Below are 260,154 nucleotides of genomic sequence, written 5' to 3' on the forward strand. Positions count from 1 at the left end.
CGGAGAAGTACCGGCCCCTCCGCCAACCCGGGGCAGCCTCCCGTCAGCCCGGAGACACCAGAGACTCCTCCCCACACGGGCTGCAGCCCTCAAAGCCAGACGCAGCTGGGTGCTTCTGCCCTCAGGCAGGTTCCTCTGACAGCCAAGGGCAGGATCTTCCAATCGCGCCTGATCCCAAGGATCACCTGGGGCACTTGTCAAAATACAGCTTCAGAGCGGCTGCCCTAGCATCCAGCGAGTCCAGGTGGGGCCCAGGAGTCTGCATTTCACCAGCACCCCGAACGATGTGACGGACACTGAAGTTGGACAGTCACATAGCCACCGAGATTAAGAGGGTGGGCTATGGATCCCTTCCGATCTGGGTTAGATGCTGTGTGACCTTGGGCAAATGACTTAACCTCTCTGGTTCCCTCTGAGTCAAAATAAGGACAACAGATTACCTACCTCAGACGTTCAATGTGAAGCCCGAGTCCCTGCGGCGAAAGTTCTTAGAAGCAGCCCAGTAAGCACCAGCAGATGGCAGTGACTGTGGTGGTGGTTATTATTATTAATATCATCGCTACCCCCTGCCTCCCCAGGATGTCAAGTCCCTTAAGTGAAGGGCTTGGGGGCCCACAGGGCACCTGCTGTGGCTCTGCTCCTGCGTTTTGTCCCCTCCCGGGGCCCCGGATGGGAGCTCGGCCCTGTGCGCCCTGAGGGTCTGTGAATGCCATTAGCTCTGCGGCGCACCCCCTCCTGCCCGCTCCACACCTCCCCTCCCCAGAGCCCACCAGGCAGCGTCTGCTTCTGCCATCAGGCGGCCCCACACGCTGCCCCTTTGGGGTGGGTGGTCGTCCCCCTGAAGGTGGTGAGCAGAGCGCAGCAGGCCCGGCTGGGGGGGCGGGGAGAGGGGTGCGCAGGGCGCGCGGGGCTCACGCTGGAGTTCAGGGTCTGCGCCCGGCGCTGGGCCAGACGCGGGGTCCAAACCCTCGCCCGGGCCGGGCGAGGCTGGGACGAGGATGTCCGAGTGCAGGAGAGCAGGGCGGGGTGCAAAGGGTCCGCGCACCCCTCTCCCGTCCTCTCTCGGCCTGAGGGTGCGGGGTCCCGACATCCCGGCTCCACAGCGCGTGCGGCGCCGCCAAGGAGCCGCCGGGGTCCGCGCACCCCTGAGCGGGTTTCTGCGGGAGAAGGAGCGCGAGCGGGGCGGCTCCGAGCTGGTCCGGCGATGCCGCGGGGGCGCTGCCACCGCATCCCCGACACGGGTCCCGCCAGGACCCAGCGCGGTCCCCCCTCACGTCCGCGCCGCACAAACCACGTTAGTGGAGACGAAATGGAGTCACTCCCCCCCACCCCATGTCCTCATCCTCCCTGACCCTTCCGTCCTGTCCCCACTGGACACAATCCTGGCGGAGCTGCCACTCGGTCTAGAGCCGCAGTCTGGATGTTTTTTCCCTACTTAACCTCATAAAAATCATAAAATGTTTTCTATTTATCGTAGTATTTCATTCAATTCAATAAAAACCTACTGGACATCCCTCGGGCGCCAGGCCCTGAGTTTTCATCCCGAGGAAATGTCGCTCGCTAAACTCGACACCTGCACAGGAGGTCAGTGGCCCGGTTTCCCCCATTTTGAGAGGAGAGGTTGAGGGGCTCCGGCGGTGGACAGCGGAGGGGGATCTGGAACCCGAGACCCAGCCTGGCTGATGCCCGAGCCCGGCTCCCAGCCCCCGGCTGCCGTCATAGGTGGGATGTGGTCCCTCCCCGGCCAGGAGCGCTCATGCTGCCAAGACTGCCAGACGTGGGTGTTTTCCGTTGTTGTTTTTCATTGATGTATTTATTGGTGAGGAAGATTAGTCCTGCGCTAACTGCCGCCAATCCTCCTCTTTTTGCTGAGGAAGACTGGCCCTGAGCTCACATCCGTACCCATCTTCCTCTACTTTATATGTGGGACGCCTACCACAGCATGGCTTGACAAGCGGTGCCATGTCCACACCCGGGATCCGAACCAGCGAACCCTGGGCAGCCGAAGCGGAGCGCGTGAACTCAACCGCTGTGCCACCGGGCTGGCCCTGGACTTGGGTTTTTTTTTTTTTTTTTTTTTTTTTTATTAATGTTATGATAGATTACAACCTTGTGAGATTTCAGTTGTACCTTTTTGTTAGTCATGTTGTGGGTACACCACTTCCCCCTCTGTGCCCTCCCCCCACCCCCCCTTTTCCCTGGTAACCACCGATCAGATCTCCTTATCAATATACTAACTTCCACCTATGAGTGGAGTCATATAGAGTTCGTCTTTCTCTGACTGGCTTATTTCGCTTAACATAATACCCTCGATCTGGACTTGGGTTTTTAAAAGCCACACACAAAGCCTCTGAGGTCAGAGTTAAGCTGGCCGTCGCTCTGAGGTGGGTCTGTGGGGCACGGCCCGTGGATTATTAGTATTGTCATTATTATTTTGCTTCCACGAGGATTTTAACGACTCTGATCTGCCCCCGTGGTCTGGACATTCTCCCCATTCTGGGGACAGGGACTCGGGTTCAGAATTTCCAAGGTAAAAGGTGAAAGATCAGAGTGGGGTGTGCTCCTTGTTCCCACCCCTGCCCAGCCCTGTAGAAGCCACAGCCCTCCTCCAGGACAGCAGGAAAGAGGGGAGCCGGAACTCTCAGGAGTCCACAAACTATTGTTCCCGCCATGTTTCCAGGATGCAGACGAGGCAGAGGGGAGCGATGCTTGCCCATCTCAGCCCTCCGCCTTCCAAGCCTCTTACAGGACAGGGGCCAAGGGCCCAGGCAGAGCCAGACTGCCTGGATTCAAATCCCAGCTTTGCCACTTCCCGGCTGTGTGACCTTAGGCAAGTCACTTGACCTTGCTGTGCCTTAGTCTCTTCAACACAGCGGTACTTCTCGCATAAAATGATTGCGAGGGTAACTGAGTTAATGCCCAGCAAGGAGTGAGCACTTTATAACCATCACGCACCGTCCGCCCCTGGTCCAGGGACAACACGGCCACTTAAGGCTGACAGCCCTCGAGCCATCTCGGCCTTGTGCAGAGGCACCGCAGCTCCACCGAGAAAAGCCGGCACGCGTGGCCACAGGCTCTCACAAGTCCCCTGGCCACATGGAGGCTGCTCTGGCTTCGGTGACATCGCCACACCAAGTACTGATTCCTGTTCTGAATCAGACTGTGACCCGAGCCCTCGGGGCTGTGCCGCCCACGTTCCCTCCCCGAGGCTCAATCTCATGTCCTGTTTCCCGCTGTCACCATCTGTGACAGAAAGAGCCCAGGACTTGGACTCAAGCTGTGACCTCAAAGCGGCCTTCCAGACACCAGGCGGGCTCTCTTTCCTCCGCCACGCCGAGTCTAAACGTCCTCGGCAGAAACCCCTGCAGCTTCTGCACGGTCACCTCCAGGACCGGCTCCTCCCACTGAACTCTCCAGAAACACCAAACTTGTGTGTCTTGCTGCTTCTCGCCTCTGTGCCTCTCCCCCTGCCTGTGACTCCCTGTGCGTTTGCCCAGTGCCACCTCGTCCTTCCAGACCTGCTTGGCTCAGACCTCACCTCCTCCTGCAAACTTTTCCTCACCTGCACTGAGAAGAGACAGTCCCAAGATGTGCTCAGGAATCTGTGGGTTGCAAGTGACAGAAATGCAAATCAAATTGGTCAAAGCAATAAAGAGAATGTCTTTGCTCCTGTAATGGAAATGTCAAAAGTAGGGCTTCAGGCATGGTTGGATCTAGGGGCCAGGATTATGCTCTCTGCACTCAGTGCTGGCCATCTCTCCGTTCTGCTTCCCTCCAGGTTGGGGTTTCTCACCCAGAGGCCAGAGAGTCCCTGGCAGGTCCAGGCTGACCCCCTATACTCTTGGCAATCTCGGTGGAAACACAGCTTCCTTTCTCTGAGTTAAGTTCCAAAGTTGTCTTTTCTCTCATGATGGACCATGAGCCACAGAGTCGGATTAATCATAATCCTTCCTGCACGACCCCCTCTTGTCACAGGTTCAGGAATGGTTATCCTTTGTTTATTCATATAATTAAACACTCAGGACCTGATCGCTCAACAGAAGAGTCAGAACCTTTACCAAACCCCGCCTCTGTCTGTGCCTGCAGGCCTCTGCCTGGTGGAGGAAGTCCCTGTCCTGAAGCCTTGCTCAGGTCGTACCATCACCCCTAAACCAGTCCCTGTGGCCTGGGGGACAGGACACGCTGACTGGCTGGGTCTGGATCACGTGACCACCCTGGCTTAGGGCCTGGGGGGAGAATTAGCCCCACCCGACGCACGCAGACTGAGCCAGGCGATGGGTGGTTTCCCAAGGGCCACCTGAGGGGACGGGGGCCACACAGGAAAAAGGAGAGCTGTCAACCAGCTTGGGCCCATACTCGGGGTCACATGACTCGGTCCTTCTGCCGGGTACAGGGCTGCCTGCCCGCCCCAGGGGGACCCCAATCCTGGAGGCAGTGAGAGCTGGTGAGAAAGGACGGCCTCGCTGTCCCCCACAGCCTGCGGCCCTCGCCCCCATGTTGGCCGACGGAGCCAGGAGAGGGGGCACCCGTGGGGGCCCTGTGGAGGGGAGGGCCGTGGGCCGCAGGAGGGGCCTGGGTTCGAGTCCTGACCCCCTCCTCGTCATGTGCTCGGGGTGTTGCCCACTTCCTCTCGGTTAATCCTCTTAGCGACTTGGTGCCCGGGGGTCGATATTGTCCTCTCACAGCCGAGGCTCAGGGAACGGAGGGGACCTGCCCAAGGTCATACGGCTAAGTTGGGGGAGGGGGTGCCAGAGCGGGGTGGGGCACTGGGAGTCGGCCCAACTGGCACGTTGACCTTATTATGTTGGGGAACTCGGAGCCTGAAGAGGTCGGGTTCTGGCCCCAGATCACAGCCCGGGGCTCACTCCGCAATGCCACGGACCGCCAGCCCTGAGCGCTCAGGCAGACCTGCCCTCCTCTTCAAACTTCTTCCTTCCTTTCTTTCTTTTTGTTGAGGAAGATTGGCCCAGAGCTAACATGGGTGCCAGTCTTCCTCTACTTTGTATGTGGGTCGCCTCCACAGTGTGCCCACCAACAAGTGGTGTAGGTGTACCCTGGGGTCCAAACCTGGGCTGCCAAAGCCCATCAGTCTGAACTTAGCCCCCAGGCCCCGGGGCCAGCCCCCTCTTAGCCTCTGTCCCTCCATGCCCTCTTCCCGATGGGGACAGCAACAGGGCCCACTGAGGAGCTGGCCGTGAGGCTGACTCGGGTCTCACCCACAAGGTGCCGAGCACAGCGGCTGGCACGCGGGACCTTTGGTAAGTGCTCAGCAGGCGAGGACTTTTTTGAGGATTGTGGTGTAGGCTGCGTTTCTCCGTCTGCAGCGTGGGCAGACGGGGGCCCGAATGAGCTGAGGGCTGTGTCCCTGCTTTGGGTGACGTAAGGTCGAAACAGGCACAGAGAGGGTTTGTTGGAAACCAGCGCGGCGGTTAAGATCTCGGAGCCCCGGCCAGCCCGGGTTTCAGCCCCATTCCGCCACGTGGCATTCTGGGCACACTCCTTGACCTTTCTGTGCCTCAGTTTCCTCTCCTGTAAACTGGGAGAATGAAGGCTGCTGCCTCCTAGGGTTGCCATGGGGATTAAGCAGGTCACCCTCTGCGTCAGGGGCTCTGAGCAACACCAGGACGCGGCGACGGCTGCGTGAGTGTCGGCTGTTGCTAAAGCCACTGGCCCCTGGCCGTCACCTTTCCCACTCTGTCAGTCACAGTCGGAGGACAGACGTAAGTGCCAATCTGAAAATAAAATCGCACAGCCAGCTCACACCAGGGGCGGGTGCCTCACCAAGTCCCTACTTTCGTGCAGGGTCATCAGTGTTACTGCCTGAAAGGGACACACGACACAACAGGAGTGTTCTTTCCTTTTTTTTTTTAAAGATTGGTACCTGACCTAACATCTGTTGCCAATCTTTTTTTTTTTCTTTTCCTTCTTTTCCCCAAAGCCCCCCTCAGTACATAGCCGTATATTCTCATGGTAGGTCCTTCTGGTTGTGCTAGGAGTGTATTTCTTAAAGTTTCATTCCGAAAAATGAGAAGCAAACTTGGAGGGTTTGGGAAAATAGAGACATTTGCTTTTTATTATTTTTTAACCATATGCATGTATTCTTTCCATGGGAAAAAACAGTTTAACAGAAAAACTTAAAGACAAATAGATGGAGGGGTATCTCCAGAATGACCAGCAGCTGGTGTGTATGCGCAGCCCGGGAAAATTGTCCCAAACACGTTATTTAGCATAAAAACAAATTACAGAGTAATAGAGTGATGTGGGGTTAGCAAAGGAAAGAAGAAGACGCTCAGTGAGTGGACTGGGTGTCCAGCACCGATGTGGAGGGGCCGTGCTGGACTGTCGACCATGCTACCCGCCCTGGGCAGGAAGGAACAGAGGGGCAGAAGCGTCCATGCTCCCGCCCAGTTTGGAGATCTTTCGACAAGTATTTCTCCCTATAAAGAGAAAGTGTGTGAGGAAGGAAATAAGTCTGAAGCAAATGTGATGATTTTTATTCCCAGCAGGAAGGAGCCAGGCACCCAGAAACACACTCCACCCGCCCCCCCGCCCGGCCCCCACCTCCGACTGGCCGGGAGTCCCGCTCGCATCCCGGAAGCTGCAGGGTCCCTGATGGCAGGACCGCGGGCCTGGTCCAGCTCGGGCTGGGCCTTCAGATCTGCTCAGGGACCCCGTGGGGAGGGACAAAGTTCTCCTGAGCAGCTTCTGACCCAGCCAGGAGCTGGCTACCAGGACCAAGGCGGTCTCGTGCTTAGCTGGTTCTGGAACTTAGAAGGTTCTGGAACTGGGGGCAGAATACCTCACGCGGGCCCAGACAAGAGGTCACCTGTGGGTGGTACATGAAGGCATCAAAGAGCCCCTTCAACAATATGTCCCCAGGCATTCATTCGTTCACCTGTCAAATGTGTCCTGAGCCCCTGACATCGACGTCCGAATTTTTACAACTTCGTTGGAGCTCGAAACCCCAGGTCCCAGCACTCTCACCCCGACCCCTTCCTTTTATGTTAAAAATACGTCATATCCTTCTTAATACTCTGAAAGGTAGCCCATGGATGCTGTAACCTATATACTCACATAACTTTTTAAAATCCCCGTATGTCACACCCCAGCTGTAATATAAAGAAGCATGAAGAACCTCGTGTGAAATGAAACCTTGTTGGACACATCAGTGCTCCAGCCTAGCCGCTCTGGGAGACGCGATGAGATGGTCAGGAGCTCGCAGCCCCACAGAACCATCGTGAAGGTGACAGCCGCAGGTGGACAGGAATGCGGGGCTCTGAGCCAGGACGCCACACCCCAACAGCGACACTGTCCAGAACGGTGAGGACTCTTGGCTCTTCTGGATAGAACAATATAGAAACTTCTCTTGGTTTTGTCTTTCGTTGTGTCCCTGGGAAATTCGGTGTGTGTTCAAATTGTGCAAAAACACTTCCTATTTATATGTACAGCAGCGTTAGTTAAAGTCGAGACTCGTAGCATTGTCAATCATCGTTGGCATTGTTTCTTCCCTACCTGGGTGGCCAGCGGGACTCGTGAAAGTCACGTGTTCTCTCTGGGCGGGTCTGTCCTGGTCTTTGCTCGTCACCTGCCTTCCCCAGTCCACTGTCCACTAATAAATACAGTGGGCTGCCCACCTGCCCCCAGCTTTGTGACAAGCCAAAATGCCCCCGTCCCTTTCCAAAACATCCCCTGGGGGCAGTGCCACCCAATTAGATGAGCCCTTTAATTGTCTCAACAAGCTGGTTTAAGAGGAACTAATATCGTCTCCACCTTACAGATGAGGACGCTGCGCACCTGGTGGGAGGGGCTGAGCCCGGACGCTCACCCGAGGCTGTCTAACATCCACCGAGTCTGCGCACGGCCTTCTCTCCTGTCGATGAGAACTGGGCTGGCACCGGGGACCCAAATACGAGAAGGGCACCTCTCAGGGGGACACCGACACCGGGATGCTCCCTCCACAGCCTGGTGAGGAAATGACAGAGGACGTGTGAAGTGCAGGGGACGTGCAGCCAAGGAGCGACCATAGAGCGAGAGTTCCAGTGGTAGAGAAGGGGGACAAGCAAGCGGGAACAGCATTCAGGCAGGGGGAACTGCATGGATAAAGGCATAGAGGACTGGGGAGCTGGACACGCTCCTTGGGCGAGGCAGGGGGTGGCGGAGGGGCATGGGCCTGGACCAGGAGACTGTGATGTCATTGCAAAGCATCCAGGAGGCCCAGCGAAGCAGTGTGGTTTGGGCCGGGGAGGCAATGGGGAGCCATGAGAGGCTTTAGAGCCGGGCAGCTGCATGAGGGCGTGGGTTGTAGAACAATCCTGGGAGCCGGGAGGAGGAGGAGGCCCAGGGGGTGGAGAGACGAGCTGGGGACCAGGGAGGGGGTGTCTCAACAGCCCAGGGTTAACACGGCAGCTCCTTAAAGTCACAGAGGGGAATGTCAGCACTTCTCTCTGAGCCACCCTGCTAGGAAGAGGGGTCTCTGTGGACCGCACCCCCACTTGCTACGAGAGGACAGTGGGAGGGCACTCCCTCCACCCCTGCTCTGTGTGTGTGTGTGTGTGTGTGTGTGTGTGTGTGTGTGTTGGGGTGGGAGGGGAGAAGGACGGGAGCCTGGGTCCTTTCCGGAAGCTGGAGGGGGGGGGCCAGCGGCAGGTTCCTGAGCAATTCCCAGGACCAGGGGAGGGGGCCCCAGACCTGAGCTCAGCAGCTCCAAGATGCGCCGGCCCCGCAGTCCCCAGCCCGCCCCACCCTTCCCGAGGTCCTGCAAGCCCCCCCACCCCGCGCCCCCGTCCCACCCCGCAGAGTCCTCCAGGGGCTCTCTGCCTCGGCAACAGAAGTGAGACGTCCCCAGTGGTGCGGTGACTTCCACTGTCTCCCTCAGTGCCCACAGTGGCCCTGGGAGAGGGGCACCCGCGCCACCCCTATTTCACAGACGGGGAAACGGAAGCTGGGGGAGGCTGCCACTCACCCGAGGACGCAGAGCCAGGCAGAAATCGCGTGCTGCGACATGGACCGGCCCCACCACCCCAGCCCCGCGTGCAGGCAGGGCCCGCACATCTGGACACCCCAGCCTCAGTGCCCCATGCCAGCAGAGAGAGTGGCCGTGGGGCCTCCCCAGCAGGCGCCCGGCCCTGGAGCCTCCAGGAACCTCGCCCCCTATCACAGTCATGCACAGGGCCTGCCTCCAGCTCTCTGTCCCCTGGGGCAGGAAACAGCCCGGAGAGAGATAAGGAGAAGAGAAGGAGGGGGGGCTCAGGGGAGAGGGCCCTCCCCACACACAGCAGAAGAATAGAAGGAAACGGCCGGCCGGAGAGAGGCCAGCGTCTGCCCGGGGCAGGGGGTTATCTTGGTCTATAAATAACCCCAGCTCCAGGCTCCCAGGACGGGGAGGGAAGGGACTGAGGCCGAGGGCCTGGACTCTGCGGTGGGCTTGGGGTGGGGGCGGCGGTCATTCCTGTTGGCCAGGGATTCAGACCAAAGGGCCAAAGGGGATAATGGCCTGACCTGGGACCCTACCCCTCACCTCCCGCTAGGGGGCTCTGACCCTGTACTTGACCAGGGGGTCCTGCAGCCCCCCGTCCATCCCCCGTCCCCATCCACTCACCTGTCCACCTACCCTTCCCGCCTCCCTCCCTGCCTCTGAGCTTCCCATTTGCTGTTCCTTCTGTCTGCAACACTCTTCCTGCCCTCTTCACCTTGCTGACTCGCCCTCCAGGCCCCAGCCTAGGCGCACACTCTCCAGGAAGCCTTCTCGGACCCCCAGTCGGGGGTCAGGGCGGTAGCCGGTGGCGGCCGCAGCCCGGTCTTCCCTTCCCACAGCACTTACCACAGTTACATTTTCACACTCACGCCCCTCCCACCCCCGAGGGAGCTGATGTTTCCACAGCGCCTAGGGCGACGCCTGGCACACAGTAGGGGCTCAATAAATTCGTTTGGTGTCTCCATGTTCCATCTGTCTTCCCTCTCTCCCCCCTCCTCCCCTCCTCCCTTCCTGAGTGCCGACCTCAGCCAGGCTGCTGTCGGTCCCTGCCCCTGAGGATGGCTGAGCCTGGTGAGGGAGGAGAGAGGGGAGCGGAGGGGAGCAGGGCCAGGCCACAAATCACACGACACAGGTGGAGAGAGAGACCCACCGACTCCTCGGACTTCAGACGACTGAGGTCTCTGTTCAGGGGGAGGGGGTGAGGAGGTAATGAGGGTGGGCTTCAAGGAGGAGGTGGCTCTGTCTGGAGGTAGCCCTCTGTGGAGATGGCAGCAGGCTCAGCTGGCTCAGGAGACACAGAGGCAGGAAAGCACAGGGTGGCGTTAGGGAGTGGGAGGTGGACGGGGGGGCCTGCAGCCAAGGGGGTCAGAGGGAAAGGGATAGAGCGGTATCGAGATGCCGGGCGGGGAGAGAGAGACACGAAGGGGAGACAGAGACAGAGAGCGAGACGTCCCGAGACCCCGTGACATCCCAGGGTGTGTGCTGGGGGAGGCCAGAGGGTGGCCCAGGGCCTGGATACGTGTGTCCTGCCCCTGAGAGAACGGACAGACAGCAGCTCCTAACCTCCCCGAGAGAAGTGGTCATCGTCCTGAGGTCTCAGTGGAGCCAATGACTCTCCCTGTGTGTGTGCACGTGTGTGTGTGCATGTGCGTGTGTGTGCCCATGTGCACGTGCGGGTTCATGGCCATGCAGACAGCCACCCAGGAGCTGTGGCTCCCAGGAGGGAATGTGGAGCGAGGCCAGTGCTGGGGCCCACTCATTGCCTGGACGCCTCTGACACCAAGGGGCCAGGCTGAGCCCACCCTGGAGCCTCTGGCTGCGTGCCGCCCCTGCCACCCCTCCAACCCCTTCCTCCCTGGGCTGGGGATGGAAGGCCCTTCTCTAAGAAAGGTTGGCTTCTGGAGGTGGGGCAGCGGGGGCACAAATCCTGAGGTCGCCCTGAGGGTGAAGCTGGGGTACAAACCAGTCCAGGGTGCAGGGTGGGACCTGCCAAGTCACGGACATCAGGACAACCATGAGGTCCTGCAGGGGCAAAGTGACTGGGGCAAAGACACTCCTGTCCTCGGGGTGGGAGGTCCGAGCCTGGCCCTTCTAGACTCAGATCTGTGCAAACCCCAGGCACGGTTCAGGCCAGGAGTCGGGGTGGCACAGGCTTCTCATTCACCCTCAGGAAGGACTTAATCATGAAAGTGAAAACAGCGACTGTTCCTTGAGATGTCACTCTGTACCAGGCAGGAGGCCACAGGCCTTATAGGAAGCATTGTGTTTGATCCCCAGATAGCTATCAGTGGCAGCCACAAGTATCACCCCCTGTGTCAGTAAGCTATTGCTGTGGAACAAATTACCCAAAATTGCGGCAGCTCACGATAAGACACAGTTACGGTCTCACAGTTTCTGTGGGTCAGGAGTGTGGCATGGCTCAGCTGGACCCCGTGCTTCATTCAGGGTCTGTCCCGGGCTGCAGTCAAGCTGGCTGCCGGGGTCACGGTCCCATCTGCAGGCTTGACTGTGAAAGGGTCCCCTTCCCAGCTCCCTTGCAGCTGCGGGCAGAGCTCCGTGCTTTGTGGGCTGTGGCCAGAGGCCGCTCTCGGTTCCTTACGGCATGGGCCGCCCCCCCGCGGCTGCCAGCTTTCTTGAAGTCTGCAAGCCCAGGACGCAGCGACTCTCCTAGCAAGATGAGCTCACAGCCTTTCCTGACCTAATCGGGGACGTGGCCTCCCTCAAGGTCCCCATGTTGTGTTAGGTCGCTCCCTGGAGAGAATTACACAGGTCGGGGACACCAGGAGGAGGGACCCCCGGTGCCATCTCCGAGGCCACCTGCCACCCCTCATGTTATAGAGTTTCATCATCCGAAGTCACAGCTGAGAAGGGACAGGGCCGGGACCTGGCTGTGGGTCTGCCGGACCCCGGTCCACGGTGCTGCTGAGCCCGGCTTCCGCTAACAGAGCGGCTCCACCGTGGCTAGCGGCTGACCTTGGGCAAGTTAGTTGCCCCTCGAAGCCTCAGTTTCTCCTTCTGTAAAAGGAGACTGACAATAATAGGGGGTAGCAGAGCTCGTACAGCCATTCCCCTCGGGCTCTGCAGGCGCCGACCCCCTGGCTCCTGCCTGCACGGCGCAGCACGAGCCCTCGCATCCCGCCACCACAAATCACGCCACCTCACTCCCGACTCGAGCTTGACAGTGGTTTCCTTCCTGCTCGAAGGGCACGCTGAAGCCCTCTGCGCGGCCGCGGGACCCGCCCTCGCTCGCCCTCCTCCAGCCACACTGGCCTCTGGCTCTTTCTCCAACGCGCCAAGCCCGCTCTTCTGGGGGCTCCCGCGAGCAGCACCCCTGCGGCCTGGAGTCCCGTTCCCGTGGCTGTGGGTCCTCCCTTCACTTCCTGCGGGTCTCTGTCCAAGCGCCGTCTCCCAGAGAGGCCCCCCCCGGGCCCCAGTTTTATGTGCCCCCCTCATTCTCCTTCCCCACCCTGCTTCTCTTCTCACACAGCCCTGGCATTGCACTCCTCACCTACTGGTGTGTTCGCTCACTGTCTGTCTCCCTCACTAGATTGCAAACGCCATGAGGCCAAGGACTTTGCTCACTCACCACCACGTCAGCGGAAGCAGGATAGTGCCTGACCTGCCACAAGGCACCCAGCAGATATTTGTTGAGGGAATGAAGGAATGAGTGAATGAATGAATGCATGCATGAGTGAATGAATGAATGCATGACTGAATGAATAAATGAACGAATGAAAGAATAAGTGAACGAATGAACAAATGAGTGAATGACAGAATGGGCGAATGAATGAATGAGCGAATGAATGAATGAGCAAATGAATGAATGAGCAAATGAATGAATGAGTGAGTGAAAGAATGAGCAAATCAAATAAGTGAACAAATGAGTGAAGGAAAGGATGAGTGAGGGAATGAATGAATGTGTGAATGAATGAGTGAGTGAGTGGGTGAATGAATAAATGAGTGAATGAAAGAATAAGTGAATGAATGAACAAATGAGTGAGTGAGTGGGTGAATGAATGAATGACGGAATGAGGAATGAAAACCTTTGGGCGGGAAAGGCATCTCTGACCCTTCCGCTCATCCTGGCTGCATCTCCCTCTGAGAGACCGGCCAGGGTGGGAAGGAATCCTCTGGAAAGTGCTGGAAGGAGGCTCCCCTGTGGCTGCTCAGAGCAGGGATGGAGCCGCCCGGAAAGGAGCAACTCGGGTGCCTTCCACGCACCAGCTCTGGCTGCCAGCAGCTCGTGTCCCCCCGCCAGCCTCCCCCACTGCCAGGAATGGATCGTTTCCTTGCTGCCAAGGGGCCCATTCAGCTGTCACCACTCCAGGCTGAGATGCCACCTGCCAGGCAAGACCAGGAGGCCAGGGCCAGTAGGGCACCACCACCAGCTGGGCACCCAGGCTTTACCCAGCGAAGCAGGCAGGAGCCAGGGGCCTCGAGTGCTTTCCCCGCCCTCCAGGAGGTACCATCCCTAGATGCCCCCAGCAGCGACTCCTCCCCAGGGTAGGGGTTTGTCGGCAGAGTAATGTCTCCTAGAGGATTTTTAATTTTGTTTTAACAGGTCAGTCATATAGAGCGGAGACTTCAATTTCCATCTCCTGGTGGAACCGTATTTAGAGAGAGGGTCTTAAAGAGGCCATTAAGGTGAAAAGGGGTCCTTAGGGTGGGCCTGTTCCAATATGACCGGTGTCCTTGTAGGGAGACATGATTAGGACACAGACACACAGAGGGACGACCGTGTGAAGACGCAGAGGGAAGACAGCTGTCTACAAGCCAAGGGGAGAGGCCTCAGGATGAAACACCACCAGCACCTTGATCTTGGCCTTCCAGCCTCCAGAACTGTGAGAAAAGAAAATTCTGTTGTTTAAGTCACCCAGTTTTGGGTGGCCGGAGCAAACTAAGACTCCAGGCACGGAGCTAGGGCATATGTGCCATTCCAGCTGATGAGATGCAAGGGAGGTCTGATGGGGTGCTTCCAGAAGGTTTTTCTCTCTCTTAAAAAGGAGCAGCAGGATGAAGGAGCCCACTCGCCTCAGGCCTGTAGACATTGTTGTTTGAGCACATTGTGCCGGGAGCTACTGCAGCCATTTTGCCACCATGAGGTGAGCAAGGATGGATGAACAGAAAGATGGAGAAACCCTGGGTCTTTGATGCCATCACTGAGCATAAATTATTCACCCTAGTGCTGACTTCTATTTATAAGAGAAATAAAGCTTCCTTCCTGTTTAGGCCACTTTGAGTTGGGCTTTTTGTTATTTGCCTCCACATGGCTGTAACACTCCAGTGACGGAGGTAGGCCTGGTCGCATCTGAGGCTCAGAGAAGCAGAGTGATGCATCTCAGATCATACAAGTGAGTAAGGTTGCTGAGACTCAGGCCCCCTCTTTCTACTCCAAAGTTCCAGCCCTCCGGGCTGGGTCGGGCTGCCCTGGCCCTGACATTTTGGTTGGGAAGAAATCCCCGTCATCTAAAGCCACGTGGCCTCCCAGCTGCTCCAGGAGGCAAGGAGGACGCAGAGGACAGAGCAGGGCCGAGAGGTGGACGCTGGATGGAAGCGATTGTGGGCGCAGAGAGAGCCGGGACGTGATCAGAGTCGGTGGCAGCTGAGGCGGCCTCGGGAGGCTGTGGGCCTCAGTTTCCTCAGTCGTCCAGGAGGAGGGAGAATGGTGCCCACGTCTTTGCCTTGTGAGACTAAGGGAAGAAACTGCAAAAGGCTCCAGGCAGGATTAGGCACATAGTGAGGAGCCGAGGGTCTCAGCTGCTACTGTTACTGTTGACATGAGCCTGTCCCGTCCTCGTCCTCCAGGCCCCAGCTTGGGCCCAGCCTCCTCCCGCCTGGACCAGTGGCATCAGTTGACAACTGGCTTTGAGAAGGTCCCTCCGTTCTTCAATTTGGGGATTTGTTCCCGGTCACAAAACAGCTCTGGGATGTTGCGATCTGAAACCCAAGAGCCCCACAGGCATGATGGGAATTCAGGGGCAGCATCCCTCTGCGGCCCCCGCACGGCCTGCCAGGACCACCTGCCCTCTCCCTCTCGCCGTGTCCGCCTGGCTTGACCGTGGTCAGAGGAGGTGCCGCTCCAGGTGACGGTCACCCTCATAGCTGCTGTTTGTCCCGGACCTCATTTCATTCACCAACACAACCCATCGAGTGGTAGGTACCCTCTCCCAGAAGAGGAGACCGAAGTTCAGAGTGGTGAGGCCACTTTCCCACCCAAAGTGGCAGAACCATAACCCGCACGCTCCCTCTCTAGATCCAAGGCCTGTGCTTTTCCCCTCTCCCGTGCACGCTGGAAAATGGCCAATTTACCCCAGCCAAACTGAACCAAGTCGAGGGTCCAAATCACCAACTGGTCACCCACCACATGCTGGGTTCAGTTAAGAGTCCACTCTGTGAAGCACTGTGCCAGACGCCGTGTTCGAGGTCCCTCTTGGGGATTCGCCATGTGCTGTAGCCCAGTAAAGGCCCTGAGAAGTCCTGCTGGGAAGAGCTCCATTCAGCTCTCATTCCTCACCAGTTGCATTTGGGGGCTCCTTTCTAAGACTCCTGCTCGCACCCCTCACACAGAAAGTACTTTTGGGAAAGGTTGGTCTAGAGAAGGGGGTGCTGAAGAGTCTCACAGGGCCTTCAGAGCAAATTCACGCAGACGAGGCAACTTCCTCCCCAGAGACGCACGGAGCTCGCAGAGAGCAAGCAAGGGTGGACTCCAGACTGTGAGCTCTACAAGGGCAGGACGTGCTCAAGTACCTGGATGATGAGTCCAGGGGACGAGAGACACAGAAAGATGGTCTCCACCCACCTTCCCACCAGAAGGAAATATCCAGACGGCGGGAGGGCGGCCCGCCTCTTTCCCTCCCCCACACCTCACGCGGGTGCATTAACTGTAAAACCTCGCTCACGGCCTAGCTGCAAGGGAGTCTGGGAATATCAGTTTTTAGCTTTCCAACCTCCCCCCAAAGAAGGAGGTTGAGAGAGCCATTCAAGAACCTGCCACATCAGCCAACAGTGGCTCAACTGGAAGGAGATGATGCTTTTCACTAATCAAAAGGACTGGAGCAAGGGGTGGCGGGCGTCGGGTTGGTGTCCTAAGGGCATCAGAGCTGCCAGCCTCTCTGAGCCTGGTGGCTTTTCCCTTATGGTGGCAAGGTGGCTGTCACACCTCCCACGTTACGTTGTCCAGGGTGGCAAGGAAGATGGGGGTGGGGTGTGATTTGGGGGAGCTGACCAACAGTCACCACAAGCTACTGACTAGCCAGAAAGAGCTTAGAAAAATCTGGAACGCCCTCTCTCTTTACCTCCTCCCCCCTTTCCTTAAACCATCGAAGAGCCACCAAGTCCTGTGTGTAGTGAGGCCACCGTATCCTCTCAGCTTGTCCCCTGTTTGTCGCCCCTTCTGGGCACCATAGAGCCTCCTAAACTGTCTCCGCTTCCTGTCACCCTCTTCATGCAGCAAAGTCCCTGAGTCCCTCAGGTGGGGCAGGCGCTGATCTCGACGCCCGGACAGTTCAGGGAGCAAAGTAAACAGGCCCCCCACCCCCGGCTTGTTCCCACAGCACGAGGGGAGCGGTAAGCAACGACCAGAGCAAATAACCGAGTTGTCTCATTGTGGGACGGTGATGGCGTTATGTAACGAGAAACGTGGCTCAGGATTAGAGCGATCGGAGGCGGAGATGCAATGTTAACTTTCGTGGGGGTTAAGGGTTGAATTGTGTCCCCACCCCCTCAAATTTAACTTGTTAACGTCCCCATGTCCCCCAGTACCTTGGAATGTGAGCTCGTAGTAATTTGTTTAGTTAAAATGAGGTCATCCGGGGCAGGGTGGACCCCCTCCCAGGTCCTTACGAAAAGGGGGAATTTGGGTGCAGATGCGCACGTGGGAGAACGCTGTGGGAAGGGGGCGGCAGAGACCTGCCAGCCAGGGCACGTCGGAGAGCGCAGAACAGATTTTCCCCCACTGCCCTCAGGAGGAACCCACGCTGCCGACACCCTGATCTCAGACTCACGGCCTCCAGAACCGTGAGGCAGTAAATTCCTGTTACTTCAGCCGCCTAGTCTGTGTCACTTTATTACGGCAGCCCCAGGAGATGACTAGAGCGATCAGGCAGCCTCACTGAGAAGACGCCTCTGAATGACGATGTGAAAGCAGTGGGTGTGAAGGCAGTGAGCCTACCTGGAGGAAGAGCATGCCGGGCACGGGAACAGCCAGTGCAAAGGCCCTGAGGCAAGCACTTGCCTGAAGAGTTTGAAGACAAGCACGGAGGCCTGAGCACAGCAGGTGAGATGAGGGCTGCAGTGCTGGGGGTGGGGGGCTGGAGGGTAGACCACGTTGGGCCCTCAGGCCACCACACAGACTGTGGCTTCTACTCAGCAAGAGATGGAGCCATCGCAGGGTTTTGAGCTGAATGGTGACATGACCTGACTGACATTGTAACAGGATCACTCTGGCCGCTGTGCAAGAAGAGGCTGGGGGTGGGGAGTGGCAGAGGTGAGCAGAGGGGCAGAACAGGGTTAGGGGCTGTGGCAAGAGATGACCGCGTCCTGGACGAGGCTGGGCACGTGGACGTGGGGAGAAGATTCTAGGCGCATTTTGAAAGTGCAGCCGATGGGTTTCCTGACAGAGCAGCGGTTGGCGAGCGGAGGAGCTGAGCCGAGGATGTCGCCAGGGTTCCGACCTGAGCAGCCACCGACTGGAGAGGGAAGGCCGGGGGTCCTGCTGCTCCCTGAAAGTCCGGGGAGTCAGTGAAGGCGGAGAGTCCAGCCTGGACCCGCTAAGGTGACAAGTTCAAATTCCTCTTCGTCCGCAGAACAGCTGCCTGATTGATATTTCTGTAAAAAGCAGATAAATGAATGAGGAAACAGGCAAAAATGCTCGTTGGCCAAGGCGTGAAGTCCCAGCTCCTAGCATGGGGGGAAAGGTCGTTAATAAAACCCACCCAAACACGTCACTCCAGCTCTTCTCCGCCGACTCTCTTCATGCCACTGTGCCTCAAGACGCCACTGAGCCTCTTGCAACTTATTCATTCACTCAGCATTTGTTTAACATCTGAATTGGGCATTGAGGTACAGCCCTCATGGAGCTCACTGTTACCTGATTATCACTTTCTCCCACACCCCAGGGCCTTTGCACAAGCTGTGTCATTTGCCTCAAATCCCAGTCACACTCTCTCTCCTACCCCTATTCACTTTCTAAGCCCCAGCCACTACTCTCTCCTCTGAGGGACCTTTCTGATGCTCTAGACTCAGGGAGGTTGGTATTTCCAGAGTCCTCTGTCCGTGTCACCTGTGGGGGCTTCTCAAAGGCAGTAACCTGTGTTCAGTCAGCCCTCTATCTCCAAATGTTTGAATGAATGAATGAGTATCAGTAAGGATTCAGCAGCTTTGATCCTGGTCTGACCCACACTTGGCTAATGGTCGTGAATCCAGCCTAGAGGAGCCCGCCACGGGTCTGACTTCTTTTCAAGCAAGCTGCCAGCACTGTCCTTTTGAGAACTGTATGGCCGCCCAGAGAATTAGGGTGGGCTCCCTGGGCTGGAATCCCTTGGAAAGGAGGAGAGAGGCCCGTTAAGGGGGGACACGGGACCCAGGGAGGTGTTTCTGGTCCCAGTTAGTCCAAGCCAGCAGCGCCAGCATCCCCCGTGGCCTCGGAAGAGAGCCGAGGTAACCATGGCAACCGGGCATCCGAGCCAGGAGCGGGATGGAGCCAGGCCGCTGAGGCCTGCAGGCCAGGCTGGGCTCCAGGGCCACTCTGTGCATGTCGGGTGGGGGCACGGGGAGATGAGGGGGGTCCCAGAGACCAGGGGGTGAACTGGCTGTGGGAAACGGGGGTCTGTAAGGCACAGATTTGGGGTCCCGAGTTGATGAATTGTCCTTGAGCTTCACACGGCTCAGGCTTCTCTGGTCCTCAGGGCCCTTCTGTGAGCGTCAGGAAAGAAAGCGGGAGTGAGAGGCGTGGAGATAGAGACCGAGGCGGAAAAGGAGGGCAGGGACATGGAGCCACGCCCGAGAGAGGGAGAGCAGGGGCAGTCGGGTATCTATCCAGAGGGAGCACCGACAGGAAGGAAAACAACACGGAGACCCAGAGACACACAGAGGGATGGAGAGACAGAGGGAAAGGCTAAGCAGAGGTGGAGGAGATAAGGCGAGAGGGAGAACGAGGTACAGAGAGCAGGCAGGCGGGAGAAGCACGGGGCAGAGAATCAGAATCCACAAGAGGGGGACACAGAGAGCGAAAGAGACCAGCAGAGAAAAGAAGGAGGAAAATGAGACAATGAGGGCCAAAAACATGAGAATGGCCAAAAATGAGAGAAAGAAGAAGGAGAAAGAGTCAGAAATAGAGAGATCAGCAGGAAAGAGGGAGGGGTGCGGGAGCTGAAAGACGATCAGGTGGGCAGGGGCGCCCTCTGAGCCACAGTGGCGACCGAGGCGGGCTCCCAGCTCGGCCCCAGGCAGGGCTCGAATTCCCTGCAGGCAAAGGACCCAGAGAGGACCCCAGTCCATTCCAGGACAGGTCACCAGGGTGTCGCATTAGAGTGTCCTCAGGCCCGGATTGGGTGGGCCCAGGCTGTTCCGTGGGGTCCACAGGGCACAGTGGTGGCGGGGGCAGCCTTTCCTGGTGGCGGCCGCACTCCCTGGCCCTCCAAATGTCCCCTGCGTGTGTTTAGCAACCTACCTCCAAACCAGGAGCTGCGTTTACACCCAGGGCAGGTGACAGTCTAAAGGCAACTGGCAGTGTTCTGCATTCCAAGGTGGTGTTGCCATCTTCCCAGGCTGGGATTCCCAGGCAACCTGCAGCTCCCGCTTCGTGGAAAAATAAGAACCATTGTCTTTCTGCCGAGAGAGAAATTCCTCCCAGATGATGGGGCCAGCAGGGAGATTCTTCTCTTTTGAAGAACTTAATATGCTTTTTCCCGTGAAGATAAACGAGAACCACAGAACTCAGTATCTCCTTTTTGCCTTGGCTGCCGGGAAGCTCAGACCTAAATTGCAATGATAAACGTGTTTATAACCAGCTTCTAAACCAGGGGTTCTTCACTTGAAGTCTGTGGATCCTGAAGCCTTTCTAAAGCCCCTGAAATTGTATGCAAAATTATTTCATCTGCTCAGGCTGCCATAGCAAAGCACCATAGGCTGGGCGGCTCAAACATCACAGTACATTTATTTCTCACAGTTCTGGACGTTGGCAAGTCCAAGGTCAAGGTGTGGGAGGATTTGGTGTCTGGTGAGGGCCCCCTTTCCTGCTGTGTATTCATGTGGTGGACAGAGGAAGGTCTGGTGTGTCTTCTCGTAAGGGCACTAACCCCCTCATGGGGGGCCACCTCCACGGCCTCATCTAAACCTAATTACCTCCCGCCTCCGGCACGGTCACACTGGGGTGTGGGGCTTCGCATGTGAGTTTCGGGGGACTCGTTCGGTCCATAACGATGACGTGTATGCACGTTTCTGGGAAGGGAGGACTCCAGCTTTCTCAAGGTTCTCAAAGACGTTCATTACCTTTAAAAGTTTCAAAAACGGGGGCAGTGCGGCTCAGTGTGACACTGTCCCCTGGACACCCAGTGTTCCCGTCAACGCCACAGCGTCCTCCCCTCTGCAGCGGGGGGTCACAGCGGCCGTGGCTGGTGGGAGCTGTCAGGGGGATGATGAGCACGGCCTGGCCAGCGACAGGTCTTCACAAGTGTCGGCTGTCCCTGTTGTCCCACCAGGCTGCCTCGGGCGTGACTTCTAGCACGCAGCCTTGCACACAGTAGGTGCTTAATAAACCGTGGCTGCCTGACTCACTACCTAGAGCTCTCTGGGTCCCTGGTGTCCCTGACGGGCCTCGGCAAACACGGGCTGAGCCGGGGGAATTGAAACCAGAGGCCGGGTGTGAGGAGACTTCTGGAAAGTAACTCCCGTTTCCGTCTGAGCCGCTCTCACAGGCAGACCCCGCCACCAACACGGGCCCAGGGAGCTGGCCCGGCCCGTGTCTTCTGTCCTTACTGTCCCCGGGACTGGAGCCCAGGGGGGCAGGGGACCCAGATCCGCCGCCATCTGCCGGGAGCACCCGGGCCAGCGTGGACCCAGGGGGGCAGAGGCGTCTGCACCAGCGATGGCGGCCCTGCGCCCTCTGTCGTGATCTCATCTATCAGCCTGGGGGCCGTGCGCCGAGGGGCCCGACACATCCTGCTTCGTTAGTGATGATCTTTTGAAGGTGTCTCGGGTCCTAAAGGCTCTCCCTCTCTGTCATCCTTTGAGACGGCGGCCAGAGCACCGGGTGCCCAGAGGAAGGGGGCGCGGAGCTTCCAGGCAGGGTTTTGAAGTTTCGTTCCTAGGGAGCTGGGTAAAGGAGTGAAACTCATCCATCCATCCATCCATTCATTCAATTCATTCATTCAATTCTCAGATGACCGTAGGACCTCTGCTGGGAGTCAGGACTCGAGCCAGACACCTTTCCTCTCTACAGGGGTGGTCTTCAAACACGGGTCCAAGGATGTGCCTGCTCCATAGCAAGCATTGAAAAAACGTTTGTTTGTTGAATGAACAAAAGAATTCGCTGCACTGCCTCCAGAACTCCTCATAAAGCCCAAACTCTTCAGCTCAGCACTTCATGAGCGGCCCCTCCCGACTTCTCTGACTTTGCCTCCCTCTCTCCCTGCGCATCCCATGATTCAATCAACAAACCCTCACAAGTCCCAGAGGGCCTCATGCTGTCTCACACGCTCGTCCCTTTGACCTGGAACACCCTCTTTGTTTCTTCAGCTGGTGAACTCCTATACATACTTCAGGACCCCAGGGAAGCATCACTTATCATAGGTGGCCTCTCTGACCATATTTGATATCAATGTCCCCTTTGCTTCCTCGCGTGCTTGGGCTGCCCTTTAAGGACTGCATGAGTCATTGGCGTGGAGTGCCCTCTACCAGCCTGTGGGCTCCTAGGCAGTACGGGCTCTTGGGCCAGGCCCCTGAATCCAAGCCCATCTCTGCCACTTATCAGACTTTGGGAACTGGCTCGGTTTCCTCCTCTGACAGTGGGGCTGAGGGCGGCACAGGGTCAAAGGCATTCACGCATCCACAGGCCCTGGAACGCCACTGGCCGAGGAGCGCTGAGTAACGGGAGCTCCTGTGGTGGTCGTGGTCGTCATTGTGGTCCAGCGGGCCTGCCCTCTGGGCGAGATTCCGTCTGGTTCTTGAGCTCTGTGTCGGGTGGGGTGCTTGTGAGGAAGGCCTGTAAGCAGTGAAAGGCCCCTGGATGACAGAGAGAAAGGGGCTGCGTCACCGTCTCTGGAAGCCACAGGACGGCCAGCTGAGGAGGCGAGGGGCTGGCTGAGCCCCAAGCCCAGGTGCTGCCCGCATCCCCGGACCCCAGCACTGACATCTTTGCCCTTTGACTTCCGAGCCCAACAGTGGAAGCGGGGGGCCCCTCCCGGACCTGGGGTAGGCTGAGGCTCTGGTGCACGACTGGGCCTGTGGCCACCTAGGAAACTCGCTGTTGAGAGTGAGAACACGCTCCTAAGAATTGCACCGGCCAATCCAGGCATCAGGGGGATCCTCAGTGGGGGGACGACAGGCAGAGGGTCAGAGAAGACGGAGGAAAACAAGGTGCTTATAGAGACGTAGAAGGTCTAGCTGGAGGGACCCATGGTTCATCTGGTCCCACTCGGACATCTCCTTTCAGGGCGGGGCCTCGTCCAGGCCACCAGCGTGTCAAGGGGGTCTCTCGTGCCCTGGGACACGAGGAGCGACTGGGGCGGCTTCTGCATTCACAGGGCAGCCTCGTGTCTAGTAAATCCCAACACAGACAGCCTCCCCCTGACCTGAGCGCCGGAAAGGCAGGGACCACAGCTGTCGCGTTCACCGCGAGACGCCCCACGTTCCCTAGCACAGCGGCTGGCACACACGCGTCCTCTGAAATGGTGGCCAGGTGAACGGAAGCTCTGACGTGAGCGATCACGTCCCTGAACGCAGCCCTGCGTCTCTGACAACGGGGCGCCCAGGGACACAGGCAATCAGAAGAACAAGGTCTTTTTGGCCCGAGAGGATGCACTATTTCATTTTTTCCCTTAGGAGGATTTGATCTCCTAACTCTGTTTTGCTGAAGCTAATATTTCTTGATTCTTTGATTCATTCCTTCATTCACCAGACATTTCTCGAACCCTGACCAGGTGCCAGGTGCTGGAAATTAAACTCCGAGCTGGTTCACGCATGCTCAGTCGTGAGCCACCGCGCCTGCTGCGTGCCCATCCTCTGAGCCGACCCCAGGTCTCCCAGCAAAGGTCAGCCTCTCAAAGAACCGAGCCAGGAAGTGGATATTCTGGGGGCGCTTGATGGCGCTAAGCTGTTTATGCTGGGGAAGCGTTTCTAAAAACTGCACAGGGGGCCTGTTATCTGCCTTACAATCGGCTCCAGCCCCTCAGGAACCAGGGAGAAACGTGCCTCTAAGTTTATTAGAGGTTTACATATTTGGAGTAAAAAGCAAGGAATCGGGCCAGCAGCAGCAGAGGAGAGAAACCTGGGAAGAAGAAAAACTCGAAGGAGAGAAGCTGACAGCTGGCCTCGGGGGGCCTGGGCTCCGCTTCCGCAGCGAATCAGCGGGTGAGCTGGGCCGAGCCGCTTCCCCGCCCGGAGCTGGGAGGGTCCCCATCTGCGGGGGAAGTCGGGCGGCAAAGCCACTCCAGATAAACGGTGGGATCCTCGCCTCTTCCTGTCTTCCGGGAGTCTAGGTCCCCTTCCTCCACGAGCTCTCACGCTTCTCCTCTGCCAGATGCCCGAGGGGCGCCAGTGGGCATCGCTGCGAAAACCCAGCACAAGCCAGAGGAAGCTGACTGTCGCCCAACGCTTGTTAACTCCAGAGCAAGTCACGCTCCAGATCCTCCTGAGGGGAGCGTCTTAGGTCAGTTCACACGGCACAGGCACTAGCTGTTCCCGTCACATGCGGCGGGCAAAATGTGACCATTAATCTGAGTAAGTGAATCAGCCTCACTCTGGAACAAAGATGCCATTAAGCAGTGTGGACGTGTACCAGCACACACACAGAGACACACACAGACACAAGCACAGATGCTCACACGCACATATACACAAGCACAGGCATGTACATATGCAAGTATAGACACACATACGTATGCATAAGCACCAACATGCATCATCACACACACACAACACTATGTACCCCTATTCACACACTCACAGACATGGATATGTACACAGACAACGCAGAAACGCTCACACACACTCTAGCAGAGGGCTGGCCACTCATCACAGGTCCTTCCATCTCCACGGCCTAATGAGCTCCACGATGGGAACCGCCATTTAGCTGTGCAACGTTTGTCAAATTACTGAGCCACTCTGTGCCTCAACTTTCCCGTCGGTGAAATGGGATAATGACAGTAGTGACTATTCAGAGAGGGCTTAGAAGAGCATCTGGCGTGTAGCAAATAGGAACCCATCTCCGAGGAGCAGGAGAAGGCCCCGGAGTCCTGCCTTTCGTGTTCCAGGCACCAAGTCGCACAGCCCAGTTGTTGGGGAGAACTCGGCCCAGGGCCCTTTCTTCTGGGCCTGGTCGCCCTGAAGCGCGTGTTTGGGATACGGAGGCGAAGTGGGGTCGTGAAGACAGAGCGAGCACCCCTTCCCTAGGGCGGATATCACCGCGTCCCACAGGCCACGTGCCTTAAAGGACAGAGCACCATTGCGTCACTTCTGGAGGCTGGAAGTCTGACTCCGGGCGTCGGCAGGGCCTCGCTCCTTCTGAGTCTTGGGGTAGAGTCCCACCTCGCCTCATGGGGGCTCCTGCAGGTGGCCAGCAGGCCTCGGCTCGCAGCAGCCTCCCTCCCGTCTCTGCCTCCGTCGTCTCATGCGTTCTCTGTGCGTCTTCACGTGGTCTTCCCTCTGGTCCGGCTCTCTGCCCGAACTTCCCCTTTTTATAAGGACCTGTCCTATTGGATTAGGGCCTGCCCTAATGACCTCATCTTAACTCTGTCACCTACGGACACTGTTTCCAAATCAAGTGCCATTCGCAGGTACTGGGGGCAGTGGCTTCCATATCTTTGGGGGCCACAATTCAGCCCCTCACCGAGGGAGAGGGGAGGCAGGAGCACGAGGGAGGAAGAGAAGGTTGCGGTGAGCGAGGGAGCAGGAAGCAGCCCGGGCTACCTAGGTAACAAGAGCAGGGCCTGTGTGACACACAGCCTGTCACAGTGACAGTGGGACGCAGGTCTGTCCTTGAGCCCAGAGATAGCCTGGTGGGGACGGGTTTCTCAGCCCTCTCTCCGTCACTGACCGACACACCAGAACACAGCACGGACACCAAAATCTGAGACCAGGCGCTGGACAGGCCTTCTTGGTCCACACGCCCCAGGGGCCCGAGAGCCCTACGCGACACCTACGGGGTCCCTCAGCTCCGAAGCAGGCAGCCCTTCCTGGCTCGAGGGACCCCGTAGGCCAGTCACCTCTCTTGTCTCTCACAAGCCACGGCCATTGCTGCCAGAACAGCTGGGGCTCTTTCTCTCTCTGCCCTCGCTCTGCTCAGCGAGTCCCTGCACCTCTCTGAACCTCACTGTGCTCATCTGTAAAATCGGGACGACACTAACAACCACAGGATTATTGGGACGAACAGAGAGAGCGGGCATGGAGCGGTGGGAGCCGGGAGGAGCTGGCCTCTGGAACACCACTGCCTGGATTCAAATCCCGCTCTGCTGCTCACCGGCTGCGACGGACGGGAGACTTCATCTCTCTGAGCCTCAGCTCCCCCTCTGTGAAATGGGGACAATAACAGGCGCTTCCTCCTGGGATCTTTGGGCAGAACGAATACGGGTACCGTATTCAGCAAAGTGCCCAGGATTTAGTAAGAACGCAGTGAGGTTCCTGGCCTGTGGCCCCCGTGGCTTGGCCTCCCTCTGAGCACGCGGCAGGCTCGCACAGCTTCGCGTAGCAATGGGACTCGGTCTGCGAGGAAAATGGGTCCAATGGGCTGTAAGGCTGGCCCTGCGCCCTCTGTAAGCGCTTTCCACGTGTCGGTTCAGTGAACTTTCTCGAACCCCAGCGGTGTTCCTGTCTCCATTCGCAGAGGAGGAAGCGAGCTTCAGGGAGCGTGAGAGGCCTGCCCAGGGTCACGTGGCTGCAATTGCAGCCCAGGTCCCGTGTGCCCCCAAGTCCAAGGGCTGCGACATTTCCATGCTGCGTGGAAGTTGATCTCCATGGCAGTTACTTCCACGGCTGGAAGGTTAGCGGCCTAAATGGGGGGTCCACTGCTCACGGGCAAAGATGGGGAGCAGAGGTGTGGGGGCTGACGGTTCAGAGGAGAGATGGGATCTGCAGGCAACGGAGGCTCAGAGAGCAGAAACGAGGCAGGAGGTTTGGTCAAAAGAACATTGGGTTGGGAAGCAGGACCCAAACTCCCCGAAACTCTGAAGTCAGTTTGCTGGCCGACCTTGGGTAAGTGGCCCGTGCCCCCCGCAGCGTGACCTCAGTGTGTCCATCTGTAAAATGGGCGCGCCATCGCACGAGCTGAGTCTTCCATTAAAAGACTCGCCAGTCGTGTTGCTTGTTTCCTTTCAAGCATCGGAACGAGGGCAGGGACCACGGACCACGTGCATTCTGGCCTCCACTCCGGTTGGGGGGTCCAGAGCCAGAGCCAGTTCCCGGCCCACAACTCACCTTCACAAACATTTGCTGCGTGACTGAACGGTACCCGGGGACCCTGAGGTCCCAACTCGTAATCTCAGCAGCTCCACGTAGACCATAAAGAGGACCTTAAAAAAGACTTACATTTCTTACATGGTTTTCAAAGCCCCTTTGCCAACGTCGTCTCCTTCAATGTTTACAACAACTGCCCCCTGGGCTAGGTGCTATCCTCTCCCTTCACAGAAGACAAGGGAGGCACAGAGAAGTCAGGCCACTTGGCCAAGACCACACAGCCCGAAAGTTCAGCGTCAGGATGGCCGCGGTCTCCTGACATCCTCCCGTCCATCCCTTTCTCCCTCTCTCGTGAGCGTGTGGTCCTGATGGACATGAGAGAAAGATGTGGACCTCAGTTCTTTGTGTGCTGGGTGCCTTTGGGCAGGTCTCTCGGAGTTTCTCTCTCTGTAAAACAGGCTCTGGCCATCCCTCCCAGATGAGCTCCTTGGAGGCTTATGTGAGCTGGCACTCTAAGGGCTCATCCCAGTGCCTGGCACGCAGTCTGCCTTCCTCATGTTAATGATTAGGAGTCTAAAGCACAGAGAGGCCAAGTAACTTGCCCAAAGCCACACAGCTGATGAACAAAGGAGCTTTGAATGTGGGCTTCTCTAACCTCACATCTGAGCTTCTGCCCGACAAGCACTCCAGGAAAGGTAGTTAGTAGTACTGTGTTATTTACTACCAGTTAGTAAGAAAACAGAGGTGGACGATGAAGGGTCAGGGGTCTCTTTTCTGGCGGGATTTATTCCCAGGGCGCTGCTTTCTGGAAAGCCAGGCTGCGGGCACCCAGAGGAAGCTGCCCTGGGCCCTCCCGGCGCAGCACAGCCATCCAGAATCCACCTCTTTGCCTGCCAAGGGTGGGGGCAGCGAGCACCACCCCGGCTTCCAGCTCCCGGCCTGCGGCATTCCTGCCGGGGGAGGGGGCCTCGGGCCTGGTGCTGAAAACACTCAGAGGCTGGCTGTGGCCTCTGGGTATCTCTTTGGAGGGAGAAAAAGAGAGAAAGAGGGGGAACCGTGCAACTGGTCCAGGCCCGGCAGGGTCAAGACCAGATTCTTCAAACCTCCCACGGACGTTCCTAGGATTTGCAAATTTATTTCCGTGAAAATCATTGTGAAGATAAACAGATTTGATCACACTCCGTTGTACATTTAATGAACTGTCATTTTTTGGGAAATGATTGCAAATTACAGATGAAAAGAGACAATTCAGAAAAAATCAGAGAGGCAATGATTAAATATTTAAAATGCAGACTGCCTTGGAAAAGCTGGGTTGTGAGGTCGAGACGCCTTCTGGGGAGAGATCTGGCCGGCCCAGCATCCTCCTGCCGTCCGTGCACACACAGGCTCGCCTTTACGGAGCATCTGTTCAGCACAGGGGCTGCGCTGAGGCCTTCCCAAGACTCTGACAGCCCCCCAGTGCCAGAGGTGTGGTTCTGAGTCCCGTTTGAGGAATGCATCAGCTGGGGCTCAGAGAGTTTAAGCGGCTGGCTCGAGGGGGCCCAGTTAGGCAGAGGCCTCCAACATGCCCGAGTGCTGACTCTGCAGATCCCAGGGACCCAGAAATGGACAATGCAGGGCCCCAGGCCTTGAGAGCTCACAGTCTGATCAGCCACAAATTTATGAATGTTAGGAGCAAGAGGTCATCACTTCCAGTGATTTCAAGTTCTTTTTAAGTGAAGGACAGTCTCTCCTTGAAATCTTATGTGAGACACCATCACACAAAGCAGAGGAAAAGGGCCCCTGCTTCTGGTCAAAGCTGGGAGGGAGGTTTCCCTCCGTCTCCCATGGTCCTTAGGGACCTAGGAGCAGGAACCGCCAGCCCAGGTTGACACCCGCTGACTTGCTCAGACGTCTCCTTTTACAGATAGGAACATGGAGGCCCGGAGAGCCAAGGGTAGCGTCCAGATCGCCAGGACCGGAACTCGGGCCTGTGGGCTCCTGGTCTGGGGCTCTCTGCTCTGCATTAGTGCCCCCAGGATGCCTGTGTGTGGATGCTCGCCCCAGGGGTCCTGTGTCCAGGGACTGGGGCACAGCGCCTGGGCTGCCCAGCATTGGCCACGACTGGAAAATTCAACGTTTCTTCCAAACGCCAGAGAAAACGAAGTCTTAGAGCCCCTGAGGGAGAAGAGAGAATTTTCAAAGGAACCATTTCTACTAGACCCCCAAACGCCTGGGGAGTTGAAAGGGCCCCCACCCAGGAGACAGGAGGTCTCATTCGAGGCCCAGCTTTCCCACCTTGACTAGCATCTAGTCCATCGTTCTACCTCAGTATCCCCATCTGTAAAATGAGGTGGTTGATGACAATGAATTTGCCATAAGGTTCCCTCCAGAATGGGCATGTGGGGGATCTGGAACCTTCTGGGCCGGGCCACCTCTGGGTTTATGACAACCTAGAGCCCAATGGGTCAGCAGTGGCCTTAACAGCACCTTTGCTTCCTGACCCTCATTCCTGCCCACCCCCCTCCCAGCATCTCTCCTTCTCAGTTTCCTGACAAGCCACCATCTTGGTTCCTTTCTTGCTTTTATCAAGAACGGCAAAAGGGATCCTGGAGGCCACTCGCCCAGCCCCTCATTGTGCAGGTGGAGACGCGAGGCCAGGGAGGGGACTAAGGCCCCAGCTAACCCTGCGAGAGGGAGGCTGGCACTCTGCAACCCGGGTCGCCCTCCCTTGGCCAGGACTAAACTCTTGGGGTTCCTAACTTTTGCCAAAAACTACTTTTTGCCTCCTTCCCTCCGAGTGGCGTTTCCCAATTGCGGGGGACACAGCTTCACGAGATTTAAGGTCATTCATCCGCGGGCCTCCCCTAGACAGAGACGGGGTGGGACGACCTTTCCGGTTCCCTTCCAAGCCTTCCGTCACAGCTCAGTCTCACTTTGGTGTTAATGCGTCTTTAACACGTTTCCAGCCCTTGTCACCTCCCTTTTCAAGAGAGAAGGGGGCCTCGCTGGGCCCTAACTCAGGCGGCAGGACCTCGTTAGAATGTTTTTATTGTGGTTAAATATACATTGCTAGAATTTAATAACACTGTTTTATTTTCATTGTATTTATTGCCTTCTATTTATAGTCGCATGGTGCTGGTTTTCCATTTATGGTAATGATATAACATTTCTTTGCAAAAATAAGCACATTTAAGTTAAAAAAAAAATAACAAGCGTTGATTTAAAGAAAGCTATTAACCAAATGGCCCTTTCTGGGGCACCGAGAGATCCTCCATGGAGGCGGGCGCATGGCTGAGGTCTGGGAAACTCTGCCCGGACGCTGGATGCGAAGCTCTCGTCCTGGCTGGGTGGCTGAGCCGTCCAGCTGTCCTGCTCTGCCCTCAGCTCCCTGCACGCTCCCCCTACCCCCTCCTGCCTGTTTCTACCAATCCTCCCCACCCTCGGAAACCCCCTCCATCCTCTGCGCTGGCTCCGGCCTCCACCCCCCAGGCCCCAGCACCCTCGCCATGGGCGCACGCTTTTTTCCTCTTTAAATTTAAGTGGCGCCTTGCCTCCGAGGAGGCCCACACAGACGGCCTCTCCCAGCAGCATTCCATAAACGCAGAGCCTGTGGGGTTTCTCAGTGCCAAGGGTCAGCCTTCCCCCCAGACCCTGTTTTGGCAGCTGGGGAGGGGGCATGTGGAGGCTGAAGCCCTCTAGAGTTTTCTTTGTCCATGTTTTACAGAAATTGCACTGTTAGAGGTTTTCTCCCCTTGGGTTAAGCACTGCTCACTCTGGCTCCACTCAAACACTGCGGCCCGGTTTTTTTTCTCACAGCCACACACACTTCTGCTCTGTTAGCCTCTCCTCGATTTACTTGGTGACTCAGGGAAATGGCCGAAGGGCCAGACATCCTCGAAGTCCTTGGAGGGACACTATTGTTTTCCTGGAATGTGGGCAAGGAAAACCAGCGGCTTCCTGGCCCTGGAAACCCTGCCCTGTGGCCTGACATGACCAACATTCACATCCAAGCCTGGAGCAGGTTCAGCTCCTATCAGTCACTCACTCCTTAGTGCAAATCAGTGGACCCAGGGGCCTCCTGCAGAGCTTGTGTGTGTTCCAAAGTCCAGGGCCGGCAGGCACCGGGTGCGGGAGCTTCAGAACTGGAACTCAGTTGCCCAGGGAAGAGGAGTGGGCAGCCCAGCCCCGCGCATCTTGGGGCTAGCCGGTGCCTTCCCTTGGGCTGTCGGCTTTGATCTGGTCCTTCCTCATGTCCTCTGGGACAGGGGGCTGGGCAGCGGCCTCACAGAGGAGGCTCAGAGGTTAAAGTCTCAGGGCCGTCGCGAGCCGGGCTGGAGAGGGGTGTGCGGCTGCGACAGTAGGGCAAAGAGGAAAAGGTGAGTCCTGGGGTTGGCCACACAGCCCTGGCCCCTTGCGATCAAGTCATTTGCATGGGGTCTGGGGTCTGCCTCCCCCCTCTGCCTCTAATATCTGCAACACGTGAAGCAGCCCAGGGCGGGGGAAGGGCCCTGGCTTGCAACAGGTACTGCCAGGGCCGAGCAGCGAGGTCCGGATGGAGGACCACCGCCCCTCCAGCCCCGCAGCTGGCCACGGGGATGCGGCGGGGTGTGTGTGTGTGTGGCGGGGGGTTTGGGTAGCGTGAAAGTTTCCCCGGAATAAATCCTCTGGGTCCAGCCCTCTCCCCACTTCCCAATGGAGCTTCTGAATTCAGAGGATGCACGGCCCGCGAGCAGAGCGGGGAGGCGGGCAGGGGGCGAAGGGAGGGGAGAAGGGCAGAGGTGACCCCAGGGACCCCTAGCGCGGCCTGGATGCTGGACTGAAGGCGGAGGCCGAGCCGGGAGGAGGCGAGGGCAGCTGACCGGAGGACCGTGCCTTCCCGGCGGCCGCCACGGCAGCGGCGGCGGCGGCAGGAGCCCGAGGGGGCGGCGGCGCGGGGAGGGGCGGGGGCGCGGGGGAAGGGCCGGCGCGGCGGCGGGAGGTGGGGCCGGCGGGCGGGCGGTGCAGCTGCCGCCGGCGTCTCGGGGGCTCCAGGCTGCGGGGCGGACGCAGCGCCGAGCGATCCACAGCCGAGTCCCGGCCCCGGCCCCGAGCGAGCCCCGCTGCCGCCGCCGCCCCGGGCCCGCCGCACCCCGGACACGCCGCGGCCGCCACCGCCGGGAAGGCAGCGGGCGCCGGGCAAGTTGCGAGCGAGCACGCCCCTCGCCCGGGGAAAGTTTCCCCCGCGGCCGCCGGCGGGAGTTGGCACGGGGTCCGGCCGCTGCCGCTGGAAGGTAGGGGGCTCCGCACCTCCGTGCGCCCCGCCGCTGCGCCCCCGGGACTTGGGGACCCCGCGCGCGCGCTCGCTCCGGGCGACTGCTGAGCACGGTGGGGAGGAGAGGTGGAATGGGGGCATCTCAGGACCGGCCCGGGGAAGCCCCGGAGCTAAGTTCTACTTAAACTAGCGTGGGGAGGGGCCGAGGGGACGTGCTCGCCCCCGATCCCGGCCCGGAATCAGCAGAGGGCTGGGGGCTTCCTAGCGCACAGGTGCAGCGCAGGTCTGCGCCCTGGGTGGTGAGTGGGGGCCGCCGGCACACTGGCGGGAGGGGGGCTGGCAGGTGTGGCGGCCAGGTTCGGGGGCTCGGCGAGGGCTGCGAGCGGAGGGAGGGGTGCGCGCCACTCCGCTCTCTAGGAGGGCAGGTAGGGACTCGGGGTTCCGAGCGGGGATCCGGGCCCAGAGGATGGCGGGGCCCAGCGGGGGCACCGAGCGCCGGCAGCCTTCGGGGTCCCAGGCAGCGGGCGGGGCGGGGGCGCCGCGCTTTGCTCCGGGCCCCCCCCCCCCTTATTCCGTGCGCGGTGTGCGCGGTTGGGGGAAACGGAGACTCCGTGGGGTGCTCGGTGGGTCCGACCCTCGGGCACGTCCAGATTTAGGGGGTGCAGTGGGAGTCCGCGGGGAGGGCCGGCCGGCCGCGGTGGGCTCGCGCGGATTTGGGGTCCCGGCTGGATCGAGGTAGTCGGCTGCCGCCAGGGGGCGCCCCTCCCCGGCCCTCTCACCGACAGGAAGGCGAGTCCTGGTTCCTGCGAGACAAACGCCGCGAAACCCGGGACCCGCGGCCCCGGAGCCCCACCCCTCCCCACGCAGGGGCGCCCGCCTGAGGGGCCCCGCCAGCCCCGGGCTCGGGGACAGCGTCCGGCTGTGAGGTGGGGTCCCCCCGGGGTCCCCGCGCAGCGCGCTGGAGAGCTCGGCTCGCGGGAGGCGGTTCGTCTGGGGGGCTGGCAGGGGGCTTGGGTGCGTGAGAATTTCACCCCCAGACAGACAAAAACGAGAGTCTTTACATTAAGGGCGAATTGGTGTGGAGTGGGTGCATGGGAGAATTAACTTTCTGAGGTTCCTTTGGAGTCTGGAACCCAAACCGCGGGGTGCACCCTTTTTGTAAAAGTTGCACCTTTGTTCCGTGGATCTGGCCAGGTCGATACCTGGGGTGGGCGGGACGGGGATCTTGGGGCGTATCCCTTCTTATCCATCTTCTCTCTGGGTGCAAGTGAACTGGGAGGCACCGGGTGGGGCGATGGGGCCCCCTTGAAGACTTTAGCGTCGCAGGCTCAAATGGTAAATATCTCAGCAGTCAACAAGACCCCCTTGCCCCGGGTCTGGGGTCCACAGGCCACAGCCATCTGGTCATTTCACAGTTACTGGTGGAAACCTGCTGTGCGCCCTGTTGCCTGACCTCGGGGCGTCTGTGTGTCTGTGCCGACGGCTGCTGGCGTCTATGAGGAGCATCATTGTCACAGTGGGGCTGCGCGACATTGAAGGGACACTGAGGGGACCGTTGCCTCCTCTTTCTCTAATTCCCTCCCTCCTCCCCACACCCTTTGCAAACGAGCAAATCACAGGATGTGAGCGGCCTCATAGCGCAGGGAAGTTTTCCTCTTTCTTTTGGCCACGGGTGCTCCTTGGGCAGCCCCCTCCTGCATCCCCAGTCCCCTGCAAAGGTGATGGAGACGAGGTGGTCCCTGAAAGAGAGCTGAGCTGCTTGCTTTCAACGCAGCCCACCAAATGTTTTTGTTGGATGCTATCAGAATGCTCCTGGACAAAAGTTGCCGTAAAGAAAGGCCGGCAGGATTTTTATTTTGAATAGAAGAGGAGGAGGGGAGAGGAAAGGGTGGAGGAACTCGTGTCTCTGGATATGTCTTCAACACATTCCACGGGGCCAGAAAACAAAAGGAGTTTTTTGTTTTGTTTTGTTTTGAGTGACTCTTGTTTTTGTGCGGAGGGAAGCCTGCCCGGAACAGCCCGGCCCTTGGAACCTGGGTATGGGCACGGGGCCCCCAGAGGGCTGGCAGCTCCTGTGTGGGACCCCTCTGCTCTGCCCCCCACCCACACCAACCTGCCCAGAAGAGAAGAGGAGATCCAGGCCCTGAGGGCTGCTGATGGCCCTGTTTGGACTTGGCGTTTCGTGTGTGTGTGTGGCCTCAGACTGCTCCCAGGCGAGCTCCAGGATCTCTGATTCAGCAACATTTCACATGGTGAACACTCCGTCTGCTTGTTTCCCCACTGTCCCCAAATCCATTCACACAACCGATCGTCGGGGCGTCTTTTCCCAGCTCCAGGCCGAAAGGGCAGTCTCTCGATGAGACTTCCAGGCCGCTTTCTAGAAGCAGAAGTCCATCAGGAGTTGGGGTTAGGACACTGTGGGTTGATCCAGGAAATTCCCCCTCCTCCTGTAAAAAACCCACAACAGCCTGGAATTAGCTCCCTGAGTTCCTGAATGAGGTTTTCATGGTCTGGGGGGTGGGGGATGGGACGGGGGGTAGGGTGCTCAGGGACAGGCTGGGGAGGAGGTGTCGGGGCAAAGGATTACCAGGGTTTTGTGGGAGGAGGTTGGGGCAGGAGGAAACAGCAGATTGGAGATCCAGTCCGTCAGTGTGGCCTTGGCGAGTCACTTCCCTTCTTGAATCCGCTTTCCTGGTCTGTCAAACCGGGGTGTTGGCCCGGAAGATTCTGAGGGGCCTTGGAACTTAAAGTCAAGAGGGTCTAACCTTTTAGGGTGCTAGGCCGCCCTGCTCTGCCTCCGGGGGGCCCCTCTCTGGGCTGTCCGGCCCTGCCCCGTCCCCCACAGCAAACCATCAGATGGCGGTTCTGGGGTACAGAAGGTGATGTGGGGGACCGGTTCCTGCTGGGAGCCCCAGATCTGTCTGCCAGCTGGCACATGGCAGGCTTTCTCCGTCTGCCTGTCCAGCCCTCAGTCTCTCTCCGTCCCCGGGAAGGGCAAATGGTGGCTGGGCTGTCCCTTTGAGGGACCCCTCTTGCAGAAGGCTGCTCTCCCGGGCTGTTTCATCAGCCGCTGGGAAAGAAAATCAGGAACATTTGTTCGTGCTCGGCTGGGATACAGCAAAGGGAGGCGGCCTTGGAAACCCCGCTCGGGTCTCCCGAGCAGATGATCGGCTGGTTGTTATTTCGCAGCTCCCTGCCCTGGAGCAAAGCCACCAGCCTGGGCTCCTCCTGCCTCGCGGGCTGGCACCCTGGCCCCGTGTCAGCGCTCCGGTCTGTGTCGGGAGAGGCAGGCAGAGAATGAAGCGCTTTTTAAAGAGAGCGTGAGATGCTGAGCCCCCAGTGTTTGCAGCTGGCAGAGCAGGTCTTTCATTTCAGCCCTTGTTTTCTTAAGATCCAAGCCTTGCACCTTGTCTGAGCCCAACACGGCTGGTTAATTAGTGAATGAAACGACCCGGAGATGAGCAAAAACATGTTCCCTGGTCGTGTGCGTTGTGTCTGTACTGAGAGGCAACGGGCTGGAGTGGGCGCTGGCCCAGGGGTTGGGGGACATGGGTTCTAGCCCTGATTCTGTTCCCAGTGGAGCTGTGTGACCTCAGTGAATCCCCACCCCTCTCTGAGCCTCAGTTTCCTTATTTCTCTCCAGGCAGCATCGTGTGGTGCTTAGGCTGCATGGGTTCGAGTGTTGGCTTTCTCCTACTTACTAGCTGCGTGATCTTAGGCCACTCGGCCTCTGGCGCCTCAGTTTCCTGATCTGTAAAATGGGACTAATAATGCCCCATCAGTTGGTTGTGAATAGTCAGCGAGGTAAACGCCAGGCCCGGCAGGTGGTAAATGCTCCGCAAATATTCACTACCATCAATGTCGTTATTATTATTACTGTCACTGTGAAATGGGAGGGATCAACTTCCATCCTTTCCAGCTCCGATATTCTGGGGCACCGTGCGTGTGTGTGTGTGTGTGTGTGTGTGTGTGTGTCCTGGCATTTGGGATGAAAGGCAAGGGTAAATAAAATGAACTGCCCTTTTGGTTTTTTTGTCTTCCTTTCCCTGCCCCGGTGAGGGGCTCCTGAGTTACGGTCTTGTACGTGTTCTCTTGATCACCCGTCCCCGTGGCAGGAAGCCCAGTTTGACGTCACTGAAAATATCCTGCTTTCTGGCACGTAAGGGACGAGATTTCATCAGCTGGTGCTCGCGCATCCTCTCCCTTCCACCCTTAGCCGTAGCACGGAGGCCGTATGTGCAGATAATAAGTTTAAGCTGATAAACAACGCCCAGATTCACCCAAATGAAAGGCCGTCCCCCTAGAAGACACTTTGCACTTTCAAATAAATGACCTGGCTCCTCTGCGACGTCGCCTTGCGTCCGGCCGCCCTGCTTCCCTCTGTGCCCTGCCCCTGGGTCTGTGTCAGGGGCGTGGGCCGGGCCAGCTCTGCAGTCTTGGCTTTGTCAGCGTCCTGGCTGGGCGGCCTCCTCTGGCGGCTCCTCTGCCTCGGCTCCCTCCGGCGAGGCTGGTCCTTGCAGCCACCCAGGCACCGTCTTCACGGTGACACACGTTTTGGGAGAGCATACCATCCTCCGCCAGCAGCCAGCAATGCTTCATCTTGCCGCCACCCTCAAGGCAGGTTCAGATGTTGTCCCCCTTTTACAGAATAGAGAGGAAGGCTGGGAGAAATCGAGAGAGAAAACGGTGGGACGAGGGTTTGACCCTGGGCTGACCTGATGCCCGTCCTGTGCTCTGGTCCACTATGTCACAGCTCCTCTTGTATCGAGACCTCCTGTGAGCCCGAGGGCCCAGGAAGGACATCCCTGAGCTGCGCTCCAGCCTCTCCTCCCGGCTTTGGGTCCTTGTCCAGGCTCAGCGTGCCGTGTGGGCTTCTCTCTTCTCATCCTGCATCAGTCACTCGCTTATCCTGGGGACAGTGAGGGCCAGGAGTTTTTTGGGACAAGGCCGCTAAGAGGAGAGGAATGATCTTATTAAGCAACAAAAGGCTGTCACTGAAAGAGGATGCGTGTCGGAGTCGCAGTCTGAACTTGCATCTTGTTTCTGCCACTTAGGGCTCTGTGGCCTTGGTTTCCTTCTCTGTGAAAATCAGAATAGGAGCGACAATGATACTGCTGAGCTGTGAGCCCGCTGCCACAGCGGACGGCCCCAGGCCCTCAGAGGCTTAACCCGGCCGGTTTGGTGCTCGCTCCTGTCACTTGTGTAACGTGGTCTCTGCTCCACGCGGTTACTCAGGGCCCCAGGCTGATGGTGACGCCGCTGCCTCTATAGCTGCATCTTCTGACCATGTGGCTTCTGCAGTGACTGCAGAAGGGGAAGGAGGTGGAGAAGACAGGCTCACCATCCGCAGCCTCGGCCGGGAGGCGACACGCATCACTTCAGCTCCAGCAGCATCGTCAAAACCACCACGCGGGCCGCACTGCCCTCTGGGGAGGCTGGGAGGGTGAGGCAGCCCGTGGGTATTTGCTGAGTGCTGACTCCTGCGTTTGCGTTTCCTGCGTAGGGTTCTCTGAGGATTAATCGAGGTGATGCATTTAAAGCGTCTAGCGTAGACCTGGCACCATGGAAGGCTGCTTTCCCCCATAGTCCCTGACGCGCATGGCTCTTCACAGATTACAGGCTGTGTGCGCGGAAATGATGTCCCGGTGGATCATGTAGTGCCCGTCATACACTGGAGGAAGGCGGGGTTCAGAGAGGCCAAGGGACTGGCTGGTGGATACACAGCAAGGGCGCTAAGCCGGGCCCCTACCTTCCGCCCAGTGCTCCCATGGCCTCCTTTGCTTGCTGAAATTTACTGCTCCCAGAACTTCTTCCAGGAGCTTCCAGAACCTCCTTCTGCTCCTGTCTCCTCCTCCTGACCCCTCATGGTATGGAGCGCCTGTGTTCGTCTTGTGGGTGCATGGGGTGGGGGCCGAAGGGCTGCAGACGAGAGGCTGCAGGAACCATCTGGAAGCTGAGGAAGGAGCGAAGGGGCGTGAGGTGAGGGAGCCACGGTTTTAGGTTTTCATAGTGGAAGCCACAGGAATTTGGGCCCCACGTGCCGCTTTGGGGACTGCTGTGCGTTCAAGCTCTGGGGTGTCCCCAGATGATGACAAGGTTCCCTGTGGGTCCTGTCCCACCCATGCAGCCCCGCGCTGGCCCTTTGGCCTCTTGTGGGCTTGGGAGGGGGGAGGAGGGCCCGATGAGGCCACCCTGCCCGCTGCTCGGAGGACAGTGGGATGGTCAGACCGAGCTTCCGATCCTGCCTCCTCTGCCAGCCCTCATGCCTCTCTCTGAGCCTCAGTTTTCTCCCCTGCAAAATGGGAAGGGTGTGGGGAAGCTGTAAGGCAGTCAAGTTCCTGGTACGTCGTGGGTGTCAACGTGTTTGCACATGTCTCCTCTCCCACTTGAGTCGGAGGAGGAGGTGCCTGGCGAGGGACCAGCACCTGAGGAGAGGCCAGAAGCTGCCCAGCACGGCCGCCCGTGCCTCGCCTCTTGGATGGAGGGTCGCCGGGCCCCCTCCCCGCGGCCCCAGGCCGAGCTCTGGTGGTGAGCTGATGTGGCTTCCGTTTGAAAGGGGAGAAGAGCTTGGAGCCCTGGCCCTTGGATTCGCGCCCGTCTTTTCATGTCTAATTACTACGGTGGGCACGGGGCCTGGGGTACCGTGGCACGGGGCTCCCTCCCGCGTGGCTGCCTCTCCGGCTAGGCCAGATGGCTGTGCGCTCGCTGGCCAAGTGCGCCCCAGCCCCCCCAGGAGCCGCCCTGCCACCACCTGGAGCCTGACATTCCCGGCTGCAGGGAGCCGGGCAGGCCGGGCCACTGCTCGGTGTGGGGTTTCAGCCCCCGGGGCAGGGAGGTGCTTCTGCCGCCAAAACCTAAATGCCCGGAGTAATGGAGGTTAACTGTCCCCTTCAAAGGACCCCCAGGAAGGGCTAGTGGGCTGGACACCGGAGGGGAGGGGCCTCTGGGAGAGGATGGCTCCCCAAGACGGGTTCTGAGGTGGCCCATCGTCCCCCTACGCATAGAGGACACTTGTTCTTGGGGGCACTGAAGAGAGCGACTTCCACTGTGGCCACCAGGATGCCTGGGAGGCACGCTGGCTGCCGGCTGGCATGCAGGCCGGTGGGGCCGGGAGTCGGACGCCGTGGGGCCTCAAACACGCCCCATTCCGCCTGTCCCCTGACCTCGGCTTTGCAGCCCCTCCCACCTGAAACGCCTGGGCCGGGCCTGGGACCAGCTCTGGAGCCCCCTGAGGCGGGGTCCTGGTCCCCTCGGGCTGCCGTAACAAAGCGCCACTAAGTGGGGGCCCAAAACAGCAGACGTTTGTCCTCTCGCAGTTCTGGAGGCTAAAGTCCTGGTGTTGGCAGGTCCCAGGGAGGGTGCTCCATGCTCCTTCCTAGCAGCTGCTGGTGGCTGCTGGCAGGCTCGGTGTCCTTGGCTTGTGGACACATGACTCCCGTGTCTTCCTTGGTCGTCACGTGCGGGTCTTCCTGTGCCATCCGTCCTCTCACTGGATTGGGGCTTAACAACCTCGTCTGAACTTGATCACGTCTGCAAAGACCTGATTTGCACATAAGGTCACATTCACAGGTACCGGGGGCTGGAACTTCCGCATATCTTTTTGGGGGACGCAATTCAACCCATACCAGGTGGGCACTATTATTTCCCCATTTTACAACCAAAAAACCCAACCCAGGGGGGTGAAGTCGTTTGCCCAAGTTCGTCCCACTGTCTAGGAAGGGGTTGAATTGATCTCCGTGCGCTTCAGTTTTCTTATCAGTGAAGCGGGCACTTAGACCCGCCTCGTGGCCTGGTTGTGAGCGTCCGAGGAGTGACCGTCTGCGACAGACACGCTGCCCACAGCTCGGCGCTGTCAGATGCTGTGAGCCGTGTCCGCCCCCTCCCTCCAGGCCTGGAAGGCTGCTGGGTGTTCAGTCTGGGCCCCAGGAGCATCGACGTCCATGGACCATAACCAGATGCAGATGGGGTGTTTTCCAGAAACGTGATTGGAAATGACTGCGCAAAAGGCGCCACGTGCGTTGCCTCCACTTGGCTCCTGGAGCTGCCCGTGTCCCCGTCCTCTCAGGTGGACAAGATGGGGTTGAGGTGAATGTTCGTGCTGCTTGTCCTGGATTCACCTTTAGCGCCGGAGATCACTGTGACTTTTGCGCCTTGGGCACCTCTCCCCGGGGACAGCGTCTGGACGTCTCTGCCCGAGGAGGGGCCTGGAAGGATCCACAGGTGCTTCTGGGCTCCAGAACCCACCCCGTGGGGCCCAGCAGGGTTTGGGGCTCCGCTGTGGACGCCCGGGGTTCAGATCCACAGCCTCGTCCCCATGCCGTGGAGCAGAGGAGGCGTCGCCCCATCGAGGGGCTGTGGCCTCTGAGCGTGTGGCCCTGGGTTCACGTCCCAGTTCAGCCGCGTTCTGTGGCCTTTGACAAATTACTTCACGTCTGTGTGTCGCCGTTTCACCTCCTAGGGTTTTATGAAGATGAAATAAGATGAAAATGCAGAAATGTGCCTCTTAGGGCTGAATGTGGCTCTATTCAATGAGTGTTAGAATTATTCTAATTCTAGATTCTAATTCTAATTCTCTGCTCTGCTGATTACTTTATTTATTATTTGTTTCCCTCCGTGTGATGAGGGCAGAGACCTGTCTGTTTTGTTCTTCTTGGACCCCGCAGGGTGTTCTCAGTGCTGGGGGCTGAAGGATGCTCGATAGGCACATGGTGAATGAATGAATGAATGAATGAATTCCTAGTCACAGCTTCTCTGGGATCACATCCTTCCTTGTGTGCACTGAGGCCTCTGCCAAGAAGCCTCTCTTACATGGGGGTACTGGGGATATTATGGGAACAAAGCCGGTGGGGAGCCCCGGGGCGCCATGGAAAACTCCGGAAAAGCCCTTCCATCTGGGGGCATGGCCACGCAGGCCCCCCACGGAGTGAAGTACAAGTTGAAGCTGGGAGGACGACAAGAAGCTGGGGAGTGGGGCCTGGAGGGCGGTGGCCGCCACGGGAAACAGGCCGTGGGGTGGCCCGGTGGGGAGAGCCACGTCCGCAGTGTCGGGCGTCCCCACGGCTCGTGGGACAGAGGGGCACGGCCGGCAGGGACACTCGCCCCACTTCTGGCGCACGGAAGGGAGGCCAGTGCTTCTCCAGGGTTGCTCCCGAGCAGGTGCGTCTCGCCCGGGACATCCCTGATCTCAGAAAATGCCAGCTGGACTGCGGGCTCCTCATTCAATGTGCAGACAGATTAACTCTCAGGTTCCCTGTGCCCCCTCCTGCCTTGAAAATCGAATTCGATTCACCCCAGTTCCACTCACGCACTTGGTTGGGGAAACGTCTGTCGTGTAATGTGATCCTGTTAGCCGCCCGGCTCGAAGCCCTTCAGCGGATTCTCAGTTGTGTTCAGAGTTTTCCCCGCAGCCTTGGCCCCCGTCCCCAAGCCTGCCTCCCTCTGCCCCGGCCCACCTGCCGTCTTCTGCCTTCTCTTGCCCCCCCCATAGAGGGTTGATCTGCATCCTCTCCCCCCTCCCCTGCGATGCTTTTCCCTCCCTCTCTAGCTCCCGACTCCTCCTCATCCTTTGGACCCCAGCCCCTGTGCCACCTCCTCCGGGAAGCCCTCCTTGACTTCCGAGTGGGCCACGTTGCCCACCCATTGGCTCCAGCTGCTCCACAATCCCCTCTTTCATGGGATCTTGTCACAGCTGGGAGATTGTTGCCTTGTCTGTGTCGTTCTTTAACGTCCTTCTCCCCTCATCTAGTGTAAGCGCCAGAGGACAGGGGCCCCGTCTGTCTTCACTCACCCCTGCCTCCCGGGCGCCTGGCACAGCCATGCCAGATGCCCGCCTCCCTTTTCTCCTCTGCAGGCCGGTCTCCTTCGGGCTGTCTCGGCAGCGAGCACCGCGAGCGTGTACCGATTACTCGCTGTGTGCCGGGCGCCCGCCCGTCTGACCTCACCGGATGGAAGGTTTACAGTCCCGGCCCTACCCACTGCCCAGCTCTGCAGCCTTGGGCAAGTCACTCAGCCTCTCTGAGCCTCATTTTCTCATCCATGAAATGGGACTAAAAATAATACCTAATTTATTGGGTTGTTGGGAGGATTAAATAGGTTAGTTCATTTCAAATTTATTTTCTCCGTTTCGGAGGCTAGAAGTTCACGACCAAGGTGTGGGCGGGGTTGGCTTCTGAGGTCCCTCTCCTTGGTCTGGAGATGGCCGCCTTCTCCTGTCCTCACGTGGTCTTCCCTCTGTGCACGTGTGGCCCTGGTGTCCCCGGGGTGTCCAGTCTCCTCTTATAAGGACATCAGTGAGACTGGATTAGGGCCCATCCTAACGGCCTCATTTAATTTGGTCACCTCTTGAAAGACCCCGTGTCCAAATACCGTCCCAGTCTGAGGTCCTGGGGGCTAGGGCTTCAACACATGAATTCTGGGGACAGAGTTCAGCTCATCACACCTTCTAACGAAGTAGTATGATTATTCTCATTTTATGGCTAAGGAAGCTGGGGCACAGAGAGGTTAAGTCACTTCCCGAAAGTCACACAGCTGGTAAACAGATGTAGAAATGCCAACTCGGGGTCTGAACCCCGAGCCCACTCTCAGGCATTCAGTGGTCTGTTTCCTGGCTAGGCTCCTTGGCAGGACACCAGGGTCGTCCCTGTTGGAGCCAGTCTGTGTCTTAACAGCCAGGATGGGGAGGGAATCAGGATCCAGGGCTCTCAGAGGCCTCTCCCCTGGCCCTTTGCTCCCTCCAGCCCTTCCCCCCTTGCTCAGTGGCAGCTGCCAAACCTTTGAGAGAATTGGGGCCTGTGTCCTGCACCCGGGCCGAGGCCACAATGGGGCGAGAATGCAGTGAGAGGGTCCCAGGAAGTGAGAGGGGTTATCCATTCCAGAGTTTTCTCCCCCTCCATAGTTGATCTATTTGATTTCCCAGGAGTTCTCAGAAACTATTTGAAAATAGTGAAGTTTTGCTGGTGAAACACCTAAGACAAAAATAATGAGGGTAAACGCAGTGAGAGAATATGGAAATAGAACAAAGGCGTCTTCAATGGAAATGCACTCTGGGTCTTAACCCCGCGCCCTGCGTGGAGACGACCACGGTGGCCAGCTTCTCGTGTCTCTGGAGCGGCGCTCTCGGTGGACGAGCCCTCTGTGAGCATCGCGCCCTTCATCTTTACATCTCTGTTACCTTCCATACCTGGTACGCTGCGCCTCGCATCTTTTCACTTGTTCTGTATCCGCACACACTCTGCTTTTTTCGGTTGGGTGTCTCCAAAAGCAGACCCTGAGCAAGGATTTGGGTGCAAATCGTTTATCTGTGAGGTTGGCCCCAGAGGTGAGGGATGCAGAGGGAGGAGAGCCTATGAGAGCCTGCGCTGTGGGCAAGGGGGCTCCCTCCCCGAGAGTGTGGGGGGCATCCCTCAGAATCTTCCGTCTCCCATTGGTGGAGGGTTGCTCCTGGGGACTTCAGCTTCCGGAAGCTTCCAGCCTGCCCTCGGGCCAAGAGACTGAAGGGGGTTCTTGAGCAGAGGCCACCAGAGTGAACAGAAGTGTCCCCTGAAGCTGTGGGGTCTCCAGGGTGGACCACGGGATACAGGCAAGACACAGCTCACGTGCCTGCTACTTACCGCGTCCTTTGTGACGGGTGCCTAGTATTCCATGGGGCACAGCGATGCTGCTCCTCCCAATTCCCAGCTGGTGACCTGAGTGCTTTTCTCGCACACGCCCCTTTCCCGACGCTCCACCAGGCAGACGGTCCGTGGAGACCCCTGTGGTGGGGCGGCCAGCTGGGTCCCTAGCCGTCTCCTGTCTCCCATAGTTGCTTGGCCCTCTTCCTGCCCTCTGTCCATCCCTGCTCGGTCCCCACAGTGTCATCTGACCCTTTCATCTCACAGGGTCCAGCAGCCCGGGCCGTGTGAGAGGGAGGCCAGCAGGTCATGGCAGAGGGTCACTCCCGCCCCTGCCAGGGTTGGACAAGTGTGTCCATCGGTAGATCAAAGGGCCTTTGTTGTTGTTTTATTTTCCTTTCCAGCAGCTTCTTGCTGGGGAAGCCGGCTGCAGAGCCAAGGCAAACAGAAGGTCGTGGGGCTTTGGTGCTGCAGGGGGTCTGGAGCTGGGGCCACAGGGGGCTTGCCCGGGGCCTTCCCTCTTCTGAGCCCAGAGACGAAATGGGGACACTGGGGGCCGGGCTCGGAGCCTGATGGGCCCCAGGAGGCCTGGGAATGTGGTGTTACCACGGAATTGGGGGAGCCGGTGGGGGCGCCAAGAGAGCTGGACCGCAGCCTGGACCCAACCCGTGAATGGCCGTCCCCACTGTTCTCCAGCTGAAGAGCGGGGGCGAGCACTGGGTTGGGAGTCCAGAGTCACAGCTTAGAGCCTAGTTCTGCTTTGACCTGAGTGGACTTGTGACATCGCATCTCCACGCTGGGTTCTCCGGGTCTCCTAACTTTAGAGTCGCCCCCGGACTCTCCAGCGGGAAATCTGAGCAGCCTCGAGTCCCCTGGAGAAAAGCTCTCAGGAAGCCGAGGCGCGGCTGTGGATGGAAGTGGGGGTGTTGTTTAAATAAATTAAAAGCGCGAGAGGAAAACCCATCAGCGTTATTTTCAATAGCTGGGACGATAGGCAAAGCATTTCCTTCCTTTCATTTGATAATTTTTCCTTCTCCCAGTGGTTCGAAGAAAGTGTCTGATGCTTTGCGGCACAATGAGCTCAAATGAAAATATTCTCTTTAAAAAGTGGTTGCTATGTCACTAATTTAGATAATGGGCAATTTTTGTTTCTCAGTAGCCCTACCACTCACAAAGGTCTATTCACAATTCACAGCTGCCTGAGAGGTGCACGCGTGCGCGCGCGCGTGTGTGTGTGTGTGTGTACATGCAAAGGGAGAAGATCTCACCGACAGAATCTTTTTGGCAAAACAATCCTAATGATAATAGAATATTGAAATGAAATTGTGTGCCTGAGTCCATGCATGTCTGCCGGTGAGAAGGGTACGGGATTAAAGGGAACCACGCGTCGAGAAGGAGGCAGCTGTGGATCCGAGCGGCATGTGGATGCCGGCTGGAGGCAGGAAGAATCCGGCTTCGGAATCCCACAGGTCTGAGTTCCAAACGGCCTCTGCCGCCCTCAGCTGCCTGAGCTTTGCGAGTTACTGATCCTCACTGAGCCTCAGTTTCCTCATCTGGAAAAAAGGACAGCACAGGCGGATGACGCGCCTCGCCGGGCGCTGGGCGAGGAGCGACCTGCCACGGGGCTCTCTTCCCTTCCCTTTCTCTCCAGGAGCACAGCAGAGTTTTTCCACGTGCGCACCGGACCCACAGCCGGGGTCTCATTCGATACCCCACAATCCGATCGGGCTGAGCTTTTAATCTGCGTTTTACGGAAGGGAGACCCGAGGCGCCGAGACTGTGGAATTCCATCCATCACCCAGTCAGTGGAGGCGGAGGGGCCGTGAGAAGCAGGGTTTGTCTGAGCCGTCACAGGGCCTGGCCCTTCCCGTCCTCGGGGAATGTGGCCTGCGAGTTCTGCTGGATGCAGAGAGGAGCTCCTGGTGATGCTTCGTGTGGGCGGTCCTTCATTCATTCGTTCATTCGTTCTTTCTCTCTTCCGTTGTGTGTGCTAGACTTTTCCTGAGGATTTGAGGCCGAGGTGGTACGTTCCGAGGGTCTAACCATCCAGCCCGACACTGCCAGTGTAGACTTTTCCGGGTCCTTAAAGCCCCTGAGCCATACCCACCACGAGGGACTCTCTCCCGGGTCCCTGACCCCACTCCTCTCGTCTCCCAAGCGTGTCCCTGGCCTCGGGCCCCCACTGTCCCTCCCTCTGAGGACCCCTGGTCTTGCCCGGGCCCTCGTGCGGGTGACGCAGCCTTGTTCTGCTACCACGCAGACGCGGATGAGGAGACCGCCTCTCGGCGCCCAGCTCACCCCCTCTCCTGCCGTCCAAACGCCTGTTATGCGGCACCCTTCCCGACAGGGCGTGGCCGGGCTCCCAGGCCTCCCGCTCTGGTGCCGCCAGATTCCCCCAACACTGACTGTCTTGGCAGGTGGAGGTTCTTCAGGAAACACTGTCCTTCAGACCCTCCTGTGGGGGTGGGGATCGTCTCCGTCATCACACCTGTGTGCTTGTCTCTCTTGTCAGTTAACAGGATGCTGTGAACAGAAGTAGCACTTTTTCCCCCCAAAAGAGTTCAGGAGCTGATGCATATGTGCGTCCACACGTCTGGGCCCTGCTGGGCCCTGAACCACCTGTGCCTGAAGGTGGGACTGAGGGCTGTGTCAGAAATAAGTGCGACAGTGAAGGCAGTGGATAATGGCATCTTCGGGATGAGGACCAATAGGATTAGGCCAGTGCAGTGGGTCATGGGAAGAGAGCCATGTGGTGCAGTGGTTAGAGCTGCGCCTGGGGTCAGGCCATCCATCGTGGGTGGGTTCTGGCCCTGTCCCTTTCTGGTTTGTGTGACCTCGGACTGCTTCCTTTTCCCTCCGTGTTGACTGTGCTGAGCACAGCTGGGGGGCCCTCCACGGCGGCTGCCGGGTGCCGTCAACAGCGAGTCCCCAGAAGTTTGGGGAGGGGGTGAGTGCACCTCGTGGGAAGACGTCCTCAGGACTAGAGATTCTCCACATTCTGAGTGGCCCTGGGGCCCTTTTTCCCCTCACATCAGTTCTGCCACCTCTGGGCGTCGCCGGAAGTTTCCTGAACGCCACAGCCGTTTCTGGAGTCCTGCCTTCCCTCCCCCCACGCAGACGATGCGCTGGGTGCCTCCCTTGCCCGCACGTGGACCATTCACCGGGTGGCTCCCTCCCAGCATGTGGACGATGCACCCGGTGCCTCCCCTCCCCACACGCGGACGGTGCTCCGGATTCCTCCTCTGCCATTCCCGGAAGCCCCCACGCCCCGCAGAAGGAAAGGCTTGGGAGGTGAAGGGAAAGCTGTCCCCGAGGGAGGAAATGCCATGGTGACACAATTGAGGACCCAGTTTCAGGTACATTTTGGTAAAAATGGCCTCAAAAGGCAGACTTGCAGATGTTAGGGAACTTTTAGTAGTTTTGAGCTTTTAAAAAAATTTCTAGCATGAGTGAGGAGAGACAGACTAGAAGGATCCATCTGGCCTGGTTGAAGGGAGAAAATGAGATCGCAGCAAAGTGCACTGTGGGTCTTTCTGCAAATGGTAATGAAGAGAGAAGGCTGGAGGACCACAGAGCGGCTGGGCTGCTGCTGGAGACACCCCCCGTGGCGGAGCCCCTCCCTCCGCGGCATGTGGGCATCATCGTGTGGGAAAAGGGCACATTTCAGCCGCGTCGCATCACCAATCTCAGCTGCCGGGGGAAATCTCTTCCTCCTAGCCCAGGATCAGCCTGGGAAGGAAGCCTCGCCCACTCTTGGCTGCGGCCTTGTCACTGAGCTGAGATCCCAGCCTGCATCCAGCCTGGGCGCTGTCTCCCCTGTTTACTGCTTAGCGGGGAAGAAGTGAAACAGATGCGGTTGGTCTCAGATGAATGAGGTTATCATCATGTTCCTGGTCTGTCCAGGGCTCCTAATTGAGAGGCGCCCTGGAGTGGAGAGAAAGTGCCCTGGAGTAGAAATGGGGAGGTGGTTCAAGTTCCAGCTTTGGCGTAGCCTTGCTGTGTGACCTTGGGCAAAGCACTAGCCCTCTCTGGGCTTGCCGTCCATAACACCCAGGGCAAAACCCCAGACCAAACAAACAAGAACACACCAGGGAAGAGAGAAATCATCTTCGCAGCCAGCTTCGCAGAGTTGGTGTGGGAATCAGAATCAAATAAGCTGAAGAATGGGGCCAGGCCTGGGTGTGGTCCTTTCTAGGTTGCTCTGTAACCATCCTGAGTGTCGGAAGACTGAGCCACTGACCAGCAGCGGGATGTGGTGGCTGGATGCCCAACACCTTTCATCTCAAATGCTGACTCTGATCGATTGGTAGGGTCTGCTTGAGCCCCACTGAAGGGAGGGTGAGGCTTTGATTTGGGCTCAGCAGAAATGCGCCAAGATCGACTATTGATGTCTGCTGTGGTTGGAGGACAGGAGAGTGCTAGCATCAGTATAGGGGGTATGAGAATGTTCCCCATAATATTACATGCATTTGTGGGGCGCCAGTATGCGCCCGAGGAAGGCAGTCTGGCCAGTGGCTGAAACGGACAAAACGCACAGGCCAGAGATGCACCCTGGTGGCCTGTGGGCCGCATCCAAGCTGCAGACGGTGTTTGTTGAAAACATGAAAGGGACCCCACGTTAAAATACTGGGAAATGTAACTAAAGTTGAACATACGCTTACTGCACGAGCCCACGAGGCCACTCCTAGGTATGTACCCGACAGAAAGGCGTACATGCCCCAAAAGGCACATCTGAGATTGCTCATAGCGTCGTTATCCGTGACAGGCAATACCTGGGAGCATTGCGAGTGTCCATACATAGAGGGGTGAAATGGATGTAGTCGCGCAGTGGAAGGCCACGCGGCACAGAGTGGATGAAGAGCTCCCACTGCCCCCCGCCCGGGGGACGCTCTGCATCCCAGTGTGCAGCAAAGACGCCAGATGTGGAAGGGCACACGCAGTGGGACTCTGTTTATGTCAGGTTTGAAGTCAGCAGCGTGATGCCCTGTGTTGGAAGTCACCACAATGATGGCCTTTGGGCGGAAGCTGGGGGCGCGGGGAGGGGGCGCCAGGCCCTGGGTGCTGCCCGGGTCACTCTCTGATCCTGGTTGGTGGTTTTGTGGGTGAGCTCAGTTCGTGGATAGCCCCCGAGCAGTGTGCTTCAGATCTTTGTACTTTTCCGTGTATATGTTATATTTCAATGTTTAAAATTCCATTAAAACAAAACATAAGGAGGATTCTCACTGGTTGAAGAAGCGAGAGATGAAGCATAAAGCTCTTGATTCCCGCTTTCCTTGACAAGTGGGACAGTCTGGGCCTCTGGGTGGCGAGAGGGGCCTGGAAGTGACCGGTGCCTGCAGCCTCTGGGCGGGGTGTCTGCCTCTCCGTTTCTGCTCCAGGGTTCTTGGGGTTTGGAACCCCTAACTAAACACTGCCCTCGGGCCCCCACCCCAGTCAGCAAGGAGGGTGTTGCGGTGAGTGACGGGTGACCTGGAAGGAGCAGAGGTCGCCTGGTCACGCTGGGCTTCAATCCAGCTGTGCCTGGATTCACCATCTCGGTGACCTGGGTGAGTTACATAGTCTCCCCGAGCCTCAGTTTACCCATTTGTAAGGCGAGATGAGTATACCCACATCAAAGGGTTGTTTGGGGTGAGGACAAGACCATGGTTAGAACATACACAGCAGGCCTGTGGCCGTGGATGCTTGGCACAGTGACATCTGTCCACTCCCCACGGCCTCATGCCTGTTGAGAGGGGCGCCTTGGTGGTTCCTGAGCTGCGGCCGCCTGCATCCGGGAGATGGGAGATGGGAAGCCCTTGCTCTGGGGCCCTGGCATGCCCGCCTCCCTGCCTGTCCTGGGTGCCAGGGCCCAGCTTGCATGGAAGGGCAAGGCCTTCCTCTGGCCAGCCAGCGCCAGGCGCCAGCACAGTGGTGACCACGGCCCCCAGCGGCTGATAGCCTGGTCCTGACGCCAGGCGCTCGGGCACAGGCGGGCGTCTGCCCTGCCTTGCGGGCAGCTGGGCACAGGAACATGCCAGCTTCCCTCCCTGCCTCGGGCCTGCCTGCTCCGGCCTGCGCGCAGCTCAGGGGCTCAGTTCTCAGGAGCACGGCGCTTCCACGGGAAGCTTGCTGGATGATCCTGCTGCGCCCCAGGCTTCCTCGTCCCAGAAACCACTTGGGCAGGGAGGTGTGGGCCTCGGTGACCCCCTCTGCAGCCTCAGTGGCCTCATGCGGGCAGTGGGCCGTGGTCACGCCTGGCTTGGCATTGCTGCTCGAGAACCCGCCGTGTGACTGTGACAGTTCCTGTTGCTGTTTTATTGGTCATGAGGGGGCATCAGGTGGGCCATTTGGGGTTGACGCTGGGATAAAGGATGTGGTTTGAAACAGGCGCTTTGTCTCAGAACAATCTGTTTTGATTTAGTCAATTGTGGGAATTTGAAAATGGCCCAAATGTGTTTCCTCCTCTTGTTGGCTCGCGCTCTCTCTCTCTCCAGCTCTCGGATTTCCTCTCATTCACTCCTCACCGCTCACATCCCTCTTGCTCACTCATCCTCACACTTGGTCACCCTCATCTTCTCACACCCGAGTCAAGTGCAGGTGGAACTCGAAATGGCCCCGATGTTTTCCCTTCGACCTCAGAGGCTCGTGCTCGCTCAGCTGCACACGCTCAGTCGTGTGTACACTTCTCACGGTCTCGCTCCCTCCCTCTCTCCATCTCTGTCTCTCGCACCCCCGAGTGCCGGCAGGGAGACCTGGTTCCCTCTCTGTCTCTTTCACCAACCGACTCTGTGGCTGTGTGGCATAGGCCAAACCACTCAACCCCTCTGGGCCTCCGTTTCCTCCCTCGCAACAGGCAAAGCTGCCACTTTACATTTAGACACATCATCACTTTCTCCTGCCGGATCTCAGATGCTGCGAGGTGAGGTTGTGTCTGCATCTTAAATGCCCTGACTCTGCAAACGCGTGGATTTGATCTCCTTAGGCAGACCGTGTGCCAGCCTGAAACTACTTCTCAGCCCTTTCCTGGTCCCGAAGAGACATCATTCTAGTTTGAGCTAGAAATTAACACGAGGTCAGGAGAGAATAGAAAGTTCAAGAGGATGCTTCTTGCTTGACCTTAGAGAGAGACCCATCACAGCGTCTCCCTTGGGCTCATTCCTCTTACTGCCCCCCGATGTCCCAGGCAGAGGGGACTAGGGAGACAGGGGCGGTGGTCAGTTTGCCACTGCCAGTGGGGGAGGGGGTGGAAACGAGGACAAAGGGCCTGTGTGTCCTGCCCCAAATCCCCCAGGAGGGTCCCGTTCACCTTGTGTCCCCAGGTTCTAGCCCTAAGCGAGTGAGAACTTACTGAGCCTGCGCCACGTGGCGTACACTGTCCTACGGAATCCTCGCGACAGCCCCGCACGTTCAGTGGGACTGGCATCGCGTTCCAGCGAGGGTGAGACGGGAGCCGGTGAGCCTGAGCGCCGCAGCGTGTCCATGGCACAGTTGGCTCTGCGGCCGGCAGTGTCTGCGCTTCAGCCAAGCTCTGACCGCCAAACCGCGCTGTCCTGAGTGGCCCCTTGGTGCCAAGGTCGCGTGGGAAGACGTAGGAGTCTAAGATTGGAGTCTGAGTTTTAGCCCTCCTCTGCTGCAAGCTCTTAATGAAGCTTGGGCGAGTCGCTGACCCTCTCTGGGCCTTGGCACCCACTGAAAGATGGAGGAGAGGGGCCGGTCGATCCCCAGTCCCCTCAGGCGTGGTATTCTGGGGCCGTATATTCCAGGCGGCAATCAAGAGTCAGGGTGCTGGGGTTAAATTCTGGCTGAAGGGCTGTGTGGCCTTGGGCCGGTTACCTACCTTCTCTGATGCTCGGGTTCGCCATCTGCAAAATGGAGAGATCAACACCTGTTGCACAAGGTTGCCGTGGGGACTGAGAGGTCAAGTCCTGGGACCGTGTGAGCGTTCCAGCTTGCCAGCTGTTCACGATCCATCTTGCCAGACCCTTTTGCTGGGAGTGTGGGCTTGCTACCTGGCGTGGAGAGCCCCGCCCCAGAGTGAGGGCCATTCCGTCCCCAAGTGACGCTGTGCACGCACTGCCATGATGCCATTGGATGAAACCCACTTGGCCACCAGCCTGTCTTGGGGTTTCCTAATCGAGGTGCCGTCGTGGGCATTCCACGTGCTGGACCATCTGGGATGGTTTGGTCTGAGGACATTTAACTTGCTTGCAGTCGTAGGACTTGCAGAAAGTTCGACACACGGCCCCCAAATATTAAGTAGCTCCAAATGGAGCTGTTGACGCAGGCTCGGGGGGCTGCTCCCCTCCCCAGTTTCCCCCTCCACATTGCTGTCTCCCGAGGAACCCCTGGGACACCCACTTTGAGAATTGCAGGCTGTCAGGTGCTAAATAATGAAACTGAGACCCTGAAAGGGGCGGCGAGTCACCCAGGACTCAGACGCAGGCGCGTCTGCTGGAATCCTCGTCCTCAGCAGACTCGTTTTCCCTTTTTATGAGAGGGTCCTCCCATGCTCTTATTGTCCCTTGATTGTAATTAATCACCTCCAGACGCGTCTTTCAGTATCGACACTCGCTTCCTGGCTGGCATTTCTGGATTGTTCTCTCTCCCACCTGCCTCACGGCCGTCGGTAAAGGCTGGATGGATATTTATTGTTAAATCAGGGAAAATGGGGCTTTCTATCGGGAAGGTTTTGAGACATAGTATTTGCCCGAATAATCCTGCCTGAGTCTGCAGGTGCCTGGAGACCTGGGAAAATAAATTTGACCAAAAAATGAATAAATAAACGCTGACCCGAATGAGCCCACAGGTGGTGCTTTGTCTCAAGAGCCTGTCAGGTGGAGCGTCTCTTCCCACTCCCCACCTGCCTCCCTTTGCATCCCCCCCCCGCCCGCCCCAGTTTAGTTTTCCAGATCACGTGGTGTTCTTGCCGTAAAGCCTAATTTCCACACGGATCTAGCCTGCGGTGACCTGCCATAGGAAGAGCTTTATTGGGAATCCGTAGGTGTGGGTGTGAGACCCTGCGGTGTCAGAGCATGATGGGTCCCCTCCCCCCCATTTTAAAGGCGAGGTGATGTGGCCCAGAGAGGCTCGGTGACTTGCCTAAGGTCACGCAGTGATTTAGCGGCAGAGTTCAGGTCCTTAGGTTCCCCTAGCTTGGACCCGTCACCCTGTGCCTCCTCTCTGCTGAGGCCAGGCTGCTCTTTGCCTTATGATCTAGGTGATAAGCGGGTTCCGTGGTGCCAGCACGGGCAGAGAGGGGACAGTGCGAGCGCGTCACGGCAGGCTGGCTTTGGAGGATGGCAGGAGGTCTGGCTGAAGGCGATGCCATCGGAGCAGCTAGAGAGGTGTTCTGTGGTCTTTGCCCAGCACGTGCGAGCCTCCTGTCCTGCTGTGATGGGAGGCTCAAGAATGGAGAAGAGGGGCCGGCCCGGTGGCACAGCGGTTAAGTTCTCACGTTTCACTTCTTGGTGGCCCGGGGTTCACCGGTTCGGGTGCCAGGTGCAGACATGGCACCGCTTGGCAAAAGCCATGCTATAGTAGGCATCCCACGTATAAAGTAGAGGAAGATGGGCATGGATGTTAGCTCAGGGCCAGTCTTCCTCAGCAAAAAGAGGAGGATTGGTGGCGGATGTTAGCTCAGGGCTAATCTTCCTCAAAAAAAAATGGAGAAGAGCTAGAGAGACCCGTGTGAATTCCACTCGAGGCTGGCGGAGGCCTGCGCTGGCTGCCCCGCGGCAGTGCCCTGGGAGCAGGGGGGGAGGGGCGGGGGGTGTGGGCGCGGACGGGGGTGGGGTGGGGGCACATGGTCTCCTCCAGGCCGACCCCTGGCGGCCGGGCAGCTGTGTTTATTTCCTCCATTGCCACTTGGGAGGCGGCTCTGCGGGGCGGTTGAGGGGCAGCCTCCGGGGCCAGGCTGCCTGGGCTGCAGATCCTGGCGCTTTGGGCTTCGGCCTGTGGTCTGAGGCTGGCCGCTTGGGCTTCCGGTTCCTCGTCTCTGGAGTGGGGTCACAAAGGTGCCTTCACGCAGGGTGGCGGTGACATGACATCAGCCGCCTTCGTGCCGAGAGCCCAGCTCAGAGACGGGGTGAGCCAGCGATCTACGTTAGCTGTTAGTTTGGGGAATCTCAGAAGGGGGCGTGAATGTTCTCCCTGTAAAAAATAACATTTATCACTTTTTGATTCTAAAAGTCACGCATAGACATATTTCAACCACCTAAAGCTACCCATTGGAAGGTTTTGCTGTGTTTCATCCCATTCTTTTCCTTAGGCATCGTGTGTGTGTGTGTGTAATGGGGTGTGTACTGTCAAGTATAATTTTCAAGAAATTATAAATCATATAAAATCTCACATAAATCTTTAACGGACAGGGATCCAAAATTGATTTAACTCCTTAATGAGGAAGCCAGCAGGATGGAGAATGAGAGGCACGGGTGTTACACAGGCCTTGAAGAAAGAAGCCTGGAATAAGATGGCTGGGTTTAGGCCGGCCTGGTGGCTCAGCGGTTAAGTGCGCATGTTCCGCTTTGGCAGCCTGGGGTTCGCTGGTTCCGATCCCGGGTGCGGACATGGCACCGCTTGGTACACCGTGCTGTGGCAGGCGTCCCACATATAAAGTAGAGGAAGATGGGCACGCATGTTAGCTCAGGGCCAGTCTTCCTCAGCAAAAAGAGGAGGATTGGCAGTAGTTAGCTCAGGGCTAATCTTCCTAAAAAAAAAAAAAAAGATCGCTGGGTTGATAAGAAACTGACAGTAAAATCATAACCTTTGGGGTTATCTTTTCTATGAGACCAAAAAAGAAAAAAAATCTAGAAGATCACATGTAACTTCACATGAGTCAAAGTTCTTCTAGAATCCCCTAGATGATTGAAGAATCCTTGGGTGGATCTGCTACGCAATGCTCCCATATGATGTGGAAAAGGCCGGCCTTTGCCCGATTTCCAAGTTTTGGGTCATTTTTCTTAACAGCATCTATATGTTCTTTCTGATCAGACGCTAGAAAACTCTGTGCCTCTCCCTGTCTACACTTGATATTACATAACATTCACTTTCAAAAGAGAGTTTTGAGGGAGGACCAGGCACCCCCCCGAAGGGTGTGACCTGCTCATAAACCCGGCTTGGTTTGAGGTGCCTGTCTCCCTGGGGTCTCAGGGCGGCCACCCTTGCCTCTGTCGCCCACTGTGTTTCACTGTAATCGTTCATTTCCCTGGTTCTCTCCCCGTCTACACTGAGTTTCCTGAGAGCAGGGATTTGTGGAGCGGAACTGACTTCTGATCCTTCTCTCCCACGTGTGTAATAGGCAGCACAGAGCGATTCTCCTCGGAGATGCTTCTGGGGGTGTGGACGTGGACGTGGGCGTGGACATCAAGAGGAGGGGCCTTTGTCAGTTGCAGATAAACCGCGCTGTTGGGAACCGGCGGGCTCCTCTCCCGGACCTAAAGTGTCCTTCTGTTGAGTCAGAGATGCTCCTGACCCCCACGCCCCGCACAGCCTTTTCCCCTCCCACGTCCCTGATTCTGCCATTTAATTGTTTGGAGAGCTGGACTCACCCAGCCTAGAAAATCAGCGTCGTCTCTTCTCTGTAGGACATTAAGACTGAGCTTTCTGAGTTCCTGACCTTCCTTCCTAATCGAGGTCAGTAAAGGGGTAGAAAGTTCTTGGCCACCTCGAGCTGGGGAGAGCAAAGCATGACTGGAAGGGTTAATCTCCACACTCTGAATTTTAAAGCTGTCTTGTTCCATGTGCTGGGAAAACCCATCAAAATGCTAATGGCTGTGCGCTCCAACCTCCCGCAGACCCGTTCTGCGGTTCTGCGTTAGAATATATTTACATGGATTGAGCCGGGAAGAATGACAAAGAGCTGGGGTGCCATTTTCCCAGATTCCACCGCAACCCCGTGGGTTATAAAGTCTGAATTAATAGCCTCGCGTTCCGGAGGAAAGCTGTGGTTGGCTGTGGGGTCGGCCCCTCCGCTCAGCTCCAGTGACGCGTTCTCAGCTTTCGGCTTCCTTGCTGAGCTGCGGGTGGCCAGTGTGGAAACATCTCTGTTCCGGTCGTGTGGCTTTTTATTACTGCCTCTCTCAGAGGCAGAATATCCTCGGACGGGCGTCCCGGGTGCATAAGACTGCACGGTGGATCCACAGTGAGTTCAAGGTCTGGAAGGTGTCGGGACATCATTGTCCCAACGCCACCTTCAGCACGAAGACAGTCTCTGGTCTTGAACCACGTCCCGGGAGCGCTGGCTCTTCTTGTGGCCTTTGAAACCCCAGAGGTCTTTGCTCCAGCCGGCCAGTGGCCTGAGAGCCATTCGGATGCATCCTGGGGAGGACGGACACCCCGGCTTTGCCCTACTGCAGGCTGGACTCGATGACGTGGCTCCGGGCAATTGGGCTGCAGACAAAATCGTGGCTTCCGGTCCTCCATCGGCCCGGTTCAGCTCTGGGGCTGTAGACCAGCCTCTTGGCCTCTCTGAGCCTCAGTGCCATCCTTGGCTGGTGAGGACGAGGACACTGGCCGCCTGGTGGAGGAGTTACGGGGCTCGTGTTGTTCACTCACTCGTTCACGCGGACGGCACGGTGGTGTCAGGGTGGGCAGGCCAGGCTCCACCTTCAGGGATGGGTCCCTTAAACCATGAGGGCTTCCAGGTCCTTTTGGGACCAAGTGCCCAGGCCCAGGCTGTGGGTGCTTGCCCGGAGGTGCGCTGCAGCCTCCCTCGTGCAGGTGAGGGAGCCTTCCTTAGCAGACGCCCCTGATAGAATGCTCTATGCTTTCTTGTTCCCTCTCTCCACGAACAAGGCAGCGATGTGTGGTGACATAAAGTGCTGTGGCCCAGCTCGCTGTCCTCCTCTGTTGGATGGGAAGGGTGATCCCGCTCCCCTTGCACGTGGGTGGGTGGGGAGTGAAGATCAGGTGGGAAGTGGGCTCCCGTGGATGGGGACCCCTCGTCCTCACCTCCTTCAGGAACCTTCCAGATAGGACACGGGAGCAAGCGCAGGGCAGTGCCCGCTGTTGACAGGGGGCTTGGGCTCCCAGAGGCCCCCATTCTCCTTCCTGCTCAGTGGAGCATCGTGGTGGCGTCCGTCTCACGCCGATACTGCTGGGGAGGGCACGAGAGACGCTGGCTGCTGCGCCATCCGCAGGAAAGGCCAGAGACTGATGGGAGGGGCGGAGAGAGAGAGAGGATGACTAAGGACCATCGCATGGAGAAGAAACAGCTCCCCTGTTAACTGATGGGGTTCTACAGCCCCTCCTCCCTGGGCCTTCCACCCTCCGCAAGCTGCCAAGAGCTAATGGGCTCAGACTGGGGGGACCCTCCCGGGACCTTGCTGGCAGTCCCAGAGCCCACCGCCCCGTGCCCAGTGGGATGGAGGGAGCGGCCCTCTGCTCCAGGGCATAAATAAATCCCAGTATTTCTGAGGATGTCCTGGCTCCCACCCCAGCCCTGCTGTGACCCTGGGGCACAATTAGCAGGCCCATTCAGGGGCTCATTATGGGACCCGAGGGTGATGGGGCTGAGTGACTGGGCAGGTGGTCCTGGGAAAAACTGTCCCTCCTCCGGCAAGACAGGTGCAGGCGGAGAGACGGACAGACGGGACAGGCTCCGGCAGCTTCATTAAGGGCTGCCTGGGGGTCATGAAGATGCAGGACGCAGCAGGAACGTGTCCTGAACACGCCTGGGCTCCCCCCTCTCCCCCACATCACTCCCCCCGCGTTGCTAAGTTAAAACAAAGCGAAACAAAGGCCCAGCTTGGCTTTGGAGCCACAAACTGCAAGCTTTTATCTGTCAACAAGGGACGTGTCAGCCTGGCAGGGGCCCAGCCTGGGTCCCGTGACCTGGCATCGGCGTGAGGAGAGGGCGCCGAGGCTGAGCCCAGGGTCTCGCTGAGGCTGCCATCCCTTCTCGAGGCACAAGACCGAGAGTCCTGGTGGTCACAGGCTCAGAAGGATGCAGTTCCACCCAGGAGCCAGGAAGCAATGGAGGGTGGGTGGCTGGAGTGGGGAGGGGGAGATCGCTAGCAGGAGCTGCCCCGGAAAAGGCTCATCGTTGGGCTGGTCACCTCCCTCCCTCCATCCTTTCCTTGCCGCCTCTTCCAGGAAACCTTCCCAGCTCTCCTTCTTCTCTGAAAGCCTGCTGACTTGGGATTGTAGGATATCAAGAGACTGTAAACCAGTAGCCTTCAGCATTATCTGGAAACTTTATGAAATATTAGAGAGTTCAGCTGTTGTGGATTAAGTATGGGGTGTAGACTCATCTGTGCTCAGTGGAGACCTTGGAGGGAGGGAGGGAAGGACCTGAGAAGTTTGATTTGGATCCACTAATCGTGGCCTCTACCATTGTTAGAGAAAGCAGCCGCAGATTCTATGTTACGTCATTGCTGCTTCCTCTGTATATCAAGGGCTTATTTAGCATGTGTTTCCGTGGGAATCACCCAGGATCTGTTAGCTCATCTAAGCTCCTGCTCAGGCGAGCAAGATAGGGCTCTGGTGGTCCACAGTTTGCAGGCGAGTTCTCTTTGACTGCAGGGTCTATGCCCAGTGTGAGGACCTGCAGATCGGCCTGGAAAGCTGGGCAGCCAGAGATCAGATGATAAAAGGCCTTCTGTGTAGGCAAAGGGAGGCCAGGGAACCCACTGACGCAGGAGAGAGACATGGCCCCTCCGCATTCATGGGCTCAGTCTGACAGCAAAGGAGAAGGCAGGTTGGAGGGAACAGAGGGAGCGGGCTGGCCAACCAGCCAGGAGCCCGTTTGCAGTAAGCGGACAGGCAGTGAGAAGGCTGAAGCCGGGCCGGGCTGGGCAGTGGCGGTGGGGGTGGGGAGTCAAGGGTCATGTGGGAGACGTGCGCTGGAAGAGAAGCAATGCCGGGGAGAGCAGAGAAGAGTCTGATGGGCGTGGGTTACGCAGGGGCGCGCTGTCTGAAAATTCAGTGGCCGTCTGCTCAGGGTGTGTGCACTGTTGCGACATGTGTTCTGTTTTAATTAAAAAATAGAGGAGAAAGCATCAGAGGAGACATTAAAATCTCTCCTCCGGGCCCCATCCGGGATTTTCCTTATAAATCGAGAGCCGGCTTCCCTCACACAGTGCAAATTTGCTTTTTCCGGAAGAAAAAAGAGGAGGAAGAAGATGCGAGTTTTGAGCCAGACCTCGCAACACGGCAGGACCGACCGATAGTCGCACATTCGCTACCGCTGATTAAGCTCTGACTGTATTCACGGTCTAAGGCTCAGTTATTTTTTAATATTTGAATGTCTCTGAAACCAGGACGCGTCATACAATAAGTGACGTCCTCCTTAATTCACTTAAAGGTCGTGTTTTTTCCTTCGAGAAGTCCGTGAAATGATGGTCCGATTATAATCTGCGGGGTCTTACATTCAAGAGATGGGCCTCTGCGTGCCCGGCTCTCTGTGTAGACGTCCCCGTGGAGTCCTCACGGCAGCTGGTGACTCAGCGGCTGTTGCTGACGCTCTTCCTCAGAGTGGGAGTCGAGGCACGAGGTGGAAGGTCACTTGCTCAAGGTCACAGGGCTCGTTAGAGCTGGACTCAGCATTTCCAGCTGTGCCACCCCACACCTGAGGAGTCTTTGTGCAGAACAAGAGCAGGTCTGGGGGCCCGAGGATGGTGGCCTTTTCCTTTCTCCAGCCCGAGACGCCCAGGTCAACCGCGACCACTATCGCCTGGCCCACCATCTTTTGATGCTGCCTCTTGTCACCCAGGATCATTTCCCCTCTTGGCCCTAAACCCTGGGATTCCTTCTCCGTCCTAGGAGGGCTCTGGGTCCGACATCTGTGGTGACCTGCCTCCTGCACGGAGAGGAGGGGCTGAATGAGCTGTCGGGGTTGGGGGGGGGGGGGGAAGGAGGAAGAAATTCCAAGCCCAGCTGGTCTCTCGCACACGCAGATTTGCCTAAATAGGATTCAGGCTTAGGGCAGGATTTTGCTCTCCTGGCACACTGGCAATAAACTAACCCCCTCGCGGGCTGCGGGAGGGCAGGAGGGCAGAATTCCTCCGAAGACGGAGGCAGCTTCAGGCCCGGAGGGCGAGCCTGCAAAGTGCTTTAGTTACTGCCGGGCCCGCCCGCCGCCTGACATCAGCCCCCAGCCTCTTCCCAGCGTGGCCGCAGCCTTTCATGCCGCTAACGTGTGACATTCACCCGGGCTGCGTGGCTGACAGGCACGCCTGACATTAATACGTGTTCCTCGCGGTCCCCAGAGCTCATAAAAGCTCATTATCAGTTCTGAGCCGGGGAATATGGTACCCGGCTCAGGTGCGCCCGGGATCCCCGGAGATGCCCCTGGGCGGTGGGGCTGTGTGCAGCGTCGTGAGCCTGGAAATAAACTCCTCCCTTCGTCCAGCCACTGGGCGGTGACCGGAAAAACCCCGGGTTCAAAGTTGCGTCCCAGCAAAGGGACTCCTTCCGCCCTGGTGTTTAAGGGGAGCTGGTCCAGCACTTTGGGAAGGCGGTTTATCAGCGTCTGCTCAGATGTGCTGTGTGCAGGGCCTCGCCCGGCTCTCGCACTTGTGGGCATCCGGGCTTTGCAGCGCGTGGACGTTTCCACACGGAGATGTGGGCACCATGGGGCCCATCACAGCAAGGTTTAATGGCCGGAAATGGAAATACCCCCACATCTGTGGTGGGAGAGGTAAATAAATTACGGTCCACACCTCCTGGGCTGTTACGCGACTGTGGAAGGCTCCAGGTCGCTCTCTTCTCGCTCGTGGGTAGATGTGACAGCAGTGATACTGGGGGTGTAGGATGCGTGAGGCAAGAGCCCGTTTGTGTCGTCACACCGTCTGCACGTGGGCCCACCTGGCGCGCGCACACACACACACACACACACACGTGATCCTGTAGAATAAAGTCTGGGAGTCATGTTACAAAGATTTCGCAGTGGTTCTCTCGGTTAAATAGGATGGACGGGTTAAGGAATAACTTTCGCTTTTGTAGTTAAGAATGAAAATTATTTGCATACGGCCACGTACATCCGTGTGTGTCTGTGTGTGTGTGTGTGTGTGTGTGTGTGTACGGTCGCTTAACAACGGGCATGCGTGCTGAGAGCTGCGTCGTCAGGCAATTTCGTCACTGTGTGAACATCATGGAGTGTGGTTACACAGACTTGGATGGTACAGCCTGCTGCACACCTAGGCCGTGTGGTACTCATCTTATGGGACCACTGTCTTGTATGTGGTCCGTCACTGACCCAGACATCGCTCATTGTGCGGCGTGGGACTGTATGTATGTCTGCATATGGATGTGTATGTATGTGTGTGTGTGTATACATATCATGAATTCCTCTGATTGTCGCCTCCGTCTGGTCTGTGATCCACGCGGTCCCCTGGGCTGAGGCAGAGATGGCCAGATAAACAGTCTCGCCTCCTCCGGCCACGCCGTGGTCCCCCTCCATTAGTGGGGCTTCTGAGAAGCTCCACCGTGCGGAGGGCGCCGAGGCGGCATCCACAGCATCGACCTTGAGCCCTTGCTCTCTGCTTGCACGTCTCCCGCTGTGGGATTGGCGCTTGGCACCAGGCCTCCCTGCCCGTGGGCCTGCGCTCCAGTCCCAGCCTTGCCCCACTGCAGCTGTGTGCCCTTGGGCAACTTATTGACTCCTCTGGTTTGTGGTCATGGTCCCTAACGTGGGGGTGCCTTCCCACGGGATCAGAGAGGGTCATGGGATTATTGTCGTTGTCCCTTGAGCCAGCAGGACACTTGGTGAGGGCTTCCCCTGTGCGGCCTGCTCACTGGGGGCGGGGAGCCTGGGGTGAATGGAGTCGGGGGAACCTGGCTCCCCTCCCCTGGAAGCCTTGCTCTTCTGCTTCTCAGCCGTGCGTGCGAGCAGACGCGTCCCCTGGGCCTGGCAACAGCCTCACCTGGCACGTATGTGGCCTGGACACGGGGAATTTGATCCTTCGCTCCTGACCCGGGCCCCTCGTCAAACTGACGGGGGAAGCGGGAGAGGCTGGGCTTCTGGCCCCTGCCCTCCCTGGCTGAGATGCTTGTTTCCCCACCAGACCCTCTCTTCTTATGGCTTATCTCTTCCTGGATCCACAGCTTGAGGGTGTTGGTCTGCCCCAAGCCTCCTTCATTAAGCAAAGGTGAATTCTCCTTCCCATTTTCCAAATTGCTCAGAAAGCCTTTTTCCCGCCTGAGGAGGATGGAGTTCTCACGCCGTGTTGATCATGTTCTAGCTGGAAGCAAAGAAACGTGATGTGATGTGATTTGCAGACTCAATGTCCCCGCGTGGACGTTGCGCTGGCTCCCGGGCTGATTCTGGAAGCCTGAAAGTATGCCCCAGCCCGGAGGCTCCGGGACGCCGTCCTGGGGCCCGTGGGAAGGGATGCGGACCGTGTCTTGCTGGCTGGGGGCGCCTGTGTGGCCTCTGCGGCTGCAGAGATGGAGGGAGGGGACACCCACATGAGTGGGTGCACGTCTGAGCTGAGTGGCCCTCAGCCACAGGCCCCGCTCACCACTGCCTCTTTAGCACTTACTTCCCTCTCTTCTCCTCCTCTTAGAGTTTACGGAAGCCGCCGTTGGAAAGAGACCTCGAGGCGTCTTTCCACCCCTGAAAGGAGAAGAAAGCGGTGGAAAGAGGTATGACGTGGCAGTGTGGCGGAGTGGCATCCTCCCTCGTTCAGAGAAGGGGTCCACCCTTCTCTCTCCTCTCGCTGCCCTCCAGACCCTCTACGTCCGAGCCGGAGAGCTCTTGGCTCGTGCTGGGGCGCAGGGCAGGCCGAGGGCCGCTTGACTCTTGGCCGCACCCCCGATGTTTGTTCAGGGATGGGGAGCAAAGGGGAGGATGGAGCAGCGAGGCCAATGCTGGGGTGGGGTCTCTCCGAGGCTGGCGGCTGCCCCGGTGAGGGGCCATGGGTCATAGTGGCTCCGCAGGGTCCATCCAGGAGGTGAGGGCTGAAGGGTTGGAGGGGGCGAGCCCGCCACAGGGAGGCAGCGTTCCCGGGGGCGCACAGAGGGTCCAGCCTGTGTCCCCTGCTTCCCAGGCCTCCCCACACCCACTGCAGTCTTGGGCCTTCCTAGGGTGACCCCTCCCCCCCATCGCAGGGCTGTCTGTTGGGTAGCATTTAAACCCACAGGACTCGGCCCCATCACCACATTCCGTGATGGAATCGGGAGTGGAGAAGGCCTGGGCTGCTTCTTGGCCTGGTCCTTGGGTTCCCGGGACCGGCGGTGGGCTGGGTGGCCTCATGGAAGGTTCCTGAATGAGGAGCCAGGACGTCTGTCCTCTGACCCAGTCTGTGCCACCATCATGCCACACGAGTCCTCATCAGCCGTTTCCCTCGTTGGGCCTTGTTCTCTCCTCTGTAAGATGGGGCGGCAGTGACTGGAGTCCCTGTTCCGGCCCTCATGTCCTCGGTTTCTGAGCTTCCTAGACCACGGCTGGCGCAGAGGACATGACAGGTGTGGGGGGCAGCCGGGAGGGGCGGGTGCCTGGGGACAGCTGCTGAGCGGAGAGGGGATTTGAGAGCTCCTAGGAGATTTGGTCTCCAGTCTGGGCAAAGGACGACTGAGTCCTTCCGTGCAAAGACCCCAGGGTCTGAGTGCAGATGGACCTGGTTGGAGTCCAGCTGATCAGAAGAGTCACTTTAACCTCCGCTGGCTGAGGCCACTCTCTGCCGGGAGAAGTGCCAGGCGCGCCCCTGCATCCTCTCATTCGCTTCTCTCAATGGCCCTGTGATCTTGGTCCTGTTCTCACCTTTCTTAGAGAAGAGAAAACCGGGCCTCAGAGAGGGTAAGCCACTTGCCCAAGGTCACACAGCAGTGAGCACTGTGGCAGAGGTTTAAAGCCCCTGCCTGGACGACCGTACAATTCTTGTGTATTTCACTTACCAGCTCAGACTTGAAGCATAAGGTTAAAAATAACTTTTTAGCTGAATCTGAAATTCCTGAAATTCCATTTCCTAAAGACATAAAAATGACTTGTTTGCTTGTCCTAGAATTTTTTTTTTTAAACTTTGGGCTCTTCTTAAAGTCCCTATGGGTCTTGGTTTTCTGATCTCTAAGGTGGGGGTATAGCACCTACCCGTGGGGTGGTTTTGGGGTGATAATGAGATGAAGGAGGTGAGGAAAGCCTCCCACACTGCCCCTCCCTACACCCCCCCCCCCCGCCTCCCCCGCCCCGAGGGCCGCTGTGAGGGTGCATGGGGGTACACACTGTAAAGGGCTGTGCCCCGCCACCTGCTGGCCTTTGCACTTCCGTCCGCTTCCAGTGCCCCTGGTTGGGAAGCCCTCGGCCACGTTCCTCATCACCGATCTGATGTTCCCCAGTCTCGGAGCCCGTCCTCTCCTTTCTGGAGTGTGCTCGCTGGCTGGGAGTATTTTAGGCTGGGATCCAAGCAGGACATCCGGCTCCCAGCAGCCAGTAAAGCAGGGCTGGGCCAAGGCCTGAGTGGACGGTGGCAAAGAGTGGTGGGGCCCGGGGCCTGCGTGGCCTGTCCATCCCTGACGGCCTGTCCCACTCGGCCCGCCGCCGGGCCATCATCTTCATGGTCAGACTCCTGGCAGTGGCTGCCTTGAACCCCACAGGAAGCCGTCACCTTATCACAGAGCCTGGATCCGCGTGGTCTTCATCATCAGGAGACAGCGCTGAAGCGAGTCGGAAAAAGCTGGACTCGCCCGGGGCCTTCCAGCCAGGGATGTTCCCCAGCGGGTGGCTGTGGGCCCTGCTGGACGAGAGGAAGGGATCGTTCAAGTCCAGAGGACGGCAGCCAGGATGCTGCTGTTTCCGTTTATCTCCGGGAGGGCTGCCGAGGGAGCAGAGCCATGGTGCCTGGCCGCTCTTGTGTGCCAGGAAACAGAGGAACGCTGGAGTCCCAGGGAAACTTAAAGACGACCGCCGACGGCGCGTGCCATGGAGGGAAACCTCTGCTGGGGTCTGGGGGCCGGGCTGGCGGAGGCTGAGGCCCAGGCAGTGATTTGATGCCCCCAGTCTCCGTTTTCTCATCTATAAAGTGGGCAAATAGCACGCCCCGAAGTGGGTGGTGGTGAGGGCATGGGGCCGCCAGCGGGGCACTCCTGTTGGCCTTGGACGACGGCAGCCCCCTGGAAGAACATGGCCTTCCGAGGTCACCTCCCTCAAGAGGCTGGGGCTCTGGGGATGGACGAGCTGGGTGTTTGCGACTAACAGAACGGTCACCCTGGAGATGCATGCCTCTGTCTGTGCGGGGTCTAAAATGGGGCCGAGCGTGGGCCTGGGCTGTGTCAGCGCTCTGCTCTGACACCCTGGGCACAGGGCCACCCGGGTGTGGACAGCCCTTCTGGAGCTCCCTCCACGGTGTGTGCTGCTCTCCAGATGGTCTTGATGGGCCCTTTCTGGGGGTCTTTGCTGGTCCTCCCCTCACCCCGAGAGCCAGGGGTTCATAGGCGCCGTTTCGGCTTCAGAGAGGGTGTAAGTGCCTCCAGGCTTCTCCTCTGAAAAGCAGCAGGTCAGGACCCAGACCCAGCGCTCCTGCCCCGAGGGCAGTGTGGACTGGGGCTCCCACGGTGCCACAGAGGCCCTCCGTGTGTCCACAGCCACGTGCCGCAGCATCGTGACAGCACCTCACACCCACGGCACCTGCAGAAGCACCCACGTTGTCCCTGGGGCACCCCTCAGGACTCAGCATCACCCATGGCGGTGGCGCTGGTGCCCGTGTGTCACAGAGCCGCCTGCACACCCACAGGGACACCCCGTGGCGCCCGTGGTGGCGCTCTTCCCATGTTCTCCACCTGGCCTCGCGGACTTTGGCACTCAGACGGGAAGGGAAGTCCCCTGAGGTTTTACCCCCTGCCCGCCCCCTGTGGCAGGTGGAGCGAGTGCGTGAGGCCCTTTCCGGGAAGCGTGGGGACGGTGCTCCTGCAGAGGGCTGACCGTGCTCGGGAAGCAGGGGTGGGCAGCGGGCGGGTGATGGCGTCTGGCCGCCATGGCAGAGCCCCTCCCTGGGCCCCAGTTTATCGATTTTCTCCTTTGGGGTTCAGCCTTCTGGGGTTCCTATCTGAGGATCCATTGCCAAATGCAAGGTCATGAAGATTCCCCCGCCTTTCCTTCTGAGTGTAGATTTTGGCTGTTGGAGTTGACGCGTGTGTGGTGTGAGGCAGGGCCCCGCTTCACTGGTTGGCGTCTGGCTTTCCAGTTGTCCCAGTGCCACTGGGTGAGGAGACCGGTTTCTCCCCGTTGGCTCGTTTTGCGCCCGTGCTTAAAATCCATCGGCCGTAGACACACAGATCCGTCTCTGAATCTCCTTTCGATCCCGTTGGTCTGTGCGTTCTCAGGACAGTCCCGCGCTGTTTTGATTGCTGTGGCTTCCTGTGTAACTTTCGGAGGAGCGTCGGGAAGTTTTCGAGCTCCCTGGTGATCCCAGGGTGCGGCGAGGTTGAGCGTTCCCGGTGGGCGGAGGAAGATGAGGCACCATTAGGGAGGCTGGTTGGGAAGCTGCCGGAATGATCCAGGGCAGCGCTCGTGGGAGGGGCTGTGGCCTTGAAACAAAGCTGCGGTTCCGGGAACGAAGAGGCTGTGATGGACTGGAGAGAGGGGAGTGAGTGAGGGAGACGTCCTGGTCCTCCTTGATTCCAGGAAGATGCCAGGGGTGGGAATGGAAGCCAGTGGTCCGGGTGAGCTTGGTTAACCTCCTACTCAACGCCAGCATGATTTGAAGGAAGACTTGGGTCCCAGTTATAGCTCTGTTCCACTGTGTGACCTTGGGCAAGTCGCTTGACCTCTCTGAGCACCCTCATTGCCTCTGCAAGGTGGATCAATGTTCTCTGCTGCTCACACAAAGAGTCGAGTGAAGGTCAAATGGGTCAGCTTTGCAAAGCCTGGGAGGGGCTTAAAGGCAACTGAACGTGTGGCAGAATCGCCACCCCTAAGTTCCTGCCAGGTTCCAGCATCTTCCTAACGGGCTGCGGGGACTAAGGGCTCCTGGCCTCCATTGCGGCGTGTGCAGCCTGGGGCTGCCTTGGGCTGGCACTGACAGTCAAAATGTCTCCTTGAGCTGGGTTGAAATCAGTTTTCTTGTACCCGCCATCTACTTGCCCCAAATCTGCCTCGTGGGGCTGCGTCACCCCTTTTCCTCCAGGTCGTTACCCTGCATCCCCACCTGGCACCTTCTCCTCTGGGGCTGGAAGGTCGTCGCTCCCTCTGCCTCCCGCTGAAGACGCAGGTCTGGGGCCTCTCTTGACTCCGCGCTCGCCCCCTCGGTGGACTCTGGTCTGAGTTGCATTTCCCTTGGTGTTTAGAAACCGTAAATGGTCTGACCTGGGCGGGAGAGCACAGCTCCGGCCACGGGTCCGTTTCAGGGCTGTTTCTTACCTAGTTCTTAGCTTGAGCAGATGCGCTCAGTTTCTTCTCCTGCCAGATGAGGACTTCATGGCAGTTGCAGGCTCTGTGGTCCAGATTAAATGAGATGGTGGATGTCAGGTGTATTGCCCTCTGCCCCGGAAGGAGTCCAGAAAGTGGTGGGTGGACGTCATCACTCTCATCATCTCAATGCCGCCCTTCATTTTTCTCCAAGTCGGACGGATGGGGCGCGAGCCCTGAGTTTGAGACGAGGCAGGGACAGTGGCCCAGGCCTTGTCCCCTTCCTGGCTTCCGCCTCTCTGTCTGTCTGGGACTCGTAGGTGAGGGGACAGGGTGACAGGCTCTCACCACCCCGGTTTCCTGCTCACTCAGCCGACGTGGCCAGAGCTTGCTGGCCTCTGACCAGCCCTGTGTCCACATGTGACTCATGACAGCTCCCTGGCCTTTGCTCCCTTCCTAGATATTTTCCATCTCAAACCTTTTCCTTCTTTTCTTTTCTGAGTTGTTTTAAATTTACCCAAGAAGGTTCATTTCAGGGCCACGCAGCTGTCCTCCCTGACAGGAGGCTAAGCCAGTGGAGCTTCTCGCTCGGAGATGCTCGGTCCCTGACACAGCTGGCAGAGAGAGCGAGGCTGGACCGTTTGCTGGGGGGACGGCCTTTTCTTCACATCCTGGAGAGACGATAAGTCTTCATTTTCCCATCTGAAGAACCAGCAAAGCTTTGCTTATCTGTTTATGCAGCAAAAACGAGCAGAATGTGCCCTGCAGAGGCTCTGTTACTGTTTTTTAATAATGACCTATATACACAATGGGAATTACAGCTGAAGAACTTTCCAGCAGCCGGGTGTGGCAGGGAGGGAGGGAGTAGGAACCCCATTTTCGGATGCCGTGTCAGCATCAGAGAGGGGAAGTGACTTGCCCAAGGTCACACAGCTACAGAGTGGTAGAGACGGGCCTAGTCTGAGTCTTCTGACATGGCTGGTGGTCGTTGTGCCCCTCTTAGCTGCTGCTTCTATTATTTAAAAGTGTAAAATATACTTTAATGAACAGCTTGCAAAGAAAGAGGAAAGTCCAAACTGGCTGGCTGGCAGCTCTGTTGGCTGTTGTAGTTTATTATCGGCACGGAGCTGCTGATGTGGGGAGAAAGGAACGATGCCATTCCTGTGCTTTGGGGTTCGCCAGGGTGTCCCCCTGTCTGGGGCCTGGGTAGGGCCGGGTTGTGAGAGAAAAGCTCTGTGGGGTCGAGGAAAGAGACTGAACCCTGGGCTCCAAAGGCTTTTTTAATTTTTTTGATAAACTTATTTTCTAGAGCAGTGTCAGGTTCACAGCAAAATTAAGGGGAAAGTGGGGTGAATTCTCAGATTCCCCCTGCCCCACACGTGTGCAGCCTCCCCCGCTGCCGACATGGGGCGCCAGAGTGGTACCTGCATTACGATCAAGGCCCCTGCATGGACCCGTCATCATCGGCCAAACCCCGTAGTCTCCGTGAGGACTCCCTCTCGATGGGGGGCGTTTGTGGGTTTGGACAAACGTTTAATGGCATGTGTTGGTCGCTACAACATTACACGGAGTAGTTTCACTGCCCTAAAGCCCCCTGTGCTCCCCAGTTCACGCCCTGGCATCCACTGATCTTTCTACCGCCTCCGTGTCTTTTCATGGCTTGATAGCGCGTCTCTTTTATTTTTCCAATTTTTTATTGTGGTAAAATAGCCATCATGTAGAATGTACTATTTTTAAGAGAAGAGCTCAGCGGTGTTAAGTACGTTCACAATGTTGTGCAACCATCACCCCGTCTGTCTCCGGAGCGCTTCTCCTCTTGCAACTCTGCACCCGTTACTCCATCACTCCCAATTCCCCTCCCCTCTCCACCTGGCAACCACCATTCTGCCTTCTGTCCCTGTGACTTTGTTACTCTAAGTGCCTCATAGAAGCGGAATCGTATAGTCTTTCTCCTTTTGCGATTGGCTTATTTCACTGAGCATAATGTCCTCGAGCTTCCTCCATGTTGAAGCATAAGTCAGAATTTCCTTCCTTTTTATGGCTGAGTAATATTCCTTTGTGTGTGTAAACTACATCTTGCTTATCCATTCGTCTGTCGACGGACACTTGGATCGCTTCGCATTTTAGCTTTTGTGAACAGTGCTGCTGAGCTCGTTTCTTTTTAGTGCTGAATAATAGTCCATTGTCTGGCTGGTCCTCTCACCTACTGAAGGACGTCTTGGCTGCTTCCAAGTTTTGGCAATTATGGATAAAGCCGCTATAAACATCTGTGTGTGAGTTTTTGTGCAGACATAGGTTTTTGACTCGTTTGAGTAAATACTAAGAAGTACAATTTCTGGATTGTGTGATAATGTGTGTTTAGTTTTCTGAGAATCTTCCGAAGTGGCTGGACCGCTTTGCATCCCCACCAGCAGTGGATGAGGGTTCCTGTTGCTCCACATCCTTGCCAGCTCTTGGTGTTGTCAGAGTTCCAGATTTTGGCCATTCTAATAGGTGTGTAGTGGTATCTCATTGTCGTTTTAATTGGCAATTCCCCGATGACATAGGGTGTTGATCATCTTTTCCTGTGCTTATTTTCCATCTGTGTCTCTTTGGTGAGTTTGTCTCTTCAGATCTTTTGCCATTTTTTAATTGGATTGTTCATTTACTTGTTGTTGAGTTTTACAAGTTCTTTGAGTATTTTGGATAACACTCCTTTATGTGTATGTCTTTGGCAAATATTTTCTCCCAGTCTTTGGCTTCCCATTCTCTTCACAGTGTCTTTCACAGAGCAGAATTTTTTAATTTTAATGAAATCCAGCTTATCAATCCTTTCTTTCACGGATTATCTGTAAAGTCCAAAGTCATCTAGATTTTTCTCCTGTGTTGTCTTTTAAAAGTTTTATAGTTCTGCATTTTCCATTTGGGCCTGTGATCCATTTTGAGTTAATTTTTGTGACCGTTGTAAGATCTGTGTCCAGATTTGCTTTTTACGTGTGGTGTCCAGTGGTTCTAGGGCCGTTTGTTGAGAAGACGACGTCTCCTCCATTGTATTCCTTTGCTCCTTTGTCAAAGACCAGTTAACTGTATTTGTGGGGGTCTATTTCTGGGCTCCCTGGTCTGTTCCGTTGATCTATTTGTGTCTTCTTTCGCTGGTCCCACCCTGTCTCGATGACTGTGTCTTTATGGTAAGCCTTCTAGTTGGGTAATGTCAGTGCTCCAACTTGATTCTTCTCCTTTACTGCTGTGTGGGCTGTTCTGGGTCTCACTTCTCCATGTAAACATTAGAATTAGTTCGTCAATATCCACAAAATAACTTGCTGGGATTTTGATTGGAATTTTGTTGAATCTGTAGGTTAAGTCGAGAGGCACTGACATCTTGATGGCTGAGTCTTTCTATCCATGAACATGGAATATCTCTCCATTTATTAGTTCTTTTTTGATATCTGTCATTAGAGTTTTGTAGTTTTCTTCATATAGATCTTACACATATTTTGTCAAATTTATACCCAAGTCTTTCATTTCTTTTGGTGCTATTGGAAATGATATTATGTTTTTAATTTCAAATTCCACTTGTTTGTTCCTTTTATATGCAGAAACAATTTACTTTTGTATATTATCCTTCTGTCCTGCAACCTTGTTTTACTATAAACACTTATTGGTTCCAAGAGTCTTTTTTTGTCAGTTGTTTCAGATTTCCTACGTAGACAACCATGTCATCTGTGAACAGAGACAGTTTTATTCCTTTCTTCTCAATTTGTAAAAACACAACACCTGTAAAAATAAAAAAACCTTCCTTATCAATCTGTGAAAATAAAAGACTTTGTCTTATTGCATTAGCTGGGACGTCAGCACAATGTTGAAAAGCAGTGGTGACGGGGGACGTACTTGCCTTGTCCCTGAGCTTAATGGGAGAAGTTCTGGTTTCTCACCAGTAAGTATGATGTTAACTGTAGGCTTTTTGTAGGTGTTCTTTGCCAAGTTGAGGAAATGCCCTTCTGTTCCTAGTTTGCTGAGAGTTTTTTAAAGTGGGTATTAGATTTTGTCAAATGCTTTTTCTGCATCTGTTGATAGCATCATGTGATTTTTCTTCCTTAGCCTGTGATGTACTGGATGACGTCATCTGATTTGTAAGTGTCGAACCATCCTTGCATACCTGGGATAAATTCCACTCGACCATGCTGTATAATTCTTTTTACTCATTGTTGGATTTGATTTGCTAATATTTTGTTGAGGATTTTTACACCTATTTTATGACATATATTGGCCTGTGGTTTTCTTTTCTTGTAATGTCTCTCTGGTTTTGGTATTGGGGTAATGCTGGCCTCGTAGAGTGCGTTAGGAAGTGTTCTTTCTGCTTGTGTCCTCTGACAGAGATTGTAGGGTAGTTGTGTAATTTCTTCTCTCAGTGTTTGGTAGAATTCACCAGTGAACCCATCTGGGCTGCTGCTTTCTGTTTTGGAAGGTTATTAATTACTGATTTGGTTTATTTAATAGCCATAGTCCTATTCAGAGTGTCTATTTTTTCCTCCCTGAGTTTCGGCAGGTTGTGTCCTTCAAGAAATTGTCTGTTTTATCTACATTATCAAATTTCGGGGCATAGACTTATTTAGTCTTCTTTTAACCTTTTAATGTTCATGGAAACTATAGTGATGTCCCCTCTTTCATTTGATATTAATAATTTACATCTTCTCTCTTTTTTCTTAGTTGGCCTGGTTAGAGGCTTTTTGATTTTATTGATCTCTTTAAAGAACCAGCTTTTGGTTTTATCAATTTTCCCTATTGATTTTCTGTTCTCTGAAGCCCATGTTTTAATCATGGCTCTAGTATTACCCGAGGGATCGTGCGGTAAATCCCTTCCATTCTCTGAGCCTCAGTTTCCATATCTGCAGAATGGGTGTATGATAACAATACCCAGCACAGAGTTGGTTTGAGGACACGTGTCGATCATGAGTCCACGTTCGTGGATTCAATAAATATTTGTTGGGCCTCTAATGGGTGCCAGGCGCTGCTCTGCATGCTGGGAATGTCGTAGTGAACGAGACAGCAAGGTCCCTGTCCTCGTGCAGCTTTTCTTCTGCTGGGGAGACAGAGACCAAACAAGTAAACTGAGCGTCATGCAATATCCGTACCGGAAGGAGCAGGGGAGGCCCGGTGCTCGCTCTTTCAGATGGGGGCGCTCAGAGCCCTTCCTGATCAGATGTTGGAGCAGAGATCCGAAGGCCGTGAGCCTTGACTTCACCTGGGGAAGAGCCTTCATGGCAGAGGGAGCAGAGCAATAAGGGCCATTAGGTGGGTGGCTGGCTGGCATGTTGGCGTACCAACAAGGAGGCTGGGGTGCCACAGTGAGGATGCCATGGAAGGAAGGGCGGCCAGGAGGGAGCTGGAGGCGTGGGGAGGACTTTGCATTTTGATGCTAAGTGGGATGGGAAGCCAACGAGAAGGAAGAGATGGGATTAAATTGACGTTTTACCAAGGTCACTCTGGCTGCTGGTGGAGAACAGACAGCGGGGGGCAGGGAGAGCAGCGTGGAGCCTGACGTCAGACTCCAGGCGAGATGAGGCATTTGGAAGGATGGCCGAGGTGCTGAGGACCCACAAGATTCAGGATCTATGTTGAAAGTAGGGCCGACGGACTCGCTGATGGGTTGGGTGGGGTGGGAGAGAAAGAGGGGTCAAGGACGACCCTGGAATGTGTGCCTGAGATGGAGGGGCCAGCTTTGGTGGAGGGCGGAGCGGACCTGGTGAATTCTGCTTTGAGGCATTTTAAGTTGAGACTTTCTTAGCCATCCAGACGGAGGTGGCAAGAACGTGGGTGGAGATGCAAAGCTGAAGTTAACGGGCGAGGTCAGAGCTGGAGAGACCGTTTGGGATCCATCAGCTTCCAGAGAGTATTTCAAACCGTGGGCCTTCATGAGACCCCCTCAGAAGTGAGTGTGGATGGAGAAGAGATGGGGACCTCAGCGTCTTGGAGACGGCAGAAGGTCCCGCTGGTGGCCACCTGGAGCCGCCCAGAGGGCCGCCCACCCAGGACGCCAGGGCAGACAGGTCTTGTTTCCCTGGTGCCCTGGGAGCTGCTGAGTGGCAGGGGGTGAGGAAGGGAAGCCAACTGCAAGAGCGGGCCCTGGGCTCCGTGCCTGCCCGCAAGGAGAGCATGTTCACTGTGGGTGCCCCACGTAAAACGTAACGGGCAGCAGGGATTCCTGCAGGGTTTGACCCCTGGGACGGTGCCTTTTAATACCTGCCTCCTCTATACAACAACGTTATTATGAGTAATAACAGTGAAATGAAATCAATTCCAGTCATGGCCAGAAAAGAAACACAGACAGAGAAACTTTCCTTTTGTGAATTTCATGTATATAACCAGGGCACTCAACAAACAAATGTGACAGCACAGAAAAGGGGAAAAGTAATGGGTTCACACTTTTTAATTACGTTAATGTATATTTTGGAAAAAGAGGAAAAAGTACAGAAAGAAAGTTCCAAAAGCATGAAGCCCACAAGGCTCAGGGACTGACCTGCACAGAGGAGGCGGCGTCGGCAATAATCCAGATTCTGTTCTTCCTCCTTCAAGTCGCTGGGCTGTTGTTGCTTAGTTCACATCTAGTGTTCAGGGGCGAGAACGTCTAGGGGCTGCAGATGCGAGCTGTGTGCCGGGAGCCCGCCGGGATTGCGAATCCTTATCCTCGAAATGCACGTGCAGCAGAATCGGCTTGTGTCACGGTCTCGCATGGTGTTCTCTGAACTCGCTTCCGTGTAAACACAATGTTTATTAAAGGGTAAGTCATAAAAATGTTCCCGTTTGACGTACATATTATTACAGCGCACCAGTGGCTGTAGCAATTGGTTAGAACTTAGAGCAGCAAAAGATCTCGTTTTCTTTAAGGCAGAGTGTTTTGTCACTGACATTGTTTAGAATTGTCAGCTTTGAGTGGGTTTTATGTTTGTTTTTAAATTCCCTACAGATAGTTCATCCCTGGTTCCTACACGCTGTGCAGACGGCTCCCACTGCCCTGCCCTCGGCTCGCCCGAGCGGAGATGCTACCAGGAGGATGTTGCTGGGGGAGGGAGAGGAGGGGGCGGAACGCACTCACGACCAGGTGGTTTCCAGGTGGGACGGTGCAGGGAGCCCTGCTAGGTGTCCAGTATGTGCTGTGGCAGACAGGACAGAGCCTGGCATCCTGGGGACCCTGCGAGGTAAGGATTAGGCTGCAGCTCCTGAAAGCTCTGCATGTTCTGAGCACCATCTGTGTACAGCGTCTAGCATTATGGAGAGTCAGGTACCAAAAGCTTCATCCTCAGGGCTGAATTTGTGAGGCTGCATCCCACCCGAGGACTCATCCTACGCTGCTCACTGGGGTCCCTCCCTCTCCCCCTCCCTCCCTCTCCTTCCCTTTCGGCCTGCGGTCCGTGGAGGCAGCCCTCCTAATGAAAAATCTCATAAATACCGGGAAAGAAGCATCCAGGGCTTTTGGGTTTTATTTCTGCCGAGACTCCCTGGAGAGTCTTTTTGGTAGGAAATGTCCAGATTTTCTCCCAGACTTCAAAGACAGGGCTTCCTGGGAACACAACATCTGTTTAAACTGAACTTGAACCAAGAGACAGGCATCCCACGGGAGCGGGACAGGGCCGAGCAGGCGGTGCGGAATCTGCTTTCTGTCTCTGGGGGAAGCTCCCAGGCCTGTCCCCGTGTCCTGCAGCATCCTCATGCCGGGCACTGGCTCCCCATAAATGCAGAGGACCGGGGAGCAGGGAGCTCAGGCCAGCGCTGGGCCGTGCCGCCTGCTGTCCCAGTGGCATCCGGGCTGGGACTGCAGAGGCCTCCCCACCCAAGAGAGGGAGCAAAGACACCCGCGGCCATGGAGCCGGCTCCTCCAGCCCGGACAGGTCCTGGGGTTCTCGGAAGTCACTTTCCAGTTGGGGACGTCCCAGCTCTCGGCCTTTATACCTGCAGATCTGTCTTCAGCCTCCCCCGCTTTCTTCCTCCATCATTCACTGAGCGTCACCAGGATACAGAGACTAAAATTTCCCCATCGCCAACTTCAGTGAGCTTGAAATCGGATAGAACCACCTGATCGCTCTCAAAAGATAAAAAAAGCTGAGCCCTCTGTGTGCCTGTGCGTGCGTGCACAGCGTTATTGTTAAGACAATAAGGCAACATTACAGAGAGCTCGGAAAATGGAGGAAAAAGAAATCGCTTGGCCCCCTCTCAGGACAAGAGGCCGTTCACGTCCGGCTTTTGTTTGCGCACATTCAACAGAGTCGTCTCCAGAAAGTCCAATCACTCGGCTTCCTGCTCTCCTTCGCTCCCGTCTCCCGCCTCCCGCCTCCCGCCTCCCACCGCGTGCCAGCTGTATGGGACCCCTTCCTGCGCAGCCCTGGGCCGGCGGCCCCGCTGTTGACGTGCGCTTGCTTCCAGTGTCCGCTGTTGGGTGCACGTCTCCGGGACAGGGTGGCTGGGTCTAGCAAAGAAAACTGCGGGACACCCAGTTAAATTTGGACTTCGTCTAGACGTTGAATAAGTTTTTAGCTTTAAGTATGTGCCATGCAATATCAGTCCTATGTCGTATTTGGGGCATAAGCTAAAAGGTTGTTTGTTATTTGGCTGAAATTCAAGCTTAACTCAGCATCCTGTATTTCATCCTCTAACTCTATGCCTTTAGTGTCCTTTTCCGTGTGTATAGTCATTGCTTTATCTCACCATGGAGACAGCTGTCCAGTGGATGTCTTTTCTTGCCCATTTCCTGGGGACACTCACTAACTTAATCTCTCCCCTTCTCTCCACCGTGCGTCCCCAGCAGCTCTGATGGCCACTGCTCTGTGGCTTAGCACACTTGGAGGTCAAGGAATCCAGCCCCTATGGGGCCCCTCTAAGCCCATGCCTTTCCCAGCCTCTTTCTGGAAGCTTCCGATGACTGCCCATGGTGGGTTTGCTCCCTGGAGGGGAAGAGGGGGTGGTGGGAGGTGTGAATTAGCCCGTCCTCTTGGGCCCATGGGGCTGCTTCCTCCAAGCGCACCAGCGTCTTAGGGGGCACCGGGTCCCAGCAGTGGGCTCTCCTTGTCCTGTTGGAGGGAGCCGAGGTTTGAGGGTGTGGGTGCCAGGCTGCAAACGCACAGAGGTTTACGACACCTTTCTCTCCATCAGTGAACCTATTTTTCATTCTAAGGCAGCTTCAGGGTGATTATAAATCTAAGTGGCAGACAGTAAAAGGAGAGTGATTGACTGGAGACTGGAAAGACAACGTTGCCTTGTGGTTAAATGGATTTTCTGTTTAACTGAGGGTTAAGTAGAAACCTCATTTTGATTCAACCTCTGTTGTCGCAATCTTTCTGGAAGGTATTGGCCTGCGCCCTGGGTTCCCTAAGTGCACCGTAATGGCCGTAATTGAATCTCGGCTGCTGGAGCTGCCTGTGGGGCGTCAGGGCGCCCTGTCATCAGTGCCGTCCTCTGGGTGCAGCCACTTTTCGGGCCCCAGAGCCTGCGGTGTTGGCCGTGTGCTTGGCCGTGGCTTTTCAAGTTCATGGCCCTCTCGTGCCATCTTCCCAGACCCCCGGGGCTGGAGCTCAGGAAGGGACCATTTTACAGATGTGGAAACTGAGGTCACCAGGTGCAGGATCTGCCCCGGTCCCTCTGGCTGGTGGCTATCTGGGTCTGAAGCGCTGGCGGTGGTAAGCTGGCCTGGATTCAAGTCCTGGCCCTCACTTGCTGGCTGGAAGAAGACCGTTAACTTCATGTGCCTCGATTTCTCCTTCTGTGAATTGGGCATCATAGCGTCTCCTTGCAGCGCTGCTGTGGGCAGTAAGTGAGGCGATGAGTGGGTGGGCTGCCCACCAGAGCCTCCATATGTTTAAAAGAAAAGTGCCACACACCCTCTTCCCCCTAAAATCAAACGTCCCTGGTCCTGGGACCCTGCATCCAGCTTCTTTCCACTTCGCTGTCCTCCCTCTGTGCTGATGGTTTTGCCTACAGACCCCAGGCCCAAGTGTCTGGGTTTGAATCTTGACTCCACCCTCCACTCGCTGTGTTTCTGAGCCTCAGTCTTTCCATCTGTAAAACGGGGATGATAATAGTAAGCTGCCTCCTAGGGCTGCCAGGAGGATTAAAAGCAAGAGGGCTGGTCCCGGGGCAGGTGCCAGCAAGTTTGGATCCCGAGCATGCTGCCAGGATTGGGCGCTGGGCGCAAGTCCCCTGTTGGCGCCCCGGGAGTTGGCGTGGTCAGTCTGGGGGCAATGAAGGAGACGCCTCTCTTGAGACTGCTTCCTGCCGCTGTCTGGCTGATGCTTGCCCTCCCACGGTGCTCAGGGCAGGACGCCACCAGGGCCCCCCCCGGGTAACTGAAGAGGTCTCTGGTCCTGGACAGGAGCTTTCTACCCTGACAGCCCCCCCCCCCCCCCCCCCCGCCGGCCCCTGCCCGGGGATGCTGGCCCTGGATCAGCCTCTCTGACTGGGACCTCTGTGCTCTCTCCCATATGTCACACATTTCTAGTGTTTCAAGGGGCCATTTGTTTTTCTCCTTATCGGGGGATCCCCTTGGAGCATGGAGGCCTGTCTGTGTGTGACCTCTGCACCCTCCATGGGAAGCCGAGGTGGGGGTGGGGAGGACACTTGGCCAAGCACCTGCTGGCCTCTGGGCTGCTGGGTCATAGGCTCCCTGGGTCTTGCAGGCAAATCGACTTCAGCTCCCGAGTGCCCAGCGCTGACTCCGGCCGAGCCGCCTCCCGCTCCGAGTCCCCCACTCAGGGCACCTTCTGCGACTGGATGGGGGCGTTGCAGCTACAGAAACAGGCACCCTGGCGTTTTAGGACGGGAGCGGCAGCCTGTGTGCGGTGCCCCTGGGTTGGCTGGTTGATTTCTGCGTTTCTCCTTAATGGGAAGGCTCAGAGAAATGGCGTGGTTTGTGAATATTTACAGGCAAATTACCACGGGCAGGAAATGAATTCATTCTCTCCTCTCCCGCTGGTAACAGACCGCGCTGTGGTTCCCCACCTCCCAGGTCCCTCCCTCCTCTTTCTGGCAACTCCCTGTGGCCTTTCCACCAGCTCCAGAAGGGGCGGCTGGGTAGATGTGTCCGTGGAACTCAACCATGCATTTATGGAGCACCTGCTGCATTCCAGCCCTGGTTCAGGTGTTGGAGATGCCGAGGCGAGCACCATGTCTGCCGTCACGGGTCTCCCCATCGAGGGGGCTTGGGACAAAGAACACCAGTGCCCTGTTGGAGGAACCAGTTGCTTTGAGGCCTGTGGGGCTGTGGGCGGGGGGGTCATGACGGGCACAGGACGCTGGTGAAGTCTGGGCAGATTGGCCGCCACTTGTCCAGAAGAGTCTGGAGGGGTGACCGATGGGACTTGCAGGGGGCGGGGAGTCTTCGGTGGATGAGAGTAGAGGAAGGTGGAGCTGGAAAGGTGGGTGGCCGGGTCATTCCTGTTTTTGAGCTGGGGAAGGAAGGTCCCGATCTGGGAAGAGATCGCCCAGGGGTGCCCGTGTCCGTGGGTTGCCAGGCCGACACGCCTCCTGTTGTCAGCGGCGCAGTTGGCAAATAGTAGCCCCTTATGGAGGGGGCGTGTCTCCCTCACTCCCCTTCCGGTGAGGCCAGGGTTTGAAGATGAGTCTGACGTGCTGTCTCTCCTCCGTCCCTTCTCCACGGCAGGCATCACTGATCCCTCATGGCTCTTTCACTGAACCCCGAATCCTCAGGAAAGCAAGCTCTGCAGGCCCCGCCGGTCACTCAGCCAGCCCCCCAAGAGGAAGGTGGAGGCCTGACCATGGCGGCTGGACCTTGGGTGGCCCCGGCAGTAGATTTGTGATGAGGAAATTGCTTCTTCTCTCTGGGCCTCAGTTTACTCGCCTGTGAAATGGGGAGAGGGGTGACCCGCTTGATCTCTGAGGAGCTTTCCAGGGCCAGCTGGCCGGCATCCACTCATTTATTCATCCTCTCCACAGAACGTTCTTGTGCGTCTCCTTGGCTGGTGCCGGGGAGGGGCTTCCTAGGAACGTGCTGGTGAACCGGGCAGCCGAGGCCTGGCCTCGGTCCTGGTCTGAGCTGACACTCCTGTGCTCCGCACTGCTCAGGATCTCGAGGGTCCAGGTCACCTGTGACAGGGGCAGGGCTGGCCTTGATGTTCCAGACAGATGGCAGTCGGTGCAACTGCTTGTCCATGGCCAGAGGGCGTGGGACATCGGTCTTGGTCCCTGGTTCCCCCCACCAGGCGTCCTCACAGGGGTCCTCAGATGCCCTCGGGTCCAGTCTGTGCAGTAAGAGCCGCCACCCGGGCTCCCGGTCCAGCCGAGCCACGGAAGGCACTGGCCTGGCCCTTGTGGGCCTGGCGTGTCTGCTGGGAGCCTGCCTGCGCCCCGCCCCCGGGCTCCACTCAGCAGGGGGAAGCCCCGGTTGTGCTCACCTTCCTTCTGGCTTCGCACGTTGCTCCTCATTCCCACCATCCCCCAGGCTCCCTGTCGGCCGTGTCCTCAGTTTACCGCAGGTTGTGGGAGGTAAGACCAGCCCTTTACCCTGAGGATTCTGCAGTGGGGCTAGGCAGAGAGTAGACATTGCGGACGGGTCCAGGTCCTCCTCAGATGCTAATAAAGCAGCGCAGCCTTTCCGTGCTCAGCGAGGGCCTGTCCTCCACCTGCTGTGGGAAGGAGTGGGGGTCAGGCAGGCTGGGTCGAGTCCTGGGGAGGGTTCGTTTGGGGCAGCAACCTTCCTAGGCTTGGAGCCTCCGGGATCAGGGCTGTGGCTGGAATTTGTCACCCCAGGGAGCACGTGGAGCATGCCCCGTGGCCTTGTGGACCGAGACTGCCTTCAGCTGCTTCTGATGGGCACCCACACGCTGCACACTGTGCCTTTGTGCTCCCCTTCCCATGCACACGCTGAGCCACGTACCTGTGCACACCCACACATGTGCCTGCACGTACCTACCCGCACTCCTGTTCATGCAAACACCCTCACACACCCGTGCATACCTCTCCTTCACACCCCTGCTCCCCTTACCAGCCACGTGTCTCCCCTGCACACTCCCTCCATCCCACAGATGCCCTCACTCCAAACATGCGTCTTCCCTGCCCCCCAACATTCACGTGCGTGCACACACACACACGTAAGCATGCACGCACGCACATGCACACACATGCATGCTGTTACTAGACTGTTGGATGGTCTTGCTTGTTTCTCAGCTCGAGGCCTGCAGAACTCTGGATTACCTGGGCCTCCTTTACTTGGGCACTGAGCCCAGCAGGGGTTTCAGGGAGAGTGAGAGGGTTAAGTCAGAGGCTAAACCTGGGCCCAGTGCACGTGCCCTCTAAAGCTGGGTGCATTTCCTGACTCCTCCTGTTTCACACATCCATCCGTCCACTCACCCACCCACCCATCCACCCACCCACCCATCTATCCATCCATCCGCCCATCCATCCATCCATCCATCCACCCACCCACCACCCCATCCACCCATCCATCCACCCATCCATCCATCCATCCACCCACCCACCTAGCCATCCATCCACCCATCCATCCATCCATCCATCCACCCACCCATCCATCCATCCATCCACCCACCCACCTAGCCATCCATCCACCCATCCATCCATCCATCCATCCACCCACCCATCCATCCATCCATCCACCCACACACCCACCCACCCATCCAGCCATCCATCCACCCACCCACCCACACACCCACCCACCCACCCACCCATCCACCCATCCATCCACCCACCCACCCACCCCTCCACCCATCTATCCATCCACCCACTCATCCATTCATCCATCCACCCACCCATCCATCCATCCATCCATCCACCCACCCATCCATCCATCCATCCATCCATCCACTTATTCACCCACCCATTCATTCATTCCAGCCCATATTGATAACAGTGAACCAGTCATTTCTTCTGTGGTTCTGAGGTTTGTTAAGGAGAAAATGACACAGGACCTTGAGACTTGTTTTTGGAACCAGAAACTCTGGAATCCAGTTTCTGCTGCTTGCTAGCTGTGTGACTTTGGACATGTCATATCATTCCCCAATCCTCAGTTTCCCCATCTGTAAAATGGGGATTGTGGTGCCTCACTTCCAGGAAGAGCCCTGAGCCCTCTGGATGACAGTCACAAGCACTGACTTGGGGACTTCTGTGTCCATCAACAAAACCCTCCTTAAAACAGGAGCAGGGTGGGGTGAAGTACACCGCCTGCACCCTGCCAGCTCCCTGGAGAAGGACGGAGAGTGGGGACACTGGTGAAGAGTTTTGGGGTACTGGTGGGTCTCTGAACCTGTCTGTTGAATGCCTTTTCAGCTGTGGCTGGTCAGTTCCTTTTTTCTGACCCTTTAAGAGAAAGCAATTAAGGTCTAGCTTATCACAACACTGAGGAAACATGATGCTCTAGAGGTTTCTACAAAGGGCAAGAGGAGCAGCCAGAAGCTGGTGGCTCAGTTGTCACGTGGCTGCCCTGGAGGGCCCCCGGCCAGTCGTGCCATCTGTAGGGAAGATGATGAAGCCTCTGGAAGGGCTGGAAAACCTCGCTGCCTCCTGGATGCTGGGCCTCGCTGGAGGACAGCCCACAGTCACCAGGTTCCACCGAGAGGCCGTTCCCCTCCTCACCTGGTTCCCCCAAGGTTGGGGGGCTCCTTGATGCAGGTCCAGATGCTGGGGCTGCCAAGGGCCTGGGGGGACCAAGAGGTGGCTGAGCGGCTGTGTTTTTTAATATTATTAACACCTTTAATTGGTCCTTGGAAAATATGATGGCTAACTTCTAGAGAAGTCACCCACAAGCACACACACGCACAAGCACACACACACGCATGCACACACAGACAAGCACACGCACGTGCATGCACACACATGCACACGTGGGATGACTGTTGGCTGTTTGATGGACGGGACACTATCTCACCCGCCTCTGTTGCTCCAGAGGCCGTGATAGCACACAGTAGGGGTGCACAGATCTTTGCTGGATGGAAATGAATGGAACCTTCCAGCAGCGTCTGTGCCCCTGTGTCTTTTCCCACATCTCCGGGCATGTCTGGTAACAACACAGGACTGCAGAGCCTTTTAAAATACTTGAGGTTTTTCATATACATTCATCTAGCAGCTTGTTTCTTTTTCCCTCAAAGGACTACGAAGTTTACTGAGGTACGGTTTATGTACAGATCTCAAGAGTTCAGTCTGTTTTGACCTTGTGTACGCCCGTGTGACCCACGCTCCCTGCAGGGTAGACAACTTTCCCCTCAGCCCAGAAAGCTCCCACGTGCCCCTCTCCTGTCAGTCCCTCTTCCGTCCTGGGGCTACCGCTGATCTGCCTTCTATCACTGTAGTTAGCTTTGCCTGTTCTAGAACTTTCTGTAAGTGGCATCCTACAATTGCACTTTTGTATCTGGCTTCCTTCACGGAGCTTCATGTTTCTGAGATTCCTCTACGCTGTTGCCTGTATGGCTAGTTCATTTATGGCTGAGTAGTATCCCATCTCGTGTTTATATAATAATTTGTTTATTTATTCACCCTTTGATGGCTATTTGGTTGTTTCCAATTTTGGCTACTATGTAATCAAGCCGCTATGAACATTTGAGGACAAGCCTTTGTGTGGACACATAGTTTCTTTCTCTCTTGGTGAATACCTAGGACCGGAAAGATTGTATCAAGAGCAGGTGTGTGTTTCACTTATAAGAAAGTGTCAAGCTGTTTTCTGAAATGGTTCCACCAGCATGTCCCAGAGTTCCAGTTCCTCCATAGCCTGGGCGACACTTGCTTTGGTCGCGGTCAGCTTTTGAAATTTAGACATTCTGTGGTTGTGTAATGTTCTCATTGTGGTTTTAATTTGCGCTTCCTTATTTGGCTAGTGAAGTCGAGCGTCTTTTCACGAGCTTATCATCATTTGAATATCTTCTCTTGTGAAATAGCCATTCAAGCCTTTTGCCCATTTTCTTATTGAATTGTTTGTCTTTTTGTTATTGAGTTACAGGAATTCTTTAGTGTCTGGAAGAAAACACGGGAGAATATCTTCATGACCTCGTGGTAGGCAAAGACTTTTAGATGGGATATTAAAAGATAGTAACCACAGAAGGAAATTTGATGAATGGGACTTTATCAAAATTTAAAACTTCTGCTCATCAAAGATACTGTTAAGAAAATGAGTAGGAAAGCCGCAGACTGGAAGAAAATGATCACAACACGTGTGCCCAGGACGTCCCACCACCGTTTCAAGCACTTGCTGATCCCTCGAGGTCCTGTGGGTCGGCCGGCGTGCTCTTTGTGGAACGCCCGTCCGTTCACGGCTCGCCCCTGTTTAACTCCCGCCGCCCGCAGGATGAATCCCACAGCCTCCGTGTGGCCCCCAGTCTGGCCCCCTCCCGCTTGTCGTCTGTGCCAGTGCTGTGTGTCATGTCCTTCTCTCAGTCCCTCGAGGTCCAAACTCCTTCACCCAGGAGCTGCCTTCACAGAGGCTGTTCCTCCGGAGCACGCTTTTCCTGGCTGCCGCGCAGCTCCCTCCCCTCCCCTTCAGAGCTCGTCGTCCCTGTGCTTTCACCAGGGAGACCTGCTCGGGTCCCAGAGGCAGCCTGGCCCTGTTGCGGGGCCTGGGGGGGCGTTCAGGGCACAGCCATGTTGTCGGCCTTGGAGGGAAGGATCGAGAGGCAGTTTAGAACCCCATCCTTTGACTCAGGGGAAAAATGCAAACTACTGAGCAGCAGGTGGGTGCTGGCACTGACCAGCTGGAGTGGACACTGGTTGTGGTGCTGGGCCCCAGAGGGCCCTGCTGGACCAGATGCCCCCCGTTAGCTCCTGGGTGTAGGGAGGGGCTGAGGAGGCCGTGGAACACTCTGGGTTACTAACCAGTGCCAACGGATGGCGGGATTCGTTCTGCTGTGTAAGCTGGGCTCGGCTCTCCTTCGACGGCCTTCTGTTCCCGGCTCATGGTCTTTCTGTCCCCCCAGGTCCTCTAAAGCCCTTTTATTCTTGTCTTTGCGACTGTCGTGTCAACCCATGACCTTTCCAGCAAGACCACAGGTTTTGAGGATGCGTTCAGGCGTTGATGCCCCAGCTCTGCCCCTCAGGCCTGTGGAATCCCTCGCCGGAAGCTCTCGGGGGACCCTGTGCTGTCACGTCTCACATTCATCTCCATGTGATGAGGTTCTAGTAGAATGTTCTTTGTCCACTGTCTGTCTCCATCCCTGGACGGCAGACTTGAGAAGGCAGCCAACACTTCTGCGTGTCCACTGCCGTGTCCCCAGCCCCCGGGGCCGTTCCCGGCACGCAGGAACGTTCCGTGAACCCTTGACCAATCCACGAAGGTTAATGAACCACCACCCAGCAGGATGGACAGCCTGCGTGCCTTCTCCCGTTTCCCCACTGGGAAACTGAGGCCCTGGGGGCTCAGTGGCTTGTTCAGGCTCTCACAGCTGGTTAGCGGCAGAGTCGTGAATAAAGGCCAGGTCTTCTGGCTTCTAGAATTTCTGCCCTAGGACGCTGTACTCCTTACTTCTAAGTTTAAAGCCAATCATGCAAGTGGTGAATGCTGTAAAAATGCGGAGTGCCATATGAATAAAAGGGATCGTTAAAAATATCGATGGTGATTTTAATCACCCCTAACCACGGTCACGAGACAAAGCCTTTTTCTAAATACGGGGCAGATGGTGCTAAAATCCAGATGTTCCATAGGGCCTTGATGTGTTTTGCATTGTGAATGTTTGTGTTTGACGTTGATAAGATGCAAAAGGATATTTATAAGATAAAGGGAAGGGGGCCGGCCCGGTGGTGTGGCGGTTAAGGTCACGTGCTCTGCTTCGGCGGCCTGGGGTTCACCGGTTCGGATCCTGAGTGCAGGCATGGCACCGTTTATCAAGCCATGCTGTGGTGGCGTTCCACATATAAAATAGAGGAAGATGCGCACGGATGTTAGCTCAGGACCAATCTTCCTCTAAAGAAAGAAAGAAAGAAAGAAAGAGAATTAACTATAACAATACATTGAACACGAGTGTCCTCCACCAAGACCCAGAAACACCGAAGCCCCGTGTGCTGCCTGAGCCAGCCTCTTCCCATGCCAGATTTGACCTTTCTCTTCCTTTTGGTTTTTTTAATGTTTTTTTTTCACATCCTGCTTTAGTATTTTCTCTGCATTTATATATTCATTCAGCAAATGCATGCCAAGCTCTATTGCCACGGGTAGCGTTACAGGGCTTCCTACGCCCCCGGCTGCAGCCCTACAGTTGTTAAAAGGGAAGAAAGAGGTGATTGTTTCCCTCTGACAATCAACTTCTCCTGGGGGCTGTGCACCCCGTCTCTCCTAACCTGAAGCCTGCTCTCCCCTTCAATGCCTTGTTGGCGTTTTGGCCACACTGCAGCCCACTGTGAGTTTTTTCCACAGATATTTGTGCCCTTGCCAAGGTGGTTTATATCATTAATGTTCCCTTTGTCTGGAGTTTTCTCCCCCCCTCGATTTCACTCTGCGTCGGGTCATTGACTGGACCTGGCAAAGCGGAACTCGGCTCCTGGGGCCTCCTGCCCCGGCCTCCTGCTCGTCGGTGGTGCCAGGGCGGCTGCAGTGTTGCACAGAGGGCAGGGGCGAGGCGCCTGCAGGGCAGAGGACTTGCGCCAGAAGGCAATGAACACTCGCTGTTTAATATCGGCCGACCTTGGGCAAGCCTCTGAACCCCTTGCCTTCCCTGTCAGTAAGGAGGGTGCAACGGTGGTGCCCACCGACTGGGCCGCTTTGCAGGTTAGGCAGGCACAGCCCTCGAAGTGCTGAGGACGGTGGGGGGCGTGGCTCGTTAGCTGTTATTTTGAGCCTGCGAGACCAGGGCGCCGACGGATGCCACCCACAGGCCTCCCCGGTGAATGACAGTCTGGGGCTTCCAGATCCTTGCACACCCACCGCGCTCGTTCCGGCTCTGGCGCCAAGTAGGCTGGGCGCAGGTTGTGTCCCCATCTGACAGGTGAGCAGACTGAGCTCAGAGAGGATGGTGGGCTGGCGGTGCCCCTGGTCAGTGGCAGGACAGAGCTGGAGCCCTCTCTCGGTTCCGGGGGCTCCTCGCCCCAGCCGTCCTGGTGCAGAGGGGCCTGGCGAGCTCCGGGGGCTGGGAGAGGCTGCGGACAGAGAGGCTCGTGCTGCTGAGCTCTGAGACGTAGGACTGGGGCGCTCAGAGTGAAATTCAGCGATGTCCTTACAGTATCTTCCTGCCAGTTTTGTGGCATCTGTCACCTCTGGAGACAGCAGGGCCTTCCTTCCCGGCGCCGTTGGTGGGCGGAAAGGAACCCGGGGTGCCATCAGGGCTGCAGTCCCTGCACGTGGATGGTCTACTTCTGTTTTTACCCCAGCGCCGTTTCTGTCCATCACTGTTTAGGGTGGTCATAGGAATGCAGACCATTTTACTACTAGCCAGAGTAGAGCCTGATTCGGGAGGCGCATCTGTGCCACTTGTGGGGTGGGGACAAGATGGGAGGTCACAACAAAGACAGAATGGGTTTCCCAGCTAAACAAATTATTTGGGGTGCAAATTTCAATGCTTGAAAAATAGCGACAGAAGCAGCGTGTTCGAGCGCTAAGCTAGCAGTACCTGCATGGACTTGCTCACATCAACCCCGTGACGGATACGTTCAGGATTCCCATTTTGCAGATAGGGAAACTGAGGCTCGGAGAGGCAAATCGGCTGTCGGGCAGTTAGGGAGCCACACAGTTGGTTTCCAGAACCTAGAATGACATCCCCTTCCCCACCGGCAATCTGGATCTTTCCACGGCCGCGGGTGGTGCAGAGCGGACAGAGTTTGCAGGGGCCCGTTGGCGATTCTGTGTGCTGGTGTTGCTGGAGCTGATTCTCATGGTCTCGGAGAGCCGGGAAGGCAGGGCGAGGCCGGCAGCAGGCTTAGGGTAAGAGCCAGACTGCCTGGCCTCCTTGTGCCTCGGTTTCCTCATCTGTAAAATGGACATAAGAATCTGATCTCATAGGGTTGTTATGAGAGTTGAGAATATCAAGCCTGGCTGGGTCCCAAGCAAGCGCTGAATAGATGCTGATGGGTGTGAATATCGTCTCTGTCCAGACGAAATCCGGGGCTCAGGCTGCCCGGCCTCCGGCTGGTTTGGGATGCTCTTGAGCGGATCGGTCGTTGCCCCTTCTTTGCTGAAGGTGCTCTGGAGCCCTCAGGAGCCCCCCAGCGTCACTGCTCACCTAACTCGCTGTTCCCAGGCTGTGTGTCTGTCTAAACCCCCTGATTGTAGCCCAGAGCAGGCGGGCGTGCTGTGGGCCAACTGTGAGCCCGGCCCAGTGCGGGTGCCTTCCGCCCACACTCTTTGGCAGAGCAGGTGTCACAAGCCCCGTTTTGCAGATGAAGAAAAGGGCGAGAATCCAGAGTCTGGAGCCAGGAGCTGGCTGCGTCTGCTGTTTCCACGCCTCTTGTCCCGTGGGCCATGCAGGGGCAGGGGACCCCTTGGAGAGTGGGTCGCCCCCCAGGTGGCCCTGGTTATCCGCAGCGCTGTTCCATGAACTTTCCAGACCGCAGTGTTGCATGGGCACGCTGGCCAACATGAGAGCCGCTTGGCACATCGAACGCTTGAAGTGTGACTAGTATGACAGAGGGACTGGCATTTTCACTGGATGTAAGTTTTACTAATTTAAATTTAAATAGCGGCTGCTGTGGGGAGAGGGCAGGCCAGAGGAGGGGCTGCCTGCAGAGGCAAGTGCTTACCCAGCTGGTGGTGGCTTCCTTCCTCTCGTTCCTCTCGTGCCTGGAGAAGGGGCCAGGCTCAGGGAGGTCACAGGTCCCTCCCCACCGCCCCAGGTGCAGAGAGGGCCCCGGAGGGGAGAGTCCATGTGGCTGGCCGCCTTCGCTTTTCTGCAGAAAAGGCCGCATGGGGCGTCTGGGGAAAACGGCCAAGCAGCAAGGTCGCACTGGGTGGAGGGCATTCCCCCACCGCAACCCCGCTCCCTGTTAAAGCCACGCATGGGATCCCGAGAGAACCAGGACAGCCTGGGAAGGAAGACGTGTGGTTTCCCTTTGCAGCAACCAGACAGTAACCCCCTCGGGTCTGTCCAGCGTGGGATTTCATCCACCAGGGAGAAGAGAGCGTTGCCTGAATCCATCAGCGAGGTCTTTCCACAGCCTACGAATGTTTACACGCGGCAGAGCTGGGATCCTCAGAGACGCCAAGGTTCTCCCTCCCCAACAGGAAGGCGTCGTGGGCTGGGGAATAAAACAGCCAGCCCATGTCAGATCTTACAGGGCTCTCCCATCTTTAGTCAACACTGGGATTAAATTGTCCGATTTGGAGCCTTTTGGAAGGAAAACAGGTCTGTTGGCTTTTATATCTGCTAAGGAAGAAGCTTCCCACGATTTGTCTCTTCGTTAGTGAACTTGCTGTGTGGCCTGAGACAAGTTACCTAACCTCTCTGAGCCTCAGTCGGCTCATCTGACAGGTGGGCAGTGATCCCTTGCAGGGGGCTTGTGGGGATTTGATGAGACAGAAAGTGGGGCTGGCCTTGGCCAGCAGCAGAGCCCTGTTGGCCCTGAGAGTGGCTGTGACACGGCAGAGGGGTGTGCCCTCCAGGAGCCTTCAAGATTAGTGATGGTGAACCACGAGCGAGCCAGGGGTGAACTGTGTGCCATAAACCCAGAATCATGGTGCTCATGGAATGAGAAGAAAATATACCCAGATCAGTAGGAAATGAGGCTTTATTTTCATGGTCTGTCGGCAGGACCCCGCAAGCATTGGAAAAGGAAAAACGGTGATAGTCTGTTTTCAAAATATGGCCCTGCCCGCCTTCTCCCCATCCTTGTCCGCGTGGGACTGTGCGGGGCGCGTGGGTCTGGAGGACCCGTTCCAGAGCCTTCCCTGTGCCAGTGCCTCTTTCTGAGTGCTCTGGGAGCCTGGGAGGTGCTGGCTGGCACATGGGGGAGCAGGGCCTCCTGGGGTTTCCTGGGCGGACAGAAGGACACTCCTCATGAGGGTGTCCCCCTCCTGTCCCGGAGTCCAAGACCTCAGACATCATGGCCTCATAGCCCTGGGTCGGTCCCCCGGGCAGCATCTTCGCTGCTTGACTGTCAGGGGTCGGAAAGGCATCTGGCTGCCGCAGGAATGTGTGTGCGTGTTTGCGTGTGTGCATGCATGTATATGTGTATGTGCGCGCGTGTGTGTGGGTGTGCGCACGTGTGTATGTGAGTGTGCGCACGCTTGGTCTGAGCTATAGGAGAGCAGAACGGGAGACAGGGTGCCGGACCTCTAAGGAACCCAGGAACCCACTCAAGCAGAGCGAGATCCCTCAAAAGGGGCCACCACGAGGTTAGGCTGCCACGGTCCCCGAGCCTCGGCCTCCTCACCCGGGCATTGGCTCTGCTAGTGGCTGATTCAGGGGGAGAGAGCAGGGTGGGGCAGGCGGAGGGCACACGGGGCCCGAGAGACAGTATCCAGCACAGGATGCCCTTGAGATGGTCCTAAAGTCAGCTTCCTGTTGCGCACCCCTTCAGGAAGGGGCATTTTTGTGTTTGAAGTAGGAATTTTCCTTCTGTCTGGGTCCCCCCGTTCTCCTGGGGGCATCTCGTGAGGGTCTCTCCAGAGACCTTTCTCCAAGCCTCAGAAAATGAAGGCTGCCCGGGTCCCCACTGCCCATGGGCCGGGGTTGGCTCTCTCGCTGGGATGCGAGCAATGGGACGCAGCTCATTTGGCCCCGTACCTCCCACTTTTGAGGAGAAAGAGGAGATTTGCCCGAAATGCATCCGTAATCATTTCCAGTGAAATTTTTGAGCTAATTGGCTGCTGTGTTTAATTAATGATGGACATGTTGGGTACCCCTGAGAGGGTGGAGCACTTCCGTCTGGCCCCCAGTGTGGGGAGGCTAGAAACCTTGGCAGTAATTAAGGAGCTGGCGGGGAGGGGGTCCGTTTTCCTTCTGAATAATTACTGCTCAGGCTGCCGCCAGCCCCACCTCCTCCTGGGCTCCGAGTGATGCTCAGGGCAGCCGGGCACTTCTTCTGGGGACCGTCTCCTCCTCCTGGTCCCCGCCGCACCCCCAGCAACAGGGCAGCCAGTCTCCGAGGTCTGGGCATCTGCTCTGGAAAGAGGGTATGGGCTCCAGGAGCAGCGGGCCTGGTGTGGGCTGCTCGAGAGGGTTCAAGGTCAAGGACGGGTCAGGACCCCGGCTGAGCCCCTCAGGGCACCCTCGGGCAGCCCCAGGCAAGGCATGTGGCCCAGTGAGCGTGCTCTGTAAGAGCGCTTACATCAAAGGACTGCTTCTCTGTGGTTGATTACGGGCTAGCGTTTTCTGCATTTATTCAGAAGCACTTACAGTGTCCTGCCGTCACCGTTCCGGGCCCCGTGTGACAGCGGTCCCCCCTAGTGGACCTTACGCCCTAGTGGGAGAGACAGACAACTAAATATATAGGCAGTGTGCATCGATTTGATCCTATAAATGTATTTGTAATCATATGCAGATATTTAAATATGCATTTATATGGGCTCGTATATTAATTATATGTAAATCAATATATATTTCAGGGAGTGGGAAAATCAGTGACGGTGCTGGGGGAGGTGCTAGGCAGGGAGGCCGCTCTGAGGGTGACGTGAGCGGAGACCTGAGGACTGGAGGGAACGAGCCGGGGCATCTGGGCAAAGAGCTTCGGGTGGGGGGAACAGCAGGCGTGAAGGGCCTGGGGCCGGCACTGGCTGGCCAGCCCCCAGACTGGAGTGGGCTGACGGGCGCGTGTGGGGGTCATCAGGGGCCATCGTGTGAGGACGGTGGGGTTCATCTTGCCGACTGCTTGGCAGAGTGGGTGTATCCTGACTGCGTGGTGTCCTTCACTCACTCCATGCTCATTGGCACCTCCTCAGTGGCGGACCCCGTGCGGGGCGGGAGGATGTGAGGTGAAGGCACCGTGCCTGCCCTGGGGGGCTCATAGCCAGCTCTGGGGCACCAGGTACATCCTCTCTGTTGTGATGGGGCTTTGGGGGAGCTGTGTGTGAATGATGTCAAAATAGGGAGGTCCCCATGCTCCTCTGAGCCCCGTCAGCAGTGGCTGAGGACCAGGAAAGGCCTGCTAGGTGAGGTGATGCCTCAGCCAGCCCCTGAAGGGTGAGCGGACCTCGTCCCAGGGAGGCAGCCTGGGAAGGAGGCGCTGAGCAGAGTGCACAGACGAATGGCATGTGCAAAGGCCCAGGGGTTCGAGAGAGCGTGGCTGTGGGGAAGGGTGGTCTTCCGATGTGGCTGGAATCCAGGGTTCGGGGTGGGGTTGGGGAAGTTATGAGAGCCGAGGCCGGGGGTGGGAGAAGCTCCAGCACATTTTACTGTGTGACCCAAGGTCAGGCTGGCCTGGGAGCTGACCCTGAGAGGAGGACTCATATGCCAGGGATTGGTTAAGGATCTGCGCCTGGGGTCCTGGTGAGGGAGTGAGGAAGACGGGGAGGAAGGGGAGGAGGCAAGCCGGTGGGATCCCAGGCAAAGTCCTGCATTCGGTGGCTTCAGCTGGACCCCACCGGGAGCTCCGAGCTTGTCCTGAATCTCGGGAAAGGAACCTGCTTTCCTATGCCCATGCCTGTCAGTCATTGCCTCGGGGACACCCGGCAGGGGGGTGGGTGGCTCAGAGCCCTTCCGACTCTGTGCCGGGGGGCAGAGCAGCTCCGGGGGCCCAGGGGCCGTCTGCTGAAGAAGAACACAGGCGAGGAGGCAGGACGCACGCAGAGGCGTGCAGGCATCTGCGAGGAGATGGGGAACGAGTGGAGCTCAGGTGCCCACCGTCCCGGTTTGCCGGGGACCAAGGGGTTTCCCGGGTGCAGGATTTTGAGCACTAAAACCAGGATGACCAGTTACCCAGAGCACCAGCAGCATCCGCTACCGTGGCCTCACCTCTGTGAGCCTCAGTTTTCTCATCTGTAAAATGAGGCTGATAACGGTGCCAGCTTCGTGGGGATGTGGGTGAGATTCGTCAAAATAACCCCGGCAGAGCCCGTTGCCCGGTCTAGAAGCCACTCGAAACGCATTTGTGCTCTAAGCCCTCCCCTTCACATGGCGGGTACCCGGTGACCCCAAACCCTGAGAGGACGAGAGCCGACATTTCCAAGCCGGGGGTCCTCCTAATTCTTCACCTCCCCCCACGCTCCCCTCCACGCCCCCCAATATTTCACAACTGCCCGTCGACTGAGGCCCCAAAGAGGAGGAGGCTGCGTCTTTAAGTGTTCGGAACAGCCCTGAAATGTTATGACAGCGCCTCTCACAAGGGATGCCGTTGCCACGGCAACCCCACACTAAGATAAGCAAGCCGCCTGCGTTTTTTCCTGAAAGGTTCAGGAGCAGGGGGGAATTAGGCAATCTGTCAGCAGGGGGGACTTGAAAGCGGGGGCCACGTCCTTCAGTCCTGGAGCTCTGATTGCGTTATCCGGGGATGGACGGGAGCCTCGGGGAGGGAGCAGCGGGGTCGCCTCTGGACGCACGGCGGGAGGGAGAAAGGGCAAGAGCCACTGTCAAGTTTCGTTTAAGAAATTGCAGCCGTCTAGACTCTCCTGGCTCCACCCCCACCGAGTGGTTCCTAGTGCCCAGGGAGTTGAAGCCGGGGGCCACGTGTGCACCCGCGTGTGTGTGTGTGTGTGTGTGTGTGTGTGTGTGTGTGTGTGTGTAGAGCTCACTGTGGGGCTTAGTTTTAAGGACTCAGGCTCTGCATTCAGACAGGCATAGGTTCAGATCCGGCCCTGCCAGTGGCTGGGGTATCAGACAAGCTACTTAAGCTGCTGGAGCCTCAGTTTCTTCATCTGTGAAGTGGGATAATAACAAGAAACCTGTGTCTTGGAGTGGGCGCGAGGATTTGATGAGAGGATGAGTGTATGTGCCTGGCACACAGTAGATGCTTAATAAATGCCAGCCTCATCCTCACCACCTTCCCCTCGCTCGCTCTGCTGCAGCCGAACTGGCCTTTCTCGGTTCCTTCTACACATGGACCAGTTCCTGATCTCACGCCAGCTGCTTCTCTGCCGGGACCCCTCTGTCCTCAATGGCCCGCTCCATCACCATCCAGCGGATGCCGCTGCCCAGTCCCCTGGTCCTGATGTTGGCAACAGATGATGCTTAAGACGCCTGCCCTTGGAGCCCTTCTGCTCGAGTTCCAATCCAGTGTCCCTTTGCCAACCCCAGTGGACGGGAGCCAGGTGATTTCTCTAACCCTCGGCTTCCTCCTCTGTGAGATGGGCGCAAGGACAGTCCTGCCTCCACATATGCACCGACGCGTCCTTTCTGTGTCCCCAGCCCCCCTCAGGCGCCCCCTCTTGCCCTTTGCCCGTCACAGCAACGTCACACTCATCTGTCTCCGGGTCCAGGAGACCCTGTGCCCGAGGTCGTCAGCTCTTGCACAGTAGCGGCCTGAGTTCTCACAGGACGGCGGGAGCAGGAGGGAGGCCGCGGGTCCTTGCTAACTGGTTCTGACAACTGTGATTTCGTTTTAATTATTTACGCTCAGGCCCAGAGCTCACTCCCGGCCGTGGTTCCTCCGTCCTGCCTGATGAATCGTTTTATTTCCGCAGCACAGAGATATAGAACAAGAAGAACGCAGCGCAAGGGGTCACGTGGGCGGCCGAGCCACCGCCCCCGCTTCTGGCTGACCTGCGCCTTCTTGGGTTTTGGGGGCAGCTCCCTCGGGGGTGTGGCCTGCGCGCAGTGCCCACCATGGAGCCCGGGATGTCAGGGTAAAATGTGATGACTAGTCTCGGCTCCTTGTCTGTGCAAGGAAATAAGGACCAGAGAGGGACAGGGATAGCCTCAGTCACACAGCACCAAGCAGACCCCAGACCTGCTGACCCCGGGCCGGCAGGAGCCCACTGACCCCTCCTCCATTTGTCCCGGCTGGAGACGGAGGCGGCCACAGGTCCGTTTGTCAGCAGGCAATGGGCCAGGACTTTCTCAAGGCGACGGTCGCTCTTGAGACACTGGTGTGGAGGGTGTGGTCGGGCCTGCGGCTTCCTCTGGGCCGTGGCTGGGGGTTTCTTCTCTCCTCGGCTTTGAAGGTGCTCCTGGGGGCAGTCTCATCCTCATCTCACTTCAGGCGCCCTGGGACCTGCACTTGCACCGCTGGAGAGTCTCTCTGGGGACAAGCATCGCCCTCCTCTTTCTTTCTGCTGTGACATCGGTGGGAGGCGTTCTCGCTAAGGCCGCGAGCAAGTCCGTGATGAGGCTCCTCTGGTCTCTCCCAGCCCCCGGGGAGGCAGACAGAGCAGGGCACACGCAGCCCGTGTTACAGATGGGGACCCGGAGGCCCCGAGAGGTTGATCCCTCGGGACAGCCCCAGTGAGTTCACAAACCGGACTCGGCCGTCTGAGCCCCCACCATGCCTTGGGGGTGGGGGAGGTGAGAAGGGCAAGGCTCTGGTGGGGCCCACCGTGGCCTCCCTTCTCATCCTGGCAGCTTGGAAGGTCTGTTCCTCCATCCGTTCCTTCTTTCTTTCCTCCTTCCCGGGCTCCGACCTGGACGGTGTGGGAGTGAAGCACCTGTGACAGGTCTGCTGTTTCACCGATGGGCTGTGTGACCTTAGGAAGAACGAGGGGCCTGAAACCTGCCTCTCAGGGCTGCTGGGAGGGTCTCAAGTCCCTCCCGTGTGTACAAGTGCCGGGCACAGCGCTGAGCACGATACGCGGTCTCAGCTACAGCGTGTCAAGTGGGGCAGGCTTCTGGCTGTGCTCAGGCCCTGGAGGCCGGGTCCTCGTCTTCGAGGCCAGGGGGGTGGGGTCGCTGTATAGGAATCTTTTCGCGGGTAGACCAGGACCAGGGACCGTCCCCGGGTGTGTCCTCACCACCCTCTGGTGAGCACTCTCCTTCACTCGCCCTTCCGGCAGTTTTTCTGGAACACCTACTGTGTGTGGGCATCGATCTGTGTCCCGAGACTGGAGCCCAGTGTGAGACAAAGCCCCTGACCTCATGGAACTTCTTCCTTCCCAGAGCAAGGAGAGAGAAAGGGGACGAGGAAGATTAAATGCAGAAATCTCGAGTGGAGGTGGCGCTGTGAAGGAAGCGGGCAGCACAGCGTGGTGGTGGACAGGGTGGTCAGGGGAGGGCTTGCTAAGGAGCTGGACCATCAGGCAGACTCCTGACGTTTGTGGGAATTTCCCGGGGAAGAGCATTGCAGGCAGAGGGACCAGCAGGTGCAAAGGCCCTGGGGTGAGATCTGAAAGGAATCCAGCGCCACTGGAGGATAGTGAGTGGCAGGGTGAATTGTGTGCGAGTTGATGGGTGAGCTAGGATCGTGGGAGGCTTTAGACGATGGAGCTAGGAGTTTAGTTTTGGTTTAGCATGAGAGGAAGCCGTTAGTGTTTAGCAGGGGGGTGACACGTCTGATTATATTTAGCTCCATTGAGAAAAGACTCTGGCAGAGCAAGAGAGGAAGCTGGGAGATCAGTGAGGAGGCAACAGAAGCCTCCAGGCGAGAGACGATGGGGACTGGGACCATTGCAGTAGTAGTTAGGTACAGGGAGCAGTAGTTGGATCGGGGACATATCTTGGGGTGGATCTCATCAGACTTGCTGATGGATGTGAGAGATAATGGACAGGAGGGATGGAGAGTGACTGACAGATTTTGGGCCTGGGCATCTGGGAGAAGCGAAAATGCAGGAGGCACAGACAGTCTCTCCCTGCTGAGATTGAAGGATTCTTAAGGACGCTTCCTGTGCCAGATTCGTTATTTTATTGCCCATTCCGTGCCTCGTGGGGGCCTGACCGGAGGAGGTTGTCAGGAATGGTTTGTGGGTTGCCGATGTGAGTGAGGGAGGGAAGGGCTCGTGAAGATGTGTAAGTGTGAATACGTGAAAGGCGGGTTAATGACACTCCCACGCCCAAGGTGGACCAACATCCGGGCTTTCCCTAAGTGGATGACGCAGAACAATAGCCCTTGGCCCTAAGTGGTTCTGCAGCAGGATGGTTTGGGGACCAATGTGTATTTTTCTTCCCTTTCTGGAGATTCAAATTGTGCATTAGGTCAAATAAAGGCTCTGATAAGTCCCGCACAAAAGAGCCTATTTAATTTGGGTTAAGCCAGCATTTCCCAGACTTTACTGATCACAGAGCCTCTTTGGCTGGTGCATTTAACAACATCTAAACTCACTTCAGGAAAGGCTCTTCAGGCCAGCCCCCCTCAGTTCTGCTCAGTTGCTGGCTGCCACAGAAGAGTGTCAAAGGGACATAATGCCCTCCCACACTTAGCTGCGATTGAGGGTTATTCTGAAGATAGTGCCCCCATTAGCATCATAATGACGTCTGTCCGTCAAGTCAGTCAGTGCTCGCCCTGGGCCACGCACTTTTAAGTGTGGTTCACTGAAAGCTCGCAGCAGCCCTGTGACCTGGGTACTGTCCTCGCATCCTCCTTTCACAGGTGGGAAGGCAGGGCTTGGAAGGACGAGGTCGCTTGCCCAAGGTCGGACGGCTGGGAAGCAGCACATCCTGGATGCCATCACAGGAAGGTCCTGGAGCATCCCCTCCTCCAGCCTGACCACTCCCTCCCCTCATCCATCCCAGCCCCAGCCGGTCAGCCACAGCGGGGGGCCCCCAGTTTGGCGTCTGCATCGCCAGCTTGCGTCTGGGCTCCCCTGGGCGGCCCGCCCCCAGCCGTCCCGGCCAGCCCGACGTGAGCCTCTCCGAAGCCCGTGGAATTGGAGAGTTTTAAACAGGAAACTGGTATAATTTTGGTTAGGCGCTCAGGCCAGAGGGAGAAGCGCTGCCAGGCACAGCCGCATCCAAGAGAAATAGAGAGGAGGGTTTAGGGTTTCAAGTTTGTGCATTTCAGGGATGTTAAGACAAATAAAGGACTGTGTTCAGCCTGTCTGGGCTGGGCGAGCTCTGCTTCTCTAGTCTCCCACGTCCGTCCTGAGTGAACTGAGCGGGACTGGGGTCGACCAGGGGAGCCCACCCCGGCCTTTGTGACTTGGCCCCGGCCCCCCGCCCCCCTCCCCCTGCTCTGGCCCAGCCGCTGCTTCCCCGCCTCCCCCTCCCCCTGCATCGGGGTTTTTGTTCTTCCAGGGGCTCCCCAGAGACCGGGCCACTGTGGGGGCCGCCGGTGCGGGGAAGGCACAATGGAACTCTTGTGAGGCTGTGGACCCCTCCTGCCCCTCCCCTGGGGCCTGTGGGACATTCCTCAGCCTTGCCCAAGACCTCCCTGAACCCTTGTCCCCTTGGAAAACCAGACTAAACCGGTCTGGTGGGGAGAGGGCTTTTCTTGGCCCCAGGAGCCTGTGCCCCCACCCCCTGCCCCGCCGCCCTGGCGCATCCCACACCCATGGTCCCAATGACCACAGCACAGCACCCGCCCCGCAGTTATCGATTTCCTGGATTAGCCGGTTCCTTCTTTCCTTAGGAGTCCCCAACCGCCATGCAGTTGCATTTCAAGTGCACGAACATCCCCTCCGAGTGTGGGAGAACCACGGTGACCAGGCAGCGCTCCTGGGGGGCGAGGGGGCCCCGTGGTGGGAGAAGCGGGCGAGGACCACAGCCAGGCGTGGCGTCAGGAGCAGCCTTTACCGCGTGTTTATTCTGTGCTGGCTGTGATCCGTGCGGCCACAGCAACCCGGGGGGTGGCCCTACACTTATTCCCTTCCTGCAGGAGAGGAAACTGAGGCAGGGGGACCGATGCTCCTCGCCCAGGGTTACAGGGAGCAAGGGGCAGAGTCGGGATTCGAGTGCGGCAGCCGCTGTCGGGGCCGCTCCAGCCACCGGCTGTGTTTATCAGGTTGCTCTGCAAGCGTTTGTGGGCCCGGCACTGTCCTTGCCGCCAGAACCCCCTCTCCCGGGACACGGGCTTGAGATGCATGACGCGCTGTCCATCGCACTCTTTAGGAGGGCCAGGCCATGCAGCTAGGACAGCGCCCGTTTGGGTGATGGAGAAACTGAGGTGTGAAGAGGTGAAAGGAATTGCTGGAGAGCTCGCGGACCCAGCAGATCTGGGACGGACCTCTCCTGGCCCCCCAGAATTTCATCTAAGCCCCGCTCAGCATCTGCGCTCAGTGCACGTGCTGTGCATGAAACCTCATTGGATGCAGGAGACCGGGGTGCGGGTCCCCATGAGCCCCTCTGTCCCTGAGACCCGGTCACCTGCCCGGGGCTTTTGGTGACTGATCTAAGCCCCTCCCAGCTGGGCTGTATCTGCAGCCTTGGGAAGCTTGGCTCAAAGCAGGCTCGTGACGCATCTCCCCAGGGAGCCCCTTCCTGAGCTGTCTACAGGATGCTAGGTGCCACCTGTCTGCAGAAGTCTCTGGTCTCCCCACCTGGGCCAGATATCTCTGGAGCCCCCTGTGGCCCCCACCCCAAGATGGGTTCTTCGCCGGGTTGTGGGCGCGTGGGGGGAGTATGGGTAGGGACTTCTCGGGGAGTCTGTCAGATCATGAATCCGGGCTCATTGCAGACCGTCCCCACAGAGGCACACCATCTGCCCTGCCAGGAAGCCTGTCTCCTGAGATAAGGAAACTTCTGGAAGGCCACATTGGCTCTCTACCATGAGGGACCCAGCCGGGGCTTTGGGGGCTGCAGGGGCCTGACCCACAGCCCAAGGCCACGCAGGCGGTCAAGTGGCACCAGGACCAAACCTCGGATCACTGATCCCATCATACAGGCTTATTTACTTGTTTTTAAAGAGCCTCAGAATAAGGGCAGGATTGTGGAGGCTGCGTGACGGGTCCATGGGGGTTCAGTGTGTCGTCCTCTCTGTTTTCATATGGCTCTGAAAATTTCCGAAATCATCCGTTAAAACCATGACTGAATTGTCACCTTCTAGAAAGGCCTCCTCTGAACAAAAATATTAGGTGGCCGCTCTCCTCTACAGCCCCGTCTCTGCCTCCTCCACAGAACTTGGGGTCACTCACGGCTCTTTGTTTCCGCCTGTCTCTGAGTGGACTGAGTTCCTGGGGTATGCGTGTCTGCTAGCACAGAGCCAGGCATACAGAAGGCACCCAGTAAATGCCTATGCAATAAAATAGTATACATATGGCATCTGGAGAAACCGCACAGGCTTCTGGGAGAAGTGGGGGTACTGGGAGAAAAAGAGAAGTGTCTCCCCCGTCGGGGCACCCCAGGGCGGCAGTTAAGAGTGTGGGAGATGGAAGGAAGCCTGGCCTGAAGCCCAGCTCCAGGTATCCCCGTGACCTTGGGGGAGCCTGTGACCTGCTCAAGGTCGCTGTTTCCTGCCCTGTGGATGGTGATCGTGATGGTGGGCGCTGGTGTTGGACTGCAGCCACGCAGAGGCCCCAGGCACGTCCCGCGGACCGCCTCCCTGCAGCCACTAATCTCATGGCCTCAAGTCCCCGGCCACTTGCCCAGTGGCCGTGGGGCCTCGTTGATCCTCCCTGGACCCCCTTGCCCCTGTCACGGAGCAAGGCTGTTGGTGCCTCATTTATCCAAAGGAAGAAGCTGGGCTGGGGGGACCAGGGCGTGCTGAGCGGGTTCCGGAGCCCATGGGTGCTATCGAACATGTGCTCCAGGGCCACCAGAGCCTGGGGCGGGGGGGGGGGAAGCAGGCGGCCACGGTCCAGTAGGTCCCAATTGGAGGCCGGCTTGGCCCATTCCTGCACGTGGCTTGGGGCCAAGCCACTTCCATTTCTGTCCCCCTCCGCTCTGAGAGCTGCTTGTGCCCCTGCCCATCTCTGAGGCCCGTCCCGGCTCTGTGGCTCCGGAATGATGTCTCCTGGGTGGTGGGCCAGCTCTGTGCCAGAGGGATGAGGCTCATGGGGTGACCCGGGGGCCCGTTAGGGCCGGCCGTTTTGTTAGGGCCAGCTGCCTGGAGCCCGGCCAGGGGGAGTCCTCGGGAGCCAGGGGCGCTTGCTGAGTGTGGGCGGCAGCGTCTCGTTTAGGAGGTCACCTCACTGCCATCGAAGATGAGCACCCATCCTCGTTCCTGTTTTACACGTGAGGAAACTGAGGCACAGAAAGATGGAGTCACCTGCCCAGATTCTGCAACTGGGAAGAGGAGACACTGGGATTTGAACCCGGGCCCAGGTGGCCAGCTCTAGACTCGAAAAGCCTACTGACGCTTCATTCTTAGCCTGGTTAGGTAGGGGGAGCCCCTCAGGGGTGGAGGGGCCGATGGGGAGCACCTGCATTGGGCAGCCCCCCCGGGGCCTTTGATGGGGCGGGAACCCCCCGGAGAGGGAACAGCTCACACAGAGGCTCCGAGGTGTCAGGAGCCCAGAGGAGCAGCTGACGTGGCTGGGGACCGGGGAAGAGGACTGGGAGACCAGGTGGGGGGGCAGGCCTTGGGGCGTTTGGGTTTTGTTCTAAGTGCCAGGAGGAGCCTGGGAGGTTTAAGCGAGGGGCTCCAGGTTCTAATTTGCATTTTAAATAAATCTCTCTGGCTGCTGCGTGGAGAATGGATAACAGGGCGAAAGGAGGGCGGAGAGCAGAGGAGTGGAGATGGAAGTCAGGGCTGCCCCAGGGAGGACCTGCGGGGGTGGGCGTTGCACACACACACACACACATGCATGCACACACGTGTGCACGCAGATGCATGCGCACATGCACACACACGCACACATAGGATGGGGAAAGGGCTAGTTGGCCGGGCCAGACAGATGATGAACTCAGCTTTGGGTAAAGAAGTTAGGATTCTTGCTCCGTCACCCTTCGTAAAACAGAATCCCCTTCCAGCAGCATCCTTCCTCTCAGCACACAGGTGGAAGTGTGACCAGCCTTTGTGAGGCCTTGAATATAGGACTAGAATGGTGCCGGCCCGGGGCCTGTCTGTGTGGTCTTTATTAGATTACAGCCTTTTTTCTCTTTCTCTGCTGCCTTGGCTCTTCCCGCGAGGCAGGGCCGCACCAGTTCTTCACTCCTGTGGACCCGGAGTATATCACCGTGCCGGGCAGTAGAAGAGCTCCAGGGTTTGTGGCTGGAAGGGAGGAGGGAGAAGAAAAGGAAGGAAAGGAGGAGGGTGGGAGGGCGGGCCGGAGTGGGTAAGTGATTCTTTGCTGTGTGTTGATCTTTAAGCTTTGGATCTAAGTTCTTCTTTCAAGTGCAAAGGCACGTACAAACCCCAGCCTAAAACCACAAGCGGCCTGGTTTCTGAGGAGGCCGGGCGGGTCGGGGTTCTAGAAGGAAGAGAGAGAAGCGAGAGAGCTCCCCACCCCCCACCTGAGGATTCCTGGGAGGGAGGCGAGAGCCGGTGGGTGCTGAAGTGGGGTGAGCAGCAAGCCCAGCCCCCTGGGGTGCCCGGAGAGACTCAGGGGAACAAATCGGTTTATGGAGGAACAATGGCCCTCCTCCTGGTCGGCTGTGTTGAGCAGCGAAGCCGCGGCCGACCTGGGGGGGCATCGGGAGTGTCTGTCTGCTGTCTCGGTGGTGGGAGCGGGTCCTCCTGGCCGCAGGCTGGGGCAGGCTGGCATTGTCCACCCACAAGAAACCACTCTGGTCATCGCCTTTCATACTGGTTGCGTCTGAGCGATGCTGGGGGCGCTTCTGGGCAGAGTAAGAAGCCGGCTCCACGGGAGCAGGACGTGCGCCTCTGTCTGGAGGGCCAGTGAACAGGCCAACAGATTTGGCTCACGGCTGGAGCCATTTCTGGCCACTTTTCACGGCTCTCTGCGATGCGCAAGTGAAAAAAAGCGGCTTGCATCGAGGCAAATACATTCTCAGGGATTTTCCGAGTGTTCGAGTTCAGTCAGGGAGGGCCGGGGGCAGGGTCTGCATGCCCACCTCGTGCTCTGGCTGCCGGCTGCCAGGAAGCTGCTGTTCCTCTCGAGGCCGATCCAAACCCAGCCTGGGGGCCTTCAGTTCTGGTCCTGCTTCTGAGACGAGATAACTGTGGGACCCCGCTCAGTCTGTTCCAGCCGGCACACCTCCCTCCTCTCAGGGCTCGTTGTACTTTGTGAAGTTCAACACGTGCGGTTCATAAGCAATTATTAAGTGCCTGTTGGGTGCAGAGTGCTGGGGAAGGGGCCTCCGGAGGTGGGTGTGACGTCTTTGGATCTGCCAGCTTCCTTCATGACAAGCCCACGTTGGCTGAACTTGGGCTACGCCTGCTGGGGGCTGGGGGGGCCGGGGGGCGTTCCAGGAAATGTGGCTGCTTAGCTGCAAGAGCTGTGGTGTCTGCATGAGACAGCCCCACACTTGCTTGCACGTCTAAAGAAAATTGCCAAGGCTTATCCTTTTGATGTCACTTGTTCCACTGTAAAAATCTGTCTCGGGGCTGGCAGAATGCCTTCTGATCCTGCAGACACTCCGTCCAACAATGTTGGAACATCAGCCGAGTAAGCTGAGGCGTGTTTGGCAGGTATAAGTCAGACGTAACTGGGGGAGGCCATTTCCTTCAACACTTCCGGAGCAGGGAGGAAACACGTCAGCGACCGGCGGCCTGCGGATGTCAGAGGGCCTCACGTGACTGGAACACGTTTCGTTGTAATGGTTCTGTGGTTCTTTGAATGAGTATTTGATGAAGTGTGTTTAACACATCGAACCCCTGGTTTCCTAGATAGCATTGCTTAAGACAAGGCTAAGTGTATAAAAGGAGTAGGTTTTAAGTGATTTGAAAGAAAAAGAATAGTACAGGTGGCATTCAGAGATAAGGGAAAATGAGTGACGGTTCTAGGCAGCGAGTGTGGTTATTGCAAACATCGCGAGGGGTCATGGGAGTGACTCAGGACTGGGGATGCTGGTTGGGTGGATGCGAGAGTTTGGCATCCGTTCCTCGGTTTGAATCTCGGCTGCACCGCTTACTGGCCTGGTGATTTCACGCGAGCCACTCAGTGCCTTCGAGCGTCAGTTTCCCCATCTGTGAATTGGGGTGTGGGAGCCCCGTGGCACAGGGGAGACCATCCCCGGGGGTGTGGAGCGCTGGGCACAGAGGGAGAGCTGATGGGCGGGATGTGGCTGTCACGTCAGAGGTGCCTCGGTGGGATCCAGACTGGAAGGTGGGCCAGACTCCAGCTGCCCAAGACAGAGGCCACGTGGGGCTAGCTGGGTTCCGGGGCTCTGAGCTGGCGGGGTCCCCTAGGGTGCTTGGCCCTGGGGTCTTAGTCCTAAGAGGCAGCATCCTCCAGGTCCGAGGCTGCACGGGGGCCAGGAGGAGACCCTGTTTCAGAAATTCAGGAAGCTTCGGTTTGAACTTTTTTCTAAGCTCTGACTGTGGACCGGGTGCTTCACTGGAGGCTTTATTGCTCCTGCAAGAACCCCATGAGAAGAGGGATGTTATTCCCGTTCGACAGATGAGGGCCCTGCGGCTCAGAGAGGTGAAGTAACTTACCCGAGGTCACAGAGCTGGATGAGTGGAGGGAGGAAGGGAGGCCTCTGCCGTCTTGCTCCGTCCGGCGCCTGCTCCCGCCGCCCTGGGGGCGGGTGTTTCTGAAGCTGGATGCAGAGACCAGCTGTGGGGATGGACAGACCTGGCGCAGGGGAGACAGGACGGTGACCAGAAAACCCACCCCTCCTTCTCCCTGAGGACCCCCAGGTGAAGGCCTCTGCAGGCCTGCGCTCTTCATTGCACCCGTCTTTCTAGGAGGGAGACGCCAGGGACCATCACCCGGCCTGTGGCTGTCGCATTTCTCTGCGGCGCAGCAGCAGGCGGTACTGTCCCAGCGCAGCCTCTGCATGCGTGGGGGTCAGGGATGCAATCTCGTGGGATTAAAAAGCAATCTGAACGTGAAGTTCCTCTCCGGGGCCTGGCAGCTACACAGGGAGGGGGCCGTAATTTGACATTTGGTGGAAATTGATCTTCTCGCTTCTCGGCGGATGCGGACTCATGGACCGTCCTGGGCTTCCGTCTGTCTCACGGTGGCTGTGATGGCTGCCGATCGTCCCTAGTCACTCAAGGTCACACAAGACTCAAGTGTCCACGGAGGCATGCACTTGAAAACGGGCCTGAGTTCGTTTGGCATTTGGCTCTGTTGTGGTTCACCGGGCGTCCTTCTTGAACTTTGCGCCTTAACTCCTTCCTCAGCTTACCAGCTACCCAGGCAGAGACCGTGGTGATAAAGTTAGTGCCAATCGTATAGCAGTGACCACATGCCGGGCCTCGTTCTAAGCACTTGCACGTGTCCTCAATTATTTAATCCTGAGCACAACCCTTTGAAGCAGGTACAATTAACCTTGTTTTACAAATAAGGCACAGAGAGGTTCGGTGACTTGCCCAAGGTCCCTCAGCACATCTGGTAGAAGCAGGGTTAGGACCAGCGTCTGCCTTCTTAACACCACGCCACGCCCGTGGGTTCCTTTGACACACACCCCGGCTACCCCGAGCAGACGCTGTTGCTGAGTTTGTGATGCTTGAGTACGCGTTTATCTTCTCGTGTATCTCCACCGCGAGCTCTGAAGCCGGGGCGCAGGCTGGTTCAGCTCTGCATCCCTGGGGCCCAGTGTGGACTCGGCACGTGCAGGGCGCTCAGTAATGGTGCTTTTGTGACAAGAGGGTTTGAATTGGAAGTTCACTTGTGGGGAAATTCACATCAGTGAAGGGCCGGGAAATCAGGAGGAAGCCTTTTGAGAAGCACGAGTGGCCGGCCCGCCGGTGCGGCTGCTGGTGGGGTGGGGGGCAGAGTGGCGGCGCCCCTGGCTCAAGGCTGAACACGCTTGCCCTTGCGGGGTGGCGGTGGGCCCTGCGTCCCGAGGAGGCTGCCGCCGGTGCTCCTCTCGAGATGCGCCCAGCGCAGCATTAGCTGCCATCCTGCTCGACGGTCACGCGCACGCTGCGGGCGCGCAGTCTGGGCTGGAAATCCGGCCCCAGCTCTGATTTTCCTTAGACCTCAAATTCCTCTTCTGTAAAATGGGTTTGTTTTGTGGATTAAATGAGGTAAACAGTGAGGAGCGCTCCGTGCAGTAACTTGGTCCCCAAGTCCTCAATAAATGCTAGCTGAATGCAGCTTAGGTTTTCCAAACCGCTTTCCCATCTAGCATCTGCTGGGCCCGCACACAGCTCGGCGAGGCCCGCTCCCTGGGGGGGAAACCGAGGCTGAGAGATCTCAAAAGTGGTCACCTGGGTCTCCGGGTTAGAAAGAGCGCGCCCGCAGCCCCAGGGCCCCTGCCCCGTAAACCAGCGCATGGCCCTGAGTCACTCTGCGCCTCCCATCCTCAGGAGAGTGCAGGGTTTCCTTAAATTAAAAAAATAATAATTTATGGAGGTGCAATTGACATAACAGAAAATTAACCCTTTTAAAGTGAAAAGTTCAGTGGGATTCAGCTCATTCACAATGTGCGACCCTCTGTTTAGTTTTAAAACATTCTCTCGTTCCGCAGGCTCCCCTCCCCGGTCAGCTGTTTCTCCCCACTCTCAGCCCCGGCACATCATCTGCTTCTTTCTCTGCGCGTTCACCTATTTTGGGGATTTCCTGTAACTGGAGTCATACAATACGGACTTTCGTGTCTGGCTTCTTTCACGTCACGGGCTGTTAGACCTCAGCTGTGTTGTGGCTGGACCAGCACTTCATGCCTTTTTGTGGCTGAATCGTGTGCCGTTGTAGGGCCACACCGCGATGGGTCGATCCGCTCCTCGTGATGGACGTGTGGGTTGTTCCCGCCTTTTGGTTGTTGTGAACAGGGCAGCTGTGAACATGCGCGCGCATATACTTGTTTGAGTACCTATTTTTGCGTCTTTTGGGTATATGCCACTTTCCTTAAATTTTAAAGAAATAAGTAGATGCGTGTGGCACTGTCATTTCTTAATATTACGAAACCAGCAGCATTTATAATTAAAGAATTTGGTTAATGTCTGTCTCATCTCCCCAAATAACAGACTTCCTGTTTGTCAGATGCAGTTTAAATACCTCCACGTTCCCGGTCAATAATTGGAGTTTTGCTCACACACACACACGAGTGTGCGCACGCCTGAGACTTCTCACTCTCTGCCCACAGCTTTTCCACGGGTTGCTGTCCAACTGGGAGTTTGGGTCTCTGTTGAGGTTTATTGACATAATTGGATGTTTGGGGATTTGTTTTGTTTTGGTTTTTTTTTTGGTGAGGAAGATTGGCCCTGAGCTAACATCTGTGCCAATCTTCCTCTATTTTGTGTGTGGGATGCCGTCACAGCGTGGCTTAATGAGCAGTGTGTAGGTCCGTGCCCAGGATCTGAACCTGTGAACCCCAGGCCGCCCAAGTGGAACATGTGAACCCGACCACTATGCCACCTGGCTGGCCCTGATGTTTGGGTTTTTTAACTGCCTCCATTAGGCACTGGGCACCTTTCAAAGGATGTGAGAAAGGAGGGAGGGAGTGAGAGAGGCCGGGGCTGCCATCAGCCATGGACACAATCAGAGATGCAGGCACAGTCACTCCTCCAGCGATCAGGTCCTTGATGGCAGGGACCGTATTTCCCGCCTTCTGAAAACATTTCCTGTGGCCCCAGGTGTGAGGTTTGGGGCTCTGCAAATGTTCATTCAGTAAGGGAGTCGCAGTGTTCTATCGACGTGCGACAAGCTCCTTCATGGGGACAGCTGCCGTTGGGGAGATAAGGAGCCCCAGAAGGACAGGAGAAGGCCCCCTCACTGCACGGGGTGACAGCTGTCAGAGTGACCCCGGGGGTGGTCGGGGCCAGCCATGCCCTCGGCTGCTGCCAGCCTGTTTCTCCAGGCAGCACCTCGTGGAAATGCCACCCTCAGGAATTGATCAAAACAAGCCTCCCAGATGGCCCCAGCCGGGCCTCCAGGCTGGGACATCTTCTAGGGCAAAGAGCATGCACTTTGCACATCTGCAGGCCTGGGTTCAAATCCCAACCTGGCCACTTCCTGGCTGTGTGACCTTGGACAAATGACTTAACCTCTCTGGGCCTCAGTTCCCTTGTGAGATTCCAGTAACCGTGAAATGAGCGCAAGCCATCAGGTGCTCAGGCAGGGGCCTGGCGCACATCAGGGGCTCAGTCCTGTGACTGCTGTTACCAGGCTCTTTCATTCCTCTTGCTGCAGAGGTTTTCTGTGGCTGATGTGCCATAGATACTGTGGCTCAGCTCTGGGACTGCTCCACTCGTGGAGGGCAGTCTGGTGGGGATGATAAGCGTGCAAATTAACGGGATCCCAGAGGGCGGACCCCGTGCTGCTGGAGCCGGGGAGGGAGCCGCCCACGGACAGGGGATTGGACCCGTCTGCACAGCGAGCGGCTCCCTGACCTGGTGCCTGAAGGGTGAAGAGCCATGTGCCTGGTGGGGAAGGTGGTGCTAGCGTTCCCAGCGGGGGTCGACCTGTGAGCAGTGTGGCCTGAGGTTGCACCACTCTGAGCCTCCAGGGGCGTGTGTGTGTGTGTGTGTGTGTGTGTGTGTGTGTTGAAGGTGCGATCTGATAACGCCTTGCCCCAGAAAGCCTGAGGCTTATAAATTCGGGTTGGATCGAGGGTCTGTCCTCGGTGGGGTGCAGCACTTGCCTTGGTTCTTGTCCCGCAGCGCCAGCCTTCCCAGCTCAGAGAGGTAGGAAGGGAGGCCATGCGAAATGTGAGCTCAAGGTCACAGGACACTGCAGCAGCCCGCCCGCCAAGCCCACCCCCAAGGATGTCGGGCGTCGTTACCGTTGAGGCACACGCCAGGGTCGCAACACAGCTTCCCTGGGCCGGAGGACGGGCAGGGGGCTCTTAGCCAGCGTGGGCATCTGGGGGTCCGAGGGGGAGCCATAGGCAGCCCCCGGCCCAGGGCTGCTGCTGCTGTGGACAGCAGCGGGACTCCTGGAAATTCTGGGACCCATCAGTGCACGCACACACGCATGCACACGCACACACACGCACAGAGTGTACAAAAGGCCACAAATTATTCAGTTTGCTGTGTGACAGAGATAAATACTCTGCGTGTGTGAGTTAATTAGTTAATGACAGGGCACAGCCGTGTCTCCAGGCAGCTCCCCCGCACGGGGCCGGCCCGTGCAGACGCCCCCGACCCTCGCCTCACGGGAGCCCATCTTGCTCTGTGCTTGGCTCCCACACGGCGCCCTGCAGGTTTGCAGCTCCAAGGCCCAGCCCGCGGGTCCCCTCCTGGCCTCGGCAGCCTGGCGCTTCCTTTCTCTGCAAGACAGTCAGTCGCTCAGCCAGACTGCTTCTAGAAAGAGGACCCTGCGCAGAGAAGGGCCAGCGGAGCACCTACGGGTGGGGACCTGCGCCATGACTTGGGGACAGACACGAAGGAAAGAGGGTGCTCTTGGAGCAGAAGCGGGTCCTGCTCCCTGCGTGGCCGTCTAGAATTCTCATGGGATCATGGGCGATTCACAGAGCTTCTCTGAGCCCCGGAGTCCAGGGTAGAAAGTGGGGGTCACGGCACGTGCTTGCACCCGGTGCGTGGAGAGAATGCACTGAGTGCTGGGGCAGGCCGGTGCTCAACGCCTGGGGGTTACGCGCGCGCAGGGGTGCGTAAATTGGAGACGGGCTCAAGTTTCTCTCGTCCGGGATGGGCTGCCAAAGGCCCCTCAAAGTTTCCACTTGCAGGCTCTGCTGGGAGAACGACCTCTAAGAAGTGGCTTTGCGCCTTTGCTTGCTGCGTGACCTTGAACAAGACACCGGGTCTCGGAATGAGGCTGAAAGTGGGGGCATTGAAATCGCTGGGGCCCCAGATGCGTGCCTGCGAATACACCTTCAGGGCTGTTCTTTTGCCTTTTTTGCGAGATGCACAAACGCTGGGCTGAGAGGCCCAAGGGGGAGTGTGTGACCAGAAGGCAGGGGCTGCCGGCAGGCCGCCGCGGAGCGCTGACAGGTCCTCGGGCCGCCTCAGCCTGGCTGTGCACCCCTGGGACACAAGCACACGCAGCCCTGGGGGAAAGTCTGAGCAACACAGGAGCAGAGATGTGAGGACAGGCGTCCAGGGCGCAGAGACCCAGGGGACGGGGCCTGGGAGAGGAACCCTTCAGGGATCACCAAACTTTTTAAAGCAGCAAAACCACTTTTTCAAAGGAACCCCAGAATAGGAAACGGACAAAGCCAAGGAGGCATCTCGGGCGGGTTAATTCTTCATTGTGGTGGAAAATACCTCATTGTTTGCGTTGTGTCCGCAGAGCGCCAGGCAGGAGGGTCCCCGGCTTCATTTCCTTTACCAATAAAATGCTTTTTAAAAAGGCAGGACTGACGTGTGCAGCTGGTCGACAGTCTCTTCCTGTGCAGAATGAGGATGTTGCAAAGACAGCCACCTGCTCCTGTCGCCCCTCCTTCGTAGGAAAAACGCTTGCCCCGTCCTTGCCCCAAGTAGGCAGGACGGGACTTTACAGGGAGGAGTGGAAACTCAGCGCCTCGTCTTGAGTTTGCTCACCTGCTGAGTCGAAGCAAGATCCAAGCAGAGGTGGGAGCCCCTCCCAGAGGGTTCGGACAGTGTTGACTTGTCCCACTGCCTCATTTTACAGACGTGGGAACTGCGGCCGTGTAAACAAGACACCCCTTCATCGAATGACGCTTTACCTGTCTCTGTTCCGTGCGACGCACTGTGCTGGTTAGTGCTGCGGCCCCAGGGAGAAATCCCGTCTAGGAGGACTAGATCTCACGGGGAGTCAGTGGTAGAATCATTCATTCACTCATTCATTCATTCATCAGCAGTTTACTGAGCCATGAAAAGAGAGCAGCCAGTGAGGAATACACACTGTGAGCAGGTGCCTCAGGTGCTGCCTGGCGGGGCACGGTGCCGACAGATAAAGGAAAACTAGAGAAAGCAAATAAGATGATTTTAGGGAGAGGAAGGGGTACAAAGACAGTGACACAGGGTGATGTGAGAGAGTGACGATGGGGGTGCTCAGGTGTGTCTCTGCAATGGGGTGATAGTTGTGTCAAGGCTAGAACCGTGAGTGGTCCCTGGCCGTGCAAAGCACTGGCAGAGGACATTCCAGACAGTGGAAACGGCAGAGCCAAGGTGTGGAGGTGGAATGGGCGCGGTGTCAGGGAGCAGTGGCCAGAAGGTTCCAGAATGGTGGCCGGTGGTGATAAGTAAGGAGTGGACAGGAGAGATGTGGTGAGGGCAGGTGCAGAGGCTCCATCTGCTGACCTGGGGCAGAAGGCGGGGGGCCGGGGCTCCCGGAGGCCTCACACGGGGGGTCTGCCCAGGGTTTGGCAGGTGTGGAAGCCCACCTGGACTCTGGCCTGTGATGTGGGGGTGACACCCCTGAGGGGCTTCCTGGCCCCTAGTGGGGACACACCTTCCACCCTCACATACGATCTGGGTACAGAGAGGGGTGCACTGGGCTCTGGAAGCATCGTTCCAGTCATCCCAATGTCCTCAACCCTTTTTGGGTCCAAAACCAAGGGACCAAAGTTAACCCTTCTCCATTCCCAGCAGGTGACTGAGAATGAGGATGCCAGGGGCTCGATTCCGCAGCCCCGTGCTGACCAGCCCCTCTGCAGGGGCTGCTGGACTGGGGGGCTCACCCCGGTTAGGCTGTGGGGTCTGGAGGCCTGCCCAGCGGAGGTGGCACCTCCTGTGCTTGGGGGGGGGGGTGTATGTGGGTGAAGGGGGTCTGTGGGCTGAACAGTGATGGGATTCATTGACCCGTGTTTGCTGAGCACCCACTCGAATGCTGGGGGCTGCTCCGGGCCCCGCGGATGCCGTGGTGACGCTGATGAATACACACCTCAGATAAACTCAGGTCATGGCGAGCGCGCCGAAGAAGATAAAGGAGGTGACGGAGCAAAAGGACGGGCTGAAGCGGAGCGACTGCAGACTGAGGGGTCAGGGGACGTCCCTTTGAGGAGGGGCAGCTGAGAGCTGGGCTTGAGCCCCCGGCAGCCAGCGGATGTCAGGCGGCAGCGGGGCCAGCAAGGGCATGGAGGGGTGACAGGTCACGTGTTTCAGGGACGTAAAGAGGGCTGGGTGGCTGGAGCAGGGGAAAGAGCGGAGAGAGGAGCAGAGCAGAAGACGCGGGTCTCCCTGAGCCTCGCGTGTCGGGGACTGAGGACGCAGGGAAGACCAGTCCCTTCCTTGCCCCAAGTGTGTCCAGAAAACACAATCGGTGTCAGTGTGAGAAACCCTCGTGAGATGGGGATGGCACCAGAATCTAGAGACCTGAGTGACTGTCGTGCCTCCCTGTGTGATGGGGGCAGGTCTGCTGCCCACTCTGGGCTTTTGCTCTGTAAGCCAAGGCTGCTGGACTGGACCGGGGATGGGAAATGGGTTTTACTGTTAGTGCCACTTCAGCACGGTGACAGCAGCTGCACTGGGCTGGAAGGACTCTGAGGTCCCCTCTGGGTCGATCAGCAAAGAGTGCTGTAATCGATTAGTGATGTCTGCCACACGGGAGCTTTGGAAGGCGGTTGCACACGTGCCACACATGGGCCATTCCTGGATCGCTTGGGACTGAAATTGGCGGGGGACCACACTGGATGTGTTTGTACTTGGACGTATCTTCGGCATCTGTGTCTTTTCCCCTCTGGCTCATCAGAATTGAGTGCTGTGTGCACCCCTGGTGCAGACCAACATCTGAGATTAGCAGCCCATGTCTTAAGCTGCCTTAAAGGTGCTCACGACCCAGGCAGTCCTCAGAGCAACCCTGGGGGCGGGTCTTGAGTCTTTTCTCCTGCACCAGGTCCTGAAGCCCAGAGAGCTTACTTCTGGCCCTGCAGCCAGCCAGGGCCAGGCCCAGGATGGGAGCCCGTCTCGCTGCAAACGTGCTTTCTGCAGTGACAGTCACCTTCTCAGGGAAGCCGAGGGCCCCGCCCGTAGATGGAGACCGCAGTTCTGACGGAGAGGCCCTGGGGGAATGAGTCAATGAGCAATCAATCGATGCTGCCGCCTGCTTCTGCCGGGCCCCCCTCTCCCCCTGGGCCTGCTGTCTCCAGTGAATTCCGCCCCCGTCAAAGGGAGTGGAGGTTTCCTGGAAGGAGCTGGCTCCCAGGCTGTCTGGGTGCCGGAGGGGGCTCGCCCTCCTGCCTGCTGTCTGCTCGCCCCTCCTCCCCCATTTCGCCTCCGTCTGTCCCTGCCCAGGAAGCTCGGGAAGGCCGTAAATCTGCGCACGTGTGGGCGGCCTCCACGGCCAGCTGGGCTCTGGTGCCAGAGCTGCGGCGAGCGGCCGGGCACAGTCGGGTGGGGCTGCTCTAAGGGAGGCCCCCCACGGGGAAGTGTGAGGCCAGAGGGCGGGTGGCGGGCGGGTGGCAACCCCTCAGGGAGCGCCCCGGGGATGTCGCGTGCTAGAGAGGATGCTGAGGGCATCCCAGGGGCCGCCCCGGCTTTCAGCCCTGGCTTTGCTGTCTGCCGGCATCATGAGCTTGACCAGGTCACGTAACCTTTCTTTCTCATAGGAAAGGGGGGGTCGTATGACTTATCGCCAAAATAATGCCACCTAACAGGAGACCCCAAAGCTTGGGGGCATAAAGCCACATTTATTCTCACGTTCCGGGGGCTGCGGGTCGGCTGCAGCCTGGCTGGCCCGGCCCGGCCTCCAGGCTCCGGCCACAGATTGGGCTTCAGTCTGCTCCACGTGTCCCTCGTCCTCCTCGGACCGGGGGCGGCTGGGGGCTGTGGTCTCCTCCCCGCGCGCTTATTCTGGGGCCCAGGCTGAAGGCCCGTGGTTCCTGCGACTTGTGCTTCTCTCAGCAGGTGACCAGGTGGGAGAGGGCCCTCCCAGCCATGGGGGGGACATCCTGCCTCTGCTCTGGCATCCCACTGGTCAAACAAGTCACGCGGTCAGGCCTAAAGTCAAGGGCTGGGCGGTCACTGCCCCCTGAGGCCGTGGGAGGGGCGCGGATGAGCGACTCATTAGGAAGGAGGGAGGCCTGGGCCTGGGACTCTGGCTCCCGCTGAGATGCACTCGGCCTCCTCCAGCAGCCGCGGCTCCTGCTCACCGAGCATCACTGTGCGCCAGGTGCAGTGAAGGGGCCTCAGGGGCCTCGCCTGTGAGGTGGCTGTCCCCCACCCATGTTCGGCACAGACGGGGGCATGAGGCTGGGGGCAAAGTCTCACCAGGCCACCGGACTCTGCGCCCGAACGCTGAGCCACTGCGGTCCAGGCACTTCCCCCATGTGGTTTCGCTTCCGTCCAGCCTTACGGCGGGCCCCAGAGCTACCTGCAGGGGCTCCCGCTGTGTGGACAATGCTGAGGCCGGAGAGCAGAGTCCCACGGCTGAGATCCCGCATCCGGGAGCGGAGAGTGTCCGCAGGTCTCAGAGTCTTTCCGTGCCGAGCGCTAGTGTCTGTTCCTTTTAGACTCAAACATTTGTTAGGCTAGGCGGGTGGGTGCAGTAGCCTGTGAGCCAGGATATCTAGGTCCTGCCTGGCCAGGCATGTGATGTGGGCAAGCCTCCGGTGTTGAACTTGGCAGGCGCAGAAACGATGGCGAATGACAGGAAAGCTCGTTTCCCTCCGTGGACCCCACCCCAGCTGCCCTGCCCGTGCAGGGGACGCTATTTCTATCCATCCTCCAAGACGCAGCCCTGCTGGCCCCAACCCTGACCTTCCTCTGGCCCCGGCTCGGAGGCCAGGGACAGCCTGGGGCCCGAGGGCCGGAGCATCTCCTGGCTCAGCCCCTGGCTGGCTGGCCGGGGAATGTCCAGCTCTTCACTTGGCTTCTCCAATGGAGCATTTGGGGAGGGTGGCATGCGCCTTGCTGAGGGGTGGCTGGCCCAGGGTCCCACGGTTGTCTGAGACCAGGCTCCCTGCTTCCCTTATCTGAGAATAAGAGGGGAGGCCAGTGCCCACCTCACTGCGGGCAGAGCTGAGCCCCGCCCTCCTGCTGGCCCTCCCCCTCCCCCGTGCCCCCAGCCATCCCCCAGGGCTGGAAGCATGGCAGCGGTGTCTGCCCTGACCCCTGCGGGCAGGGGGAGGAAGTAAGCTGCTGTTGGTCCACCTTCTTGTATGTGCCAGACGGTACAGGCAAGAGTTACCATGTTGATACAACGTATGTGACATAGTGTGCCCTGGAATGTCCCACGTCATCTCTAGATGAGCCCTGGCTGCTCCAGAAGCCGAGGCCTGAGTCCGGGCCCTGCCCCTAAAAGCACGTGGCCCCACGTCCCTGAGCCTCAGTTTCCCCTCTTGCCGAGCGGCCTGGATGATCTCTGACACCACTCCTGACCCTGATATTCCAGAGTCAGGCCCCACAGGCCTCCTGAGCCAGCCCTGCGGGCCTCTGCCTGTCCGCAGGGGGGGCGTCCTCTCAGCCCCAGGTTTACGGATCGTTTCGAACGCTCGCTGGAGTCTGTGCCACTGACGCCTCTGGTTTCTAGATGCGAATGTGGTTCTGAGGATGGAGTCAGCTTGTTCTGAACTCCCTTCTTTCAATGTCGCTGTCAGACCGGCTCTGCTCTTGAGTGGCCTGGGCTGGTCTGGCCAGAGGCAGGGTCTGGACAAGATAAGCCGGCTGCTTCCTTGCGGCTCCTGTTGTGTGTTTCCTGTGCAGGAGTGTGCACTGCCCACAAGCACCTCAGTGCCCACGGGAGAGCTGGGAGGAGCTGGGGATCGTAAGGGGTGGGGCTGGGGTATCTTGACTTTGGGGAATAGCCGGGGGTGGGGGGGGGGGGCTGCAGAGACTGCTGTATTTCATGCCAGTCCAGGGGCCCAGGGAGCCTGGCTCTGCATGTGTGTGTGTGTGTGTGTGTTTCTTTAAAACTGCTAATTGTCAGGGTGAAAATATTTTCACACGTTCGCTCTCCAGGAGGACGTGATTACTGGCAGCCTCACTGAAGTCAAACGGCCGCAGTCAACATGGAAACCCTAATTAATAGACGTTCCTGCTGCTCTCGGGCACGGCGGCGGGAGTCATTATCGTGATTTAATTGACTTTTCTCCCCTCTGCTATGCACTCTGCTTTTTTCCGTTTTTCTCAAGCTGGAAAGACTTTTTTTATTTTTAAAGAAAAAACCCTTCTTTCTCTTGCTTTCTTTTCCCTTTTATACAGACTGTCTCTCACACCAGAGCTGTATTTGTCAAATCCTATGACAGTAAATATTGTGACAGCACAGATCTCTCTATTACAGAAAAGTCCAGAGCCTCAGCCGGCCGCTGACTCATTAGGAGCGTATTGGTTTCGTAAGGGTGCAGTCAGACCCAACGAAGGGTCTGGCAAGGAGCAGGAGAATTGATTTGCTGAGAGGTTCTGGTTTGGGCAAGCACCTTGGGACTATGGGGGCCCGAGGGCCACGTGTGCTGGTGCCTTTCAAAGGAGGTTGCTGTCAAGATGGATTCAGGGCTCAAGGAAAGCCCAGGGGCAAGAATGGGGCAGCTCCAAGTTCCCAGAGCCAGAAAGCCATCTGCAGAATCCTGGGTCTCTGGTCAGGCTCCCCGGGCAGCTCCCTGCCCCCTCTCTGCTTGGACGAGCGTAGTCTGCTCATTTATCTTGACCGTGACCAGCTGGTGAGTGGACCCCGAGTCCTCACGGGTTTCGGTTCGGCTCCCCACAGCCAACTGGCCAGTGTCCTCTGAGCCCCCCGTGCCTTCCACACCAGGCCACGCCTCACCCTCTCGAGGTCAGGGGGTGGGCTGCCCTGGCCACAGGTGTCCTCCCTGGTCAGTCAGCTGTGGCAAGTGGCAAGTGGGTGGGGTCATGTGGTCTGCTGTCCCCTCCTTGGGAGCTGTGAGCAGAGCCTTGTGTGAATAGTGGGCACTGTGGGAAGTGCCAGTGTCGCTCAAGAGACATTGACCACTTGGTTCGAATCCCAGTTTGGCCGCTTACTTGCTGTGCATCCTTGGGCAAATTGCTTCAGCTCTCTGTGTGTTGGTATCCTCATCTATAAAATGATGACACCTATTTCATAGGCTTGTTCTGACGATAATTGATTTCAATCTTGTGACACGCTGGATGAGCACTCAGTAAATGTGAACTGATTGGTGGGGTCAGGTGGACAGGTTGGGCAGCTCCCCATGTCTGATAAGCAGGCGACTATCCTGGAGTCACAGAGTTTGAGATCTGCAGGGAGCCTGCAGTCAGCCTCTCATTATACCCCAGGGAAACCGGGGCACAGAGAAGGTGGGTGACCTTTATTGAGGTTAAGTAATTTCCACTAATAGGATATTGGACTCTGGCTCGGAGCTAAAATTAAGACCAAGACGTTTCCTCAGCTCTCACTGGGCGTGAGGAAGAGCGCTCGCGTCTGCGTTAGAGCGGTGCAGCTGGTCACATCAGGCAGAAGAGCAGGTGAACCTGGGACACTGCTATTTCTGGTCTTTGTCCTGTATGGGAATTCTGGGGTAGGCGCATATTAAGGTTAACCTTTTGAGGGACATTGTCTTCACAGATCGTTTTCAGTTGACTCCTGTGTTGGGTCAGTGGCCAAGATGTCACCAATCAGCTCTGTTATTTTAATAATGGCAGTTTTGAAATCATCATCATTTAGGTTATAGATTTCATTGTCTTTGGGATTGTTTTCTGGGTGCTTATCATTTTCCTTCTGTTCTGCAGATTTAATATATTTTTTCATGCTGTTTGATGGCGTGGATTTGTGCCTCCGCATAGAGACAGAGTTTAGTTGCTGCTTCCACTTGTTGCGACCGGTGTTGGGGGGGTGGGGAAGCTGTTTAGACTGCACCAACCAGGAACCCTGTCAGCTGTTACTGACTGGACCTGGACCCCTCCTGGTAGTCACAGTGGTCCTGTGGGGTCCCTCGTTGGTTGTGGGGGCAATCGCAAGGGGGCCTCAGGCTGCAGGTGCCTACTGGTGCAGCCCACCTAGATGAGCTCCCTCCTTGTGGTCTGCAGTGGTGTTGTGGGCTTTCCCAGCAGCCAGTAGCAGGATCACCTATAATCGCCGCTTTGTCCCTAACAGAGCCCACCAGATCACACTTGTCCACTATAGGTCCCAGCAGAGCTATGGGTATCTTCTGCAGTCTGTCATTAGCTCACCTAGCTGTGCTGCTTTTGCCCCAGGGCCTTCCCGCCTTGCGATTGCCAGTCGGGACCTCTCCACTAGTGCTGTTCAGAGGCTTTCACTGAGGCTGCTGTAGGAACCTGGAGTTCCCCCCTGAGCTACGTAGCCATTTCACTGGAGCTCCACTCTGCCCCACTCCACTCTCACGGGATCTCTGGGAGCCCCTTGCCTCGTCTGGGACACGGCCAGAGTCCGTGGGCCTGGCGGTGGCTTGTAAGCTGCTGCCTTGTGGGGAATTCTGCTCTAGGGAGCTTCCTGGTGTTCCAAATGCTGGGTGGGGCCTCCCTGCCAATGGCGAGCAGAAGCCCTGCCTGCTGGGGGGGTGCGGGACCCTGGAGTGTACCCCCGGGCCGCAGAGCTGGCTGTTGGAGCTCCACCCAGTCCCCAGGCACGTCCACGGGAAGTCCAGGCACCCCCTGCACCAACCCGTGCACCGGAGACCGTGGGCCCAGCAGCAGCTTGCGGTCTGGTGCCATGCCGGGGAATCTGCCTGCCTGGAGCTCCTCTTTGTCCTGGATTCTGGGTGAGGCCTCAGCTCTGATATTTTAGATACTTAGTTTTCTGAGCCTCGGTTTCCTCGTCTGAAAAATGGGGATATACTACCCTCCCTGGACTGGAAGCTTCTCAAGGGCTGGGGTGGTTTCTGCTTTACCTCACCTTCCTCTTCAAGAACGTTGTCTAGCACACAGTAGACGTCCATAGAAATTTCTAGAAAGGAGCCAAATGATCCCTCCAGGTAGTAGCAAGGGTCAGAAGGAGTCAGCTGTGTAGACAGGCCATGTGGACATCTGCTTTCCCACAGGATGAGGCCAATGGATGCGGGAATGGAGGTCCCGAGAAATCGAGGCCCACTGAGCCACGCCTGTGATGGAGAGAGGATGACCTTTGCTGGGTCTGTTCTTGAGGTGGTCGGGGGTGGAGGCCGGGCTGGAGGGGGTTGAGACGTGAGTGGGAGATGTAGAAATGGCGCTGAGGGGTGTAGACAGCCCCCTTGAGAAAGGCAGGAGAGAACGGGTCACGGCTGTGCCTGGGGTGGAGGGGAAGTGACGGGGACCCCGGAGGGGTCTTCCCTGTGGATGAGAAGGGGCCAGGTGTGGGAGGTGCTCAGTCGGTGTTCCTGAGCTGGACGGGCTTCTCTCCGAGGCAGGGCGCCGCGGCCTTTCCCGGCCCCCTCGGGCATGGCTGGGAATAGCGGAGACCCCAGGGTGGTATATTGTTTAGGGCAGGGCGAGTGCTGTAAGCTCAACCCTGAGTGTCCCGGCTTAACCCAAGGCAGATCTGTTTCTCCTTCAGCAACAGCTCAGTGACGTGGAGGGCGGCTCTCCCCACCATGCTTGGGGCCCCTAGTTCCTTCCGTCTTCAGCATGTGGCTCCCAAGGTCACTGTGGAAGGAGGAAGAAAAGGGAGAGGGCTGCGCCCCTTCCTCCTCACATCCAGGGAAGGGCTCACATCGCTCCTCTCCCATTGGTGAGAATAAGTCACATGACCACAGAGCTGCAAAGCAGGCTGGGAAATGTAGTTCCCGTCTGAGGAGTCCTTCTCAACAGCCCAGGGAGACGCAGCCTAACTCTGGGAAAATGTCAGACCCCAAATGAAGACCAGGGCCCTGCTCCTGAGGGCAAAAGAGATAAATCATTGGTCTGGGCCTCAGTTTCCCCAAGTGTATAACACTCAGTCCTGCTGGACCAAGTTGAGCAGATTAAAGGAGCTAAGGGTTGGGCAAGCAGGTGGAACTGAGTGGACCACCCACTGGCTGTGTGACATTGGGCAGGTGTCTAAAGTTTCTGGGTCTTTGCGGAACCCTCCTGAGGTGCTACAAGGATCAGCAAGACGCTCCAGGTGTACAGTTGGTCCTCAGTAAGTGGGAGCCGTGGCTCTCAGTACCCGCGTCACCTCCCCCTCCATCATGTCGTCAGAAGTGAAAGGGCTGGATTTCGGTTTAAGCCCAAAATGAACAGGATTGATATTGCCGGGAGAGCTTGTCTTCAGTGTTTTACGTGGCTCTTGGCGACAATGAGAGAAGCTCATCCGAGTCAGTAGCTGGAGGAAGGGGAGGAAGAGGAGGAGGAGGAAGAAGTGAGCCACTCTGAGTGGGGTCCTTCCGGCCCATGCATGCCGGAGGACCAGCATCCTGGGGTGTTCCTGGCCTGTCCCTGAGCGCAGGTGCTGGAGTTCCCTGTGGCCGGCTGCTGTACAGCGGCTCAGACACGCGGCTTGGTCCTCACCCCGACCCCACCGCCCGCCTCCTGCTTTCCAGGGTCTTCCGGCAGCCTAAAGCCGGCCTCGCGGCCACAGCTGGGGGTTGGGGTTAAGGCCTCTGAGTTTCTCAGGTGAAGCTGAGTCCTGAGCAATCCCGGGCTCCGTGCTTCTGCGCTTTCTCCTCTGGGTTTCGTCCCCTCTGGGGGGGGATGGGTTCCTGCCCCTCTCTCCACGCCTTCCTCCCTGTCCTTACTCAGCATTCTGAGTTATTGGTCCTGGCACTCAGTACTGCCCACTTCAGCTAAGCTTGGCTTCTTTGGGGGCCCCTGGCCACCAGCCACCTGGGGATGGGGGCAGGGCCGGGGGCTGTGGTGGCCTCAGTGAGGGGAAAGGTTTCGAAAGGAATGTTTCCCAGGAGGGGAACAGGCTCTCTGGGGCAGTCCGGGGCCCTCTGACCTCCAAACAAAGCCAGCCTCAGTCTGGGGCTGTGGGAAGCAGGCGGGACAATGGGAGGAAGGAGAAAGCGGGGAGATAAAGCGGGGCCCAGGGTCTGTGCCGGGATCCAGAGGAGGCTTCGTGTAAACACGGGCTGGGCTTCCTGGCTCAGGGGCCGGCTGCCTTTATGGTGATGTTATTGTTGAGATAATTAGGCCATTTCAGGAGAAGCCTCAGCAAAGACTAAGTGTCTGATGCTTCCCCAGGGACACTGCTGTCATTCATTCATTCATTCATACGACAGGCGTTTATGCGCCCCAGCTGGCTGCTCAAGGCTTTGCCTGGTGCTAGGAATATAAAAATCGGCATCCACCCACCTCTGTCCTCAGTAAACCCTTCTCTGGTCCTGGACACAGACCCCAGGCAGACCTCATGGTTCCGTGTGGCCAAACAGCAGGAATGTGTCCAAGGGTGAGAAGTGGTGCTGAGGATGGAGCCGTCGATGCCTTTGGGGGGTGCGCATTGCTCCGGCCCACGCTGGGGACCAGGGGCCATCTGACCCCGGCGCCCTTGATGCCTCCTGAATGGCACAGGTGGACGGGGAGTTCCCTTCTTTTGATCTCTCTCTGATCCCAAACCCTAGGGCTCCTGAAGGCTGTCAGGTGGGGGCTGACGTTTCTCCAGCACCTTCCACGTGCCAGAAACTGTTATGGGAGCTTTCGCAGGTTGCCTTTGAGCCTTTAATCCTCAGGACACCCTCCGAGGTAGGGCTGGCTTTGAACCCATTTCACAGAGGAGGGGACTGAGGCCCCGCCTGGGAGGGAACGGACCCAGGTCACATCCCCAGGACGTGGGCAGTGCCTGGGAGTGGAGGCTGCAGGGCTCCAGCGCCCTCCACTGGGTCCCCCCAGCCTTTGGCATCCTCACCGGCCCAGGGTGCTCCACTCCCCACCTCTCAGGCACCAGCAGAGGGGGACCCCTCAGTGCTCTTCCAGGCCCCAGCTATAACATAACACACGACACACATGCCAGCGTGGGAACCCATAGATGGACCAAGACCAGCCGGCCTTGGGCACCATCGCCAAATGATCTGAGAGCTCAGGAGGGGCCTCACCCTGGGAGGGCTCGTGTCTTAAATGGCTTTGGTGACAAACCCGTGTTGGGGCGCAGGAGTGGGGCGGTGCTGGGGAGAGAAAGGAGCGGCAATGTGGCCTCTGAGGCTCTGCCCTGAGACGGAAGCCATGCAACTCTGCAGTCCCTTGCCTTGCCCGAGCCTCAGTCTGCTCATCTGTGAAAGGGAGAGATGGGGTGGGAGGGTTGAACTGGATAATGAGTGTCTGGTGTGCCTCCCGTCTGCCCTGCTCCGAATCTCCGGAAGTCACAGGGTGGGACCCCTCGAGGAGAAGAAAGAAGGGAAGGAAGGCAGGTAGGACTGAGGCCTGGGGCTCTGGGAATGTGGGATAAAATGGTGGGAAATAAGCAAGGAATGAGAATTAGTGCTGTACCAGTGCACCCTGCCGTCTGTCCTGCCTGGGTCACCTGGCTGGCATGCCAGCGTCTAGAAAGAACAGCTTCCTGGTCCTTTGGTGCTATTTCCATCCCCATCCCAGACCCTCCACTCAGCTTGCCTCCCACTCCGTTCCAGCCTGTCCGATTTCTGCTCCCTCTCTCCATCACGGCTTGCCGTCTCCCTCGGTCCCTCCTGAGTCCTGGACTCCGCATGTCTGTGCTGGAACAAAGGAGGGGGCAGCGTCGCCATCCTTGTTCATTGTCCAGCCTCAGCCCGAACTCAGACTGAAATTATCCACCTTTCAGAGCGTGGCCTGCCTGACCGCCTGTGATTTAGGACACTGCTCAAGAGACCCGTTCTCCCGTTCCACAGCACGACGGAAGATTTCTTTCCAGCCAGGAAACTCATGTGTGCGCTTCAGAGACGGTGGATGGGAAGGCGGGTGCACCAGAAGAGGGCATGTGGACTCGTGTGGAAGGTGGAGCCTGGGGTCACCTGCCGTGGGCTGGCTGCAGGGTCTCTGGCCATTCTCTCGGTTTCTCTGGGACTCGGTTTCCTCATCTGTAGGATGAGGTAGGTCCTGGAGGCCATGGCAGGGCTGACGGCACCGTGGATAAATCCACAAAAACGTGTGCACTGAGTCGGGTCCCCGAGAGGCCGGCTGAATTGAACTGACAGACGTGAGCCCACTTCCCCAGGAGGAAGATTCCTGAACTTCTGGCTGGACCTCTTTCCGAAACTCCACACCGCATCCCCCGTGTCTGGATCCATGCGCTCCTTACTGACGCTGCAGCTTCCTTCCCCGTGTCCCATCCTCCCTTCTGCCGCCCGACCGCAGTGGAGGGAGCCGAGAGCACCACTGGGGGTCTCCTCCCTGACTCTCTCTCCTTCACCCCCATATCCAACGCAGTACCAGGTCCTGTCCATCCTCCATCCTCAATAACTCGAATCCACCCCGTCCCCATCACCACCTCCTCGCAGCCACCGCCACCTGCCCTGGACAGCTGGTCTCCTGGAGCTGGTCTCCCCGCCTCCACTCTGGCCCCGCCCACGGGTCCAGTCTCTCCACTACAGCCCAGACATTTTTTAAATGTGTGTCTATTTTTAGATTTATAGACTTCGTTTTCTTAGAGCAGTTTCAGGTTCACAAAAAATTTGATCAAAACGTACAGAGTTCTGGGGCTGACCCGGTGGCAGAGCAGTTAAGTTCTCACGTTCCGCTTCGGTGACCTGGGGTTCGCCAGTTCGGATCCCGGGTGCAGACGTGGCACTGCTTGGCAAGCCATGCTGTGGTAGGCATCCCACATAGAAAGTAGAGGAAGATGGGCATGGATGTTAGCTCAGGGCCAGTCTTCCTCAGCAAAAAAGGAGGATTGGTGGCCGATGTTAGTTTAGGGCTAATCTTCCTCAAAAAAAAAGAAGAAAAAAAGTACCGAGTTCCAAATACTCACCCCAACACACAGAGTTTCCCCTATTATTTACAGCTTGTATTATTGTGGAACGTTTTTTGCATTTGATGAACCAATATTGATACAGTATTAGTAACTAAAGTCCGCAGTTTCCATTAGGTTTACTCTTTGTGTTGCACGTTCTATGGGTTGTAACAAATGTGTAGTGACGTGCGTCCCTCATGCTGTGTCATACAGCATAGTTCCACAGCCCTGAAAATCCGCTGTGGCCTGCCTGTTCACCCCTGCCTCCCCCCGAACCCCCGGCAACCACTGATCTTCGTGCTGTCTCTATAGTTTCGCCGTTTCTGGAATGTCATGAGTTAGAATTATACAGGAAGGAGGCCGCGGGGGAGGAGGTGACACTTGCCCCATGGGGTTTGGTCAGTGCCGGCCGCCTGTGCAGGCCCTTGGCTTGTGTCGTGCGTCATCTCACCCAGCTCCCCCTTATGGCCCAGGAATCCTTGGACTCACCTCTTCACAGGAGGAAGGCAGGGCCCGGAGAGGTGAGGCAACTTGCTCCAGGTGGCGTCCACCCCAAGCAGCCACTGTGGGATTCAAACCCGGGCTGTCTACCTCCGAGCGTCCTCCTTCTTGTCCACACATGTTTGGCATCTGCCAGTGTCCATAGCACAGCCCGTGCTGTAAATGAAAGAACGAGTGATTCTTGTAAGTTTTCCTCTAAGTGGAGAGGAAACTTCATTTTTTAAAAGGTGGTTTTTTTTTTTTTTGGTGAGGAAGATTGGCCCTGAGCTAACATCTGTTGCCAGTCTTCCTCTTTTTTTTTTCTCCTCAAAGCCCCAGTACATAGTTGTGTATCCTAGTTGTAAATCATTCTAGTTCTTCTATGTGAGATGCCAGCACAGCACAGCCTAATGAGACATGTGTAGGTCTGTACCCAGGATCCGAAACCTTGAACCCTGGGCCGCCAAAGCGGAGCACGCGAACCCAACAACTGAGCCACGAGGCCGGCCCGTGGGAAACTTCATTTTTATCCTCAGCTCCCCTGTTCCTTTTCCCTCATTCCCTCTGCTCCTCTGTCCCTCTGGGCCCAGCTTCTATTTCCGGTTCTCTGCCCAGACCCTCAGAGGCCACGTCTCGAGTGGGACCAGCCTCCCGCCTCGGAGCTGCTTCCCTCCGTGTTGACGGCTGGGATGCAGGTCTGGGATGTGCCCAGCGTATTCCCCCCAACCACCACTGTCCCGGGGCTCCGAGTCTCTGTGGCATCCTCCTTCTCCCGGGGCCCCGCCCCCGCCCCGCAGCCCGAGGTGGTTGGTCTGCTGTGGCCCAGCCTCCCGGAGCTGCCCTCCCGCCATCCGCGCCGCCGGTCCCCGATTCGGCTGACAGCCTCCCCAGCCGCTTCAGAGACGGTCACTTGTCCACAGAAACCTCGGTGGCTTCCCACCGCCCGTCCTCACTGCCGCGTCAGGGCCTCCTACAGAGGACGGGGCAGAATACTCTGGACATCCCTGGGACTTTATTTCCCAACATGCCCCTTTGACATCCACCAGGTGAGGCTGGTGGCCAGCACCGCTCTGCCCTCCCCCTCTGTGCCTTTGCTCACACAGTCCCCTCACTGGGAATGCTCTTCCTCCTCCTCTGCCTGCCTATAGCCTCCACACTCGGAAGACACCGCCTCCGGGAAGCCTGCCCCCGTCGCTCCCACAGAAGCACTCTCTCCCGACTTTGGGCTCCACAGCACGTTGCCTGTCCCTTAGTGTTGGCCTCTGTGCTTGGCTGTCCATGACTCGGGGCATGGCAGTGGCCTGGGTGGATGTGTGGACCTGGGTTCAAATCCTAGCTTTCCTTCCTATTGGCTTGGTGACCTTGGGCAAGCAGCTTAACCTCTCTGAGCCCCATTCCTTCATCTGTAGAGTGGAATAACAGGACCACTTGCTGGATTCGTTTAATGTTTAGAGACTAAGTGAAGCCCCTAGCTCCTTGCTGGCAGGCGGCACGTGGTGGCTTTAGATAATTACTCCTCATTGGGCTCTTGCAGCCTGGATGCCAAGGGCCTTGCCTTCCACCTCCTCCAGGAAGCCCTCCTCGACCTCCCAGCTTAGTCCCTCCTCCCTGTTATCTCAGAGCCCTTGTTAATGACCACTTTCCACCCCTTACGAGAGCTCTGAGAATGATCTGTATTCTCTGCTAGATTCGGTTTTGAGGATGAATCTAACTCAAGGGCCCCCTGCGCTGGCTGAATTCACTGTGGGTCACTGCACCCCAGAGGCTGGCCAGCAGGGAGGGGGGCCAGGAGCAGAGCAGGTGCAGGCTCCTTGGGCCTCAGCGCAGACGCCGGGCCTCCACACCTCCCTTCTGCCGCCTTGATTTTCCTTCCTAAAAGTCACCCTCTGCGTCTCTGGGATCTGGGGACGTGCTGGGGAGTGAAGAGCCCCCCACCCTGATCATCCACAGTTAGGCGTTCCCTCCCGCCTGGAAGGGGAGGCCACGCGGCTGGAACTGCCCCGGTGGAGCCTGGTGGTGGGTCAGTGACGCACACAGGAATTTACGATGGTGACAGCAGCCCGGAGCCCCTTAGTGCCAGCTGCTCCCCTCCGCGGCCGCACAGCCCGGGGCAGCCTTTGTCCCGGGGCTTAAACGCAGGCAGGAGCGGCGAGGCTGCGAGGCCAGGGGCAGAGGCAGCTTCCTGTGATGCTTTTCCCCCACTTCAGAAAGACCCTGGGAGGTGGCAGAGTGGGGGGCGGGGGCCGGGACCATGGGGTCATTGGCTCCTTTCCAGCCTGCACGGGGCGCTGTGGCCCGAGGACCTGGACCTCCCTGTCCCCTGGGGAAACGGGTCCCTTCCTGAGCTGCGGCCGTGTTGGCTCTCAGGCAGAGAGCCCCCTCGGTCCCTCTGCAGTAACAGCAGCCCGGGCGGGGGGCCAGCAGACTGTGTCTCAGACCGCACTGTGTGTGCCGGAGTTGGCAAATGACGAATCTGTTTTGTTTTGTTTTACTTTGATGAAACCCGAGGCCCCAGAAGGCGCTTTCACCCGTTGTCCTTCACTACACGTATCTCCCTGGCCATTTAGGGCTCGGGGGCGCTCAGCCAGCTGGGGGGAGCAGCCGGGGGGCAGGGGAGCAGGACGGTCCAGCTAGGGAGGCCGAGGTGAGTCTGATCTGTTGATCCCCTGGGGCTCTCCCGGGGGGGACCGTCCTCCCCAGCTGTGTGGGCTCCTGGAGGCCACACTCCAGGGGGTGGCGTCCTCGGCCCCTCGCAGAGCCGTGCCTGGAGCCCACGGCCGGAGTGTCCCCAGGGTGCACGGCTCCCTCCGGAGTGAGCGTCGTCCCCGGGGGCTGAGGGACACGGCTTGGAAGGGCATCCGTGGAGACTCATCAGTGTTGTCACCTGGGGAGGGGGCCTTGCGTGTCTGCCGTTTCCCCTGGACAGGGTCCCTCTCCCTCTGTAGGGGGAGTTGATAGAGTAATAGCTGGATGCTGTGAGACAGCCTTCGCCCAGCGCTCTGGGAGGGAATGAAGTCCTTTGCTGGGTGACCTCGCTTCATGGTCCTGACAGCCGCGGGCGAGGGAGTTGTTCTCATTTGCAGAGGAGACACTGAACTTTGGAGGTTTGAGGGCACCTGCTCTGAGCGGGAGGGAGCAGGATTCCCGTCCAGGGCAGGCTGGCTCCAGAAGATGCTCTTTCCGCCCCTTGGCCGCCTCCCGAGGGGCGGGCGCAGACTCCGATGGGCAAAGCAAACCGCGGGCTCTGTTTCCGTTTCCACATCAGGGCAGCCGCATGGCGCCTGGCGGGGCGCAGAGCGCGTGTGCCACATTAATTGTCCTGCTCGATCGCGACGCGGCCTGCAGCTCAGGCGGGAGATCATGGCCCCAGTTTGCGGACGAGAAAAGCGCAGCCTGGAGAGATGGAGCCACACAGTGGCAGGTGGCACAGAACCAGCCGTGTCCAAGCTCAGGGCTCCTGGTTCCGGGTGGATGACCGTGGGCCCATCTATTCGATGCTCGGAGCCTCAGTTTCCCAACTAGTCCTGTCTCCGAGGGTGTAGGGAGAATGATATGACGCATGATGGCGTCATCATGGCACCTGGGGGGTCCTCCATCCCTGAGAATTTCTTCCCTTTGGGAAATTCTTACCCAAGCCCCTGAGGGCAGTGGGAACCCTCGAGTGCTGCCTGAGCGGATGGAAAAGTACACAAGTCTTTACTGAGCGCCTCCTGTGTGGATGGCAGAGGTGTAACCCTGGCAGACACAGGGCTGCCCCCATGGAATGTACACCCCAGTGCTGGAGACACACGGAAAATAAGGAGGCCACGAATTCATCTAATGGCTGCGTGCTGTAATAAGTGGTATGAAGGGGGAAAAAGAAAAATCAACTGGGAGGGACTGCTTTGTCTGGTCAGGGAAGGCCTCTGAGGAGGGCTCCTCTCAGCTGGTGCCTTAAAGCAGGTGAAGGCTGGCCACGCAAGACTGGGGAGGGGAGGGTTCCAGGCTGCAAGGGCAACATGTGCAAAGGCCCTGGGGCAGGAACACGTTTGTGTGTTCAAGGATGGAGGGAAGAACACTATGGCTGGGGCCTATGAGAGATGACAGATGGTTTGAGCCAAGGCTGGGGAGGTCAACAGGGACCTGACCACGGTCACGGACAGGGTTACAGGTTTGGATTTTATTCTCAATCTTGTATGAAGCCAGATAAAGTTTTAAGCAGGGAGGGACGTGATGTGATTGCGATTTTAAGAGGTGAGCAATTTATAAGTTCGTAACAGTTGTGGTTGCAAGGATCTCTAATACAATCCTGCCCACCCCTTTATTGCCACATGTTGCTTAACAACAGGGACACATTCTGAGAAATGCATTGTCAGATGATTTCGTCATGTGCGAACATCAGAGAGAACTTACACAAGCTGGATGTATAGCCTCCCGCACACCCAGGCCGTATGGCATCAGTCTCATGGGACGACCATCGTATATGCGGTCCGTCATTGACCGAAATGTCATTAAGCGACGCATGACTGTGTAGCGCAGTGGGGAAACTGAGGCCCGAGAGGTGGGAAGCAGCACGTCAGGGCAGAAGCAGCCCTCGAACGCAGGATCTTAGACTCCAGCGTCAGTGCTCCCTGCTTTGGGGGGCCGGCAGAGGCCCCGGCCGGGACCCCCCCGTCTCCTTGGAGGATGGGCCCTGCGTGGCTCCAGCCCCATACCTGAGGGACCACGCCAGCGTCCGTGCCTCCCAGGCCCCCCCTGTGGCTGTCCCTTCCCCAGGACAACTTTTGCTGCCCAACCGCTGTCTCAGATCCTTCCTGCCAAAGAATCCCCCGTGGGTGCGTTTGCTTCACAACCACACGCTCACCGTGGCAGCTGCCATTCCACCCGCGTGTGCCTGACCCCATGCAGAGACGTCTGCCGGCAATTCTGGGGCCGCGGGGAGCGTTTCTGCTGTAAGGCTCAGAGCGTTTCCCGTGGAGACTTTCAAAGTGGCGTCCAGGGGGATGACCCTCTCTCTGCAGACGGGGTGCTGAGTCCGTTCCAGCTTCTGTTGCCATTAAGCCGTTGTTCTTGTTCTTGAACTTCAGGTAAATGGAACCGTACAGCATGAACTCTTCCAGATCTGGCTTCTTTCGCTCAACATCGTGATCTTATGCTCCATCCACGTTGCCACATATAGCAACAATTTGTTCCCTTTTCCTTGCTGTGTAATATTCCATCGTGTGAGTGTGTGAGCATGTGTGTGTGTAAAGAGTGATAACTATGCATCCATTCTTATGTGGATGCACATTGAGTTGTTTCCCATTTGGGAAACTTCCGAAGAAAGCTGCAGCAAGCATTCTGATCCACGTCTTCTTGTGGGCGTGTGCAGGCGTTTCTCTTGGGTGTGTAATTGGGAGTGAAATGCTGAACTGTCATAGGCTGGGTGTAGTTCAGCTTTAGTAGATGTTGCCATATGGAGTGGCCGTGCTATCCAACAGTCTCACAGCAGTGTGTGAAAGTGCTCGTCTTCACCTCCTCACCCACCCTCAGGGTCACCCATCTGTTCAGTTTTAGTCAACTGGCGGCTCTGTGGATTTTATTTGCATTTCCCTGGTGAATGATGACACCGAGCACCTTTTCCTGTGTTTATCACCTATCGAGATCTCTTCTTGGGGGAAGTAACCCTTCAAGTCTTTTGCCCAGTTTTAAACTGGGTTCTTTTCTTTTTTTTCTTGTTGATTTGCAGGAGTTCTTTATATATTGTGGACACGAGTCCTTTGTCCTACTTAGATGTCGCAAGTCCTTCTCCCAGACTGTGGTCTGCTGTTGACTCTCTTCCTGGTGTCTGAGGAGAGTTTGAGAGGGAAGAGCATGAATGTTTGTTGAGTGCTTCCTTGCGCCAGGCCTGGTGCTCCGTGCATCTGTCCACCTCACCTCACCTAATGCTTGTTGCCTCTCAGTGAGCTGGGCCTCACTACCCTGCACCTCCGTGACCCCACAATAAGGGATTTAAAGAACTGGTCCCAGAGCTCGGGGTTGGCAAGTGGTGGGGCTGGATCCCTCTGGTCCTGAAGCTCCTCTTTCTGCTCTGAGTGTCACTCGGAGGGGAGGCCGCCCCACCCCCGCCCGCAGCGGCAAAGCAGAGGCGGGTCCTGGGCTGGCCACGTCCCACTGCCCCGGGAGGGAGCGCCTCCTGACTCGGCCGCCTCCTTTTGTTTGAAGTGCATTTCTTGGCATCTTCAACAAATTCACATTCCGTTGCAGATTCGAAAGAGCGTCCAAAAGCGTGTGGAAAAGCGTGGGCCCGCCCCGTGTTCGGGGTTATTCTTGATGCCTATCCCTCCGTGCGTCTAATTCCTGTGGTTTAGAAGGTGCTTCGTGATGACGTCTCACTGCACATTCGGGGAGGGACACAGCAACCGTTGTCAGGAGCTCGTGACCCAGGGCTGGGTGGGGTCGCGGCTGAATGAGTCCTGGCCTGGGCATTCAGAGTCCAACAAGGAAGACGTGTGTCTTGGGTCCACGTCCGATGTAGACGTACAGCTATAGAGACTCATTCGTGATTCAGCGAGTTTTTACTATAAAACAGGTACTTTGTCAGGGGACGTGGCAGAGAACAAACCAGACGCAGGCCCTGCCCTCACGGAACATGCAGAGATGAGGAAAAAGCAGTGGGAGCACAGCACGGTCGTGGCCGCCTTGCTCTGGGAGAGATGAGAGGCTTCACATAGGAGGCAACATGAGAATGGGTTTTGAAGGATGAATAGGAGTTCCTCAGGTAGGGGAAGAGGGGTGTGACATTCCAAACCAGGAGAACCACACAGACGACAGCCTGGATCTGTGACTTCCCCGAGGCCACCTGGCCAGGAAATGAGCCAGCTCCTGCTGGCATCCAGGTCTGCTCTTCTCAGCCCCGTGTTCCTTCCGCCCTGCACGCTGCCTCCCTCGACGCTCCCCAGGTGCACAGTCCACACAGAGGGGTGTGGGGAAGTGCAGCCTGTGTCATTTCCCCAGCTGGCTGGGCCCTCCCCAGTGCCAGGCCCCGGGGCGGTTGGCCCAGACAGCAGCGGCTGCTCTGGACGTGCCTCATCTAGAAACCGGGCCTGCGCAGCGGAGGAACTCCTCAGCGTGGCTCCCGTGACCTCGCAGGGTGGCTCCAGCATTCCAGCTCCAAGCTAACAGGGCTCCTGCTCCCACCTCTGTCCCCACCCCCAGCATCCATCGCAGGTGTTTAAGGAACGTCAGCGTCCCTTCCAGCTGGATGCTGGCTGGGTCTGTGACCTGGGGGGACAGCACGGGGCAGGGGCCCCTTCCCGCGAGGCCGGAGCCCTGATTTCTCCTGAGCTGCAGAAGCTGGCGGTGGAGGTGCCTTAACTCAGTCGGGACTCGGCTGTCCCAGGGGCCCCAGATGCTGGACAGACACGCCAGCCCAGGCGGCAGGAAGTGGCCGTGCATTCATCATAAACTCTGGACCAGGCGGGCTTCCTGCCCAGCAGGAAAGCAGGTCAGAAAGTGCCCCCTGGTCAGAAGGCTTGGTCCTTCTCTCCCCTCCCGTCCCACAGTCGTCGGAGAGGCCCACTGGGACCAGGGCCCGTGTGTAGGAGGGTGTGAGTGTGTGAACATGGGTGAGCGGAGAGCCAGACTGTGCTGGGGGAGGGGCACGCAGGCCCCCTCTCTCCGTCGCCTCGGTAGCACCCAGCCTGAGTGCGGCCAGCAGGGGGGTGGCCGTCCCCGAGTCGGTGGATTGCATCCTGGCCGTGTGGCCCCTCGCTGCGTCCGTCCGGAGCGGTCCTGCTTCCTGTTTTCCATCAGGGCTAGTCCTGCATGCGGACACCCAGGGGTGGGTGGCACCTTCCCGGTGGCCTTGCCCTGTGGCCGAGCAGGGAGCTCCCTGCAGACCCCGGGGGAGGAGTTGATCCAGTGCTCCCTGGGAAGTGCTCCATTGGCTCCCTCCAGGCGGCCTCAGAGCCCCGAGGACAAGCTCGACCTTCAGACGACAGGGAGACCCAGCGCCTCGTGGCCCCGGTGGCCTCTCGTGACTTTCTTTGGCTCCCCTTGAGCCCAGGCCTGTCCCAGCGCCCATGGCCGCCCCACCCTGCCGCTCTGCTGCCCCTGTCCTGAAGGCAGAGGCCCCCTGGGCTGTGCCCTCAGCCTGGAGCACCCGTCCCCTCCTCCCACCACCCTGGGGACTGAACCGGCCCATCCAGGGGCCCCCTCCCCATCGTCACAACACTGTCATCTGTCTGTCGAGCACCCGGCGGTGACAGGCAATTCAAGGCACTGGGTTCTTTTCTTATTGATTTGCAGGAGTTCTTTATATATTGTGGACACGAGTCCTTTGTTCTACTTAGATGTTGCACGCCATGCAACAGGCCCACGCCCCTCGGCGCTCTCCCCGTGTGCCATCTGGGCTGGAGTCTATACCACGCCCCCTACACTCGCCTCTCAGACAGACCACACTCTGGCCCCTGCATCTGCAGTCCGTATAGTGTCTCTTTGCTGAGCAGGGCGTGTGGTCACTGTGCCCTGAAAGATTGGCTGTTCTAAACGCAGCTGCAATAGGGACGCTCGTCAGGACAGGTGGGAGGGAGACGAGCTGGTCTGGAAATGAACAGGGAAGAGTAAACCCCAAGTTCCGGGACCCCAAGCCTCAGAAAAGGCCCCGCTTGGTGGGCACGGGTGCCTCTCAAAGCTAGCAAGACATTCATTCATTCATTCATTCATCATCATCAAAAACTGAGGAGCTCAGGCTATGCTGATGCCCTAAGAAATGAAGGTGGAATCTGGGGCATCAGTGGTCTTCCAGGACCTAAAGCACCAGTGGGGGAGGTGGAGCTGGAGCTGGCTGCAAGGCAATGGGGAGCTACAGAATGTTGTTGAGCAGGAGAGTGGCATGGCCTGAGCTACATCCTGGAGATCCGTCTCCCACCGGGTGAGAGAAGATAAGGGCTTGGATGAGGGAAGGTGGCAGGCAGAGGGGAAGCGCCGAGGTCAGGGGCCATTTCCAGGGAGATGGCACTCAGCTGTCGCCAGAGGGGAGGGAGAGAGTAGAATCCAAAAATCCAACGTTTGGGAGATTCTCCGATGGGGAGGATCCCTGGAGGGGCCACTTCCGGGTAGATAAATACAAGAATAGTTATGATGGGTCTTCTGGAAGCCCCACTTTGTGCCAGGCGCTCGGTCACATCAAATACTCACGAGAAACCCCTGCGGTAGTTACTGTCGTCATCTCCCTCTTACGTGTGGGGAAACCGAGGCCCGGTAACTGGACCTGGATCCCGTGGCGCTGGGATTCAGCTCCAGCAGCGGCCGCCGAGCTGCCCCGGAAGCCCTGCCTCGCCCTCTCCATCCAGCCGCAGGCCCACGGGGCCGCCTGCAGCTCTGGACGGGACGTGCGTTTGTTTGCAGACCAGATGCTGGGGCAGAGGACCAGGCGGCTTGGGGTTCAGGTTAGCAGCAGCCCTCGGGGAGGGGCCGCGGGCGGGGGGATGGCAGGGAGGGAAGGGGAGGGAGAGAGAAGGAAGGCAGGTGCTGTCGCTGTACCTGTCCTCTGGCCACGCTGGGGAACCGGCAAAGCTCAGCCGTAAAACGCTTGGTTTCCGCTTAATTGCAAAGTGATCACGGGGTCCGGGCTGTGTATTAATCGTGTTGATAAAAAACACCCAGGCAGTAATTAAACATCTGCTGAATAATCGCGTGGGCTGAAGCTTACACACGCACGTGTGCATGCACGTACGCCTGTGCCACGCGCACAGATCCTTGGTGGTGGTGGTGCTCATTGTGTGTGCGCGTGTGTGTCACAGAGCCCGCCTGGGTTAAGAGACCCCTCCCTTCCCCACCTACACTGAGGCCTTTGTGCCCCCGGCCGCCCCTGGGGCCCCGGGAGGACCTGACCCGGGCCTGGGGCTGCGCCCGCCCGCAGCCCCTCGGAACAGAACCCGAGGCCCCCGGTGTGTGTTGGCGCAGGGGTTCCGGGGCTCCCTACACGACAGTCTGCTCAAGTGTCTTAGAACTCACTTTGCTGTGTAGACTGCTTAGCTCTGAGGGTCCTTTTGGGGGCACATTACTTTTCCCCAGAAGCTGGGAGAAAGATCTTGTAGGAACCGCGCACGTCACACCCCAGCGTACCCAGTAGGCCTGGATTTAACGATCTGATGCAGAGGTTGCAGAGGCCAGAGCAGGATGCTGACCTGGGTGCCAGGAGCCTGCATCTGGCTTGGATCCTGTCCCGTTTGCTGTGTGATCTTGGGCTAGTATCTCGGCCTCTCTGTCCCTCAGGTTCCGGATCCATAAAATAAAGACAGCTGAGCGCGGAGGCCTCCGGGGGCCTCTCCGGTTCTGCTGTACTTGGATTCTAATTTGGTTTGGACAAATCAGGAATTGGACACAATTTAAATTCAATACATGTGATCCTCTGCGAGTAAACAAACGGAAATAATCCCTCCCTTTATGACTTCTCAAAGACTCACTCGTGAGCGGCGGGAACCGGAGCTGAAATCAATAGCTTTCATTTTTCAGACCGAGAGAGACGGCGCTTCCCGGCCTGCCGGGCATCGCGATTCACTCTTGGACGTTAAAATTTTATGTCTCTGTTTATGGACCGCCACGTGGTGATGCGGATCCGTCCTGAAGGGTGATTTTTTTCATTATCTTCACTCATTTTACTTATGAGTTCGCATTTATGGCTTGGGTTGAAGGAGCACACGGTGCAGAAGTCATAAAACAGCCTTTTTCTCAGCAATATTGTAGAATCGAGAGTCTTCTCTGAGTCGTCCCCGGGCGCTTTGCTCCTGACTCGCTTCTGCTGTGACTCGAGGCCCCGCACCGCCGATGCCCGCGGCCACTGCACCTTGAGCTCCCGCTGTCCTCGTGGGGAAGGGCACCACCGGTTCATAACAGCCCCAAATGCTGGAGTTCAGAATGCTGGCATCCAGCGATCGCCCCGTGTGGTCGCAACTCCTCCCCTGGGTTATCCGGCTGAACCCCCATCTGTGAAGTGGCTTTATCTTTCTCACTTTGCAGGAGAGGAAACTGAGGCCCAGAGAGGTTAAATGATGTGCCTGACGCCACACAGTTGGTGACAGCAGCAGAGCTAGGATGCAAATCCAACATGTCTGAAGCCAGTCATCGTGTTTCCTCCCATATCTGTGTCACCTGCCCCCTCCCTCCCCACCCCTCCATCATCCCTTTATCCCCTTCCCACCACGGCTGTCCTCATCAGGCCCCGCCCATCCTCCTCCCATCCTCTCATCTGTTTCTGTTTGCTGGGCTTCTTGCTGCTTTTCATCTACCTGAAGCACACCTCTGCTCTATGACCATCGGTGGCTCCCTATTGCTCATAGATAAAGTTCGTCATCCTTGGCCTGGTATTTGAGGACCATCCCCATCCAACCCCTGCCTCCCTTTCCTGTTTCATTTCCCCTTCTGCCCATCAGGTAGCCTTGCCTATGGTCCTGAATGCCCATCTCACACCTGGGTACCTCCAAGCCTTTGCTCCCCCCTGGTCCCTTTGCCCACAGCGCCCTCCTCTCATCTCCATGCATTCCAATCTGCCCCGTCCTCCGGGAAGCCTTCCTGGCACCCAAGGAGGAAGGGGCTCCTCCCTCCTCCGAACTCAGAACAGTGGCAGAGCCGTCCTTTGCCACCATGAACCACAGACATGAGGACGTTGCCTTCTCTCCCCCATAACTGCCAGCCCCTTTGAAGGCGTAGTCCGTGCCTCACTCGTCTCTGCTGCCCCTGGAGTCCCAGGTACACAGCAGGTGCTCAATTATTGCTCCCCAAGTGAGTGAATGCTCCTGTGGCTTGTGGGCTCCAGGAAACAACTCCTGTGTCTTTTCCGTGGCATTGAGGGCCAGCCCAGTGCACACCCGGGGACAGACTTTGTGCAAGTTTCGTCAGCTTTCAGCACCTCCACCTCCCTCCCTTCTGCGTGCTTCCTTCTGTCTTTCTAGAATTGTCACGTCCCTTCTAGGTCAGTGACTCCAACGTGGAGCCGTTTTCCTCTCTCCTTCCATCCACACTGACCTGTGGGCCCCCTCACTCAGCTCACTGCCACGTGGACCGCCTTGTGGTTTCTGGCAAATGAAATCCAGCTATGATGTAAAGAGCGAATCCTGCAAAGACAGCGGGACACCTGGTGGCTGGCCACCACTCCGCATCTGAGCGTGAGGATCTTCGGTTTCATGGCTGGGGAAAGTGAGGCCCAGGGGAGTGGAAAAGGGGACTGGCTTAAAGGCATCGGCTGGACTCTCAGGCAAGGCTCCCTGGGAACTCTCTGGGCTGCTGGGCTGAGAACCACAACCCTGTCGGTGGGCACGGCACTTTACAGTTTTCCTGCACTCTCCCGCGGGTGGTCATCTCCGCAGCTCTGAGAGGTTCCTCTGAGGCTCAGAGAGGCAGCTTGCAGGCCCCGATCACACAGCCAGCGTGAGTGGCAGGGCGGGGGCTGGAAGACAGGTCTGGCCACCCCTCGGTGGGCTCTCTCCGCCTTCCCCGCAGGCGCTGGCGCTCGCTGGCTCCCCACCCGCTGGCAGCAGCCCGTCTCTGTGCTGGGCTCTCTGCGGGCTCCGTGCCCCAGGCTGGGAGGAGGTCGGGCCAAGGAAGATGCCAGGCCGAGGGCAGAGCATGCAGGCCAGGCCGGCTCACAGCCCGCAGGGCAAGGAGTCCCAGGTGGCTGTGGGGTGGCCAGGGCCTGCTGATGGCCCCCAGCCCCGTGGCCGCCCAGCCACGTCCTCCCCATCCAGACTTTCTGGGCCTGGACCCAGGACAGGCGCTTCCCTCAACAGTGACACACACACATTTACAACGTCCACACATCCACACACGGAACCCCCAACCCCACACACAGACGCAGCGTTGCCCACCCTGCGTGCCCCCGTGAGCTCCTCTGCACGTGTTGGTGACACACACACTCCCAAATTTCTCTGGAGCACGTTCCATTTTAGTCAGTTGAGATGGCAGCCTCCCACAGCCATCCAGCCGCCACATTACTTATCCTCTCTGAGCCTCAGTTTCTCAGCAGGAAGAGGGGAATGATAGCGCTGTTGGGATTAAACGGGGAAATTCGTGTGGAGCGCTGACCACAGGACTCTTGCATCTCATTTCCCACCACTTCTCCCTGACGGGCAGTGTGGGCTCCATGCCCTGCACCGGGGTACCTTCATGCTTTTGCTCACCTGGCCCCCTGCCCACAGCACCCTGCTCTCATCTCCACACACCCCCTCCTCCAGGAAGCCTTATGCCTTATGCGCCTGTGACAGTCACCCGTGCCGTTGGCTGTCGTAAGGAAATTCGAGGAGGTGGAGGCTTCCCTTGGCTTCTCGGCCTATGAGTTCCCGAGCCAAGTTGTGGGTTTGAGAGCCGACCCTGAGAGACTGTAGGCACTGATGGTGGGTCCAACTCCCCCTTTCACAGAGGGGGAGACCACGGTCCCACGGAGGGGAGGATGTCCCTGAGCGCTCACAGCAGGCTGGTGGCGTTGGGACTGGAACCCAGGACTCTGCCTGCAGGCCCCCGCCAGGGGTCTGTACTGGGGTGGGTGGTCTGCTTCTCTCGGTAGGTTCCAGGGAGCGTGGGCTGGAGTGGAAACAGAGGGTGGATACTGGGGGCCCCCGGTGAACCTCTTCATCAAGTGTGTGTGTCGGTGGGGAGAGGCCCAGAGAGGCTGAGATACATGTCATCCGGATGGGGCCGCAGCAGCGACCACAGGCGGCCCCGTGAGCCGTGAGGAAGACCAGCGGCTCGGCAGGCGGCTGAGACGGTGCCATCATCACCTCTCTCCGCAGCCGTTTGTTTCTTCTTCCTTATGCCCATTGGGAAGAAGCGGGAGGGCCACCCCGCCTGGAGTTCGCCCCCCCCAGCCCCCCCCACCCCGGGTCTCACACGCTGGCCGCCTTCTGGCGTGACCTGAGCGCTCCCCAGCTTGCGGAGCGCCCACGACGTTTGCCTTTGGCTGGCTGGTGCCGTGTGGGCTGGGGCGGGGGCCCGGGGGCAGGTGGGGAGTTTGAGCCCTTGGGCAGAGCAGGTGCTGGGCTGGGCACCCGAGCTGGTCTGTGAGCGGCAGAGAAGGGGGGAAGGTGCGGCAGAGGCCATGAATGACTGGCCTATACTGAGAGACTTTTGTTTAAAGACTTGCCAGGGACACGAGGCAGCTCCCAGTCCAGTGCTCCACCCAGCCCCGCAGGCGCTCGAATATCCTCCTCTGCAGGGGCCTCCCTAACATTTATTGAGTGATTGCTGTGAGCCAAATGCTCCCTGCACGCTTCACAGACTTAGGAAGGTCATTTTAACTCCCCGCAGTCCTCGAAGAGAGAGCTGTTATTATCCCTGTTTGACAGAGGAGGAGACTGATGCTCCGAGAGGACCCCTGACTTACGCAAGGTCCACTTCTGGAAGGAAGTGACCCCAGCACATGGCCCAGATCCGCGTGCCTTCCAAGCCCATGCTTCCGACCACAGTGGGCGCCGCCTCCCGCACTTTGTCTGGGCTTGAACATGGCAGGAAACAATTCTCCCTCTAGCTGGGGGCCAGCATTCATCTGACAGGCAGGCTCCAGGGGGTGCAAGTTGGACAACTACACTGAGGCCGCATCCCTGAGAGAGCACCGGCCCTGAGGCAGGGGAGACCCAGGCCTCACTCTGCTGCCAACTTGCTGTGTGACTTTGGACAAGTCACTGCCCCTCTCTGGGTGTCAGTCTCTTCGTTGGTGAAATGAAGCCATTGGTCTGGTTGGATGGAGCATCCCAGGACGGCTCCTCCCTCCAATGCCCTTGAACCCTCACTCCCTGAGTCATATAAAATTAGGTTTTCCCTCGAAGCAAACCAGAAAAGCTTTGTCGCGCTCCCCGCTCTGCAGAGGGCGCAGTGCTGGACACAGCGGGTGTGACATTTATGGGTTTTTATTCGGGACGTGGACACACAGACAGAGGTGTATCTTGTGTCTTAGGACTGTTTCCGGCAAGTTCAGCGGGGCCCTGCATGTGGCTCCTGATCCTGAGGCGCAGCCCGGGCTCCTGCAGGCCTGGCCTCATCCCACTGCCTCCTCAGCACCCGGAGAGCATCTCGAACAAACGGCAGACCCCCCGGGCGGGGGGCGCAGTGGGGGTCCCCCCGCAGGCAGTCACGGCAGGCTCTGCTCGTCCTTGACGGGTGGGCATCTCCCAGGCGCCCCGAGCTTGCGGCCGCAGGAGCTTCTGCCGCTGTCATCAAAGTAACTCGAACCCTTTGAACCCGACCTCTAGAAACATGGGCCCAATCCTTTTCCAGACTCCCCCGCACCGGCCACCCAGGTAAGGGAGTTCGGGCCTGTTCAGAGTGGGGTCTACACTGCCTTTGTTGTTGTCGTTGCTATAGTAACCATCAGCCGGGCACCCCATCCTTCTTTATCACAGGGTCCTGTTTTATTTCCTTCATTAGCAAGAGAGCCCAGTGGTTAAGCTCTCCAGTCTAACAGGCCTGGGTTCAAATCCTAGAACCACCAATTACTCGCTGTGTGACCTTGGGCAGGTTCCTCAACCTTTCTGTGTCTCAGCTTCCTCATCGATCAAGTGAGGAAGCCACAGCACCCACCGCTTGGGTTTGGTGTGAAGGTAAAATGAGATAATATAAGAAAAGGCTCAGAATGGGATGGACACGTGGGAAGCTCAGAACCCAATAAATGTTGGCTGTGCTAATAGCATTTCCGGATTCGTGACAGTCTATACTTCCTTCATTCCCTGGTCGATGGTCTGTCTGCTGCTCTGGAACGCAGACTCCCCGAGGGCAGGGGGCCATCTGTCGTGTTCTCAGTTGCGTCCCCGGATCACAGCACAGTAAACTGGCCGTTGTTTGTTGAATGAATGAATGTGTGAAGATGCTTCCTCGATATTTTGCAGAATCCTCAGAGGTCCTTGCATTCGTCAGGATGGGGTTGGTTTGGTGGTGTGTAGGAAAACCCCAAGAGAACAAACAAGAGAGAGGTGGCTTTTTCTCCAAGTAAAACTCTGAGCTAAGGGGCTTCTTCACAAAAGCATTAGGGGCTCGGGTTCCTTCTGTCCTGTGGCTCCACTGTCACTGGTCCATGTGACCCAGGATGGCCCTTGACGGTGTCTCCATTCTGGTGAGCAAGAAGGGGACATCAGAAAAGCGGAGGGTGTCTCTTCCCCTAAGAGCACACGTCACCTCCAGTCATGTCCCACTGGCCAGAATGTCGCCACATGGACGCCTGGCTGCCGGGGCTCTGGGACCTAGAGTCTTTATTCCGGGTGACCATCTGGCCAATTACAATTCTATTTCGAGGGAAGAAGGGGAAACTGGACACTTGGGGACCCTCCTCGTTGCCAGATAAGCTGATGCCCCCCTCCTTTTTTTGTCCTCCCTCCCTTCTTGCCCCAGGCAACCACTGGTGTTTTCACGTCTCCAAAGTTTTGCCTTTTCCAGAACGTTGTATATTTGGAATCAGATAGTATGTGGCCTTTTCAGACTGGCTTCTTTCACTTAGCAATATGCATTTAAAGTTCCTCCATGTCTTTTTCTGGCTTGATCGCTCGTTCCTTTTTGTCGCTGAATGATACCCCGTTGGGTGTACCACCGTGTGTTTATCCGCTCACCTGTTGAAGGCCGTCATGGTTGCTTCCATCTCTGGTGATTACGAATAAAGCCGCTATAGACATCCATGTGCAGGTTTTTGCATGCACATAAGGTTTTAACCCGTTGGGTGAACCCCCAGGAGCACGATGGCTGGACCAGATGGTGAGGGTGTATTTAGCTTTGTAAGAAACTGCCCAGCTGTCTTCCAAAGTGGCCGGACCATTTCACATTCCCACCCCCAGCGCACGAGAGTTCCCGTCGCTCCACGTCCTCGGCAGCAGTCCGTGCTGTCAGTTTTGTGTGGAGTGGCGTGCTCCGCATTTTTAAGGTGAGGATCATGAAACTTAGAGAGGGCACCTTCCCCCAGGCGGTGCGGCAGGTCAGAGGTCCAGGAACTTCCGGGCCTGATTGACATCTGAGCCCAATAGTCCCCGGCTGGACTCCTGCCCACGGCAGGTCTCTGAGACCGTGCACCAAAGCCTGGGCTGGCTCTTCCTGCCCCGAGCTCGGGAGTGGCTGGATTCCCCGGCCCTCGTTCATTGTTTGGTGTCTGTCTCCCGCTCCAGAACTGAAGGTCACTGAGGCAGGACGATGAGGGGTGGGAGCAGGGGGAGGGGGTCAGAGCCAAGGTTGGAGGGATCTCGGTAGACCAGACAGCTGGGAGGGCTGGGGTGCAGGCCAGCCCAGCCAGGCTGCCGGGCTGTGCCCAGTCCTCAAGTCTGAGGGCCCCCAGACCCCACTGGGCAAGGCTGCAGCTGCTGCGCAGGTCAGCGAGAACCAGCAACGGCCAGAAATGAAGGCCGGCTGCCCGGCGGCGCCAGGGCGAGGAGAGGCGGGCAAAGGCTGAGCTGAGGTCAGATGCTGCATCGATTGGGAGCCAAGACTCAACTCAGGCCTGATAAGCAAGACAGGCAATTTATTAGCTTTTTATTGGCTTCCAATATATGGGCAATTGGCGGCCTGTTTATTGGTGTTCAAGGTAGGGCTGAATCCACGGCTCCGATGATGCCCGTGCCTGTGCCCTCTGCCACCTCCCTGGGGGCTCCGGTCCGTGGCGGGCACTCCGCGTGGTGGGGGCTGTGACGGACAGCTCCAGACCGACACCCTGCTCCCCTCAAATCCGGTGGAAGGAGAGCTGCTTTTTCCCACGAGCTCCAACAGGAGTCCCAGAGTCGAAGCTGATTGGCTGGACTTGGGTCACATGACCATCTCTGACCAATCACTGAAACCAGGGGGAGGACGCCGGGCGGAGGGGGTGGGCCCGAAGGTGTGAGAGGGCTGGGAGCCCCGAGGGAGAACGCGGGTGCTATTTCAGGGGGAGGAGGAAGGGAGGCTAGGCAGACATAACAGGGGCTCCCCGTCGGTGCCCTGGCGGGGGGTGGGGGGCATGGAGCCAGCAGGGCAGCTGATTGGTCCCAAACGGGTCCTTCCTGTGGTTTACAGCGCCAGGGCCGGCCTCTCCCTGATGGGGGTGCCCCGGTTTCAGTGGAAAGCCTGGCTTATGGGCGCACACGTGTGCACGCACGCACACGCAGACACACACACACCATGCATCTTCCGTTCCAGAAGGGTTGCCCCAGAAGTCCTTCCCACACTGAGTCCCTGTGCTCCCCAGCGGCCACCCCACTGTGTCAGCCACCCCACGTCTGGCTGCCTGGAGTTCCCCCTCCACTTGCTGGGAGGGCCTTTTCCCTTCCTCGCCCACCCCGTTCCCTCACCACTTGGGGGAAGTTTCTGGAGCCACTTTAGGGTTTATTTGCCCTAAATGGCCTCCTAGAAGACCCCAGCCCATGGCGGCCGTCCCTCCCAAAAGATCCCCCACAGCCGTCCCCTCAGCCATGGCTGTCCTGAGGCCTTTAAGGGAAGGAGAGGGGGCAGTCGCTGATGGAGCAGGAGCCCACAGGTCTCTGGGACCCCGGGGGCCTGTGCCGGGCCCCAGCACACGCGAGAGCAGGCCAGCCTCACAGCCCCAGCATCCACCGTGGCAGCTCTGGTATGCATTTAGGGTGTGGCGCGTGACTTCATTTGAAAAATGATTGCTCTGCAGAAAAAAGATGGAAAACCGCAGCGTCTCATGCTGCCTCCCGGAGCTGCGGCTGAGCGCTCTTTAAGATCTGTCCTCCGCTTGGTTTCCGTCAGCCGCAAACCTCCTGGCCCTTCACCCATCTTTCTCCTTCTCGCCCTCTCCCGCTGTCTCTCTCTCTCTCTCTCTCTCTCTCTCTCTCAGTCAGTCTCTCTCTCTCAGTCTCTCTCGCCCGTGGATTCTGCAGCTCTGACTCACCATGCAGACAGCTCGGTGGTCAGCACCACCCCGCCTTATATGGTGTGCTCAGCGCTCCTGGGTCAATGAGGGTTCGTTCGTGTCCTCAGCCAACGGCTGTTGAGTTCTTCCCATGGGCTCGGCCCTGTTTTATTTGCTGCGGATTGAGACTGAGCAAAGCTGGAAGGTCCCTGCCCTTGGGGGTCCCTGCCCCCTCCTCTAGGACCTCGCTGAGGGCAGGACCCATCCTATGGGTGTCTCACCCCCAACCCCTTGTCCAGTGTCTCGTTCACTGCCGACCCATAGTCAGACTCAGTGGGTGTTTGTTGACTGATTATTTTCCTCGTTGCTTTTTTTTGTGTGTGGGGAAGATTGGCCCTGAGCTAACATCTATTGTCAATCTTCCTCTTTTTGCTGAGGAAGATTGTTGCTGAGCTCACGTCTGTGCCAGTCTTCCTCTATTTTGTATGTGGGACGCCACCACAGCATGGCCTGATGAGCGGTGCTAGGTCTGTGCCCGGGATCAGAACCTGTGAACACTGGGCCACAGAAGCAGAGTGCGTGAACTTCACCACTACTCCGCCAGGCCAGCCTCTTTCCACGCCATTTTTTCAGGCTGCATCATAGGACTGATGCTGCAGAGGCTCTAGAATGACTTGGTTCTCGCCCTCTAGGACGGGGCGTTTCAGATGCCGCTTGTGATGGCTCCTGGAGAGGGAGGGAAGGCCCCGGTCAGAGATCTGCGTGCACGCCTGGTTGGGAGTGTGCACAGGTGGACAGAGAGAACCGGCCAGCTGCCCCCGCGGCCTTTCGTCACCCTCTCAGAGTGCCTGTCGTCTGGGAGATGGGCGTGAAAGTGAATCCGTGTCGTCCGAGGCAGAGCGTGAGAGGTGCAGAGCAGAAATATGCAGGAAGGTTCGGGGGTGACGAGGCCAGGTCCAGAGGTTCCTCGGGGTTGGCGACGGGGGTGGGAAATCAGAGAATGCAGCACCCTTCCCCTGGGCTTTGAATCTGCCTGGGTATGGGGCAGGTGAGGATGGTGGGGAGACATCCAGGAGAAGGAACCAGAGAGAGCGAAGGCCTGGAGGTCGGACCCTGGGGCCTGGAAGGCTGTGCCAGGAGGAGGTGAGCAGGCCGCCATCAGCTTCCTCCCTGCAGGCCTCCAGGCTTGGCCGCGCGGGCCTGTGGCCGTCTTCAAGGCTGCCTTGGACCACAGCCTGGGTCTGGAGATGCGTGTTCCTTTTTCCTCCATGTTCCTTTTATCCCTTCATGCCCAAGAGAGGGAGTTTGGGAGGGGCCTTTAGAAGAGATGGTGCTGTCCAGGGACTGAGAGGAGTTAATCCTCCCGTCTCCCAGGGTCTTGAAAGAGCTTAGAAAGCCGTTCACTCGTAGCCTCCGCAGGAGCAGGCCTGGCGGCCGGCCCTGGGCTGGAGGCTGGAGGACTTGGGTCCTTGTCCAGCCCTGCTACTGAGGTCCCCAGCCTCCTGTCCTGGAGTTTGCCCTTTGTAAAATAGAGGGGAGGCCCCGCCCAGCTTTCAACTTTATGCCAAGTCCGACCTGAGAGCAGATCCCAGCGCTGCTGGTCATCCGGCCTCGGCACTCTGAGCCTCAGTTTCCCCTCCGTAGATTGGGGGTAATAATACTCGATCTCTCCCAGGACTGATGTGAAGATGGAATGAGATAAAGTGCTCACGGTGTGTCTGCCGGAGGGTCGGTACTCAGTGTTGTGCACTGATGCTGTTGGTGTTATTATTGATGTTTTCAGCGTTGTAACTCTGTGCGAGGACCCTCAGTACGGTCTTTGGTGTCTGGGTGCCTGTAGGGCAGCCCCAGTCCGTGTCCCAGAAGATTTGGTGATGGGGCCAAGAGTCACACCCTTCCCATCTCAAGTGGGGTCAGAGCTGCCCCCCTCAAAGTCACATGCATCCATTCATCCCTCAAATGTTTGTTGAGCCCTTGCTGCGTCCCTGGGCTCTGGGAGGCAGGTGGGATCCCATCGAATGGGACGCCCCAGCTCCCTGTGCTCAGCGGCTCAGGCTGTGCTTTGGGACGACCTTTGCCCTCCAGCTGGCCCTCCCCACACCACTGGCCAGAGGACGTCACGCCAAGCGTGAACGCGCTCAGGTCTGCAGGCTGGAGCCCTGGGGAGAAACCCCACCCCGGCCTTCGTGGCTCCTGGAGATTTGCACACACACCCCCTTTCCGTCTTGGGGCTCAGCCCTGGGCGACGTGCCGGGGAATCCACTGCGGTTAACTGGTCAGGCCTCGTGCCTGGGCCGAGGAGATGGATCAGGTTGCATTACGCAAACGAAAGTGTTTTAGTGGGGAAGACTGGCCTGCCCCGGGCCTGGGTCACGGGGCTGATCCCTCCCACCCCCTTGCATGCTTGTTTGGGTCCCAGATTACAAGGGCTTTTGTATATTTCTGGAGGATGCAGAGTCTGCAAATTGGAAGATGCTGAGGGGTCAAGTGTGCCCTGGGCTCACCTGGTCCTTTCCCGGTGGCTGTGGGCGTCTCACCCTCTCTGAACCCCAGCATCCAGCACGGAGCCGGGCACACGGGGGCGGACGTCCAGCAGTGGTTGGTGAACAAATGGACAGACGGACAGGTTGAGTGGATTTTCTGTCATTCACATTTTCCTAGTCTTGGCCCAAATTTCCAAGGGGGTTGGAGACGCCCGTCTCTGGGTTTGTTTTCCTGGGACCATTTGATTTTGGCTCCCGTGGAACGTCGGAGTTTCCAAGCGGACTCCAGACAAATGGCTGTTGAGCCCGTCAGTCTCTCGGTTGCATCTGGGGGAGGCCACGTGTCGCGCGCCCTGATCTGAGACGAGGACTGGGTGCCAGACACACGAGAGTTCAGACCCCAGCTCCGAGGCTGGCTGACCTTGGGCATGTTAGTGAGTCTCCCAAATTCTGTTTTCTCATCTAGAAAATGGTGGCACTAATAGCGTCCCCTCCCAGGGCTTGATGACAGTGAGCTTTATAGCAGCTGTTAAAACAGGGAGTGGAGCTCTGGCTCGCGGTAAATACGCAGGAAGGGAGGACACCGGTGTATTTCCTGAGCCCGTAAGCTGTTGGTTGCATAAACTTCTCTCTTCCAAACAGTTTTTTGCAGACGGCTTTGCATTTTTGAGACAAAAATTATTTTTTAAAGTTATTATTATGGAAGTAATCGGTGCTCCTTAAAAATTCAAATGATCCGGAAGGATTTCAATAAGAAAGCAAGTGTGTCGTCCCTGCCCGCCAGCTCCTTCCGTCCCTTTCCCCAGCAACGTTCTCTTTGAATGTGGAGCTTTCCCAAGTCTGGGAATTTTCTTTTTTTCCTCCCTAAGGGCAGGGGACAGGTATGCAGACAGGAGCGACCCTGGACAGGTGGCTGTTGCACTGAATTGCCATCCAGGCCGGAAGAGTTGAGGCTGGTGCCCCAGTGGTCCCACTGGAGCCAGGGGCAGCCTGTGTCCCAGGACAGGCTGGTGGCCCCGACTCGGGTTTGCTGTGAGGTCTCCAGTGTCTGTGTCCTGGAGTCCTGGAGACTGGCCTGAAGTGGGCGTGCCACATTTGGGCCAAGCGTGAGGGGACAGGCTCACAGACGCCTTGTCTGGCCGTGAGCCAGGCCACCTCTTCTGTCACGGTGTCCCAGGGCTCGTCCAGCCAAGCATCCACATTCCTGGCGGGACAGTCGCTCATTCCTGGGCACCTTCTGACAGTGCATTTCCGTGTCCTCTGCTGCCTTCATCGGCAGAGGCCGGGGCCCAGCTTCCATGCATCAGCCGCGCCGGATGGACTCCCCGCGGGTTTGCATTTTACTCCCATCTGCCTTTGTTTCTCTCGATCGGCCCCCTGTGCCCTTTTGAAGGACGCTCAGTCCCAGTCACGTTGGAACGGAGGGTTCTTGCCCCCTAGGATCAGGTAGGAGTCTCGGTGGCCTTTATGGGGTCCAGAAGATTTGGGGGAGGCTGCTGGACGTCAGCCTGCACGGGACCCCATGGATCGGCTCCTTGGCTAAGCCTCGGGGTCCTGTGAGGGACATGGGCAGCGGCCCTTTCTGTGTCAGCCTGGGCACCCTGTGGCCTTGGGTTGCAACTCCAAGCCATGAGTTTGGGTGTCTAGGCTCCCAGCCTCTCTCGGGCACCTGAGGGTGGCCCCGTCAACGTCCTCTCCCCTCTTGGGAGGGCTGTTCTGGGAGCTGGCACTTGAGCCTGTTGCTCGTGGGTCCCACAAAAGCTGCTTCCCCTTGCTGCTCTCCTGGGATCGTCCCATCCAGCTCCCCAGCTGCTGCCTCTGCGTCCGCCTTACTCCCTCACAGGCTCACGCCCTGCCGTGCCCTGGGCTCCAGCCGAAGGCCCCTCGGGAAGTTCCCAAAGCCTGGGGGCCCGGGAAGCCAGCAGCCCCCAAGGGGAGGCACCCCGTGGCTTAGCCACCATCCCGGGAAAGGGGAGAGAGAATGCCCCCAGCAGAGCGAACGAGTCAGGAAAGCTTGTCTCTGTAAAGTCCCCTGCCACCCGCACGGGCTCCGACAGACGAGCGATACCTTTCCTTCCTGTGTTTCTCGAGCACCAGGTAAAACCAGATTCTCTCCGAGTCTGGAGGTGAAAAACCATACAAGATCCACCTCAAAGGGCTTAGGGCTTAACTAACGGTTCTCAGACGTGGTCCTCAGACCGGCCGCAGCAGCGTCGCCTGGGAGCTTGCTGGAGATGCACGTGTTTGGAACCCCCTCCCCCCCCAGACATACTGAGTGAGACTCAGGGTGGGGTCCAGCAATCTGGGCCTTGACAAGCCCTCCAGGGTCAAGTTGGAGAACCACTGAGGACAGCAGGCAGGTGGCCGGGGTCTCACACTGACGTGGCCGCACATAGACGGGGACAGAGCCCTCGCCGGGGAGGGGGAGATGCCGGGAAGGCTTGGATTATGAATGACTTAGGGGTGGACAAAGAAATCTGTGTGTGAGTAGGGGGGGGAGTGGGTTCTGGCAGAGGGGTCAACACACCCCCAGTCCCTGGGGCGTGATGGAGCAGGAGCACGCAGGAGCGAGTGGGGGAGGGAGGGCGTCCTCAATAGGCTCCTTGTGCTGCGATTTTGGGCTTTTCCCCAGGAGTGCTGGGGAGCCATCGAAAGGTTTATGCAGAGGAGGTGGGAAGATGGGGAGGAGAGATGGTTGAGGCAGAGGGCCCCTGGACCCCAGCCGGTGACAGGCTGTCTTCTGGAGGGATGGGGAGAAGGAGGCAGGTGGGGCTGGGATACCCTGGATCCTGGAGGAGCCATGCCCTGTTGCTAGAACATTCCATCGGGGGAGCCAAGCCTCCTGAGCACTGGACTCCACGTAGCCATCCTATGTCCACTCTGTCTTGGTCCCTGGGAGCGTTGGGTAACTGTTGTGCCCTGTGCTTAGTCTCTGTGACCGTGCTGTCCGCCCCAGGGTCTCAGTTCACCACCTCTGGGGTAGAAGAGACTCAAACACCGTCTGCCTGTCTGGGTTCTAGACCTGGAGCGAGCAGAGGCACTGGGAAATAAAAGAGCCGACTCTAGACCCCTGAGGGCAGAGCTGGAGGGGGCAGGAGGGGCCCAGGGGAGGATGCTGTGGGTCAGGAGAGCCCCTGGCTGGGGGCCTGGTGGGGAGGAGGGGGCTGGGCAAGCCCCCAGCTCGGCGCCCTCCTCAGAGCGCAGCCTCCCTGCCTGCCTGCCCGGCCGCACACATGAAAGGGAGCGGGCCTCTCCAGGCGGCTCTGGTGGGAAGGGGCCTGGGGGCCTCGATGAGCTCATCCTATGTGAGGCTCTGGGAGAGGAGGGAATTTGCAAACTGCAGCCAGGATCCGAGTCCCTGGGGAGCCAGAGCGTGAGGGGGCGGGGCCCCATTGGGGTTGGCAGCTCCTGCCTCCTCTGCACCCCCTCCCTGGGGGCCAGTTTGAGCCCTGCGATGCCTGCCCCGGCCAGGCCCACGTGTCCTCAAGGACAGCATCAGCCCCAGCCAGCAGTCAGTCCTCATCTGTGGTGAGCGCCCAGAGGAGCTGCGGCTCCAGCTGAGGTGCCAGCCGGGCCCTGTGCGCGAGGCCGCCTCCGTCAGGATGCTCAAGCCTTTCTTTCTGCTTTACGCTGAGAACAGACCTAACCCTGGAGGGACATGGTCCACAAGGATTTGTGGCCTCACAAACTAGCTGGACTGGGAGGGGTTTCAAGGTCCTCTGAACCTTGAGAACTGTTCAAGTGTCTGCTTACATACCTCTAGCGATGGGGAGCTCACTACTAACCAAGAGAGCAATGCTCAGATTGCTCAAAAGTTATTCTCCTGCTTTGCACAGGCCCTGGGTTCGAGTCTTACCCCTGCCACTCACTGTGTGACCTCAGGCAAGGGACCTCCCAGAGCTCCAGTTTCCTTCCTCATTAAGAGGCTTTGATGAAGACCTGCCTCTCTCTCGCTTATGGAGAAGTTTGAACCAGACATCTGTACAACCATGAACAAGTCAGACCCCTGCACGGTGCACACCCCGGTGTGCAGGCAAGCCTTCTCTGCTGATCTCCAGGTCCCACGGCCAGTCGCATCCCCACGGTCATGTCCAGCCGTCCCTGGCACGTGGTGCTCAGCACACGATGGGTCCCTCCCCCACTCCCAGGTGGACCCGCCAATGCCATAGGGACAAGGCCAGGCCGAGCCTTCCGCTTTTCTCCTGGACCTGGAGTGGAGGCACCAGACAATGCAAGAGCAGCTTTCATCCTAACTCGGAGACCCCGAGGCCCCAGGCGCCAGAGGCCCCGAGCTGCCTCCCAGCCTGGTGTCCACGGGCGTCTGGGAGGCCAGTCTCCCGGGCTCCTCGCTCCTTCTGCGCCCCCCAGGCTCTGCACCCCTCTGCAGAGTCCTGCCTCCTCGCATCCCCTGGGGTTCCCTTCAAGGTTGTAATGAGGTCAGCTGGGGGGGGTCTGTTCCATTGCCTCGTATCTTATGGGGCAAGAAGCAACGAGAAAGTGCCAATGTGAAGCCACAGACGGAGGAGTCGAGAAGCTGGTGGTGGCCTCAGGCCTCCACGGCCACGCTCCCCAGGGTGCGGGCATCACCCCCAACCACGCCACTGGCCCCTCGGGACTCATTTTTGATGTTGTTGCTGCCGTCTTAGTTTTGTTTTTTAATAGCTTTATAGAGAGAGAATTTACACGTAATAAAATTCACTCAAGGGTATGAGTCAATGATTTGTAGCAACTTTACAAAGTTGTGCAACCATCGCCACAGTCTAATTTTAGAATGTTTCCATCATCCCCAAAGGAACTTGGTACCATTTGTCATCAGCTCCCGTTCCCACCTCCACCCCAGGGATCCGTCAGTCTATTCTCTGACTCTATAGATTTTGCCTTTTCTGGGCACTTCATCTGCTTGAATACACCCAGTGTCAGGCAGCTCACTACCCCCCAGAGACTGAAGGCAACTTGCGTGTCGTGGTCACGTGGTAAGTGCCAAGCCTGCTGATGCCATTTGATCTTTGGTTCCATCCTCTGAGGTGGAGTCATTTTACAGCAGAGACATTGCAGCTCAGAGAGGTTGAGGCACTCGCTCAAAGTCACACAGGTGGGAAGAGGGGGAAGCCAGGATTTAAACCCCGTGTCGCTCTGTCACCTCCACCCACTGTTTCTAGTTTTACTGACAAGATCCACACAGACCACCAACCTGGGCATGGGAAGTGGGGAGTGAAGGAAGACTTCTTGGAACTGAATTGGGACTTCAAAGATGAGCAGGAATTAACAGGCAGAGCTGGTCAGGAAATTTCCAGGATTGCCAGCCCTTTGTAATATTTCACAGCTGCTTGAGGCTGGAGGGCACTGTTGAGAATATCTACCCTTGCTCTTCATTCTTCTCCAAACATCACCAGCAAGTAGTGGTCCAGCAGCAGTGCTTGAATACCTCCAGCGACGGGGAGCTTACCACTTTACCTGGGAAACTTTCCCGTTGTGGAGTTGCTCTGACTCTGAGCTGGGCTGAAGATGGCCTCCCTGTAGCCACAGCAGGCTCATGACCATGCAGGACATGGCCAGTCCCTCTGCTGGTCACCACCAGACTGCAGGATGCTGAGCACAGCAGGTGGGATCCTCAAGGCAGCCTGAACTTGGACAAATGTGCCCCGTTCGTCCATCCATTCCCCTTGGTGTAGCTTGTACGTGCTGCTCAGACCTCTGGGGTGCCCACCCCGTGCCCTTGAACTGGGAGCCAGGTTCCGGGAGCCGGGAGTATGGACTCTGTAGCCAATGCCTGGCTCACATCCCAGCTCTGCCGCTCACCACATGGGACCTTGGACAAGAAGGTCCATTAACCTTGTTCCGCCTCGCTGTCTGTGTGTCAGGTGGGAGTGAGAATAACGCTGCGCGGTATCAGTCAGCTGGGGCTGGTGCAACACGATAGCAGAGGCTGGGCTCTCCAACAGGAGGCGTTTATTTTCTCGCAGTTCTGGAGTCAAGAAGCCCAAGATCAAGGTGCCAGGAGGTTCAGTTTCTGGGGAGGCCTCTCTTCCTGGCTTGCAAACAGCCGCTGTCTGGCTGTGTCCTCACGTGGCCCTTGCTCTGTGCTCAGAGGAGAGAGCTCCCTGGCATCTCTTCCTCTTCTTAAGGGACGCCAGTCCTATGGGGTGAGGGCCCCACCCTATGACCTCATTTAACTTAATCCCCTCCCTGGAGACGTCTTTCCAAACACAGTCACAGTAGGGCGTCAGGGTTACAGCATATGAAGTCGGGGGACCCCGTCCAGTCTGCGGGATGCGCCGCCCTGCAAGGGATGCCGTGAAATTAATTGAGTTAACGCATGTGAAGTGTGAGGGCCGCCCTGGCCCCGGGAAGTGCCAGATTCACACGCACCGGGATGGCACCGTTTAGCATTCAGCGCCAGGCGGGAGCGGCCCCCTTCCATCCTTGTGGCCTGTCAAGACCTCCAGAAAGCCTGGTGAGCACATACGTTAATAATAGCAGATATTTATATTCAGCCATAAAAAAGAAGGAGATCCTGCCCTTTGCAGCAACATGGATGAACCTTGACGGCCTTGTGCTGTGTGAGATAAGTCAGAGAGAGACAAATACCGGCTGGTCCCACTCACGCTTGGAACCTGGAGGCGCTGGACTCGTGGAAATCGCAGGCGGCTGCTGGGGGCTGGGGGGTGCTGGTCTGAGGCTCCCACCGCCAGCCCTGAGATGGATCAGCCCTGGGGCCTGATGCACAGCGTGGGGACTAGCGTCAACAACACGGTACTGTAGACTTGACGGGTGCTGAGAGAGTAGAGGTTAAATGTTCTCACCACAAAAGAGAAAGTGAAAAACATAATAACAGCGGATATTTACCTCGTGCTCGCCAGGCTCCATCTTCAGAGCTTTACGTAACTTATTGAAGCCTCTTATTGTTTGACACCCGCCTTTGTGGTGGTTGTTAGTGCCGCCGAGTCGATTCCGACTCCTGGTGGCCCTGCGGACGGCAGAGCAGAACCCTGCGCGGTCCTTTTGCGCCCTTCCAGCGCTCTCTCAGACTGTGCTCCCTGCTGTTCACAGGGTTTTCGTGGCCAGTGTTTTCGGAAGTGGGTGGCCGGGTCCTTCTTCCTTCTCTGTCTTAGTCTGGAAGCTCTGATGAAACCTGTCCACCGTGGGTGACCCTGCTGGTGTTTGAAATCCTGGTGCCATAGCCTTCAGCATCACAGCAACATGCAGTATGACAACCAACAGACGGGGGCTGTGGTCCCCTGCCTGAGAATTGAACTCGGGCTGTGGTGGTGAGAGTGCCCAGTCTTAATCACTAGACCCCCAGGGCTCACACCAGCCTTGTGAGATAGATATTCTTAGTATCCCAATTGTGCAGATGAGGAGACTGAGGCACAGAGAGGTGAAGTGACTTGCCCAAGGTCACACAGCCGTCAAGTGCCTAGTAAGTGAATAGCAGACAGTTGCTTATTCAGGTTATATTCGTTCAGGGCCATCTGTGCGTGCTGGACACGCAGCTCCTGCCCTCCAGGAGTTCACAGTCTGGTGAAAGAGACACATCCGTGGCCGGGTAAAGGCGGTGCTGTGTGCTGAGTCCTCTGATGGGGCAAACCAGGGAGCTGTGATGGAGCGCATGTCTTCTGTGTTCTGACACCTAGCAAGGCCCAGGCAGCACCAAGGAGGGCTCCCTGGAGGAAGAAACCTTTAAGCTGAGGTCAGGAAGAAGGTGGGAGAACAGCTCGAACGAGGAGCCAGGAGTGAGAGTGCGCGGTTGCGGGTCTTGCAGGATTCGTAAGCTGATCGTTTTCATCCTAAGGCATTCTGGCAGTCCCATGACTCCACAGGGCTTCTCTGGTGGCCCAGGGTCCCTGGCGTCATGGATTCAACACGGCCTGGAGACCCTGGGGCAGCCCAGCGGCGCAGGACGACCCAGGTCCGCCATGCTGCCTCAGGGAATTGGACGGTGGCCCGGGTCATTCTGGTGGGCACAGCGTGGACCTGCGTGGTCTTGGTGCCCTACGACAGCCCAGGGGTTCTGGACCCCCAGGGCCACTTCCACAGCTTGTGGACATACTGTGACGGCCCAGGGATGGCAGGACAGCCCCGGGGTCCCGTCGCCCCATTCTGTGTGGCTGCAGAAAGAAGGACATGCAGACTCATAGCTAACAGACCCTTCACTGGGGGAAAAGAAAGCAGCACAGACGAGACCAGACCCCGAGGCACATTTGCGAGGCTTATGCAGGAAGGCCGTCTAAGGGGATGTGGCCGGAGGGCCCCTCCCTCTGGAGCCTGGGGGAGCCAAGGAGTCCGGACCCCTTGGGGTTCATTTCCTCGGGAAAGCTGGAATCAAGGCCCTCGGGGGTCTGCGGGGCCGCTGTCCTGACTTGCAGGCGTGTGACTGGAGGTCGGAAGACGCTCCTGTTGCCTAGATACAGAGCTGCCCCCCCACAGCCCTGCGAGCAGGTGCACGCACAGGGCCTGCAGCTGGCTGGGGTCCCCGAGGGCTGGCACCCCGCGACGTGCAGACATCAGCACGGGCCCCTCCAGGGGCTCCCACGAGCTGGGCCTCCCCAGGTCCCTCTCCCGGACAGCTGGGGGCTTCTCTGAGCCTGCAGAATGGGGGCGGCGCTCCTGCCTGTTTCATGGGCCCGAGGTGGGACAGTGGGACAGTGTGAGAACACGTGCCTGCCGCACCCCGGGGGGCTGTGTGCTCCTGGGCAGACCCCTTCATTCCGCTGAGCCTCAGTTTCCTCATCTGTAGAGAGGGGATGGGCCTGGCACAGCGTAGGACCCACGATAGTTTCTCAACAAGAATTAGCAGCTCCCGACCCCCACCAGAGACTGCAGCCAGGGGTGGGGTGTGGGAAGAGGGGAGGGCCCATCGGTCCCCATCAAAGTCTGTGCCTTTGCCTCTGAGCAAAACCTCCCTTTTCTGCCCTGGGAAGAGCCCACACGATGGCTACCTGTGGGCACTGTGCTGAGCGTGTTACCCCTACGATCTCCTTTAGTCCCCCTGCGTCACTATGAGGCAGAACTGTGGCAATCCCATTTTACAGACGAGCAAACCGGGGCACAGAGAAGGCAGCCAAGTTGTCCCAGATCACACGTGCTAACAGAGCAAGCATTCATCCCAGGGCTGTCTGGGCTGCGAAACCTGGACTCCAGTCACCTCTCTTCCCAGGGATCTTTCTGGAACATCCAGGGGAGAAAGAGGAAAACGGGGAGATGGGAACCAGCCGGAGAACCAGTTGGATGCTTGGCACCTGGGTGGGGGCATCATCTGTCCTTGTGGTCTGCGTCTGGCCTGGCTGGCCCTCCCCGGTCGGCCGTGGGTGGGGAGGATGCGAGAAGGAGAGGGGAGCAGGGGCTGGGTTCCACCCAGGCGGCTCCTTGGACCATCTGAGGGTCCCCACCCCTCAACAGCAGGGCACCTGCTGGGACTGGACCCCTCCCCACTAGTGGCTCTTTTTTAGAGAAATCCGGCCAGGGGATGGGTGTCAGGGCCTCGGTTCTGCCGGCACTTCAGAGGAACAGGCAGGAGAGAAGCAGACACGGTGACCGGGAGAGAGGAGGGGTCCGGCAGCCCACTGACCCATCTTCTCTCAGGATTCACGTCCGCCTCCCCCACTGCAGCTGGCTCTGCCCTGGGGCAGGGGTGGGAGGCCCCGTGCAGAAGGGGCGGCCCCGGACCGGCCCCTGAGCCCCAGCCTGCCTTCTCCCCCATGGGGCCCCCAGCCCGAAAGCCAAACAGCCCAGCGCAGAGCCAGTGTCTTTGATGCCACTGCCAAATACCAGACCACTTTAAGGGGCTCCTCCAGGGGACTGGTGTCCCCATGCAGAGCTCTGAGCCTGCAATTAAGACAAAGCAGCAAACGGCTTCCCTTTCTCTGGGCTGCGGTGGGAAAGATAAGCTTGGTCTGGTTTGAGCTGGAGGGAGAAATAATATTTACTCTCTGGTGCTCTCTGGCCAGGAGTAAGTCTGGGCCCTGGGCCTTCCGGGGTAGGGGCTGCCAGGGGATCTGCCACCTCCAGGCAGGCCGCCAGGATGTCTCGCCTCCCTACGGCCCCTCGGCTGGCTGGTTCCACACTCCGATTCACCACAGTGGGTGCATACCCTCGTGGTGAAATGAGAACGGGGAAAAGCTGTCACGTCCGGTGCGTTACCATCCCCGGAGCACTCGGGCTGTCAGTTAGCTCATCCAGTCCACGCAGCTGCCTTGGAGTGGGGCTCATTACCCCCAGATATGTCCAGACTCGAGTCCTGGTTTGGTCTCTTCTAGCTCTTGACCTTGGGGAAGCGGCTTCGTTCCCCGTGAGCCTTGATTTTCCACCTGGGACGTGGGCGTGATCACGGTGGCCTCAGAGTGCAGTCATGGAGACGGGCCAGGGTGGACACAGGGAGCGCTCGATCTACGCAGGGGGTTCTCTGATGTTAGGATTTCTGCCAACAGGAGGCTCAGGTGTGGGAGGCAACAGCTCTTCGGTGGGAAAGCTGAAGTTTGGCCCCCTGTGAGCCGGGCCTGCCCCCGGCCAGCCAGCCAGGGGCCCGGGGCAGGGAGGCCTGCCTGCCCTCGAGGGGGCCATTCAGACGGCCTGAGCTCCAGAGAGGGCGGGAGGCCCTGGGGCTTCCTGTCCCCCTCCCCTTTGTGCAGCAACAACCAGGCCTTTTTCTGCCCCGCGTGCCCTGCCTCCCTGATCCCTGCCCCTGGAGGCCGGGAGAAGAGCGCCCTGGCTCGTCCCCGGGGAGCAAAGACGGGGTCAAGCTGTCTCCGAGGGGGCAGGCGCTGGCTCCAGGGGAGGAAGGGGAGCTGAGGGGCCCCTCCTCCTCCTGGATGCTCTAGAAGGAGCCTGTCTGGGTTCCAGCGTGGCTTTCTCCACCGTGACTTTGCTGTGAGGCCCAAGGAGCTCCCTGGCCCTCTCTGGGCCTTGTCTTCTCATCTGCAAAACGAGGGTATTGGAACTAAACAGAAGGGACCCCTGCCTAGGCTGGAGAAATCAAGGAAGGCTTCGTGGTTGAGGAGGCGTCAAACTGGGGCTTGAAGGGTGAGAAGGGGCTCTCTAGGCAGGACCGTGGGGAACGTGTATTCCACGCCCAGCATCCCAGCAGCTTCAGAGTGCGGGTTACACGGCCCTTTCACAATTGTTTTAATTATGTGAACAATGTGTGTCCCTTGTAAGAAAAAAATAGAAATCACCTGGGTATAAAGAATAAAAATGAACCAATATCACCTAATATCTGGTATCATTTCAGCCCTTTTGGGTATGATTTAGGGGCCTTTAAGCTCCCTAATAGACGGGGAATCTCAGATTCCAGCCAACAGGGAGAACAAAGAACAGCCTTCTGGAAGAGGAGCCGGGCCCCTAGGCAGACGGACAGCGTTTCCGGGGGCGGGGGGCTGGGAAGATGACATGGTAGTGGGACGGACGCAGGGAAGGGAGACGGCGCTGGCGCCTGCTCCCCCAGCCCCCTGCTTCTCTCTTGGTGGGGGGGTGGGGGGTTCCTTTGTGTGCATGAATGAGGCCTTGTGGCAAGTCCCTGTGCCTGTCACCTGGCCAAAGTGGCCGTCCCGCCGCCAGGCAGCTGAGGGTCCCCTAATGGCTTCACTGGTTTCCCAAGACGTCTGGCTGTGGGTACAGCAGGCAGGGGGAACCTAATGGCATGGCAGTGGCTGCTGTGAGCTCGCCGGCTCTCTGGCGCCACCTTTAAAATAAGGTCCATCATAAAGGCCAGGAGCTGAGGCCGCACGGGGGCCCAGGACGGGCGCCTGAGCCAGCAGCCGTGGGTCAACATCGGCACGGAGCGGTCTGTCCACTCCTCAAGCTCCCAGCTCAGGGCCCCACTTGGGGGTCTCTTCCCGAGGTGTCCACATCCTCCTTGGCCTCCTGCCTCAGTTTCCCCCAGCCCCCAACACCAGCCAATGTTCCCCTAAATGAGGCAGGGGAAGCAGCCCATGCGGGAGCCCCAGCACCCTACCCCGTCACACCGTCATCCCGGGGTCTGGGCATCTCGGGGCCCTGAGGGAATCCTGGCGCCTCGGTGGGGGGAGGGTCAGAGTCACCCCCTGACCATCATTGCCGTGAAAGTGGGCGGCGGGCGTCCCGTTTCCTTCTCGGCCCCTGTGAAGTGTGTTCACAGCAATTAGGACGTTATGGGGAGGTCCCGTCCACCTCATTAGCGTTGATCGGCTCGGGGAGCTGCATGGGAAAACAGACGTCTTTGTTCCCCTTCTCAAACCGAGACCCTGCGGCCTGGCTCTAGGGTGATATGCTGTGTTCTCTTCACCCCTCCTCCCGCTCCTGTCCCCTGAGCCGGGGACATGCTCACACTTGCACACACCCTCTGAGCGTCATATTCACCGCACGCCTGCACTTACACACACGCGTGCACACACGTGCACACACACGGCAGCACAACAGACTTAGACTCTTTGGATGCTGGACTAAGGCATCATTTTGCAGAAAGCAACGCCCGAAAGCAAACAGCATTTCAGTCGCACGCGCAGCCCTCTGTGGCAATACCATTGCCAAGGCGCCCCCACCCCCGACGCCACGCCCCACCCTGGAGACCCCCAGGGCGCCTCCCTCCCCAGCTTAGTCAAACCGTCACGTGTTTCAATTAGTGCGGAGGGGGCCTGGCCGGGGAGCAGGGTAAGGACGCCCCACCTGCCGCTAACAGCCGAGGCACGTCCCCCGGGGAGGGAACCCCAGGGCGCCCCGCTGTCTCTGCTGGGAGAATGAGATGGGGTGTCTCTCCCATTGAGGCCTGAGGCCGTCCTGGAGGAGGGCTCCCCGGACCGGCAGGAGGGAGGAAGGGCTGAGGGCGGCACTGAGGTTTTGGTGCAGGGTGGGCGCTCAGCCTGAGCTGGAATCTTCTGCCGCGGTTGATGGTTTTCCGGCTGGGTCGTGGGTCCCCGAGGCCCAGGCTGCCCCGCCCAGCCCAGGGCACAGGGTCTCAGGATTAGCCCGGGCGTCCTAACAGAACAGCAATACTCCCCAAAGATTGGGAAGATGCGACCTTATTTTTATATTCATACAACTGTGGGGGCCGGCCCTGGGATGTAAGTTAAGTTCTGTGCACCCCACTCTGGCAGCCCAGGTTCATGGGTTTGGATCCTGGGCACAGACCTACACTGCTCATCAGCCGTGCTGTGGCTGCACCCACATACAAAGTGGAGGAAAACCGGCATGGATGTTAGCTTGGGGCTAATCTTTCTCAGCAAAAACAAACAAAAAACAACTGTGGATATGTTTTGAAGTGAAATGCAAATATATATATATATATATATATATATATCTCCATCTCATGAATGTGTTAGGTAAAACAGGACATTTACAGGTGGTTTTGCTCTCTCATTTTCTTCTCTGAATTGAGTCCCCAGATTTCCAGAAGTTGGGGTGACAGGATTCCTTCTGTAGCCCCTGTGGGCACTAACGAGGGAGAGTTTGTGAGGTTCTAAGCCATAGCGTAATGCTGTGTGATGTTGGACAAGCCACTGCACCTCTCTGATCCTATGATCCCTGAGCAGCACAGTGGAAATGGTTGTAACACCTCCCCAGGGCCAGCTTGACAGGTGTGCAACCTGGGCAGCTGCACAGGGCCCTCTTTTAGCAAGGCCCCTCACTTGGTTTAAGGCTCTGCTTGAAATTCTTAATAACTTTTGAATAAGATACCTCTCCTGTGTCGTGGGCCCCATAAAACATGTAGCTGGTCCTGCATCTTTCAACAGAGGATGCAGGGGTGAAATCAGAAATGTGTGAAAGAGGCCCACGCAGAGATTCCGCCTCCCTCCGTCCCTCCGTCCCTCCCTCCCTCCCTCCCTCCTCTCGGCCCTTCCCCAAACATCCGCTGACACTCACTCCTGTGGCGCCCTGTGCTGGACGCTGGGACTCAGCAGTGAACCAGATAGAGTCGCTGCTGCCTTCAAGGGAGGGGCGAGAAGATAAATCACGGGAAGAAAACGTTGTTGGAAATAAGCGTCAAAAACAAGAGGGGCTATTTTAGGCGGGTGGGGAGTGGGGGTGGGGGAGGTCAGGGGAGGGTCCCTGAGGAATTGGATCAGAGACCAGAATGAAGTGAGGGGACATGCCATGTGGAATATCTGAGGGAAAGACATTTCCAGGGGAAGGACCCACAGGTGCAAAGGCCCTGAGGTAGGAATGTGCATACTGTGTGGCTGGAGCTGCCTGGAGTGGGTGATGGAGGGGGAGGGTGATTGGAGATGAGCGCGGTGAGTTGGGGGGGCCTTGTAAGCTGTTGTGAGGGTGTGGCTGGGGTAAGTAAATGGCAAGAGGGCAGAGGACCCCTTCAGCAAGAGCTGGATGTTTGTAGTCTCCATGGTTGGTGTCTGGAGGCCAGAATGGCAGGGGGAGAAGGACGAGGGTGTCCCATTGTGCTCTGGAGACTCAGGGGCAAGTTGTCTCTGGGCAGGGGACAAGTGGCAGCCTCAGGGCCGGGTCCTCCCAGCTGAGGGACGGCTCCCCTCCCAGCTCTCTGCCTGCTCCTCCAACCCGACAAGGACGGTCCTGGCCTGAGGGGTGACGCTGGGAAGGTGATGGGTGGTGAGGGAGGGGCCGCCTGCCTTTCTGGAGCCCCCACATCACCAGCCCGTCATCCAGTCTGGGCCCTGTGGCTCCATCTCGGACAAGCTGTGCAGCCCACAGGCCGACCCCCAGGTCCCCTGAGCCGTCACCCATGCCAGCGCAGCCCCAGGGCGGCCGTGGGGGTGCAGCTTCTCGCCTTCCAAGCTGTGTGGCCCTGGGGAGGGGGCGTCCCCTCCTGGAACCCCCATCTGTACCCGGGGACGCTGATAGTGATGGTGTGAGGATAAATGGGTGCTCGGATGAATTCAGCCCGGTGACCTCGGGAGCGGGGGCCTGACTGTTGGCTCCGAGCGGAGGCCCCGGCCACAGGTCAGGCAGGAGGCGAGCTGCAGGGAGCGAACCAGAATCTTAAGAGCAGCCCGCGCGTAATGCCGAGGACGTCAGAACGGCTGGGTGAGTGGGGCGGCCTCAGGGCCGTGTCTGTACCATGAAGGGGGGCACTCTGGGGCCCGAGCCCCTCAAGCCTGGACATCTCTAAGACGGGAAGGGATGGGTCCCTCTGGGAGAGCCCGCCCACCAGGACAGCTCTCCATGGGGCAGTGGCCTCTGTGCCCTGACTTTCACCTTGTGGCTGTGGAGGGCTCCCTAGCAAAGGGCTGGCCTGCAGCCTCTGGCTCTCAGTCCTTCGACACAGGCCTGGGGTCCTGCCATCACAGACGGGAGAGGGGCAGTGTCTGTCAGTGGTTACGAGCTCAGACTCTGGAGCCAGACTGCCGGGTTCAAATCCCAGCCCTGCTACTTTCTCACTGGGTGACCTTGGGCAAGTGACTTAACCTCTCTGAGCATCAGTTTTCCCAGCTGAAAAAGGGATAGCGGCCCCTACCACAGAGGCTTGTGGGAGAATTGTGTCTGCCACATGAAGCTCTGTAGAAGCGACGAGATCTTGTTACTGGTCCTCCCCTGGTCAGCTGGCTCCAGAGCTGAAGGGGCTGTGGTGGGGGGGACTCCTTCACAGCCCCGGCTTCTCAGTCCCCAGCCACCCTCTGAACCTCTGCCGCTGTCCCGAAGGCTCCTCCGGGAGCGGCTGGGCAGCTGTAGCCTCGGGACCAGGACAGGCATCCTGGGGATAAAGGATTTCTTTGAGCATCACAATAGAGTCGGGCACAGGATCTGTCAGCCCGTATTTCGGAGGGAAGCACGACCTGAAAACGGTGCGTGGCAACCCCCAGGCGCAGAGATCGGGCAGAGGCCCAGGGCCTCAGCGTTCGCACCAGCCGGCCCTGGCCCTGATCCTGCCCCCAGTGGTCTCTGCTCCTTTGGGGTCTCATCGCGTTTCCTCACCCGTGAACCGAGCGCGGTGAGAGCTCGCGAGGTGGTCGGAAGGCTTCAGTGAACACGTGGAAGCGTGTGGCCGGCCCCCCGGAGCCCGGCGATGCGAGTGGGTCCTCGCGGAGCCCCCGCAGACGCCAGGCCCGGCTCCCAGGGCACCCCTATTTCCTTCACCCCACTGAGGAGTTGCTGCCGCCCGAGGGCACACGGCTCAGAAGTGGCTTCTCTGTGAACTCTTGTCTCCGGTCCCTTTGGTCACAGGTTCCAGGTTCTCTTTGGGGTTTCTCTCTTACGGGACGTGGACCTTGCACGGTCCTGATACGATGCTCAACAGAAGAGGTGACTCCCGTGGACTGTTCCCCAGTGACATTCGCTATCGTGAATCACAGCCAGGAGGAGGCGGGGTGGGGCCGTGGTCTCGGGCAAAGTTCAGAACCCTTGTCCCAGGTCCCAGCGCTGCTTCCGGACAGCGCGGGCCTGTGGCTTCGGTCGCCTGGCCATGACCCAGCTCTGCAGAAGAGGTCAGGGCCCTGGTGGCTCTGGGGTCACCTTACAGGGGCTCAGATGTGAAGTCACTTGCTCAAGGTCCCACGAGTTCCTTGGGACAGGATCAGACGGGAGCAGGGGACAGTTTCCTTCCCCAGCCTGCCCCAGACGGCCCCTCCCCACCCCCGCGTGGGCCCTGGGAAAACCAGACCCTGCCCCCGGGGCTGCTGGCTCTTCCTCTTTCTTAATGACGGGCAGCCAGAGGGAAATGAAACACCTGCCGGTTCTTCCTTTTGCTCAGCAAGGCGGCCTCCCCAGGACCCCTGCTCCCAGCAGGACCCCGGCGGTCCTGAGGTCGCCTTTGGCAAGCCAGCTTTGTCCCCCAGCTCACACATGCACAGCCTCTAAATTAAACGTGGTCACCACCCGCTGGGGGTCACACTCCCAGGGCAGGCCTGGGGGATTATGTCCGGCCCCAGGGAGGTGTTCCAGGTGACGTCGGCGGGTAGCCCGCCACCTCTCCAGGAAGTGGGCAGAGTGTGTGTGTGTGCACATTCGCTTTCAGAGAGTGGAGAGAGAGCAGCCCGAGACAGAGAGACGAGACTCCGAGATGGGGAGGCAGAGGGACAGCCTGGCCCACGGGGCGCGGGGTGGAGAGAGTGGGGTTGGCCCAGCTGCAGAGCTGGCTGGCGTCGCGAAGGCTGAGCCTGACCCCAGATCTCCAGACCCGAGGGTGGTACCTTTTATCCTAACATCCTCCCGAACTGCAGAAAAGCTGCTAGTTTGCCTGATCTGAGCCTGGCCTGAAGCCCCCTCCCATACCCCTCTTCCTGGCACCCCCGCCGGCCACATGGGGACACACAGGTGACTGGCACCACGGCTGTCCGTGTGCCGCAGGGCGTCTCCGGTGTGCATGAGTGGGTGCGTGGCCTCCTTCCCCGCCGAGCTCAGACGCACCACGCACCCTGAGATCCCGTGTCCCTCTGCTTCCAGAGCCCTGGTTTCATCGGAACCGTTTTAAACCCTGACCCCTTTATTTTGCTGACATTTCTTAGCCCTGGAGGCTGCAGGTGGGGCTGTATTTACAGGTTTAAAGAATGGTCCACTCATCAAATATTCAGGCCACCATTTCCATTCCTAAATGGAAAGTACCTGCATCCTGGCCACCCAGAAATGGAGCCGACAACACCAGACATTTGCTGGGCATTGGCATTGTGAGCCGCGGAACCCTCACTCGGGGCCTGGGCTGGGCGAGCAAAAGGGGCGGCTTCCGGACCAATGATGCTGACAGCTCCCGCTTCCCGGGAGCCTTTCCGTGTGGCAGGCCGTGTGGTCTCAATGACGCTCACACCACCTGTGGGATTCCAGGGGACACCGAGGCCAGAGGCCAAGGCTGCATGGGTCGCGAGTTGGGGAGGTGGTTCCGCCTGGTCCCTCTGATGCCTTTGGCCAGTCTGTGTGCCGCCTCCCCAGAGGGAGAGTGACTCACTCTACATCAGGCAGTTGGTTAGTGGCAGAGCAAGGACTAGTCGCTGAGCCCCCTAATTTCTACAGCAACACTCTCTTCGGTGGGTTTCATGCTTCTGGAGGGTTCCAGGGTTCACCCCACCAGCTCCAGGACATCTTAGACACCCTCTGAGCCCAGACACTGGAACTAGACTGCCTGCATTCCAATGCCGGCCTAATAGCTGTGTGACTCTAGGCAAGTTACTTCACTTCTCTGTGCCCCAGTTTCCTCATCTGTAAAACGGGCATAATAATTATACCCACGTCATAGATGGTTGTGAAAATTCAATGAGTTCATAGATGTGACGTGTCCAGAGTGTGCCCGACACCCAGAAGCACCGTGTAAGTGCCGACTCTCACCATCGCCGTCCCGGCCACCATCCTCCCCCCCCAGGGATGCAAGGCTGTGGCCGGCTCCGATCCACCCACCAGCCTCCCGGCCCCTTCTAATTGCCGTTGGGCTTCCACAGAGCGGGCGCGAGAGCTCCCTAGCCCAGTGGGCCAGTCAGAGGGCACGTCCTGGCCTGTGATGCTCAGCACGGGTCCTTTGTCATCCACTGTTGCCTTAGAGAGGGGCCGAGCCTGCAGCAGGTGGCTGCCCAGACACGTCCGGACTTGGCCATGGCCGTGGCCGAAGGGTCAGCCCTGTGTGGCAGAGCCCGGCTCCCCAGAGCTCTTGGCGAAGGCTCGGCCCAGGGCCTCCTCCTGGGTTCAGACAGGCAGTGGGGTCCAGCCCGGCCTCGGTGGGGGCCAGTCCGGCTCCTCTGGCTCCTTCCGCCCCTTCTGTGGGACAGCTCCCTGTGCTGTTCAGGCTGTGGCATCCCCGCTCGGAGCCTGGAGCCGGGCCTCACCAGCCCCCCGGGGGGCACAGCTGTGGCCCCGCCGGCTGCAGCTTAATTACCTCTTGCCCAGCGTTTTCTGGCTGCCGAGGGCCCTGCCCATCGCTCACGAGGGCCTCCTTTGACCCTCACGACGACCCTGGGAGGTGGTACCATCTTTGTCCCCCGTGGTCCCAGGGAAGCTGCTGAGGCTCAGAGAGGGGCTGGGACGCGGCAGAAGCCACACAGCCTGAATACAGGGCTGGATCCAGCTCTCTGGGAACTTGCTCTGTTCTCTCTCCCATTCTCTGTCCCCCACACCACAGGGGAAACGTGTCCACCTCGAGTCCTCCACGCCAGCCCAAGGGGAGTCCCTAAATATACCTTAGGGTCTGTCTGCAAACTATGGCCGGCCCAGTGTTTTTGTCAATAAAGTGGTGGTGGCCACAGCCGGGCCTCAGTCGGTGGCTGCTTTCTGGAACAAGGCAGCATTGAGCGGTTGTGACAGAAACGATATGCCCACCAAGCCTGAAAGATTTACTGTCTGGCCCTTGACGGAGAAAGGCGCCAGCCTGCTCTCGATGAGTGCTTGGCACACCCTCCATTGTCCCCGTCACGTCGGTGTTCCTTCCCTCGGCTGCCCGTCGGCCCAGCGCCCGCCCGTGGGATGAGCCACGTGGGGCTTCTGTCCCATTCTGAGCCCTGGAGAAGTTCATTCCTTATCATTGTTTGTTTTGCCCAAAGGAGGTAGAAATCCTCTCCTGGAGCTCCGTGAGACCCAACCCTCGCTCGTCCCCGAGCCTCCCTGGCAGCACCTCCTGCCTGGCCCGGAAATCCCCGTGTTGGTGGCACGGGTGACAGGCTCTGCGGAGGGACGCGGCATCTCCTGGCTCCTCTGTGTCTGAGCCCTGGCCCGTCTCCATCCAAGGCCAGCCCTTCCCGGCCTCCTCCCCACCCGTGCGCCCCGTCAGGGCCCCTAGGAGCGGCTGGGGGACTTTTCACGGGGAGGAGAGAAAACCGCGCTCCGGGACTCCCGCCTGGCCATCCGCTCAGGCCCCGGCCCTGCATTTTCCAGTTGATTCATTTCCTCGGAGGCTTTTCTCCAGCTCTGCCCCGGTCTCACTGCTTCTCAGGTCCTTGCCCTCCTTAACCTGGGCTCCAAATACCTGTGGTTATTCCTCTTATGGGAAGGGGTTGTGGCCTCCCTAATTCAGGCCAGGTGCCTGGAATCAATTACAGCTGCCCCGGGACGACCCAGTGTCTCTAATATTTATTACCCGGCAGAAGGAAGTGGGCAGCGACCCCCCCGAGGACGTGAGGCTGGGGGCGGGGCTTGGTTTCGGCTCCGATGGCAGTTCCTGGACGGAGGATGCTGTGAGGAGGAGGCGGGGCCGTGCACTCAGGAAGCTTCTGCCCCTGGGGCCTGCGGTGGGGAAGCTTCGGGGTAACCCAGCTGGGAGAGGGCCGCCTTCCTGCTGCACCGGGCCTCGCTCAGGCGGGAGGGAGGGGGCCGGGCCGGGGACATCCCCTGACTGCACACAGACAGGCCGAGGCCCCAGGAAGCCCCCTGCAGAGAGGAGCAGGCAGGTGAGACTGATGGACCTGGTCAGTGACCTGAGTCCTCAAAAGAGCCGGAAATCAGCAGCAAGATCGAAGCGGCTGTGTCATCTTGGGCAAGCTCCTTAACGTCTCTGGGCCTCTCTCCCCATAAAATCCAGTCCTCTCTGCCCTGCTTGCCTCGGGATGGTTATGAGGATCAAGCAAGAGCATGAAAATAGCAGGGCTCTGGGAGCTGTAAAGCCGAGTGTCGGTGCCAAGAGTTGTGTCGTGATTCGTGTAAAGCAGGAGGGACTTGGGTTAGAGGCCAGCAAGGACGTCCGTCCTTGAGGAGGAGACATCAGAATGGGGTTGTGGGGTTTGTCCTCCTTCCTGCAGATCTGTAAGAACAAGACCAGATCGCTTTGCCTGTTTAACATAGTCGTGACGTTGGCAGCGGCCAAGTGAGTTGGAATGCCTTTTCCGTCTTTTCCGTGACACTATAGTTGGTCCGTTCAGTGGGCGGGGGAGTGACCAGTGGCCGTGGCTCTGAGCGTGTGTGCGCGTGCACGTGCCTCTGTACACGTGTGGCTGTAGTTGTCTCTGTGTCTGTATGTGTGCGTGTCTGTGCGTTTGTCTGTGGGGTGTGTCTGTCCGTCTGTGTGTCCGCGTGCTGTGCGGCTGCGTCTCTGTTGCGTCTGTGCGTGTCTGTGTGTAGAGCGCGTCGCTGAAGCCACACCTCGAGCTGACTCATCTCTCTTACTAAGTGGGGAGAATTTCCTCTCGCCGTCCAGTCCGACTTGGGAAGACAGGGACACAGCACGAGGGGAACAACGATTGTACATTTGATTTTATTTATTTATTCTTATTTGTCGTTGTCATAGAACTTTCTAAATTCGGGCAAAGAAGAGCTAGATGAAGAGGACAGCTCTGGGGTCCCCTGCTGAGGCCCCTCGCTCACCTGTCATCTTGGCGTCCCACCTCCCCTCTCGGGGCCTCAGTTGCCACGTCTGTGAAATGGGGGTGACAGTGCCTTCCTCGCAGGGGCTGGTGAGGGTTAAGCGCATTGCAGGCATCAAGCCCTTCGCACAGTGCCTGGCCCGCGGGAGGCACGTCGCACCTGCTGGTCCTTACGGTTACCGGCAGCGGGCGTGTCGGCAGCCCTGGCTCCTGAGAGATGCAGTGGAGACAGCACTTTGCAGCCGCACTGCCCTGGGTTCAAGTCTGCCGCGCAGCGGCTGTGTGGCCTTGGGCTGGTCACTTGATCTCTCTGATCCCAGTTTTCTCGGCTGTATTTTTTTTTTTATTATTTTATTGAGGTCATGTTGGCTCATAACATTGTGTAATTCCAGGTGTACAGTATTATATATCAGTTTCTGTATAGACTGCAATTGCACTCACTGCCAATAGTCTAATTTTTGTCCATCACCATATAAATGGGCCCCTTTACCCCTTTTGGCCACCCCCCAACCCCCTTCCCCTCTGGTAACCACTAATATGTTCTCTTTGTCTGTGTGTTTATCTTCTTCACATGAGTGAAATCATGTGGTGTTTGTCTTTCTCTGTCCGGCTTATCTCACTTAACATCATACCCTCCAGGTCCATCCATGTTGTTGTGAATGGGACGATTTTGCCCTTTTTTCTGGCTGAGTAGTATTCCATTATATGTATATACCACATCTTCTTTATCCAATCATTGGTCAATGGGCACTTGGGTTGTTTCCAGGTCTTGGCTATTGTGAATAGTGCTGCAGTGAACATAGGGGTACGTATGTTACTTTAGATTGTTGATTTCAAGTTCTTTGCAGAGACACCCAGTACTGGGGTAGTTGGGTCATAAGGTATTTCTGTTTTTAGTTTGTTGAGAAATCTCCATACTGTTTTCCATAGTGGCTGTACCAATTACATTCCCCCCAGCAGTGTATGAGGGTTCCCTTTTCTCCACATCCTCTCCAACATTTGTTATTTTTTGTCTTGGTGATTATAGCCATTCTAATGGGTGTAAGGTGATATCTCAGTGTAGTTTTGATTTGCATTTCCCTGATGATTAACGATGTTAACATCTTTTCATGTGCCTGTTGGCCACCTGTATATCTTAGGAAAAATGTCTGTTCCTGTCGTCTGCCCACTTTGTGATCATGTTGTCTGTAAATTGGGCATAACTGTAGGCTGCCTCATAGGGTTAGCGTGAGGGTTGAAGGAGATCCTGTGAGAGCTGCAGAGTAGGCACTTAAGAAACAAAGTTGCCTTTGTCCACCCGCCACAGAGAAATTCCCCCCGGCCCACAGCCCCCATCAATACCCCACAGCGCGATTCTGCATCTTACTCACTTCCCAGGTTCCCGTCCCCATCTGCTTTATCCTGTCGACCTGGTCACGCAGGACGAGTCCAGCAGCAGAAGCTGGGAGCCCTGGGTCCCTTCTCTGCGTGGGGGCGGGGGCTGCTCCGGCGGGAGTTGCCAGGGCTCCCCACTCAGACCTGTGCCCTGGCCTCCCGGTTCCCAGGCCCCCTCAATACCCATGAAGCCATTACATATTTAAATACGCATGCATGCGAGGCAGGTTGCCCACCAACAGCCCTGCGTATTTGGGGGTGGATTAGCAGGTCTTTCAAAGGATCTCCTGCAGGGGCCGGCCCGGTGGTGCAGCAGTTAAATTCGCACATTCCGCTTCTCAGCGGCCCGGGGTTCAATGGTTCGGATCCTGGGTGCAGACATGGCACCACTTGGCAAGCCATGCTGTGGTAGGTATCCCACAAATAAAGTAGAGGAAGATGGGCATGGATGTTAGCTCAGGGCCAGGTTTCCTCAGCAAAAAAAATGAGGAGGATTGGCAGTAGTTAGCTCAGGGCTAATCTTCCTCAAAACAAAATGAAAAACAAAAAACAAACCAAAACAAAGGGTCTCTTGCAGCTCCCGGCCCCGAGGAGGGTGAGATGGGAAGGCAGAGCTGGCGGGCAGAAGGGTTGGGTGTACCAAGCCTCAGAGATGCAGCTTCCGTGAGACCCAGCGAGGGGTCGCGGGTCAGAGGGAGGGCAGGCATCTGCGGAGTTTTCAGAGTCCAGACTTGAACCCAGGACTCGTGCCTCCTGCCAGTTCCTCTTAGGCGCTTGCTTCTGCTTGCGGGCGTGCTGGCTAACAGCCCACTGCCCGCTGGGCGCCCTGGCACTGCGCAGCAGCGTGCCTTCTGGGGACAGAACCCCAGTTCTGTTCCTCACTGGCTGGGCCACCGTGGGGAGCTTACTTGCCTTCTCTGAGCCTCAGTGTATCCCAGGTAACTTGAGGATAATTCACCCATTTCAGATGACGCTGTGACAGCACTTTGCACGGTTCCTGGCACCCGTGATGCAGGAGCAATTGTGACACTTGAGAGTATCCTGTCTAGTACCCCGTGCGCCCTGGAGGGACTCAGAGGGAGTAAGACCCGGCCACCACAGGCTTCATCTGGGGGAGAAGGTCCAACAGCAAGGGTCCGCTCAGAGGACACATCCGGCGTTCCCCCTTCCTGCTCCCCCAATCCTGGTGCAAGTCCGGCGGCACCTGCCGAGGCCACGCTCACGTCCCCAGGGCCTGGTCCTGCCTGGGCTGCACTTTGAGGCCGCCCCTGGCTTGCAGCTGGGAGAGCCCAGGCTGGGACTCTGGACTGTGCTGTCCGGTCCTGGCTGTGCCGTGGGCCCTTGGGCAAGTCCCTTCCCCTCTGGACACCAGCCTCCTCGGCTCTAGGATGAGGGTGACGCCTGGGTTACTTTCTGGGGCAGCTCCCTCTCCAGCTGGAAGGATGTGCCAGAAAACCACAAGGATGGGCCTCGTCCTGTGGGTGCCCCCTTAGGACGGGAGCCCGAGGGGGTCAGGCCCCCAGTCCTGCCAATTCCTCCTGGTCTCTGTGTGGCCTCTGCTCCTTGAAGGTGATTTGGGGCCAGGTGGGTGGCCTTGAGGCCCCGAGCCCCCCCTCCTGGCCAGGGGACACTTCAGCGGGTCCCAACCAGCTTCTCTAGATTCGATTCGCCATCATGCCTGTGGGGAGCAGGGACGCGCGCTGCCTCCCGCCGCAGCCCAGGCTCTCTGCAAACGCAGGGCTTTCCAGGGAAGGAAACCCTCTGTTCCACACACTCCATTTGTGGGCTGGTCCCGGCAGGAGGCCAGTGGGATGCAATCATTGTCCGGTTCGGGCTCCCCTGGAAGGGCAAGGTGAATGGGAGGCTGGGAGGAGCGATGGGCCAAGTGCTGGATGCTGGGTCATGTCAGAGGACCTGAGCTCCAGCTGCTGGGAACGGCGGAGAAAGGACCTCTGGGCATTTGACCGGCAGATGGGCCGTGGCTGGTTGCACGGCTACCCCCAAATTTTGGGGGCATGATTTTCAGCCTGCCTGTTCCTGCCGGTCTCCCAGACAGACCTCAGGGGGCTTCTTACCCTGAGGTCTCTGAACCTGATGGTGGAGCCCCCCAGGGCTGTACCAAAAAGAAAGACGGCTGGGCCCCTCCTTGATCCCACAGAATCCAAATCTCAGAGCCTGGGGCTGGAGGTTCCAGGTCTTAGCGAGCTCCCCTGGGGATCGGCAGACCCTGGTCGGCTCCCTGGCCCCCCAGGCTGGCTGGCCTGCCCTGGGCGGGAAGATGGCCGCATTCGCCTGCGGTCGGTCGGTTTAGGCTTCTGACCACTCCTCTTCCTGCTCCCACGGTCCCGTTTGCTCCCGCTGCGAGCTTTCTGCCCCTCTGCCTCTGCCGGGGGTGGGCAGAGGAGAAAGGGCGACCTTTGTCTGGGGACGGATGGAACTTGTTGATCAGCAAACCGATGGAGGAGCCACAGACCAGACGGGCCGGGGCGTCCCTGCCGGGATGGAGTCAGTCTACGGCAGGAGTTCCCGTCCGGGGTCCACGGGGCACACGGAACTCGAGGGACCGACCAGTGAACTTGGTGGGGGGGGAATTGTATCTTCACTTTCACTAATGTTTAACTGAAACCAAGCATTTCCTTCAACTCTGATCACGGGCAACAAGCCACAGAACTGTTAGCAATCTTTGTCTTTTTGTCATCAGTAAATATAAACAGATATTTTCATAGCACCAGAAAAGGGTTATAGTTGCTTGGAATTGCAACAGTTCTTGGATCCATCGCGAGATCTTGGACTGAATGTGTTACTAGAGAAGCCCTTGGATTACTCTTACAAATGTGGTTTTTAAAAAATACTTTGATAAAAAAAAATTTTGATAATTGCACTTCAGTATAATTGGTTTCCTTTATAATCCTATGCATTTTATTTTATGCATTTAAAAGGGGTCCATGGGCTTCTCTAGACTGTGAAAGGGGCTGGGGGGAGTAAGAGACCCCCTACTGAGGGGCTAAGAGCTGGGCTTTGCAGTCAGGCCAGGTGGCCGTCGAGGCCTGGCTGAGTGACCTGAGGCGGGCTGCTCACCGTCTCTGAGCCGGGTTCCATCACAGGGCGATGGGGAGCAGACGTGCCTCCTAGGATTCTTGTGAGGATCTGTATGCCCTTAGTTCAAGGCCGTGTATACAGTAGGCGCTAACTAAAAGCAGGCTCTGGTCAGCATGAAGTTTAACAGAACCTTCTGGGCGGCGCCCTGGACAATGAGGCGGGTGGGACGCTGGCCCTGAGCCAGCGTGGGGGAGGGGGCTTCTGGGAGGCTGGGCCACGGGGACACCTGCCAGCGCCAGAGGAGCTCCAGAGGGTGTCTGCTGGCCTGTCCCCAGGCCCAGGGCCGCGCGGGTCCCACCACCGCCTGGCGTGCTCAGTACACGGGGAATGAAGCGCCTTCGGGTGTGACTGACCACGAGAGGACGGCTGGGAGGAAGCTTGTTCCCTGGCCCTCCAGGCAGGCCGGGAGGACGGTCTGAACCCCGGGGAGCAGCCAGGCCCCTGCCTGCAGCCCCTTCCCCAGGCCTGGCCGGCCACCGAGTGCCTATACCCCAATGGGAGGCTGCCTTCTTCCCTGGGCCTCAGCGCCCACACCACCTCCCGGATGCCAGAGGCCCCGCCACCCCCGGAAGGACGGCTTGGGTCCCTGCTGCCCCCCTACCCCCTCGATCCCGGGAGCCCCGCGCTGGCCTGGAACGGCTGCTCGTTCGCTCCTCCACCTGCTTTCCCAGATCTCGGGCCGGCTCAGGGCCACTTTCCTGGAGGGCTCGGGGCCTGAAGGACAGGGCACCTGGTGCCCCTTTGTCCCTCCGGGCCCCGGAATTCAGTCCCTCATCCTGCTTCAGCTGCATCCGCTGTTGGGCTCTCCCTGGACTCGGACTCCGGGGTCCTGAGGCCAAAGCTGTGCCTGAGGCACAGTGACCTCCCCTCTTCCGCTCCTGCCCGAGTTCAAAGGGCCCAGCCCCTGTGAACGGGCCGACCCAGTGCAGAGGCCGCAGGATGGCCCTGCTGCCCTGAGCCTGGGGTGAGCTCCACTGTGGCTTGAGTCCAGCCTAGGTCCGGGGGGAGCATGGGAGGCACGGACTGTGGCCAGGTTGCTCAGGGATCCACAGGCCCAGAGTACCCAGGGCCACACCTGTGGAGGACAGCCAGGCCGAAGGACGAGGAACCCTGCCCTGTCCCACCAGTTCCTCCAACCTGCTGTGTGACTTTGAGCCAGTGATTTCATCTCTCTGAGCCTCCGTTCCTTCATCTGTAAAGCTGGAGTGCCCATCTCCTGGGGCCCTTACGAGGATTCAGTGAGTTAAGATGCGTAAAATGCTTCCAGAAGCCAAGATGACGGACGATGGCAGTCTGTGGAGGCCACCTTGAATGGTGGGAAGAGCAGCCGGCTTCAAATCAGGAGCTCTTCCTTCCAGCCCTGCTGTGTGACCTTGGGCAAGACCCTGCCCCTCTCTGGGCCTCAGCAGCCCCCAGTGGGAAAAGAGGGAGCTGGAGTCAGCCCTTGCTAAGGTTCTTCCTTCTTTGAAGATTCTCCAAGGGAAACCGGCCGCCGGAGTTCTGGGGCGGAAGAAGGGGCTTGTGGCGGGACCGAGCACCTGGCCTGGTTCGCCCCGTAGACCAGAGACAGGCCTTCCCAGCCATTCACGTCTGAGTCTGGGGCCAGGGAGGCTGCCATTTAGGGTCCGGTTGCATCCACGCAGACTCTGCATGGTGTCCTTAACCCTCTCGGGGAGCCTAATTAGATTGTGTCCCCGCCCAGCTGTGTCCATGTCCCCGTGTCTGTGCCATCACCAGGCGCGCCAGGATTTCAGGCCAACTGCTTGTTTACGAGACCGTCTGTCTCGGGATGAGGCCCAGCAGGCACCGCCAGCGAACAAATGAGGCTTCCCCACTCGGCTTCGAACCTGATGGCAGGAATCCTTTTGACTGCGACAAGCTGGGCCCCGGATGGAGGGGAATGTGCGTCCTAGAGTCGGGCAGACCTGGCTGTCTGTTCTGGCTCCCTCCCTTTCTACCTCTGGGGCCTTTCTAGCCCCTCGGAGCCTTAGTTTCCTCATCTGTAAAACGGAATGCTGGTCAAGTAAGATCATTATAGGTGCAGGCCATGACGCAGTGCTTGGCATTATCCTGGGGGCTCACTGTTGGGCCCTGCCCTGTCCTCCCGGCACATGGGCCCCCCCAGATTCTGGGCTCCCCCCGCAGCCCCCAGTGGTCAACACTTTCTCTGTGCTGCCCAGCATGCCCGGAGCACTTGGTTGCTGAGGCTGCTAGCACTCCTCTCCAAGTACCGGGTTATTGATGGCACTGGGCTTGAGTGAGTCCTGGAGCGAGGGCAGCCCCTGATCTCAGTGCCGTGGACCAGGCACAGGCTGGCACTAGCGGGCGCCTGGCATGCAGGGGAAGGAGCGGACGCCCGTGCAGCCCTAAAGTGCTTCCACCGACCGTCTCCCATCCTCTCAATGACCTGGGAGTTAGATGGCAGAATCCCCAGCTCGCGGATGAGGCGGATGGGGCGGTGGAGGCTCTGGTCGCCCGGCACCTGGGCGGCGCCCCGCTGGCTGGAGCCTGGGCCTCGGTGGTGAGGCTTCTCTGCGGGGCCACAGCGCCCTCGCCTGGCGGGCGCACCCAGGACATCTCCCAGCTCTGCAGCAGCCCGGCCGCTGGGGCTGCTCGGATGGGGCTCCGCCATCGCTCACGTCCCCCTGCTTTCTCTTTCTCCGGAAAGCATGCCCAGGGCCGGGGGCAGTGAAAGTGGGAGGGGTGATTTATGAACTGAGCGCTTCGTCTTCATCAGAGAACCCCTCCCTGGCCGCTCGGCACAGATGGGATGAGCGCCATCTGGGGCGGTGGGAGGGGCTGGATTAAAAAAGCTGTCTGGCCAGGCAGGGGCCTGCGGAGGAGACCCCTGAGGCTCTGGGTGACCTCACCCCGGCTCTGCCCGGATCCGGGCCTCAGGGCTCCCATCTGTCAAGGGGTGGCAGGATCGGTCATCCCCTGGGGCCTCCAGCTGGCACAGGGGAGGGTGCTGGCCACCTCCCTGCGTCTCTGCCTGGTTGCTTGCTTCAGGGCAGAGCCACACTGGGTTGGGGAGTTTGGAAACTGAACAGGGGACGCCCCCTCTCTGGTGCCACAGCCATGGGCTGGTGTCTTGTCAGGAGCCTGGAGCCCGCAGACTTGGGCCTGAATCACTGCCATGTCTTAGTAATCACATGAATGAACTCAGGCCGGTTAATTACATTCTCTGAGCCTCGGTTTCATCTGTAAAATGGGATAATAATGGTACCCACCTCCTGTTGAGGATTAAATAAGAGAACGCAGGAGACGTGCCCAGCAGGGTCTGCTACCTGGTAAACGCTCAATACTATTAGTTATTATTAGGTTTGGGTATCACAAAATTGTAGCAACTAATTTGAACTTGGGGCCGTTTAGGGGAAAAATATTTATATCTATGCTGCCCAAACCACGTCCATGGTCTCGCCCACGCCCACGTCCATTGGTGACTTTCCGAAGGTCTCAGGGGAGCCGGCCACGTGAGGTGGCGTCCCGGGCTGTGCAGAAGCAGCAGGGATGGGGGAGCGTGACAGGCTCCCAGGCTGGCTTTTCCACCTGCGCCACGTGAGAAAGCAGTCAGGAGCCGGCCACTTCCTGGGGGATGCAGGAGGGCAAGGAGAGAAGGGAAGTTGGTTCAGGGCAATTGGGACTCAAAAGGGCGGAGAAGCCGTGTCAGGCAGGAGCCAGCATGCAATGGGTGGGGGCCTCCTGCCGCCATTCGCACAGGGTTCAGCGCCTCGCCCCGTCCCTGGGCCAGCCTTCTGCATCACCCGAGCCTCCCATTCCAGCCTTCGTGTCCAGAGGAAGGCGGGCCGGGTCTCACTCAGGACGCCTGCCAGCCTGAGACGCTGGGCAGGGAACGGTGACTCTGGGGGACCCCGGCTGGAACGGGAGGGGAGGAATAGAGGAGAAAACCATGACCCCCTCCCGGCCTCCCTGAGCCCTGGGGCCGGGCATGGGGCGCAGCCCCTGAGTTAGACCTCAAGGCTCCCCCGCAAGGCTGCAGAGACCCGAGCTCTGGGAGTGGGCCTGAAGTGGCTTCATCTTGCCCAGAGACCCGTCCCTAGACAAAGTTCCAGCCTAAAGCCCCTTGGGCCGCGCCTAGACCCGGGGGCATCTGTGCCCAGCCTCCCACTGTCCACCGTGCTGGCAGGGTCCTGCCTGGTAGGGGGCAGAGTACATAGACCTCCCCTCACCCCTCGGCCAATTTCAGGGGCCTCATCACTGTTCAGATCAGATGGGGCGGGGCTTCTGCCCTCTCCCCATCCCGGCCCCCGACACAGCTGTCCCGACTCCTGGCCTGGAGCTGTAGAAAGAGCTCAGCATCTCAGGAGGATGCGCGGCTTTGCCACATGCATCCCTAAACCTCTGTTTCCTTCTGCAAAATGGGGCTGGAGTCCACCTAGCAGGGCTGTTGTGAGCATTTGGTGTCACCACAAAAGCAGACAAGCCCTTTCCAGCAAAGCCGGTTTTGATTCTGACTCCTGGGTTCAGATTCTGGCTCCATCGCTTACTAGCTGTGTGATGCTGGACAAGCCACTCCCCCCGCCCCAGGGCTCGGTTCCCCCTTGGAGGATGAGGATGATGCTACAGTACCTGCTTCCGAGGGGGGTCCTGAGCATTTAGTGAGCTCATGCACATGTGCGAGTAGCCCAAAGCTGGCCAGCAGACACAGGGACAGGCAGGTCAAGAGCCTGCCACCCTGTATGTTTAGGCCAAACAGGGGTCCCAGCTCCCGGGGCCACTGCGAGCTCTCTGGAGGGAGCCCCTTCTCCTGCCCAGCTGCCATCCCCATCACCACACTCCCTCAAGACTTAACTAGCCAGCCCCATCCACTTCCTGGGAAACCTTCCCTCCTGCCCCCAGGGGAGTGACAGCATTGGAGAGTTAGTCCTCCTTCCTGTGGGTCCCCAGCCCTGTTGGCATCTGTTTCCCTGTCTCCTCCAGTCTACTGCCACAACCACCCAACTTTGAGCACATGCCTATTTGCATCTCCATTGCCTAACACAGCATCCCTGGCACACAGTAGGAGCTCAATATATGTCTACTGAGCAGATGGATAGATGGATGAATGGGTGGCTGGATGGATAGATGGATGGATGGATGAGCAGATGGGTGCATGGATGGATGGACGGATGGATGAATAGGTAGATGGATGGATGGATGGGTGGATGGAAGGATGAATAGGGGGATGAATGAGTGGGAGGGTGGATGGATGGATGGATGGGTGGATGGACCGATGGATGGATGGGTGGATGGATGAGCAGATGGGTGGATGGATGGATGGATGGGTGGATGGATGGATGGATGGACCGATGGATGGATGGGTGGATGGATGAGCAGATGGGTGGATGGATGGATGGATGGATGGATGGGTGGATGGGTGGGTGGGTGGGTGGATGGATGGATGGATGGACTGATGGATGGATGGGTGGATGGGTGGATGGAAGGATGAATAGGGGGATGAATGAGTGGGAGGGTAGATGGATGGATGGGTGGGCGGATGGATGGATGGATGGGTGGATGGATGGATGGATGGGTGGATGGGTGGGTGGGTGGGTGGATGGATGGATGGATGGACTGATGGATGGATGGGTGGATGGATGAGCAGATGGGTGGATGGCTGGCTGGATGGATGGATGAATAGGTAGATGAATGAGTGGGTGGATGGATGGGTGGATGGATGGCTGGCTGGATGGATGGGTGGATGGGTGGATGGATGGATGGATGGGTGGATGGGTGGATGGATGGATGGACAGATGCTGGATGAATAGTGGATTGATGAATGGGGGGATGGATAGATGAAGAAGAAACTTTCACCCACTGCCCCTCCACTGATGTGAATGGGAAGGAATCTGAACTGGCACCTGAGACCCAGAAATCTCCGCCTTCCTCCGTCTGGGAATACCCACTGCAGCCCCGTGCTTGAGCAGGACCCGGCTGTGGAATTCCCCACAGGTGGGATCGAACAGGATCTCCCTCTGAGCCCATGTGACTGCTGACAGCAAAGCCTCATTTCCACCGCCGGGAGCTGGCTCCGTAAAGGAGCCTTCTGGCAAATCTTTACGCAAAGCTAAGGAACCCTTTCCAGCATCAAGTTTCTCTCCTGAGAGTCAGAGTTGGGGTTTGATGAACAGGGCCCTGCTGGCACGCTCCCTGCTGAGGCGTCCCAGGTGGCATCCAGGTGTGTGGGCTGCCACACCCACGTCTCCTCCCGGTTCATCAGCCACATGCAGCTGATGAAGACACAACACAGATGAAGCCCGTGCCAGGCACCTTGAGTCTCCCTGGCAGCCCCAGCGAGGGCGCCCAGGATCTGCCATCTGGCAGAACCCCTCCCCCGACACACACACCGTGCAGGCCTCCCCAGCTGCAGGCCCCAGGTGCCGAGAGCTTTTCGTTAGTGCTAATGGGCCCAGAGCAGCAAGCTCTTGCCCCAAGTGTGTGCGCCCAGAGGGCGGGTTTTCCTAAACGGCTTCTTGAACGTGGCTGCTCCTTACTGACTTCCTCTAGTAACTGAATATTTTCTCTTATAGGACAAGCTGGGCCAATAAAGGAAATAAACAGGAGCCCCTTTGACCAGGAGACTCCATCTCGCTGACGCCTGAAGACCTGCCCAGGTGACGAGCCAGCACTGGCCTCCCCTGCTCTCTCTGCATCTCCGCCCCATGCCGACACTGCCCGACTGCCCTTCAATTCTACCTGTCTGTCCGTCTCTTCCCTATCACTTCTCTCGCTCTTCCCCTGTCTCCTTCAGTCTTTCTCCATCTTTCCCTCTCTCTGACTTACCTTCGTCTGTTTCTCAGATTGGCTGCCTCTCCACCATTCTGTCTCTATTTCCCCTTTTCCACTATTCATTCATTCATTCAGACATACTAATTGAAGACCCACTATGTGCCAGGCACCGCTCTGGACACTAGGAACATGGCAGTGAACAAAGGCATGTCCATGCCTTCACGACACATATGTTCTGGCAAAGGAAGATGCCACCGGAGCAAATAAGGAAAATGTTGGGCAGGTGGCATGCCCGCGGGCACTGGCGCGGGCTCGAGGAGCAGGCTCCAGGCGCGGATCCATCGCCAGCTGGTCCTGTCGCTTGGCCAAGCCCCCTTTCCCTTCTCAGCCCCACTTTTCTCATTTCCACAGTGAGGGTGTTGGGCCAGGTCGGTGCTGCCCGCCCTTCTCACGACCAAGAACTTCTTTTTTTATGGAAATACTGGTGACATACATTATACAAGGCTGGATTCTAAACCATCATCACACAAATAAAAATAGCATCGAATAAGTTTCCCTTAAATTCCCTTGAATCTCCTAAACACCTGGTTTGGAGAGAATTAATGTTGGTTACATCTGGGGTGGGGATGTCACGTTGTATGATAGCGACCACCTGTAAGCCCAGAGCCGTCTCCTGGCCGGGAGCTGTGACGCACGGGAGCCTTGGGACCTGGAGACCCATGGCTCGGGTCGTGGCCCCTGCACGCTCGGCCTGGGCACACGCCCACGTGGAAGGAGCTGGAACCACAGCCCCGCATGCTCTCCCTGGCACGTGGGGATCCACATGGAGTCCATGTTGCCTGGGAGTCCAACGCCTGCATTTCAACCCTCAGGGCCCCAAGATTTAAAGGATTTTATTTACCAAACAGTGCTGACCTAACCGAGTCGTTTCTTAAGTGTAGGTTAGAGATTCCCCTTGTTTTTGTCCTGCAGAATCATGCTCACCTGGTGGGCAGAGCTTCTGAACAACTTGAAGGACAGAGTCCCCACCCTGCAGTGGTTTAATTGCTCCCAAACCCAGGACACTCGCCCCTGGAGCCAGCCGGTGGCGGGGGGACAATTTCTGGGATGTTAGTTGAAATCCTGAAAATCGCTTTAGATATTGCTCGTCTCAGGGACCCCAGTTTGAGAACCACTGGACCCACCCACTCTCCCGCTCAAAACCCTCAACGTCGGGTCTTTCCTCTCCTCCTCGGGGCACTGCGGCTGATGTCGCCGGGGTCTGGGAGGACAGTGAGAGGAGCCGCCTGGTGGAAAGAAGGGGCAGAGCCACCGAGGGTGACGCGTGGCCTGGGAATGTCTACGTGCATCATCGTCTAACCCTGGGTCGGTACCATCCCCCGAGGAGGTTAGCGTTCTCGGCCCCCTTTTGCAGACATGAAAGCAATGGCCCAGAGAGGTTGTGTGATGTCTCCCGGTCACGAGGCTGGAAGGCGGCGGAGCCAGGGCCCGTCTGACCGCCGGCCCCCCCGAGGCTCCCTCGGGCCCTGTGGGCTCCCCGCAACCGGCAAACCCAGGGGCCTTCCACCCCCGGCCCAGGGAGGGCCGCCATCTCCCCCCCCGGCAGAGGGGCCCCGGGTCCTGCATACGTGCCTCCCCACATCTTTTTTAAGAAAGGATGAGGCCCTGGGACCTCGTGGTCTCATACCTTCTCAGCGTCGCTCCAGGGACTGTCCAGGTGCCCGCTCCCCTTAGAGGGAGATGTGCGGTCCTGCTCTGGACTTCCAAGGACTCTGCGGGTGGGCGGGGCCGACGGCCCGGATTGGGGGCTCCCTGTGTCTGTCACTCGTCTGACCAATAGGCTGGGGAGGTGTGTCCCCACGGTCAGAGCCCCTTGTGGGGGGTGGAGGGGGCGACCCTGGTCCTCTGACTTCCGTGTGGCAGTGGGCCATGGCCCAGGAGGCTGTTTCCCCTGGACAGTCGGAAATAAAGTGGCATAGAAGGTGTGACGAGGGGCCTGAATTTTAGAGGAGGAGGATAAATGGGGCAAGGGAATTAGGATTCGTTGAAAGTGATGATTAAGAGTCGTGGCTCCAGAATAAGACAGGCTTGGGTTCAGATCCTGGCTCAGGCACTTCCATGCTGTGTGACCTTGGACAAGTTAGTCCACCTCTCTGAGCCTTAATTCCCTCTTCTGAAAAATGGAGCCCACGTTACCTATATCCTGGAGCTTCGTGAGGATTACATGACGTTCCATGTTCCTTGGCACGTCTAAGAACTCCAGCTGTGCCAGCTGTTACTATTATTAACTACCATGTGCCAAGTCTGGCACTAAGTATTTTCCATGCATTAGGAGGAAGGCATTATTTTTATACTAATGTTCAAGACAAGGAAGCTCAGCTGCATGCCGTTCAGGAACGTGCCCCAGGCCACCCGCTGAGCCTGGCGGAGCTGGGGCTTGATCCTCTGTTGGGCACCAAAGCACTCTTTCCACTCGCCACCCCCTCCTCCCGCCCAGGAGCTGGAACTGGGGCCTCCACTTCTCCATCTGCGGCCTCACGTCATCTATTTTTCTCCACGCCTCACCTTGGAGGTTGTTGGAGTCCTTTCCCGGGAGACCCGCCTCCTTTTATTGGATTTGTCTGGGAGCCCAGCCCTCCACAAGCCGCCCGGTAGCTGTCATCGCTGCTGGATGCAGTCCGTAATAAATACAGGTAGCCCGTTTATGAGCTGCCATATTTATTAGGCCCCTTAATTGCTCAACTGCCAGAGCCGGCTCAGCAGCCCTGCCTGAGTGGGCGGGGGGGGGGGGGGGGCGGTGCCAGGGCCTAGCATCCTGCAGACTTGGCAGCATCCCACTGGGGCATCCACTCCGGCGGGTCGTCCAATTCCCGTTCTGTCATTTTGCAGTGAAGACACTGAGGCCAGAGAGAGGAAGGGACGTGCAGAGCAGAAGACCGGGCCTCTGGACTCCCAGTCCAGTGCTCCTTCTGCTCTCCGCTCTGCCTGAACAGCTGCCCCTGGACCGGGTGGAGCACAGCTCTGGAGCGGGCTGAGCAGCGTGCTCACAAGCTCCGGGATGTTGGGCAGGTCGCTCCACCTCCCTGAGCCTCAGTGTCCTCATCTATAAAGTGGACACAACCCCTCCTGCCCTGTGGGGTTGTTAAAGGGTCTGGGGCAGTGGCTTCAGGGAGCTGGCGTGTGGCGGCGAGGATCAGGGCTCCTGAGTGCGCTTTCCCATCCGCTCCCCGCCGTCCGCAGAGCACAGGGTCTCAGCAGGTGAGTCGGCCTGTGGCACGTGGGGTGCAGGTCATCGTCCTGGCTCTGATCTCCTGGGGAGCGACAGCCAGCGAGTCACCCACGACTGCAGAGTCAGGTGTGGTCGCAGTAAGAGCTGTCCACCCCACTCCAGCCAGGCATGGGGGAGCCCTCACGCAGGGCTTATTTAATTCTCCCAACACACCACGATGTGGGTCATAAATGCCCATTTTTACAGATGAAGAAACTGAGGCTCCAAGAGGTTAAGTCACTTGCCAAAGACACAGAGGTAGAAAAGTGAAGAGCTGGGATTGGAGCCCAGGGGTGTCTGAGGTCAGAGCCCGTGCTGGAGCCACTGTGCTTAGATGCTGCTTCTAGAAGGTCAGGGGTGGAGGAGGGACATCCTGGGGGTGGCCTGGACATGGCATCCTGGGGACCTGTTCTGGAGGGAGAGAGGCTGGGCCTGGGAGGGACGCAAGAGACAAGGAGGACCCACAGCCAGGGATGACGGTCAAGATGATGGTTTGGCAACTGGTGGGCATGGACCAATCAGAGAGATGCTGGCTGAACAGCAGGCCAGCGGTACCGCTGTGTCCCCGCCAATCACAGCCCTCCCCCGCCCTCCAGGAGGATGGGGCCTGGAACAAACGAAGGGCGGGTCCTCCTGGTCCGGCCCATGCTGTCCCCGGGGCTGTCATGAGCAGAGTGTGAAATACTGGACGAGACTTGTGCACCTGAGGTCTGACCTGTGCTGGCGGAAGCTGTCTGCTTCCCCGGGGCTGGGGAAGCTGCATCTCATTGGTTTCAAGCCCTGGGGCCTGGCATACAGTAGATGCACAATAAATGCTGGCTGAATAGAGCTGTAGTCAGTGACTCGCTGACTCGCTCCCGCCGGCCTACTTTAGGTTGGGACGGGAAGGCTCCTGGGGCAGGCAGGATGCTGCAGGTCTCCTGATGGAGGTGGGGGGGGGGGGTCTGGGCCCCAGGGTGGTACCTGCAGCTCCTTTCCCTTCACCCACCCTCACTGGGCAGCCCTGCAGCCGGGGGGCGTGTGGGGTGGTGGGAAATTTGTCAGACTTGAGCTCCAATCCCGCTCCGTGACCTTGGCAGATCCCTCAAGGCTCTGAGCCTTACTTTCTCACCTCCCAAACGGCAGGCTCCCCTCTGCCATCAAGTACCATCATGAAGTGGCGCCACTGAGCTCCCGCCGCGTGCTGGACGCGGTGCTAGGCGTGTTACTGCACTATTTCAGTTAATCCTCGCCACCTCGCTTGCAAGAACGCTGGTTTGAATCTCCATTGTCAAGTTGGAGAGAACAAGACTCAGAGAAGTGGAGTAATTTGCCTCAGGCCACACAGCAACACGCCTAACTCTGGCCCCACAGGGCAAAGCGCCTTCCCTGGGGAGGAAATGGTTCCCCCACCTGCTGCAAGGGCAGGCTGGGGCCCCCCGTGTGGGAGGGGGAGGGAGGGGAGGAATCCTTCCCAGGTGGGCCCCCCCGGAGTACTGAGGGGCCTGGCTGTTTTGCAGGCGGAGCACCATGGAAGGCGACTGTCTGAGCTGCATGAAGTACCTGCTGTTTGTCTTCAATTTCTTCCTCTTCGTGAGTGTTTCTGCTGGGTGGGCGGAGCTGACCGCTGCTTGGAAGTGGTCACACCGGGCGACGTCCCAGGGCGGGAGCAGGGGCCGAGGCTAGAGCAGGTCTGCCTGCCCAGCCAGGATTTCCTGGAGGGGAGGCCCCCAGCGGTGCCCACCCAGCTCCAACGAGCCCCCCCTGTCGTAGGAGAGACCCTGGAATGCGTAGCTCCTCTGGCAGAGGGCCGGGCCTCAGTCCTGGCCGCTGCCTTGGGATCTGAGCGCTGGTGGGGAGTGGGGGAGAAGCGGGGATGGGGGCGACCAGAAGGGCCCCGCCCAGCCTGGTCCCCAGAGCAATGACAGACATCAGAGCTGGGGGGCTGAGCGGATGGTGCCCCTGATGTAACTCAAAACCTCTGTGGCCTGGAAGCCCAGCTCGGCATCTTATCAGCTATGTGATCTGAAACCCAGTTCCTCTCTGAACCTCAGTATCTTCATCCCTTAATTACCTCCCTCAACAGGTTCTTTGCCAATTAAGCGAGGTTGGTTTAGGAAGTGCCTGGGATGGGTGGGCTCTCAGTGGTTTAGCTCCGTCTCCATCCAACCGTGGATTCTGTCCTGAAGGGACAGAGGCCCTGAGGTCGGGGCCAGCCCAGCGCCCTGCCACAAGCCAACCTGCCCAGGGCCCACGCTTCTGGCTTCTTGAGCCCCTGAAGGCTTTCCTGACCTCGCCTCAACCTTTGACCTTAGTGAGGCCAAGACCTGGCTCAGTGCCCACTGATGTCCTCCAGGGCAGGGTCACTGGGACAAAGAGGCCCTTTCTGGTCAAGGCTGACGTATGTCTGTCTGTCTCCATCTGTTTTTACCCATGAGAGCACCTCCCCGGGGCTCCCTCCCCTGCCCCGTCCTCCTGAAGAGCGGGGAGCCCCGCAGGCTCCCACCTCTCTGACCCTCAGTATCTTCATCCCTAGTCACCTCCTTCAACAGGCTCTTGTGAAAATTAAACAAGAGAGCAGACATGTCGACTTTGACGTTGGCCGTCCCCTCGGCTCTCCCCTCCTCCCTCCCTCGCTGCTCGGTCCCCCGGGCGTCTCCGCCCCACCCCTGCCCTGACTGCACCTGAAAACCTCGTCTCTGGCCCCAAGCCATGCGGCTCTTGCCCCCCCAGCTTGCAGACCCCTCTCCGCCAAGCCAGAGCTCACCAGTCTGCCTGCAGCCACCGCCTGTCCTTCCTCAGGTCCCCCCGCCCCACGGGGAGTTCAAACCCTTTACAGCCTTCGAAACCCCACGGTGCCAAACTGGTTCTCCTGTAGCCGTTCTGCTTCTGTACTCGGCTGTGCCCGAGACACAGAACAGATAGTTACTGACACCTGCTAAGCAGAGTCACGTCCCTTCTGTCCTTCCTTCCCTTGGGAGGTGGGAATTTGCATGCTCTTTCAATCATCAGGAAGCTAAGGCTCAGAGAAGTTAAGCCACTTAGCCAAGGTCACACAGCTAGCAAGGGGCACAGCCCGTTCTCTGGACTAAGCTGCCTTTCTGCAAAGATGAGCCCAGCGTGGAGATGAAGACATACACAAGAAGGCTTCTGAGGCCTGGATTTGAGAGTGGGGGGCCCAGCCTCACAAGAGCTCCTGTTGAGACAAGGAGCATGCCTTTGGTCTGTGTTTTCCTGGCCCGGCACGGCACAGGCACAGCGTAGGTGTCCCTGCGTGCTGTGAGCGTAGGTGTCCCTGCATCCCTGAGTTTGCTGAGCGTCCCTGGGGCTGCAGTCGGGGAGGCCTGGGACTCAGCCCTGGCTCCGCCACAAACTTGCTGTGTGACCTTCTCCGAGTTGCTGGCCCACTCTGGACCGCAGTGTGGAATCAGAGGTTGGACTTGACGACGTCATTATCCTGCAGCTCTGAGAGTTAAGGAGAGTATAAAAGGGGCAGATGAACCCTTCGTGACCTGGATCTCAGCAGCCCGAGGTGGGGCGTGGGGCGAAGACGAGGATGCTACCCCACTTAGGGTAGAGTAACTAGGAGAATTCAGAGTGATGAGAAGCACAGTGGGACAGAGGCTGAGGCCCACGTGGATCCTGCCCGGCTCCCTGGGACACAGCGCCTCTGTCCGAGGGCCGCGCTCGGGAGACTGGCGTGCGTGTGCGCACGTGCATGCGTGTGTGTGTGTGTGTGCGCGTGTGCGCGTGTGTGTAGAGTGTCTAACCGCCCTGTCTGCCCATTTCTCCTCCCTCCTTGACGGGCCCTGGGAGCAGCTGGGCGGGGCCTGCCTGCTGGGCATCGGCATCTGGGTCCTGGTGGACCCCACCGGCTTCCGGGAGATCGTGGCCGCCAACCCCCTGCTCATCACGGGCGTCTACACCCTCCTGGCCATGGGGGGCCTGCTTTTCCTGCTTGGCTTCCTGGGCTGCTGCGGGGCCGTCCGTGAGAACAAGTGTCTGCTGCTGTTTGTGAGTACCCCATCCTGCCCCACCCACAGGGGCCCCGGGCGGGCGTGGGGGGCTCCGTGTCTACACTGCAGGGGGCTCACCCTGAGGGGGGCCAAGCAGGCTGTCCCCGCGGAGCCTGCCATGCGGGCGAGCGGCCCCCAGGGGGAGCGGGACCTTGGCCTCCATGTCTGAAGAGCCAGGCTCCTCCGAGGCGGGTCCGCGGAGAATGTGGCCCCCAGCGCTGTGTGCTGGCTCGCTTTTAGGAACCCAAGCGTGTGACTCCCCGGGGAAGAGCTAAGATAGCGGTCGGATGAATCATCTCCCTTTTGCACGTCCAGTTCTGAAGCAGAAACAATAGGACCTCTGAAGGACCTTTATTCATTAATAGTGCTTGAACTGCCGTGTGGGCCACATGGTTCACTGGTTGACAAAGATGCATGGCGGCGGGGGGGCAAGCGTGGCCTCCCCCCCTCCCCCAGGACACTCTCGGGGAGGGGTCAGCCCACGAGGATGAGCTGGGCAGCAGGTGGGGCTGGGTTTGCGTGTGCAGCCCGCTCTGTCCCCTAACTAAGGATGCTGTGACTCGGGTCTGGTTTCTTGACCTCTCTGAGCTTGAGTGTCTTTGCTGGTTAAAGGACGGGCCGACAGCTGTAAGTCGGAGCGAACAGCCATGAGGGGAGGTGCCGTTCTCCTGGGCCTCTGTATTCCTGGGGCTGTGGGTCTCCGGGCCCCTGCTTTCTTTCCCGGCCTGATGGATGATTGTGTCTCCCCTGCTGGGTCCTGCGGGGTGGGGGTAGGAGGGGCCCAGGCTGGGAGAGCTCCTGGGTTGAGCCCAGCCGAGCGTTGGGCAGCATGTCTGTGGCTGGGTGGCCTGCGGATGCCCCTGGAGGGTGGGGTCAGCTCCTTGCAAATTGTCCGTGGGCTCCTGCCCACGGCCAGCACCCGGGGCTCTGCCGCAGCGCCTCCTCCCCAGAGGAGGGCAGCCATACAGCCCCGTTTGTGTCGCCGTGAGATGCCCAAGTCCAGAGAGAAAGCAAATTGCCTGTGAAACGCACCGCGCCGCTTGGCCCCGCCCGCTTTTCCTCTGGGGAGGAGCGGAGAGCCTCTGGCGCCACTGGCCCATGTGCCCCGCAGTGCAGATGGGGCTGGGGAGCCAGAGGGGACTTCGGTGGGAGCTGGGAGCTGGGCCCCAGGATGCGCCGAGCCTCCCTGTGCCCCTCCCTGTGGCCCAGGCTTGTCCCCTGCTAATGGGTCCGTCGGGGAATCCTGGGGAAGCCAGGCTGTGTGCTGCGCCAAGGGCAGGCAGGTCTCCCATCCTCTCCAGCCTGGTAGCTCCCTCGGAGCCGGAGCCGGGACGTGCTCTCCCCGGGGCTTAGGGGAGGAGGCTGCGGCCAAGGGGGGACAAGGTGGCCCCACGTGCCCCAGAGAGAGGAGTCCTGGTGCTGCCAGGTCCAGCCCACCGAACCTGAAGGAGCCCCTCCCAGCCCTCTGCTGCCTCCCCCTGCCCTTGTCTCTTCAGTTCCATTCTCCCTGTCTCGCTCCCTTTCTTTTCTCGCTCCTTCTCCGCCTCTGCCTCTCTCATCTCTTGGTTTCTATTCTGCTGCCTTTCCTTGTCATCTCCTGAACCCTGCTTCTGTCTCCACGTCCCCCCACCCCCTCCCCTCCCTCTCTGAGGCCCACTGCATACAAGCCTGAGGTCACAGTGCAGGTCAAAGGCAGGGGACCCCTCGGTCCAGGTCTCCTGTCGCTCAGATCAGGGCTGGTCCAGGGGCTCCAGACCTGGAATGGACGTCCCTGGTCCAAAATTCACCTAAAATTACGTGCAGAATCCTTTCCAGGGCCTCTGTGTGTGTGTGCCTGTACATGTGTGCCATGTGCGTGTGTTGTGTGTGTGTGTGCGTGTTTCTGGGGAGAGACATCACAGCTTCTGGAAGGTTTTCAAAAAGATTCATAACCTAAAAAAGAGGAACCACTTTTCTCTTCCAACCTGGACCGGGCGGTTCGGTGGTTCCCGCTGAACAGGGGCACTGAGCCTCAACCCTGGTTGAAGCTGGGGTCCTTCCAGAAGCCTGAGACCCCACCAAGGAGACTTGTCTTGAGAGGGGCCCAGGGGGAGCGGCTTCAGCCACGTCGGGAACCACAGCTCAACGTGGAAGTTCACTGAGCGTCGCTCCCACCTGCTCTGAGGCGAAAACCCATGGGGGCCAGGTGACCCGTAGCCCGGGGACAAGGAGCCTGACGCCCACATCCCCGAGGGTCAGGTTTTCTAAGAGCACATTTTCCAAACCCTCCTGTTAATCAACTGAACAGCATTTCATACAGCAGGACGACTTCAGTCTGTTGTGGACATTTTGTGGGATCCCTTTTTCCTAGTTGCTTATCTACGAGCAGTTCGAGGAGTGTTTTCAGCCAATTTATTTAAAGATTCAACTGTTTTTTATACTTTATAAGAAAGGCATGCTAAATTGGAAAAGAGACGAGCAAAAAGAGCTGAGCGTATTTCAGAGAGATCAATGAGCTGAATCACACACGCAGTATGTGAATTTGGTAAATATTTATCAGAAAAGAGAACGGAAAGCAGCCGTGCCCGTAGGCAGATGGGTTGGAAAAGTCTGGAACTGCTCACTAGTAGGCAAAGCGCCGCTTCCGCCCCTTGGTTAATTTTCCCGGCTAAGCAAAGCGTTGTCGATTTGATGCTCAGAAATTACTGGCAAATGCATCCTTGGGCACACGGATGAGGTCAGACGCGCTCAAGGGAGCAACGCCGGGGAAGCCCCTGGCCAGGGGGAGCCCCAGGAAGCATGAGAACAAGCCTGGGGCCGGTCCGGGGGTGCCCCTGCCCGTAAGCAGGGGGAGCCCTGTGGAGCAGGAGGAAGCTGTTTCCTGCTGGAGAAGGCAAGGTGGCAGAGGTGGCATAGTCATGATGTGGGTGCCACAGCCCTGCACTGTCCTTCAGGTGACTCACACACACTCAGGTCACCCCTGGGTCCCCGTGCTCGGGGAAACCCTGCTCCGGGGGGCAACGGCGAGGTCTGCAGACCCCTTCCTCAGGGCAGGCCACTCTCCCTGGTCCACGAGGTACCACGTGCCTCCTATAACCTCATCCCCCGGATCTTCTGCATTTCGTCTCGTGAATTTCACTTCATGAGCCGTGCATCTCGGCCCGGCGTGAACTGCGTGAGGATGGGGACCACGTCTGCCTCGTGCGCATTTGTTTGCCAGGACCTGGCACGCTGCTGGCGCAGAGTAAGTGCTTGGTGAACAGCCCTGGGATGAAGGAACAGAGGGAGCCAGTGTCCGAGGTTTGGGTAAGAGCACAGGCTGTGGGGTCAGAAAAGCCTGCTTCTGATCCCAGCTCTGCCACTCCCTGGCTGTGTGACCTGGAGCTGGTTACCTAATCTCTCTGAACCTCCAATTCCTCATGTGCAAAATGAAGATAACAATACCTCCTGCCCGGCCAGCACTGTGATCATGGTTCAGGGAGAAAATGTGCGTCTTGCTTAGCTCTGTTCCTGGCCCGTGTCAGCACTTCGTAAATGGCAAACTAAAAGAATCGGTGTTGACCCATCACACACCCTCCAGGCCATGGGAAAGTCTTAAGATTCCGGCATCTCAAGTGTCCTGGAATCAGAGTTCCCATGTTTATCCCAGGGGTGCCACCCTCCGCTGGACCGGCTTGATCAAAGTGCTGCCCTCTCCGGGTCCCCCCTTCCCCATCAGGAAGATGGAGGTGTCCGTGGGTAAAGCCACTGCACTGTTGGACCCACAGAGCCCGGGCCGGAGGCGCGCAGGAGACGGTCACCGTCGTTATTCCCAGAGACCGGCCGTGCCCGCGATGCCTCGTCTTCTGGAGGCCACACCTGCTCTTTATTCTGAGCCGCCCTCTGAGGGCCGTGACACCAGGCCAGCCCTGGGCCCGCGCTCACCGGCATCTTCTCGCCGAAGCCGTGTGAGGTCCTCCTGCACGGTGCACACGCTCCCGGAGTGACCGAGGCGGGAGCTCGGTCGCATCCACAGTTTATTAGTCTCAGCCGCGGTCACTGGCCAGAGCCAGCTCAGTGGCTTCGCTGAGGATGGGGACCATGTCCAAGGCCAACTTTGCCTGCTGAGGACGCCGGCAGCTCCACTAAGAGGGCAGAGGGACAGGAGAGGCCCCTCGAAGGCCGGTGAGGCAGAACCACGTGGCCATCCGTCATCAGCCAAAGGGAAGTGCCAGGAGCCCTGGAGGGGCCTCCGTCATGGTCAGGGAGACGAGAGGCCGCAGCGGTGGAGGATGTACGGCCCAGCGCGGGGCCCACCAGCTCGGGGAGGGGTGGGGATGGTAGGGGTGGCTGGACTGTGGGGGGCACAGGAGGCCCCCTGTCACATTCCTCTCTGGTGGGGGAAGTCTGCCCACCCGCCGACCTCAGCCCAGGGTCACCCCACACAGCGGACCCCAGCAAGGCTGCCAGTGACCTGTCAGAAGCAGACGCCCAGGGTCCAGAAGAGTCAGTGGCAGGTCAGTCCTGGCCCACGCTCATCAGCAGGGCGAGAAGGAGCAACCCAGTGCTCTGGGAAGAGCTGGACTGAGAAGAGAGGGGTGGCTCTGGAATTTTCAAGCCGCACACTTTGGGATGGTCCTTCCCTCCTCCGGCCGGTTTCCTCCACTGAGGAAGTGGGGGGCTGACCAGCAAGGAGACCGGGGAGCCAGGGTCGGCCTCTGATGCCTGACTCCTCTGTGAGGCCAGAGCCCGGCTGGGAGGCAGCTGGCCCCGGGCAAGACCCCCATGGCCGGAGGCGACAATTAGGAGTGAGGAGTGAGCGGCCCCATGCGGTGTGCTGGTCCATCTGTTCTGGCGACAGGGTGTCCTTGGGTTTGGATGTTGAAAAGAGACGAAACAAAGCTGTTTGGCGGGTCTGGGAGGTGTTTCAGGTCTGCATCCTGCATGGATCACCTCCTGCATGGACTGCCTCGAAACCGTCCCCAGGCCTCGGTTGGGGACCCCTGTGGGGCAGCCGCTGTTCGAGCTGAGAGTCAGGGAGGGGACGTGACCAGGTCTTCCCGGGATGAGGATAGAGTGACAGAAAGCTGCTTCTGGCCGGAAAAGACAGGATGCAGGAGAGAGACCCCGAGGGCGGCGCCCACGGTCCACAGAGCATCTGTGAGGAGCCCGGCGCCGTGCGTCCTGGGAGCCGGGTCTCCAGCTCCGTCTGCGCTCGGCAGAGGCTCCGCGACGATCTCGCTCAGCCTCTTTGAGACGTGGAGGACACGTCCCACCCAGCATCTCATGACGACCCACAAGCCCCCGGGCGTGGGTGTCATCGCCCCCTTCTCCTGATGAGGAAACAGGCTGCCGGGTCTTTGAGTGATTGTCCCTGTCACACAGAGTGAGAAAGGTGGGCTGTGGGGTCTGACACTGAACCCGGGCCCCCCCGGCTTCCCCCCGGCCCGGGCGCACCCAGGGCGGGCTGGCAGCCACGAGGACAGTGACCCACAGGCGGGGCGTCCGGGCAGCGGCCGAGGTGCTGGGAGGGTGTGTAAGAACCAGCCTCCGTGAGCCCTGGGGAGGCAGCCCTTTGCCGGTGTCTCTGGAGGGGGTGACAGCTCCAGCGTTGTCACCGCCTGTAAATGCCCGGGGCACCAGCGATGCTGAGCACGAAGGAAAGCCAGTTTGTTTCTTCTGCCAACAGCTGTTGCCCAAAACAGTGCCTGAGAGCGGCCAGGGCCCGAGAGGTAGCAGAGAGCAGGGCCCTGAAGGCGAGTCGGTCACTCGCGGATTCGTTCCTTCTCTGAGAGCCGTGCCCCACCCCTGTGCTCCGGGCACTGGGAAAGCAGCCGGCCGAGTGACAGCCTCTGTGCCCATGTCGGGGTCCCCGTGGGGGTGCAGCAGCGGCCGGCTGGGCCCCTCAGCTGGGACTATGATGCGGGGGACCCAGGAGAGGGGCTGGGGCCAAGCTGCTCTGGAAAGTGAGGAGCTGGCGGGCGAGGGAGGGCGGGAGCTGGCTGGCAGATGGAGCCCAGCGTGCGAGGAGCATCAGAAATGGGAACATCAAGAAACGAGTGAGTGCGCAGAGCGGGCTCTGTCAGTTAACAGCGCCCGGCCCCTGGGTTTTCAGATTTTGAAGGACACACCACCTTCCGATGATGAGCATCACCTCCCCACTTCCCACGGGAACGAGAGGCAGCAGGGCTAGGAGAGGTGGCCCTGGGGCTGGCGGGGTGGGGAAAGCCGGCCAGGGATCCCCAAGGATCTCAGGGTTCCCACAGCACGTACAATCCACCTGGAGGGACCCAAACCAGTTTCAAGATCCATCTCCCTCCAGGGCTGCCAGGTCAGGTTGTTCAGATGGTGCACTGCACAAGGGGCCTCGTCTAAGGGATGCCACTGGCACGGAAGGCGTATTTGTTTGTTCATTTTTTCCATATTTGGGTTACAACCATGTTGACTCCAAAGATGGATTGGTGGGACGTTTATTACGAAAAATGTCTGGCTCACGGCAGCAAAGTTTCTTAGTCTCACGGAATCAGCACACTGTGTCGGTCGGGTGACAGATGGAAGCGTGGATCACTGAGCAGCCGCCCTGTCCCCTCCCGCCCCCCTCGGGCTCACAAGCTGCCCCTTCTCTTCACAGTTTTTCCTGTTCATTCTGATCATCTTCTTGGCGGAGCTCTCGGCGGCCATCTTGGCCTTCGTCTTCAGGGAAAATGTACGTACCCGCCCCGTGCGCCTGGGTCCCCTGCCACCAGCAAGGTGCAGGAAGGAGGGGACTGGACCCCCGGAAGGAGAGGGTTCTGAGGGCGGAGTGGCCCCCAAGGATGTGCAGACCCCCTGCCCCGCCCAGGGCTTCTGCCGGGGCCAGGACCCAGGGCCTCTGCTGGCTGGTCCCAGGAGCTGCTGGGGGTAGCAGGGGTGGGAGCGGGGCCAGCCCCCCCAAGATAAGCCGCACTCCCCTCGAGGAGAGCTCGGGCCCCGGCTCAGGTTTACGGGATGGGGTGGGGGGGTGTAGACTCTCTTTTCACGTCGGTGATCCATGGGGGGGCACAGGCCTTGGGGTGGGGGTTGGGGGCCTGCCCCGAGTTGGGGGCAGGAGAGTCCCAGGTCCCAGGGCCCCGAGGCCCCCCACTCCCCGAGGCAGACAGAGGGGAGGCTGGGGCGCCGGGGGCCGTGTGCTCAGCACCCACCCCCCCTCAGCTCACCCGCGAGTTCTTCACCAAGGAGCTTGGCAAGCACTACCAGGGCGACAACGACACGGACATCTTCTCTGCCACCTGGAACTCCGTCATGATCACAGTGAGTGGCCCGGGGACGCTGGGGGCCTGCAGAGCGCGCCCCCCCCAGAGCGCACACTGGTCCCGCGGCCCGCTCTGCTCGTGCCTTTGCCCGAACCCAGGCATCAGTCCGGGCCCGGGCCGCCGAGCCCTGAGCCGGCTGGAGTGGGCAGCCTCTGCCCGCCACCACAGTCCAAGCTCGGGGTGAAACCTCCGCTCTCCCGGACTCGGGTCCTCGAGCACCTGTAACTCTCACCGACAATCACCGCTGCCATTCGCTGAGTGCTCAGTGCCCCGTGAGGAGGGAATTGTTACCACTTTACAGAGGCCACCGGGGCTCAGAGAAGCCCAGTGACTTTGCCAGGGTCACACAGCGCACACCTGGGTCCTGCCCCCCCCCCACGCTGCCTCCCAGCGGCCTTGGCGAGGCCGTCTGTCCGTCCTCTGCCCCTGCGTCCAGCTCCCGCCCACCAGACCCTTCCCTTTCTCTCCTCCCAGTTCGGCTGCTGCGGGGTCAACGGGCCTGAAGACTTTAAGTTCGCGTCCATTTTCCGGCTCCTGACCCTGGAGAGCGCCGAGGTGCCGGAGGCCTGCTGCCGGAGGGAACCGCAGACGCGGGGCGGCGTCCTGCTGAGCAGGGAGGAGTGCCTCCTGGGGAGGGACCTGTTCCTGAACAAGCAGGTAGTGGCCTTGTCCCCCACCCCCGGCAGGGGACGTGGTGTTCAGAGCTGGGCGGGCAGCCACGTGGGCCCAGAGGGTCGGAGGGCACTCTGGAGTCCCACGGGCATGTCGGCTGTGATGTGGATCCCTGATGGGGCTGACGGAGGGGGAGAGGATGAGGGTGACAGACGGTCCAGCGATGGCCCAGGCCAGAGCAGTGGGCATTTTGGCTGGGGCTAAAGGGTGAGTAGGAGTTTTCCAGGGTTCTAGGCGGAACACTCCCTGAGCTTCCAGTAATGCAGGTCGGGAGCCAGAATGGCAGTTACACAGGGGGACCCACGTCGGCCGTGCACTCAATTTGAGGAAGGTCACATCTGCCAGGTGGCAGCACCCCCTGACCCGGAGGGAGCAAGGTTTCCCTGGCCTGACCCTCCAGGTCACGGAAGCTGCTGGACTTCTCTGCATCTCTTACAACCCGAGGACCTCATCTCAGTGTCTTTCCATCATGCGCGTGCCACCCTGAGGGACGCAGGGCCCCGCTCTGCCCCGCTTTGTACTTGGTCTCCCCCCCTCCAGCGTGTATGTGAGACCGGGAAACTCAGTCCATACCCCACGCCCCTCACTGGGCCTGGCCTGCCATGAGGATCTCGTGGGAAAGTTCCGGAAGAGGGGACCCCGCAGGGGACAGCAGACAGGGCCCCTGTTCCTGGGGCTCCCCGTCTGGTCAGAGGAAGCAGACGAACAAGAAGCCGTCAGTTCACGAGAAAGTGACCACCATGGAGAAAATGAGAGCAGAGGATGGGCCGGGGCGAGGAGGCGTGGGGCGCCCCAGGCAGCCTGGGAGCCCGGGCAGGGGACAGTGGGCTGGGGCCTGACCCCGGCGTCTGATGAGCTCCTTCCAGCCCCAGCTTTGCCCCAGGGACCCTGCGCCCCACCCCTGCAGCTGCCGTGTGGAAGGATTCTCGAGGTCCGAGGGCCACATCCCCTGCCTCATGATCCTGCCCCCGGCACTGGGAGGGGACGTCAATAAAGGATCGAGGGCCTGGCATCCGCGCTGCGGGCGGGGGCACCTGGGGCGAGTTCCCGGCTGTGACGTCAGGCCCGGGCTGTCAGCCACTGTGTCCCCTTGGTCAGGCGCCCTCTCTGGACCTCAGATTCCTGTGCCGTGGTGCACACTGCTCGCTGGCCTCCTCGGATAAAGGGGTTTATAAGACCCCATGACCACCAGCCAAAGGCTGCCCTTCTCGCCTCCCTGGCGGTGAAGCCTCAGCGAGGTGAGCAGAAGTGACTTGTGCAGCCAAGTGGCGTCTTAAGGGATGTGGCTGGGCCGGCCCCTCCTCTTTTCCCCTGGCTGGGAGGCAGCTGTGGGGACCGCCATCTCGGGCCCTGCAGAGGAGGACGGCCCCCGGGATGTCAGCGTCACGAGAGGAGGAAGCTGGACCACTGACGGCTTCGTGGAGCGAACCGTGCCCTGAGGCCGCCTGCGAATTGTCCCCGGGGCTTTCCAGCCTGTCCCTTTAGAGCTTCAGCCTGACCTGCTTCCCGGTTCTGGAATCATCCTCTGGCTAGGACTCAGTCACATGGCCACCAGGAGCCAAGGCAGGGGGCACTTGTCTGTGCGTGTTGAGTTACTCCCCCAGCCCTGTTTACCTCTGAGCTCCAATGAAGAGAAATGAGGAAATCCTGAAAGTGGGGGACCCACGATGAATGCCCCGGCTCCTCCATGGAGTCGAGCCCCCCATAGCAGCTTCTCCAGCTCCTTCCTCAGCCTTCCCTGGGCAAGACGGCCACCCAGGCCAGTCAAGAATGCGTTATCCTGCTGGAAACAAATCGGGGGGCCTCCCAGTAGATGGTGACCTTGCTAGACCTGGACCCCAGCCCGGTATGGTGACCACAAATAGGAAACCATCCATTTCCCCTTTTGTCCGGGTGATCTTAGGTCTTTTCTCCCCACAGCATCGCTCAGTGTCTCTGCTCAGGCCCAGTGCTCCCCACCTGCTTCCTGGTGGGTTCTGAGTGTGGGTGCTGCTGTGACTTTCCTTGAAACAAAGTGCTATACCCTCATCCTCCTGGTGAGGGAAAAGCATTCCGACCAGAGAGCGGGAGCAGCCTGTGCAAAGGCCCTGGGGTGGGAGGGAGCACGGTGTGTTCCAGGAACCAAGAGAAGGCCAGCAGGGCTGGAGCACAGTGAATAGGGCCAGACCAGCTCAACGGGAGGGCATCAGCAGCGCAGACCACCCGGGGCCAGCGGGCCCATGGCGAGGATGCTGGAAGGGCAATGGAAACCCATGGGTGGTGCAGGGATGTGGCCATGTTAGCACACTGGCTGCTCAGTGGCCAGTGATTAGAGGTGGGCCTGAGTGGCCGGGGGGGCTTTTCAACTGGCCCCCCCGTGAGCAGTGGCGATGGGTTAGACCAGGGTGGTGCCAGTGGAGACGCAGAGAAACTATTCAGGAGGCAAAATGTGCCAGCCCCGGTGGCGGGTCGGCTTTGGGGAAGGGAGATGAGGAGGGTGGGGTGACTTTAGGGGTTCTGGTTTGGAGGGAGATCTCGAATCTGTGGGGGCCCGTTGAGTGTGCCTCTGGGACGCCCCCTGGGCAGCTGGGCAAATGGCGTGGATCTCGGGGGCAGGTCCATACTGGATGTGTAATGTGGGCGGTGTCTTGGTGGCACCTCTAGTCTAGCTGCCCTGAGTCCTGTCAGCTACAGATCGGGGGCAGGTGGGGGTGTCTCACCTGCCGAGGGAGGGCGGCGCTGGCACTGGACAGGGTCGGGGGTCAGGGTGCTGCATCGCGAGGGGAGGACGGGGTGCGGACGGAGCTCGGGGCCCTGAGCCGGGGACCGGCCCAGACGAGCAGGAACCAGCCTTCCCGATGCCGCTCCTTCCCCTCAGAACGGGGGGCAGCGGGACCCCGGGTACCTCTGCCTCCCTCCTCCTAGGTGTCACCTCGAGCAAGCTGTCCGGCTGCCCTCCCCTCCTCTCCTCGTATTAAATTCAAGGGGTGCCCTCCTCCCCAAGGGGGGACGCAATGAGCACACACCCACGCCCCCAGCAGCGTGCCCGCCAGAGCGGACGCTCACCCAGCGCAGATGGCATCGTCCAGTCCATGTCCCCGCCCGCCCTGCTCCCTTCGAGGTCTCGCAGTGGCCAGCCCGGTCTGCTTGCTTCAGTCCAGGGACCCCAAGGGGCTTTGGTGCCAGAGCTCGACAGAGGGCAGATGAGCGGCTAAGACCCCAGATGCCCACCCGCGGCCAGCGAGGGGCCTGGATGTCTCCCCTCTGCTGGACAAGGTCCCTGGGGGGCTTCAGGCTCCTGTCCCCTTTGGTGTAGGGGTGTGTGTGTGTATGGAGGGGAAGGACTGTCTTGCAGTGACACCAGGGACCTGGGGGTAATCCCACGCCCCAGCTCTGCGCTCAGACACTTCCCACCACCCAGGATGCTCTTCCAGGGCGCGGAGGGAGAGAGAGGACGGTGCCAACGGGGATGGAGGGTGCGGCCCAGGCCAGCGCTGCCCACACTGCTTTATCCCCCGCATCTCACTATGTCCTCACACGAGTCCTGTGAAATAGTTAGTCTACACAGCCTGAGTTGACAAATGGGGCAACTGAAGCCTAGAAAACATAAGTGAATGGCTCGAGGTCGCCAGGAAGCAGGTGGCGGGGCTGGACTGCGAGCCCAGGCGGCCAGGCCCCGGGGCCACGCGTGTCTGGACAGCCCGCACAGTGCACTGCACACCCGAGGCAGAGGGGGAGGCTGGGGCATTGGGTGCTCGTGCCTGGCCCCGGGGGGTGGGTGGTGCCCAGAGGGGACGAGGGGAGGCCAGAAGCATCCTCCCAGCCTCCCTTGCCTTCCCTCCAGAGCAGGTCAGACTTTGTCATCGTTCCACTTCTCAGGGTTCTGATGTTTTAAAGAGCTGAACAGAGCGGGTCTGCGGGTGGATCCACAGTGGCCCCTGGGCCTGGCTGGGCGGGTGGGCCTTCCCTGCCAGCCCCGAGGGGACCTCCGGCCACACTGGTTCCTGACCAGCTGGCCCATGTAGGGTGCGCTCGGGCTGTGCCCCCGTCACACAGCCCTCGCTGGGCTCCCCGTGTCCGGCTGAGCCTTCTTTCTCTGTCGGCCTCGCCGGGCCTGGGGTGTCTCACGGCCTGGCCACAGCACAGCCATAGATGCTCGCTCCCGGCTCCGCACCACACCCTTGATCCAGTCTCGGGGTGAGGCCGGCATCTGCATGTCAGTCGCCTCCCGGAAGATGCTGACACGCGGTCAGCCCCGACGACACTGGATCCGGGCCATCGTGCTCATGGGGTCTGTTTATCTGGGTGTATCCTGCTTGTTCTAGGGGGCTCGAGGGAGGGCCTCTGGGGGCCTTTCCCGCCCAGCCCCTGGTCAGTCTCCACCAGGCGGTACCGGGACATCCACCTGGCCCCCGTCTTCCGCAGTCATGGGCCTGAAGCTCCTAGCTTTGCTCTCCTTCTCTCCCCCGCTCTATTGCCACCTCTGTCTCAGTTTGGGTGTCCCCAGAACTGTTGGGAAAGCGGGAACAGCACGGGAATCCAATTCACTTAGGGGGGCCTGCAGGCTGCGCTGGTCCTGGAGGGCTGCCCGGAGGAGGTGAGGTGTGCACTGGGCTTAGAAGGATGGGCTGTTTCCTTAGGGCAGAGGCTGAAAACCAGACACCCTTCAGCCATCAGCCAGGGACTGAGAGTGAGTAGAGAGGGTGGTGTGGGACGACAGGGAGGGAGGGGGCTGTGGACCCCCAGGGGGCTCTGATCCTGTCTGACAGGTCCTGCCAGGTAGAAACGATGGCTCCCCTTGCTGGATCTTCTGGTTTCTTGAGAGCAACAAGAAGTCCAGATATTTACGGAAATTCCCCAATATTCCAGCCACAGGGGCAGCCATGCAGAAAGGGTCTGTGGCTGATGTGCTCAGGCTGGCGGTTTGCAGCCCCGCCTGAGGGCTGGAGGCCCAGAGGGTCCTGGGAGTGATGCTGCCTCCTGCCGCCCCTCCTCCGCACCCCACTGTCTGGGCGGGGGTCTGACAGGGCGGGCCTGCTGGCGCCTGAGCTTGGAGCCGCATGCCAGTTCCCAGGCTTCAGCCCGGTCCTGACGCTGGCCTCCGACCCCAGGCTGTGGCTTCACCTCCCGTTCTTCCCCCAGGGCTGTTACACGGTGATCCTCAACGCCTTCGAAACCTACGTCTACCTGGCCGGAGCCCTCGCCATAGGCGTGCTGGCCATCGAGGTAAGGAAGGCCCCCGGGCCTGCACCCCCAGCCTGCCTCCATCTCCGGGCCTTAACCCAGGACCAGATGGCCCCCCACTGTGGGGGCTACGGGGTGGTCAGTGCGGCCATGTCCGGCTGCTGCCTGAGCATCATCATGGCACTGGGAGCACATCCGAGCAAGACTTTGGGCGCCGGGGGTGGCCGGGCCCTGAGGGATGGCCATCGCCCCTCCTCTCCCACCCCCCACCCCCTACCCCCAGCCCGGCCCAGGGTCCAGAGTGGACCAGCATGGCTGACCTGAGGCAGGGGCTGCAGCCTGGCCTTTCTCTGGGGGGTGTTCAGGCCTGTGGGCCCTTGTCAACCTCACAAGGGTGGTCTTGGCCACCCCCCCACCCCAGGGCCCCAGATCCCCCCAAAGGGAGGGCAGCTGCAGACTGTCGCGGCCACCACCAGGTGGCGCTGCCGCCGCCGGCGGAGCCGCCCCTCCCGGGCTCAGGCCGCAGCCCGGGGCTGGGGAAGGGGCCGCTCGGGAGGGGAGGGGCGCGCGGCCCGGCCTGGGGGTGACCGCAGGCCGCCCGGTCCTTCCAGCTCCCGGCTCTGCCTGTCCCCAGGCCCAGGGCGGTGAGCGGCCGCTTCCTGACGGGCACGGTGGTGCTGACAGCGCCGTAATCGGGGCTTCCAGGGTGGGGACCACGCGCCTGGCGCGGGGCTCCTGAGGCAGCATGTGTGCCCGCCCCCCCGGCCCCGCGCCCAGCCGCGGCCCCCACGGAGGCGCCGCCCCCTCCGAGACGGGGCCTTTGCCGTATCCCTGTCCCAGCCCGGCCTCCCCACCCCACTGTCCCCCTGGAGGTTTGGCCGGGAGCCTGTGGCCTGGGGTCAGTTCCTTGTGCCACTTGCAAGAAGAGCTGTGGCCACAGGGGCATCAGCCAGTCTGGCGGGGGGTCCCCCCTGAGTCAGGGCTGCTCAGCAGGCGTTGAGAGCTTGTGCTCCTGACTCCGGGGAGGGCTGCGTCCACCTTGCCCGTTATCCTGGAAACTTCGTACTGACCACGTCCTATAAAAGAGGCCTCGTTACAGCATAGGCGGCCCCTTCTCCTTCAAGCCCACCCCTCCCTGTGAGCTAGCAGAGGCAAGCGCAGGTTCTGAGCCTGGACTCTGGGTCAGAACGCCTGGACTCAAACCCTGCTCCCCCGCTCCAAGCTGTGTGACCTTAGGCAGGTTACCTGACCTCTCTGTGTCTCCCTCACTGTCTGTGAAGAGGTGTGTGGGTAAGCACTTAGAACTGTGCCCTGCACACGGTGGCGAGCTCTCCATACCTCCTCACCAGAGAAGGGAAGTGTCCGGCCGGTGGTGCCGCCCGCAGTAGCAGCAGCTCTGGATTTGAACCCATGTCCCAACCCCCTTCTTGCCATGACTACACTGCGTCAAGGGGACCAGGGGCTGGCGAGAGGGGCTCGCGGCGGGACAGCGTCAGGAATCCCCTCAGTGGGAGATGCTGAGAGTGATGGGCGGCCCCTCCTGTCCCCGGGGTGGGCGGCCCTGTGGGTCTGCGGCCACCTGACCAGCCCCTCCTCTCTCCGCAGCTTCTCGCCATGATCTTCGCCATGTGCCTCTTCCGGGGCATCCAGTAGCGGCCCAGCCGGGAGCCCGCCCCCACCCCCGCCCTCCAGGCCGGTGGACGGGGGACCACGGGGCGGGGGGCGCAGGAGAAGGGGGAGGGAAATCGCTATTTTTTTAACAATACAAAATGAAGACAAAAATACGGCCTGATGTCCCCGCCGGCCCGGACGCTGCCAGGGGCTCCCCGCAGGGCCCGGCGCCTGAGCCCGGGGCGCAGTCTGGCCTAGGGAGCAAAGGAGCCCCGGCCCAGGACCCTCCTCCGCTCAGCCCGATGGCGACCGGGCCTGGGCCCCCTCCTCGTAGCTTCAGGACCTGGTGCCGAGGAAGTGATGATCTAGGCAACCAGAAGCCTCGGAGAGAGGGCGCCACAGCCCAGGGGCTGCAAGGAGATTCGGGCTCCACGTCCCTGAGGATCGGAACCTACGTGCAGTCTTTGGTCCTCCGAGGATGGTGCTGTCCCTGCCTCGGGCTGGGGCCAAGAGTGGGCTTCAGACACTGGATGCAAGGATGGCCCGGCTGGCGAGGTCCTTGCCTTCCCCATCTGTTGGGCCAAATAATCGGGAAGGCCCAGAGAGGGGCAGTTTCTCATCCACAGTCACGCAGCACATGCATGATGACTCTCAACAAGGACCTGGTCATCGCCGGGCTGCCTGTCACGCCTTCCAGGGCTCTGTCGGTCCCCGCCGATCCGCTGCTCGCGCCCCCTCCCTGGCCTCCACATCCTGGTTTCCCCAGAAGAGAGAGGGCAGGCTGGCCAGGAGCCGTCTCTTCCCAGCTCTACAGCTAAGAAAATTCTGGACTTTTTTCCCCCCTGCCCTCCCTCCCGCCTCCCCACACCTCTCAGCCCCCAGGAACACACACACGGACACACACCACAGTCCCTTTGCCACACTGCCCACCGCGCCCCCCCAGCCCATCCCCTTCCTGTTCCCCACCAGCTCCCTGGCTCCTGGGCTGGAAGGAGCCCCCAGGATCATCTGGCTCTCCTTGAGGTTTGGATGTCTTCCACAAGATCCCTGCCAGACTTCTCTACCCTCTTCTTACACACCTCCAGGGACGGGGAGCTCACTACCTCCCAAGACAGCCTTTTGCCTTTGGACTGCTCTGACTTTAGCTTCACCTCAATACACAGAGAGGTTGGTTTTGCTGTGGCTCTGTCCGTGGCCTCCCGCGTGCTCGCTCTCCTTCCTGAAGTGTTCAAACCACCCATTGTCTCCCCCCCACCCCCAAGGCCCCTTGTCTCCAAGCTGAAGAACTCCAGGACGTCATGGCCATTTCTGCCGTGACGTGGTCTCCTGTCCCTTCCCCGTCCACGGCGCGTTGCTGAGAGCTCCCTCCAGGCGCGGGCGGGGACAGGTCTCCCCACAGACGCATTCACACCCGCGCAGCACCCACAGTTCAGCCCCCATGCGCTGGCCTCAATTCTAGCCCGGTGTTGGCAGCAGGTGGCAGGATGCCTTGACCCCCATCGGTCAGGAGTGGCCGCCGGAGGCTGCACCAAGGACAGTCTGGCCTCAGTGGGAGAGGACAGTGTGATCCCGACTAGTAATGTCTGCCACAGACGTGGGAGTGGGGGCGCAGCCTGGTGCCGCTCCCCTCTCCCCTTCTCTGTCCCTCTTCAGGGTCTGGGAAGAAGAGCCCTTTCTGTCTCAGGCCCCAGGCCAGCGTCCAGCCTCCCCTTCTGCTTCCCAGCCACTGGGAGACAGAGCTGGGCCTGGAGCCCCCTGCCCCCCCCCCCGAGATGCAGCCAGAGCTCCGTGGCCCTCCTCCCATCTCTCCCACCGCACCCCTGCTGTCCCCACCAGTCCTGGCCCTGGCCCTGCTCCCAGGTCTCTGAGCTGGATCTTTCCAGATGGTCCCCAGAACAGCCTGTCCCGGCAACTCTGTGACACCATGAGCTCCCTAGCGACTGGCCATCCCTGGGACCCAGGGGGCCCTGCAGCCCGTTCCCCCGCCCAGGCTGAGAAGGGCCTGCTGTCTGGACCCGCCCACACGCTTAGCTCCAGCTTCCTGGCCAAGGCCCATGGCTGGTCTGAGGTTGACCAAAAAATGAACAAAACAAGCTGGGCGGGGTCAGGGTCAAGTCGGGCAGCTGTGTGGCTCCAGGCCAAGGCGTCCCCGGTATCCAGGCCCATCTGGTCGCCCACCGCCCAGGAGGACCTGGGGCCTTCAGCATAAGAAAAGCCTGGCATCTGGAAGCACACACTTCCCCCGTCTCTCCCACCCCACCCACCCCCGGGCCCCCTAAGAGGGAGGGACGCAGGCCATGGAGGAGCCCCGGGCTGAGGTGGTTCACAGGTGGAGGTGAGACTGCCCTCCCCAAGGCCTTCCAGAAAGGTGCCAGCGAGCCCTGGGCCTGTCCCACGGACCTCCCCAGCCTCCCACCAGGTCTGGGGCCGGGGAGGGACAGCAGGCAGACACTGCTCCCTGTAGCATCAGTCCAGGCGGGTAACTGTCTGCAGGGCTGGCTGCCGGAGCCCTTTCCTAGGGGCTGGAAGGAGAAAGCTCAGCCCCCATCAGACAAGCCTCTCGGGCTCACGTATCTGGCTTGGCCGGTCCAGATATAGCCCATAATAGGTGCTGGTGGCAGTTGGGGGGGGGTTGGGGGGCAGGGGTGCAATGCCTCTCTGCCAAGACTTCCAACCCCACTGACAGGGAAGGCCCTGCGTGGTCACGCACCCCACCCTGCTCCGGAGCTGTGCCCCTTACAGAAGGGAGTACATCTTAGGGGCGGGGGCCCCTCCTCGGCCCCCCAGGCCCCTCTCCTGTCTACACCTAAGGGGCTCAGACAGGGTCCCCCAAACCAGCCGAGGCCCCCACACCCCCCCCCTCCTCATGGGTCTCGTCTGGAAAGTCTGTTTTGAACCCTGTCCCCGTTCCCCGCGGTGGATGCCAGAGCTAACTTATCCCGTGTTCCTGTGAGCCCCTTTTTATATTATATATCGAAAGGAGTTTTTGTAATATAAAACAGGACGCCCACACCAATGGGTTTGCACTGGTTTTTGTGACTGTTTCTTACAAAAAGACAAAGGAACGAAGAATAAATAGTGACCGTGAAGAAAGGTGGTCTTGATTTGAGGGGAGGGGCTGGGGGGGCAGGAGCTTGGCAAGACGGCCCTGGGTCCCTGTGGCAAGGAGTTTTCTGGATCCCCCCAAACCTTTTGGATGGGGAGCTGGGCCCACACAGGCCTCCTCACTAGATTGGTGGGTTCTTTGTCCTTGTCCCCTTGTAACTGCCCCCACCCCAACCACGACTCTTGGCCTTAATGTGCCCCCACCCCCACCCCAGGGCCGTGTGTCTGTGTGCCAGGCCCCCTCCCTCCCATGTCTAAGCAAGCAGCATGGGATTCACAGCACTGCTGTGCCACAGCCCGGACATTCCCATGCCAGCGGGTCCTTACTGCCACCCCGCCCCCCTGCCCCCAGCTGAGGGAGGGAGCTTGGCCGGCTCAGCCTCAGAGATGCCAACCCAGAGCCCGAATCCCAAGCCTGTGCCCCCGCTCCCCTGCCTGCCTCCCAGGGGAATCTATCCCGCGCCCAGGGGTCATGAGGACAAACCGTCCATCACCCACTGTGGACTAGCCAGGCCTTAAAAGGCACGGTCAGACGGAAGACGTGGCCTTGGCCTGCAGCCACTGCCCAGTGGCCACCAACACCACCTCCCAAAGGCGACCATGGGATCCCGGCCGCCCAGGGCTCAGCGGGGGGCAGGGTTCTGGGGAGACACACAAACTTCAGAGGCAAGAGACGGAAGCCAGGGAAGAGCGGCCCTGTGTCTGTGACCAGGCTCCCTCCCGCGGGGCCTCCCCTCAGGTGTGGCGCTGCAGTGGTGCCACCGCTCTGCTGGGCACAGGGGACGGCAGTGTGGGGCCCCGTGTGGGCCAAGGAAGGTCCCCAGGCAGATGCCCACCTGGCAGCAGCCAGACCGGGGCCGCCCCTAAGGACCATCCATCACCCCTGAGGACCGTCCATCTCCCCCTAAGACCGTCCATTGCCCCTGGGGAGTGTCCATCGCCCCCTAAGGGCAGGGCTGTCCACCACCCCTAAGGACCGTCCATCACCCCTGGGGACCGTCCATCACCCCCTAAGGACCATCCATTGCCCCCTACACACACTCTATCCCAAGAGGGGCAGTGAGTCCGGGCCTGGGCTGCGGCTCTCCACCCCTGTCCCCAGAACCCGGGGGCTGCCATCCCTGGTGGGCACATTCTTGTCCCAGAGGGAAGGAGAGCGCTGGGGGCGGGGACTAATGGGGAGCACACGGTGCTGTAGGCAGGCATGGGCTTCAGCTCTGCGGGCCGGCCACCTTGTCCAGAGCACTGGGGCCGTGGGGGGGGACCTACTGAAATGTTTCCGTGTATTTTCCCCGCAGAGTTTGAAGAGCACTCAATCCTAGTCCGCCAGGCCTGGGGGGCAGCCCAGGCCGGAGGTCCAGGGGGCAGTAGCCTGGGGAGGGGGCATGGGTGGGGAGGGGCTGAGCCAGGCGGACATCAGACCCAGAGGACACACCAAGAGACAAGGAGATGCCACTGCTTTTCTTTCTTCCTCACCCCAAACCCCATCCCTTTCAGGTGGCCTCCATCTGGGGTTATCTGTGTGTCCCTCTCTCAGGGCCAGCCTGTGGGTGAAGCCCGGGCAGCCTCCAGACCCAGGCCGTTGTGGGGTGGGGGCTCCTAGGGGCCTCCAGGGGAGCCTAGAGCAAAGCCCCAGGAGGCCCGTGGTAGCCAGGCTGCCTGGGGACAGGGCTCTGGCTGCATGTGGCCCAGCTCGCAGAAAGGCTGTAAGGGGAGTGCGCAGTCAGAGGCAGCCCCGCCACCCGCCAGCCCCAGCTGGGCTGTGGGAGGGGCCGGGGTGTGTGCTCAGCAGGTGGCGGGGCCCCCACATGTGAGGTGCAGGGGGACAGGGTCAAGTTCCTGGCTTTTCCAGCACAGACAGAAGCCCAGTTCCGGGCTTCTAGCTCCGGCACTAGACTCGGTGGGGGGGAACTGTGGGGGCAGGACAGGGAGGCAGGCCACAGCCTCCCTGCCAAGAAAGGAGGGCCTCCTGGCCGAGGCGGGGAGCCTCGCCCTAGCCCAATGCCCCGTGGCTCAAACTCTTCAGTCGGTGTCTGTCCAGGGGGCCAAGAGACTCAGGAAAAGGGGGCGTCACTGTGTGGTGAAGGACGGGGTGCAGAGGCCCCATCCCCCCAAAACCTACAAGCCCAGAAGATCCCAGCATCCAGAGAGGAGGGCGGCCCCCCCGCCTGCCGGGGGCAGGGCTGGGCAGCCCAGGGTCCTTCCTGCCGGCCAGGAACCGAAGGGAGACGAAGGCGCCAGGGCCTCCCTGCCCAGCAGGGCCCCAGCTGGCCGGTGGCTAGACTTTCTTGGGTTTTCGGCCGACTTGGTAATAGTAGTAAATGCTGATGGCAACGAAGAGGAGGCGGCTGGCCAGGAGCAGCAAGATCCCCACGGACACAAGACCCGTCTCGGCCAGCGTGGCAGTGACCACTGCGGGAGAAAGGCCGGGAGGGGACAGAGGTCAGAGGGCTCCCCCCAACCACGCGATGCCATGCTGACCCCGCCCTGAGCCGGGATCCTGCAGGCTGGGACGGGCAGGACCTGCCCCCTCACCAGACCCCACACATGTCTGATGGCCCCCACGAGGCAGGGTCCGGGGCAAGCACATGAGCAAAACAGGGGCGTGCCGTCACGCCTGCGCTGGAACACATGTGCGCATGTGCACGTTCGGGAGGCTGCAAGTGCACCGCGTGTGCAAGGCTGTGCCGATGCACGTGTGTGTAGGCAGGAGGGTACAGGTACCCACCAGATGTGGAGCACAGGTGTGCAGGCACACAGGTGAACCCAGCCACACGAGGCCCTCCCCCTCAGACGGCGCTCCTCACTTCCTGGAAACCCAGGTGGGAAGACGTGGCAGATGGGGGCCCAGCAGCCCTGACGCGCCCGCCCCCCAGCCTCCCTCCCTCACCGCGACCTCAGGACTCACCCAAGAACTGCACCGCGAAGTAGCAGGCTTCGGTGAGCAGAGTCCACCGGATGATGACCTTCTCCGCCGTGTAGAGCGCGTTCCACATGATCAGGGAGATGCCTGGGGCGGGGGACAGAGCGTGGACTGGGGGCGGGGCCGCCTGCCCCCCACCGCCTCCGGCAGGGCCAGGGGCCTGGTCTTCCTCCCTGTAGCCTTATAAGGCGAGGGAGCCAGGATCGCGACTTCCACGTCTCCTGCGCCCACTCACATTCCTCAGTCGAAAACTCGGCCATCCATCCGTCCCCGGTCCCATTCCTGCCAGATCTGACTTGGCAGCCTCAGCAATAAGCTCCTCGCAGTTCATTTAATTTCCAAGGCGCCACGGGACACTGGGCAAGTCACGGCCCCTGCCTGGGGCTGTCTTTTCATTTGTAAAAGAGGAGGACTGAGCCCCTATCAGATGGGTCAGGATTCTGCAGTGAGGGAGACCACCGAGTGGGTGGGCCCCTGGTCCTTCCATCCCCTTTTCTTTCCAAACGGACTCCTAGAGACGGGAAACCGCCCATTCGGGAATCACGCAGGGAGGCGTTAGGCCCTATTTTTCAGCGGTCCCAACCCCAGCCTAGACTCGACCTCCTACCCAGAGTCTGCTGGCTCTGAGCTCCAGATTCGTGCTCATTTTATTTCAACAAACCGAACCGTAACCGTGTAACTCCAGCCCTCCGCGCGTGGGTGAAGGGCTTCAAGCCGCCCCAAGCCTCACCACCCACCCCCGGCCCCGGAGGTACTACAGTGGGCCTTCCAGGGTTGAGCAGAAGTGCCATGGGCACAAGGCTGGGCAAACTGCGTGTGCCAAGGCACGGAGGCCTTCTGAAACAGGACTGGGCATCCCGCGGTGCAGCTGTGGTGCAGGGCCCGCTGTGGGATGTGGGGGAGGTGGATTTAGGAAGGCAGGCTGGATCCACCCCACAGACGACCTTGATTGCCAGGTGGAGCTGAGACTTTACCCTGCAGGTAATAGGGAGCCATAGAATGTTTTGGAGGGGAGGTAGGGAAACCATCTGTGCTAGGTTTTAGAATCTGTAATCGGCTTCCTAACACTGTGTGACTCAGAGGAGAGGACGCAGAAGGGGTTCAAATGAGAGGCCCAAGGGTGGAAGACTTTTGCCTCCTCCTCTCGGCTGTGAGGCCCCTGGAGGGCAGGGCCCGGGTCTCATTCATCTCTCTATCCCAGTGCCCAGGTGGTGCACTGTACACAGCAGGCGCTCCATAAATGCTTATCTCCAAAGACAGCAAAGGCAGAGCCCCAGTCCACTGGGTGCGTTCCGCCCATGGCCACAAGATGGCGGCACACACCCGGCAGAGATCAGCTCGCCGGCCAGATGGGGCTGGGAAGGGGCCCCGGCACGAGGGAGGCTCCCGGCCCCCCGCGGCTGCCCGTCCCCCCAGGCCTGCGCAGTACTCACTGAGGAGCGCGCCGCCGTAGAGGCGGATGGGGGTCTTGCTGGTCACCTGGGCCCCGTCGAAGACGGCATCATAGAGCTGGTCGGGGAAGGCGAGGGCCTGCGGGCGCGGGGGGGGGGGGGGCTTCAGGTGAGGGTCACTGTTGAGACCTCCCCTGGTCCTCCGTCCCTCCCCCAGAAGCCGGGCCGGACCGTGCCTGCCCCACCCCTCATGCCGCGACAGAAGGGCTGGGGTGCCGGGGACCGGACCACCGACGATGGCACCTGCGATGCTCCAGGCAGGCGGCGGGTGGGAGGAGGCCCGGGGAGGCCCAGGGACAGGGCAGGGGGGACAGACGCAGGGCCAGGGCCGGGGGGGCGGGCTCACCATGATGGCAATGCCGGAGAAGAGCACAGCAGACACGAACTGCCAGAGCCTGGGGGCGCAGGGACGCAGGTCAGAGCCAGGCCCGCGGCCGCCCCAAGCCCCAGGGTCCCTCCCCATCCAGCTGAGGGCCCAGGGATGGCCGGTGTCGGGGGAGAGAATGAGGGGGGATGAGCTCAAGGTCAAGCGGACACAGGCCGGTGGGCAGGGTCCTAGGCAGCCCCTCCCATGACCCCCAGCCCCCAGGCTCCCGACAGGCTCACCTCAGCCCCAAAGGCTCGCGAACAGTAAACTTGATTTCATTGCCCAAGACCTGGCTGATCTGAGGATACACGGGGGTCAGAGGCAACAGAGACGGCAGCTCCCAGCACGCCCAGCCCCTCCCGAGACCCCTGGCATGCCCGGGGCCCCACCCGGGACCTCTGCCTAGCCAGAGGGTCACCCCCTGTCTGCCTCCCTGACACCAGGGCTTAAGGGAAACTGAAAGCACAGCGGCTGAGAATGACGGCTCAGGGGTCTGCCTGAGGCCTGGCTCTGCCTTACTGGTGTGGCCTCGGGCAAGGCCTGAAGCTCTCTGAGCCTCAATTTCCTCATCTGTAAAATGGATTAATAACTCTGTCCACATCTCCCAGGGCTAGAAGCAGGTTCAGTAACGCTTATCAAGCAGTCATGGGACACTGCACACATAACACGCCCTCCATCCACTCTAACGATCGGCTTTCATTTTTGTTATTAGTCCCCTGGCGTCTCTGTTAAGTTTCCAGAAAAATGTGCCACGTCCTGGGCTTCCTGCAGCTACGTGGGCCCCAGCTGCTCTTCTCGCCACCCTGGTGCTCAGGGCGGACTGCAGGCGTGGCTGGCTCCAGGTGCCCTCGGCACCCACCTTGGAGCGGTGGACCTCCCCGTCGTCGTCCTCCCCACCCACGCCGAGGATCTTTCGGGTCTTCAGGCGGCTCACGAGATCCGTCTGGCTGTGCTTCTTCATGAGAGGGGGAGGCTGCTTGGCCGCCATCTTGTCTGGGAGACCTGTGTCTGCGGGAGGGCTGAGAGGGGAGACACCGGCCTCAGGCCACTGGTCCTGCCCAGCTTCCAGGCCTCAGGGGGCAGCCAGCAAGTGGGACACAGGTGCCTGAGGGCCCAGACCCAGGGCTGGCTCCCTAAGCATGTGCTGTGTGACCACAGGGGCAATCCCTACCCTCTCTGGCCTCAGCTTCCTCATCTGTAAAATGGGTTGGAGCAGATGCTCCCAAGGCCCGTCCAGCTCTGCCAGCCCATCTGGCCCAAGTGGACATGGCACAGCCCAGGTGAGCAGGCTGGAAGGAGCTCAGAGACGGCCCTGGAGGAGGGTGTGGGCCCAGCACCAGGCATTCGGGTAGATGGAGACCCCACCCAAAGGTTCCCGGGGATGGAGTAAAGAAGGAGGCAGGGTTCAGAAGAGGGGAGGACCTGACGACACCTGGGGCGGGGGGTCCTGAGTCTGTGTGGGTCCAAGGCCCCCACTGCCCTGCAGCCCAGACCAACCCGGCTGCCCAGGACACCCTCCCTCCCTCGTATCTCCCAGACAACCTCCTTTGAACCTGCCGGTGCCGACAGAAGGGGAGGAGGTGGCCCTGGGACCCAGCTGAGCCAGGGGAAGGAGGGCCAGGAGTGCTGGCAGGGGTTCTGTTCCAGGCCTCGTCCCCTCCCTGCCATTGGCATCACCACCACCCCCCATGTCTGCCCCCAATCCCCACAGCCCCCAACCCCACCTCGGGTCTGGTCTGGTGACCTACTGTGTGCAGGCACTGGGCCGGGCACGGAGACGCAGAGATGAGGAGCGGGCCGGTCCTCGCCTTTGGGCAGCAGAGACCTGCGTGGAGGACGGGCAGCGGAGCCCACAGTGAGGGAAAGGCTGTGGGAGCCACCGGGGGCACCGGGCTCCTCCCCCACAGCCGCCCTGCCAGATGGGGACTCTACGCCCATTCCACAGATGAGGAAACCGAGCTCAGGGGGGCTCCACAGAGACGGGGGAAGCACTAGTACCCCTCCCAGTGCGTGCCCGCCAGCGCTGGGGGCCTCCCCTCTTCCAGCATCCCACTGCCACCCGCGGCCACCCTCTGGCAGGGCAGGAAGACACCCCCATTCACAGACACGGCCCAGAGGGGACCTGAGCTGGGTTTGTGGACCCCCCTGACCAGGCCTGGGACTGGGTCTTAGCCATGTGACCCCAGGCGTGAGCCCCAGCCAGGGCTGCCAGAGGCGGGAATGTCCCCAGGTCCCCTCTGGTCCTCCAGCCTCCCAGCATCTTCAAACAGAAGAAAGCAGCCAGCAAACCAACATGAGAGCAGAGACGGCCCTGTGGCTTCACGTCAACTTGGCTCCAGACTTGCATAAACCAGGTGGGCTGCCGCCAGCTGGAGTGTGGAAATGGCAGCAAAAGCGGGTATGTGGGTCTTCACAGGGCCGATGCCCCAGCCCCATCCCTATCCGTAAAATGGGGGCAGCAAGGCTTTCTCCTCCCACGCCCGCCCGGGGACACGGGAGGTGGCCGATGGTGACCAGGAAGCCAGTTCCAATGCCCAGTGCCAGTGGGCGGGAGGCATCTGGCCCCCCCGGGGAAAGCCAGGGTCACCACGCTGCTCCTTGGGCCCCGGGCACCGTCACAGCATCTCAGCCACTTCCACCACCTCCTCGTGAATCCAGAGCGAAGCTATGATCAGCCTCTGGCCCTTCCGCTGCCAGGTGGGCTGGCTCGAGGCTGCCCACCCACGAGAGCGGCGCAGCTCAGGGGCCCCCCCTCCCCCCGCCCCTCCGCACAGGAAGCCCCTGGGGCAGCCCGGCCGGTGCCCCTCCCCTTCTGCCTCCCCCGGCCTTCCATCTTTAATCTACACACAGCCAAACGGACCTTTTTTTGCTGTACGGTTATATGAATTTTAGCACACAGAGCATCTCCAAATGAGGACACAGGGCGGGCGCATGGCCCCAAACCACCTCATGCGGTCCCCGGCACACGCTCCCTTCACGGCAACCTCTGACCTGTCGCGTGCCACTAGGCTTACGCCTGCTGTTTCAAACGTTCAGTGAGTGGAATCACACGGGAATGACTTTCAGGACCGGCTTCTCTCACTCAGCACCACACCTTCGAGATCGCCCCAGCTGTCGTGCGCCATCGACGGCCCACTCCCCTTAGTGGCACAGCCCATTCCACGGAGGGACGGCCCAGGTTAGCCCGCCACTCACGGGGGGACATCTGGGTCGTTTCTGGATTTTGATGACTATGAACAGAGCTGCTGGAAACACCTGCGTACAGGTTTTTGTGTGACTGTAAGCTTTCATTTCTTGAAGGGAACAGCGGGAGTGGAAGAATACTGAGTTAGATGGGAAATCGGCCTTTGACTGGGGGACAAAGTGCCCTACTGTGTGCCAGAGCCGCCAACCGCAGGCACCGCCCGCAGCACATGAGCGGACCCGTTCCTCGTGTCCTTGCTGGCTCCAGGGATGGGCAGATCTCCCATGAGCCCCTCAGATGGGACCCCCTGGCTCTCTAACCCTTCTCGCCCGGGCCGGCCGTGCTGCCTGACTCCGTCCTTCCGGGCTGTGTGACTCAGGCACGTCGCTCACAGCCTGGGCGGACGGGGCGCTGACCTGTCAGCCATCGATCAGAGAAGTCACTCCTCCTCTGAGCATCCGTGAAACGGGAACACCAGCCCTTCCTCTCCCCCTAAGGCTGGTCTAAGGAGAAACGAAAGAATGGACAGGAAGAGCTTTAAAAGGTGCCAGCGACCTGCCACAGCCAGAAGGCCAACGGTTGGGAGCTGAACAGCTGAAGCCACACTCTCTGGGTTCAAACCCTGGATCCACCACTTCTTAGCTGTGCGCCTGTAGGCAGCTCACTGAATCTCTCTGTGCCTCAGTCTCCCCATTTGTAGTTGGGAAATAAAGGGTCCTGCCTCACAGGGAGGCTGAGGACACACATCTCCATGCCTGTGTGAGGTAGGGCCTGGCCATGGAAAGGGCTGGATTGAGGTGGCACATAGACACAGAAACTCACACCCTCCCCACGCCGTTCACGTAGCAGTGGCTCCAGGGGTGGGGGCCAGGAAGGGGTCAGGAGAAGCACTCAGTCAGCGTCCGCCTGGGCTGTCCGTGACCCCGGCTCGTAGGGTCAGTTGCCTTCCTCTGCCGACGACCCTCCGCACCAGCACACACAGTGACCCCCTCCGCGCCACAGGCCTGAACCCGCAAAGCAAAGGCTGCGGGCGTGGCAGTGCCAGGCTGCTGGGGCTGGGGGCAGAAGGGGACTGCGGTGTCCTGGCCCCACTGGACATCCCACATCACCCTTCAGTGGGACAAGCTTAACCCACAGGCACTGCCATCAAGTTCAGAGCTGGTGGGACCCACTGTGGCCGCCGCCAGGGGCCAGCCGCAGCCAGGAGTGCACCACTGACAAGGGCCTGTGGCCGCCCAGGGAGAGGACGATCTTGAACTTGAGCTCCAGAGAGTAGGTTCCCCCGCACCTGCCTCAGCACATTAGCTGCTCCGGGCGCGGAGTCCCTTCTCCACCCTGGGGAGGGCGGACAGGCAGCCGCGATGCTCCCAGACACAGGCCAGCCCCGAGGTGGGCCCCACCCCTCCAGTCTGCCCTTGAACTCTCCCCGCTTCGAGGCCACTCCAGGAGTGTCTTTGAGGCCTGGCCCCACTGCGTGAGTACAGAGGGCACTTCCCGCCACGCCCCTCCCTGGCCCCTGGGGTATGCCCTCTGTCCCCTTTTTCCATTCAGCTGTGCACAATGCAAAAGGCCTGCCTGCAGGGCTGCCTTCCGAAGGACCCCCAGGGCGTCCCAGGTGCCAGGCTGCCCAAGGGTGGGGGAGAGCTGGGCAGGAGGCTGCCCTCCACCCCCAGACTCTCCTGGGTGGACCTGCCAAGCAGGGAGAAGGGACAGTGGCTTGCAGCCCCCCAGCCCCTGAGCTCACGACCCTCTGCATTCTGCCCTGGCCAGCTCTCTGACCTCAGTTCTCAGGAAAGCTGGCAGACCGCTGTCCTTTTAACGCCCTGACGCCCTGCTCTCCGCTCCCCCACCTCCATGCTCCTGGTCAAGTCGGGTCTTTGCACAGCCCCTCCTCGGGGGGGCCTTCCCCGGCACGGCGCCCTCCCTCCCCTGGACTCTCGAGGGTCTCCGTGTGGACCACTGGCCACTTCCAGCCCATCCTCCTGGTCACATCATGGGCACTGGGCTCCCTGAGACCACCAATCTGAAGGCAGGGCTGACTGTGCCCCCAAGAGTCCCCCCACTGGGCCTCGGCACACAGCGGGCACGGCATGCACACGGGCAAATGAGCGACCGCTGGGCTGAGGGAAGGAGGGCTCCCCAAGGCCACCCAGCACGCTCAGGCTCACCCCCAGCTCTGCGTGGCAGGGCCCAGCTGGTGGCCGAGGGGGGCAGGCAAGAGGCTGTGCAGTCAGGCTGGGCTGGGTTGGAATTTGGACACCCCTCCTGGCCAGGTGGCCCTGGGCGAGCGGGTGGTGAGGGCTGGAGACCCTAGGAGAGTGGGTGCAGATGCTCTGGGCGGAAGGCCCAGCCTCTGGAGTGCCCAGGAGATGTGGAGGCTGGAGGGCTGGGCGAGATGTCACCCCCCTGTCTCAGAAAGCTGCAGCCATCATGAGAAGACAAGCGCCACCGGGCAGGGGTCTGTGGATTTGTCCACGGGGCCTGGGATGGCTCCTGGCCCAGGAGGAGCTCTACCAGTGTTGGTGACCAATTACTGAGTGGGGGGAGGGCTTGAGACGCCGCCTGCTGGCCGTGGTCCGGGTACCTGCAGCCCCTCCCCCTTCCTCATGTCCAGTGACATCTGAGGCCAGGAGGGAACATCGCCACAGAGCTCCCAGCGGCAGCAAGACAGAGGGGCCGTGATGGGGTAGAGACCAAGCAAAGCCCCCAGAGAGGGCAGGAGGCCAGGAAGGGCGGGCTCATCGGGGGACAAGTGTCAGGGGAGGATGACAGAGTGGGGGGGCGAGTACTTAACGACTGCGCAAACTTGGGCTCAAACCCCAGTGCTTTGTCTCAACTGTTCTGTGACCTCAGGAAAGTTACTTGCCCTCTCTGAGCCTCCACCTCCTCCTGTGTGAAACCCCACTACTCCCTCTTCCCAGCTTCCTCCCTCACCGCGCAGGGAGGCATCGGAGGGGCTGGCACCCTTTCCGGGCTCCCTCAGGACAGCAGCGAGTAACGTTAACGGGGCACGGGGCCGGGACATCATTCCCATGCTGGTCCTCAGGACTTCTCCCAACCCGCGCCCCCCCCTTGTCTTCCCAGGAAGGCTGGTTTCCATAGAAACGCATGGACTGCAGCGTTGTCCCCTTCACGGAGACCGTGCCCATGAGGGCTGCTTAGGAACCTGACCGGGAGGGATGGGGGGAGGAAGGGGCCTGGGGCCCAGAACACCCACCAGCTGCCGGCCGCCGGGTGACTCAGGGGGACGTCACTGCGGCCGAGCATCCCAGCCAAGAAGCTCTTCCTTCTCCAACAGGGCTCTGAGGGGGCAGCACACTGTCCCTCCCCAGCTGGTGAGGGCTGGAGGTGGGCCAGGCCTTGCAGACCAGGGGTTCCCTGGAGTCCCCAGGACAACGCTATGAGAAGGGCTGTATTGTCCGCCGCATCTTACAGACAAAGAAACCAAGGCCCAGATGACGTATTCAAGGGTCTCTTGGAGTGAGTGACAGAGCTGAAATTCACACCAACTCACTATGCTTTAACGGATGTCCCCAGAGCAGTTAGGGTGTGTGTTGGGGGGGGCAGTGCTGGGTCCTGACCTCCAAGAAGAACCAAGCTCTAAGCCACGTTCCCCATCGGTCTCCTCTTGAAAGCCCCTGGCGGGTGGCCAGCATCTACATTCCTCCCTGGGCTCCTGCGGGGCCTCGGGCTAAGGCGAGACCCATTGTTCTGTTATCACATTGGTGCAAAATAGCTGGAAACGGGGCTGGGGCAGGGCCGCACAGGAGCGGGGCTGGCAGAGAGAGATGGGGGGGCTGGCCAGAGCTCCAGCAAGGGGGGCCCTCCACCGTCCACCCTGTCGTCCCTCCCTGGGCCAGCCCCTCACCCACATGGGCAAGATGGGGTCTCAAGACGTGCAGCCAGAACCCACCACTGGGGCCCTGGAGCAGAGCCGATCTCACGTCTCCAGGGCCGTAATGGATGCTTGGGGAGGAAGGGACCTGCGTTCAAATCTCGGCTGTGCATCGCCAGCCCCGGGCCTTGGACAGATTCCCTCCGGGGAGCCTCCATTCCTTCCCTGGAAGTGGGGTGACCACGTCTGACTCAGTAGGCTGTTGGGAGGGTTGGAGCCAGACGAGGAAGTCACAGGACACAGAGGACCCTGGATGGATCGGTTGCACTACTGACATCATCAGGGCAGCCTCCGGGGTGCAGGTTTTAGGGGGCGTCTCGGGGCCCACGGGGTGAGTGGGGAAGCCGAGGTGAGGCTGCCACGTGGCAAGGCTTCCCTGCAGGGTGTCCCCTGACAGCGTAACTATCCTGTATCTATCCTGAAGGCTGGGCCTCGGAGAGCCAGCCGGGGGCGGGGCTGCATTCCCCCATCCCTCCGTCCAGCACCACTGCCCAGCGGCTCTGCGTCGATGCTGCCGCACAGGGCGAGGGTGACAGAGGGCAGAGCTGGCAGGGTAGAGGAGCGAGCACGGTGCAAATCCTGCAAGGACGACAAACCCAGCCCCCACGACGAAGCTCTGTGATCAAGAAAGAGATTCCACGCCCATTTCCAAGACCCCCCAGGCCCAGGGCAGCCGCCGGTAGCAAAGGATTTGCACAGAAGCTGGAAGGGTGGTGGGTGAGCCCTGCGTCACTGGGCTGGGGGACAGGACAGCTGAGGCCACCAGCAGACTCTGCCATGGTGGGTAAGCCGGGGCCTGACCTTGGGACTCAGTTTCCCCATCTACAAAATGGGAGTGTGGTCTCTAGGAACCCGCCTGGCTGCAATACTCGTGATTTGGCTTCCACACTCCAGCAAGCAAGGCCCGAGCTCCAGCTGCCCCGCCCCCAGTCCCAGCGCCTGTCACTGTCCCCAGGGACCCACACCTCCCTCCTGTCTCTCCACTTGTTCTCTTTTGAAGGTGCCTGATTTCCAGAAAGGTGGAGGAAAGCCCAGATTTTCATACAAACGTCTCCAACGGTTCAAGGACCAAAAGCAAACATTCCCTATGGCGTTGGAGGATGAGAGGGCAGGGCAGAGGGCAGGAAGGAGGCACATCCCGGGGGCTCCCCCAGCGCTCTGAAGCTGCTGCTGTGTGCAGGGGGCCCAGCCCTCCGCCGGCCGGCCATCCATCACCACTCAGAAGTCACCGGGAGGGTCTTCCTGTCCCCAGTGTCGCTCACAAAGGCATGTGGAGAACTCCTGTCCTTTTCAGCTCAGGGGCAGGCCAGCCTCGCGCATGCCCAGCAACCACATGAGGGCCCTCAACGGCGGCTGGTGCTTCCGCGTCCCATGGGGCCCGAGGTCTTGTGAGAAGGCCCCGGACACATCCCTCTCCCCTCCCACCCCTCCCAACTCCCCAGCTGCCCAGGAACTTGTAGGAGGAGAGGCGGGCGGGACGGGAGTCTCCTTGAAGGATGCTCCACCGTTTTGAGCCAACTTTTTCAGAAGCAAGCGGTGATCTGCCCTCTGGGGGACGAGCGACACAGGAGAAGAGTCCCTGTACTTGTCCCCGACCCCCATGAGCCAGGACCACGGTCCAGGGCCACCCGTCTCCTGGGGGTTTGGGGCTCTGCCTTAGTGGTTAAAGGAGTGGGTCATGACTCCAAAGGCCTGTGCTTAAATCTGGGCGCTGCCACTTATTAGCTGCGTGGCCTTCAGCCAGGGTCTTGGTCTCCTCATCTGTTAAATGGGGGTGATAATGACACCTACCTCCCACCACAAACACCCAGAATGGGAGCTGTTGTGCAGCAAACACGTACTAACAACGTTGTTGCTATTTTCAGATTAGGACACTCAACTTCTTTGCCTCAGTTTCCCCCTTGACCATATCAGCTTCAGAGCAGGTCCCCTTCCAGGGCCCGCGGGGGCTCCACGCAGATACAGAGTGGGGAAGAGGGTGACCACGGGGAGGAAATGGGAAGAGAGAGAACAGGGTCCCCGTGGGTCATGGGAAGATGCTGGCCCCAGGGCACTGGCTCCAGCGGTGCTGGGAGACCGTGGGGAGGGGCTGGCAACAGGCTGCAGGTACGGAACCCCTCAGGGTACTAGGTGGCTCCCCTCCACGTCCCCGCACTTGGCCAGACCTGGCCCTGGGAGGGCACCACCCGGGCTGCGAAGGTTGGTTGAGATGCAGGAAGAAGGGAAAGTATTATGGGCCAGGACTCAGACCAGCAGGCACCCCGCCCTGCAGCTGCCGCTCCTGGGCTGCCTGTCTGGGGGTGATTTGTATGCTGTTTCTGAGCATCACTTCCCTCATCTGTGAAACGGGGGGGCTTCCCTTCTCTTCCCCACCCCCTCACTCCACTCCAGCTGCGCTGGCTCCTTGTTGTTCCTCAAATACAAGAGGCACATTCCTGCCTCAGGGCCTTTGAACAGGCTGTTCTCTGCAGGATCTTTACTTCCCAAGCCATCCTCACAGCTCACTCCTTCCAAGCTTTAGCTCAAAAGTCACCTCCTCCAAGAGGCCTCCTTGACCACCCTATTGAAAATGGCAATCCCACCTTCCCCAACCTCAACACTCAACTTTTCCACCTCACTTCCCAATAGGCCATATAATTTGCTTCTTTCTTTCCTTAGTTAACTGCCACTCCCCTTTAAGCGTCAGCTCCATGAGGGCAAGCATCTTTATTTTGTTCACACCTGTCTCCCAGGGCCTGGAACTGTGCCTGGCATTCTGCACGCAATCGTTTTTGGCACAGAGCTCACAAACATTTTGTCCAATAAGTAAAAGTAAAGAACAGTCCAGAAGTGTGTGCACATCAGGGGCCATTGTTAATTACAGTGCCCCCTACTCCCTCTCTGGAGGGGCAGACTGTTGCTCCAGCAGAGGGGGCGCTGCCATAAGACCTCGGGGGAAGGGAGACAGCGGAGTGTGGTTGGAGACTCTGCGGGGGTGGGGGGGGGGGCTGGGGGCGGGGCCCGGCCGAGAACAGGCCTGAGCTGTGGGTCCCGCAGGTGTCACCCGCCACAGGTGGCCCCGGGGCTCTGAGCCTCAGCCCGCCACTCCAGATTTGGAAGGACGATGGAGCAGGCAGCGTGTGCAGGCAGAAGGGGAAGCGAGGACAGCTGGCTCCCGGGACACCGGGGCCAGAGGGGACCTCAGGGACCAGACGGCCCATTTCTCAGATGGGGTAACAGAAGCCGGCGGATTGCGCCGTGTCTTATTCCCTAACAACCCAAGAAGAGAAATCTTTCCTCCCGGTGGGCTGAGAGTGGGGCTTCGGCTAAGGAACGGACAGCGCGCCCTCCTGGCCCTCCAACAATTCCTCCCGCCCCACCCGGTGTCCCTGGTATCCGCGGGCTGCAGGAAGAGAGGGTCGTGGTCCCCTCTGCACAGGCAGCCAGGGGTGGAGATCCAGGGAGCCGCGCAGCCGGGGTGGCCATCCCTGCCCCCCGGGGCCCTCTCCCCGCAGGCCGGCCCCCCCCCCCCCCCCGGGAGAAGTTGGTCTGCAGGAAATCAGCCAGGAAGCGCGGGGCGCTGGGGCGGCCTTGGCCGACCGCGCTGGGCTTCGGAGGAACCTGGGGATTTTCAGCCCCCGCCTCCGTCGCCCCCGCGGAAAAACCCGCTCCCCCACGGCCGCCAGGAGGCGGCGGGAGCCCCGGAAGGGGTGGGGGCAGGGGAGGGTGGAGCGCCGGACCCTGGGGGGCGCGCGGGGGCTGGGCGCGGCGTTCTGGCCATTCCTTTGCAGACCCCCAGGAGTGGGTGTGACTGTTCTGCCCACGGCAGGGGGCCCCAGCCCACCCAGCGCCAGGCCAATGGCCCACACCGCCCCCTTCCTGCTAAGGGCGCGACTTACGGGAGACCAGGGGGCGTCTGTCTCCACCTGCGCTTCCCCTCCTCGCCCCTCCCAACAACGGGGGCTTGGCGCGGCGTCGATTTCTGCCTCGCCCCACACCCCGAAGCCTGGAGCCTGGGGTCTCTCCCAGTCTCGCTCCTCCCCCTCCAATGTGTCCTTTATCTCCCAGCTCCAGACTCTCATCCACTTTCTGAGACCCGGGCCTGAGGGCTGGGGACCCCAGGCCGGGAGCTCCGGGCTGTGGGGCGCCCCGGATGCTCCCGCCCACGGCCCCCCGAACCAGAAGGTCGAGCCCGACTTGTGGGCAGCGGGAACTCCGCCGCCTCGGTCCACGGCCCTGCGGGGGCGAAGAGAGAAGGACGCGGACTCGCAAGTTTGTGCCGCGCACTCCTTGCACCCGGGAACAAAGGAAGGCGGGCGGAGGGGAGCGATGGAGGGAGGAAGGGACAGAGAACCGAGCGCGGGGACCGAGTCGGACCCCAAGGAGAAAGAAACTGCTTTTCGCTGTTTCTCTCTTCCTCCGAAGCAGAGAGCGCGAGCCCGAGAAAGGGAGGCCGAGGGCGATATAAACAGCCCAGGAGGGAGGAGACGGCGGAGCACGGAGGCCGGGGGCGAGAGGGAAACCGAGTCAGAGGGATGGGCAGCGAGCGGAGAGCGCGAAGCAGAGGAACACAAGGGCCTGCGGGACGCCGCCTTGGAGAGCCGCGGAGGAGACCCCTGGGGTCCCGGCAGGACGCGCCGGTGCCAAGCGGTCCTGGGGCGCCCGGCTTGCGCGCCGGGCATCCTCGCTGTCCCCAGCGGTCCCTGGGCCGCAGGAGCCCGCTGGGCTGCGCTGCGCTGCGCTGCGCAGGCACCGGCCGGCGGCGGGAGGGGAAAGTGCGAGGCTGGGCGCGGCGGCGGGGAGCAGAACTTACGTTGCTAGCGCATGCTGGCGCCGGCGCTGCGCGGAGCTGGCGGGCGCGGGGACGCGGGGGCCTCGGCGCCTCACATCGCGCCGCCCGCGCGGGCAGGGCAGGGCCGGGCTGGACTGCGCGCGGAGCCCTGCGCGGCCGCGCTTTGCCTGAGTCTGGCGGCCCGCGCTGGTCCCTCCTCTCGGTTCCGCGCACAAGCCAATGGCGCGCCGTCCCCTCCCACGCGCCGGGCTGCCTCGCCCCCGAGGGTGGCCGGCGGGGCGGGCGGGAGAGAGGGCTTGGGGGGCCTGCGCTCCGGGGCTCCCCGGCGAGGCTTTCCCGGAGACCGCCTGCGGGGGGCGCGCTCACGCCCCGGGGGAAGGCGCTTGGGAATCGAAACGGGGAAGACTTTCTTGGCAAGTTCCAAAGACTGCGCCCCTTTTGTAAGACTATCAACACCCCCCCCCACCAGGCTGGCAAACCACACTGTCTTAAGCATCCTCGGGGTATCCCCTGGGGCGTAGGCCAGTGTCTCAAATGGAAGGGATCGCTTTAGCTGGTGGATACCCAAGTGTGTAGTAACACGGTGACCGCAGCGGTCCCCCTCGGCTGAGCGCGCGCTCGGCGCCAGGCACGTTGTGCTGAAGGAGTCACGAGTATGAACTCACTGCATTCTCCCCACCTATGAGGTCGGGATGAGGAATCCCATTTTCCAGATGGCTGTCATTAGTGTTTGATTTCGTTTAGCCCTCTGGCTTCCAGCCTAGGCCCGCCCTTCCCTCCCGCTGCTTGGTGTGACTTTGCCAAATGAAATGACACCCCCCTCCCACCCTCCCCTTCTTCATCGGGCCCCCGCCTCAGCGAGGTTGCTGTAAATTGCATCATCACGGGCTAAGATCTTATCTGGGGCTCCTGGATGGGGGGTGGGGGTGGGCACAGTTGGCAGAACTTTTATCTCTACACATCCTGGGGGACAAGGCGGGGAATGGAGTTTGGGGGTCTTGGGGGCTCTCTCGGAGCCTTTCAGCCTAGAAAAAGGAGGGTCCTACAAACAACAGCCCCCTCCCCCCCACCCCATTCTGAGCTAGTCTCAGCCCCCTGTGACCAGCAATGTGCTCCCCCACCCCAGCCCGTGCCACCACCCTGCACCCCCTCCTTAACACCCCCTGCCTCTCTGCATCTTGTTTGGCGGTCACCGTGGGGGTGTGTGCGCGTGCGTGTGTGTGTGTGTGTGCATGTGTACGTGTGTCGAGGGAGGAGGAAGGCAAGCTTGATGACACGCTCCATTTCACAAGCTAAGTAAATGGGGCAGAGAGATGGGCGGCTGCCTGGGCATCTCGCCAGGTGGGCATCTTGACTCCAGGTCTGAGTTCTTTCTGCACAGGCTCCCTTGAGGGTTCCTACGTGGGCTCTGGAAGCTGACTGCCCGGGTTCAGATCCAGGCCGGGCCTTTTGGTGACTGCGCAGCCTTGGGCACATTCCTTAACCTCTAGGTGTCTGGTTTCTTGGGTCTACAAAATGGGGACAACCCACGGGAGGAACCACCTGTGGCCGCTGTGGAGTTCCATCGGGGCCTCTCACACTGACTGAGCGCTGTGTGCCAGGCGCCCAGAGCTGGCGTGCCAAGCGGATGTCCACTGCCCTCGCGAGAGCCAGGCCTGGGCTGGGCCTGTGCCCTTGACGCGGAGTAAACAGACCGCAGCCTGACTCGTAGGAAGCGCTCGGTGACTGTGAGCTGTCCCCATCACCAAGGTAACAACTCTGATCCGGAGGCAGGGCTGTGGCCCACAATGCCGCCATTCCTGCTTCCCGCCACGCGCCCCGCCCGTGATAGCCAAAAATGAATGAAGGAGTGAATGAATGAATGAATGTGACTACAGATCAGAGTGTTCCTCCACCCCTACAGATTGCCCCTAGGCGGGTTGGGTGAAGCACCCAAGAGCCACCTGACTCAGGGCTCAGGAACAGTCTTTGTGACAACTCAGATTCTCGGCTCGCTGCCTTCACTGAGCTGGCTCAGGCTGGCACGATGAATCCACTGGCTGCTCCTTCTCTGCCTTCCCAGCACGCGGAGCTCTGGGTTGCTGAAGGGAGGGCACCAGCCTCGCTAATGTGCTGTGTCACCCCTCATTGTCCCCCCTGACTTGGAGACACTACCAGTGCACCCCTGGGTGTGACCACTGGATGTACCCAAGAGGCTGACCCTTCATTGATAGAAAGAGGGGCTTAGTAACAATCATGCCAAGATCTCCAACGTGGAAGGGGCTGCCTCAGTAGTAGTGAGCCTCCTGTCGCTAGCAGCATGCAAGCAGAAGCCAGGGAAGGGTTAATGAGAGATGCTAGAGGAGGGATTCACTCCTCCGATGGCATTTTCTATGGATAACCTTTGAGCCTCGGGTGTCTGGATTCTTGTGCTCTTTGTTTCCCAAGCCCATAAGCCAGGCGGCTGGGGCACAGGCTGTCGCAGCATCCTGCATGGAGGAAGCAATCTGGATGTGGCCCTTCCTGTGTGCAGACAAGGTGCTGGGTGCTGGGGCCCCAGGGGGGAGGGGAACAGACCCCAGTCCCTGTCCTTGAGGCGCTCACAGCCCCTGGGAGACAGAAGTGACACAGAGAGGGAAGCGGAAACAGCTCACAATAACAGGCAGCGTGGCTGGGGCCAGAGGAGAAGGAAGACGCTCCATCCATTACCTCCCGCCACCCGCATCCGCCGCCCGCCCGCCGCCTGTCTTGCTCTCTTCCTTCCCATACGCCTTTCTAAAGAGATGTGCATCTGGTTCGGGAACGTTCCTTCGGCCACGGTTCTGCCCTTAGCTCTCCTGGGCGGCTTCGTCCTTCCTTGGGGCATGAAGTGCTCTCACTGGGCCGTGGCGAGGATGAAAACGCGTTTGTGAAGCGCTCCCCAAATGGAGGCCAGAATAGGTGCTCGACACCTGGGCACGGCGAGGTGTCCGAGGTGTCATCGTTACTCACAGCCCAGGAGAAGGAATACTGAGGGGGGAGGGAAAGGGCTGGGCCCCTGGCTCTGCCCCTAAGGAGCTCTGTGACCCTCGGTGGCAGCAGAGAAGTGGAAATCCAGCGAGGCGATGAGATGAGGCAGGCATGCAAAATGGAAATGCTGCTTCCTATTATTAGCATTTCTCATTATTGTGAAATGTTTCCCTCAAGGGAAGGTGGGGGTGGGGGTGGGAGTGGGGTGGGGGTGGGGCGCTGGGCGGCCCGCTGGGGGGAGGGCAGGCCCCTCCAGCCGCCCACGGGAGCCTGGGAGCAGCTGGGCCTCCATCTGCCGGGCCCCTCCGCAGGGGCGGCAGCCTCCTCCGGCCGCCTGGGTGTGGTGCTGAGCGCGTGTGCGCCCGGGCAGGTGGGCGCTGCAAGGTGGCACAGGCACAGGGACGGCGGGTGTCTGTGGCCAGAAATCACCTGTGGATTGTGAATCCCTGGGGAAGAATGCGGGCGCAATTGGATTTCCAAGATGCCAGGCGTGGGACCGGCGTTGGCACCCGGGAGGTGGGAGAGAGAGAGGCCGGGGCGACGGACGTGCGGGTTGGGCCTGGTTTTCCGCTCACGGGCCTGGGGATCCGTCTCAGCAGGGGCCCCTCCCCAGGGATGCGGGCACATGATAGAAGACCATGTTGTCAGAGACCTGTTGTGGTTGAACCCAGAGGGTACGGAGCTGACGGACCTGGGTCCAAATCCTAGTTATGGGACGGTGGGCCAGTGCTTTCAATTCTCTGAGCCTCAGTGTGCCCATCTGTAAAATGGGGTTGATGGAAGGGCCTACCTCCTGGGGGTTACTGGGCGGGTAAGGAGAGGATGCGTGCTCAGCCCTCAGCAAGGAGCAGGCACCTAGAAACCTTTGCTGCCGATACTGTTATTAGGCAGCCCAGAAGGAGGAGGGGGGAGGGCGAGTGCCTCGCAGGCGCTGGTGCTTTGCAAACTGTAAAAGGTAGCTGGCGGGGGGGGGGGGGGGGGGGGGGGGGGGGGGGGGCGGGGGTCGTCAGCTAGGGTTAGCTGAAGCTGCCACACGGAGCGCCATCTTGGCCCAAGCCGAAGGGCCCCAGGACCAGGGAGTGAGGCAGCCAGCCAGCCTGCATGAGCCCCCCTGTTCACCCTCCTGGTTCCCCTCGCTCCCTCCAGCCCTTCCTTCCCCAGGAGCCGGCCAGGGGAGAAGGCCTCTGGCACTTTTCTCTCCTCCCAGCTTTGGGCCCTGGGAGGGCCTCTGGGAGCTCAGGAGCCCTGAGGCAGCCCTCCCGCAGGCACACAGCCGGCCCCGCCTCCAGCTGGGGGGGCTGCCCAAGCCTCCCTCCCTCCCCCCCACTCCCCCGCAGCCGCTCTCCGTCCTGTGAATCATCCCTGCCACCCACCCGCTGTTGACTCCGGAATGTCTCTCCTCACCTGTGGGAGAGACAGCCCAGGAGGAGGGGGTGGAAGCCAGGAGGCTCAGCCCTTCCCGAAGGCTCGCTCGGGGGCCAGAGGACCACAGCCAGCCCTTTCCCGCTTCTGATGGGGCAGGGGAGAGCAGGGCTGGGAGTCAGAGCATCCTGCCTTTAGGATCAAGGCCCTAGCCCTCTGCTAACTGGCTCTGTGGGCTTAGGTCAGTTACTCAACCTCTCTGAGCCACAGTTTCTTCATCTGCTAAATGGAAAGAGGAAAATCCTGATGATGCACAGGGTACCTGGAGGATAAAGTGAGACTCTCCAGGGAGGTCCTGAGCTCAGGGCCCAGCTGAAGGTAGGTGGTCAGTAGGTGCTCATTGACCCGAGGAATGAATGAAACGTGGAAACGGCAGGGACGGGGTGGCAGGGGCGCATGCGGCTGCCTGCGGGAAAGCTGCCTTCCACCAGCTGGGAGAGCCGAGGGATGTCTGGGGCCTGGTATCCGGGCCCAGGATGCGGCTGCTCTGTGCTGGTGTGAAGGCGCAGCTTCCAAGACTCAGACAGGATGGAGTCTGGACTATTCCTCTGGGCACAACAGACCCTTCTAGAAGCCACACCAGAGCTTCGGGCGGGGTCCAGACTCTCTGAGCCTGAGCCCCGACCCAGAAGAGAATTGCTGTGGGGGGTGGAGGGGAGCAGATGGTGGACCCTCCCCTCGGCTTGGGCAACCCCCAGGACCCCTTCACACTGAGAGCCTACAGCAGCCACTCGGGGCTGTGAGGTCTGGGCCTGGGCCCCTGGGTGGCCAGCACCTCACCTGCCTCCTGCCCAAGGGGATGCTAGGCCATTTGGGTACCACATCCCAGAAAGCTTTAGCATCCTCTCAGTAGCTGGCATTCTGAGCCCTTCTCTGTGCCAGGCCCCGGTCTAGGCACTTTACATGGATTTAATCTTAACACATCTCATAAGGTCGGTACCATTATTCACCCCATTTTATAGATGACGAAACTGAGGCCCGATGAGTCACGTAATGCCCAAGGCCACACCCGAGAAAGCAACGAGGTCAGGCTTGGAACCCCAGGCAGGCTGGCCCAGAGCCCCAGCCGGCTCCAGCTGTGCTGGTGGCCGGGGCAGGGATGGCCAATCCTCCCGTGAGGCTGTGCGGCTCCTTGTCCCAGCCATGCACACGGTCATCCATGTTTGGGGCTGAGCATCTCCTGTGCCAAAGAGCCTCATTTACAAATCACTTTCTGTTTGGAGCAGTGGTTCTCAAAGCACAGTCACAGGGAAAATGCTAGAAATGCAAATTGTCCATCCCCCTCAGGCAACAGAGTCAGAAACTCTAAGGGAGTCAGGCCCCGGGGCCGCAGTCTGCATCCTACCCAGGTGATCCCCCTGCAAACTGACATGTGAGAACCCGACTTGAGAGTTCGCACGGCTGTCCCAGTGTGAAAAACAATATTCGACTGAGCAAGCGCTGAAGATCTCATCGGTTTTATTCAACAGCTCGTGCTTCAGGCGAGCTGCCCTCTCCACGTGGCAGGTGAAAAGGAGCTGCGAGGAGCTGGACAAAAGGGAAGACCTTTAGAGGCAGACGGGAGTGGAACATGGAAGCTATGCCAGCAAAAAGCCAACAGTTGGTCGTGGCAAGGTCGAATCCAGGGGTCGGTGAGACCGATGACCTCCCTCCTGCGCATCGGGTCATTCCTGGTGGACTGGTTTGGGGCTCCTTTTCCACGAGAACCAAAACTGTCATTACGTCTTGGTTTGGTGGGGGAGGGGCTTAGCATAAGTGACTCCAATTTGGGCCTGTCTTGTTTTTAACACTAGTCTCTCTCATCTAAACTGACACTTTGGTGTTATTCGACCCATTTTACAGGCAAGGCAGACGAGTCCCCCTTTGCCAGAAGTCGACCATCAGGGAAGTAGAAGAGATGGGCCTGGAGCCCACAGGTCTTGGTTCTGGGATATTTTGGTTTCCGTTCTGGAGACCAGACTGCCAACCAAGGTGGGGAGGGGAGGGGCTCTGAGCCGAGGGGCCCAGGAGAGGGTTGGGGGCAGGCCGTGTCTATTCCCTCCGGGGGCCCCAACCCAAATGTACATCCATGAAGCCGGGCCTGGCGGTTTGAGTGATGGGTTTATTAATACTGGAGGCCGCTGCCAGGCAATGAGCCAGATCGTGGTGACAAAGGCGGCCGCGGCGGCGCCCTGGGGGCGTCATTATGTAATTGCTCCAAGGATGAGGCAGGCTGGGGCCAGGGCAGGGGGGGCTGGGCGCCAGCCACGGGTAGAGGGAGCCCCCTCGGGAACCCTCACCGCTTCACCGCTCTGGGCTCCCACGCCCGGAGGCGGGTTAACCCCTGCCTGGCTGGGTGCAGCCCTCCGCTCCCGGCAAAGGGGCCCCCAGGGCGAGATCCCCAGTCCCTGGGGACCCCCGGAGAAGACTGAGCCAGGGCTTTCCCTCCTCCGGGCACTGCTGCCCCCCCGCCCCAACCCGCCCTCGCTGAGAGTTGGGGGAGAGAGAGAAAAGACCAACGCATTGGGCAACTTCTGGGTGTCAGTCGTGTGGCTTGCATATCAAACGGATGGCAACCTCTGTGTGGTGGCCCATGTTACAGACTGGGACCCAGCCCCAGAAGGCCTGGCTTCATGCCCCGAGGATTCCAGTCCTTGAGTTGGTCAGCTCTAAAGCTCGTGCTTTTTCCTTTGTACCCCACAAGGGGTCTTTATAACCATGGTGGATCAGTTGTTGCCTCAGTTTCCCCAGCCAGGATGCTGTTGATGGGGTGGAAAGGACCGTGTACGTCTCCGCATTAGGGGCCTGGGGAAGGGGTTTGGGACGCTGGTGTCCACCGAGCAGATGGTGCAAGGACAGGCCTGGCTGTTTGGGTCAGTGGGGGCCAGCACACCAGGCCCTGCCCCTATCCTGCCCGCCAGGGCCAGACCCCAAGAACACCCCCCGCCCGCCCCCAAATCCTGGTGCTGCAGCCCTCTGCGGGGAATGCCCTCCTCGAGTCCGCCATGTGCTGTCACCCCTGGGAAGTCCGTCCCAGTGCCCTGCCCCCCAGCGCACTTACCCAGGAGCCTTCACGGCTGTCCCCCTCCAGCCCTGGGCTCACTGGTGACGGTACCTCATACCCTGCGTCACTAAGGGAGCTGTTGTCGTCTGTCTGCCCCATGAGGCCACGCGCTGTGGGGCGCCGGTTCCGTGTCTGCCCATCTTCACAGCCGCCCGCCCAGCCTGGCACACAGTAGGCCTGTCCAGCACCTGCTAGACTTGAGGGGAAGGGCGTAACCCTCCAATGGATTTCATGCTTGGGGACGGTCTCCAGACCCTGGCTTCAGGGCTCCACAGACCTGCCGGTGGCTCTGCGACTCCTAGCTGTGTGGCCTTGGGCAAATTTGTAGCCTCTCTGGGCCTCTGTTTCCCCATTAGGAAATGGGGTAATAGCAACCGCAGAGTCCCGAGGCCAGTTCCTGTTTACTGAGCACTTACTATGCGCTGGACGGTGTCTTGGACCCCACACCAGCCCTGAGGAGGCAACTCCTGTCGTCATCTCCATGCTATAGACAAGGAACTCTCCCCAGTCTGCTGACAAAGGACAGAACCGGATTTGAACCCTGGTCCTGCCCGCTGTGTGTCTGATCTCCCTTTCACAGGATCGATGATTAGATGAGAAATAGCTAAGGACCAGCATACAGAAGGTGCTCAGTGATGTTTACACCCCTCCCCTTTTGCCCTTCAGTCTCCCCGACCCCCCCTCCCCCCCCCAGGCCATGCCGGGAGCCCCTCTGTGGGACGGGGCTGAAGGAGGGGTCCCAGGAGGGCTGGCAGGAGGCAGCGTCTGGGTTCTGAGTATAAATAAACGAGGGTTCCATATCCTCATGTTCAAAGACGGGCCCAGCGAGCGTTTGCCAGTCTAAGCGTGTCGGGCTGCAGCTTCTCGATGTTTCTCCAGTTGCTAAACCATGTTTTCTGCCCAAGGTCATAAACAGAAGCCCACTGTGCCCGGCTGCCCGCAGGCTAGGGGGCAAGGCTGTCTGACTGCAGCCGGGCCTACAGAGAGAAGCGGTGTCAGGGGGGATACTGAGGCAGCAAGAGAGCTCCTGTGGTTCTCCTCCAGGTGGTAACCTCGTACGACTCTTCACCTCTCTGAGCCTCAGCTGACGCAGCTGGTGCCCTGTGCCTCCCGCCTGGTGGAAAAGGGGCTGCAAAAGCGCTTTGTACTCGTGAATAATATCATTGTCATTATTATTATTACTATTGGGAGCAGAGTCCCCAACTCCATCGTGTCCTCTGGGCCTCTTCAGCCCAGCGCCTCCATCCCCCTGCGTGCCACCCCCACCCTAAGCCAGGCCACTGTCATCTCACTGGGACTGCATCTCTCCTCCCGCTCTCAGCCTAGCCTCCTCTGAGTCACTCTCCACTTAGCGTTCCAAGAGAGCCTGGAGGAAGTTGATCACGGCTTGTGAAGAACGCTGTCCCTCTTGCTCAGCATAGAATCCAGGGTCGTCCGTGCGGGCAGCCTGGCCCTGCGTGCCCCGGCCCTCCCACTCTCCCTGCACTCCAGCTGCACCAAGGCCACCTTCCTATTTCTCATATCCACTGAACTTGTTTCCACCCCTGGCCCTTTGCACACACTGTTCCCTCTCCCTGGAATGCTCTTCCCTGCAGGCCTTCACATGCTGCCTCTCCTCTCACCACTGGTGTCAGCTAAAGGGTCCTCTCGGCAGAGAGGACTTCCAGACACCAGGTCACACTCATTGCCTCACCCTGTCTCCCTGCCCTGACAGCATCAACATCTAAGATTACCTTTACGTTTTCGAACTTTCCTGTTTCTTTTATCTGCCTCCTCAAGAATATACTCTCCTTGAGGGAAGAGGATAAAGACTTCGCCTCTCTCACTCCCTGCTGTGTTCTCAGCACCTGACTCTATTCACACGGCATAAGCCGAGAGAGAGAGAGAATTACTACAAATAAATGACAGCATACAGCAGGCCTGTGGGTGTTACTCTTATTGCAGAGGGAGAATTGTAGTGCACAACCTGTGCAACAGTACATGGGATCCCAAGGGGAAAGGCCGTCATAGATCTGCCACTTCTTCCCACAAGATTTTTAATGCACTTTGTATTGTTCCAGCTAAAAGGGATGAAGGAATGAATGCACGCATACATTCATATATGCACACGTAAAGTTAGTGAGGAGTGGAATCCCATTTTTGCATCAGGGAAGCTTGTAATGTGGTGGTGGAGACAGACATCTGAGCAGACGCTACTCCCGGTGGCCCTCTTGTGCATCACTCTGCGCTGCGTCTGGACCTGTCCTCTGCGCTGTTCCCGCTGCTGGGACCTTCTTCCCCGTCATGCCCTGGTCTTCATCTGCCGGCTCTTGCGCGTGCTTCTCTCAGCCCTTTTCCTCTGGAGATCCTTCCTGGCCCCTCACCTGCGCCCCATGCGCCAGCCCGAGGTGGGGCCCCCGCAGACCCCCAAGCTGACCCGGCAGCTCCCTGAGGGCCCCGGAGTGGCTTGGACAGCGGGGTGCTGAGCGCCCTGGGCTGGCTCAGAGCCACTTCCAGCAGGACTGTGCCTGTTCCCCGCTGTGTGGTTGGGCCGCACAATGCTGGCCCCTCACAGGTGTCTGAAAAGTGGGCAGAGTCGGGGGTGCGGGGAGCCTCTGAGAGCCCGGCTCCGACACATACGCAGCTCCCCTGGCCCCAGGCGTTCATCCCTGGAGTCCCAGAGGCCTGATGCCACCCCCGGGGCAGTTAACCTCTGACGCACCCGCCCACCTCCGCTGTCGCCTCCTCCCCCACGCCTCCTGTCCTGCCCACAGGGGTCAGAGCGGCCTGGGGCGGCCTCTCCCCTCTGTCCGGCTCCCACCCCCTCTTTTTCTTTCTTTTCCTTCTGTTCTGCTCCACACTCGGCCCCTCCCCCAGCCTGGTGAGTACAGACTGACAAGGAAAGAAGAGAAAGGCCCACACAGCGGCGTCAACCGAGGAAAATCACCAACTGGAGAGTGACGGCTGCGGGGTGACAGTGAAGCCCTGAGTCACCCGGGCAGCGGCGGGGCGCTGGGACCCCAGGCTCCCGGGGCTGTGCCGCGTGCGTTGTTTAAGGCCTGGGGCCTCAGTGTCTCCATCTGTAAAACGGGGGGAGCGCATCAGCCCAGAGGACCCGACACAGTGTCCCCTCATCTCACGATTCTCCCTGGGGCTGCCCCTCAGAGGCGGGGGCGGCACTCGCAGCCGCTGTAGGGCTCGTCCCGGGACGCCTTCTCCCGGCACGGGGCCGGGGGAGGGATTCATTTCCCCAGGGTGCCCAGCTTCTAGGGTCTTGGGAAAGGCTTCCTAGAAATGGTGACGTTTAACTGAGCTGGGACGGACGAATGGGAGCTATGGAAAGTGCTGGAGTGATGGAAGGTCAGCCCTGGAAGGGACTAGAGAGGTCATCTGGTCTGGACACTCTTGTTTTACAGATGGGGAAACTGAGGCCCAAGCAGGCTGTGGAATTGCTCGAAGCCACCCACCTCTTAGTGGCAGCATCCAAATTAGAATGCAGGTGACCTGACACCCATTCCAGGGGTCCTTCTTCTGTCAGAGTAGCTCATAGTGACAATAGGGACTGTGTGTTGAATGCTCACTGTGAGCCAGGCTCTGTGCTAAACGCTGTGTGTGTGTGCACGCGCGTGTGTGTGTATGCGTGCGTGCGCACGTGCATGCGCTATTTCCTCTCATCTTTGTAAGGCAGAATTAGAATATAGGTCCTGTGCTACCTTAGTGAGGTTCAGAGAGGTTAAATGACTTATTCAAGGACACACAGCACTGCTTTCTCAGCCCCTTCAGTTCCTCCAGGCTTCTCCTGTCACGAGCGCCATCTGATACCAGTGGTCCCAAGAAGAGAGGGAGCAGCTTCTGGGCTGCGTCCCCGGGGGGGCTGCCCTCTCTCCCCTCTCTGACGAGGGTCAGGAAGGAGTCCCTTCCCCAGAGGGGTGAGGAGGGAGCGGGGGCTCTCCCTCGAGACCCCCACAGGAAGGAAGGAATGTCAAGGAGACAAGAGGCTGCATTTAAAAGCCCCGTGAAAGAGTCTGCCCAGCCAGGCCTGTCCCAGAGGCCCGGCTCCCCTGGGGGCGCATTCCACCTTCTGGGGGAGAACATTGGGTACAAGTGGGGGGGTCAAGCAGTGACCAGCAGACCCCTCACCCAGACCCCACGCTGGACGGGGCACTGGGACAGCGAGCTCTCTCTCAGGAAGTGGGGCAACGGCTCTGGGCACCACGGAAGTGGGGCCACCAGCCGAGTGAGGGAGGCGTTTTTAAAGAATTTAATATTAAAAAAAAATGCATCCAAGGACTATTGTCATCACGGGATTTCCTTGCAGTCACTTTAGCGTGCAGTGTTGTTTTATTTCAGATTGCACGGGGGAGAAAGGGAGGCACCATTGTCTTTTCAGGACCTGGAGACTTTAAGTGTCATAACTGGGGGAGGGAGGGGTGGCTGTCCCCTGGGGAGGCGGCACCCCGTAACTGAGGAGCCAGGAGTGTTGAGGCCGGGCTGGCTCTGGGCAGACCTCGGCGTGTGAAATTTACTTTGTGGAATTGTGTGTCCCATGGGGCCTCACCTTCTTCACCTGTGAATGGGGACGGTCACTCCTGTCCTGCCCACGTCACATGGCAGGGCCTGCGAGCCTTTCTGAGAACCGCCTGGGAAGTTTACCGAGAATGCAGATTCACGGGCCCGCCCAGCCCTCCTGGGTCAGAATCTAACACCCCCCACAGCCATCCTGATGCTCCTGCCCCCCGAGGACCACAGCCGGGAGGCGGGGAGCACTGGCCAGGAGCCAGCAATTCAGGTTTCAGCCTGGCTTTTCCTCGGAGAAGCTGTGTGGCCTCAGGCGGGCGACTGGTGCCTTCTGTGTGGACCCAGGGGACTGGCCTGGTGGGGGTGCTGAGGGCCTGGACCTCACAGTGTCTCTCTGAATGGTCAGGGTGGGGCTGACCTGCAGGGGGAGGTGGGGAGGAGACCAGGGCTGGCAACAGAGGCCCCTGAGGTGGGGCCCAGGCCCCGGAGTCAGGCCTGGCCACTTCTGTAAGAGACCAACAGGCCCTCCCACCCCGGCTTCCAGCGGGGCCCCAGGGCTCCCCAGCCCCCGTGCAGGGCTGGCGGGTGGGCCATCTGCTCAGACCCGGGCCGGGAAAGGGAGGTAAACACAGGCAGGAGCCTGAATGGCCTCTCTGTGAGGACCCAGGCTGAAGAACAGATGGCTTGGGGGCCGCTGGTGGGTGAGGGGGCAGATGGAAGCCGGGCCTGCTTCCTTCCCGCTGCCAAGGCCCAAGGTACTCTCTTCCTGGGAGAGGGGGCCCCACGGGTCACATGGTGACAGTCGCCAGGAAGAAGCCGGTTTAGTGGGGATTAACTGGCCCAACTGCAAACTGCCGGGCGAGGCCGCAGAAGTGGGATGACCCCGCAGCCTCAGCCAGAGCCGGATGGAAGGGGCTGTGAGAGCCACGTCAGGCCCGGGACGCCCAGAGGCCACCCGGTCAAACCTCTCCCACTAGTTTTGCCGATGGGGGAACTGAGGCCTGAGAGGGGGCAGAGACCTCACTCGCCATCGGCCAGGAAGTCAGTGGCAGAGCTGGGGCCGGACCCAGGTGTCCCTGTTCCCCGCCCCCTGCAGTCTGGCCCCAGGCTGCCTCCTCGGGCCTGGCCCTGGCCACCCACCTGTGTCCTGGCCCCTGCTCTTCCTCCTGCACGTCCTTCAAGACCTGAATCAAGCCCCCACCTTCTGGAAACCTTCCAGCCCATCCTCGGAGCCTCACATGGCAAGTGGGGCCACACACTGTCGGGTCTGGTGGTCAAGGCCAGTCCCTTTGTCGTAAAGAATAACAAGACCCAAAGAGGGAGGGATGTCAGGAAACGGTCGCCGCCACCTCCCTCCCCAGCTGTTGGCCTGTGCCTCAGTTTCCCTTAAAAATATCTTAAAAGGGGCTTCCCTTCACAGAGGCTGCCAAGGAATCTGGTAAACAAGGGTCCCTTTGGGTCCCTCCCTTGAAAGGAGATATTCGTGCCTGCTTTCTCTCCAGGGTTTCCCACAGGGTCAGGTTTCCGTTCTTTTCAGAGGCAGGCTCTGAGCGGAAGCCGGGCTTGGTGCCAGCGGGGAACAGCCACACCTGCCGACACCCAGGTGAGGCCGTCCCCGTGTGCTGGCCAATGACAGGGGATCAAGGTCGACAGCTGCTGCTGGGCCTGAACTGAAGGGGCCTGAGGGCAGCGGGGTGGGGGAGGAGGAGGGAGGAAGAGCATCTCCTGGAGCAGGAGAGACGTCGGGGTGTGACCCCGACGCCACCATTTACTACCCGTGGGAGCCTGGACCAGTGTCTCAGCCTCACCTGTGGCTCCCTGATGGCACTGTGGGGACTTCCCAGGAGGGTCCCCAGCAGGTCATGCTAGCACCGACCCCGGCACCCAAAGAGGGTGAAGTCAGGCCTCAGCCCTGCCCCTCATAGAGGTCCAGCCCCAGTGATGCACCCCTGCCCCAACACCTCCCAGGGTGCCTCAGTCACTCAGCCAAGTGCACCCCAATTGATCTCTGCTGGCAGTGTGTCCTGACCTCGCTGTGTGTCTTTAGGTAGGACCCTAGCCCTCTCTGACATTCCACATTCTCAGACCTCAAACGAGGGGAGTGGACACCTTGCTCTGCATAGCCTCTTGGGCCCCTGGAAGACCCCTCCCGGCTCGCCCGGACGGGCACATCGGGCCTCCGGGGTAGGGAGCCTGCAGAGGTCTGAGAGCGGAGAGCGGGAGGGAGCCCGTTCCCAGGTCCAGCAGCTTCTAGCGGTGGCCAGGAGACAAGTGCAGTCCGAGAAAAGGCTGTGGATCCTCTCAGGTCCGTCCACTTGGTTCTTCATTCATTTCCTGAGCACCCACCTGGCCAGGGGCCGCGCTGGGCTCTGGGCAGACAGCAGCGAGAAAGCAGACGTGGGGCCTCCCGGGGGACCCCACGCTTGTCATCTGGAGGAGGGGGCAGGAAACGGAGTCCGCACACAGTTGACACAGTGACAAGAACCGACGGACGCTATAACGGTTGTGAAGGGAGCACGGAGCAAGAGCGGAACGGGGCGGGGGAAAGCCGTCTTTAGATGCAGGGCTGACCCTGACACGGGAACTGCGACCTGGAGGAGAGGGAGCATGTCGGGCGGGGCTGCATGACGCCCAGGAGGCCCTCATGGCTGCTGCGGAGCAGGACGGGGTGGGGGACAGCAGGGGCACAGATGAGGCGGGAGAAGCAGCCAGATGGGGTCACAAGTTTTGCTCCCACCCCCCCCCCCCCAGACCCCCGGGAAGCAAGGGAGGTCAGGCGTTGGATCAAATCTGCCTTTTCAGCCTTTTCCTGAGCTCCTGCTGGCTCCTGTTTGCAGCAGGATGTTAGGAGGTGAGGGGGCAGTGAACAGCCTGACACAGAGGTCTGGGGGGGGGGGGCAAGGACCCCATGGGGGGCACCAGGTAGTTCTTTAAGGGGAAAGGAATGTTAAAAATGGTTATTTCTATTTCCATTTTCTCCAGGAAAAAAAAGGAAGGGAATAAAGTTTCACCAGTATTTATAGATCGACCCTGATGTCCATATTTGGTCTTTATGTCAGACGTCCCTCCGGGGAGGGTGGGGTGGAACGGCACAGAGAGGCTGGCGGCCTTTTTCCTTGCTTTCCTCATTTTGAAGTTTTCTCTTTGTGTGAGACCAGTTTGGCAGATTTATAGATTATAATACCCTTCACTGACTTTTCACCAAATGGACAAGGGACTTACAAGGAGAGCAGGAGGACCCGGCCCTGTGGTCTAGTGGTTAGGTTCCGCGCTCTGCTTCGACAGCCCGGGTCTGGTCCCCAGATGTGGACCTACACTGCTTGTTGGTAGCCGTGCTGTGGTGGCAACCCACGCAATACAAAATAGTGGAAGATTGGCACAGATGTTAGCTCAGGGACAATCTTCCTCAGCAAAAAGAAAAAAAAAGAAAAAGAAAGCTGGAAAAAAAGAAAAGAAAGAAACATTCAACAAGATGCAAACGCTCGAATCCAGAGTAAGACCCTTCGCTCCCACTGGTGTCTGCTCCCGACAGCCGCAGGGAAAGCAAAGAAGGAAATGATGCAGTTGGGTCTAACAAGAAAGTGGTCCCCAGATTTCAAAGATGAGCGAAAAGACAATTTGCAATGAAAGTATCTATCCTCTATTATCACTAATGAGCCTAACCACGAGTCCAGATGCTCGCTTCGAGATCTCAGCTAATGATGGCATAACACCGTTCACAATCATTAAGACATTTAAAATGTTATTTTCTTTTCATCTGATTGAATCTAATTTTTACTTTATCTTTTGTGATGTTTGATACCATTCATTATATAGCAGCACGGCCACGCAGGATTGTTATTTATAAAGGAGACGGTACATTGAGTCTGTACGATCAGGAGCGTGCTGTGTTAAGACGGTGAGTGGGCTTGTGGAGACCATGGGCTGCGGTGTGAGGACCCCGGCGGCGGGCGGCATGGGCAGGGCTGGCCTCCTGCAGGAGGTGACTGTCCAGGGGGTGCCACGGCCCCTGCGCCGTCTCCTGGGAATCCTCCGGTTTCCACCAGCGTCCACGCCGTCTGTCCAGCTCACTCCGTGACGGCGACCGGGAGAAACGCTTCCCCCGGCCCGGGCTTGCGTCTGGGGAGGTTTTTTATAACTCCTCAAATGAAACAGAGGTTCATTCCCTCACAGGGTAAACAGCTTTCCGGTTATTTATTCGCCGGCCAGTAATAGAAGGGAACATACATCCGCCCGGAGGAGACACCGTTTCTGGTTCCTGCACCCGGGCCTGGAGCTTGTCCCCGGAAGGTGTCCTGCCAGCCCCCTCTATACAGAGGCCGGCTTTTCTGGCCTGTCCTCGTGGGGCACATGGTTCCTGCATATTTCTCTCCGCAGCATCCTGGAAACGTGCTAATGATGCTGGCTGTGTGTGCTGAGGGGCTGCCCTTCCTGCGTGTTCGAGAATCCCCCCAACGGAGCCCAGTGTCAGGCCGACGGCCCCTGGAGGAAGGTGACTTCCCCATGGCTTTGGGGTTTAACATCCTCTGCAGGGGGGCCGGTCTGGTAGCACAGTGGTTAAGTTCACATGTTCTGCTTCTCGGCAGCCCGGGGTTCACAGGTTCAGATCCCGGGTGTGGACATGGCACCGCTTGGCAAGCCATGCTGTGGTAGGCATCCCACATATAAAGTAGAGGAAGATGGGCACGGATGTGAGCTCAGGGCCGGTCTTCCCCAGCAAAAAGAGGAGGATTGGCAGCAGATGTTAGCTCAGGGCCAATCTTCCTCAAAAAAAGAAAAAAGAAAGAAAGAAAAAAGATCCTCTGCAGGTACAGCCCCGTGGTTGTCTACCCGCCCCTCTCCATATGCCCAGGGTCCAGCAGCCCCCGGGGAAAGATGTGTCCGGCCGTCCACAGCTAGGCTAGGCAAGGCCTCCAGCCCCAAGGGGCTCGAAGACCCCTGGATGGCAGGTCAGCACAACTGGCTCCTACGCATCCAGTTTCTCCCAACTCTCCTTTTCCCAAAAAAGGTCTTCACCAAGCCCGGCGGCCCTTGGATGCCCCGAGATGCCCTATATGGGGCCATCCAGCTGCCAGCCTCTCTCCGTTCTCCCCACAGACCCCTGTCTGTTTCTCCTGCCATCACCCTCCAGCCAGGAAACTCCCCAGAGCATGTTCCCAGGCCGCAGCTTCCACGCTGTTGGCAGCGGGACACGTTTATTAATAAAATGAGCAAAGGAACCAAATGCTCCAGCAGCTCCTGGAGCTTGCCAGGGGCTGTCCGCATGCCCAGGGGCACCCGAGGGTGGAGACGGGGCCCTGGAGAGGACGTCTGTGGGTGGCCAATGGGGGACGTGTCCCTGACCACTGGTGAGACCTTCCAGGGTCCACAAGGCCTGACGGGTCCCCCACTGTGTTGGCCGGGGGGTGGCTTTGGGGAAAGGAAGCCGTGATGGGGGCAGAGTGGCTTGCAAGTGGCTGCTTGGAGGACCCTGCTCAGGAGAGCCCCACCCTGCCCTCCGTGGAGAGAGGGCCAGGCCAGAATCCCCACCCCAGGGCCGTGGAGCACGCCGGTGCCCACCCCCAGGGAAAGTGCCCCGTGTGGGAAGGATGCTGGCTTAGGGTCCTACCTCGACGTTCAGATGTTGCTGTGTGGCCTCTGCCAAAGGGCCTAACCCGGCTCCCTGCTTCCGGGTGACCCGGGGTCCGGCCCCTGCTACAGACACGTCGCCGGGCCCGTCCTGGACTCACGGCGTCATCCTCTGCAGACCAGCCCCAGAACGTGCTCCATCTCGTGTTCTCCACGTGCGTTTGCATGAGGTCAGATCCGCACTCAGGAGCCACTGATTTACCCTCTAAGTTTTCACTTTCTCCCCAAAACCAGGGGTGAGATGAGGAAGAGGACAGTTAATCCCACCTTCAGGGGCGTTGTGAAGAGTCCATGGACGACGTATGCAAAGAATACCAAAATCCAGCCAGCCTTCGCTCAGGCGGCTGCCGCGGGAACTCACTGAATCCGCGTCGCGGCTCCGTGAGGCGGGCGCGCTTCAACCCATTTCACAGATGACCGAAGCTCAGAGATGGTGAGTGACCTGCCCCAGGCTGCACAGGCCTTAGTGGCCAGGACCCATGTGAGCTGCTTGGCACAGTGCCTACAGCATAAATCATCACTAGTTGGTGGTTTGTTTAAAAAAAAATGGGGGGGCGGCTCGGGCCCATGGCTCAGTCTTCGGAAGAGGAATGTCACCCCCACCCTGCAGCCCAGAACATTCTGCCCCACCCGGGGTCCACCGGACCCAAAGGATCTCCTTGCAGAAGTGCCTGTTCTGTGGCCAGAGTTGGCCACCTCTGCCTGTGGGGCCGCATCTCAGGCCCCGGGGAACATCCCGGAAGCTGAATCTGGCAGGATGCAGAGGCACCGGGCATGCCCGCGCGGGGCGGCCGACTCACCCCTCACCCCGGGAGGGTGTGGAGCCGGGTGGGAGAGGGAGATGCTCAGGGTGTCCTCGCTCATGCTGAGCGCAAGTTCACAAGTGACATGTGTCATTACGCGGGAAGCTAAACCCGACCTGAGGAGGGCTGCGGGGAGGGGGGACGTGCTCGAGGCCGGGCACCCCATAGCTCTGGGCGTGTCGTCTCGTTTATCTCCCCAACGTCCTGACCGCGAGGTATCCTTACCCTATTTTGCGGCTGAGAAAACCCAACGGCGGCTCAAAGGTCCAGCCGCTCGTGAGGGTAATAAATAACGCTGGTGTTTGTTGAGCGCGTCCTTGCCCTGAGAGTCACCTGTACGAATGACTCCTTTAATCTTCACAAGGACCGTTTGAGGCTCCGCCATGGTCCTCACAGAGGAGAGAAACCGTTTGCCCAAGGTCACCCAGGAAGTGACAAAGCCAAAATTCAAACCCAGGTGCGTGTGGGTCCAAAACACTTCCCTGTACCTCTCAGCGTCACTGTTTTAGCATTTCCTGATTCTTTTAGACACTGGAAACCAGTCCCCAGGTTTGATGCAAGCCCCCTCTTCCTAGGAATCCTAGATTCACAATAGGAGTATTGAGTTTGAGCCTCCAATTGCTGTGTGACCTTGGGCAACTCGCTCCGCCTCTCTGTGCTTTGGTTTCTGCATCTGGAAAAGAGGAAGCGTGATCCTTGTTGGCATTACTGACTTGTGGGATCTACCCGGGGAGAAGCTGCACGCGCAGTGCCTGTAGGAGGAGTGGGTCTCATTCAGCTGCAGCTTCAACCACATTCCTCCCTCTCTGGGTCCCCTTTGTTCTTTCGTGTCAGGTCAGTTCAACAGATGCTAGCGGCAGCCACGTGTGCTCCGCAGTGTGCTGGGCTCCCGGGTGCTGCAGGAAGTAAGGGCCACTGGGATCCGGTGCCTGCCCGCCTGCCCACCCATCCGCCGTGAGCTTGCTTTGTAGCCAGCCTGGCCCACCGCCCAGCTGTCTCCACGCAGCCCCTCCCGAACGCAGGTCTCTCCTAAGAGCGTCGTCTCCACTCAAATCTTACTTGTTCTCCGAGGCCGCTGTCCAACCTTCCAGGAAGCCACCCGCCTGGGTCAGGCCCTCTCTGATCCCCTCCCTCGGAATCTCCAGCCACGCCCAGCCAGGCGCCCCTCAGCCCTGCTCCGGGGTTTCTTATTTGGGGGGATGGCTCGCTGACGACTCAGAACCCCACAGCTGTGGGCCCCGGCAGCCTCCAGCACAGAGCTGAGCACCTGCTCAGGGGAGCCCAATGCCAGCTCTGCCACCCCGGGGGCACATGGGCAGGCTGCTTCACCTTCTGTGCCTCAGTTTCTCGTTCTGTAAAGTGAGGACAATAATGGCATCTGCTCCACAGTGTGGTTGTGAAGATTCAACGAAGGAGTCTGTGTGAAGGGCCCAGGGTCTGGAACACAGGAAGGCCTCGATGAATGAGAGGGAAGAATGATGACAACGATGAGGAGGACAAGTTCTTCATTCCCCTGATGGCGTAAAGCTTTAGCTAATGGCTTACAGATCGCTCGAGACCTAAGACCAGCTGCACGTTGAAAACAGTGGTCTTTGTGGGCATTTGGACGGGGTGGGTGGGGAGGAGCCAAGGAGGTGGGAGGTGGAGGCAGGCTTGGTCCCTGGCCGTGGCCACTTTGGGGGGTCTGCACAGCCTATGAAGCAAAGACCCCTCTGTCTGCAGAGCCGCCTCGCTCCTGTCCCCGGGGAGGGTGCGGGATGCTGCTGCGTGACGACGACACCCTGGCTGTGGGTGGTCAGACTCAGGATGGACGGGGACCAGATCAGGACTCGCCCCCAAACATTTGGACGTGAGAAGAGAGGCGTGCGGCTGGTGGGTCTCCACGCGGCTGGGCTTGAGCTGGAGGAGTGGACGCGGGTGCTCGGGCCGCCACGGCCTCTGAGGAGTGGAAGGCAGTCTTGGCCGAGAGAGAGAGATGAAGCCAGCGGCAGGAGGAGCCGGGACGACGGCTCCCAGCCCAGGCCTGGTCTCTGCGGATCTGACCCCTCCTGCCAGCCCAGGTGGGCAATCTGGAGGACCCCCCTGGGGCCTCGTAAAGAAGGCCCCCTTTTGGACGCACCCAGCTTGAGTGGGGTTCTCTGATTCAAAACTCTGGAGCCCAACCGTTACCGTCCTGCCTCCACCCAGGCCAGAGGAGCCCCGATGGCGACCCCGTCCTCCAGGCACGTCCTCAGAAAGCCCAGGGGAGAAGAAGAGCTGAGGCAGGAGGTCCTGGTCTCCCCAGTTCTCGGGGCAGAATTGGGGCTCTGTAACCCGGGAGCTGCCGAGGGTGCCCTCCCCCTGAGCACGGGGCAGGGCCAGAGCTCGAGCTGGCCTCCACCTGTGTTGTCTTGACGCCTTTCCGAAAACTTGGCCCCAAGTCGGAGCCCTCGCTGGAGATGCTTCATGATAACGGGACCACGGCTCACATTTATGCAGCAATTCAGAGTGCAGACTGGCTGGTGGCCGGGCCGGGAGGCTGTCCTGCGTCTCCCCATCAGGCCGACCTGCTCTGCTCCTCTCCACGCGCACACATCCTTGCGCTGAGGCCGCCCCACCCTCACAACAGGCCGCCCGCGTCGGGGCAGAGCACTTGCTTCAGGGTGAGGCCAGGGGGCCCGAGTCCCAGCCCTACCGCCTGTGTCCGTTTGGAAAGTGGGGGTGGACGTGTCCCCACCGGCTGTGTTAAGATCTCTGACAGCGCGCCCTGCAGGGGCTCAGTACAGAGCCCGGCACTCAGGGACATCGGAGAAGGCAGCTGGATGACTGGCGCTGGTCTGTTTGCACACCTGCCCCACTGTACTGCGAGTGCTCTGGAGGAGGTGACAAGAGCCGTTCTACGGCCATGGCCTCATGTCTCACAGCGCCTGGGGAGCAGGAAATAGCAGCGGCGTCGCTGACACTTTTGGATCCACGAGATTCTCTGAGAGTCCCACAGCCAATGGGACCGACAGCGTGGCATTCTGCCGGGGCCCCGTGTGGGATCAGAACCCAGGTCTAGCTGTGCCCAAGCCCAGGCCTCGTCCTCACCTCGCCAGGTTGTATTTCCGCTCAAGACTTGATTAATCCCACACTCGTCAAATGAGACAATCTTCGGGACCTGGGGTTCCGCTGGAGGATGGACGCTGCCCGTCATTGATGAGTTTCTCAGTCAGGCCCTGAGCCCAGACAGGGGATAGGGCGAGGGGGGGGACATGGTGGCCTTTACTGGAGGCGGCCCAGCCATGGCCCCCTGCCCCAACTGGTCAACAAGGGCTTTGCTGAATTGTGGAGGCTCAGTGCTCAAAATTTCAGAGGTATCCGGGCCTCCCAGATTCTCAGAATCACCCACTCCTGTGTCTCTATCATCCACCCCAGTGCCTCCATCATCCCCCCCCAGTGTCTCCATCATCCACCCCAGTGTCTCTATCATCCACCCCAGTGTCTCCATCATCCCCCCCAGTGTCTCCATCATCCACCCAAGTGTCTCCATCATCCACCCCAGTGTCTCTGTCATCCACCCCAGTGTCTCCGTCATCCACCCCTCAGTGTCTCCATCATCCACTCCAGTGTCTCTGTCATCCACCCCAGTGTCTCCGTCATCCACCCAAGTCTCACCATCTCAGGTCCCAGGGGCCCGCTCCTTCCCAGCAGGGCTCTGACTTTGCTGACGACATCTGTCTAGGCTGTGCCTAGTCCCCTTTGCAGCCCTGTCACCCCTCTGGTTCCATGTGGAGCCTGATTTTCAGTACAGGGTGCCCTTCAGCTGAGGAGGAGGACTTGTCTTTCAACAGTCCCACAGAGGATGAGGCTCTTCCCGGCATGCCCTGGGTTGACACCTCGTGGACCTCAGATTGATATTTCCTTTCATCAAGGCTCTCAAAGCAGCTAACAGAAGCAGCCAACCCCGCAGTCCTCCTAATTGCCATTGTCCCTGTATCGTTCAGATGCCGGAGCTTTCAAATAACCTCCACCTGCGCCTCCTCCCAGCGTGCCACCAGGGATAGTCTTAATAACTGTGATGCTCGGGACGCCCCAGGCTGTCTGCTGCGGCGGGTTCTCACTGCGTGGCACCAAGTGTGCAGCTCCAAAGGCCACCCTGCGGTGCTGTTGTCAGGGCTGTGCTAGCGCCAGCCATCTCAGCCTCGTGTCCCCTCAAAACAGAAGCTGACGCAAGGACGTGTGCACAGGGACCTTATTTTGGAGGTGATCCAGGGGAGCAGAAATGAGGCGCCAAGACGGGTGAAGAAAGGGAAGCAGAAAAGCCAACATGACAGCATGTCATCAGGTCACTGCTGTGGGTGATTGGGGCTTGGGGCTGCCAGAACCTTCCAAGCAGTGTATTGAAGGACCCTCGGGCTTGTCAGCTGGATGACAGACTGACAGAAGCATTCATCCCTCAGCTCCCATGCCCCATGGTTGAGGCTGGCCCAGCGGAAGCCAACTTCCCTCCATATGTCCGCATGCTGAGCACGCTCCTGCCAGCAGCTCATGCTGGGCACTGCACAAGCCCCAGGACAGAAAAAGAAAAAGGCCTCCTGCTCTCACGAGGCGAGACGCTGTCAGCGCAAAGTGAGAGGAAGCCCGCGTGGAGCCGTTTGCCACAGCCTGGCTGGAAATAGAGGTGCCGCTGGGCGCCTGGGAGGCTGTGAAGACGGGCTCTTGAGCCAGCCTGTCTGGGTTCAGATCCTTTGCTGAGCTTCATTTTCCTCTGCTTATAAAAGGGGGAGTACTAAGAGGAAAATAATTTATTGGGTTGTTTTGACGTAAATGAGCAAATCCACACGAGGCACCCCAAAACTGCCCGGCACGTGAGCATCCCTCTGTAAGAAAGGCCTCTGTCATCCTTGTTGCCCAGCTGAGGAAAGTGGGAGTTAATTTCTAAGGGATGGAGAGAGGAGACTCTGCGCAGACCTCAGAGAAGCCCGGGTGTGCCCCTCACAGAGACCCCGGTGCTTCTAGGCAGAGGCCCCCCCCTCCCTGACTCTGCGCCCCTTCCCCCACCTTCATCCTTCCTCTGCCAGCGAAGGGTCCTAGGCTCCTTGCGATGTCACGGTAGGTTGCTATGGAGACCAGGTTGCTGTGAATGTCAATCTGGTCCATGAGGAGCACAGCAATCCGCATCCAGGCCGGGCCCAGGGAGAGAGGAAGATGAGGCACCCGGGAGGTCTCAGAAACACCCTTCCCCGGAGCCCCGAGCACGCAGACACACACAGTGGAGTCAGCACACACGCGTCCTGGGCCCGCCCTGCTCCGCTGAATCTGACAGTGTATGATGGGGGCAAACGGCCCCGGCAGCCAGGAGCAGGGTGGTGCAGATAGCATCACCGTCCCCTCCCGCTGCCCCCCTTGGAGGGAAGGTGCAGCTCGGCAGGTGGTGGTGGGTCCTGAGGTCCCGGTGGAGACACTGAGGCCAGATCTCACTGCAGTGACCGCCCTCCAGGTCCACCGGCCTCAGGCCCGGCTGTCACGGCCACCAGGGGGGATGGGAAAGCTGTGAAGAGTCTCTCCAGAAAACACGGCTCTGCCTAGGAGGGTGACGGCTCTGGGTGAGTCGCCCCGGCCCTCCTCGGGCTTTTGGAGTGGGGAGCGAGGCTGCTGAGCCCAGAGCTGGCTTGCCAGAGGGCACAGCTGGGGCCGCAGGAAGCAGCTCTCCTGCCCCTTAGACAGCAACCCCCCAGCTGTGGGTCCGGGCTGGTTACTCTCAGACCCGCACGTGGGTTCAGTCTTCTGGGGGATGCGCAGAGGCAAGGGGAGCCCCCGCTGCCCATCTCTGGATTCCAGGGCATCCTCCCCACACCCCGGCCCCCTCCTAGCGCCAAGGCACCCCTACTGCTGGTTCACCCGGTTCACCCCGCCTGCCCGCCCCCTCCTCCTTCCCCAGGCCGGGGCCCCGTGGAGCACCTGCCTGATTGGGACACTTCTTCAGGAGGGACTCGCCTTTCTTCCCTCATGGGGAGCAGCTACCCCAGACCTAGACCTTGACCCCTAGCTGTTGCCTTTCATCCTGCTGATGGGCAGTCGGGGTGGGGGAGGGGGAGGGGAACCACAAAGTCGTCCTGGATGGGAAGCCCACCACCGCCCCTGCCTAGAAGTGTGGCCTCGTCACGTCCCCTCTCTGACACTCTTGTTCTCTCAGCGTTGTTGTGAGGGTTAGATGGCCCCGTAAGTTCTCATCCTTCTTCCCAGTTGCCCCCTGCTGGGACCCCCAGAAGCCACTGCCTGCCCCAGAGCCCCTATACCCAGGTTCTGCACGCCTGTCGTGTCACCTGGGGCCCCCAGGCTCTGGCTGGCTCAGTGGACGTGTCTAGCTGAAGTTGGTCCTGAGCCCTCTCCACGGGTCCCTTCCCGAGAGGAGGACCACCAGGACCACGGCCCGCTCTGCACTGGGACCCCGGTGGACACGTGGCCCCATACTCTACCTAACCCTCACCACGAGCCTGTCAGCGAAACATCACTCGTCCCATTTCAGGGATGAGGAAAACGGAGACTTACAGAGGTAAAACGACCTGCCCAAGGTCACACGGCAACCACAGCTACCATGTATGAAGCATTTCCCTTTTGTTGAGATTTATACTTAAACGCTTTATGCATATCGTCTCCGTGTAGAGTAGGAAGTTAAGAGCAGGAAATATGGAGCCAGCCTGCTTGGGTTTGATTCCTGTCTCTGCCTCTTAAAAGCTGTGTGACCTTGGATAAGTTACTTAACCTCTCTGTGCCTCAGAGTCTTCATCTATAATATAAGATAATTACAGTGCCTCCCTCTTGGGTTGTTATAGGGATTAAGTTAGGAATAAAAGTGCTTCCAACAGTGCCTGGCACAAAGTAAGTACTAGGTAAATAATATACACAGAAAATGAAAAGAAAAGGGGGCAGAGGGGAGAAAGTCTCATGACATCTTTTTGGGTAGAGTCCTACTGTTAGTTGCATCTTCGGGGATAAACAAGCTCAGAGAGGTGAGTAAAGGTCTCTGAGGTCACACAGGTGGGGCTGGGGACTCAGAACCAGGAGGGAGGGCTGCCTGGTGACCCCAGAGGTGGCCGAGGAGCTGAGCCGTGGCCAGGCGTGTGCCGGGGCAGGAGGACTCAGGGGCTGGGGTGGGGGATTTACTGGGACCCCAGCACCCCAAATTCCTGCTCCAGCCATGTCCCACAGAAGGAACCGCAGCTCGAGGGGCTGCGGGCGGAGCTGAGCCCCCTGCCTCCTGCCCGGATTGACCTGGACACGTGTGAAGCCTTGACTTGCCTGGAGGCACTGAGCGAGGTCCCCGGAAGGTTAGGAGCTGCCGCTGGCCCGTCCCCTCCTGGGGCAGCCTGGGAGGATGAAGGGAGGGCGTCTGTCATCCGCTCCCCGGCCATGGGTCCCTTCCCTGGCCTCAGTTTCCTCTTCTGTAAAATGGGGCCACTATCATCAGCTCTTAGCTCCTAACCTTCGCTGCTGTTTCAGGAGGGTCCGGTGACGTCACATGTGTACCATGGATTAGCTTTGCACCCGGCACAGAGTACCTTCCAGAACTGGGGCTGCGACTTCCTGCTCTGCGACCTCAGATGAGGAACTTGACCTTCCTGGGCCTCTGTCACGAACTGTTATGGGGATGTGACGCTCCAGGTGCGGCGTCCGCTTGGGTGAAGAATTCAGTGCGTGGAAGCTCCCGCCCGCTGCCCGATGTCATGGACACAGCTGAGCGTTAGTCCGCAGAGGGCCCTGAAGGATGCGTGCGCCTGGGAGGGGCCTCGGGGTGTCTTGTGGGGTCTGAGGGTGGAGAACCGGAGGTGCCAATGTCTTCACCGCCTCCTCAGTGTCTCTTGGAGCCAGAAACCTGGCTAAGAAACAACGGCAGGGCGCAGAGCCAGCATGACACGAACGGGCTTTCACCTTGTTCTCCCTGCAGAACGGTTCCGGAAACCACAGCCAGTCTCTGCTCAGCTGGGGGCCGAAGGGAAAGGGATCAGGCCAGGCCAGAGGGCCCGCGTTGACCGCAGTGGCCTCCGGAGGCCAGCCCGGGGGCGGCAGCGACGGAGAGCAGCCGAGGGAGACCCCAGGGGAGCTGGGGCTGAGCTGGAGGGGCTCCGAGCACTGTGCCACGGGCCTCGCTGTTCCCCTCGCCTCTCGGTCACACACGTGCACACCCTCACACTCACACACACACACACACACACACACACACACACACACACGCTTTGACACCCTCGTGGCTGAAGAATGCTGTGTGATTCCCGATTCCCGTCCTGGCGCCCCCTCCGCTCTCCAGCAGCACACAGCGCGAGGCCACCTCCCTCATCAGAGTCACCACGCTGGGAACCCGTCAGAGCAGCCTCTCCACCAGCCCTTGTTTGAGATGTGGGCTCTCTGCCGTCCACTCCCCTGGTCTTCAGCTTTTTCCCTTGAATGCCTCCAGTGACGGGAATCTCACGACCTCTCAAAGGCATTTTGGGGAGTTCCTCTCCACTGAATACCAGAGCTAGAAGGGATCTTGGAAATCTCTAAGCTACCCCTCCACTTTTTCTCACCATACTTTTTCCTGCCTTGTGCTTTATCCAGTACAGACTCAGATCCCTTCTCTGGGCTGGTTTCTGAATTGGGAAGGGGTGGGAAAGGTCCTCTTTCTTGAAGCATCTTCTGGGAAAGCACCAGAGAAGAAAATTGAAGACCAATTCCTACTCTCTACCCTAGCTGCCCCCTGCAGCCCCACCCGGCCAGGACGCGGATTGCCGGGGAAACGTGCTGCCATCCTGGCCCCCACACCCTCGGCCACCATTGTTAACCAATTGCCACTCTCGATGCAGGCTCAGCATCCTTCTTAACACAGCGCTCCAAACAGCTGCTCCCCGCAATGGAAACTGACATGTAAGATGACACCCCTGCTCCTTCCAAGAAAGCCCCGAAGATGAGAATTTTTCCAAACCCATCTGCCGGCAAGCTACGTTTCCAACCCAACCAGGCCAAAGGCTTCCCTCAGCCCCCAAGCCTCCCCAGCTGCTGACCCCGGGTCGGTGCCCAGTCCCCGCAGCTTGAGCCTCCTTCGCAGCCGGTCCAGCCTCCTTTATTCACTGGTTTCCCAAAGGCCGTGCTCCACCCCAGGCTCCGAGGGTTTGTTCAACCTCCTCCCCAGATCTGGAGTTCCCTCCCGGGTCTTCACTGTGTATCTAAGTCCTCTCATCCTCGGAGGCCCCCGCCACCACCTGCCCCGGGAGCTCCCCCCGGCTGCTCCGACGCTGACGAAGCTGCCCTCTGGGACAGCGGCTCTCGGCCCTGGCTGGACGCTGGAACCACGCGGGACACCTGCCGATGCCTGGACGGGCCCTCGAGACCCTGATTTTTAATTGGAGTGGGGTGTGCCCTGGGCCCCCCGAGTCCTAACGCACACCCGAGGTTGAGGCACCACTGGGCCACCCAGTCAAGCTTTCCACACACCCCTTCAGTTCCGGCGGCGGCCAGACCTTCCCGCAAAGAGCTTTTCCGGGTTTGTCCACACTCGGGAAGAGCTCAAGCGCGGAATCGGAGCGTCCGTGGGGCCAGGCACAAAGCTGAGAGTCTTATGCACTCGTCTCATTAAATCTTCAAGACGCTCCTTGAAGCAGGCCTTCTTATTATAATCCTGATTTTCAGGAAATCAAAGCTCAAAGGGTGAGGGGCTTATCAGGTTTGTGCAGCTGGTCAGCGAGGCCCAGGCATCTGGATCCCGGCCTGACCCCGGAGTCTGCATAGCCAGCCCCTCTCTGCACGGCCATCCCTCGTTTGCTACAGCTCCCGCTTCTTGTCTCCTGCACGTCCTTCCCGTCTCCCTTCTGGAAGGCCCCCCCTCACCTTTGTCAAAGCCCAGCGGACGCTCTCCCAGCCGTGCGTCTCTGCCCTGGAGCTCTTGGCTTTGTTACCGCTGCCACTTATTTGTGTCATTATTAGATTAGCATCTTTCGCCCCACTCCCACACTGTAAGCTCCAGGGAGGCCAGAGTGTGTCTGCTTGTGCTGCATTTCTTGGGCTTACTTAGCACAGTGTCTGGTATACATTTGTCAGGTGGGTGGAGGCGTGGATGAAAGAAAGAAACCAGATACAAAATACAAATTCCCGCCTCCCAGCCGGCCAGCCACGACTGTAGGGACCCGAGACCTGCTTTCTACTTCTCTGAGCAGCAGGGGTCCCAAGCAAAGGACAGTGGCTGGCCCTAGTGGCAACTTCCATTTCCTGGCTGTGTGACCTTGGGCAGACTCGCCACCTCTCTGAGCCTCGCCTGTAAAATGGAGATGGCGGGACTCACAGGAGGGTAGTGGAATGAAAAGAGATCAAGAGCAGGAAAGTCCTGAAAATAGCAAGAACTTGTCAACAAAGGTGGGCTCAGTGGGCAGCGAGGTGGCTGGCTCTTCCCAGCCCCGCCCACCTCACCATGCACCCTTGGCCCCGGCACTGGGGACAAGGCAGCCTGTGCCGATCCAGGGGATGTGAACTCTGGGAATGGACACCAGAGCAGACTCTCCCATGAGCCTTCTCTGCAAGCAAACCTTTCCAAAGGCTGCTAAGACTAGGATGAGAAGACAGGAGAGGAACGGGCTTGAGCATCAGCGGTCAGCCTGGGAGAGGCGGAGAGGGGACAGTGAAAGGCAGAGGGATTTGACAAAGCTTTGTCTCCCTCCACCTGGACCTGGGCTCCGCCCACCCGGCCCCCTGCAGGCTGCGGCTCCAGCCTCCTTGACTGAGCTCTCCACTCAGGTCCAGGATTTGAATGGGGAAAAAACTGCATCTTTATTCTTTGAATTTTGCATTTCTTTCAAGTGTGTGTAGGCCACAAACCACAGTGATGAGCAGCCTTTGTGACTTCCATGCCAACAGGAATCATAGGTATTTTCATATTACATTCTAGTTGCAGCAGCATCCTTTTTTTTTTTAAGGAAGAATTTCCTAATCCTTAGACCTTTTTTCTTTTTCTTTTTTGGTGAGGAAGATTGGCCCTGAGCTAACATCTGTTGCCAGTCTTCGTCTTACTTTTTTTTTCTCCTCAAAGCCGCAGTATACCGTTGTGTATCCTAGTTGTAGGTCATTCTAGTTCTTCTATGTGGGACGCTCCCACAGCACGGCCTCATGAGCAGTGCTAGGTCTGCGCCCAGGATCTAAACCCCCAAACCCTGGGCTGCTGACGCGGAGCACATGAACTTAACGACTCGGCCATGGGGCCAGCCTCTGTGCCCATCAGTATCTTGAAGTCACTGGAGTTTTTAAACCTACACTCAGATCTTGCCTTTTAATGAATCCGTAACAAGGCCAGTATATCACCATATCACAATTTTTTAATTTACTTTGATAATCGTATTTTCACATAATTGGTTTCCTTTGTAATATTCTGTATTTTATGAATTAAAAAAACAATTTTTCTGAGAAAGGGGGTCTGTAGGCTTCACCAGGCGGCTGGTGGGATCTGGGGCATAGACAAGGTCATGACGCCTCTTAGAACCTGGCTCGCCTTCTGCCCGAGTGGACATGTCACTGTCTGACTCCTCTTGGCCCTCAGCCGGTTGTCAGGGGCCAGGCCTGTGGCCCTGTGCTATGTGACAAGGCGTTGGGACTCTGAGTTTGTTTGGGGGGCCTCCCCGAGCCTGCAGGGGTCAAAGGATGAAGGATGGGGACCCTCGGGCTGGCGTCCCTCCCTTCCTTCCTCTGGGTCGCACCCAGCCGTCCCAGCCTCCCCGTCATCCAGGTTCCGGTAGCTTTGTTCGCAGATCCTTCTGGAGCTCTCCTGAGCCTTGGCTTCCTTGTCTGCAGAATGGGGATGATAAGGCCCCACTCACAGGCCGACACACTCCCAGGAGATCGCCTGGGAAAGAGCACAGTAAACAGAGAGTGTCATCCAACTGGGCTGGTGACAGAGCCACCTCTCGTCCTCCCCAGTACCCAGGAAACCCCCAAACCAGCGTCCCTGGAGCATCAGTGAGGGGTCACCTCTGGCGGCCCAGGGCCTCTGTTCCTGCGTGGCCGATCCATCCAGCGGGTGCTGAGAAGCCAGCTGCAGCTTGCAGCCTCTGCGGCTCAGTGCTCCTGTTCTCTCGCTGGAGCGTGGGAGTCAGGGCAAACGGGGATCCTGGTCAGCCAGGCAGACAGCTGGCCCGGAAGGTCACACCCGGCCTGGCACGACCTTCAGTTCCCACTTGCACTCCCACTCGTTGACAACTTCTGGCTGACGCCTGATCACTCGTTGGACAAAGCGCCGGGGTGGTGGCAAACGGCTGACACGCATGAACTCACTGCCTTCAAACGGTCAGGTCACCCACCACACAGCCAGAAAACAGAGGCTCAGGGGAGCAAATAACCTCAGGACTCGAACCAAGGCAGCCCTGCTCCGGGGCTCGTTCCCTTAACTCCGCTCCCGATCAGAGGTCTGCACACCTGAACGTGCATCAGACTCACCCGTGAAAATGCACGCCGCCGGGCCCATCCCCACAGCTTCCAAGGCCGCGGGGTGGAGACCTGCAGTGCGAGGACCCGGCTGCCCAGAGCACGGGGCTCGGCCGGGGCAGCGTCACCCGTGCTTGTTAGAAATGCAGATTCTCAGGCCCCGACCTGGTCCTACTGCATCGGAACCTGCATTTCAGAAGATTCCCGGGTGATTCGTGAGCACGTCACAGTTGACAAAGCTCTGCTCTAAACCACCCTGGGGACAAGGACCCCTCCTCATGGGGCTGAGACACCAGTGGGAGGGACACCAACAAACAGAGAGACGTAATCGGACTGTTTCCGATGGCAACGCGTTCTACGAAGGAAATAAAACAGGGCGCTGAGAAGTGGGCCATTTGAGGATGAGCAGCCAGGGAGGGCCTCGCTGAGGAGGTGACGTTGGAGTGAGACCTGAACTTTAACAATGAGGGGGGAGCATGTGCTGCAGAGGTCCTCCTGCCTGCGGGGCCCTGGGCCGGGGCCGAGCAGGGTCCTCCCTGGGAAGCCACAAGATGTGCCCGCTCAAGGACGGCACGGAGGAGTCGCGGGGGGCCGGACGGTGTCAGGGCCCCTGGGTTAGGCGCTTCGGTTCATACCCAGGTGGGAGCCAGGCCCCGCCCTCCAGGAGCTCACAGTCCGGCGGGGGAGTGGGGGGTGGAGGGGGTGAGCTATGAGCAGCAGAGTTATGAGACGAAGCGGAAGGGCCAAGTCAGAGGGGCAGAGATAAGGGGCCATGGAGATCAGATGCTCCCAGAGGGATAACCCGCTGGGCGCCAGGACCTGTGCTCTGAGCGTCCTCACACCCACACACAGGCATGCACACACACGCACCACACCCACCAGGCACGTTCATCGCACAGTGATGGAGGGCAGGGAGGGGCAGCCAGGCTGCCCTGCACCGTCCCCTCTGGCTGCTGCATCAGCCTGAGCCTGCTGCTTCACGTCCTTGTGTCTTGCTTCTCTCTTCGTCGACTGGGAGTAACGAGAGCGCCAACCTTTGCTCAGCACTTCCAACAACGCTGGGCACCCCGCAGGGGATGCCCGAGTGTCGGCCGCTGTTGTGATCCCGTTCTCTGAGCCTCTGATTCTCTGAGGGAGCTGGACTAGCGTCCTCATTTTGCAGATGGAGAAACTGAGGCTCAGAAAGGTCCACTAACTTGCCTAATCAGGACATTTGTCTGTGTGACCCGGTGTTCAGAGGAAGAAGGTAGCTTCCAGGAGGGGTTGGCGGGTGAGGCTTGACGGACGAGACCCTGGGCTGGGGTACGCGGGATGGGGAGGGTTTGGTCATGGAGAGAAAGGATGAGGGCAGGGGGCTGGGGGGGAATGGGCCACAGGTCGTGGTGGAGGGAACAGAGGGGCAACCTCGGAGGGAGCGAGTTTCGGAAGCAAACGGAGAACGGGGAGTGGCACCATCTGTGGAGACAGCTCAGGGCAGGCTGGGCTGGGCCAGACGGAAGAGGCCTGCAGAGTGGGGCTTTAAGATTGCTTTCTAGGTGGAGCCACAGAAGGCTCTGATCCCAGGCGCCATCGTCCGAGCCACCGTGGAGTCACCGGGCATCTGCAGCCAACATGGCCTCGTTTCCAATGGCCGTGCTTGCTTCCGCTTTAGAAGGCCTGGCGTTGGCCTCGGTTCTCAGCTGGGCCTGAAGCCACATGTCCCAGGACCAAGTCACATCCCGCAGCCAGACCTCATTCTCCAGGGCACAGCCTGCGAGGACGGAAGGCAGGAATCAGCAGCCGGGTGAAACCTGCGGGTGGGCAGTGCCTGCCGGATGGCAACCGTTCTGGGTTCAAGGTCTGCAGCCTGGCGGCCGGGGTCCCTGGAAGCCCTGCCGACGGCCACGCTCGTCACCCCGGCCACCTGTCGAGGAAGGTCAGAGGGCTCTGTCCTCGGCCCTCGGCCAGCTGGGCCCGTGCTGCCTGGAGGACAGCGGGCCCTCTGTGCCCAGGGAGGGCCACGTTCACAGGGTACAGAAAGCTGCAGAGTTGCCCCAGCCTCGCGACACCAAAAAGGGTCTCCACCTCAGCCTGGCCACCTATCTGCTGTGTGACCTTGTTCCAATCCCTTCCCCATCCTGGGTCTTGATTCCTCATCTGTAAAGTGGAGGTGATGGTTCCTTATACTTTTCCTGGTCTATGTTTTGTTTACTTGTCAGTGTTTAATTAATTAGTGTACTTGTTTACTTCCTGAGTTCACTCTGGACTGTGCACCACGTGGAGACAGAAACATAGGTCTCGTGTGACCTGGCACCTAAGAGGTGTGGGCACATGGTTATTGATTGACCATGTGGCTACTGTGAAGGTCAAATGATGCAAGATATGAAATGCAAGTGATATGTACAATGGTGTGGGGCTCCTGCCTCGCCGTGACATGGCCCCAGTCTCAGTACAGGAGAGAATCGCGCCAGGGGCCACAAGGACAAGAAAACACAGATGATAACCATTGAAAAGGAAGGCAAAAACGATAATTTGCCGACGATATGATTTTCTACCCTGAAAAATCCGAACAGCTCTGCTAGGGTGGCGATGAAGAGCCCAGATCCAACAGTTTGGTAAAAGAACTAGATACAAGAATTAGGCAAAAATGACTTGTTTTCCCATCTGGTCAAGCTACTTAATTTCGAAGTGTTATTCGAAAAAGAATCTACTCATAATAGCAACGAAAAGCTGAAAAACAGCTTAGGAATTTGCTTACAAGGAGCAGCGCAGGGCTGGTGAGAGAACTCTATTGACACCTTATGCAGGAAAATAAGAATGTCTGCATAAATAGAGTCACACGTTCTAGAAAGGAAGCCTCAGATGGAAAGATGTCAATTCTCCCTCATGTAACTAATAAACATAACGGGGTTCCAGGGGACGCAGCCGAGGGGACGTCAAGCTCATTTGGAAAAGCAATTGCTAGCAGGGAGCCAGGAAAATTTTGGACATAAATGATAATGAAGCGATGACAAGGTGACCTTACCTTACCTGAGACCAAAACACGCCAGGAAGTGACAGGATTAAGACGGCGTGGGTTTTGCGTGGGGAGCCTTGCTCAGGGCTCGGCCTCCCTTCCGGGCTGGGGACCTCGGGTTATCTGCCGAGCTTCTCTAAGTTCATTTCAGTAACAGGGGGATCAGAAAGGCCTCAGGGTCGAGAGGGAAGCAGTGAGCTGAAGCGTAAGTGGCACTTAGCACGGTGCCCGGAGCAGACGCTCAGTAGATGGCATTATTTTATTCACGGTGGACAGGCGTAAATAAGTGAATCGTTAATTGGCTTACGGGCCAAGGAAAAGCCAGTTGCGCTGGCGGTTACCGGTTGCTGGCCCCTTGGTGCGATTTCCCCGTCGGAGCCCGGGCTGGACGCGCTCCCAGCACACAGGAGGCAGAACGAGGTGCGTGTTGAACTTGGATCCGTTTCCTCTGCCCTCAGCGCTCCTCCAGGTGGTTCTCTGGTTTCGCGTGGTTGTCCTTCAGACTGTGAGTCACAAGGCCACCCCCCGCCACTGTTTCGTGTGGGACTTGTTGAAGGCGGGGTGAGCCGGATCCTCCTGTGGGGACAGGGCCTCTGCCCCTGGCTGTTCGTGTCCAGGATGCACCCCCCGCCCCAGGGTGCTGAGTTCAGTACAGTGTGGGGAGCCCCCTTCCAGGCCGGCCCCACCCACCCCAGCCTCCAGCACTCCCTGGGCTGCCGGCAGGGAGAGAACAATATTTTCCCAAACGCGGTCTGTGTGTGACCTGGCGTGAAGCTCCAGGGTGACCTTGGGACAGTTTGCAAGGAATGAAGCAGAGAGCAGGGCGACATCTCATATCCTAAGAGCACAGTCAGCATCACAAGGGCCCTGGGGGCTGTCATCACAATGGTCCCCTCTGATGTGGGAGGGGACAGCACCTGGAGAGTGGCCTGTCCTGGGCGGAAAGGGGATTGTTCCAAATGGGAGGAGGATGGAGTGGGAAGAGCATTGGATGGCGAGTCGTGAGGCCTGTGTCTGAGCCACTGGGCCTCTCAGAAGACGAGATACCTGCAGCCTCTCCCACTAGGCTGTCCCCTCCCAGAGGGCAAGACCAGTGTCCAGTTTGTGGTCCCAGGGCCCGCCAGGGGTCCTGGTAGACTGCGAGTCCTGGAGGTGCCCTCTGCATTGAGAATGTGGGGGCCACGCAGGCCTGGGCAGAGTGAAGCCCACGTTATGGCTGACCTTCCAGAAGCGCTCATTGAATGGTGCTCCCAGGATCCCATCCCGTCTAGCTGACACTCATCTGTGGACCTTGTTCATCAAAGGCACAAGTTCATGGATACCAACAGGGACAGGACTTGGGGTCCAGGGTTAGAGGTCAACCTAATCGGGGTCAGTGCCCATCTGTGGCCCATCATTCGGTTTGTGGCTGAATTGGTTTCCTCCCTTCCTGCTCCAGCCCCCACTTTTCCCATCGCTGTAAATGGTACCACATCCCCCCAACCCCCCAGGCCATAGACGTAGGAGCCATCCTGGTTTCTCTCCTGTCTCTCGCCATCCAACCCAATCCATCAGCAACCCTCGTCAGCTCCACCACCCCTTAAGACCGCAGAGCCACCCACCTGCCCCCATCTCAGCGCTGAGCCCATGGCCCAGGCCGTGCCAGGTGGGATGGAGCTCAGAGCGCCTGCGAGCGGCTGGTGCTGCCCGAGTCCGGGCTTCAGCGCTAAGGAGCTCATTTCCCCAGGGAGACAAGCACCATCTTCCAGCATCAGCTTTACCAGTAAGAGCGGTAACATTTCTGTCTTGTTTCTCGGTTGTTCGGAACTCGATGAGGATGGGACATTTCTCAGACCCCCTCAAAACCTCAACGCGAACACCGCCATCACACTCCAGAGGCCCGAGAACGTGCTGTTTATAACTTCCTGGAGCCCTCGTTTCAGCTAGTCAACATAACGCTTACTATTACGGTCGCCACTCTACGAATTAAAAAGTAAGACCGAGCTGGGCAGCGACTTGACCGAGGTCACCCAAAGTCGAGCCTCAAGTCCAGGTTTCACCAAATTTCGCTGTCACAACTTCCTCCTTTTGGCTCAAGGTTTGAATCCCTGTTCCAATGGGGTTCTTTTACTCTATAGCTACAGTCATAGAGACAGTGAGGAACTGGCAGACGAGACTCAGAGGAATGGGGCATCTTCTGGACGGGGGGGTGACCATCACAGTGGAGCATAAGGGGTCCCTTTGTCTACATGTGCGATAACATCTCACAGAACTCCAGCTTCCTCTCCAGATGGCGTGTTAACACCGGTCAAATCGGAACAAGATCTGTAGTTTGGGTAACAGATTCGTATCGATGTCCGTTTCCTGATTTTGATCATCTACGGTGACCGTGTGAGATGCTATCATTGGGGAAGGTGGACGAAGGGCGGGAACTCTATTAATCTTGCAACTTCCTGCAAGTCTTACTTTACTTCAAAATAAGAAGTTTCAAGAAAGTGCAGCTTCCCCTGAAAGATGAAGATCGGCTTTAATCTTGGGCTGGCAAGTGAATTTCAACTCCCACGCCGGCTGCAATCGGTTGATAGGGGTTCTCTGCGTCACAGTCCTCGATATGAGAGCCACCGGGGCTGCACCCAGGCTCAGCGGGAGCCCGTGTGGTAATGGATGAGTGATGTCTGCTGTGACCGCTGGCAATGGCAGGGGGGCAGGGATCAGGGGCACACCGAGTGTGTGCTCACTTCCTGACAGCTCAGTGTGAGCCACACTCTAAGAATGGCCGGGGTAGGGGGCTGCGCAGACAGGTGGACAGTATGATTCCATTTACATCCAGTTTCAGAACAGGCCACATGAACAGCATCAGCTCCTGGGGCTGGGGTATTGATTGGCAGCACAGGGGAGATGAAAAATGTTCTGGATCTTGATTTCAGTGTGGATGACTCCAGTGTGTGCATTTGTTAAAAGTTATCGACCGGTACTTTAAGATCTGTGCATTTTATTATATATAAATTATACCTCAATAATAAAAAAAAAAAGGATGTCACAAAGCTCTGAAAGAAAAACCGTTTCCATTAATAAAACATAACCAAAGCTTCCAACGCTGTTATTGGAAGGAAGTCCTGGTGGGGGAGGGGCAACTGGGCCAAATGCTGGACGGGGCTGAGCCTCACCTGCCCCCTGGGGATGGGACCATGTGGGACAAAGTCCTAGCCGCGCCACTTACTAGCTTGGATGAGTTGTTAAACCTCCCTGCCTCAGTTTCCTCAGCTGTACGATGGGGACAGCGCTGGCGCCTGCCTCACAGGGCACTTGTGAGCATTAAGGCGGCTAGTCCAGTGAAGAGCTCGGACCGGACGCGCTCTATAAAACCTTAGCTGCCGTGATGGCTGTGGCGCTCCTCCTCTCTTTGACTCCCGTGGCTGACAGCTGCTGTTCGTCCCTCTTTAGCAGCAGGGTGACCCTCAGACTCTTCCTCCAGCGTCCCCGAGACTCGCTGGATTTTCAAAAACACCCAAGTCTCCAGGAAGAGGACAGGGAAATAACCACTATGTGGCTCCCCCAGGGTCGTCTGAGCCTCACAGAGCAAGCTTGCCCCAGGCTCTGTCCTCTCCCATGGGTCCTTGGGACCCCGGCACGCCCATTCCCAGACCCTCTGAGTCCTAGCTCTGGATGGGCTCTGGATGAACGATGCTCTCTCAACACGCGCCCTCCTAGGTGTTTCACGGACTTGGAAAGACAAGAGAGCTCCCGAGACTCTGCCGTCCGTTGACGTCCATTCTTCCCAGCTCCTGGTCTGAGAGCCATGTGTCTGCACTGGCCACTGCCCCCAGGACCATCTCACCCTCCAGTACAGTCCTGCCCTCTCCCCTCCTCGGGGTGTTTAGTCCCCTACACAGGGCTTGCAAAGGAAAAGAGGTGCTGTTTCTTCCCAAGAATGAGTCTGTGACAGCACTGGGGACATCTGGCTGAGCCAGGAGGGAAAACAAGTTTCCTTGGGGATAACGGAAGAAGGGGTGACATGGTGGGGTTCATGGAGCTCCCCCAGAGAAAGAGCAGGGAGAGCAGGTGCTCCCGGGCTGGTCTCGCTGGAGCCAGCCTGTGCGGTGTAGCGGGTTCCAGGCTGAGACCCAGGGGTGGCTGCCCCACGTGGGGTTGTCAGGGCCAACGGGGCAGAAAGAAAATGGCCTTCTGCCTGGGCAGGGGGCTCCTCAGCAGCAGAGTTTGCACAGCACTGTCGTAATAACATACAGCCAGGAATGCTCCAGTCCACTGCCAGCTTTCAGAGAACCCAGAAGCAGCTGAGGCATGGGGAAGCTTGAAGGCTTGTGTGGGGAAGATTTGTCTGTCCTTCCTTCTATACGGCTGTCTATCCATCCATCCATCTGCCCATCCATCCATCCATCCATCCATCCATCCGTCCATCCGTCCATCCTTCCCTCTGTCCATGCATCCATTTATCCATCCATGCATTTGCCCATCTATCTATGCAGCTATCTATCTGACTATCCATCCATCCATCCATCTGTCCACACATTTGTCCATCCATCTATTTGTCCACCCATCCATCCATCCGTCTATCCATCCATGCATTTGTCCATCCATCTGACGATTCATCCAACCTTCCATCCACCCAATAATTTATTGTGCCCATTATGTGCCAGGCACCAGGCTGGCCCCTGGAGGTGCACAGGTAAACATGTCATTTGACCTCAAGGTGCTTATGGCCCATTTCCAGAGACGAACAAGCAGGCAGTGCAATGTGGTACAGGGAAGGCAGGGGTGCTGGAAGCGCATAGGAGGGACACCGAATCCCGGACCTGGAGATGCAGGGTAGGATTCCTGAGGAAGCCACATCGAACTTGACACCTGAAGGATGAGGTGACGCTAGCTGGGTGTGGTGGAGATGGCTGGTTGTCTCTAGAACTCACGCTCCCCTTCCGTGGTGTAGACTTGTCATTGGAAAGACACCATGTCTTCCAGCCCACCGCCTCCTTGCCGGTGTGGGTGGGCCATGAGATCCGCCTGGTGGAACGTGAGTGGAAGTTGGATGTGCCATTGCTGGGCCACGGCTGTTAAGACGCAGATGCGTCTTCTCCAGTCTCTCCTCCTCGATCAGGATGCAGATGCTGACGGGATGGATGGCAGAGCCACGGGCGGAAGGAGGCTGGATCCTCGAGTCTGGATGGAAGAGAGCCACCCGCAGGGCAGGAACGCCCACTTTGTCCTGCTGTGAGAACAGCAAACAAGCTGCTGTTACCTTAAGCCCTGGATGGTTGCAGTCCATCTGTTACAGCCGCCGGGGTTCCCTGCAGGGAAATGAAGACACACCCCGCGAAGACAGACAGAGGAAAGGGACAAGAGAGCTCAGAGGAAAGCTCAAGTGTGAAAGTCTTTGGAAGAGGGAAGAGCGAGATGTCAGGTGAGGCTGGGAGGTAGACAGGCCTGCGCGGGTTACTACTCCGTCCTGAGTCAATAGGGCAGAACCAGGCTAGACAGCCCCAGGCATTCCCCGCTCTGCCCTCAGGAGCAGAGAAGACAGATCCCTTGCTGACGGTCATCTGGGCAGTGAAGGCAGAGTTGGACCCCAGCCCGGGTGTCGCTGACTCCACACATCTGAGCACGCAGCCCGGGGCCCCCAACAGAATGTTTACAGCAGAGAAACTCCAACATTCATCTCCCAAGAACTCGATGGGAGTCCTGCCTGTGTGGACTCCTCCAGTTTTCTGGAACTGGAACCCAACCAAGAGTGTGGTCCCCTGGTGCCAGGTCCAAGCCAGCACACAGAGTGGCCACCCCCACCCAGCTACGGTGCTCCAGCAGCTCCCGCCCTGCCTGGGGCTCTGCATCCCCAGAAAAACCAAATGGGTGTTCTGCCCGGTCTGGCTGGACTCACCTTCTGGGGGAGCCCAAAGAAACCCATCGCCCAGGGAGTGAGCTCGGCCACATGAGCCAGCCCCCACCCCGTGGTCTGATCCACAAACGGGACACGGTAGGTGGCAGAGGTCGCCCAGAGTTCCTCGCTCCTCTTGTGGCTCCTGGGTTGAGGGGGCAACGCACCAAGACTGAAGAGAGTGCTCAACTCCTCCGCCCACACACCCGCGGGAGAGCTGGCAGCAGACATTGCTGGGCTCCCCGGGCCTGCTTTTTGTAGGCCGGCTCTTGCCGACCCACTGGGCAGTGACATTTGTTGTAGGCAGGAAAGGCTAGGGATCTGCCACCTCTCCCCAGTATGTCTGTCCTTGATTCCTGAAACAGAATGTTCTGGATCGCCTTAGTCCAAGGCCTTCCTTGGTTTTGCAAAGGTGTCTCTGGTGTTCCCACAGACAATGAAGGTGAGGTCCCGGGCAGAGCTTCTGGTACTCTGCCCACCTCTTTCCCCTATCTCATCCCAAACAATTCCTCTTTTTTTTTTTTAAGAAGTTCTTTTTTTGGTGAGGAAGATTGGCCCTGAGCTAACATCTGTTGCCAATCTCCCTCTCTTTTTTTTTCTCCCTAAAGCCCCAGTACGTAGTTGTATATCCTAGTTGTAAGTCATTCTAGTTCTACGATAGGGGACGCCACCACAGCATGGCTTGGTGAGTGATGCGTAGGTCTGTGCTCAGGATCCAAACCAGCAAATCATGGGACACCAAAGAGGAGTGCGTGAACTTAACCACTCAGCTACAGGGCTGGCCCCCAGCAATTCCTGTTTTATCATGCCAAACTTTCCCCATCAGGTAGCATTTGAAGACAGAATTTCATTACCAAATCAAATGTTTGAAAACAACCGAGCAAGGCCAGCCCTCTGATTTTCTGGATGGAGACTCTGAAGCTCAGAAAGGGAAATACTTTTTTTTTTTTTTTCGCTGAGGGAGATTGGCCCTCAGTTAACATCTGTTGCCAATCTCCCTCTTCTTGCTTGAGGAAGATTATCCCTGAGCTAACATCTGTGCCAGTCTTCCTCTATTTTGTATGTGGGAGGCCACCACAGCATGGCTTGATGAGTCATATGTAGGTGCGTGCCCAGGGTTCCAAACCAGCTAATCCTGGGCCACCAAAGCAGAGCACATGAACTTAACCACTACCCCATCAAGCCAGCCCAGAAATAGATTTTTTGAAAAACACATGCACGTAAGATATAGAAAAGTGTCTGCTTGCCTTTTTGTTTCTGTCATCATTCATCCATCTGTCCATTCATCAATCTCTACCTTCCTCCATCCATCCATCCATTCTCCCGTCTATCCATCCATCCATCCACCCATCCATCCAGTCAACATGTGCTGAAGGCTCAGGATGTCCTGGCCTTTTCACCCTGCAGCCTGAGTAATTGCTTCTAAAGCTCTTGGCCTTCTCAGCCCCACGGAATAGAAGGAACCTGGATTCTCATAGATCTGGGCTCAAGCTCCTTTTCTGCCACCTTCCCGCTGTGAGCTTGATTTTGGTTTCCTTAATCATAAAATGCAACCCCTGCCTCCAAGTTACGGTGGGGATTTAGCGAGGTGTGTGTCCAAGAACATCGTGAGGTCGCAATGCCTGCTCAGCGTCTGAAGGTTCTCCAGCGCTCTGTGCCTGCAGGTGGGTGGGGAGGCGAGCGAGGAAGCCTGGGCTTGCTCTTGTCCAGAAGTGCTCAGGGCCCCGAGGGAGGGAAGCCTCTGCGCTCCCCTTGCAGAAAGCCTGGCCTGGTTCTTCCTCAGCTGGGACCTAATTTTGGTCTGGCTGGAGGTGGCGTCTTCCTTTTCCCCTCATTGTCTTGGAGACCTCGAGCGAACTTGGCTGGGACCTTTTCCGCAGGAATGGCACCCCCCACACCCCCACCCCCTCTCACCGGCTTCAGCTTCTGAGGTCCCTCCCCCCGGAGACCCCCACAGCTCGCTTCCTGGCTTCCTGCGCGTCACGCCATCAATTGTCACCTCCTAAGAGAGGCCGGCCCTGACCGCCGGTCTGCCACTCTCTCTCCTTCCTCTGCTTTATTTTCATCACGGCATCAGAAATGATATCTATTTACCTGTTATAGTCCGTCTCATCCCGGCAGGAAGCAAGCTCCGTGACTCTCTTCATTGCTGCATCCCGGCTCCAGCACACGGTTGGCGCTTACAAAGATTTGTAGAAGGAGTGAATTGGTGAGAAATCAGGAAATCCCAAACTCATCTGCCCTAAAATTCACCATAGTCACTGAAATCACCCACCCAAATGCCAAAGAGCGTGTATGGCCGTCTGGGTGGAGGTGGAGGTGGTACGGGGTGAAGTCCTGGCCAGACATTGGCACGTCCCCCAAAGAAACAGCTGTCGACGTCTAGCTCACCTGGCTGTGTGTGGGAGGCTGCCTGTGGGTCACACTGCCCCCCAGGACCGGGCAGGGGAGTGACTGAACACAGGACTCTCGAGACGTTGGGCTTGGAAGTCACAGAGACCTGGGTTTAAAGCCTGAGTCTGCCACTTCCTAGGAGAAGTCGCCCAGCCTCTCTGAGCCTCAGTCTCTTTTGCGCGATGGGGCTAATGATTCCTGCCTCGTAGATTGTTAATAACCAAGGCGACCCCATAAGGGTATTCGAGCACTGGGTTACAAGGACGGCCTTTGTCACTGGGTGCCGTGAGTGAGTTGTGTGACCTGGGGCAATTTACACAATTTCTTGGTGTCTCACTTTCCCCTTTTGTAGGATGTGTGAAACTTTCATGACTTAATGCACGCAAACCAGTTGGATGTGTGCCTGGTCCTAATGATGCTCAATGGTTTTATTTTTATACTTATTTTGTAAAAATCAAGGTATATTTTAGCTACAGTGAAATGCACCAACTATTTTA

At 58.7% G+C, this 260,154-nt stretch overlaps 2 protein-coding genes and 3 long non-coding RNA genes across 15 annotated transcripts in view; 3 read left to right on the plus strand and 2 right to left on the minus strand.

Annotated features, from left to right (window-relative positions):
- LOC111775894 (uncharacterized) overlaps positions 1–8,222 on the plus strand; it is a 9,250-nt gene extending 1,028 nt beyond the window's left edge. The window contains exons 2-4 of one of the 2 annotated variants that reach the window (XR_011423627.1): positions 1,478–1,584; positions 7,110–7,320; positions 7,778–8,222. This is a non-coding gene — a long non-coding RNA (uncharacterized lncRNA). The remainder of the gene's footprint in view (positions 1–1,477; positions 1,585–7,109; positions 7,321–7,777) is intronic. The other variant, XR_002811865.2, reaches the window with a different exon arrangement.
- On the minus strand, positions 6,046–9,195 carry LOC102150691 (uncharacterized). 3 transcript variants are annotated; one of them, XR_002811864.2, is made up of 5 exons: positions 8,963–9,195; positions 7,795–7,962; positions 7,136–7,339; positions 6,562–6,826; positions 6,046–6,437 (listed from the first exon to the last, which is right to left on the minus strand). It is a non-coding gene; the product is annotated as an uncharacterized lncRNA (long non-coding RNA). The 3 variants fall into 3 exon arrangements; XR_011423625.1 differs by having other exon boundaries at positions 7,075–7,339; positions 8,963–9,194; XR_011423626.1 differs by lacking the exon at positions 6,562–6,826 and having other exon boundaries at positions 7,075–7,339; positions 8,963–9,194.
- A 21,450-nt stretch (positions 9,196–30,645) lies between these two features.
- On the plus strand, positions 30,646–201,016 carry TSPAN18 (tetraspanin 18). 7 transcript variants are annotated; one of them, XM_005598055.4, is made up of 10 exons: positions 30,646–30,939; positions 61,906–61,984; positions 175,766–175,849; positions 180,732–180,804; positions 183,031–183,225; positions 189,817–189,891; positions 190,377–190,475; positions 190,952–191,134; positions 196,271–196,354; positions 197,918–201,016. In XM_005598055.4, exons 4-10 carry the CDS (start codon positions 180,742–180,744, stop codon positions 197,963–197,965), a joined length of 747 nt encoding a protein of 248 aa, XP_005598112.3. In that variant the 5' UTR covers positions 30,646–30,939; positions 61,906–61,984; positions 175,766–175,849; positions 180,732–180,741; the 3' UTR covers positions 197,966–201,016. The 7 variants fall into 7 exon arrangements, with proteins under 7 accessions (XP_005598112.3, XP_023509689.2, XP_023509688.2 ...); XM_023653920.2 differs by lacking the exon at positions 30,646–30,939 and adding an exon at positions 31,576–31,833; XM_070228648.1 differs by lacking the exon at positions 30,646–30,939 and adding an exon at positions 32,064–32,113.
- On the minus strand, positions 200,940–217,974 carry TP53I11 (tumor protein p53 inducible protein 11). Of its 2 annotated transcripts, XM_023653922.2 has the most exons (8): positions 217,641–217,974; positions 207,518–207,594; positions 206,629–206,788; positions 206,009–206,067; positions 205,749–205,797; positions 205,385–205,481; positions 203,937–204,038; positions 200,940–203,440 (listed from the first exon to the last, which is right to left on the minus strand). In XM_023653922.2, the coding sequence occupies exons 3-8, from the start codon at positions 206,755–206,757 to the stop codon at positions 203,307–203,309; spliced, it is 570 nt and encodes a 189-aa protein (XP_023509690.1). In that variant the 5' UTR covers positions 206,758–206,788; positions 207,518–207,594; positions 217,641–217,974; the 3' UTR covers positions 200,940–203,306. The 2 variants fall into 2 exon arrangements, with proteins under 2 accessions (XP_023509690.1, XP_070084753.1); XM_070228652.1 differs by lacking the exon at positions 207,518–207,594 and having other exon boundaries at positions 217,641–217,818.
- A 3,972-nt stretch (positions 217,975–221,946) lies between these two features.
- LOC111775896 (uncharacterized) lies at positions 221,947–223,841 on the plus strand. Its single transcript, XR_011423629.1, has 2 exons — positions 221,947–222,347; positions 223,499–223,841. It is a non-coding gene; the product is annotated as an uncharacterized lncRNA (long non-coding RNA).
- The last annotated feature ends 36,313 nt before the right edge of the window (positions 223,842–260,154 follow it).

Source organism: Equus caballus, chromosome 12 (genome assembly GCF_041296265.1).
Source record: "Equus caballus isolate H_3958 breed thoroughbred chromosome 12, TB-T2T, whole genome shotgun sequence".
In the NCBI taxonomy this organism is placed as follows: Eukaryota; Metazoa; Chordata; class Mammalia; order Perissodactyla; family Equidae; genus Equus; species Equus caballus.

Coding starts and splice junctions, on each gene's coding strand:
- TSPAN18 (XM_005598055.4), top strand. CDS start 180,742: ATGGAAGGCGACTGTCTGAGCTGCATGAAGTACCTGCTGTTTGTCTTC. Junction 189,892..190,376: donor CCTTCGTCTTCAGGGAAAAT/GTACGTACCCGC, acceptor ACCCCCCCTCAG/CTCACCCGCGAGTTCTTCAC. Junction 196,355..197,917: donor TAGGCGTGCTGGCCATCGAG/GTAAGGAAGGCC, acceptor CTCTCTCCGCAG/CTTCTCGCCATGATCTTCGC.
- TP53I11 (XM_023653922.2), bottom strand. CDS start 206,757: ATGGCGGCCAAGCAGCCTCCCCCTCTCATGAAGAAGCACAGCCAGACG. Junction 206,068..206,628: donor GGGAGGTCCACCGCTCCAAG/GTGGGTGCCGAG, acceptor GTGTATCCTCAG/ATCAGCCAGGTCTTGGGCAA. Junction 203,441..203,936: donor CTTCGCGGTGCAGTTCTTGG/GTGAGTCCTGAG, acceptor TTTCTCCCGCAG/TGGTCACTGCCACGCTGGCC.